General features: G+C 43.9%; 1 protein-coding gene, 2 long non-coding RNA genes and 1 other non-coding gene across 4 annotated transcripts in view; 3 read left to right on the forward strand and 1 right to left on the reverse strand.

Annotated features, from left to right (window-relative positions):
• Positions 1 to 10,712: 10,712 nt before the first annotated feature.
• PRKCH (protein kinase C eta) lies at positions 10,713 to 236,668 on the forward strand. The gene is made up of 14 exons (XM_032344412.1): positions 10,713 to 12,077; positions 79,150 to 79,213; positions 131,740 to 131,890; positions 134,574 to 134,608; positions 135,474 to 135,562; positions 136,991 to 137,120; positions 139,319 to 139,446; positions 141,934 to 142,077; positions 142,264 to 142,437; positions 164,974 to 165,128; positions 208,565 to 208,703; positions 209,285 to 209,473; positions 233,928 to 234,071; positions 235,393 to 236,668. The coding sequence occupies exons 1-14, from the start codon at positions 11,715 to 11,717 to the stop codon at positions 235,537 to 235,539; spliced, it is 2,052 nt and encodes a 683-aa protein (XP_032200303.1). The 5' UTR covers positions 10,713 to 11,714; the 3' UTR covers positions 235,540 to 236,668.
• Positions 96,482 to 96,584, forward strand: LOC116592124. Its single transcript, XR_004286316.1, has one exon. It is a non-coding gene; the product is annotated as a U6 spliceosomal RNA (small nuclear RNA).
• LOC116591484 lies at positions 169,549 to 188,088 on the forward strand. Its single transcript, XR_004286019.1, has 3 exons — positions 169,549 to 169,559; positions 183,555 to 183,560; positions 186,027 to 188,088. It is a non-coding gene; the product is annotated as an uncharacterized LOC116591484 (long non-coding RNA).
• A 47,934-nt stretch (positions 236,669 to 284,602) lies between the features above and the next one.
• The window catches only part of LOC116591483, a 23,704-nt gene continuing 19,948 nt past the window's right edge, over positions 284,603 to 288,358 (reverse strand). Inside the window, exon 3 of the long non-coding RNA XR_004286018.1 lies at positions 284,603 to 284,785. This is a non-coding gene — a long non-coding RNA (uncharacterized LOC116591483). The remainder of the gene's footprint in view (positions 284,786 to 288,358) is intronic.

Raw genomic sequence — 288,358 nt, forward strand, 5'->3', positions numbered from 1 at the left:
AGTCGAGATGATCTTATTTTCCTTTAAAATCTGTTGAGCTTTCTTTCTATGAAGCTGTTAAATTACTGACAAATCCTCCTGATCTTGTTAGGCTTTGTTTTATTATTTGTTTAGGGCAGTTCTATTTTGATTTTGCCCTTAGTCTTGGGGCATGGACCTTTCTCTGGGGGATGGTACTTATTCATAAGGTGTGGCCTCTTTGGAGTTTCAGTTCAATATAAGAGGTGCTTAGGAAGGCCTCTCCACTGAGGCTGGGCCAATAGTGGAGAGTGCAGAACTTGTGATGTCTTGGTCCGAGTTTCTTACTAGTGGCAGCTATTCTTTGCTAGGCCTCATGAAGTCTCCTCCTGCATGCCCAGTGGTTGCAGGGGAACATTATGAAGTCCATCCTCCTCCTCCTCCTCTACACAGCTCACTTCTCTGTGATATCCTGCCTTAAAAATTCCAGAAACCCCAGCCATTCTGAATTCTATGTATACCTCTTCAGCTCAGCGAGACTTCCATATTCCCTTGGATTCCACTTCCTTTGAGTTCAGTTGGTGACTCTAAGTAGAAAGCTGAAGAAGACATGGAGCTCTCTTTGTGTTTCTCTCCTCTCAAGATCACAGTACTGCAATGTTTATTGTCAAATGCCTGGAACTGGTTGCCTTAGATATTTATAGCTGTTTTCACTTGGGAGAGCAAGTCCAGTACCCGTCACTGTGTACAGCCAGAAGTAGATATTCTCCTCGGTTTGTTTTAATAAACTATTAAAACAACAAAAAAAATCACTTTTCTTTTCTTATTTAAAGATTCTTGTTTCATTTCTATGTCAGAGCACTGTTCTTGATGATTATGTGTATTCTTACTCTAACTTCAGTAAACATTAGTCTATTGAAGTTCATTTAAGTTATTATAATTAACATTTCTAAACCATAATGATTAATAATTAGCATTACTCAGAGGATACCAGAGTCATGCAGTTGGTTAAGCATCTGACTCTTGGTTTCAGCTCAGGTCTGATTTCAGGGTCATGGGATTGAGTCCCACATAGGGCTCCACGCTCAGTGTTGAGTCTGTTTGAGTTCTTCTTCCCCTCTCCCTCTATCACTCCCCCCAACCCTATGTTCTTTTTCTCTAAAGTAAATAAATGTTTAGCACCTGGGTGGTTCAGTTGGTTAACCATCCAACTCTTGATTTCGTCTCAGGTCATGATTTTAAGGTCCTGGGTTTGAGTCCCAGGTCTGGCTCTGTGCTCAGCAGGGAGTGTGCTTGAGGATTCTCTCTCACTCTCTGCCCCTCCCCCTGCTCCTGCTCACCCTCTCTCTCTCTTTCTCAAATGAATAGATATTTTTAAATAATAATTAGCGTTACTCATTACAGTGTTTATCAAAGGTTGAAAAGATACTTTTTTCAAGGGTTTGAAACAAAATTTGGGTAGAACAAAGTTTTATTTTAAATAGTGGGATACAATAAAGTTCGAGGACACTAAAATGATCCATATAAACTTTATTGTTCATTGGTAAAAAATTTTTATAATTTCCTTAAAAACAAAAATACTTTTTTACTGACTATAATTTAATCGGCATATCAAAGGAAAATGCCAGAAATGAATTTGCCTGACATTGTATTCCTAAGAACACTGATCTAAATCATTGACTGTACCAGAATTTATGTTTTACTTTATTGTTTAACAAAACATATCAAAGCAAAATAAATGATATTGCTGTATATATAAATCAATTAGAGATAAGGCATGTTGAGTCAATAATTTACTTGAGACTAGAATCTGTTCTGGGGAGCTCTGGCCCCATATTCTGAAGACCCAGGGAATACATAATAAACTATCTGGAAAATGCCCTATTTCTGGTTCTAGCTCCTCAACTGTAAAATAACATTTTGTAAATGTAAATGTAAAAATGTAAAATAAAATAAAATAAAATGTAAAATAACAATAGAGTTGTCTAACATGCCTTCCAGATCAAAGGATCCATTCTTTCTGTGTTCTTACTTTAATTTCTAACCCATCTTCTCACTATAGTGCCATATTTTTGTCTTTGATCTTAAAACATTCTTTCCATATGTTTTCATCTCAGAGTAATGACAGCCATATCTCTGGGTGGTTATAACAATCATTGGATAATTATAAATGGGAATAAAAAACAAACATGTGGCTAAGTGCCAGGTAATTTTAAAACTTAAAGAACTATAACAATTACCCAATAATATAATGCATTGAATCTCTGATTGCTATTACAAAAATGGACCCAAATTAAGAGAAACAGCTTAGCACTGACATGGAAATATAGACTTTGGAATGGTATCACTGCCTGCCATCAGTTATCTTAAACTGAGTCCAAGTTTTTAAAGTCATTTCCTAACTAATGTTAACAAGCACAGGTGTTTCCTGATTTCAGTTGTTCAGACTCTTAGAAAAAATGAGTAACTCAGGGAAATGTGTAAAATTCCTTTGTTGGCTTCCTTTCTCCTGTATCAAGCCTAAGTTTCCTCTGGGTACTCTATGGGTTTTTGTATTTTCATACCCGTTGAGCCCATAAGCTTATTTTCTCCCTTTCTGTGTGTTATACTCACCAGCTCTCTCTTTCATTTTCTTATTACTGGTGTCATTTTTTTCAAGTTTTCTGCCGTTTTTAGAATCTCAATTGGAATGATTCTATTTGAAGAGAAGGGGTCAAATATCTGTCTCTGGTTTGAAGGGTCTTTGTGGATGGCAGGGTTGAGCCCTGGCATGGCTGTGGGGCTGTGTCTGGTCTTAAGCACCAATTCCTCGCGCCGGGGGTTGGGGTGGGGGGGAGTGGGAACAGTGTGAGGCAGCCAGAATGAGATGGTTGGGGGGGGGGGTTGGGGGAGAGGGAAAGTGAGCAGTCCTGTGAAACAGAATTGATAAAATTTATATAATGTTGCAGGGCTTTGCAATGTGCATTAAAGTTGGCTTCTCATTTAGTTCTGTACAATTGCGTGACTTGTCTGACAATCTAATAATTTTGGAGGTTGCAAACCTAAGTCTTTGAATGTTACTGTCTCTTACGTGTAGAGGTCTTAAACTTGGGTGCAGGAGAACCAGCTGGGCCTGTTAAACTTTGTCAAAAAGTCAGATTCAGGATTGTCTAACTCCCCACTCCACCCCAAAGTTCATGGTCAGACTGCCTGAAATGCCTTGTTGTTGGTTGTTGGCTTCCAGAGTTAAAATTATGTTGACTGCTTGGTGGGGCTTTATTAAATTAGGATTAAAAATGGATAGTATCTTGATTTACTACAAAGTATTTACCTGTTTTGCTCATCTAGTACCTAGAATAAACATTTGCTAACTTTCTGTGTGCAAAACAAATGTATCAATTCAGAGTTCTAAAAAAGGAAAAGGGAAGTACTTTGAAGGATTTTAAGGTAGAAAGGTGCCTTGATTAGTTTCATAAAAAGTTAGATTTTTGTTCTTATATGAGAAAGATGACTGGGGCTGGTGTGAAAATTTTACACTTCATTGTCTGGATTTCAAGGACAAAGGTCTTTTTTTTTAATGCCTCCTTCCTATGAACTCTACACTCTTAGGAAGAGGGGCCAAACTGCTTCTTCATTTCTAAGAATCAGAAAACGTTTAAGTTTCACCAGAAAGATGACAGGAAGTGATTACAGTTTCAAAGGATTAAAGTCAACCTTATCTGTGATTTGGTGTGTAGTTTTTTAATATTAGCTTAAAAATTTTTTAATAAGTGGCTAAAACTTTCATTATGGAAAAATCCCAGATTACATAAATGAAAAGAAGAAAAAGCCTCCTATACTAATAAACATTTGTAAAATTGCTGACTTTGCTCTGGGTACTCTTCCAAGTGCTTTACAAATAATAACTACTACAAAACTCTCAGTATCTCTGGTCACCAAGTGAACCAGAGGATACCATCAACAACATGGAGGAAACCCTGTGAAGGGTAAGAGAAATGCTATTAGAGCAAAATGATCATTTTCCTCTTACGGGTTTCCTACAGAAGCCACAAAATCTAATAACTTAGTCACTACTTGGAGTTAATAACCACTTGGCTTGTTAATGGACTAGAGTTAACTGAGGAAGGTGAATGAAACAAACTGTCTGATAGCTAAATTAATAGTAGGTTTTAGAGAAAGTCATTATTACTATTGTAAACCATATACACTTGCTTCTATTACTAGTGCCTTTGCAAATATTAACGCAACAAGAAAAATATTAAAAATAAAAGGAATAATAAGCCCTACACTCAGAATTTAGGATTTTTAAATAATTTTAGTTTGAAAAGAAATTTTTGCCTCATTGGGTGACATGTTACTTTATGTTGTTGTTATAGAGGTGGATGTTTGAGGTGAATATAGACTATATTAGAAAATATTATATAGAATATATATAGAATATAGAATGTTCGAGGTGACTCAACGTCATTAGTCTTAACTCCTCTAAACTATCTCTTCTTTTATTATATGAGGTTTTTTTTTTTTTTTTTTTTTTAAATCACACAACTATAATTCAGGCTGAGGACATTTTTGAACCTGCTTCTTAATGGAAGGAAGGTAAGGTTGTCCAAGCAAGGTTCTATACACCTACTAAGAAATGCATTTAAGTAATGTAAAGGATTTCAAATGAAAATATTCTAATATGGGTAAATTTAAGTAGGTGAATTACGTTGAAAAAAGAAAACGGCCATGGGAGAGATTCATGTTTGTTCGCTTTACACACATACATTTTTAATTTCATTCGATTTTCCTGTTAGGAAACAACAGCAGAAATGTTTTGTGGAGTTGTTATTCTTGATCACTAGGCTCTTTCCAGGCAATTGTCAGTGCAGAGTGTTATCAACTTGACCGCGAGGGTATTACTTTCACGCTTGCTCCTCTGCTCTGACCTCAGACTCCGGAATCTGGTTTGAAGGGTCTTTGTGGATGGCAGGGTTGAGCCCCAGGCAGGGCTGTGGGGCTTAAGTGGGCTTTTGAGGCAAATGGTAATTGAAGGCTCTTCTTTTGAGGAAGCCTAAAGAAGGCTGAGAAGCTCCACCCACCCACTCGGCCTGCGCTTCTAGGACTTCTGCCTTTTTTTTTTTTTTTAATGATTTTATTTATTTATTTGAGAGAGAGAGAGCTAGCGAGCATGAAAGGAGAGAGATCAGCGGGAGAAGCAGACTCCCTGCTGAGCAGGGGGTCTGATGTGGGACTCGATCCCAGGACTCCAGGATCATGACCTGAGCCGAAGGCAGTCGCTTAATCAACTGAGCCACCCAAGCACCTAGGACTTCTGCCTTTTACACTTCGTCTCCCTCGTTCCCTCTTACACTGTACACTGTTGACCCATTGGCTCATGGACTGCTGTATCAGGAGCCATTGGCTCACTCATCCCACATCCCTCCCAGCCCCCTATTTTGCTTCTGTTTCTTCCTAAAAGTCCCTGAAGATCTTCCCTTTATCCTAGAGTTCAGAAACCTCACAATGATGGGTCAGGGAAGGGTCTTTTTAAAACTCATTCTGCCTAATACACTGTGTCCTTTGTCATAGGAGGCTGGTGTCCTCCTTCCATTCTGAGAAATGTTACTCTATTTGTGAAATATCTTACCTTTCTCCATGCTTTTTGGAACACCTACAGGTACGAAAGGGTGGCCCCACTTATTCATGTGTACCTTCGCATATTTAGAGAATGCATGGGGAACACTGCTGTCTTGCCCCACACCCCACCCTCTCCCGCCTACTGAGAATCTCGATCTTCTCCTTGTCAATGTACAGCAGTAGTTTTCAATCCTACTGTGCATTACAACCACTCTGGGATGGGGTTTAGGCACTTTATTTATTTATAGCACCGTGTGAGCAGACAAGGGTTGGTGGTAGGGGGAGGGGCAGAGGGAGAGGGAGAGAGAGAATCATAAGCAGGCTGCATGCCCAGCATGCAGCCCAACATAGGGCTTGATCTCACAACCCTGAGATCATAACCTGAGCTGAAATCAAGAGTTGTTAACTGAGCTGTCCGGGAGCCCCAGACATGCATTTGAAGAAATGGGTCAAATCCCAGCTCTACCACGTATGAACTATGTTCCAGTTCATTTAACCTTTCTGACTCTTGGTTTCCTTATCTGTAAAATAGAGATAGTAACACTTACCTCACATGGTGGTCACGAGGATCAAACGAAATAAGGTTTGTGAAGCGGCTTGTTACAATGCTGGTGGATGCTCAGTACATAATAATAGGACAGCCAAAGGGACAGTTGAAAATGTAATGAAATGTAACATGTGCAATGTATCACATTATATCACATACTTCTTGTGTATGTATCACATACTTCATGTGAATTACTTTATCTTCTGAGCCCTTTTAGATAAGTATGTTTATTATTCGCTTGTGAGTCCAACACTGTAAGAGCTGTTTTCATTTACTTGTGTTGATTTCTTTATCTTTTGGTTTACCTATTTTAGGTACTTCATAACATATTTATATTTCTTACTCTACATTTAAAAATATTATTTACTAAAATAGGTACTTCATAACATATTTATATTTCTTACTCTACATTTAAAAATATTATTTACTATTTTTTCTATGTTTATCATGTGTCATTTTAACAACTACTCCATTTAGTTGCTATTCTGTAATTTACTTAGTCATTCTGCTATTGCCAGACCTCCTTTGGCAAAGAACTGGTTTGAAAAACCAGGTTTTAAAAAAAAGATTTAATTTATTTATTTGACAAAGAGAGGGTGAGGGAAAGAGAGAGCACAAGCAGAGGGAGCGGGAGAGGGAAGAGCAGGGCTTCCTACCTAGCAGGGCACCTGATACTGGACTCCATGCTAGGACTCTGAGATCCTAACCTGAGCTAAAGGCAGATGCTTAACTGACTGAGCCACTCAGGCACCCCTGTTTGAAGCTTTTGACGAATACCATCAAACTGCCGTCCAAAGGTTGTGCCATTTCATAATAGCATGGGATAATTTTTTACCTAGCTGTTTTATTCTCTGATTCTATTTTAAAGTGGAATGGAGGTTGTGGGAAGTGTTCCTTAAGAAATTAGATGACTAGGGGTGTCTTGGGTGGCTCAGTTGGTTAAGCAACTGCCTTCAGCTCAGGTGGTGATCCCGGAGTCCCAGAATGGAGTCCGCCGCATGGGGCTCCCAGCTCCGCGGGGAATCTGCTTCTCCCTCTAAACTTCTCCCCTCTCATGCTCTCTCTCACTTTCTCTCTCTCTCTCTCAAGTAAATACATTTAAAAAATCTTAAAAAAAAAAGAAATTAGATGAATGACAGTAATTCAGTCAATCAAGCAATCAGTCAAAAAAGCATTTAGATAATGTGCTAGGAATTGTATATGAGAAGTCCATAGTTACAGTGTGACTGACAAAAGAAATAGTAATAGCAATAAAGAAGAAAAAAAATGAACAAACCTCTAGTGTATAAAAGGACCTACAACACTGAATTTAAAGCAGTTAGTACAAATATGCAAATTACTACATTACATTACATGCTGCTATTCAGCGGGGTGGGATGTATATAGAGAGGGGACTTTTTGTCCCCTGCCTTCCTTGAAAGTCAGGACCAGCTCTAGACAGAAGTTGTGACACAGGTGAAATTTGTATTGGCAGACAGTCCCTTCCCACAGGCGCTTTGTACTGTGTGCTGTGTACTCTTTGTCTGGTGTTTCCCCCCAGGAGCCACCCAAGGGCACATGACATAGGCTGGGGACATTTAGGGTCTTCCCTAGGTTGATTTAAAAAGGTGGGTCAAGAAAATCCTCTTTCCACTGGGGCCCTGAAGCTAGAAATCTGAGTAGTTGGGGTTGCTGGTCACCATGTCTCCTGACTGTAGAGAGGCATTTCTGGAAAGCAGGCTGAAAACCACCAACATAGAAGTTTGTCCTAAACTAAGTGCCATTTTCCCCCCATGTCTCAGATGGCATTCCTGTCTGCAGTCTCAGAACTGTATGATTTCTCTCCCCTCTTCTGTTGCTCCCCCTTAATAAAAAGCCCTCCACCCCGTGATCCCATCTTCCTCCTCAGCTCTCTCTTCCTCATGCCAGCCCAACCTCTTGAACACGTGTCTGTACTTACTCTCTCCACTTCCTTATTTTTCACCTCAAGCTACTCGAAATGGGCTTTAGCCCCCATCCCTCTACAAAAATGGCTCCGAGATTACTAAGGATGTCCATTGCCATCTCTTCATGACTGCCTTTAGTCCTTCTTGACTCGATCTCTTAGTGTCATTTGGCCTAACCAACCAATTCCTTCTTGTTTGAAAACCCTTTGGTGGGTTTTCATAATACCTGGATACTGTGTCCTCCTGGTTTTTCTCTTACACCCCTGCTGCTGTTCAGAACCCCCTTGCCCACCTCACTTCCATTGATCCATGCTGGGGTTTCTGGAGGACTCTATCCTAAGGCCCCTTCTTTCCTCACGCTACAGGCTGTTCCCAAATTTTCTCCACAATCTTGATGTCATCCCTTATTCTGGCTTTCGTTGCTACCTATATACCAATGGCCCCTCACTTTGTGTCTTTAGCTCAGACCACACCTCTAAGCTTCACAGGCACATAGCTGAGTGCCTGGTTCAGATTTCAGCTCAAATGTACGAAGATATTTCAAAATTCAGATGTTTCAAATTGAACTGTTCATCTCCCTCAACAAGTCTGTTCCTTCTCTAGTGGTTCCTGACCACAAATGGCTCCCCAGTCCACACAGCTGCGTTAGCTGGATGCCTGCAAATTACCCTTGATACTTTCCTCTTCCTCCTATACCAAGTCCAACACCAGGGCCTGAGTGTTCTACCTCCTAAACCCTTCTCACATCCATCTGCATCTCCGTCACCACCACCTCAGTTCCAGTCACTGTTTTCTCTTCTTGGACGTTGGCATCTGCCTCCTGATGGGTCTCCCCACACCCATGCTTTTTGTCTTTTCAATCCATTCTTCACCCGGCCCGAAAAGAGATTTTTTTTTGAAGTTTGTTGGTTTACTTACTTATTTAAGTAATCTCTACATCCAAAGTGGGGCCAGAGATCAAGATTTGCATACTCTTTCCCCTGAGCCAGCCAGGTGCACCCCCCCAGAAAGAGATTTTAAAAGACAAATCTCATCTTGTCCCTGTACCTGCTTAACTATCAGAGGCTTCCAACTGCCCACAGACCCTGTCCAAAGACTTTCCCATGACCTACCAGTCGAGTCACCTTTTCAGGTGGATTTCAGCCACTTACCCCTCACATTTTTTTGGGCTCCAGCCACATGGAGTCCCTCTTGTTTTTGAAACAGGTCAAGCTATCCCTTTCCTTGGGAACCCTGAATACACTGATCCTTTTTCTGTGTCCCTCACAGAAACCTGTGATCCTTCCCTGACCACCCCCCTCCAGGTTCCACTGTCCCATTGCACCTGAGTTTTCCTTCCCTGCCCACCCCACATACGTGAGCTATACCTGTTTTTCCTTGCTGTCTTTCTCCTGGCTCTGTCACCACTGCCCACCTGTACCTACTGCTGATAGGGCGGAGATGGATTGTCTAGTGTCCCTCACATCCCAGTCCCAGGATGTGTGGCTGCTCACCATTTGGGGTCTTTTTTTTTTTTTTTTTTTTTTTTTTTTTTTAGTTTATTTGACAGAGAGAGAGACATCACAAGTAGGCAGAGAGGCAGGCAGAGGGGAAGGGGGAGGCAGGCTCCGCGCTGAGCGGAGAACCCGATGTGGGACTCGATCCCAGGACCCTGAGACCATGACCTGAGCTGAAGGCAGAGGCTTTAACCCACTGAGCCACCCAGGTGCCCCGGGACTATCTTTTTTTAATGCCAAAGTTCAACAGCAGTCCATCTTTCAGTGGTTCTTTTTTGTGTGTGCGTGTGATGTTAGTCACCATATAGTACGTCATTAGTTTCGGATGTAGTGTTCCAAGAGTCATTGTTTACGTGTAACACCCAGAGGCCTGCTCTTTGGAGAGGGTGACAGAGTTGACCCAAATGGTCCCCTTGACCTCTTTCCCTGGAGCACCAGGGCCACATGGGCACTCCCTGGCTGTTTGAGAGCTTGCTTTATAAGCCTTGCCTAGAGCTGAAGTGTCCTTAGGACAATATGCTGCATCCCTGCCTAATTCTCTTAAAGAAGTTTTGATGTTTTTAAGACAGGCCCTCCCTGACTATCCCGTTGCTCGTTTTCATTCTCCAGTGTGCCTCCATTCACAGGAGTGAAACTGTTGAGGAGGGCCCCAAACAGGGCCCTGGGTGGAGGGCGTGAGGAAGACCTGACCTGCTCTGAGGGGAACCAGAACAGTCAGACAGAATGTACTTAAGTATCTTAAAAATGGCCTAGGCTCTACGGGAGACAAATTGGTTGTGGCTGGCCCTTAGCTTTGCGGTAAAGCACAGTACATGGAAAGGAACAAAAGGCTGCCTACTTGCAAACGCAGCAACAAGTTGGAATGTTCCTCTGTTCCTCGAAGAAGCGATTTCTTCTGTACACGTGTGTCAGGGGCAGTGTTTGTGTGTGAGCATCTTCTGCCCTTGCTATGCCCGGCTTGGCAGACCAGGAACCACCCACTCCTCAGAGAGACTTATTACATCTCAGCCATGTCTCTCTTCAGAACCGACCTTTCCTGCTCTTTGTGCAACAAGACACACCTCTCCGAGGAAGGAGGAGGACGGGATTTCCATCATTATTACCACCCTATTAAAAACAACAACAACAAAAAAGCAACCGTGTAATTACTCTCTGCAGGAAAGGCGCACAAACAGGATGAGCCCGAGCTGAAGCCGGGATGAGCCATCCCTGTAAAGACTAGGAAAAGGAACCTCCCCGGCAAGCGCCCGCTCAGGCCGCTGCCTCTCCCACACCGCCAGGCAGGCTCGCCAGCCCAACTCCTCCGGTGGTAAGGAGGGTGCCGGCGACTCAAGGAGCGCGGGTTCCCGGCTCCTGCTCCCCCTCCTCCTCCTCTCGCCCCCCAGCACTCTCTGGACCCGTCTCCCAGGCGCCAGGTGTTGTCTCCCGGTTGGCCACGAGCCCTTGCCTGTAAGGCCTGCACCTGGGGGAGCCTCTAGCCCACCAAGCACAGCCAGACCCCGCGCGACAGAGAGCGCGCGCAGAGCGGGGCCGGCGAGCCCGCGTGGGGCTCCCCGGCTGCGCGCGCCGGGCCACGGGCCCACAGTCCCCGCGGGCTGCGCGCCACGCCCCTGGGATTCGAAAGGCGCGGGACCCGGCGCGGAATCCCGCGCAGGGCTTCTGTGAACTTGGAGCCTGGCGGCGCGAGGCTCCTACCGGGGATGCGGCGGCAGCTGCTTCCTGGTTTGAAGCTCGCCGAGTGGGGGAGAGCGTGAGCCCGCGGAGGCGGGGGCAGGAGGAGAAGCAGGAGGAGGCGGGGGCAAGAGACGCTTGGGGCTGGAGCTAACCGGACGGGTCGCTCCGGCTCTCCGGGGAGAGGAGCTTCCCGGCTCTGGAGAAGGGGCGAATCCTTTGAGAGCCCCCGGGAAGCGCCGCGCGCTGGAGAGGGACGGTCGGGCTACCCCGGCTCGCGGAGGGCTCGGCTTCGGGCTCCCCTCCTTTCCACCTCGCGGGGGAGGGGGCGAGGGAAGGAGGGGAGGGGAAGGTCCCCGGGAGGAGGCAGAATGACCATTCGAGGGGGGCTTGGGCGCTGCTTTTCCCAGGAGCTGCCTCCACTCCTGCGGCTGCCGCGAGGGCTGGCTTGAGCTGGGGCTCCAGGCTCTCCCGCTGCGAGCCAGCGCGGCCCCCCGGGGCCCGGGCAGCGGCGCCGGCATGACGTCCGGCACCATGAAGTTCAATGGTTACTTGAGGGTCCGTATTGGCGAGGCTGTGGGGCTGCAGCCCACCCGCTGGTCCCTGCGCCACTCGCTCTTCAAGAAGGGCTACCAGCTGTTGGACCCCTACCTGACGGTGAGCGTGGACCAGGTGCGCGTGGGCCAGACCAGCACCAAACAGAAGACCAACAAACCCACGTACAATGAGGAGTTCTGCACCAACGTTACCGACGGTGGCCACCTCGAACTGGCCGTCTTCCACGAGACGCCCCTGGGCTATGACCACTTCGTGGCCAACTGCACCCTGCAATTCCAGGAGCTGCTGCGCACGGCCGGCGCCTCGGACACATTCGAGGGTTGGGTGAGTAGCTGTGATCCCTCCCGGTTGTGTCCGCTTGACTCTTTTCCCCCTCCACTTTTCAAATCTCGCTGGGGTCCCGCTTTCGCATCCTGTTGCCGAGCTCCGCGGCGGAGGGAATTCCCTCCAGATTTTGGTCCTCACCCAGGTGGCCGCGGCTCTAGTGACGCGACCGCGGTGGGTGTGTGAGGGCTCATGAGTGTCTCCAGGAAGCCAGCCCGGACATGGTCCCCTTTTGGGATGGCAGCTTGGGCTAACGGGAAGTCAGGGCGGAGAGAGTGACAACACCCTCCACCCCCCACTGCCCAGACTTTGGATAAGGCGCCCTAACTCTGCGCACGCGGGTAGTACAAAGAAAGGTGAGGAAGATGTGATATGAAAGTGATTTGATCTGGGTGAAGTCCTTAAAGCGCTTCTTAGGAGAAAGCCATACATTCTCGCAAGTATTATTCATAATGTTTATGGATACGTGTTGGTTCAGCTGCTCAGACGTGCGCACGTGTTTCAGCATGCAGATCCATTACATCCCATGGGTACATAACCCACACTGGCAGGGATCTGAGTTCCTGGGTCTGCACGTTGGCGAAGTTCTATTGCTTAGCAGTTTTCCAAGGAGATGAGGTTTACCTGTGTAAGCAAATTCGGTAGTTCTGTCACAGTCTGAGAGGTGCCAGTCTTGTGTGCGCCTTTCTGCTGCTATTGGTCTGGGAGCTTTGAGCACTCCTCAGTAGTTTGTGGACCACCCCCAGTTGTCCCATCTCTCCTGCTGGTGTTTCTGTGTATTGACAAGTAGTTACCCGCAACTTCCTACTTGCCTCTACTTTTCACATAGTTCCCACGAGACAACATTTCTGCTGCAAGTAAATTAAAATTTCTATTAGCACTCTGCTCAGTGCTAAAATGCCGTTGCTGCTTGTTCTTGGTACTGTACTGACTTTGTGATCCAGGTGTTCTCCTTCCCACTTTTACATGATGAAATGATAATTATAATCAAGTGGTCTGGTTTGGCAAAGTGGAGTAAGCTGTTGGAAGATTCTCAGGAGTTTAATGGTTTAAGTTCAGAGGATGTCAGTTTTGAGTCCAGAATGTGATTCAGTAGTGAAAACCTGTTAGAAATTAACAAGTGGTGGAATCAGATGGATAGTAACAAAGACTCATTTCAGTATCTTATACTTTGAGGAACTGGTAATATTATCATATATTCTGTAAAATTACAGGTGGCTTGTAGAACTGTCTTTTTGTAGAAGAAAACATAATGACTATTTAATGATATCATCAAATTATATTGAGTTAATTTCTCTTCAGTTGAACTTTATGAAATTTAGAAGTGGATTGGAGAGGAATGGCTAAAATAGAGACTTAAATTTTATCCTGTGAATTTCTAAATAGAAAAAGAGGTGAGCCTAGGAATGCAAATGGAATTACTGAATTAGTGTTTGATTAGGAGTTTGATTGGGAAATTCTGGAGGAACCAGGTTCTGAAGTACGGTGGTACAGAATGGCCAATGGTTATTAGACGCGTAACTTCCTAGAGGGAGCCTAGACTGGTCCTTCTTACCCCTGGTCTGCACCATTGAATCACATGGGGTGGGGTTTGAAAATCCCCACTTTAAAAAACTTAAAGCATCTCTTATTGTGGGACCCTAGCTAGTATCAGTACTTTCAGGGTCTCAGGTGATTCCAGTGTACAGTCAAGGGTGAGAACCTGTGGCCTAAATGAAGACCAAGAGAATGGGACTGGAAGAAGCATATGGTAGGAAGATCCTGGATGAACAAAGATTTAAATATATGTTAAATATCTATATCTACAGTTGCCTGAATTAATTATACTGAGATGTTTAACACACTGGTGGCATTTTTGAAAACATGAACATTTGGTAGGTTAGATCACCATTTAAAAGGCCTTGCAACCAGTGGTTTGCCATGCATTTATATTCGACTGGGGACAGGGGCAGAGTATTTTGTAAAAAGTTCTGGGTATTTTTTTTTTTTTAAGTTTTGGGTAATTTGAAACAGGATAGGATAGATAGTATTAGTAGAGTGTTTCATTAATTTTTAAGAAAAATCTTGTTAGGAAAATATTAGAAATATATGGAATGCTTATTTTTTAAAGGATTCTTTATAAATTTTAAGGTGGTTTTCAAGTTTAGAATTACAGGAATACTTATTTATCTTTAGTGTATTGAAATACATAGTTTATTCAAGCATTTACAAATAGAATATTTGATTTTACTCCGCAATAAATTCATATAGTGCAATAAGAATTATAGTTCTCTGAGCTTAAAAAATAAAAAGATCTAGTGACTTAATTTTTGCTAGTTCATGAGTAGAGAGACTAAAACAGAAAATACACTTTTCATTAGAATAAATCATGGTTCTGCATTCTGGCTTAATGTACCTTCTAAGTATCAGGAAGATAACAACATTTATTTTGGACCAATATTTTCAGTATTACCTTCTAATCTTGATGAGAGAAGGGATTAGATTTATTTTAATGCAGTGTATTTCTAATACCAGTCTTAATGCCTGACATGGAGTAGGCAGTTAAATATTTCTTTTCTGACTGACTATACATATTTCATTAAATCTGCATAAAAGCTCAAGGAGGTAGATGGGATACAGCTAAAGAAGTTCTTAAGCAGTATTTCACAGCTTTAGTTAAATTAGAAAAGATCTCAAAGACCTGTTTCCATCTGAAACTAAAGGGAAGAGCAAGTGGAACTAAAAGGAAGCAAAGTAAAGTAGAAAAGAGAAACAAAAGAGAAAAATCAATGAAACAAAAAGCTGGTTCTTGTGTGTGGGGGGGACAATAAAATTAATGAGCCTCAAGCCAGGATGATCAAGAAAAGAGAAAAGACAAAATTACCAATATAGGAAAGAAAGAACATCATTATAGATCCTACAGACATTTTTTTTAAAAAAGAGTATTATGAATAATTTTATGTCAAATTCCACAATTTAGATGAAATAAATTTCTTTAAAAATTTTTTTTTTTAAATTTATTTGAGAGAGAGAGTGAGAGAGCATGAGAGGAGAGGTCAGAGGGAGAAGCAGACTCCCCATGGAGCTGGGAGCCTGATGTGGGACTCGATCCCGGACTCTGGGATCATGACCTGAGCTGAAGGCAGTTGCTTAACCAGCTGAGCCACCCAGGTGCCCCTGAGATAAATTTCTTTAAAGATACAAAACTACCTATACTTACTCAAGTAACTTGAGTAGCTTTATGTTTATTAAGGTATTTAAATTTCTCATTAAAAACCTTCCACAATGCAGATTCAAGGTCTCAAGATTGATTTACTGGTGAATTCTATCATATAATTAAGAAAGAAATAGTGCCAACTCTATACAACCTATTTCAGAAAATTTGAGAAAGAAACACATCTCAACTCATTCCATGACCCTTATACCAAAACCTGATGAAAACATTTCAAGAAAATAAAACTATAGATCTGTGCCCCCCAAATTCTTAAATTTTAGCAAATCAAATCCAACAGTATAGCAAATGGGTAGTACATTATCACCAAATGGGGTTTCTAACCAGGACTGCAAGATTGATTAAACATCTAAAAATCCATCAGTGCAGTTCTTCATATTAACAGAATAAAAGAAGAGATTGGTATGACCATATTAATAAATATGGAAAAAGTATTTGACAAGATTAAATATCCAGTTGTAATAAAAACTCTCAACAAATTGGTAATAGAATGAAGCTTATTCAGTCTGATGCAGGGCATCTGTGAGAAGCATATAGGGAACATCTTAATAGCGAAAGAATGAATGATACTCCCCTAAGATCAGAAGTGGCATGGATGTCTGTTCTTGTCACTTCTGTTCAGCAGTGTGTTGGAGGTCCTTTTCAGTGCATTAGGCAATTAAAAAAAATAAAATGCATAAAGATTACAAAGGAAGAAGTAAAACTGTCTTTATTTGCAGACAGCCTTATTGGGTAAATAACTCCATTCAATGATGTCACGCTATGGTGAATGAATCTTTCAAATCATTCTTAAAAACCTCTTTTAAGAGGTGTTATTAAACAGTTCTGCACAAGCCATCACAGATTGATCGTAGAAAATTCTAAGACATCAACAAACGGGCTACTAGATCTAACAAGTGAGTTTAGTTAGGTCACAGGATCTAAACTAATACACAAAGGTCAATTGTTATCTCTATATACTATTAGTGGACTGAGCTAGAAGAAAATACCATTTATAAGACCATCAAAAATATTTGAAATTGGGTAAATTTGATAAAAGATGCAAAACTTGTTCACTGAAAAGTGACAAAATATTGCTGAAATAAAGATCTAAGGTAATGGAGGGGGGAATGTGTTTGTGAATGGGAGGGTTCAAAATTGTTAGGACCCCAGTTCTTCCCAAATTTATTCAATAGATTTGTTGCAGTCCTAGTCAAAATCTCAGCAAGATTTGTTGTAGAAATTGACCAACCAATTCTAAAACTTATATGGACATGCAAAAGACCTAGACTGATCTAAGAATAATTTTGAAAAAGAACAAGTTTGGAGGACTTGAACTCTCTATTTTAAGACTTACTGTAATGCTACGGTAATCAAGATAATGTGATATTGCAGTAATAAGAGTCCCATTGATCAATGGAATGGGACAGAATCTAGAAATTCATATATGTATGATTGGTTGATTTTTTTTTTTTGATGGATGCCAGGGCAACTTGATGGGGAAATAATCTTTTCAGTAGTACTTGAACAATTGAATAGCAAAATGCAGAAATGTGAGCATGTCCCTTACCTCATAACATACACAAAAATTAACCCCAAATGGATCATAGACCTCAACAAACGAGTTTAACTATAAACCTTCTATAGGAATACAGAAGAAAATGGTAGTGACATTGGGTTCAGCAAATATTTTTTAGATAGGACATAAAAAGCACCAACTATTAAAAAAAATCAGACTCCATAGAAATTAAGAATTATTGCTTTTCAAAGGACTTAAGAAAGTGAAAACACAAGCCACAGACAGGGAGGAAATATTTTCAGTGTTAAACCAGACAACGGACTTGTAACATGAACATACAAAAGAACTCTTAAAGCCCAATGGGAAAATACTCGACTTAAAAATGGGACAAGATTTGTACAGGCACCTTCATGGAAAAGAGCACATTAAAAGATGCTCAAAATCATGAGTCATCAAGGAAATGCATGTTAAAACAAAAATTCATGGAAAGGCTAAATTAAAAAGATCAACCATACCAAGTGTTAGGAAATGGATAAACTGGAATTCTTTTTTTTTTTTTTTAAGATTTTATTTATTTATTTATTTGTCAGAGAGGGAGAGAGAGCGAGTACAGGCAGACAGAATGGCAGGCAGAGGCAGAGGGAGAAGCAGGCTCCCTGCCGAGCAAGGAGCCCGATGCGGGACTCGATTCCAGGACGCTGGGATCATGACCTGAACCGAAGGCAGCTGTTTAACCAACTGAGCCACCCAGGCGTCCCAAGAAACTGGAATTCTTTTTTTTTTTTTTAAAGATTTTATTTATTCATTTGACACAGAGAGATCACAAGTAGTCAGAGAGGCAGGCAGAGAGAGAGAGAGGAGGAAGCAGGCTCCCCGCGGAGCAGAGAACCCGATGCGGGACTCGATCCCAGGACCCTGAGATCATGACCTGAGCCAAAGGCAGCGGCTTAACCCACTGAACCACCCAGGCGCCCAAGAAACTGGAATTCTTATACACCAGTGTGAGGAATATAAAATGGTACAGTTATATTGGAAAACAGTTTGGTGGTTTCTTAAAGTGTTAAACATACACCTACCATGTGCCCTAGCTACTCTTAAGTATTTACCAAGAGAAATGAAACCGTTTGTGCAACTTACACATGAATGTTCATAGCTGCTTTATTTGTAACAAAACTGGAAACTTCTCAAGTATAAGTCAACAGTTGAATTAAAATTTTTTTTTATTGAAATATAGTTGGCCTACAATGTTATATCAGTTTCAGGTGTACAACATAGTGGTTTGACAATCCTGTATGTTATGAAATGCTCACCACGATAACTATACTCACCATCTGTCACCATACAATGTTATTATAATATTATTATATTCCTCCTGCTGTACTTTTAATCCCCATGAATTATTTTATACCCCTAAATTCTCATCACCTATTTTGCCCATCCCCACAACCCCCTGCCTTTTGGCAGCCACTGGTGGGTTCTCTATATGTATGAATCTGGTTTTGGTTGTTGTTTTGTTTTTAGATTGCCTATGTATGTGAAATCATATGGTACTTATCTTTCTCTCTCTGACTTCTTTCACTTAACATAATATCCTCTAGGTCTATCCATGTTGTTGTGAGTAGCAAGATATTCCAGTGTGTGTGTGTGTGTGTGTGTGTATATGCATGTATACACACCACATCTTCTTTTTTTATCGATGGACCCTTAAGTTGCTTCCATGTCTTGGCTATTGTAAATAACGCTGCAGTGAACATAGGGGTGCCTGTATCTCTTTGTATTTTCATTTTTGGGGCAGACTCAGTGGTGGAATTACTGGATTGTATGGTATTCCTATTTTTAAATCTTTCAGGCACCTCCATACTGTTTTCCACAGTGGCTGCACCAATTTACATTCCCTTCACCAGAGGATGAGGATTCGCTCTTCTTCTCTCCCTCAGCAACACTTGTTCTTTCTTGTCTTTTTGATTGTAGACATTCTGAGTGGTGTGAGGTGGTACCTCATTGTGATTTTGATTTGCATTTCCCTGATGATCAGTCGTGTTGGGCATCTTTTCATGTGTCTATTGGACAGATGTACTCTACACCCATACAATAGACTACTACTTGGTAATAAAACGTGATGAAACATTCGTACGTGCAACGATATGTTGAATCGCAACATAATTTTTATTGAGTGGAAGATGCCAGACAAAAAGGAGTGCCTACCATATGATTCCATTTAGGCAGAATTCTAGCAAATGAAAAGCAGTTTGTAGTGATAGGAAGCAGATCAGTGGTTGCTTGGGAATGGGGGATGGGGGGGATGGATTTCAAAGGCAGCACAAGGAAGCTTTTGAGGGAGATGAATATATTTATTATTTTGATTGTGGTGATGGTTTCACAGTTATACACTTAAGCCCAAGCTCGTCAAATAGTTCACGTTTAAGTATGTGCATGTTATTGTATGATGGTTATATGTCAATAAAACTGTAGAGGAAAAAATAATGAGGATTTTACCAAAGAAGATGTTAAGTGAGTGACTGAATTAGGTTTGAGTAAGGTTGACTCTTGAAAACTTCATTGCCTCTTATGTGTAGAAAATATTTATCAGAGTAAGAGCATCAAAAATTCATTATAGTTTCTGATTTTGGGCACACAGTCTCATTTTCTAAGTTGTCACTGCTGATTTCTTTTTCTGTTTCTTCTAGAACTGGTCGATTTTGCACAATTTCTTAGATTTCCGAAAGCTGGAAATTTGTCTACATTAAACCTTTCCTTCTTTCATGTACTTTTTCTTTATTTGCTGACTGTCCAGATGGGACCAGCATCTAATGCTTAATGCAGAGCATGGGGAAATGGGGGGAGGCAGGAGGAGCTGGAGGCTGCGTCATGGAAAGACCTTGGCATCCCCTCAGGAAGGAAGGACCTGCTTGGCGGGATCTCAGGCTGTTTTCCTCGTTCACCCCTCCTGAAGACATTATGTTCCCTGCAGCCCTGGAAGGCAGCTTTCTCTGAACTTCTCAGTGAGGTACCTTTTTGGTAGTACTGTCAGGGGAAGTGCCAGGTTTCCACTGGACCCTTGTCGATTGCCGTTTTTTTCCTGATTCCTGGATCCAGGTGCATGAATTGATAGTGTTTAAGTTCTTCTAGATTCATTATCTAGCGGTTCATTGTCTTTTGTGCTTTGCAGTGCAATTATTTATTCTAACAATTATTTCTTTCTGAGCAAAATGGCCAACAGTGTCCAACATTGACGAGCTCACAGGGATGAGGGGAAAGACCTATTTTAGCATTGCTAGGGACGTTTATTCCAGTGTACAGGAATTGAATTGGAGTTTTTGTGTCTTCAGTTTCATTGTAAGAATTTCGTGGTGGTGGGGCTGGCTGCTTCTCATCAGGCAGATTGTGGCTCAAAAGATCCCCCCTACAGAGAGCATTTTCCTGACCATGTTATTATCTTGTCATCCTTCATTGCCCTCGTCATTCTTTGAGATCATTTTGTTAATTTACTTATTATACCTTCCTCCTTTCAAGTATAAACACCACGAGAGCAGAGATTCCTTCTCTCTTATTCATTGTTCTAAACCCAGCCCCTGGAGCAGTGTCCCATATATAGAATGCACTAAATATTTGTCCAAAGAATGAATTTCTTAAATGTGATTTTGGAGCAAGTAAAGTGTAAATATTTTGGGAATGCCTTTAAACATTTTATTCATCTTTCCAAAAGAAATAAAATCATGGGGGAGTGACCACTTATAACTATTGCAGTGTCCCTTTTTAAAAGTCAATTAATGATGTGTCAATATGTACTTGAAAGATTGGGCTGGGTTTATATGCCCTCTGCATATGATAATGGATTGAAAACTCTGTGGATGAAAAAATTCCTTGCTTTGCTTCAGATGAAAATACTGTGATTTTTAAGCCTGTTAATAGGTTGTGATTTGTAGGCCCAACATGTTAAATTTGGGGCCGAGGCAAGAAGTAAGCATTCAGCCTTGGGGATTTAATGAGGTTGGTGGGCAGATTGTGAATCATTTCATCTTATGTAACTCTTTTGGTATCTGGCAGGTGTTCAGACTGATGATTAGTTATGATAGTAAAAGTGCAATACATTTTTATGAGGCATTTACTTAGAATAAGAAAGGTGCCTTGGATTTTCGGCAGTCTCTCTTTCTCTCTTTTAGATTTATTTATTTGATAGAGAGAGAGGAGGCATGGGGAGGAGCAGAAGAAGAGAGAGAGGGAGAGAGAATCTCAAGCAGACTCCCTGCCTAGTGCCAAGCCCTACACGGGGCTCCATCACTACCCTGACATCACAATGTGAGCTGAAATCAAGAGGCACACGCTCAACCATCTGCAGTCTTTTTTCTATTTTTTGAAATAGAAGGACTAGAAATTGACTAGATCAGGTTCTCCTTTTGTGTTAACTGCTTATCTCTGTCTTATTAGAATATGATAAAAGGAGGCCTGAGTGGAAACTCAGTGCCTTAACCATTCTTTTCCATTGTTAACATTGCTGTATCCAAAATGAGTTTTCTCTGTTGCCAACCTGATAGTCATTCCTTAATACCTTCAGTGGCTCCCCTTTACTCTTGGATAAAAAGCACACATCTGGGGCACCGGGGTGGCTCAGTCGTTAAGTGTCTGTCTTCAGCTCAGGTCATGATCTCAGGGTCCTGGGATCGAGCCCCACATCGGGCTCCCTGCTCAGAGGGAAGCCTGCTTCTCCCTCTCCCACTCCTCTGCTGTGTTCCCTCTCTTGTTGTGTCTCTCTCTGTCAAATAAATAAAATCTTAAAAAAAAAAAAAAGCACACATCTTTAAGATGGTATAGAATGCTCTCCATGTTCGGCCTCTCATTTCCTCTTGAGCCTTGTTGCTCAGCTCTCCTCAACCCACACTCTGCTCCAATCACAGCTTTCATCCTCAAGGGCCACCTGTTCCCACCTGTGCCTCAGGTCTCACTGTAGACATCAGTTACCCAGAAAATTTATCCTGACATCCCAAGTCTGGGTCCTCTTCCTTAGTGTTCCCTCAGCATCCTGGGGCCGCCATTGCCCACGGTTCCCTCCATCCTGAAAGAGTGGACATATGGCATTGGGCTCTCTTGCAAGTATGTGGTATTGGCTGGAGGGAGGGAGTTCAGCGTGTGATAGTATGGATGATTAACTAGGATTTATCTTTTCTGTTCCTGGGGTGGCTCCTCTAACAGACTGTTACATGTGTCTGTATGACATGCCAAGACCTAGATGAACATTCACCCACCGCTGAGCGTGCCCTATGTCCTGGGCACGATGTGCTCTACCCTAGGGAGGCAAGGGGATAAGACAAATATGGCCTCTTCCTTCATAGGTTCTGGAGTTTCCAGGGGGAGAGAGGTTGGAGAAGAAAACCAACAATGAGGAAATTACAGAAAAGAAGTTAAGTATTAAGATGCTTTGAGTACTTGGTGTGAGGAGATCAGGAGCATTTTTCTTTTCTAAAGCCCGAGCATAGGTAGCCACAGGCCTGCTTCAGTTAAATGACTGATACATCATTCCTCAAAAGAAGAAAAGGAACTTTTGACCTCATAATGCTTTCCCAGGGAGACATCACAGGTGCGCTTTTGAAAGGTAAATGTTCCTGACCCATTAGAAATGTTTCCATCTTTGGAAAGTGACTAAGTTGTGATGCCTATGAACAGATGACCTGACCTGAAAGAACATTCGACTCCCGAAGGCAGGGTACCGTAACACCCTGTTTGAACCAGTAAATACCTTAAGCTTCATGCCGATCAGTAAAGAACCATAGATTTGAAGCAGGAGGGTTATCTAGTTCAGGACAACGACAAAAAGCCTGATGGGTCTTACTGAGGCCCAGGGACAGCCTGCAGATGAATTCATTTGGCCGAAATGTTTTTCATGTTGAATCTGAAGATACTTACTTCTGTGGTACTCCAGTTAGCCAGACCACGCCACTTCCGGTGACGAATTGGCCATCTTCACTCGTCACCTGCTCGGTTCTGGAGGTTTATGGGCTTTTGACACTTACTTTATTTAGCTCAGCCTTGTTTGCAGAATGTGGGAACGAAGGCTATAGCCAAAGTGTTACTGTTGCCTTGACTCATAGGATATGTGATGCACACACTCACACTCTTAACATAGAGATGTAGGTATTACTTAGATTTGTTTAGAAATACATAATAATTTATTCATAAATGCATTAAATTAGATGTATATTTATGTAGATGTTTATTTACACACATATATGTTTGTGTGCTAAAATTTTAGAGGAAGCTGGCTTATTAGTAAACATATGGATTCAACTTTTTTTAAAGGTTATTTATTTATTTATTTGACAGAGAGAGAGAGAGAGAGATCACAAGTAGGCAGAGAGGCAGGCAGAGAGAGAGGGGCAAGCAGTCTCCCTGCTGAGCAGAGAGCCCGATGCAGGGCTTGATCCCAGGACCCTGAGATCATGGCCTGAGACGAAGGCAGAGGCTTAACCCACTGAGCCACCCAGGCGTCCCTGGAGTCAACTTTTTGAAAATATTTATTTAAGTAATCTCTACACTCAGTGTGGGGCTTGAACTCACAATCTCGAGATCAAGAGTCGTACGCTCTTCCGACTAAGCCAGCCAGGCATCCCTATGAGGAGTTAACTTTGACGGCAAATCAGTATTATATTAACTTCCCAAAAAAAAAAAAAGCCTCTTGTATTTCATCATACAATTTCCAGCAACATGTAAGTGCTGTGTTATAATGGGAGTCAGGAGAGCTGGGTTCAAGGTGTGGCTTTGCCATCTATCAGCTGTGACCTTAGGCAAGTCTCTGTGTGTCAGGGTCCCCGTTCCCTGGTTAGATAGTGAGGGGGTTACACTAGAATATTTCCAAGGACCCTTCCCATCGGTACAGCCTCTGCCTCTGTGTGTTAGATGGTTACATAATTTCTTTTCTTTTGGAGTGATTGGTTTGGTTTTAAGCAGTCAAGATGAATTATGTCTTATCAAAGTTAACAGTTCCTAAGAATTGGTCCAAATCTAAATTGCTCAGGCTTGAAGAGGATTTAGCTCATGTCTAAATGGTTTTTAGCATTGACAGTGATGTTGGTGTTGTTTCCTTGGTTTAGAGTCAGCCTTAAGGAATTACAGTGTGTCCTCGTGTCAAGCCACACAATTATATTTCTTGATTTACAGTAATGGGCTCCTTGTCCTATGGGATGGTTGCAAGTTATGTCCCTGTTACTTGTTGGCAGAGAGAGACTGAGAATCCCACTGTTGGAGCTGTTGCTAGAAGCCATTCTCACCAACATGGTAATTAATGTTTTGTAGTCACAACATGTCTGTAGCCACTAGTCTATATATTCACCTTAGGTGATGACAAATACTATAAATCACTTGTAGAACAGACATTTTAATTAGATGGAGGAATGAGCCCAAGGGTATTGGCTATTGTAGTGTTGAAGTACTCTGTCAAAGAACTTTATGAGATGGGAAATTTTTGTTGAGAATCATGGTACTATCCAGAGAGATTTATCAAGATTATTATTTTGGTGTATTTTGGTATATACAGCAGTGATTTTCAAAACACATAGGACTTTTTAGTAGAAAGACCACTTAATAGAGGGCTCATCAGCACTGCTTTTATTAAATGCTGACTTCTGGAGAGTTCCTTCAGTTTTACATAAGCTTTACCCTTGTACTTTATAGAGAGAGGAATGCCTGAAAGGTTTCATTGGTGCTTGTGGTTAAAAAAAAAAATTAAGAAATTGGTCAGAGGATAGAACCATGGCCAACATGAGCCCCTCATAGTTATATTAATATAACAAAACAGAGGGGGCCAGTATAAGCCTGTTTTAGACCTAGCCCTTGTTCTTTAATGGCTTAAACCAAAATCCCAAAGCTGCATTTTCATTTTTCTTTTAAAGACTTTATTTATTTAATTGACAGTGAGAGACACAGTGAGAGAGGGAACAAAAGCTGGGGGAGTGGGAGAGGGAGAAGCAGGCTTCATGCTGAGTGGGGAGCCTGATGTGGGGCTTGATCCCAGGACCCTGGGATTATGACCTGAGCTGAAGGCAGGTGCTTAACGACTGTGCCACCCAGGTGCCCTGGATTTTCATTTGTAAGTCATATTTATCCCTTGTACTTGCATGACACTGTTTCTAGATCTTTCTCATAGCACTTAGATGTGATGTTGCACCTCTGTCTTCACAGGACACTCTGGTATTCTTGCCTGTGATGTCACAGGGCCCCTTCCTGCGGCCCCTTCCAGCATCAGAGTTAAATGGTTCTAGGTATAGTTCCATTGGACAATGAAAGTTTTGCTCCCTTCTGAAATTTCTTCTGGAGACTATTCTCCTGATGGTCAGATTTGTTCTAAGATCTGAAATTATATCTGGAAGAGTACATAAAGGTCACAAACATATTAGCATAATTCCCCAAACAGAAAACATTTATTAATTTGTGAGCTGCAGACCTCTTAAGTGCTTTGTTATATTTTACTATTGTTCTGTCATAGTACGGAAGAGTTGAGAATAGATTCTCAGCAGAAGCAGTGCTTCTGAAACTGTTTTTGAGCCCAGGATCCTTTTAGTGATCATGAAAAACTATGGGCCCTGTTTCTAGAAAAATGCACATCTACATGCGTATTGACAATGTGCTGGGATCAGTGTCACCAGATTACTATCCCCAAAGCGTGACTGTAGACACAGCTTCAGGTTAAGAAACCCCAGTTGAAAGATATAAGAAATAAGGCTTTCATTAATTTCTAATTCCCAGAGTGTGGTTCTAATATTTCCCCCTGTATTTGAGGGCATTTCCACTTCAGCTAATTATAGCAGATAATTAACTAGTTGAAAAGAAGAGCTATAAATTTTAGAGAATAATACATGCCTAAAAAATGTATTCTCACTTAATGTCTGGTTCTTGGTGAAATATGCTAGAAGATGACCCATTTTAAGGTTATTTGGTTATGTTATTTAGGTATTTTCAAAAGCCTCTATTTTTGAAGGGGTTTCTTTGAGGTTTGCAGTAGATGAAAATTTGGAAAAAAAACCACCTATAAAACTAGGGCAGTTTGACTTTGGTTTGTATCTTTTGTTAATATCGACTTTTGCCTGTAAAGAGAGATAGGATATAGGTGTATGCTTAAAACATTTACCCTCTTTTTGAGCTGCACTGGGTGTTATGGTGAACCTTTGTGTTAGTCTAAGACAAGCCCATGAAGTCAGTGTGCTTGTCTGCTCCTCTTGTCTTGTGACCCCTGGTCTTGTATGGTCTGGGTCCCTCTGACCCAACAGGATTTTTCGGTCTTCTCTTGAGTTTCAGTTCACCTCACGCACACCATGGGAAATGACCTGATGATGGTAGAAATTGATCTGAGTGGAGGTGGTCCAGACCACAGCTCCCTAGCTGGTTAGAAGTGAAGTTAGAGTGTAGCTCTGTGGACTTGAATCCAAGAATCTTCCCCAACGCCACCACACTATGGGGTGGAGGAGGCAGAAAAGATCTTTACTGAGCTCCTGCTGTGTGCCCAGCTCCATTCCTGGTGTTGCAGATAGGACAGAGAACACAACACCCGGAATCTTGGGTCTCAAAGAGCTTCCATCCTATTGTGGAGAGTAGGTAATAAACAGGCAAACAGGTGATTATGAAAATAACAAATGGTGGTTAGTTGCTCCCTGGAGAACAAAAACAAGGTGATGTGGTAGAGTGTGATGAGATGACTGCTTCACCTAGACGGGGCAGAGAAGGACTCCCAGAGAGGGGACATTTTGGCTGAGACTCAAGTGATAAGCACCCAGCCATACGAACATTAGAGAAAGAACATCCCAGGCAGAGGGGCTGGTAAGCCGAAGGTCCAAAGGTAGGAACGAGCTTGACATGTGGAGGAACAAGAAGGAGGTAATGGAGAAGGTTGACTCAGAGTTACCAAGTTGGGTGCATTATTTTGGCTCTGCTACAGCGAGCAAGTCCTCCATCTCTGACAGTTTTCTCCTCCAGACAGTGGTGCTAATGTTAGCTACCTTCTAGGACTGGAGTGAAGATCAGATCTAAGACATTAAAGGTGCCCAGCACAAAGTAGTCCCTCAAGAAATAGTAGCTTTGGTTACTTTTAATCTCCTGAGGATATTCTATTTTAATAAGGGCCTTCTGAAAATGATCCTGTTAACCCAGGAAAGACATCCAGATGGCTGCATTGGAGACAACGGGGGTGGAGATTTAAGTTTCTTGGGGAGAGGGGACAATATGGTCTTAGTGCCTCTCAAGTGACACAGAAGCATCTGCTTACACTCTGTAGCACAGTATTTTCTTTTCTTTCTTTTTTAAAAGATTTAATTTATTTATTTGACACAGAGAGATCGCAAGCAGGCAGAGAGAAGGGGGGGGGGTGGGAAGCAGACTCCCTGATGAGCAGAGAGCCCAATGTGGGGCTCAATCCCAGGACCCTGAGATCATGACCTCAGCCGAAGGCAGAGGCTTAACCCACTGAGCCACCCAGGCACCCCAGCACTGTATTTTCTAAAGGAGTAAGAAAACAAAGATTCTGAAGTTACTTCCACATTTTTGCTTTATTGAATGGCATATTTTCTGTAGACTCATACCTATTAATGGAAAGTTTCAATTCTTAGAAGGATAGGCTGATTATACTGTGGTGATACAATTGATAAGTCCTCGAAGTGTTTTTATTTTTACAAAACTATAAACTTGTGGATAAGAATGAATAAACATGGTGTCAGTAATCATAAAGGAAAGAAAACCTCAAAAATTATGAATGACTAGATAGAGTTTGTTCTTAACTACCAAAAGCCTGTTTACTTTATGGACTATAATTTTGTGAATTAAATCTGGATAATGTCAAAGAACATCTGTTTTGGCATCTCCTTGACCTCTGGAGTATTCCTGACCTTCTCTTCCATATCCATTTGGTCTGTGTTTATGTAGAAAGACACACTAGCATTTGCCTAAGCCACATAAATTAGGATGCAGAATCTACAATTACAGAGTAATAGTACAAAGTACAGGCTTTGAGGAATATTTATTAGACAACTACCATAATTATCAGTGCATCATAGTGTCAGAGTTGGGTGTCAGCCGGGTTGGGGTTCAGCTATTAGTCTGCCTCTCATTAGCAGGGGCCACTGAAGCTCTCTGAGCCCCAGCTTTCTCACCATAACACAGTAGCTGCCTCTCAGCCTTTTGTGAGAACATGGTGGGACTTAGGTAAACCATGGATCGCAGTGCAGGACCCATAGCTCTGTGGTAAATTATCAACTGTGTCCCCGTAACTGCCACCCCCACCACTCTCGTCTGTACTTAAATATGAAGTCAGGGGCCCAGCCTTTTCTGAAATTAACTCTGAAAACAATAAGACACTGATTTACATAGAATTTTAGAGTTAATTTTAGAGAATTCAGGGTTTAGAATTTTGAGTTTTGAGAATTTTAACAATTTATTTTATTTTATTTATTTATTTGATAGAGAGAAATCACAAGCAGCCAGAGAGGCAGGCAGAGAGAGAGGGAGGCAGAGAGAGAAGAAGGGAAGCAGGCTCCCTGCTGAGCAGAGAGCCCGATGTGGGACTCGATCCCAGGACCCTGAGATCATGACCTGAGCCGAAGGCAGCGGCTCAACCCACTGAGCCACCCAGGTGCCCGAGTTTTGAGAATTTTAGAAGGGATTTTTGAGTCTGGACTTTTTTTTTTTTTTATATTTTATTTGTTTATTTGACAGAGAGAGAGAGAGTGAGAGAGAGAGAGAGAGTATGAGCACAAGCTGGAGGAGTGGCAGAGGGAGAGGGAGAAGTGGATTCCCTGCTGAGCAGGGAGCTCAGGGTACCAGGACCCTGAGATCATGACTTGAGCCGAAGGCAGATGCTTCATCAGCTGAGTCACCCAAGTGCCACTGAATCCAGCCTTCTTACTGTTTTTGCTTTTTATTTAAGATTCTGGAGTGTAAATCAATAGGATGATTACTGGTGGGAGAGGAGATGGTTTCTTTACTCTGGAATCCTAGGGATTTCAGGGGAATTTTGTACATAAGTCCCCGTTGAAAGAGCTTGCAAGGAATATGGGGAAATGAAGTTGGAAATACTGTGGCTACAATGTTGGCCAAAGTCAGTTTGTGAAAAACCTTGAAATTGAGTCTTTTGGTTTGCTCATTCTGTGTTGGACAGATAGAAGATTCTGAGTTAGTGTGAATAACAAATCAGAAGGAAGTTGTAATATTTAGCTGCAGAGGAGTGAAGGAGCCCTTTTAGAAGCTGAAGTGAGCACTTTTATTACTGCAGTTAAGGGAAATGACGGTAAATAGCCTCTCTGAGTTGGCATTAAAAGATGTTTCCTTGATTTAAGTTTGAACATACGATGCTAGTCATTGGATGTAAATTGTTCTTTCATGCTTTGCAAAGAGGAAAACTACAATTTAAAAGTGCGTCATTTGAATTTTGGGATTTATGGATGAAATCAAGGGCACCAACAGTTTTGATTTGGTTTGCAGAAAAATACGAGGGCCCCCTCCTCCCCCGCACGGACTCCTTTTGAAGATGGTTTTGTCCAGTCTAGCTGTAGATTAGCGACTTGTTTTGGGACCTAGATCTTTCAACAGTTGATTTTAAGTTTGAGGTTTCTGAAAAGTACGTATTTAATTTTTCAGAACAGAAGTTGCATTTGCTCCCTAGTACGGCCCAACAGTGTTTGCACTGATGTTTAGCACGGTCTTGGTTTTGGGTATTCAGAAGCCTTAGCTCATGGGCTGTGCAGAGAATATACTGTTTTTGAATCTCCCTGCTGGGCCCCCTCGCTGTCTTGTCATGCACATCCTGTACTTGGGTTGTGGTTGTATTGATTTGCTGGGGCACTGCTGTTGCGAGTGTCTGGGGCTGAATGAGGATGTGATCGTGGGTGTCTGCCCTCACTTCCACCGGACCTGCAACCTGCAGCCCGCGGTGCCTCAGTCCGTGTGAGCGCCTCTCTCGGGGCCCCTCAGCACACACCGCCACCCCCGTCCCCGGCCCCAGGGCCTGGCCAAGTGCCCTGCATGCGATAGGGATTTGGAAACTCTTGTAGAATGAAGAAATTCCTCATGGTTTTCAGGTCTCGAGTCTGATTCAGGAGCCAGACATTGTCAACCACTTCTGCTAAAAGATTTGTCTTTAAAACGTTTGTATTTCAGGGGCGCCTGGGTGGCTCAGTGGGTTAAAGCCTCTGCCTTCGGTTCAGGTCATGATCTCAGGGTCCTGGGATCGAGCCCCACATTGGGCTCTCTGCTCAGTGGGGAGCCTGCTTCCTCCTCTCTCTGCCTACTTGTGATCTCTGTCTGTCAAATAAATAAGTAAATAAAATCTTAAAAAAAAACAAAACGTTCGTATTTCAGATAAAGACATTAACACTTTGTGTGTGCGAGAGAGTTTAAGAGCAGCCCCGGGAGTAGTGGAGAGAGAACGGATGTGCCAGCATGATTTTTCTTCTCTTCATTATTTAAAGAAGTGGAAGGGTGTGTGAAGGGACTAGCTGCATCCAGGTTCCTCAAATAAGATGCTAACTTTTGTTTAGGCCATTTGAGATCGTTTTCAAAACAGGAGAAACTGGCCGTCTTTGACCGTGTTCTGGTCCACACATGTCGGGGAGATATTAATGCCAGCCTGCCCGTGGTGAGGACAGGATCCTGGGTTAATGGTGACCTTGAGGTGATAGTTGCCCATTAAGCTTCTTTTTCTTAAAAAAATCCTCTTCTGGCAAAATAAACAAGGGACTCCTGAAGTGGCTTCATTGTGACTCTGATGTGCCAATTTTTCTCACGGAACTGAATTTCTCATGGCTCACTGCCGACTCCTTCTGCTGTAACTTGGTCCTATCGAACTGGTGTATGTAGCATTTTGTTTTAAAACAGGAAAAATAATGATTCCGAAATTGGCCCTGTCAAGATATAAAACGAGTCTTTCCAGTAATATTATTTCCGTTAAAATTTCCAAGTCGAATTACTTAGTGACCGTTCTGTTTCAGTGAAGCTGAACGTGAAATGTAAGTGAATGTGAAAAGTAAGAAAAGTAAGAAACTGACAGAGAGTTGGCAGAACAAATAATGAGGTGTCCCCGCTCTCCCGAAGCTCCTTCTCTTAACTTTTCACAGACCCTTGCTTCCTTATTTGTCTTCTCCTTGGGCCATTATTTGGAGGAGCTCAGTTAGAGTCAGTTCTAATCCGGGAGAGCTGTTTTCCCAGCATCCAGATCATTCTCTGTAGGCAAGTGCACCCATGTCCCGAGAAAACTGTAGCTCACGGGGGGAACTTCTACTCCCACCTGTGGCCTGTCCCCTCATGGCCCTGCTTTCCTGCCGCAGACAGGCTTGGGGTGAGGAGAGCTTGCTGGTCAGGCCTAGCCTTCCGCCTGCCTTTTTGGGATCTTCTCTGTGTCCTCCTTGGGTCAGGTGTTCCCTCTCCCACACCTTCATCCTCTGCCTTCCTCCTGACACCTTCCCTTTAGAAACAGGCCCAGATCTCTCTCTCTCTAAACACTCACCCTTCCCAGCTCTGATGCAACGAGCCACACAGCCCTCTCCTGGCCTGGCTTGCTTCCCTTTTGAGGTGGGGCTCAGTGTCTCCTCTTCTCTTCTCAGTGTGCGTGGATAGCGCTCTGGCGAATCCCAGGAATGACCATGTCATCGTGTCACTTCTTTGTCTTGTTGGCTGCTACTTTCTCCTTGGTGCCTGTTATATACTGGTATTTCCTGAGGTTTCGTCCTTTGACTGTTGTCTTCCTCCACACGGTCTCCACTTTCACAGTCTTAACCGTATTGTGCATATGCCAAGGCCTTCCAACCCTTTGTCCCTGAGCGTGATTCTGCTTCTAGGATCGGGGCAGCTCTAAGCAAAGGGCTTTATATCTTGTCTCCTTCAATCCTCGTGAAGCCCGTGAGGCATGAACAGGTACCATTTCCTCCGGAGGAAACTGTGGCTTAGGCAGGTGTCAGAGCAGGTCCAAAATCGCACATTTAAGATGCTCATTGGGAAGATCTACTTCGACATCTGATAGGCGTCTCTGGGCCAACACTGTCCACGACTATATACTCCATCTTTCCCCTTAACCTGCTTCTCTGCCCATTTTCTTAGAACTAGTCTCACCGTTGTTCAGTCACCTCAGTGTTCCTTCTTGAATTTTCTTTCATCTCTTTCCCCATTTCAGTCCATTGCCAAGTCCTGCTGAATTAGCTTGCTAAATACTTCTTGACTCAGTTTCTTCTTTTCCACCGGTACCACATCTGTTTAGGCCCTTGTCCTATGGATGGATGATTGCAGTAGCTTTGGAACTGGTCCCCATGAGTCAAATCTTATTCCCTGAAATCCATCTTCCACGGAGCTGCTTGGATGAGCTGTCTAGAGCTCAAGCCTAACCTCTCTCCTGCTAGAAATCTTTTAAAGGCTTCCCATCGCCCATAAAGTTCAGGCTTCTTGGGAAGATTCCCAGCAGTCTGGCCTTGCCTACCTCCCCCATTCCATCTCCCGCCTCTCCTTCTCTCCAGCTCATGATCTGGGTACAAATGAGCAAGTGAGGTTTTCTTGCTCCTGGTCTTGTCTAATTCACTTCATTTTCAGTACATGTCGATGGAGGAGGGCGGGTATTCCTTTGTAATTTGCACAGAAGTCTTGTTATAGAACACTGGAAAAGATAGGAGGGATGAAGGAGGTTATATAGAAAAAATATGTCACTCTCTTTGGGACTACGAACACACCCACAAACAGGCCTGAGCCCGCACATGCACAAACCTACACACTGCCGTGCGTCAGCTGACAGCATTCACTGAGCACCTGCTATGGTCAGGTGCTGGATATGCCACGTTCAAGGGGCTCACCTTGTGGTGGGGAAGATAGCACAAGCTCACGGTTTTAGGAGAGTAGCTGAGTTCAGGAATGGAGATATGTGCAGTAATAGGAATGAAGGTCGGGGGTTGCAAACCTGGGGATTTAGGAAGGACTTCCTGGAGGAGGTGATATTTGACTTCGGTCTTCAGAGTAAGTCAGTATTAACTAGGTTTGAGGTAGTATAAACCCCTTTCCCCGTTTCTCCCTGGGAGAGTTGTAATTTTCCCATGGAATTTTTATCTTTGCGGGTCATTTTAAGTGGGGCTAACAACACTTAAGTGCTTTTTTTTTTTTTTTAAGATTTTATTTATTTCTTTGCCAGAGAGAGAGAAAGAGAGTGAGAGCGCACAGGCAGGCAGAGTGGCAGCAGAGGCAGAGGGAAAAGCAGGCTCCCCACAGAGCAAGGAGCCTGATGTGGGACTCGATCCCAGGACGCTGGGATCATGACCTGAGCCGAAGGCAGCCGCTTAACCAACTGAGCCACCCAGGCGTCCACTTAAGTGCTTTTTAAAAGCAGACTGTACCTGGTCCATACCACTGGCAGGAGCATATTTCGTGAGGGCTGGAGGATTGTCTTGGTCTGTTCTCATTTACTCTCAGTGCATGGCTCCTGGTAGGTGCTGAATAAAGGGTTGACTCGGATGCCTTGAGGTGAGGGCTGAGGCGAGGTTCTCCTCTTTCCCCCGAAGCAGGTAGAAGTCAGTGTGACAGTTGAGTCTTGTGTAGGGGTGATGTTGTGAGATCCCTAGCTCGGTGACCTGCCTCTGTAGTGGATCTGGTGGGAGGGGCAGAGTGTCGTCTAGATGTCCAACTCTTCTCTGAGCACGAGCACCAAACTCATTTGCAGGTGGAGGGCGTACCCTTTTAAAGGCTAACCCAGTAATTAAATTAAAGCAGAAGGCTGGTGAAGGTGGAACTAAGTCATTTATTAGTATAGAATATGATCAACCGAACTCCTATAAATGTAGATTATTGTGGTTTGTCCTTTCCTAACTGCAGCAGCGCCTTGGAGAGATGCCCCTGATTATGAGTTAGTCAGTGAGCTACTGCTTGAAGATCTCAAAACACCAGACGCTGTCATGGCCGCCGGTTTTAGCTTTCAGTCATGAGGGAGTTTTGTCTTCATGTATTCGAAGTGAACGTCTGTTCTGGGCTTAGGCTCTGAATTAACGGCCCCAGACCCACCATTCCACAGGGCCCCGTCACTTTGTGCTGTTGGTGTGAAGCCTTTGTTTTTGCAGAGGCCCATTTTCACCAGAAGAATCGCACCGTAAGTGTTTCCACAGGAACTCTGCCCCTCGCCACTGTCATTGTTGTGGCTGAAGGGCTCCACCACAGGGTGGAGGTGGCTTAGCCCTCATTTTAAAGGCAACAGATCTTTCCATCTCTCATCGCAGATTTTCCAGTGTGTTCTGGTCCAGTGTGGAGTCTTAAAACCAGGTTCACTGATTACCACATAAGAACTGATAATTAGAGGTCTTAAATGATCTGTTGAAGACTAGCATCCAGAAAGGTCATGGAGAGTTTCTCGACCAGCTAACCTTAGACTGTGCTTTGGAGAAGCTGCTGTGAAGGTCCGGGAACCATCTAGCATCAGTGTCAGGACCAGTGGAGAAGCTTTACCTCTGGCCAAAGCCAATGGCTTCTACGTGGATCCCCAGTATCCTCCAATAGATACTGTTCCAGATGAATCCGTTGTTCCTCTTGCACAAACTATTTGCCTTTACTTTTTCCCAGGGCCTACAGCATGGCCTGGAACAGTCCACTGCTAAGTGCACGCTGTGGTTACTGCCCAGTTGGTGTTCCCAGTGGAGCAGTTGCTATAGTGACCTAGTTATGGGGATTGATAGGTCAAAGGAATGATTTGGGTGTTAGTGTACTACCTGGAGAAAGGCTTAACATTACTCCAATTAAGAAATTAATGAATCTTGGGGTGCCTGGGTGGCTCAGTCGGTTGAGCATCTGCCTTGGGCTTAGGTCATGATCCCAGCGTCCTGGGATCAGGTCCCACATCGGGCTCCCCGCTCAGTGGGGAGCCTGCTTCTCTCTCTCTCCTTCTGCCTATCCCCCACCCCCGCCGCTTGTGCGCATGCTTTCTTTCTCTATCAAATAAATAAGTAAAAAAAAAAATCTTTTTTTAAAAAAAGAAATTGGGGCACCTGGGTGGCTCAGTGTGTTTAAAGCCTCTGCCTTCGGCTCAGGTCATGATCTCAGGGTCCTGGGATCGAGCTCCGCATCGGGCTCTCTGCTTAGCGGGGAGCCTGCTTCCCCCTCTCTCTCTGCCTGCCTCTCTGGCTACTTGTGATCTCTATCAAATGAATAAATAAAATCTTAAAAAAAAAAAGAAGTAATAGTATCTAAAAGTAGTACTTGGTCTCTTTTTTTTTTTTTTAAATATTTTATTTATTTATTTGACAGAGATCACAAGTAGGCAGAGAGGCAGGCAGAGAGAGAGAGAGAGAGAGAGAGGGAAGCAGGCTTCCTGCGGAGCAGGGAGCCCGATGCGGGGCTCGATCCCAGGACCCTGAGATCATGACCCGAGCTGAAGGCAGCAGCCGAAACCACTGAGCCACCCAGGCGCCCCTGTACTTGGTCTCTTTTTGTAATCGGTATTTTGAGCGATATTCATTGCTTAATTAAGGTGTGTGACACATTGTAAAAATTCAAAAATTGATTAGAAAATATGTAGTACGTGAAGATGTTTAAAAAGAGTTTGACTACAGCTTTGTTAGGCTGAAAGGAGTGGAATTATAGTTGGCACCAGGAAGCAGAGCTGGATTATTCAGAACGGAGGTTTTCTGGTTCCCATCTTCTGTGTGGAAGAAGAGCCAAAACCCTTGGGTTTCTTCTGGGTTTAGGATCCTGACAGTTTTTTAAAATTCCTTTTTTTTTTTTAATTAAAGAAGTAAGTTGACATATGATGTTATACTGGTTTCAGGTGTATAGCATATTGATTTGACAATTCTGTGCAGTACTCAGTACTCCCCCCCAATAAGTGTAGTCACCATACAACATTATAATATTATTAATCATATTCCTTATGCTGTCCTTTCCATCTTTGGGATTTACTTGTTTCATAACTAGAAGTTTGTATCTCTTTATCCTCTTTGTTGATCTCATTTCCCCTCCTCTCTGGCAACCATCCGTTCTCTGTATTTAAGAGTGTGTGTGTGTGTCTTGTTTTTTAGATTCTACATGTAAGTGAAATCCTACAATATTGGTCTTTCTCTGACTTATTTCACTTACTTCATAGTACCCTCTCAGTCTACCCATGTCGCTGCGAAGGGCAGGATCCCATTCTTTTTTGTGGTGGAGCACTAGTCAATATGACTATTCTTGTGTGTTAGTCTTCTAACCGCAGCATGTCGTCCTCTCTATGCTGTGCAGGTATTTCGTAACGGTGGCTCTTTTGGATGATGGTGACTTTCTGCTTTGGGCAGTCTCCTCTCATCACCCTGAAGTGATGTCAGTATCCCTTTGGAACACCACGAAGCTTGCCATTTGAGGGACATGGCTTGCTTGTGGGCTTAGGACTGAACAGGGGTAGCCTTGTTTTTGGACGTGGATGTGCGATCTCTGAAAGATCCCCCGGCTCCGAGAATTCTGATGTCATTCACATCGCCTTCCAGGGTGGCTGCCTTGTGACGCCAGAGGGGTGAGAGGAAGAGGAACTAAGTATGAGAGACCTGGCTCCACGGAGCCCATGGGAAGTGGGTCAGCAGTCAAGTGAGAGGGTGCCTGGCATTTCCCAGCCACACTTGTGATGCAAACCAAAACCAGCCAAAGGGTCCGTTGTGTGCCAGGTGTTTCCAATGAAAGGAAGCTGTGTGCAGGTATAGTGCTGCAAGCAGAGATTTTCTCCCCACTTTGGTGACTTGTTGAATGAAGTGCTAATGTGTGTCACTTCCTTGTGAGAAAAGGTGCTGGTGGAGAGCACAGCTTGGTTGCTCTGTGACCCAGCCTCCTCCTTTCAGGGCTGCAGAACCAGCTGGGGGACCAGTAGCCAGCTGGGGTGCAGCCTGGGGCGGTGCTCGGGGCTGGAATCAGCAGCCTAGCCTGTGACCGAGATAGGTGGGGTGACCACTGCAGGTCTGCTCTGATGAATGCCCTGACCCGGCTCACCTCACCTGGGTGATGTGTGTGTGAGTGTGCGTGTGTGTGTGTGTGCATGTGACACTTCTAGAAGCTCCTCCCACGGCTCATCTGTGTAACCTTCTGTTTTCACCAGATCCCCATGGCTAGGCTCTTCAAGCTAGAGGAACCAAAGACCTCAGAGATCATTCAGGACAAAGCATTTTGTATTTTAAATTTTAAACCCCCATAACCGTCCCGAGCTGCGGCTGAGCAACCGAGGCTGGGCTCGAATTGCTTACCGGGTATGCTGCTTTATACGGCAGTGTTTTGGTTTCTGCTTTGGGAGAATGACCTCAGGCCTGCCAAGGGCTTATTTCTGTCCCTGCCACAACACTAGGCTGGGTACTCATTCTTTCTCAGTTCCTTTTTCTTGTATATTTCCTCACAAATCATTTTCCTCTTTCCACTATTTTTAGGGTAGTCAGTCCTAAGATACTCACACATGGGTGATCTCTTCTCTCAAACCCTTTTCAGGGAGCATGTTTATGGAGTACCATCTCTCTCTAAAGTCTTCTGTCACTTGTGGTCCCTTCGTGGCCAGCACCAGCAGGGTGTTTTCAGGTCTTTTTTCTTTCTTTTTTTTTTTTAAGATTTTATTTATTTATTTGACTAACAGAGATCACAAGTAGGCAGAGAGGCAGATGGGGGTTGCGGGGGAAGCAGGCTCCCTGCTGAGCAGAGAGCCCGATGTGGGGCTCCATCCCAGGACCCTGAGATCATGACCTGAGCTGAAGGCAGAGGCTCAACCCACTGAGCCACCCAGGCACCCCTTTCAGGTCTTTTTCTAAGAGTCTCCCTCTAATACTTAATTTACCCAGACTTTGTGGGTAGTAGACCTCAAGTAGAAAGAGAGGAGCTTCCACGAGCTGTCTCATTCACACTGGCCACTATACAGAAGTAGTATGCTGTTGGTGTCCTTTTCCCATTCTTAGAGTAAAACTTGCAGTGTTGACGGAGAGCAGATGGACAGAGCCTCCAACAATCATTTGATGGTGGTTGAAATCCAGTGTGCACTGAGGAGAACAGGCGGTCCTTCCCGTGAGTCTCAACAGGGTCCAGAGGGACAGAGAAGTATTGAACGGGATAGTGTGGGGGTGGGATAATGCCAAATAATAGTAGATATCACTCAGTAAGGGTTAACTAGATGTCAGGTTGAGTGCTCACATGGTCGTGAACTCAGTCAATCTTCACAATACTTTTGAGATAGTTTGTCGTCTTCTCTCTTTAGGAGGCAGCTGAGGTCCAGAGAGGGTGAGGATACTTTCTCCCAGGTCGTGGTGGAGCTGGAGTGTGAGCACTCCTGGGTGCCGCCCCCTCACCTTCCCCCATTCTCCCTCCCTCCCCCCTTTCCCGCACCTCCCTAGTCATACCTGCTTCAGGTGATTGAGAGGAGGCAAAGCAAAAAATGCACGAGGGACTCCCGCATGTCTTCCTTGTAAGGGTATATGTCCCTTCATTCTGATAAAGTGGCAGAGAAATGATGAAGGGTTTCATTGTTGAGCTTAGTGACGGAATGAGTGAGCTATCAAACGATCACAGAGCACACATTTGACCTCTGGGATTTACCTCCCTTCAAACACTGCGCTTGCCATACAGTACACTTCTTTTACCTTTAACCTCATGCTCTCCCAGCCGAGCAGTGAATTACTAGGTGAAGTCATGGTTGAGCGTATCAGCACAAGCACGCAGTGTCCCATTTTGGGTGGAGTCTACAAAGGGCAACGTCAGGTAGCAGCTAGTTTTAAAGGAACTATTACTTGGCCAATAGGTTTGCCACTTTGGGAGCAGTTACTCTGTATCTGAAGTTATGTTAGACACAGAATGTGCAGAAATAGAAAGATAGGTTCTGTGCCCTCGAGGAGCTTATCTTGCAGGGGAAACAGATACATGAATACTTTCAGGGGTCCCATATTTTATTGTGTGTGTCTGATCAGGATATGGTGCAGAACTCTTCACGAGCTAAGCCAAGCACAAGCCAGCACTGCATGTCTTTCTGTGTGTGTTTTGTGAACCACTCTGTGAATGTGAGCTTGATTTAAAGTCTGCCTTCCATCCTGGACTTCAACCAAACAGCCATTATAGAAATGAACTCCTAAACGAGTTAGTCTTCCTAAGCATTTTAGTTCTCCTCGTTTATCTTGCATCATTAGCTAATGACATCAATGTTCTCAGAAGTCATGTTTAAGCATAGCTTAGGGATGGCGTAGGAGTTTTACCATATATTTACTTGGGCTTGTCTGCTGCCCCTTTGTAATCTGTTGGCCAGTGATTCTGGCTTTTTTTTTTTTTTTTTTTTTTTTTTTTGCATTCCTTTGAAGCTGGATGGGAAGAGGTGGCCTGGTGGGGAGGGAAACAGGTGATAGGTGTTCCTAAAACTGAAGAGCTTTTGGTGAAAATTCAGGAAAGACCATCATGTTGGTGCCAGTCTAAGGTGCCAAGCTAAGGAGAGAATACTGACTGACTTTTTAACTGCACTGACTTTTTATTTAACTGTTTTCCCTGGAGCCATGGTGATGGGGTGTTGCTGTTTAAAGTGATAATTTTGTGCTGGTAAGATTTTTCTGATTATCTTCAGGGCTGCGTGGAAAGTGTTGCTGCGGGTCTATCCGCGCCGTCTCCCTGCTGCGGCCTTCATCTGCTCTCTGCCTGGCTGTGGTGCCCACCCTAGGCGGGTGTTGACCAGAAGTCCTTCTTGCCTGCTGGGGCAAAACAGTGGTGTTTCTGGGCTGTGGCAGTTGGAGCACCTGGAGTTTATTCTGAAATCCCAGTTTTCTGGAACTTTGTGCTGTGTTAGCTTGGATTTAATTACCTGTTAAGTGGTGGTCAAGGTTAACTAGAAGCCATTGGAGGTGATACCCCTCATGGAGACCCCTCAGAGAGAGGTCCGGGTCCTTTTTCCATCAGAAGTTGGGTAACGATGTTTCTGTTTTACGCCCCAGAAACCTAATATAACTAGCAGCGAATCTCATTAGTAATTTATATTGGCAGATCTGAAGTGTTAGATATTAAATCTGTTTTACACCATGAGTGTTAACTTCAGCCAGTGAAGCTTCCTGGGGTAGAGGGCAATGCAATCACCTTTTACCAAAATAGAAAGGAAGAGGGCCCAGATTTTGTAGGGAATGGCATTAATATACTTTAATGAGCATGACTGGGGCAATGGGGTGAGGAGAGGCGGGGAGTAGGCCCCGGGGAGGGGAGCTTCTGTCATTGGGTTCCTAAAGCTGATTCATCTTGGTGCCAGTAGAGCTGTAGAGACCCACAGGGGAATTCCCTGGCTCCTTTCCATTCCTCTTTCTGATACGATCTTTGCCCAGTTTATCTGTTAGCCAGGCTTCCATTTTTATCAGCACCGAAATGTTTCTGTAGCCCCCTTCCCGCCGGACAGCTCTGTCCATGTTCTCAGGGAGGGTGTCACAGCCAGAGAAGGGTGTCGTAGAGAGGGCTGACTGGGCCATGTACGTTCGGGGCTCATGCTACTTTAGAATGCTCTGGAAGCATGTGGCCTAACAGTGGATTCTGAATGACCAGAGGGAAAGGGCAGGGTGGATGAAAACAGAAGGCCGTTGAAAGCCTGTGTAGTGTCTGGAAAGGCGGTAAGTAGGACAAGGCTTTGCCTCTACTTCTGATGTTTGGGCTTGGGGGGAAGGAAGCCACTTTTCTATTTTGATTGTGTGAAGACAGAAGCTTCTCGGTTCTTTATGGGGTCTGATAAAAGGGAAGCATTTTTATTACCTGTGCTCTTAATTCTAGTAAGCTGTGCCGAGCAGGTTTGCACTCCAGCTCTGGTGTATAATTTCTGCGGCTGACCTTTTCCTCTTCTTTCTGTCACCGTTGCCGAACGCCACTGTCAGTGGCCCTGGGTTAATGTCACCTTTCCTGTGAGTCCTCCGGGCTCAGGGTTACCACTGCTGCCCCCATTTTACACTTGCATCACAACTGGCAGTTCAGCCTTTAGCCCTTTGCACAGAATAATTTGTAATTGATGAGTCATCCTCCTCCCCGACCCCAAGACTATAGGCTTCCTGCAGGCAAGGGCCTCCGTCTGCTGAATTGGGCCAGGCTCACAGTAGGTGTCCCGCTGGCCCTGCTTCCCCAAGGCATAGACTGACACAGGGGCAGCTTTGGGAAGTGTTGAGTGGAATCATCCTGAGAATTTGAAAGAATGACGATAGGGATCACGGCCTTCTCTTAAAATTAAGTCCTCCCTTGAGACTTGTAAGTGGCCGTTTGTTTGCTTTGCCCTTTCCAGGTTTCAGAGTATTTTCTCTGTTTCCTTTCAGAGTTGTTCCCCACGTTGACCCTCCCAGTGGTTCTCTGAGGCAGGCAGAGCGTCCCTTCCGTCCCAGCAGAGGAAACCAAGGAGTTTCCCCAGTCCGTGAGCGGAGGGGCATAGCTGGGGCTAGAGCACGTTTCTGACTTGAGGTTGCAGTGCTCCTCCAGCTGGCTCCCGCTGGCCTCCCCGTATTTATGGAGCACCTGCTCTGTGTCCATCTTTAACACTTGTTATCTTACTTGATCTCCTGTCCGTCCTGTGGAGGCAGATATCATTATCCCCATTTTACAGATGAGGACAGGGAGGCTCCGAGAGGTCAAGGAAGTTTTCCAGGAACACACAGCCAGTAGAAGGGGAAGGAAGGTCTGGGTTCCCACCCAGTCCTGCCTTGCGGGAGGTCAGAGCTGTTGCTTGCAGAGGGTGCCACCCAAAACACGTGACTGTTCTGGGAGGGAGTGGGAGCAGTGTTTGTTGCTTCAGAAATCCTGGGCAACGTCTAGGTGCACATTTATTCCTGTGGTCATGGCTGTGTCACAGATACTGTTATTTAACAAGTGTTCGTGATGTGCCAGGAGGGTGCTTGGGTACAAAGATGAATGAATAAGGTGACTACACAGAGAACTATGATGAAATAGTATGTTACACGTGTCCCCGAGAGGTCTACAGGAAGTGCGGTGGGAATGTAGAGCTGGGAGGCTGACGGAGGCTTGCATGGCCCTTTTTAGGCCGTCTCTTGAGTTCGCTCCTCTTTGTGTTCTCTCTCCCGCCCTCCCTCCCCGCTGCCGCATCCCTCTCCCATCAGGGATGAGGATGAGATGGTAGCTTGTCCAAAGGCCACCTGTCAGCCCCTGGGCCCCGGAAAACACCAATGCGTGCGTTTGCCAGGCGTGTTTTGTACACAGACAGCGTACAAGGGGAGAGAAGAGAACTGTGACAGATATTCAGATTTATGGGCTTTTATAGAAAATAATCTCTTTTACTTGGTCAGGGTGTATGCCTCACCTTCTGGTTCCGTACTTCTCCAGGGACCGGGAGTATCTCCTTGCCTCTCAGTCTCTGTTCCTGTCTGAAACAGAGACTGGAAAGAGCAGTAGGGTCCCTCTCACCGCTCGTCAGAGTCCCATGCCTCTAGAAGACACTGAAGACTGTCCTTTCTCCCCAGTGTCTTTCTCTACTGGGAAAGCGCAAAGCCCTTTACAGCTAGCTTTCCCCAGCATCCTGGGGAGGAAGGGGAGGGAGGGAATATTGTTAGTGCTCCTCTGTCGGGGAGAGATGTGGACCGTGCTGACCCTGTGAAAGCCCTTCTCTTGGCTTAGACCCTCACGTAACTTCAAAATAACCTTGGTAACTCGGATCTTACAGTACTCTGAGATCAGTCCCTTCATGTCTGGGGGGTGGCAAACATTCTATTGAGGGATTGTAGAGGTTAGTTTTTTTTTTCTACTCTCCCTGTAAGAGCCAGTCTGCTTCAGCAACCTCAGCCTCTGCGGAAATGGGTAGGCTTTTTTTTTTCTTTTTTTTTTTTTTTTAAGATTTATTTATTTTTTGAGAAAGAGAGAGAGAGCAAGCATGTGTGCATGCACTCCAACAGGGGTGGGGGCAAGGCCAGAGGGAGAGAGAATCCCAAGCAGGGTCTCTGCTGAGCTGGAGCTGGGCACTACAGGGGGGCTGATCCCTTGACCCTGAACTGAAATCAAGAGTCCTTTGGTTACTTAACTGGCTGAGCCACCCAGCTACCCCTCCAAGGGGGTAGGCTTTGACGAAGGACCACTTTGCTTTGCATATTAGCACCCCAGGCTTCAGGTGCACACTGCGTGTGTTTTTAATCTCTCAATTTACACAGTTTAAGTGGTGCTCATGTAGGACGCGGCAGCAGTTTTGTGAAATGATCCTCTATTGAAGGATCGATGGGGCTGTAGCACCAGGTGTGTTGAGAGAGAGAGAAGGCTGCATCCCTGTGCTTTATTTGTACAGTCTTTGTGGGGTGGGGGTTCTTTTGAAGGGCTGCAGGATTCTGGAAGACCGTGTTATAAACTTCTTTCTCACAGATGGCTCTTCTAGCTGAGGGCCTGCAAGCTTGCATCTGTCCCACCTGCTGCTGAAAGCATGAGGGACTGGGGAGCGGACATGGTGGTGGGGGCCCCTGGGGAGGAGGTGAGGGAAAGGCAGGCTGAGACTCTATAGCTTTACTCTTTTCTCCTCTGCTTTTCTGTATTCTGAATTTTAGGATTTGGATGTACATGCACATTTAAGACTTGCTCTATGTAAATGAAAGCATACTCGTTTGTTGGGAGGGATACATCGGAGTGAACTCTGTGGCTTTGGGGGCACAGTGACGGGTGGGGAGATTCTGGGGGAGATTCGTCTGGTATTGGTGGTTTTCCAGTTGGTGGGATGGTATCAGCGTTCTCTGATATGGGGTTAGCTCTATTGGGCCCCCAAAGACAAATCAAGATTAGTAGTGAAAATGGCACGCTCTTCGCACACTATGGCTTGTATTGAGAAAATGCAACTTAAATGTGAACATCCCCCTTGGATTCTTAAGTGGGAGATGTCTTCTCATATCTTTTTCTGTTTAGCAATAAAAGTCTAAAAATGCATGCTGCCGGTTGTGGACAGCTACTGCTCACAGTGGTAGGGGAACAGACTCTGCATTAACAGCTTATGCTGACCCTGGGAGCAGCCCCTGCTTCTGCACAGAGAAAATTGTTTCCATGTTTCTTATAGCTAATTGTGCAGTGCATTCCCCTTTCGAGAGGGCAGAGTCTCAGAGCAGCTGCACTGAGCGTGGGAACAGGCGTGGGGAATTAGGACCCTGGGCTCCAGTGCCAGGTGACCTGCTAAAAGGCAGCAGGGACGGCCAGGAAATCCTCACATCTGTCTATCTTAGATTGTCTTTTTGACAGAAGAATCAGGCTATTGTCTCTAAGGGCTTCTCTGGCCCTAAATTGTGTGATACCTACTTTGGGCTTGCAGACTATCTCCCTAATGGTTCTTATGGGTCTCCTTTTGAATAACTTATCCTTTCCTTAAAATCAGGGTTCCCCTTGTTCTTCCTGTCCTTCTGCCTCCTCCCTCATGTCTGCATGGCTGTTAAAAGGGCACGGCGATTTGATGGGGAAAGATATCCCTGATGTGTTATTGTGTAAAGAAAATCTCATTGCAGAGAAGCATGCAGGGTTTGACCCAGTTCTGAAATAATAGTGATAATGATAGCAATATTAGTACAGGTACACATCTTTTGTTTGAACTGTTGGAGTCAAATGTGTTTCTGGATTCAGGATTTTTCAATTTTTCATAGAGCCAAGTGTCCTGTATTAAATAATAGCTCCATGGGGGGTGCAGGGGTTGGGGGGTTGGGATGGCATGGATCCCTGTAGTCAAAAACAGTAGTGCTGCTGCAGTGAAACATGAATATTCACATTAAGTCAGGAAAAATAAAGATTACAAATTACCTTACTGAGTTCCAGTCAGATTTTAACAACAAACGTTGTAAAAGGTTTTTTTGGGTTTTGGAGCTTTTTGAATAATGGTGTTATAAAGGGATTGTGGACCTGCATAGCCAAAGGGAAAAATGTCTGGAAGATTTTATAGCAAATCCTTAGCAATAGTTTCCTTGGGTGGAGAAGTAAGGTGGAATTATGGAGGACTTTCATTATCCAAATTATACTTTTTTTTTTGATAAGCATGTATAATTTATAATCAGAAGAAATGATTAAAGATATGCATAAAACACAGGTAGAGATATACTTCACAAATCGATAGCAATGTTTTGGTTAGGACATTACGATTTGAATGATTTTTCTTAATTTTTCAAACTACTGAAATGTTTTATTTTACATATCCTTGATTTTTTTCCCTAAATAATAGTATTATTTAAAAAAAAAAAGAATATGTGATAATTAAAAAGTCAGTGGTGAACAGTAAGTCCCTTGGAGTCCCGTGTGGGAAACCAGGAGCCACTTCTTTGTTACTGACTTATAGAGCACATTATACTGACCTACAAAAGAATAAAGCTCAGGGGCGCCTGGGTGGCTCAGTCAGTTGAGGTTCTGCCTTTGGCTCAGGTCATGGTCTCAGGGTCCTGGGATAGAGCCCCAGGTCCAGCTCCCTGCTCAAAGGGGAGCCTGCTTTTCCCTCTGCCTCCCTTCCCTCCCCACTCCTGCTTGTGCTTTCTTTCTCAAATGAAAATAATAATGAAAATCATGTGGAAGAAGCTAGTGATAATAGCAAAAATATAAGGTATGGGAAAAGACTTTCTGGAACTATAAGGCCTTATAGAAATATAAGGCATTACTAAAGTAACACTGTAATTCTTTGGGGGTCAGAATGAGTGGAGTTGGTGGGAATGGGCTTTGTCTGAAAATTGACTGGAATAATTCCTTCAAAATAGAAGAAACTTGCAGGTTTATGTATGGAATGTAAATCAGAAGATTGGTAGTTGATTGTTTTATCAGTTGATATGTAAGGGCCTATATTCTTAATTTTCAAATGTTTTTGTATTTCTAATGAAAATATACTTATTTATTACCTTTCCCCACTTAATTGCATGGCCCCTTTTTTCTAAAGACTTTATTTATTTACTTGAGAGAGAAAGCGAGAAAGAGAGCTATCCTGAGCAGTGGGGAGAGGCAGAGGGAGAAGCAGGCTCCCTGTTTAGTAGGGAGCCCAACTGGGGACTCGATCCTAGGACCCTGGCATCATGACCTGCGCCAAAGGCAGATACTTAACCAACTGAGCCACCCAGGTGCCCTGCATAGTTAGTTTTATATGTTGCTCTGTAATAGCTGCATAATATTTCATCCACTGCTTTACATAATTTGCTTTCTTTCTACTGCTATTTCTAATTTTTTTTTTTTTGTCCCAAACAACACCTCTTTTTGTCTGCAGCTCTAAATTTAAAAAATTTTTTTTCTGTATCTAGGGGTTATTTTCTTGGTAAAGATTTCCTGAGTGCAATAAGAAATTTTTTTTTAAAAGATTTTATTTATTTATCTATTTGAGAGAAAGTGAGTGAGCGGTGGGGAGGAGCAGAGGGGGGACGGAGAGGGACAAACAGACTCCGTGATGAGCCCAGAGACTAGCTCAGGGCTCCATCCAACCACCCCCGACCAGGACCCCAGCTGAAATCAAGAGTTGGACACTCAACCAGCTAGAGTCACCCAGGAGCTCCTTAATGCAATACGATCTTAAGATGTATTCCATAAGCATTTATTGAGCCACCTACTATTTGTGAAGCTCTGGCAATATAAAAATGAATTTTTAGGACCTGTATGAAAGCTGTGTCCATTTCCTGGGACTCTCTCCCCATTGATTGGTTAATTCTCCATTTAAATACCACTTTACCAGGAGGCCTTTTATGAATTCCTCAAAGTAGCTTAGGTTTTTTAATGCTGTTCCTTCTCATTTAATCACATTTTAAAAAAAGATTTTATTTATTTATTTTACAGAGAGAGAAACCACAAGTAGGCAGAGAGGCAGGCAGATGGGGAGGGGGAAGCAGGCTCCCCGCTAGCAGAGAGCCGGATGCAGGGCTTGATCCCAGGACACTGAGATCATGACCTGAGCCAAAGGCAGAGGCTTAACCCACTCAGCCACCCAGGCACCCCTCATTTAATCACATTTTTAAAAATTAATTAATTGATTGATTATTATTTAATGCCGTCTGTGAGTACACAGTCATTCTGGGATTACTTGTTTGATTTCTGCCTTCCTCATTAGACTACAAGCTAGGAGACAGGTCTCATGTTTGATTTGTTCCCCCGGGGGCCTCTGTACCTAATAACGTACACCTGGCATAAAAGAGGTACCTGAGTATCTCTAGTGAGTGAATGCCTGAAGAGATGGATTAAATGAATAAATACTTGATTTGTTCTCTGTTTCGGAAAACATTAGAACCTGTTTTTAGAACATTAGAGTTGAACAGTGGATGGATGAATAATTTCAATGATGTGTAAATGCTTTATAGGAAATAAGCTTTTTTGGGGCGCCTAGGTGGCTCAGTTGGGCAAGTGTGTAACTCTTGATTTTGGCTCAGATCATGATCTCAGGGTTGTGAGATCAAGCCCTACTCAGTGGGAAGCTTAAGATTCTCTCTTCAGGGTGCCTGGGCGGCTCAGACCGTTAAGCATCTGCCTTTGGCTCAGGTCATGATTCCAGGGGCCTGGGATGGAGCCCTGCACTGAGCTCCCTGCTCAGTGGGGAGTCTCCTTCTCCCCCTGCCCCTCCCCCGTTCATGTTCTCTCTCTCTCTCTGTCTCTTAAATCATAAAATCATGAAAAAAAAAAAAAAGGATTCTCTCTCTCCTTTTCCCTTTCCTCCTCCCCTCCTTAAAAATAATAATAATAATAATAAAAAAACCAAAATAAACTTTTTACCTTTGTAGTGAAGTCCCTGGAAAAGGACTCACTGCCAATATCTATGTGTCTTACAACCAGTTTGCCTATACTCTGCTGTAGGAACAGGTTCATCCTGAGTTCTTTTTCGCTAAAGCTCTTGCTTTTCTGTACAAATCTTTATCTGTCATTGCATTGTACACCATTAGCATTCTTCACCTGTTGAGCTTATTTTGATATCTTTGTTTTCCTATTTTCCTCTTATTTAAAAAAATCTGTTTCAGGATTTTTAACCGATCTTACCTGATACGTATACTTCTTTTGGTCTTTCCACTCTTTGAAAAACTGTTAGTTCCTTGACGGAAGGGTTGGTTTGATCTTCAGTTATGTGTAGTACAGATCTGTGCAGAAGAGGGTTGGTAATAAAATTTTGGTAGAAGGCTTTAGAAAATCCATTTTTTTTGTGTATGCTTTAATGGATCCCTTAGGTCAAATGGAGGATTTTTTTTTTAAAAGAATGGTCATCAAATAAGTATGTAAGTAATGGACTTAAATTCATTCTTACTTGTTTACTAAAAACATAAACTACATAATTTTTAAAAAAGATTTTACCTATTTATTTGACAGAGAGAGAGAGATCACCAGTAGGCAGAGAGGCAGGCAGAGAGAGAGAGAGGGGGAAGCAGGCTCCCTATGGAGCAGAGAGCCCGACGTGGGCCTCAATCACAGGACCCTGAGATCATGACCTGAGCTGAAGGCAGAGGCTTTAACCCACTGAGCCATCCAGGTGCCCTCACACTACGTAATTTTAAGAGAGATTTTGGAGTCTCATGTTCAAGATTGAAATCTCTTGACTACTCTTGCTTTGACTTTTTTGCTTCATGGGTGGCTTCTGATTCATTTTTGAGGGGAATGTTGCTAGTCAGGACCAACAGTTACTATTGCTATTTTATGATTTTCTTTGTCACCACTTCCACATTCTAGTTCACCTGGAATCTGGAAGCTCTCCACCAAAGCACCTGTATAATCCAGTCTGAATTTAGAAGTGTCACTTGTGAGAGAGGCAACCTCAGGCCGGTGAGACTCAATGTAGTCTTCTGTAATCACAGATCTCTTCGTATATGACAGAAACTGGCAGGTGACTCACCAGGGGTGGAAGCCTGGAAAACAGCCTACCAAGGAGGGTAGTCTTTCTGGTCACACATCACCGCCCTTTTGAAGCATCCAGAGAACCTGAAGAGCAGGAACCGCCAGTCAGACTGACTAGACGCTTGGCATTCTTTCATGGAAAGATGACAGCTCATCCAGGGCGAAAGAGGAAGTAGGGGGTGTGCATGGGACAGGAGGGTGCCCTGACATTTCCATTGTTTTGCAGGCTGTCAGCTTGAGTGCAGCGGTTGTTTGGGGGAGGGGAAGAGTTGGAATCTTGTACTTTGTTGTTCTCCTAAGCGGATGTCCTCTGCCATTTTGTCAAGGAGAACTCGTACTTGTCTTATCCTTACGTTGCTGCAGAGTCCAGATTGCTCGCGATCCTTACCGTTCCTCTCACAGTGAGTCCTGGACTCTACTGATGACAATTCTAGCCTCATTTTAAGAATTGGGATTCTCTTATGTCAAATTTCTGGGAAGTCTGAGAGCCAAAAGACTTCTTATAGGCTGTTTCTGGCTTTGCCACTGACATGTTTTGAGTGTCAGTTGTGTTTAGTTGCAGTTGATAAGCTTATATAGTAAGAGTCAAATAATGTAACTGTAGCAATAGTATTATTTTGATAATTTTTAGGTGTTGTCTTGGGAGCTTTTTGGGGGAAAAGGGTTACCTTCTTAGTCTTTTGTTACTGTGGCCAGAACCCACCTCAGAGTAGAAGAAAAACCAATGGAGAAGTAGCGGTGAGGTGGTTTTCCAGAAAATGGTGGGTTATTTGAACATCAGTGAGTCCCCCAGTTGAATGGTGTTTGAAAGCTCCTGCTGTCTTCAGCCAGCAGCAGTCCTGCCCCAAAGCCAGGATCCCCCACTCTAAGCCTGTGTGAGGGCCACCAAGTGGTGCCCGGGAGATTCACAACGTAGCAGGTTGGTGCCACCCATTTCTTTCCCCTTCTAATGAGTGATTACCCCAAGCAGTTCTTGTTCCCCGAAGACCTCCCCACCCCCTCACTCAGAAAACCTTGCATCTCATTTGATTAAGAATTTGAGACTTTCTGAAATGATCACCAGTTTCCTGTGCGATGCCTGCAAACAGTGTGGTAGTCACAGTTACCCTCATCTGCTTGCTTTGGGTTTCCCACCACACCCCCTTCTGGGCCTTACACTATTATTCATTGTGCCTTCCTCATTCTCTAATTTTCCGCTTTCACGTCTTTACTATTTCTCTCCCATTGGCCGTGAAATGTTCTGTGTCTCCCATTTTTGCATTCGTCCTGCTTACTAATGTTTGACCTATTTGTCAAATCCAGTGGATGTGCTCTGGTCCTTGCCATTCTGGACCTCCTTGTCATGTGCAACACACCCTATCAACTCTCTTTTGGAGTCTTTGGCTTCTGGCGTGGTCTACGCTTCTCATTTTCCTGCTCTGTCACTGTCCTGTATCCCCTTTGTGGGCTTCTCTTCCCTGATGCACACCTTGCTGTTGGCATTCAGTTCTGGGAGGACTCTGATGCTCTAGCTTCAGGACTTCAGCTGCTCCCTGGGTTTTCGTCACCATCCCTATGCCTATGACCCCAGGTCTCTGCCTTGCACTACAGCACAGTGCACAACCGTCTGCTGGTTGTCGTGTATATCTGAAAGGCTCTTTAAATTTACGGGGGCTGCGCTCAAAACCTTTCCTCCTAAACTCCCCTTTCTCCTGTCCTTTGAGATGATTGCATGGTGGTGACGATTTGGGCTCTGGAACCAGACATACCTGGACTTGAGTTGTGACTCTGACACTTCCTTGATGTTTGATCTTGAACAGGTTATTGAATTACCCAGCCTCAATGTCTTCCTTTTAAAGATGGGGATCAAAATAGTACCTATCTCAGGAGGGTCCTTTGAGGCAGACCCTAATGCTTCTGTATAGTGCTTGGCTCAGAGTGAGAGTGTGATAAATATTAGCTGCTGCTTCTGAAGCTAATAATACATTATATGTTCACTAAATAAATTTAAATTAAAAAAATAAAAGTAAAAAAAAAATATTAGCTGCTACTGGTAGCGGTCTCTTCTAGTTATCCTCATCATGGAGTCACGCTGGTTTCTTTAGTTCCTAGGTCCAGCCAGTCACCTGGTGTGGCTGATGTCTAATCACTGTCTATTTGCTATTTCTGGAAATTTCTGAGTTTCCTCTTGTCTTGATTCTCCCTACTTCTGCCTGCATGCAGGCCCTCGTTATTGCTCTCCAATATATATATACAGCCTTAGTCTCCTGCCTTTTATTCCCTCAAACTCAGAATGCTTCCTGGTGGCCTCTCTCTAACAGGACCTCTTCCCTGGCTGGAGTCCTCTGGTGACTCCCATTATGTGCAAATCAGAGACCAAGCTCTTTTTTTTTTTTTTTTTTTTTTTAAAGATTTTATTTATTTATTTGACAGAGAGAGAGCACAAGTAGACAGAGAGACAGGCAGAGAGAGAGAGAGAGAGAGGAAAGCAGGCTCCCCACTCAGCAGAGAGCCCGATGCGGGACTCGATCCCAGGACCCTGAGATCATGACCCGAGCCGAAGGCAGCGGCTTAACCCACTGAGCCACCCAGGCGCCCCAGAGACCAAGCTCTTTAACATGGTACACCCGCCTTCCCCTGGCCCTTGCTGGCATTTGAGCCTGTTTTTTCACTACTCTCTGACTCCCACTTTATTCTCAAGCAATACGTTCTTGTGTTCCTTGAGTATGCCATTTCATTTAGGCAGTTTCTTGCTTTTATTTCATTGCATTTTTAAAAAAGATTTTACTTATTTATTTGGGAAGAGAGAGAAGAAGTCAGGGTAAGGGCAGAGGGAGAAGGACGCTCCCTGTTGAGCAGGGAGCCCAATGCAGGGCTCCATCTCAGGACCCTGGGATCATGTACCTGAGCTAAAGGCTGGTGTTAACCCCTTGAGGCACCCAGGCACCCTGTTTCTTGCTTTTATTATCCATGCTGCTTGGAATGTTTTTGTCCCTGCTTTTTGCCTTACCAGCTCCTTCTTCCGAGGACTCAGTTCAGATGTTACCTCCTCCAAGAAGCCTTCTGTTACCCTCCCAAATTGGTTAGGTAACCTTCCATAGAGTCCTATCATTCTCTGTGCTCATGAGGCACTATACCATGTTGAGTTTATGATCTGTTTCTGTGCCTTTCCTTCCAGTGTAAGTCCTGGAGGGCAGAAACTAGATTTCATTCAACTTTATATTTTTTGTGCCTGGCTTGATGCCTGACATGTCATAGTCTCGTGAAATGTTTGTTAAATGAATAACTGACTTCAAGAACGAGCGAACCTTTGCATGACCTTGGTTTCCTGTTTGTGAGGATGACAATATTCTGGGGCAGGGCTGGGTATCAGCCATTCAAACCATAGCTGGATGGCCACACCTGAGGTAGGCACCCTAATATTCCTTCCTCGGAGTCCCTAGTCCTAGGTCCTGGAATGAGGTTGTCAACTTTGGAGTGTCAGAACCAAAAAAGTTATTCTTGTGAAGAATAAAAGAAAATATATCACAATATTGGATTTATTCCATTTTTTCCCCCTCGGAGAACACTTCATTATTTTAAAACCTGTGGCAATGTTAACACTTTCTATTTGCATGAGCACTGATGGGAGATAACTGTAGGTGTGAAGTTTTCTGAGAGTGTTACACCACAGTGGACCTATTTTCCATCGTGTGGAGATAGAGAATGTGTATAGTTTGAGACAGAACTTCAGAGAGATGTTGACTGACCTATTTTAGAGACTGCATGTTTCCTAATCTTCTATTTTAAAAAGATGATGGCCAAATACTAAAAAGCTTCAAATATTTTAGAACTCTGCTGCTTGACACGGTAGCCTAAAATTCGGATCCTCAGTCACATTAGCCATAGTTCAAGTCTATGTCTATCATATTGGAGAGCTCAGCTATAGAACATTCCCATCATTGCAGAAAACTTTATTAAACACACTGTTTTTGAATGTAGGAGTCTTGATGGATAATACCAAAGCCACCTTCCCACAGAGGGAATTTTGCAGAGCTATGCAGTAGAATCCTTATAGGGAACACCGTAGAATTGCTGTATCAATATCAAATTGCTGTATAAAATGTAGTGGATGAAGCAATACATCACCTTATGACCTGAGCATGTCTCTGTTTTTAGGGACAACAACATTCATATACCAAATAATACTAAAGTGTCTATCTGGAGGTATTTTCTTATAAAACACAAAGTGGAAAAGAAAAAACACGGGTTGAGTAAATTGAATTACTTTTCTTTGCTTCACATTATCCAAAAAATTCGGAGGCTAAAATCTATCTTGGAACTCAATATTTACATTTCTTAAAGAAACCCATTGTGCGTGCATGCGCGTGTATGTGTATGTGTGTGTGTTTGGATGACAGAGAAACAAGGGATTTGTATTGTTGGATAATATAAAGACACTTTTAAAAAAAAATTTATTTATTTGAGAGAGAGCAAACGAGCATGAGTGGGGTAGGGAGAGAGGGAGAGGCAGACTCCCCAGTGAGCAAGAGGTGGACCATGGGGCTCCATCCCAGGATCCTGAGATCATGACCTGAGAGGAAGGCAGAGGCATAACCGACTGAGCCACCCAGGTACCCCCTGTAAAAACACTTTATAAATAAAAGCAAAACAAAGGATGAGATCTTCTCCTATCTTATTTTCCTCCCCAGTTGCCTGATCCATTTGGCTTCCAGTGGCCTGAGGAACTTAAAGAGTAAACTTAGGTTTAGTGCAGCAGGAGTCATGGTAGGAAGCACTAGCCATCTAGTATACTATGGAGCTTGCTAGTTTATGGAGCAGGAACGCGTACCTAGAATGCCTTAGCTATCAGTATTGTAGAGGGATTGGAGGGATAAGGAGCCATCATTCAGAAAGAACAAGAACCTCAGGCCTGTGCCGTTCGCTCACACGGTTGCCATGCCCAGAGAGAATGCTGTGAGTCTTTCTGTGATTAAAGGCCCCAGGAGACCATAGACGTCTCCCACCTGCATGGCTATTGAAACTTGGTGCAGAGATTGCAGCCCACTGATCTTTTGTGGATTATGGAATGCAATTTTGTTTCATATCCACAGCTCCTTTCCTAACCTGTTCAGAACAGTGCCTGCGGAAGTTCTTAGGTTTAACTGTTTTTTTTTTGAGAGGAAAGATGTGAGCTCGAGGGTGAAGGGGATTGAATTCCCTTACTTTTACCTTTCTGTGCCTTTTTCCTTTTGGGGTGCTTCATTATTGAGGAAAAGAATAGAGGACCTGTCAGTTGGAGGAGAGTGTGGCAACATTTCTAAGAGATGAAGAGCTAGGGGTGTTTGTCCTAGATGATAATCACAGTGGTTGTTATACAGGCACAAAGTGGGTTCCTAGCCAACGTGGATACATGTATTTTATAAGGAGACCTTTTACTTTACCAGTGAAACATTAGAATATCACAGAATCAAGATTTGTGGACTCTGTTCATGGTTTTTCTAAAACTTCCAACAATAATGAGGCTCATTTAAAACCCTGTATGTCCTCTTTTGAGAAGAGGCAGTGCAGGTGGTAGGGCTGAGTGTTCTGAACTTGGGCTTTGGAGAAGGAAGACTGGAGAGGCCAACCTATGGTTACTGCTTGGACAAGTTTTCAAAATTTCTGAACCTTAGTTTTACAACCTGTAAAAAGAGAGGGACAAGGCTTACCTTACAGGTAAGACATGGACATTTCCAGGTGTAGAATAAGAAACTAAGTCAAGTTCACTCGTTTTCAGAAAGACCTTTAAAAATGATTAAACATGCCATATTCCTTGATCATTGTTACGATTACATTGGGCCTCATATTTAGTTTTTACCATGCATATCCACTTAGTGTTATAAAAGCAGAAGGAGGGACGCCTGGGTGGTTCAGTTGGTTAAGTGTCTGCCTTCAGCTCAGGTCATGATCCCCAGGTCCTGGGATTGAGCCGCAAGTCAGGCTCCCTGATCAGCAGAGTCTGCTTCTCCCTCTGCTCCTCCCCCAACTTGTTCTCTCTCTCTCTCAAATAAATAAATAAAATCTTCAAAGTAAAAGGGTAGGTAGAAAGGGCTCTTGATGAAATCAGTAAGACAGTCTCATATTCTGTGTTCCTGTTAGGGTATTCATCTGAAAATAGAATTGAAGGTGATCAGAAGGGTATGTTGTTGTTGTTTTTAAAAGATTTTTAAAATTTATTTGACAGAGAAAGAGAAATCAGAAGTAGGCAGGGGGCGGGGGAAGCAGGCTCCCAGCTGAGTAGAAAGCCTAATGCGGGGCTCCATCCCAGGACCCCGAGACCATGACCTGAGCTGAAGGCAGAGGCTTAATCTACTGAGCCACCCAGGTGCCTCCAGAAGGGTATGTTTTAATATCAGATTGCTTCTTAAGACAAATCGCTGTATTTATTTAAAAGAAAACAAAGGGGTCAAGGGAAGTGAGTGAATTAGGACATTCAAAGGATATTCACTTAGAAAAACAACAAAACCCTTGATGATTTAAACTTTTTGCTCTTTGGAGTTTTATCTTTGCTTACGGATTTCAGTCCTGCCTAAGTGAAATAATGAATTCAACCGGTCTTCCAGAGAGCTTTTGAGGACAGACTTCTCAGTGTTGACTGATCACATACATTATTACAGGTTTGTAAAAGTCAGCTTGCATGTGACTCTGACACAGACGAGGTGGAATGATCAAGTGTTCCTCCCAAGAACAGTATGCCGTGCTCACAACAGAAGGAAATGAAGTTCCCTTTTCCTCAATGTTTGGGCTGCTTGGGCCGCTTGGGCCAGTGCTCTGGAAGATGGGTGTTCTTCTGAAGCCACAGCACTTGTCAGTGACTCTCTTGGCATCATGACACTCTCCCCACTTTAGGATGGGCTCATCCTCTAGTGGACAAGGATGGGTCAAGTATATCCCAGCCTTGCAGATGCGTGCCACGTTGAAGGGGATGTGGACGTGAGCACAGGTGATGTCAGTGATGAGTGGCATGCCAGGGAGTTGAGAAATCCTGCAGAACAGCCTCTTACTGCCTGTGAGAAGAAGGGAGGTTAAGACACATCTTTCTGGAGAAGTCACCTGCACTGAGTCTTGAATGAGGAGTAAGACTTAGATGATGAATGGGCAAGAGGGAAGGAAAGGGTGGTAGGCTAAGAGAACAGCATGAGTGTTAATGTATTAAATAGCCTGTGTATGCTTGAAAAGTCAAGCTTTATTTTTTTAAAGGTTTTATTTATTTATTTGACAGAGATCACAAGTAGGCAGCGAGGCAGGCAGATAGGTGGTGGGGGGAGCAGGCAGGCTCCTCGCCGAGCAGAGAGCCCAATGTGGGGCTCAATCCCAGGACCCTGAGATCATGACCTGAGCTGAAGGCAGAGGCTTTAACCCACTGAGCCACCCAGGCACCCCCAGAAGTCAAGCTTTCTTAATCAAGTATAAAGCATGGGGTGGCATTAAGGGAATGGTGTAGTAGGGGGACTAGCCCATGAGGAGTCAGCTATATATAATGTGAGGGCTTAGGCTATATGCTCTAGCTGCTGGGGAACCACTAAAGAACTTTCACCAGGTTGTAAATGGTCACATTTGCCTTTTGGGTGGGTTGTCATGGCAGCATGGCAGATCATAGATATGTTGTTGGGTGCCAGGAAGCTATCATGGTAGGCCAGATGAGATCATCAGACATGCAAGAAGTAGTGACAATCAGGTGGGGAGAAGATAGGTTTGAGAAGTGCCCAAGATGTGAAGTCTTATGATTTTGCTCAATTGCCTATGGGAAATGAATGAGACGGAAGAGACCAGAATGTCTCCTAAAGTTTGGTGTCACTGTGGATCTAGGGAATGGAGGAGGAATAATGGACATTGGGCTAAGGTCATATATTGATTTTTAAAGTGTCCATTAGCCAGCCGAATGTGAGTCTGGAGCTCTGGGAAGGTGGGTGGCTGGAGAAAGGAATCTGGGAGTCATCCGCATAGAGGTGGTAAGTTAAAAACTATGAGTAGTTCGATGCCCAAAGAGAGTACAGGTGATGGCAGTGGACAATGGGCAGAGTCCTAGACAGAAAGGGAGGGATGGATGAAAGAAGGCATTCCTAGAGAAGTCCCAGAAGGATGAGTCTGAAGGTAAACTCTGTGGTCATCCTTGAAGCTGGAAGGGGAGACTTAAGGGGTTGGTAATTGACATGGCTTACCCCAGGTCACTGTAAGTATTTGATGAAGTAGCAGGCAAAGTAGAATGGGGGTGGGAACTTGAAAAGAATGGAGATTATTCCAGTCACCAAAGGACACGGGAGAGGAGCTGATCAAGAAAAAGTGAAAGAAATGTGAAGCAGTAATGAGGCCCAGCCAGGATTAGAAACTGAATTTACTAGGGCCTTGTAGACCTGGCTCCCCAGCGTGGTATGCAGGAGCAGAGGAGGCAGATCAGGAGACTGGTCCAAGGGGGTGGGGGGTTGGAGGTGGCGGTGTTGCTAATCAGAGATGGTTGAAGAGCAAGGTGTGAGGATGTTGTGAGAAGGGATCGGTAAGCGTTGGGAAGGAAATGTGGCCAGAAGGGGCCTCAGTGGCTGGCAGGAAACAGTTCCTGGCCTAGGGAGGGCTCTGTATGGTCACAGCCTGGAGTGGTGGGAGAAAGGCCGGAGGCTGGAGGGTGGTGTGGATGTCAGGGCAGGACCGTTCCGGGGTAGGGGCCTCGGTGTGGGGGAGCAGAAGTGGCTGGGCCCTGAAGGCCAGATGATTGGAGGAGGGCCTGGGGGGAGAAGGTGTAGGAAAGACTTTGATTCCACTTGCACAGACTTGTAGGATTCGTACTGAATTATGAAACTTAATGTGTAGAATAAAAAAACATATTTGGATGTTTAAGAACACGATGGATGGGAATGTGTCCTAAATATTTTGAGCAGTCTACTTAAATGCAGGTTATACAAAATCCATTTTTTGTTCCTTTCTGTAGGAAGGGCGGGAGGGAACGTGTAACGCACATAGTTCCCTGAGCAAGAGAATTATTAAAAAAAGAACCAAAAGCTCTAAAGTAAATTTGAGTATTTTCTAGTGCTGAGGAAGGCAATGGATTGATGCCGAATTATATGCAGTTTTGTGCAATCCCGCTTGAAGTTTTATTAAAAACTGCCCGTATTTCTGTGGTTTTTTTTGTGTGTTTATTTTTGATAAACTGCACGCATCCGTGTCTTCTGAGATTTGAAGAAATCAGAATAAATCCCATTACCGTGTATTTCTCTGGACTCCTATGTGCGGGGTGGCATGAGGACACAAAGATGCATAAGACTTAATTCTGGCCCCCAAAGGACTTCAAATTTAGTCGAAGAAACCAAGACATAAACACAGGAAAAGTTAGATAATTATGCAGGATTTAAATAGCAGGGCATTACATGACTAATGGACAGATGCATTGTTCAGGCAGCAATTCCTACAGGAGTTCAGAAGAAAGGTCATTTCCGGCGGTGGCGGTAAGGGAAGGGTGTAATGGCTTCAGAAACGAAGCGAAAGAAGAAAGGGGTTAAGCAGAAAGACTGAAACGGGGACATTACTGAAGCCTCGTTCTGCAACTTCTACCCTACCTTTTGTCTCGGTTTCCCAAGCTGAGGAGGGAAGGCCAATGTGCTCCCTCCAGTCCCGTCAGAAGGCGAGCCCGTGATTGCAGAACTCTCCGCACATAAGTGCCAGTCTGCCATGATGTGTAGGAGGCATCTACTGCACGCCTGGGGAGGGTCTGTGGAGTTTTAGGTTACTAGGGTGTCATTTTCTGTTGTTCGCGTTTACCAAGAACGATGAAAAACCTCAGCGTATTGCCGGAAGTTTTGCCTCGTATCATTTTGTTTTGTTTTTCTAGTAAAGAAAGACTACTCCCAACTCTGAAGACATTTGAAGCAAATTACAAGGCAAATGACTACTTTGGGAAAACGGTTTCCATGTTTTTTTCTTCATTGCCTTGAGAAAAGGTAATGATGAATAAGGAAGCAAAACAGGAGAGGAGCCAGATCCCTCCAGATTCCAGGAGAAAAATGTTTGGTCATTCACCCGTTCGCCTGGCGTCCTCGAGGAAGCTCAGTGGAAAGTGCAGGTTGGCTCGTGGCCACTTTGGGGAAGCCAGCCTGACCTCTGGCATTCTGGAGACTATGGCCTCAGAGTTCATGGATATCCCGAATAGAATTCGGGTATCAGGCATTTCAACACTGTTGTTAATTAGTTTGGGAATATGAATGGTACTCATTAGGCAAGGGGGCGTGGACCCATGCTGTAACTAACGGGACCTGTTCTTACACAACCAGCGATCCTTCAGGATCTCTGTATTCCATGTTTATGTATATTTACACACTTGCCTCAGTTACCAAAGGCCTTGAGGAAGCGTTCAAGGATCCTGGGGCTCCTAGTATAATGGCGATGGAAATTGAACCTGCTTTAAACCACTAAGAGTACTTCTCTGTTGAGGGAGATGGCTCTTTCTGCTGTGGTCTTCCCTTCTCCTAAGATAATTGTGGTAAGAGGCACTAAGTGTGGCATGTCTGAAAAAAGGGTTTGCATAAATGGGAAACTCTTATTTTCCCGAATATATCCGCTTTCTCATATATTCCATTGCTCTACCCCCTTCTCTGTGTCCGGAACTTGTGACCTGGAGATCATAAACAGGACTCTTCCCTACTCTGACAGCTTGGGGATGCAGAGCTAGGAGAAGGCAGCAGGTGTGAGCAAGAGCAACAGGAGAGGAGGAAACAGACAGGAAGATGAAGAAAGCAGGCATTAAAACCACGGAGACAAGGTAGAGTCAGCTAGTAATGCTCAGTGTCGCTTGCCCTACCCCAGTCTAAATGTCCGTGTCTGATTCAACCTCCCCAGAGGATATGCAGCCAGGAGAACCAAGATGAGGTGGTGCAACTCCGATATTGCATGTGTGTGTGAGTGTGTGTGTGTGTGTGTGTGTGTGTATGTGTGTGAAGTCAGCCTCAATGAACTGCTGCCCAGGTTGCAGTGGGTGAGGTCACGTGCCAGAGGTGCAGCTCGCCCAAGCTGTCTCTTGGTGCTGCTCTCGTCCTGAGATTTCCCTATTTTCAGCACCCAGCTTGGTGCCTGGCACACAGTAGGTGCTCAATAAATGTTTCCTGGATCACTAACTGGATGAATGAGCGCTGACCTTTGTAGGAGGTTCTATGACTTGGAATCATTATCGAAGGAGTTCTGCCCATGGTGGAATTGTGCCCTCCTTGTGACTTTCCTGCACCAACGGCAAGCAATGGGTCACCCAGATAGGCGGTGCACTCTTAATCTGGGATCCTTGGAGGAGCCTCTGGGTGTCTGAGAGCCTCATGATGCTGGATGCCAAGTGAGGACTTTTTCTAGGAAAGGGGCCAGAGGAATATGAGACCTAGTCAGGCAAAGTGGTACTGTTTTGACCTGGCCTAGTCCTTGCACGGGGTTCCTAGCACCCTCCCGTCCAGCACCTGCTGCGGGTTCCTGACACGCCCACCCTTCCCTCTTCCCTGGCATTACCAGCATTCCCAGAATTGCCCCCTTGTTACAGAGGGAAAAAAAGGTGGGGGGGTAGAGAGAGAGAGAGAGAGAAAGAAACCATACTTCCAAGATGATCTTGTCTTTCTTTGATCCCGGGACATGTCCTGACCGGGCAAGAGGCTTCATGCTAATGTTCCTTCTGCCCAATGGAGGGAGGGAGGAGGAGCCCCCAAAAGATTTATAAGGGTAGCCTTTAAAGTCAGAGCCCAGCAGACACCCGTGTGTTTATGGAATAAGGAAGGAGAACTAGGGTGGAGGTCAGAGGACCTTGTGCTGATGAAGCTCTCCTGTAGGTATCCCCCCCCCCACCCCCGCAGTAAAAATGAGGACTAGTGCTAATTCCCTCCTGGCTGTAGAGCTAACATGGGTTGATATGATTGTGCCCTGGAGGTTGGAATGTTTTTGCAATTTTTTGAAAAACTGAAGGTAAAAAGATACTTGATTACAAATGGGGATTTCTTCCTCCTTAAATAAAGTCTTTAAAAATCACTTCAGCCTTTGAAAGTGACATATTTGGTGTAAGCATCCAAAGCACGGTTGATAATAATGGGTGCTTACAGTGCCGGGGGGTGGGGGGGTGGGGTGGTGTTGTTTGCATGGTATTCAACAATGCACGCGTGCATTTATTCACTGTTTATCCAGAACACGGGTATGTGTCCATCTACTCTGCGTGAGGCCCTGGGAAACCTGCTTCAGCCCATGCTTCCTCTCAGCACCCAGTCTGTGTGCTTGGCCACAGGGTTTGGAATTTTTTATATCTGCTTTACTCTGAAGAATGCTACTAGAATTTGCTCTGTGAAATACACCACTGACCTATTGTTGGGATAATTCTGAGGTTTGTAACCACTTCCTATGCACCTATGAAGGCAGGCTGAAGCGGTGGTTCTGAAGCTTAAGCCCGCCTCAGAAGCTCCTGGAAGGCTGGGTTGTGAAGCCGGATCCCTGCCCTCCACCCCCAGTTTCTGATTCACCAGATTTGGGTAGGGTTAGACTTTGCATTTCTAAGAAATTCTCTGGTGATGTGGGTAGCTAGCCTGGGGACCACATTTTGAGAAACACCATGTTAGGGATCTTTTTTTTTTTTTTTTTTTTTAGACCTAAGGTCCTTGGAAATGCTGCTCTTCCTGAGAAATTGGTGTAATTTCATTATGGTTAATGTGAATCATGTTTGTGATGCTGATTCCCTTTCTGCTTTGCCTCAGAAGTTCAGATTCAGATTTGTAGCTCAACTTGAATAAAAGTTAAATAGTTTACACTTAAGCTTAGCCCCAGCCTTGATCTTCTGTTTCATTTTCCCCATTCTGATTTTTTAACTGTTACTATTTTGCAGTTTTGTTTTAGAACTTCTTGTAAATGGACTCCGTGTTGTGGAATATAGTATATATTGATAAATATAACTGCAGTCAGTGTTCGTTTTTTGGGCATTTGGCTTTCAAATCTACTCCAAAATATTATGTTTCAAGTGTTTAATTCTTTAGCTATGGGAATACATTCTCTAGATTATTGATAGCTACTAACCAGAGGGTATTGGGGAAAAAAAAAAAGTTTGATAAGAAGATGGGAAAGTTCTCAGTAAAAACACATTTTTTTTTGAAATAAAACAACTGGTGCATAGCTAATATGATACAATGGGTATGCAAAAAATTTTATTTTTTTATTGAGGACTCTACAATAGCAAATTATACAGTTGCTTGGGTTGTTGGTGGACAGAGCAGGATGGAGTAATGAGAACCGTGAAGGAAGAAGTAATTATAGTGGCGGCCAGACGTGAGTGGGCATCAGAGTCCGTCCCTGGAAGACTTGGATGGTTGGGCTGCCGTTCTCTAGACTTGGGCTGGGGACCTGCCTTTGTGTGAGGTAAAGCAGGAGACTCTGGAGCGGGGGTGGTGGGGTGGGGGGATGGGGAGGCCTGGCCAGGGGCCGGGAGAAGGTCCTACAGTTCTTCCTCGCTTGGCATTGGGCAGAATAATGAAAAGCGGGACTGTCTTGAAAACCTGTTCTGAGTCCATCTGTTTCTTAGCTGAGGCGTTGCTATTCAGATTTTCTACAACTCTTTGTGAAATCAGATGGTGTAATGGGCATGATGTCATTCGCATTACACGGCCTTAGCTTCAGAAAAAATACTCATTATGTTAGATGGTAGTTGGAAGCAGTTTGTAGTTGATTTCTCTCTCCCTCTCTTTCTCTCTCTCTGTCTCCCCTCTTTCTTCTCATTTCCTCTCTATCCCCCTCACTTTGTGCTTTTCCTCTACTTCAACTTAAGAGAGAACACCCGACCAGCAGCTTATCTGAGAACAGGTGAGAAAGGTATACTTCTAAAATAAAGCCCTGTGGGGGTGCTTGGGTTCAGCATTCCGCTCAGGTCATGATCCCAGGGTTCAAGTCTTGCATCAGGCTCCCTGCTCAGTAGGGAATCTGCTTCTCCCTCTGCCCCTCCCCTTGCCTTCTCTCCTTCTATCCCTTTCTCATTCTCTCTCTAATAAATAAAATCTTAACTAATGAATCATTGAACACTACATCAAAAACTAATTATGCACTATACAGTGGTTAACTGAACATAATAAAAAAAAATTTTTTTTTTTTTTAAAGCCCCGGGGTTGTCACTTTGGACCTCCTCCAAGAGCATGGAGTCACACAGAACATCACAGTATGGGAACTGGCTCAGGCGGGAAGTCCTGCCCCTGTGCCAGGTGGGGGAAGTTAGGAACGGGTTGTCTTAGCATTCATATGGTAATGTTGCATACACACTCTGAAAAGGTTAGGTATTCGTTGGCACAGCCGCCTCTGGCTTTCTTTTCATTCATTTGGTGACAGAATCAGATTTATCACCCATCATATTGTTGCTAAATTCAGACTTTAATCTCTCTGAAAGTTACCTGGATTTAGGGCTCACTGGGGGCAGGTTTTATTTAAAAGGTGTTTTTCTTAAATAGACATTTAAAAAATAATTTCAGATTTACAGAAAGATCGTGACGATAATACGGAGAATGCCCATATATCCCCACACCCAGTTTCCTCTGTTATTACTCTCTTACGTCAGTGTGGTACAGTCGTCACAGCTAATGAACCAATAATGATATATTATTCCTAAACCTCATAGATTAATTTAATTTCCTTAGTTTTTACCTAATATACCCTTTTTTTTTGCAATCTTTTAAAATTTTTTTTATTTTTTAAATTTCTTTTCAGTGTTCCAGAATTCATTGTTTATGCACCACACCCAGTGCTCCATGCAATACATACCCTCCTTAATATCAACCACCAGGTTCACCCAATCTCCCAACCCCCTCCCCTCCAAAACCCTCAGTTAGTTCCTCAGAGTCCATAGTCTCTCATGGTGTGCGTCTCTCATGGTTCATCTTCCCCTCCAGTTTCCCCCAACTCCCTTCTCCTCTCCATCTCCCCATGTCCTCCATGTTATTCCTTATGCTCCACAAATAAGCGAAGCCATATGATAATTGACTCTCTCTGCTTCACTTATTTCACTCAGCATAATCTCTTCCAATCCCGTGTCCATGTTGATAGAAAAGTTGGGTATTCATCCTTTCTGATGGAGGCATAATACTGCATTGTATATGTGGACCATATCCTCTTTATCCATTCATCTGTTGAAGGGCATCTTGGTTCCCTTTCTGTGTCAGGATTCCATCCAGAATTCAGCTGTGGTGTTGAGACCACCTCTTCCCATCTGTCCTTGGAGAACTGGCCATCAGAAGCTATAGTTGGAAATCACAGGGCAGGGGGAAATGGAAAGTGGAAAAATTAAACGTGTTTTTTAGGGTTTGAAGTCACAGTTTTTCAAACTGACCTTGTTTCTGGTGAGCTTAGAAGCTTGAGGAGTACCAGTCAGGTGTTGTGTAGAATATCCTTCAATTTGGCTTTGCTTAAGGTTTCTCTTGTCATTAGACAGGGGATAATGGAATTTTGGGGAGGAAGATCCCGGAACTAAAGTGCCATATTTCATTACATCACATCAATTACATCATTACACATACATACAGGCTATCACCATGATATAATCCTCTCCGTGTGGACCTTGATCACATGGCTTGCCTAGTGTTTGTCAGGTTTCTTCTATGAAAGGACTCCTCTCCCCACCCATTTCTGTACTGTAGTCTTTGGAAGGAAGTCACTATAAGTCACTGTGTACAGCCCACACTAAAGGTGTGGCAAGTTATGCACCCCCTCCTGGAGGGGACCGGTATGTACACACATCATTTGATATTCTGGTTTGGAGATTTGTCCCCCCCATTTATTTATTTATTCAATCATTTATTTAGGTCTGTGTAGACTTGGGAATATTTACTTGATCCTTTAGGTTATATAAAATACTACATTACTTTTTGGCTCAAACTCTTCCAGTTTTGGCCTTTGGGAGCTCTTTTGGGGTCTCCCTTCCCTTTTGTGGCATACCTCTATCATTGTGTCAGGACAGTGTGATAAGCACTACACTACAGGAACCCCCCACCCCCCAATCACGGTGTTGTTGTTTTTTTTTTTAACACTTTCTGTTTCTGGTACTATAAGATGTTCCAGGCTCATTTTATATAGTCCTTGACACAGTCTTGGAATCAGCCATTTTTCCCAGGAGCCCCGGTTCCTTTTTCTCAGCGGAATTAGAAACCAAAGTTCTGGATGGTTGGGTGTGCGTGTTGCTCATTGCGTCCGGGTTCTCCCAGCTGACAGAACAAGGAATTAGGTGTATGTATCCTAACTTTTGTATACATATCTGTAAGTATTTCTGGATCTATTCCTCTGTAGCTGTATTAAGCAAACCTGAGCTCACAGGGATGTCTCCAACTCCAGGGCAGTACCACATGGGCCGTTCTAGCCCCTCTCCCTCATCTGCAGACTCCCACCACCCTCCATCCGTCTGTTACTGACAGGTATAGTGCTGTCGGAATGGTTAACTCCCACCCCACAAGTTTAGCTGGAGTTCAGTGCTTCCTGTTGCCTTGAGGCTTCCCTCACATCCAGATTCCCTTACGTCAGCGCCTTTTCCCTCACTCCCTTCAGTGAGGAGATTGCATCCACTTTAATTCAGCTGAGTCTCATGTCATGGTCTGCATTCCATCCTGGGATCTCTTGACTCCCTAAATGCTTTTTATTTTTTAATGACATGCATTCAAGTTCATGGTGCTGTGAAGTTTTAAGGGTTTTGACAAATGCTGAGTGTCCTGGATCTACCCTACTCCTACTGCCCTAGAAAACCCCCTGTGCTAATGAAAGCATTCTTAAGAATTTGAACCTGCTGCTAGGTGAAATAGGAATAAGTATTAGACAACAGTATCTTATAGGAAAAGGCAATTCTCTGGGGCCTTGTTTACTGCTCTAAGGGAAGGAAACCATGTGGGTTGGGTTTTACCTTTTGGTGAACCCCCCCCATCCAAAGAGTCCTAGTTCAAGGTGTTTGAGTGCCTCTGATTTAGATGTGGGTTAGGAAGGGGGTGGTGGGTGTTCTGTCTCAGGTCTTTCTTCTTCCTTCCCGAGCTCATCAATAGCCCCGACTCACCATTTTGTCTAACATCCTGTTGAAAGTCCTGCCAGCCCGTTGTATCTGGAAGCAGTTCTGTTCTAATTCCACCTGATGCTTAGAAGTTGCTCTCCTCTTAGGCTGTCACCGGGCTGATGACCTGGTGGGGTTGCAGCTGTGGATGGAAACTAGCTCCTAAAAGTGGACAAAGGTTGCTTTAGGAGGAAGTGAGAGAATGGAGCAGGTGAACTTCATGAAACCTTCTTTTTTTTTTAAGATTTTATTTTTTCACCTGACAGAGATCACAGGTAGGCAGAGAGGCAGGCAGAGAGAGAGAGGGGAAGCAGGCTCTCCTCCGAGCAGAGAACCTGACACGGGGCTCAATCCCAGGACTTGGAGACCATGACCTGAGCTGAAGGCAGAGGCCTAACCCACTGAGCCACCCAGGTGCCCCTTCATTAAACCTTCTTGTGTGGCAGTTATGAATCAGGTTGATGAAAAAGACAACTGCTTTAGGATTCTGTTCACAGAGTGGTGCGGATGATAGTGGGACCTTAAAGTCCAAACCTACTTTAACTTGCCACCGATTTATTTTTTCCCCTTGCGTGACTGTACATATGGTGGGGATAATGGTACTAATGTTCTCCTTATGGGAAGGCAGTTGTGAAGATTAAAGGGAAAAAAAATCATGTGAAACTGCCCAGGGTACCGAGTGTGAATACGGTGCCTTTCTGCACTCTCTTCTTTCTGTTACTGGTTCTGCTTTCTCCTAGCCTCTAAACATGGCTTTGGTCCTTGGCATCTTTGCTCTTTGAACTGTACCTCCTGTCCTTGGGATCAACTGTCTTTTGGCTCAGTCGTGCTTTTGTACAGGTGATGCCTAAAACTTTGCCTGGCCCTTTGTTTTAAGTTTCTGACTTTAAGTTTCTGTCTTTTTGCCGAACACTTCTTCCTGGATGTCTCCTTATGGAATAAATATGTTTAAAAATTAAAGTTGACCTCAACCAACTGAACTTCTAGACTCTCTTCTTCAGGCTGTGTTAGAAGCTTCCAGATACTGGAGCCCTTTTTTGGCTTTTCATCATCTCAGACCCTTAGTCCGCATGTCATCTTGAGCTCCTTTTGCAGTGTTTTCCTCCTGTCTCTTTCACTGCTCACCTGTACCATCGGAACAGACTCCTAACTGTCCCTCCTTTCCCCCGTCCAGTCTACTCCCTGCCAGCTTGTCTTCCAGCCTGTCTTACTATTACCAGTCCGCTTTTTAAAATTTAAATTTGAACTCCACTTGGCATCCAAAGCTTGTTTTTCCAGCTTTACCTTCAAACTCAAACTATGTAGTCTGATTTAACTAAACTACATTTTCCTTCGTGCCTTTGTGCTGTTCTCTCTCTTCTTATCTCGGCAGGGGAAATCGTAGGGGTAGAACTAAACTTGCAGGGGAGGCTTCAGGGCCATGGATGTGCTTTAGCTTAGAATGGGGAGGACCTTTGTAACAGAGCTGCTAAAGATGGGATGGGTATCATGGAAGAAGTCTGTCTGTCACCTCCTGTTTCCCAAGCCTGAGGACACCTTTAAGTCCTTATCGTCCTCCACCTCTCAAGCATGTGGCTTCTCTTCTCTTTTGAAGTTGCTTTCTCCCCATGTCCCATGACACTGTGCTTGGGCAAGGTCACCCACCTCTCGATTGCATCTCTGGTTCTTCTTTCTTCTGTCTCCTAAATCAGTCTCCTCTCCTGTTGCTTCCATTTCTGTGCTTTCTTGAAAAGTTTCATGGCTCTTAGTGATCACCTTTTGAGAAAGATTCCCAAATAAAACCCCAACCCTGTCTTTATAATTTGTCTGTGTTTCTAACTTCTTGCCAGATGTTTCTATTTGAGTACCTTGTATCCAAATTTGAATTCATTTCCTTCCTTCTAAAACATGTTCCTTCCCCTTGAGTTCCCTGGTTTGATTAATAGCAGCAGAGGTTGGCGGACATTTTCTGTAAAGGGCCAGACAGTAAATATTTTTGGCTTTGTGGGCTTTAAGGTCTTGGTCATAACTACTTAACTTTGCCTTTTGTAGCACAAAAGCATCCATAGATAATACATCAACAAAGATAGGTGTGCTGTGTTTCAATAAGATTTTACTTACAAAAATAGGCAGTGGGCTGAAATTGATCTGTGGGTCATAGTTTGCCAACCCCTAGGTTACCCAGGTCCAAAATTCAATGTTTCTTTGCTTTTCTACTAATTTCATTTACTCTCTTCTTAGGATATTTAATTTCTGCTGATTCTATCCTTATGAAACTTTTTGTATTTCTAGACTATAGTGCTTCCACATTCATTGGTCTAGTAGAGAAAATGTCCCTTTTACATGTTACTGTCCATCAATCTGCCTAATCAGAAATCTCCAGTGACTGCCCTTGGCCTGCATAATAAGGTCAGAGTTCTCACAGAGCAGCTGCTTCTAGGGTTTTGCCTCCAACCTTCTCTTAGTCCTCTGAATGGACGCTCTTGCAAGTACACTGGTCTAGTCTGTATTCTGCTATTTGTTCTAGCTCTGCTCATGATGCTCTCGTGACTCACAGTGGCCTCTCCCCCACTTATTGAAGCCTGAATATTCCTTCTCTTGATCTGCATGCACAGTGCTTTTGATGCTATCCTTACCTCTTCTGCTGAGACTGCGCTGGGCTCTATTTTATATCTTTATAGCCTTCCTCCTTCTCCATCTGAGGCAGCCCAGCAGATGGTCTGTTAAGATGGGTAATGATCACGCATTGAATCTGTCTCTCCTCCAGATCTGCCCATGCCTTTGGAGTTCCTGTCTCAGTTAATGGCACCAGGGATTATCATTGGCCTTGGAGACTCTGTGACTGCTTGTTAGGTTTAGCTGCTTCTCCCTGTCCTGTCTTTCCCCTGTCTGCCTCCTCTTATCCATCCCCTCTGTTGCTGGCTTAGCTCAAGTCTTCTCCATTCTTCGTTAAGACCACTTGACTAGCCTTTGAATGTGTATTGCCAACACTAGCTTCTCTCTCCTTATAACCCCAACACCCTGTCTATAGGGACCTGTCATGTAGGTGTGATTCTGTAACATTGTTGATTGAAACCCTTCAGTGGTTCTCCATTGTCCTTGGGTAAGGGCTAGCTTTCCAATGTGCCACAAGTCCATGATTGATTGAATACCCTTTCCTTTCCAGCCTTGTTTTTTGGCCCATTTCATTGACACAGTCTACATTCAACCATATATAACCCCAAAAGGCCCTCTATGGACTTGTATAGACTTCCTTCTCGGACCTATCTGGAAAACTATCTGAATTTCTTGGAAGGGTATAAATGCCCCTTCTGCAGAGCTTTCATATCTCCTTCTCTCTGGAAGACCAAAAAGAATAAAGGTGTCATCAGATAACCATTGGGAGAGACGCTTGGGCTTGATGTAGTTTCTGGTGTCCCTTCAAATTCAGAGTCTTCTAAAGTTGACCTGGAGCCTGATTAATGAACAATTAAGTAGAGAAGTTTATAAAGCATCTTGAATGCTTAAAGATGCTAAATATGCAGTTTTGACTTATTTCCTTGCTTTGGTTTTGCTAGAGCTTTTGCCTTCTTCCTCTATTATGGTGAATAGAATAAGAGTCAACAATGTAGAATAATTCTGGATTTATTTATATCCCTTCCTTTTTTCAAATAACCTGAGATCTTTAGTTTAAAATGTTAGGATGGGGGCAGAGCAGGAGGGAATAATTATTTCAGTACAGATATTTCATATCTGCCTCTTCACTCTAGGAAAGTAAACTTAACATCTGTGGCAAAACTTACTAGACTCTCCAGCTCCTGCTATTTCTCCTTTCTTGTGGGAGCTTCCCCTCAGAGAAGGAGGCTTTTTATGGGGCTAACAGCTCTTATCAGACAACCACAGAGGTTGTGGAAAAGGAAAGAGGCCTTGAGGCTGCTGAGTAGGACGACATTCATCTCCTCCAGCCATGGTCAAAAGCCACCTGTCCCTTTCATCTAGTGTCTCATCCTGGCAAGGAGACAGTATGTTCTCTTTCTAGAAGGATCTATGGAGCAGAAAAGAGAAAGATAGAGATCATGAAGAAAAGTGACCCTTTAAAGTGTTCCTTGATGTAGAGGATACCCCATATGGAGAGGGAACACAATTACTATGGTTCTCTCTCTAGATTCAGAGTCTGCTTGGCATGAGGTCCTTGTGGACACCCTCTTGGAGGAGAAGAAAGGTGCCTTTTTAGTTTTGAAGGGTGTTATTTTGAGAGGCCTCTGCTGTTTTCTAGGGAGGGTGTTTGGCTTCTTCCAAGGACTTGGCCTGTTCCTTTTAGTCTATCAGGAGCAGCGCCAGCAGTTCTAGACCGCCTGAAGGCATAGGCAGGTTCCTTCAGAGCCTCTGTCCTCATTCATAAAGAAGGCATCTGGTAAACCTTCCAGCACCAGATTAAACTGCCTAGGAGGTAAAGGGGGAGGACTTGTAGTGAAGCCTTTTGAAGAGCCCAAGGCAACTTTCATTTAATTTACGTTTTCAGTCCCTCAGATACTGGAGTCAAAGATTGAGAGAAACACACCCACAGCACTTAGAACATACAAGTACACCATTTCTCTCTCTCCTTAGCCCACTCCTTGGCAGAGGAAAAAAACAAAATTAGTCCACAGAGATATCCAATTTTGACTATTCCTGATTTTTTCATTATGGGCAGTGAAACTTTGAAAAATTAATTATAATGCACTAGACTTTTACCTTTGCCAAAAGAGACATAGTTTATGCTAGAACATAGAGGTAATTGGCTCTGAGTTGAAATAATTCTAAATTTAAATTTACAGCAGTTTTGTGGGTATGTGTAGCTTGGCTGGTGAAGAGTTAATGTATGCCTTAAATATGAATTTTAGAGACAGATTCTTTAGTAGTCTTCAAACATCTTTACTTGCCCAGTGGAATTCAGAAACCACTTCTGACTTGGAGCTCTAAGAATATTAGATAAGAAAAAGACTTAAATGCTAGTCTACCTACCAGATGTCCTATTACTAGAGCTGTGGCCACAGTCCAGGGCTCTTTTCCCAGCCTCCTCTCTCACCACAGTGAAGGGTCCAGACTTGGCGAGATGAGGATTTAATCACTAAAGTAAAGATAATATCTTTCTTCACTTTCAACCTCAGATTTGATAAGGCCCACTTTTCTGTTCAGTTTTTGCCATCTTTTTCTGATAATTTTTAATCTGTGGTATTTCTTAGTGTGCCTTTAACTCCTAAAACTTATCTGATTGTTAGATGAAAATAGAAAGTTAGCAGGGCTGTAGGATTTGCCTCATTCACCCCGCTTTGTTCTAAACTCCTTCCCACAGTGAGGGGACGCACTGTGTGTCTACAGCACATGACCCTGACTTGGGTCCTTCAGGCAGCTGACTAATGGGACCTGAGCTGCCTGCTGCTTTTCACCAGCCCCAGCACAGACTTGCCATGCTTAGCAACTTCTGCCTCGTACCCCTGTAGGGAGCCATCTAGTGACACTGTCACACTGGTCTGGGGCCACACCCACTGGCCTTGGCAGTGAAGAGGTGTGCTTGGTACACTGAAGCCTGGCATTTGGCAGGGAGCACCCTCAGGTGCTGACGGCATGAGTGTTACCTGAGTTTGCAAAGGAGACCAGTGATGTGGTGCCCTAACATGCCGGAAGCCCAAGCAAGCTGGCATCGGGGGAGCAAAAGGCAGTGGGCAAGGAAGGCTACAGTAACCTATATGCAGGTGCAGTTACACACAGCAGCCTTGGGGCAGGTGACCCAAGGGACCCAAGCCAAAGGACCAGGTGACTGCTGGTGACCTTGGTCAATTCCACAACCTCTCTGAGCCTTCATTTTTCCCCATCTGTATAGTGGCAGTGGTGGTATTTACCTTGCAGATGGTGAAGGTGAGAAACAGTGTAGGTTAGGCACTTAGCTCCTACGCACTGATGAACTCAAGACATAGTAACTATTATTTCTGTTACTGAAGAACACAGCCACACACCTCCTTGTTGGTTATTGGGACAGTCCTGCATGTTTTTCCTCTAGGAATTAGAATTCTCATTCTTAAGGCTGATAGTTTCAGCTGGAAGAAAATTGTGAAATGCCTTATCATGTTTTTAGGTTGTTACTTATCCCTAGAGCAAGACTTAGAAAAGTTATAGAAACATGTCACTGGGCCAGAATCTGAATATCACAGATGTCTGGCTCAAGGCCCAGAGAGTCTAGGTGAACGTCTACCTTTGCCCAAATAAAGGATTGTTTTTCCTTTTAATATGCTAGATCCCTCTGCTTATCCCAGGACAAGATGAATATTAAGTAGGCAGAAGGTTCCTGTCTATGATCAATTCTAATGCCTTTTGTGAAGGGAAATGGTTGTAAATTATTACCAGTTAATTAAATGAGTGTTTCCGTTGAGTCCTGTGTGCAGGCTTTTATCCAAGCCTGTTTAGAATCATGCAGCCTCGGAGCTAGAAAGGTTTTTAGACAACCCTCTCATTTCATGGCCAAGGAGATGGAGTCGGGATGTAAGTGACTTGCTTAAGTGATGCCAAGGGGAAAGCAAACCTTGGCTCGGGGGTGTAGGGAGGAAAGAGGGGTTCCTGGTTATCTGGTGGGTATATCATGTGAACAGAGCATAATTTATAGGCAGTGGGCCCGTGCAATGCATAGGCTACTGGTATCTTGGAGTGCTTTTCTATTTATGAAGTGCTGTCACATTTTTCTTATAAGATAAAATATTATTCCATTTTATAGGTGATGAAATTGAGGTGGTCAAATGAAACTTCCAGTTCAGCTCATTAGACCAGATCAACAGATATTTGGAGTGTTTACTTGGTTCAGGGAAATCTGCTAGGCCCTTTGGGGAACATAAAATTGTCAGATCCTGCTGGATGGAGCGTACAGACTTACTGCAAGTGACAGGATATAAGTAGATGAAATTTATCTAATTGTTCAAGGGCATAAATAAGTATTAAGATAGTAATCGAGATAGGAATTTTGAGACTGGAGGGATCAATGTGCATGTCAAGATCTTCCTGGCATAAGTTTCTTCCTTCAGCTCCTGTGGCTGCGTCGTTTTCTTGTCAGGTGCACTTGGTTACGCATCCCACTGTCAGCCCCAGGGAACAACTTTGGGAGATCCTGAGCGCCTGGCGGTGATCCCAGCCCTAGGACTAATTCAGTAAAGGTTTGAATGAATGGATAGGTGAAGAGAGATTTTCCAAGCAGAGGCAACAGAATGAGCAAAGGTATGGCTATGCCCTGGTGAGGAGACAGGCCTGACCAGAAGAGCAGGTTTAAAGGATGGAAGCTTGAAAAAGAGGTTTGGGTAAATTAGTGGGGAGGTAGTCAAAAGAGAACCCAGGTGGCCCAGAAAGCTAGGTGGAGCAGCTTGAATTTTATTCTGAAGGCACTGGGAAGCCTGCGGAGGCTTTGCTGGGGGAAAGTTGATGAGCGCGGCACTTGGAAAAGGGTATCTGGGCATCGAGGTGTAGAATCTTCCTTGATTTTGGTTTGTTTCTAATTTTTATTTATTTATTTTTTGTCACTTGTTCATATCCTATACTTGGATGTCATACCTAAGAAACCATCACCTAACCCAAGGTCAGGAAAATTTAATCCTGTGCTTTCTTGTAAGATTTTTATAGTTTTAGCTCTTGCATTGGGTCTGTGATCTACTTGGAGTCCATGTTCCCATATGGTAAAATGTAGGGGGCCGCCTTCATTCCTTAGAATATGGATATCCAGTTGTCCTGGCACCATTAGTTAAAAAGACTATTCTTTCTCCATTTAATTGTCTGGTCACTCTCCTTTGGGTAATCCCGCTCTACGGCTTGTCCTATTTTCCTTACTCCCACCCCCAGGCAACCTCTGATGAGTCTTCTGTCCATACTGATTAGTTTGCCTTTTCTAGACAGAATGTATTCTGTTCGGTTTCTTTTTTCTTCTTCTAATTTTTATTTATTTATTAATTTATTTTTTATTAATGTATAATGTATTATTTGCCGCAGGGGTACAGGTCGGTGATTCATCAGTCTTACACGCTTCACAGCACTTACCATATCACATACCCTCCCCCATGTGCATCACCCAACCACCCTCTCTATCTGTTTGGTGTCTCTCATTCAGTATCTCCCATGCTGTTCCGTGCATCCACAGTTCATTCTTGTTATTGTTGAATACTATTCCAGTGTGTGGCTTTACCACATTTTTTAAGAGCTCCTGGGAGCATTTGTGTACATATCTTTGTGTGGACACAAGAGGTCTTGATTCTTGGGTAATTACCCAGAGGGGAATAGCTGGGTCAGATGGGAGACGTACGTACAACTTTTTAAGAAAATGTCCAGCTGTTTGCAAAGTAGTAGTACCATTTTACAGTCCCATCAGTGTGTAAGGATTCCAGTTGTTCCGTATTTGTACAAACAATATGGTTGGACTTGTCAATTTAGCCGTCCTAGCAGGTATATGTTATTGTTGCACTGTGGTTTTAATTTCCATTTCTCCAATGAGTAATGATGTTGAGCTTGTATTTTTTGTACCTATTTGCCATCTGTATATCCTTGGGGAAACATGAAATGATGAAATCCGTTTTTGAAAAGTTGGATTGCTTGTTTTCTTATTATTGAGTTTTGCAAGTTCTTTATCCTGGATACGGGTATTTTATCAGATATATGATTTCCAACTATTTTCTCCTAATCTGTGACTCATCTTTCATACTCTTGACTGTGTCTTTCAAAGAGCAGAAACTTTAATTTTGGTGAAGTCCAATTTATTGTTTTCTTTCACGGATTGCGCTTTTGGTTTTGTATCTAGAAAAATTTGTCGGACTAAATCAGTGCCCCCAATTTTCCCTTATTATTTTTCTTGAGCTATTAAATTTTAAGTTTCTCATTTAGGTCTGTGATGCATTTTGAGTTAATTTTTGTTGTAGGTTACAATGTCAGAGTTGAAGTTGTTTTGCATGTGAACCTCTGGTGTTTACAGCACCATTTATGGTCTCTGAGTTTTTCCCATTTACCTGTTTGTGCATTAGAATGTCATTTTTAAAGTTTATTGCTTACTGACCAGGGCCCAGGAGTTGCCCTACTGACCCACCGAAGTGGTCTGTAGGAGAGAAGAGTTAGTATGAGTTAGAGTTCTTCCCTCAGTGTCTGTTACAGAAAACATGCTAAATGTGTCCATTTCTAGTTTAAATTCAGTTAATTAACATATAATGTGTCATTGGTTTCAGACATAGAGGTCAGTGATTCATCAGTCTTATATACCAGTCGATGCTCATTGCATCACGTGCCCTCCTTAATGTCCATCATCTGAGTGGCATCTTGATTGATAAATAGGAGTTTGACAATTAAAGAGAGGAAAGGGTTTTCTAGGCAGAAAGATTACCTGCCTCCAGTCCCTAGGCAATAAGTGTCAGACAGGTAATGTGTATTTTTCACAGTTTTGACTATATGCCCCAGTATGCTATCTGACTGTAAACATGTTTTGTTGATCTCTCAGATTAAATGAAAAAAAAAAAAAAAAAAAGCCTCCCTCTAGAATCTACAAGTAATTTGAAGAGGCTGGGGGATAGGTTGTATATGTGTTTGGCATGGTGGGGACACAGCCTGCAGGGCTATGTGCCAGGCTAAGGAGTTTGAAACCTGTCATTGGCAGCAGGTGGGGGAGGGTGAGTCTGAGGCAGGAAATAGCTAGAAGGCCATTGCAGGTAGTCAGGTGAGGCAGGGCAGTAGGAATAGGGAGGAAGAGGCAACTTTAGGAGAGGCACAGTAAGTGGGTTTGATGGGGTCAGGTAGATTTAGATGTATGTGGGTAGGAGCCTAGGCTGCCGGGTCCATGGTGGAGTCAGGACTGTGGGGTTTCAATTAAGGGAGTATACAATGAGAATTTGGATTCTGGGCATGTTGATATATTGAACTGGACTTGTCTCATTGGGACAAGGGGGTGGAGTCTTTCCAGAAAAGGTGCATATGGAGGTCTGTGCTGGAGACTTAGGAAATGAATACAACACTGTCCCCCATCTTTAACCTGTACCCTTTCGGGGATTCCCGTATGTTTGTTTCTTTCTCCTACTCCTACCCCAGAGAATCTCAAGTTGGTGCTAAAATCACAAGGCTGAATCTTCCAATGGAAGAAAAAGAGGACTTCCCAAGATTTAAAGGCAACCTGAGGGAGGGGGAGGGGGGAGGAGAGGGGGAGAGAGAGAGAGAGATGCTGGAAAGAAGCCTGAGAGAGAAAGAGAAGAGTGCGGGAAGACCAGGGTAGAGAGTGTCCTGGAAGCAAAGAAATTCATGAACAAGGAAGCTGTCGAGGATCAGAGCTGCAGAGAGCAGTGGAAATAAAAACAGATGTGCTTTGGATTTGACAATGGCACTTGCGAAGGGTTGCATGGGCTGCTTCAGTGCCAGAGGGAGGCAGAGGGTCAGGGTGTATGTGGTAGCATAGATGTTAGAAAGTATAGAGGGAGGTGTAACTGTTTTGACGTATTCTCTTTGGCTGCCAATTTGGATAAGTCTTTGGATGTTAATGGTAGAACACCCTACTCAAACTGGCCAAACCGAAAGGAATTTATAGGCTCAAATAACTCAAAAGCCCAGAAGAATCAAGCAAGGCTTGATCTCAGGGTTTAAGTGATATCAAGATCTGGTCTCTTTCTGTCTCTCTGCTTTCTCTTCTTACCTGGCTTCCTTCTCCAGCCTGGCAGGAAGGGAACTGGATACTCCCAAGTTTATGTCCTTCTAGATCGAAATTCAGCAGATGTGAGATCTTGTCTCTGTCTTGTAGGTCCAGGATTCCTAATTGGACCCACTTGGATTTTGTGCCCAAACCCAAGCCAGTGACTGGGGGAAGAGAGCTATGATTACTCAGCTGACCGTGTAGAGGCCATGTGTCCTCTCTAGACCAGTCATCGTGGCTGGAGGAATTCAGTGCTCTGATTGACAAGACCTGGGTCATGTGGCCCATGGAGCTGAGGGCAGAATCCCAGCTGAATCATTGGGACTACCTACAAGGGAAGGGTAGTTCTGGAATAAGAGCCGAAGTGCAATTCCTGGAGGCTAGAATGGATGTTCTAGCTGGAGAGAAAACATCTACCAGTAGGGGAGAGACTAGGATCAGTGCATGGAAATTACTGGTTGCTATACTTCCGCTTTTAGAGAGAGATCTTTCTATGCAATGGAGGAATGAATGAGGCCCACTGCAGAGGTAGCAAGTTGGCTGGCACGCAGTCATGGAGAGGGGGTCTAAGCAGTCACTACGAATAGATATCGGCAGCCCATAAGCACTGAGTAAATGGAAAAGGGGATCTGGAAGGCCGTTTTCCAAACTGTTTGTCTGCAACACAGGAATGCATTTCTACACCAGTACACCCTCAAAATGCATATGAAAACACAAGCAGAAGTTTCATGACATAACACTTTTCCTTACAATGTGACACATACGTGTTTACTCTTCCAGAATCCCGGTTGTGTGCAACCCAACTCTATTTGATTTCATGTCACACTAATGTCAAACCAGCCGTTTGTAAAACCGTCTTCGAAGGTCAGGGGTGTAGGTGGCGTAGGCTTGAAGCAGGTGTTTGAGTCTGGCTTGTCCATGATGATGGTGGCACTGGTCAAGCCTGAGAAGGCAAACCTGTTCTGCTTAAGGGAGCTCTGGATTCTGCTAGTGGGATCTCTGGTGTCAGAGCAGCTCTGGCCACGTGTGGGGCAGGGGCAGGGTGAGGGCGTGGCCTGCTTTTGGAGGGAGTTTCCAGGCTGGCCCTGGGCCAGGGCATCTCCGAGGTGGGACGGGGTTGTCTGTTTGTCTGGAGGCTGGTAGTGGCTCCTTCTGTGCCAGCAGCCGCTTGTGTTGTGAGGATGAATGCGTGTGCCTGGTGTGCTCTCCGCCAGGCCTTTATATTGAAGATGAGGGAGTGGCTTTTTAAAAATAACATATTTTTGACTTGAAACAAGTCAAGGCAGCGAGTGGAGACAATTAGAGACTGACATCCTGTTTAGTCATCTCTCCAGAGAGCTCTATTTTCAGAACTGTTCCGTAAAGGTTCACAAGGGGTATTCAGACAGTTTAGGGGATATTGTTAACTTAGTGGTCATGGTGATGTAAGTAGCTGATTTGAACACTGGGTGATCGACATTGTGGTAACGCCTTGGAAGCAGATTTTGTGCGAGGGATGGGGGGCTTATAAGAATAGGCTATTGTACAGGTAAAGCTTTCTGAGTCAGAACAAGGCAAGCATCTTTTATTTTGAAAAAGTCTGTAATCAGGGTGTGGCATTAAAAATATGTGGTGGTAAGTTAGGGGAAGGTCAATGCATTTTTCCCCCAGTCTTTGTCACCTAGGGGTACAGTCAAAACAGTAAAGAGTATTGTCAAGGCTCTTTGAGCTCATTTGATGGAAGCCAGGCCAGAAATGCTGAATGGTGACGTCACAGACTTTTGGATGAGAAGCGTGAAGCTTGGGGTGGTTAAGGACCTTTCTCAGAGTCTAAAACCAGATGCCGCAGTCAGGCTGTGTCCTCATTTAGTTTGAGCACAGTTGTGATTTGCAACTTCTTTAGTGTAATATTCTACCTAAAATGACCAGTTGTATCTGTACTCAGCTCCTCTGGACCTGTCTCTCTCTTTGAGGAAAGAAATGGAGTCATAGGCTGAATCCAACAAGATTTTGACAATTGTAAATTGATGTATTTGGGTCCAAAAGAACCTCACAATCCAAGGCTTAGAGTTGTTCTTGGATAGTTCGAGCTTAGCACCCAACATGAAGAGGGCAGAGCCTGTGTGCCTGGGCTAGTGAGATCAGAGCAGGTGCTGCCTGAATCCAGAATGGCATGTTGCACCGGGACAGGACGGAGCCCAGAGATGGCAAGCTGCTGAGTTGGCAGAGTGGATGTATCCCTATCTGAGTGCATAGATGAGAGCTTTAAGGGATGAACAGGCAAGAGTCATGGGTGCAGAGCTCCTGAATTGCCTTCCCTGTGCTTGCTGAAGATTAATTACACTCAAGTGAAAATGGTAGAGATGGAGACTGTACTCTTCTCATACTTTTCACTTCCTGAAAGGAAAGGTTGCAGTTGACGGTGCCACATTTGTTCGTTACCTCTTATGTTGCCTTGTTTCTCTATTTCATACATCTGTCACGTGGTTATTTTATTTTATTATTTTTTTTAAGATTTACTTATTTGAGAGAGAGAGAGAACAGGGGAGGGGCAGCAGGAAAGAAAGAGAGAGAGAGGGAATCTCAAGCAGATTTCCTGCCCAGTGGGCTGAATCCCACAACCCTGAGAGCATGACCTGAGCTGAAATCAAGAGTCTGATGCTTAACCGACTGAGCCACCCAGGAACCCCTTCCTGCCATGTAGTTTAATAAAAGTTGCTCTGACATAAGATAGGGTTATTTCAGAAACAATGTCCAAGCTTACAGGTACTTCTCAATAATATCACGAAGAGCCAAAATGGAAGAGATTAAAATTCAAGACACGCGGAAACATTGGAAGAATGATTTCCCTTCGATTTGCTTTTCCGCCTTTACAGTTTCGTGTGGTTTCATGCGTTTCTTACCTGTCTGCTGTTGAATGAAATTCTTAAGTCTGATCAATGCTGTGATTTTGCACATGTAGGCCTCTTTGTAAAGAATTATTTGAGGCCCCACAAAAAGGACTTCAAAGTTAGAATATAACACATGATTCTTTTCTCCTTCTAGGTGGATCTGGAGCCAGAAGGGAAGGTGTTTGTGGTAATAACCCTAACGGGGAGCTTCACTGAAGGTAAGGATGAGTTTGGGGTGGTTTCTGGTAAAAATGTAATCCTAGTCGCTGTCAGTAGGAGTTTCTGACCTGGAAGTTTATAAAAAGAGCATTTTGTAAATGATACTTTAAAAATGGTTTTATGTTGGGTTGGCTCGTATTTTGTTTGTAATGATTTGTTGGTTTGGATTGCCAGATTACGTATATTTGCCAAATCTGGCGATCTCATGATTTGTTTGACGTACTCACTGAATTTTATTTTCTTCATCAACATCTTAGCTGAATGGGTTCTTGCCTCTTCTTGTTCATGTCTGTCAAATTGTATTACAGATTTTTGGTTTGGGAGCCAACTTTTCACTTTGCCCTGAATGTGTTAAAAAATTAAGGATCATAGTCTCTTTCTTACAATCTTTATCTCCTTCTGCCCTGTAAGGGATTCTAGTCCTCTCTCCCTGGTGCCACCCCCACCTCCCACTCCCTAATTTTTTTTTTTTAATTGAGGTAAAATATATATACAGTGAAATGAGCAGATTGGAAGGGAGGAATTTGAGTTTTAGCAGATGCATGCAGCCGCATCCCCAGCACCGTGATCCAAGGTAAAGAACATTTCCACCACTCTGAGAGTTCCCTTGTGTCCTTTCCCAGTCAGTCTCTTGCTGCCAGAGGCAATAATTGGGATGTTTTATTTTTTTTTCACCATAGATTAGTTTGCTCTATGCCAGAAGCTCACGTAAATGGAACTACATAGTATGTTCTCTCTTGTGTCTGATTTCTTGCACTCAGCATAATTTCTGTGGGACCCACCCATGTCCTTGTGTGTGTTAGCGTCCCATTCCATGACCTACCCATTCTCTTCCTGATGGACATTTGGAGTCATTAGGAACAATGCTGCTATATGCATGGTCGTTCATACATTTCTGTCGTTGTGCCCTTTCTCTCTTCTTGGGTAGATATACAGAGTCCTGGAGTTGCTGGGTAATAAAGGAAATATATGTTCAACTTCATAAGAAACTCTCAAATGTTTTTCTAATGTGCTTATATTTTTATACTCCCACCAGGAGTGTATGAGCATTCCGATTATTCCATCTCCTCACCAACACTTGGTATAGTCATTCTCTTTAACATTAGACAGTCTAGTGGGTATAAAACAGTATCTTGTGGTTTTCATTTGCATTTCCCTGATGTTGAGTACTTTTGCATGTGGTTCTTTTCTTCCCAAGTACCAGCTAAGGTCTTTTTGTTTTCTGAAATTTGGTTTTTCTTTCTGTTAATGATTTATAGTTGTTTGTTTTCTAGAGAAGCATTCCTTGTCAGAAATTGGTATTGTGAATACATTCTCCTCATGTGTGGCTTGCCTTTTCACTTTCCTAGTGGTGTCTTTGAGCAGAAGTTTTAAATTTCTCTGAAGTCCTGTTTATCAATCTCCTCTTTCATAGCTTATACATTTTGTATCCTCTGTAAGAAATCTGTCATAGAGTCACAATAATATTGTCCTGTTTTCTCTTAGAAGATTACAGGATTTTATGTTTAGGTCTGTGTTCCTTCTTAAATTAATATTTGTGTGTGGAGGGGTTGGGATTTCTTTCCCCTGTACTACAATCCAATTCTCCTTCTCCCTGCCATTTCTCGAAGACTTTCTTTTTTCTTGGCAACTTTGTCACCAGTCATTGACCCTACTGTGGATCTATTTATAAACTGTTTTGTTCTATTGATCTACTGGTCTATCATTATGCCAATACCACTCCATCTTCATTGCTGTTGCTTTATATTAAGTCTTAAGGCTAAATAGTGCGAGTCCTCCAAATGCATTTTGTTTGTTTGGAGGTTATTTTAGCTATCCTCAGTATTTTAAATTCTGATGTCAATTTTAGAATCAGCTTATCAATTTCCACGGAAAAGCGTACTAAATTTTGAATTAAAGTTGTATTAAATCTATCCATCAATTTGAGGAGAGCTGACATCTTAACAATTGTGCACATCTTCAAGTCCATAAACTGGGTATATTCCTCCATTTGCTGATGGTCTCTAATGTCTCTCAGCCATATCAAAATTAGAAATTCTATAAATTTTCAATATAGAGATCTTGCACATATTTTAAAAAATACATTTCTAGGTATTTTAAGCTCTTGATGCTGTTATACATGGTATTTAAAAATTTTTATTTTGGAAATTGGTAACAGTATATAGAGATGAATTTTTTGCTTGACTTTGCAATCTATGACCTTAAAAAATTTCACTTACTAGTTCTAGTAGGTTTCTCTTTCTTTCTCTCTCTTTTTTTTTTTTTTTTTGTACCTATCTTGGGATTTTCTCTGTAAATAATCATGTTGTCTATGAATAAGACAATTTTCTTTTTCTTTTCTAATGTTTATGACTTTTATTTCCTTTTCCTGCTTTATTGTGCCCAGAGGCATTGAGGACAGACCTCCTTGTCTCATAACTAGTTTTAGGAGGAAGGAATTTAGTCTTTTCTTGTAAGTATGATGTTAGTTATGTGCACTTTGTATATATACTTTTCATCACAATCAAGGAATTTCTGTCAAGTCCTGGTTTTCTGATAGGTTTGGTTTTTCTTTTCTTTCTTTCTTTCTTTCTTTCTTTCTTTCTTTCTTTCTCTTTCTTTTTTCTTTCTTTCTTTTTAAATCAAGAGTGATTGTTAAATTTTGGCAAGGCCTTTTTCTTTATCATTGATGCGAGCATGTGGTTTTTCTCCTTTGTTCTTTTTTTTCCCAGCAGGCAGCTAAATTACTGGCTATCACCTGAAAATTGTGAAGGCTTTTGAGAGTGGGATTTTTTTTTAAACTTTTCCCCCTTAGTTCTTGGACGGATTCCATAGTCCTGAGACATACTGTTCACTCACAAGGTCTAACCAAGTTGGGGTTTCAGTGGAAAGCCTAAGGCGTTTTAAGTCCTTTTAACTTTGTGGAACTTGGCCTCCAAACTCTCTCTCCTGCAGTGGAGAGAGAACAGACATCTCACCTCCTTTCTCTCAGCCTTCTAGTTACTGCTTTTAGTGGACTTCTCTGAGTCTCTCTTGAGTATGCACAGGTTGGAGGAGTTTATAGATTTGGGGATTCTTCTCTATGTGACCATATCTTTTCCAGGATTCCTCTGCACAATTTCCAGTCATCTGTTAGTCCTGAATCTTGTCATTTCACTCTTCAAGCCAGTAAAACTGTAGTTTTCTGCTTGAATTCTTTTCATTCGACCTATGCAGCCTGGGGAATAACCTTGGGAGATGGCCTATAAATATGGATCTTGACCAGTGCATTTTCCTTCTTTCGAATGTCAGATTCCCTCCAATTTCTGTCCTCTTTTGGATGCTCTCCAGTGTTTTCAACTAAGTGTTTTAAAATATATTTCTAGAGGTTTTAATTGTTTGTGGTGGGAGGGTTAGTTATTAAAAGCCACTCTACCACTAAAATCCTGTGAAGACTTTTAAACCGTGGCTTAAGGGTTTGTCCTTTTGGTGTTGGCATTTTGCACATTGGTGACACTTTTGAAAATTGGTTTTCTCTTCTCTTTGCTGACTGTTGTTCACGTGGGAGAATTGTTTTAATGTTAATGCTTAATTTTTCCATCGTGCCCCAATTGTTGCATCATATCTTTTTGCTCTGATATTGAAATTAGTGTATCTGTGGGATACTTGAACCTGAAAAAGCTCTGTAGATGATGGTTTGGTCAGCTCAAAGACATTTTTGTTTTGCCTGGTATCTTATACATAGAAGATTGAGAAAGAGGAGTCTACTGATAGCTCAAATAAAATATAATGTTACAGAACACTGTTGCTAGAGCATTCTCATAGCATGGGCAAAACCACAGTAGAGGCAAACCCCTCCATGAGAGAAGAGACAGAGCAAGGAGTGGGTGAGATTCTCAGTGTGCTGAACTGCCTTTCTGCACTAAGTCACACAGGACTGATGGAGTGAGGCCGCTCACAGCAGACCACGTGTCATTGTTCCATAGTCATTCTGTGACTTCCTTTTTTTAAAAGTGATGTCACTTCTCAAGGACTAAACTGTATCCAGATTCTGGCTTCCTTACTTGTAACACTAGAAACACTAGAATACTGGGACTGGAATCCTTGTGGATGTTGTCATTACATTAATTGATTAGCGTTAGTGATAAGAAAGGAATGCCAAATATTACTAGGGGTGAGTTCTTACCAGGTCATTGCAATGCTGTTCTTTTTAGAGCGGGCCCTGGGTAAACTTGTATGGCTGGCTGAGTTCCTCTCTGGTACTCCTACCTCCTCCCTCCTCTTTACATTAGTCCTTCTTGCTCCCTGCCTTTACCTGTCTCTTAGTTCCAGTAAGATACCCAGTGATCTCTTCTCTCTAGAAACAGTTGCTCACAAGGAAGACAGTGAATTCACGGACTAATTCACCCCAGAGTGATAGCGACCAATAATATGTTAGTGTTCTACCCCTCAGAGGTGTTCCTGCATATTTTAAAAGCTGCTAAAACTGATGTTTTATCCATGAGAAGGAGATTTTTAGTGTTGACATTTCAGAAGCCATGGCATCTAGGGGTGGGATATATTTTAGAACCTCGGATCTGTTCTGTCTGTGGGAGCACTGTCTTGTCAGTGTGGCTCTGAGGCTGGGGCTCAGTACGAGCTTGCACGCTGCTGCTGCTTTAGACCACAGCTCCCTTGTCAAATGCAGAGGACGTGACAGCTGCCTGTGTGTGTGTGTGTGTGTGTGTGTGTGTGTGTGTGTGACACGAGGGAATGCAGCCCTACCTTGCACCTGCTACAGCTGCGGCCGCATCTGGGACCTAGCATTGTGAGAATGTCCCTGGCTTGGCTTCGCCCCTGGCAGCCACTCTGGGTGACCCCCAGCCATAAAATGACAGGTTGGCTCATGGAACGTGTGGAGCTCTCCTCCTTATCTTGGAAGCTGAAGGGCTTTACATAAGAAGGCACTATGAAGTCATACAGGCCCAGAGCTCTCGGGCTGCAAAAGGAGCACTGGCCTGGGATCCCAGACGGATGGCCAAAGTTCCAGAAATGTTGCTTGAGCCTCAGGGTCCATCGGAGGCTGTGGTTTTGAAGGCCCGATGTGAAAATGTGTGGTGGTCTGCCACCCAGATTTGTAGGGTGCTGTGTAAAAGTATGCTAGTGGGATTCCCATCTCCATGTTCCTCTTGTCATGGTAGCAAGATTCCTGTCATTCTCCCTGCCCCTGCCTGGGACCCCATGAATACTCAGTGGGTTTGTTTTATTTTGACATTGCATTTATTTTATACTAGAAGTTTCAAGAATTTGGTGAACAATGACAGATGTGCTGCTGGCTTAGCTCCATGCCTGTTTTCTTTTCATGGCTTCCTATAGGAATTCTGCTGCTAGCTCAGATTCTGTAATTCCAAAGCTCTCCTTAAAAAAGAAAGTGCTCAAATGTGGCAGTGATCTGTGATATACAGGGCGGGTATTAGGAGCTACTGACTACTTCTCATTTCTTCCTCTCCTTTTTGTATCTTTCATTAGTTATGCTAAAATAGCAGCTAAGGCAAACAGATTTTATTAAACGTAAAGCATGACTGAGAAATGACATGGGACATACCTGACAGGTACAGACCTGTGATTCGACGTAGATGCTAGGGAGATAACAATGGACAAGACTTAGATACTCTCCGGAGGGAGCTCACAGGAGTGGTGGGGGTGGGGGGCACATACAGCCCCCCATGTGTGTGGGGCAAGGGGCCCAGGTCCTACCATGGGAACGAGTCCAAGGCACGGTGTTGGCACGCGGGAGTTTGTAATCAGATCAGCCGGAAGGTTTTAGAGAAAGCTTCTCAGGGGAGAGGATGTTCAAAGCAAGTTTCAGTGATAAATGGAAATGTGCCAACCAGGGCGGATTGTTTAGGAGGGTTTGTACAGATACACAGAGGTGAGAGAGCAGTGACAGGTTCCAGCAGCTGAAAGTAGGGGGTTGGTTTTGGAGGTTGAGGAGCAAGGGGGAGGTGTGGTCAGAGCTGTGGGAGGGTCTTCTGTGAAGGTTTGCCTGGGACTGTCTCCGTTTTGACTGTTGTACCTGTGTAACTGAGAACAGTGCCACCTTTCACTCTGAAAGTGTCCTGGGTTGAAGATAAATGACATGGTCACATTACTTCTAGGTTAGGAGAGGATGAGGTTGCCCATGAAGGGTTCTAAGTCGAGAGAAATAAGATCTGATTTGGTGGCAGTGGGTTCAAGGAGCTGGGGGGTGGGGGGTGTTTGAGCATAAGAGGAGACAAGGGTGTGGAAAGCTATTAAGAGACTGTTAAAGTTGTCTAAGAGAGAGAGCAGTGGAGCCTGGGTTCAGTTGGAATCCATGGGGATGGATATAGAGAGAGGGACAGCCATAAGCCATGGATAGGAAGCATAACCAGCAGGAGCTGGCAACTTAGTGGACATTAGGGATGAATAAGGGTGAGTCTCAGATGTTGTGGAGTCATTCACCAAGGTAGAAATACAGGGATGCAAGGTGAATAATTTAGCTTTGAATAGGTGGAGTTTGAAATGCCTATTGGAAACCCAAGTGGAGATGTCTAGGAGGAACTAGAAGCAAGAGTCTAAAGTCTGGCAAGAGATCCGGTCCCAAGATGTAGCTCAAGGTGTCCATGAGAGACAGATCCATAGATAAAGGAGCCCAGTGAGAAGATTTAGAGCCCCAAGCCAAGGCTGACAAACTGCAAAACTCTGTGGAACACAGCACGTAAGGTCTCTGGCTCATAGATTATAATCTGTCAAACTCACTCAAGCTCTATTGAAGCTTAATGAGCACCCATTTTGTTTGTATAGTCATTATTCAGTAATATTTGAGTGCTTACTACATGCAAGAGACTGTTTCATCAGATGATATAATAATGTCTTTCAAATCGGCATCAAAATGTTTGATAATGAAGTTTGCATATAGAACAGAACAAAAAAGTCTTTGAAAAGTAACATGTGAATTAGTGTTAACTGTAGTAGCTTCAAAGTTTGGTACCATGGGCTGGGTGCAGGCTTATTCTTTTTTTTTTTTTTTTTTTAAAGATTTTATTTATTTATTGGATGGAGAGAGATCACAAGTAGGCAGAGAGAGAAAGGAGGAAGCAGGCTCCCTGCTGAGCAGAGAGCCCAATGTGGGGCTCAATCCCAGGACCTTGAGATCATGAGCAGGCTTATTCTTAATGCTGGGGTAAGAACAACAGATGAATCTGCTCAGAAAACCTACACTGAGGGCTCTCTTTACTGAATTAAGATGGGACGAGAAAAACTCTTAGTGCGAATCTCTTTCAGTGCCCGTGGCAGAACGTTATCAGCTAGATCAAAAACCCATCACTATTGTTCATCTTAAGAAAGGGGTTGTTGACTCTTGATCAGATGCAGAATTCTCCTCAGCATTGCTGCTGAAGTAGACACAGATGAAGGGATCTGTTGTTTTGAAAAAGCTGTCTCATGTCACTCTTTTTTTTTTTTTTTTTTTAAGATTTTATTTATTTTTTTGACAGAGAGAGAGATCACAGTAGACAGAGAGGCAGGCAGAGAGAGAGAGAGGGAAGCAGGCTCCCCGCCAAGCAGAGAGCCCGATGCGGGACTCGATCCCAGGACCCTGAGATCATGACCTGAGCCGAAGGCAGCGGCTTAACCCACTGAGCCACCCAGGCGCCCTCATGTCACTCTATACCTCATTCTGGCTAAGCCTTTCTGGATCTGCTACCTAATCAAGGTGAAATTTATCATGGTGACAAAACAGCCCTAGATTTTAAAGCAGCTACTGATGCTGGCAGAATGGCAGGTTCTGGCCGTGTTTATGATTGTCACTATACTGGACCAGTTTTTACCTGGAAGAGTGGAGTGATGAAAAGAAAAAAAAAAGTGAAATAAAGGAAATTAATGAAAATGCATGAATATGAATTTGTAACTGCTCCACTTGGAAAGAGAAGTAACAGAAAGAAAATAAGCAGTGATAGCTCATGTGAAAACAAATCAAAAAAGATGTTGATGCATTGTTAAGAAATACAGTGTCAGATCTGAAGATGGAGTTTGCTTAAGTAAAGTTTGCCTGGACTCAGGGTACTTCAAACTTCAGTGGCTGGTCCCCAGAAAGAAAAGCAGACATTTCGTGCCTCCTACTGGAAGCACACCACACCATCTGGGAGGTATGCTTAAAAAATCGAGCCTGAGGGCCACCTGGGTGGCTCAGTGGGTTAAAGCCGCTGCCTTCGGCTCAGGTCATGATCCCACGGTCCTGGGATCGAGCCCCGCATCGGGTTCTCTGCTCAGCAGGGAGCCTGCTTCCCTTCCTCTCTCTCTCTGCCTGCCTCTCTGCCTGCTTGTGATCTCTCTCCGTCAAATAAATAAATAAAGTCTTAAAAAAAAAAAAATCGAGCCTGAATCTGATCAGGCTTCTAGATCTAACCGCCAGGTTAGAGGAAATACTGGGCACAGGGGGGAACATTTTAAATGACGCCTTGGGAGAGGTACTTAGATGGCCCATTTGGTTGAGTGTCCCACTCTGGATTTATGCTCAGGTCATGATCTCAGGGTCATGAGATCCAGCCCCACACTGGGCTCTGTGCTGAGTGTGGAGCCTGTTTAAGATTCCCTCTCTCCTTCTCCCTCTGCCCCTCCTCCTGCCATTTCTCTTTCCATCTCTAAAAAAAAAATATGACATCGTGGGAGACTTGGTTTTTTTCAACCAAAAATTAGAAGAAAGAAAAGAGAGGGAGAGAAAACCAAAATAACAAGAGAGACATTAACCAGTTTCAGTATATGGACCATATTTTATCCCCGTTCCAAGACAAATTGTCCAAACAATAAATAACTCTCAAGAGACAAACAAGGAAATAGGCACAATGACTGGACACATAAGGAATTATTGACATTATTTATGTATGGTTATGATATTGTCATTGTTTAAACCAAGAGCATCTATTAGAGATACTTGAAATACTTACTGGTGAAATTATTTGATAGTTGAGGTTTACTTTAGAATAATCAAGAGGTAGGAGGAGGGAATGGGGTACAGATAAAGTCAGATTAGCCATGAGTTGATTAATGAAGCTGGGTGTTATTTACATGTGAGTTAATTATACTCTTCTATTTCTGCTTGTGTTTGAAATTGTATTTATAAGAAATTAAAAAATGAAGGGAAAACTACACATTAAAAAATTATCGATTTCCTGGACAAAAAACAGAATCTGGGTTGCCTCTATAACATCAAAATGATGCTTTAATTTTGAATACATAATTGCCTATTCTCATTTATAAATTAAAGCTGGTGTTGGCTCTTTTTTTTTTTTTTTTTTTGGTCTGTATATGTTTTATCATTAGTTCCCAATTTTTGTGTATTGTGAGGTGGCAAGTTAAAGATTTTAAATGACTAAGGTACTTCGTACTTTTTTTTTTTTTAAGTTCTAAATCAATATTAAGGCATGAGTCAAAAACGGCAGGTAGGAAGAGATGAGTAAGATAATGCCCTCCATTCCACTGCAAAGTTCTCACTTAAAATGAATGACAAGTAAATCATCTCCTACTAACCATTACATAACATTTTGTACTTGCGAAGTTTAGTTTTAAGATAGTTTCCTAAAAGAATAAAGTAAATCGAAAGAATTAATGGTAGAAGTATCTTTATGAAGATAGAAGTTGTTCTGAGTGGCCACGCTTTTCCCCTGGCATTCCCCAAGCATGCTTGAAGGTATTCTGTACCAGTTTTGTTTTGGTGGGGGATGGGTGTAACTTCTTAAAAAAGCAAACAAAAATACAACCTGACAAAACACCCGTTGTGGGTGGATTTGATGCTAGCCTAGAAAACTTTGCTAAAGGGGAGCCGAGGTGGCTCAGTCGGTTGAGCATCTGACTCTTGCTTCGATCTTAGGTGCTGAACTCAGGTTGTGAGATCGAGCACTACGAGGGGCTCCACACTCAGTGTAGAGTCTACTTGCCCCTCTCCCCTTTCCCCTTCCCCCACCACCCACCACCTCCTGCCGCTACCCCCATGATCTTTCTCTCAAATAAATATCTTTAAAAAAAAAAAGAAGAAGAAAACTTGGCTAAAGCTTTGAATTGCCCCCTTCTTTCACACTCTTACTACTTTACTTGGAACTGACTCCTGGAGAGAACATGGAAGGTGCACTTGAATTTTGGTATCTGCATATTCTTTCTGCCAAAGCAGTGCATTGCCCTGTGGAGTAAGAGTCTAATTTTTTTTTTTTTTTTTGTACCATTGCCTCAGTTTTTAGCTCAAATTTCCTGTGTCAAACCCTTGGTTTATAAATAATGAAGTTCTCTGCTAAATCATTGTGACCACATGCACCAAAACAGATGAAACGTGTTACCGTTTGAAAACTGCAACCCCCAGTTTCTCACTGGATCTCATATGCACAGTGTTATTTCATTTTTAAAGGGAAAAAGTTTGTCTCGGATGAAAGTTAATTTTCAAAAAAAAAAAAAAGTTAATTTTCAGGGGCACCTGGGAGGCTCAGTGAGTTAAGCCTCTGTCTTTGGCTCAGGTCATGATCTCAGGGTTCTGGAATCAAGTCCCGCATCATGCTCTCTGCTCAGCAGGGAGCCTGCTTCCCCCTCTCTCTCTGCCTGCCTCTATGCCTACTTGTAATCTCTCTCTCTCTCTCTGTCAAATAAATAAATTCTTTTAAAAAAAAAGTTAATTTTCAGGGTTCCTTTCTCATTTCAAGCCAGGTGACAGCTTGTCGATTTAATTTGCTTTCGATTTAGCTTTTGTAACAGTTTTCACTCCTTCGGTGTATTCAGCCTGAGAAATGAGTGACCACCTCAGTTTTGGTCTAAGTAGTTCTGTGCTACCACTAGAAATGAATGCCAGGTTGAGGACAGGGAAGGAGAGCAAGAAAGAGGTGTTGGGGGAGGGAGAGAAGAAGGAAAACTAGAAATGAAAGAACCGATCTTTCTAAGGGATCGAGACGAATTGTCCGATGTCATAATTTGCCTGCCCCCTTCTGAATCACAGCCAGCTCATTTACTGAACACCTTCTGAGGACCAGAGATGGGGCTAGGCCATAATTTGACAAATAGCAGCATTAGCCCTTATTTTATTTTCTTTCTGAAAGCAGGATGGCCTCTTACCCTCAAATTGGTGACCAGTGTTCATGCCATCCCATATCTTACGTCGTTTGCCCCCCACACCAAATTTCTGAGGCTGATGTGATGCTCACTGTGCAAATGGTGAATCCAGCGTGGAGACACTGATGGTGCTGTGATCTCCTGGAGAGGATGTGGCAGACCTACGCACAGCTCCGCCTGTGGGGTGGTGGTCCAGAATCCTTCTAGGCCACCCAGCTGTCTGGGAGGCGTCTTGTGGTTTCTCTTTATTCTACCTTAGAAGAAAACAATCCTCTAGGTGGTATAATCTCACCCTCCTCAGAGTTGTGTCGTCTTTTGGGATGGTCTGTGTTTGCAAAGCTTCCCTTAGGTTCCTTGTTTTTAAACCTAAAGATAGATATTCACCCGGGAAGGCCGCCATTTTCTCGGAGGTCAGGCGTGGATCAGAGTTCTGGAAAGGTTGAACTTGAGAGTTGCTCAAGCTTTACCATGATTATCAGAAGGTTCCTATAAGGCAGAGATTAAACTAGGACTTGGAAGGAATTAATAAGTCAGTTCAGCTTAAGGTATGATAGCTGTATTCACGTAGTTATAACCCCATCATCATTGGCTTCGTCCTGACTACTTCTCTTACTTTAATGGACTGTTGATGGTTTTGTTCAGAATGTTTCCATTGGTTCTCAAAGTGGGGTCCTGTGGGCATCTGAGGGTTCCAAAGATATTTTCAGGAGGTCAGACCTATTCTGTTTATAATCCTAAAATGTTTTTTGCCCTTTTTAGTGTGGACCTCTAAGGGTTCCAAAGATATTTTCAGGAGGTCAAAACTATTCTTTTTATAATCCTAAGATTTTTGTTCCCTTTTTAGTGTATTGATGTTGGCTCAGGGATGCAAAAGAAACGATGGGTAAAACTGCTGGCACCTTGGAATGAATCAAGGCACCAAACTGTGCAGTCAACAGTGTAGCCAGTGTCGTCTTCATTGCCAGATAATTGCAGGGGAAAAAAAATATTTTCATTTAAGAATATCTTTGTTGAGAGGCACCTGGGTGGCTCAGTGGGTTAAGCCTCTGCCTTCGGCTCAGGTCATGACCTCAGGGTCCTGGGATCGAGCCCTGTATCAGGCTCTCTGCTCAGTGAGGAGCCTGTTTCCCCCTCTCTCTGCCTGCCTCTCTGCCTACTTGTGACCTCTCTCGCTCTGTTAAATAAGTAAAATTAAAAAAAAAAAAAAAGAATATCTTTGTTGAAGCAGTAAGCATTATCAGTGTTATTAAGCTCAACGTTTGACTATATATCTTTATAATCTGTGTGGTAAAATGGGAATTATTCATAAAGCACTTCTGCTACATACTGAAATACTATCATGACTCAAAAAAACACTTTTATGATTGGGTTGTTAGCTGAGGTAGTCACTTTTTTTTTTTTTTGTGGAACACCATTTTTACTTGTAAGAATGACAAACTATGGTAATGAAGTTTAAGGAGTTTCTCAGGCATTTTCTTAAAAATGGACAAAGTGAGCCTCTTCCTTCAAGGAAACAACAGAATATTTGATACCAATGAAAAAATTGGATCCTCCAAGCCATAATTAGGATTTTGGAAAGACTTTTCTCATGAGTTTGTTGTTGATATTAATTAACAATTGTGATCTTTAAGTATTATATAGTAAAGTAGGTCAACATTTGGAAGAAGATTTGCATAGCTCAGTGAACATATATTTTCAAAATGACCAGTACAAGATGCTACAAAACCATATGTGTATGTCAAGGATCCATTGGAAAGTATATGATAGACTAATGGATTTACTGTAACAGTATGAAAAGCTTATTGATTATGGTTTTAGATTTCACACTGCAACTAAGTTTTAAGGAACTACCACTTGTCCAGTTTGATGAGGTATCAAACAATACTCACAGCTCTCTAAAAAATGCTCTTAAAACAGTCTCTTTTTCAACTACTCTCTGTGTAAGGCTGGATTTTATTCATATACTTCAACTAAAACAACACTGCAGCACACTGAACATAGAAGCAGATATAAGAATCCACTGGCCATTAAAGTCAGATGTTAGACTTACAAAATTGTAAAACAATATCACTCTTATTTATTTATTTATTTTTGTTTTGGGAAATATCAGTTCTCATAAAGATGTTACTTATGTTGTCATGTGATGGGTTAATTAAGTGACTATTTTTAAATGTCTCAATTTTAATTTCAAATAGGCAAATATCCATAAAATCCATATAAACCAAAACTCTGGATCTTTAATTAAGACTACAAAAGGGTCCTGAAACCAAATTATTTTTAGAATTCACACATAGTTTAATTTTTCCCTTTATATATATATTTTTTTTCAGAAGTCCAGCACTTTTAATTTAGGGACTACAGAAGGAAGGAACAGACACGTACTTGTGTATGTTGTATTGGGGACTGATGTTGGGTGACAGGTCCTATGGACAACAGAATAATTCAGCAATTTTTTGAAACCATAATCCCATTTTTCTAATTATTTTTACTCTGCAGTGAACTTTTTCAGCCAGTTTTTGTCACAGGCCCTTTCTCATAAAAATAGGAAGGTCAGGAAGTAACACCTGAACAACCAGAAGCCTATGGTGGTTTCTAACTTTGGAGATGGCTGTTCCGGGTAGCTTTATGCTGCACCTTTGCTTGATTGGAGCAGAACAAGGCAGTCACAGCGCTTCTGAGCAAGTGGTCAGAGGTGTGAGCACTAAAAGCTGAACCTCAAAAATAGCTCCGAGGTCTATGGACAGAAGTATCAGTAGATTCGCTTCGTGGGGCACTGGCTTATTAACTAGCATGCTCCTTTGATATCAAGGTTCTTGGAAACACAGAGTCTGACTAGTTTCTTAATTTTCTCAAACTTCTCTCTTTTTGGGGGGGGGGGTTGAAATTACATTAGTGTGGTATTCTCTCAGTGGAACTGAGATTTAGGTAAAATAAAAATGAATTAATTTTTTGATAGAAAAATTAATTGCTCCAGAGTCCATTTTCATTGCGCTTCAATCTCATTTCTCGTGGCCCCTGATCTGTGCTCTTTCTGTTTCAAATGAACAGCCAGTTATCTAGGAATCTTTTTTCTTGGGGTCTGCCCCAGTACTGCCCCCTGTCAGTGGGCAGGGAGAGAGGAGAAGACCTTTGTTTCCCCTTCTCCCCTGAAACTTGTCTTGAGCATCAAGATTTCATTCTGGTGTTTGAGATATCCCTCTAGGGTCTCAGGTCAGTACTGAAGGACTCCCTGTGGGAGGTGGAGAGGCTGAGTGTGTGTGTGAGGGCTCCGCGGCCTGAGTTTTCAGGCATGTTCTTTGCGTATGTCAGAGACTACCTTAGATTTTCATAAGTAGCGACTTATTTCTCAAATTGTTTTGAAGAAAATCAGTTTCCACCTCTATGAATTTACATTCAGTTGCAGAATGGACTGGGCTGAGCAATACTTCTAGATTACGACCACTTGGGTCCTGTGGATCAAAAGGACTCTTCATATGTACACACAGAGTATTCATGTGTGACATTATGTGAAGTATGCATACATACGCTTATTCATGACACTGGTTATTCTCACAGAATTCAAAATTTGGTGTGCAGGAGGAAACAAACTATTAGATAAATTAATATAATAGCCCAAGAGGTAAGTGCTATGAAGAAATAAGGCAGAGTCCGGACAAATAGGAAGGCTGGGTGTGTTGTTCTGTTCCTATCAGATGACCTTTGAGCCAGAAAGCTGAAGGGCTGGAGGGAGTCGACCCTGGGGCTGTCTGGAGGAGCAGGGAACGGGAAGTACAAAGACCCTAAGTGAGGGGGCAGGGAATGGTTGGTGAGTGAGAGTTGCCGTGGAGGACGGGAGCTGGGCTGTGAGGTCCTGGGGAGGTGCCCTGCATTATTGCTGGCACAAGGTCAGTTCCCTGTTAATGTCACCTCCCTATTCAGGAACATGCCTTGTTGCTCAGGTGAAGTTCACCTATATTTGATGCTGGCGAATAGAGCATAATCTTGTCTCCTTTGGGGAGGGTCTTCAAGAGCACCATATTACATCCATTTACAATGATTTAGTGTGGGACACCTGGGTGGCTCCGTTGTTAAGCATCTGCCTTTGGCTCAGGTACTTATCCCAGGGGCCTGGGATTGAGCCCCACGTCGGGTTCCCCGCTCAGCTGCGAGTCTGCTTCTTCCTCTGCCTGCCCTCTTTCTGCCACTGCCACCCCTCCCCACCAGCTCACTCTCGCCCACTCACACTCTCTTTCAAATACAATCTTAAAAGACAACAACAATGATTTAATGTAAGTTGCTAAAGCCTAAACTATTTTAAGTTCATCATGAAGACTTTCCCAAGTTCTGTGAACTCCATTGTGATTGTTCTAAGCTAAATTAGGATCCATTACACAGCTTAAGAAAGCATTAAAAGTTCAAAACGACTGTTTGGAGATATAGAACAAGTTCATGCACCTCTCAATATAATTAGCTGTAATTCAGTTCTATTTGTGGGTTGTTAAGACATTACTCTTATGCACCTCACCCACTTAAAACATGGAAAACTTGGGCTTAGCTAGAGTCTTCCGTTCTTGAATTTGGTGGGAACTATCATTTGTTGGGAAGCTTTAATAAATGTTAGTGATCCATCTGGTAAACATCTGGGGAGGTAAATAGATTGGAGCATGACCTGGGCACATTGTAGGGACTTACTATATAACTTTTAGAAGCTTAGTTCATATTGAATTTTGATGATACTTCCTGATTAGTGTAAATGAGTATACTTCCAATATCTGAGTCCTTGGGTTGGGATTTACCAATTACTGAAAATAGGGTTTTTAAAAACTAGGAGATGGCAAGAGAGGATCTATTCTAGAGAAATGAAATCACTTGAGAATTTTGAAAACTAAGGATTCTCAGGCCTCAGACTGAATTAGAATCTCTGGGGAAGAGAAACAGATTCCTAATAATGCCTTGGCTAGTTCTAAAGGTTGACCACGTTTCAACACCCCTGTTGTATCCCAAATTATATCTAATGTGATTAATGGAAAGTTTTAGCAACTGGAAGGTTTGCTAAATGAAAAAAAAATGTAAGAAAAAAACACAGAAGGGAGTATATTACTTTGGTATAGTCTTTTAAGAGTTGACAAAACACTAAAAAAAAAAAATTTTTTTTTTTAAGAGCTTTTTAAAAAGCTAGGTCAGGTTACAGTTCCTGTGTTTTAGGAGGAGAAAATGAGACTGAGAGGCTAAGGGCCTTGCTAATATCTGCAAACACTCAGTACTAATGCTGAGACTCAAGCCAGGCTTGAAAGTGGTAAAAGCAGGCTGGGAATGTTGCCTGTGCTACCTGTCAGCCATTGGACTGAAGACAAGTTATAGGCATTTCCCTCTCTTAGAGTAACTGGGATCAGGAAAAGGCAATTTAGAGTGATTCCAGTTACAATGGAAGCCAACAGTTTAAAAAAATATATTTTAAAAGTTTTGATTGGTACTCTGCCTTTAAAAATTATGACAGAAATCATGCAAGTCAGTTCCTTTCTTCTTATATTTATCAACATTTAGGTGAAGTGACACCTTTATGCTAATTCTTAGAACCAAGAACAGATCAAATAATTCAGTTGTGTACTTTTCCTGACTCATTTGAAGTCCTAATAACATAACATTTTCGACTTCATGATGACTTTCTCAGCACTGTTGTGAAGAGGGTTATTTGCAGAAATATTTGAAAGCGTCCACAGTTTTTCCAAAGGCCGGGCATGGCTCCATCCCTGTTGATCTTTTCTTCAGTGGTAATGCACCTACACCTGGATTTAGTCAGTCAAGGGTTTGCTGTGATTAGAGTAGCTTGTCAGTCAAGGTCATGACCTGCACCAGCTGCACGATCTCACTTTTATCTGGTACTGGTTTTTATTGCATGAATTGTTGCATGGGATGTCTCTAATACTCAGAAAGTGAGACCAGCAAACCATTAGCATGGAAGACTGGATGGAGCAGGGTGGTTTTAAAGCAGGAAAGAATGTCAGAGAAGGGACTAATTTAAAAATGCTCAGTCTATTCCTTGATGACTATTTTTATTCTTTGGCATTCAGTTTACCTGTAGCAGTATCACCATTATGGGGATTTGGGTCATGAAAACTCAGATAATGAGTTTGGGTATAGTAGGTTTTACGTAAGTTGTTGGGATGCCATTCTGTAGAAGGGACTCCATATCTGGGTACCACCATCTTATCTAACGCTTCCTTAAAATCCAGCTGGGTGGGTTGCTTCAGCAGCATATATGCTAAAATAGGAATGACACAGAGAAGATTAGCATGGCCCCTGCACATGGATGACACGCAAATTCATGAAGCTTTCCATAGTTTTTGTATGATTCCATTAATATGAACTATCTGTAATAGACAAAACAATGGAGACAGGAAGTAAATTAATGGTTGTCTAGAGTTGATGGAAGTGATTGCTTTTAAAGGTCATGGAACTGTTCTCAGACTTGTGGTGATATTTTCGTAACTAAAAAAATAAAAAATAAAAAATAAATTAAAAAACAAATCTGCCCTGGAGGGATTCTTTCTCACACAGGACTTTAGGAAGGCTTCACTGACAAAGACTGAAGCTTCACTCTGGGAGAGAACGAATGCTCATTGATTTTGTTAAATATATGAATACATGATGATTCAGTTGGACTCTGGTATTTCCTCAGGGAGGACCCCGTGGGGGCTGGGAAGCAGAGAGGACAGTTTCACAACCCTCCTCAAGCGGGCCTGTGACCCATCATGTCTTGTCTCATGCCTCTGCCTCAGGTGTTGCGTGTCCGGGGGAGGCCCCCAATTCCTACATTCTTGGTCCTTGCCTTTGCGAATGGTCACCCTAAGTCCAGTCTTTATGGGCCACCTCTCTAATATGCAGAGTCCTGATGCGTGCTGGCTGTGTCCTCTTTCTCCCACCAGGGATCATGTACTGCTCATGGATGCATATGGCCCAGAGCCGAGTTTTGTTGTGTACATAGCATCCTACAGTATTTCTGGAGTTTCCCATCGTGACCTCTTCACACAGGGCATAGGGCTCTCCAGAACCACCTTCCCCAGAACCGCTTGTCATCTGAATCGCCTCTGACTTAAGCTCCATGTCTTGTTGCATGGAGGCAACAGCCTGGATCTGAGCACTCACTCAGTGTGTGTGCTCAGCACGTGCAGTAGCTACAGTGGTGCTTTTCATTGTCTTCTTTTTTTTTTTTAAGCCTTCACATATATATTTTTTAAAATTTCTTTTCAGCCTAACAGTATTCATTGTTTTTGCACCACAACCAGTGCTCCATGCAATCCGTGCCCTCTCTAATACCCACCACCTGGTTCCCCCAACCTCCCACCCCCTGCCCCTTCAAAACCCTCAGATTATTTTGTCTTTTGAGGGGAAGGATGATCCCTTCTTTGCTGGAGTCAACCGAAAAACACTTGTGCTTTACTGAATGCCTTCAACGTTCTTCTGATGCCATCAGCATCCCAGCCCAGCCTGGACGCACTTCCGCTTCTGGTTTGGGGTCAGACCGTCTTGCTATTCTGGGGAGTTTTGGAGGAAGGGTAGGGAGAGCAATCTTTGTTTTGTTTTTGTTTTTTTAATCCAGGAAATAAGTCAAGCTTTTTAGATAATATGCCAGTTGTAGTGAGGCCTCCAACGTCATGAATGCCCCCAAATTTATTTCCTGGTGTTGGTGTTAATCCTGTCCTTAACGGAACCTAATGGACAGAATCCCCTGGAAATTGCTACTGGGGCTTCTTACTGTGCTAGAGATGTGGGGTGGGTGGTGGAAGGGCATCAGCTTTAGATCAGAGGGACCCAGCTCTGCTTCCTGTGCTTCCTAGCTGCGTGGCTTTGAGCAATGGTGTCCTTATATGTCAAACATGGGGCTCGTGGCATCTACCCCCAGGATTACTGTGAAGGTTACATGAGATCATACAAACATGCGAATACCCGCAAAGGGCTGTATTAGGACCTGATGCCGATTATGTGCCTGCCCATTTGGAAGGGAATCCATACCCAAGTTACCCCACGTATTTTGTGGTGAATCATCTTAGAGGTACTGGGAAAACTATGATGACTTAAACCCCTTTTCTCAGCCATTGTTTCAAATCCTAGACAGCAGTTGAACTTCATATGTATGTCGTATTCTGCGAGGGTGCAAAGTACATCCTGGTTTGTGTGTTGTCGTCCTTTTGGTAGGGATTACCGTCTATGAAGCTGTGGGTCGGAGAGAATGTGTGGAAGGATGACCACTGTGTCCGTTTCCTGCATGCTGGGCTCTGAGGAGTATAGGTTGCCCCTATTCCTGAATCTTCCCGTTAGAGCCAATGCTACACTTTCCCCTAAGGGAACATCCTCAAGGATCTAGATATTGCCTAGACTGATGTTGGCTGCCATCTCCTTGTGAGGACTGACTGTATCATGGACTGTGGTGTGTGTGTGTGTGTGTGTGTGTGTGTTTGTGTAGACCAGCCCTAGTCATGGGTGCTTCCTAGGAACGTTGAGAGGACAACAGATAAGGATTAGTGGTTTATTTCCCTGTCTAGCATGTCATACAGAGCAGTGGGTGCAGGGAATTACTCTTTGGGATCATATGGGAACCAAGCGCCCACGGTTGGCTAGTTCTTACAGCCCAGATAAACAATGGCAATGAGTGCGTTCTTCCAACATCTCTGTTAAGGTGAATGAGTTAATATTTACAAGAAATTTCCAGGTCCTGGAAAGAAAGGTGTGTTTTAAGAGCAGATTATATGAACTATTTACTGTTAATTTCTTTTTTTTAAAAATATTATTTTATTTATTTATTTGACAAAGATCACAAGTAGGCAGAGAGGCAGGCAGAGAGAGGTCGGAGGGAAGCAGGCTCCCTGCTGAGCAGAGAGCCCGATGTGGGGCTCGATCCCAGGACCCTAGGATCATGAACTGAGCTGAAGGCAGAGGCTTTAACCCACTGAGCCACCCAGGCGCCCCTGCTGTTAAATTCTTATCCCTAGAGGATCGACTGTTAAATGCCAGGGTGGGCATTGTAAATTGTCAGGCAGCACTGGCCCTCAGTCTCCCTCCTTTGTCCCAGCGTGAGGATATCGTTAGGTCTGGCGGTCACCCTGACCTAAGTGCTGCCCATCGACTTGGAGCCACCCTGGTTTTTTACTTTGTTGTTTATTCACAAATTGCAGTTGGTGCCCTCCATGTGGATATTTTTATAGCAGTGGTCTCTCCCCAAATATTTGCCTTAGTTTATTAAATTACAAGTTAAAGTGTGTGTGCTGGTTTTGGCAGTTTTAATCTCACAGGCTTGGTTGTCTTTGTGTTAGCAGATGGTGTCCCTTGTTTGAGTCCGTAAGCAGGCTTTGTTTGCCTGTGGCTTGTTCTGTTTGGGGCTTACGCACCACCCAATTCTGTCTTCAGTTAAAGGTGGTGTTCTGTTCAAGTGAGAATCCATTTTAAATCTAGTATTTAATTATTAATTAAAATGTGTCCTGCATATGTTGGAGGCAAAATCAGAGTTTTGTTGCTCGTGAAGGAAGAATGTACATTGAATAACAATTTTTGCTTGGATTGGGTTAGCCTCTCAACTCCGTGGGGCTGGGAGGTGGAACACTATCAATCGGAAGGGCTGAAGGCAGGCTTATCTGTTTCTGGGAAACCTGACAGGTATCACCAAGGTATCTTAAAGGCTCTTTTCCTTTCAGGGCCTGGGGGAGGGGTTGCTGCCTATGAAGGCAAACAGAGTCCAGGTCTGCTTCTAGCACCATTTTGGCCATGGAGTATAATGGTGGGGACTGTTGTGGCCAACATGCTCCTTTGGCAGCTCCCTCATTTTCTCGGATGCTCTCTCTTCCCCTCTCTCAGGTGGAGCCCAGTGGGCTTCCTAAGTTGGGGAGATGGATCTGAGTCCAGGAAGAGTAAGGCAGCTGGAGGACACAGGGTAGAATACCAGGAAGGAGACAATTGCCCAGATAAAAAACTCGGAGATACACAAGGTTCCCCTTGAGTATTCAGCTGAGTGCTGATCAGTTTAAGGAAGCTACCTGAGGCCTGGGAAAGAGCCATCTAAAAGGATCAGAGAGAATTATTTCTGATGCTCACACAGGGCCAGGAATGATGCCTGTTCCTACTAGCTAGACTGGAAAACTCCAGATTCACAGAGCATTGTGTTGAATATACAGAAGGGCCGTGGCTGCCTAGTGGGAAATAACCAGCCAGACTGAGCACAGTTCTGGCCCACCAAGCAAATCTTAGAAGCAAGATCTGAAAGGATCGACCTATTTCCAGGTAACTTAACTGTGTCCCTAAACAATACTCATATTTCTATGAATTCAAATATTTCTATGAATTCAAAGCTATCCAGCACTTAACAGGTAGAATCCACAATGTTTGGCATCCAGTCAAAAATTACCAGTCGTGTGAAGAAGCAAGAAAATCCAACTTGTAATGGAGATAAATCAATCTGTTGAAAGCAATCCAGAACTAACACAGATCTTAGAATTAGCAGACAGGACATTAAGACAGTTACAATAACTATTCCTTACGTTCAAAAGTTAAAGACAGAGATGAAAGATTAAAAAAAAAAAAAAAGGAAACCAATTAGATCTCAAACAGGGCATGTTTGTCAATCAGTCCTCATGCTGCTTCCCTAGGTTGCTAATTCTTACGTTACATTTGCCAAATCCACATGACGGAAACCTGGCCTTACGATGGATCTGATTCCTAAGCTCTTCCCGGTCTGCTTGGTAGTCTCTTGAGCCCAGACTTCAAGGTCAGTACTGCAGTGCTAACTCAGTGATGCCTAGAAGTTAGTTGACCCTTTACCTTCCTTCATAACTGCCATGCCCATGCCAGACCTGAGCAGTATCCCACAGAGCTGCCCCTCGGACAAAGAATGCTGCTGGATCCATTGGTGTATGTCTTCTCTGCATACCCAGGGACCCAGCAAAAGTCTTACTTTCCTTCTTGTGGGTTTTTCAGGCACTTCAAAACCTCCATACCTATAAGCCCATCCTTTTTTCTCATCCACATTCTGGTTCTATAGTCTGTTGAGAAAAATCCTGCAATGACGCCCATCTGTATGTATCCCCTGTTCCTTGTATGACCGTCTCCTGTCTGCCTTTCTGCTGGTTGCCGGGGAACCCTCTCTCTCACAGAGACTCTAACCTGTTCCAGGGAAGATCCATTTCTCTGCCCTCTTAACATATTCTTGCTTTCTCACTTGTCTGACTTACACCTTGTGTAGTCCCTGAGTCTCCCTTGGTTGCTTCTCCTTTGGTGATGTTGATGGAAAAAAAAAAAAATCCTTCACTTGATCCTTGGCCATTTCTTTGATCCATCCCATTTCTTTCCTTCTTTTTTATCTAAGCATCTTAACAAATACTCTGTATTTACTCCTCACCACTCCCTTTCTTCTCAGTCTCTGATTCTCTCTTGTTCAGATACCTCCTAAGTACAAAATGCACCAGGCCTATCTCAGCAAGTGTCCACTGTGATCTTGCTGCTTTATTTGGTTCTGCTTAATCTCCTTCTGAGACCCTAAATCACCTCTGAATTCTGAGTGGTGGTCCTCAACACCTACAGCTCGTTCTCTCATTTAATTCAATGATGATTAAACTTCACTATTATTTTTAAGTCCCCATTTTGCCCTGTGTCTTCATTCTAAGCAGGTGGCCTTGCTTCCTATGTAATCAAGAAAATCGTATCAGGTGTGGCCTCCCTGGCATGAGAGAGATAGAGAGAGAGAATAGGGGATCTGGGCTATAGACATAGATGTAGGAGTACAGAGCCACAGGCAGAGTGAAATCCCCAGGTGAAAACAGATCCCTATATTTAGAAAAAAAAAAAATTAAGTAAGCTTTATGTCTGACATGGGACTTGAACTCATGATCCTGAGATCAAGAGCCACATGCTCTACCAACTAAACCAGCTAGGCTCCCAAAAACAGATCCCCACAGATGTGAGGGAGAACTACATCCTTCTCCTAACCTTATCTACCCATTCTCATCCCTCAGCCTCTGTCCCAGAGGATAGTTGTCCTTTTGCCAAAGACCTGTGCTTCTTCAAGGACCTTGTTTCCCTACCTCTAACTTCTCCATTTCCCTTACTCTTGGTTGCTTTTCCCAACCTGTAAACATGCCAAGTCTCCACGCCCTAAAAGTCCTCCAGCACCTGCAAGGGTAATTCCAATCCATTTCCTCTTTTTCATCCAGATATCTTGAGAGCATAGTCTGTGTATTCTGTCCACTTCTTTGCCTTCTGTTTCCTCCTCCAGGTCCTACCACAGCTTTCTGACTTCCTTCACCATTATTCTACTCAAGTAGCTCTTGATGAAGTCACCAAGGATATCTGTAGTGCCACGTCCGGTCAGCAGCTTTCAGTCCTCATCTTACTGGACATCTCCGGTGCATACAATAAGGCTTATCACTCCCTGCACCTCACGGCCCTACCCTTTTGACTTCTGAAGTCTACTGATCATCTTTGGATCTCCCTGACTCTTTCTTCTTTGTATCTTTGGGCTTCTCTCCCTCTCCTTTCAGTTTGTATTCTCAGCGTCAGTGTTCAGCGTAGTGCTGTCCTCACTCACATCCCTGAGGATCTGTTTTCGTCTGGGGATTTTGCTCTGCCTGTTGCTCTCTACCCCTACATCCACATCTGCAGCCTAGATCTCTCTTGTGAGTATCAGCTTCCTGCATCCAGTCATGTGCTGGACACTCCCACCTTGGTGTCCATTCATTCTTCGAATGAGCAAACACATGCATCTTCTCTTCCCATGTTTTGTTGAATATGATGACGAAAAGCATCCCCCTGCTGTGAGGTGCTGCACGATTCTGATCCTTCTCCCATCTCTTTGTCCTTCCTCTATGTCCTAATTGGGCCTCTGTTGCTCATTTTAGGTCTTAAAAGTGGACACCCATCCTCAGAAGGTCTTTAATCTTCAGAGAGACGGTCAGTTATTACCTTTGCACTCATTTCTTCCCATAAACCCTGGTTCTGTGGTATCTTTCAAACACCTACGGCTCCAACCCCAGTCATCATTTTCATCTCTGACCAGTGCCTTCTGCATACTCCGTTTCTCTCATTGCTGCCTCTCTTCTCCTGGACACCCAAATTTGAACCCCACACATTTCCTCCACCTGTGTGTTTTGTGTCTCCAGCCAAAGCAAGAGCAATCTGAAGTTAGCGTTCTGTTGTGTAGCTCTGTACTGTACACCACCGCTCAACATGCTGGTATGTGAGCATACAAAGTGAGGGCAAGAGAAGGTAGGAGAAGTGGTTCCAACCATTTCCCACTTTAACAAGCATCTGCAGAACCTCCAGCCCTCTGACTTTGACATTTTGTCAGAAATGGTATTTTTGGAAGAGTTTTTATCCAGACTTATTTCCAGCCAGAGGGAGAGCTAGGGGACAGGATTAGCCAATAAAAGATGAGGATATGGAGTCCATTTAATGAGGATTCTTGCTGGGGATGTTTATAGGAATTCTTTTAACAGCACTTACTTTATATTATATTATGTGAAATCTTCTTTCCCTTTGGGTAGTGGATTCCTTTACGCTATATTGGGCCAAATCTATAACTATCCTGTTACCTTCAGTTTTTTTTTTTTTTCCTGCTTCATTGAGGTACAGTTGGCCAAATTTGCAAGATGTTTAAAGTCTGCAGTGATCTGGTATACATCTACATTGTCAGGGGTTCCTACCACCTAGTTAATTAACACATCCGTCACTGCCTTCTCATGGTAATGATGGTAAAATTCACATAACATTAAAATTTACCATCTTAACCATTTTAAGTGTACATTTCAGTGGTATTTATTTTATTTTCCCTGTTGTACAATTGCCACCACCATCCATCTCCAGAACTCTTTTTGAAGCTGAATAGAATTCTTATAAAACCAAAACTCTATGCCTTAAATAATAAATTCCCATCTCCTCTCTCCCTACTCCTTGGCAGCCACCATTCTTTCTGTCTGTAAATGACTGCCCTGGGAATCTGAGTGGAATCATACAGTATTTTCTTTGTGTAACTGTGTTGTTTCACTCAGCATGATGGCCTCAAGGTTTACCTGTGTCAGAAATTCCTTTTTAAGGTGGAATAATATTCCACTGTGTGTAAATACCACATTTTGTTTTTTCATCAGTTGATGGGCAATATCATGTAGTGATTTAGACTGAATCATGTTCATTTTGAAAACTTAAGTCACATTCCGTTGAGACCTCCTTGGCTCACCTGCCCCAGCTGTGGCCCAGCTGCTTGGAGTGAAGAAGAGGGGAACGTCTCTTCTTTTTTAAGGAAATAATTGACATATAACATGATATTAGTTTGATTTTTTTAAGGTATAATTGACATATAACGTGATATGGGTTTCAGGTGTACAATGTAATGATATGATATTGTGAAATACTCACGGTAAGTCTAGTTAACATCTGTTGCCATATTTTTTCTTGTAATGAAAACTTTTAAGATCTACTCTCTCAGCCACTTCCAGATACGCAGAACAGTATTAAGTATTAATTATAGTCACTATGCTGTATATTACATTTCCATAACTTATTGATTTTATAACTGGATCTTTGTACCTTTGACCCCTTTCCGGGAGGGTGAAGTCTTGTCCTGAGATCTAGCTTACCCTCCCCTCCTTCCCACCTTCCCTTCCTTTCCTTTCCTCCTCCCTGCCTGTCCCCCAAGAGTGATTTTCTCGGAGCTTCTCTCCCCAGCTTCAGGTTGGGGAGGGAATAGTCTTGTACCCCCTCTCATGCTGACACCCTCTTTTCAGACTTGTTCTGACTTTGGGGGAGTGGTACAGAACTGGTGTCTTGTGAGTTAGAGGTATTATCTCCAGGAAGCCTGGATGAGTGGGGGCTTTCAGAACTTAGATTACAGCTTCTTAGTGCCTTTTGTCCTCAGCTATCATTCCGGGATGAGAGGAAAGTTCCTACCCCACAGCTTGTTACACTTAGAAAATCAAAGGGACCTAGTTCTATATGACTTTTATGAGGGCTCTGAAATTCTTTCTCCTGTTTTCTCCCTTTCAGTAGTCCTAGTACCTGGAAGGGCTGGGGTTCAGGATAGCGTGTGGATTCAACCCCTTCATTAGTCAGTGATTGCAACTTCAGTCTCTCAAGGTGAAACTGGTCCTCAGAGTGGACTTTTTTGAAAGAGCTTGCCCTCTGTTGTCTGCATCCCAGACCGTTTTACCCAGTAGAATCCCCATTAGTGTCCTCTTTTTGGCAATCTTTCCTGATCTCAGTTGAAACAAAAGAGCCTTATTTCTAGGGCTATTGGTACAGCACAGTGGAGGGAATGCTTTCAATGGGCTAGCTTAGTGGTTTCTAACCCTAGGTTGATTATCAAGGCCTTTACCGCATTTCCCAGTCTTGTGGAAGTGTAGCCATTTTGACACTGTGTCTCTTGGGATGACTAATATACTTACTGGCAAAATTTGATGAATTCAGTGAAGTCTGTAATTGGATTTTTAAAAATTCACAGAAGTATCTAAACACTAATTGTGTATATGTTAGACATATTTTGTACTCTTAGATGGTACCTGTGGAGTCATCTTCCCTTATAAGGTGTTCAGCCCAGCAATTCTGGACCCACAACTGGGGAGTGGTCCCAGGAGCCAGCCAGTTTTCTTAAAAAGAAAAGAAAAGAAAAAAAGCCTATAGCGTGATTGAATCATTCTTTTCTTTCTTTTTTTTTTTTTTTTAAAGATTTATGTATTTTAGAAAGAGCTAGAGAGAGAGCGCGCGAGCAGAGGGAGAGAGAGAGAATCTCAAGCAGACTCTCCGCTGAGTATACAGCCCAACAGTGGACTCGATCCCATGCCCCTGAGATCATGACCTGAGCTGAAATGAAGAGTTGGATGCTCAACCGACTGGGCCACCCAGGCGCCCCCGAATCTTTATCTTCTAAGACTTGATAGCTAAATGAAAGCATCTAGGTTGAAAGTGTGTTTGTGTTTGCAGTTTATTGTGTGTGAGGGCTTTTTTTTTTTTTAAGTGGATGCTTCTAAGGACTGATGAGGAAGCCACACCAGGGTTGTTTCTCTGCTGAAAAGGGTTGAGGCAAGGTCATCTGACCCGCTGATTACACTTGAAAAGGGAGAGTGTGTCTTTTGCCACCTCAAAGGGCAGCTGTTTATTGAATTTCTCCACCCTCCAATTGTTTTACATATGCAGTGGTTCCCGGAGAAAGATCTAACATCTGCACAGGTCTATCCTGTTCCTAATTTTTGTTTACTGAAGCGAGTTCTGCGCTTACGTTCACACACTGCCAGCTGCACGTACAGCATATGGGAGGGTTTGGCCGGCCCAACAGAATTTGGGGGGGCCCATACTTTGGGGAACCTGATGCATGTCTGACAGGTCAAGCTCATTCATGCATCCATTAAATATTAAGACCCTGGTGTGCCAGGCAGTAGGACACAGGCTACTTTGAAAAAGCTCACAGCTGGGGTGCCTGGGTGACTCAGTGAGTTAAAGCCTCTGCCTTCAGCTCGGGTCATGATCCCGGGGTCCTGGGATTGAGCCCTACGTCAGGCTGTCTGCTCGGCGGGGAGCCTGCTTCCCTTCCTCTCTCTCTGCTTGCCTCTCTGCCTGCTTGTGATCTCTGTCTGTCAAATAAATAAATAAAATCTTAAAAAAAGAAAAAAGAAAAAGCTCTCAGCCTGGAGAGGAGGGTGGTTACGTAAACACAGTTCGCCTTGGCTTGTAGTGATGAGTGCTCAAGAAGCCTGGGGGGCCCCTTGTAAGAAGGCCACCTCCTGCTGGCCTTAGGGCAGAGAGTGGGATAGACCATGAAGCAAGGCCTAGAGAGAGGGCCATGCCTGACGTGTCACGTGGATTCTGTCTTTATATCTGGGAGGATTAGCCTAACCATGGGCCGTCACTTTCATTTGTTGAGAGATGCCCCTGGAGGCCCTGAGAGTATCAGGAAGACTTCATGATAGGATAGACAGCTGTATTCATTCCCTTGACCCAAGAATTGGTATTATTCCTCTGCTTGGTATCAGAAGGTGCCACTTAGTCCCTTTGTTTTGCACAGGATCATGAGTAATTAGACAGTTAACCAGCAACGACTGAGCACCTCTTGAAGTCTGTCCTACAGGAGCATCGACTGCAGCCCAGGAGCCCAAACCATTTTCCATCCTGGGAATTGTGCTCTGCCCCTTCCTAAATTCCCATTGTGGTTTCAAACGAAGAGGCCATTGTTCACTTTCCTTCCTAAAAGGAGCAATATATTTAACCTCTGGCTCTCTGCCGGACCGATGAGAGCTGATCGCAGCGCAGCCAACACCCGTGGCTTCCCATCAGGACAAACCCTCGGGCTCCATCTGAACTTCCCCGCTCTGGTTGAGGTTTAGATTCTACAGCGGCGCAGTAGGAGGCTCGCGTTGGGTCCTGCTAGGTGGCTGGAGCTCCTCCATTCCCACCCGGGGTTTAGTAGAAAAAAAAGATGGGGCCTTAGCTCTTTATAGCAGTGAGACCTATTATGGGAATTTAAAAGCAAATGTCTGATGTGAAAATCTGTACTATCTTAGGACTTTGAAGCTCAATACAAAAGAGTCTTTATCGTGTTGTTGAATAGTTTGGGTCCAGGCAGGTGTCCTAGAGAAGAAGTTTTCAAGCTTATTTTTGAGCAACAAAATACCTTATTTCCCCCGAAATGAAATCTGTAGGATCCAAATACCGCAGGGTTTCTTAAGCAGCAGGGTTGACCTTCTGGGTTGGATGACTGTTGTCATGGGGACCATGCTGTGCCTTGTCGGGTGCTTAGCAGCCTCCCTGGTTTCTAAGCTCCAGGTGCCGCTGGCCAACCACCTCACCCCACCCCAGTTGTGACAAAAAATGTCTCCAGACATTGCCAAATGTCCAAGGGGCAAAATCAGACCCTGCGAAGGACCGAGGCAGTACAATACATAACACTGATTTTTTCCAGAGAAGGAAGTGATGTTATAGAAGTGAGATTAAACTCCCTTAGAACCCTATGCAGGGCCCCTGGCCTTTACCATTTGAGAAACTGATGTGGAGTTCTGACCTACCCAGGTGTGCCAACCCAGAGAGCTAGGCTGTCCTTTTTAAAGCCTGGAACACAGGGAACTGGTTATAAATAAAGCAAAAAAAAAAAAAAAAAAGCCCTAAAATTAGACAAATCCACAGGTATTTTGAACCCACATATACACTGAAGAGTTTGTACGTGTATGTAGGTCTACTTTGTTGGTCTGCTTGGATGGTAGATTAAGGGGAGAGAAGCGTCTGGGTGAGGTATACCTCACTTCTGGGATTTGGCTGCTGCGGTATGTCCTGTTTTGACAGAAGCACGAGCTGAAGGCCTGTGCTCAGCCCAGGGAGGGAGGTCACCTTTGCTGGGTGAACTGCAGCTGCGGTGAGACTCATGGCAACTGGCTCTGATCAGGGAGGGTTGGAAACATGACCTAGTGCCTGCAGCCTCTTCCAGCCAGACTCCAGCTGAATCCCAGTTTGGACCATCATTGCTTCAAAGTCAGGGCATGGATTTGTACATGCCTGCCTTTCGTACTTAGGGAGTAGTGTGTGCTTCTTGTGTATACGTGAGTGGGTGACCTTGCCTTTCCTTTGGGAAGCGCCATGTGGCTTCCTCTCCCCTGCCATGCTCAGCATTGGCTGGTGAGTGGGGGTTGGGAGGGTTTCTGGGAACTTGCCACGTGCTGCTCTTCCGTTTTCCTCAGGAACCAGGGCTGGTGAGGCCTGTCCCGCAGGCAGACTCTGTACCCCAGGTATGTGGGCGACAGTATAAAGAACAATACCGCTTAGTGAGTCACTCTCACCTGTGGGAAGATGCAGGGCTTAGGGAGGAAGGGAGGGAACAGGCTGCCTAGAGGGCTCAGCTTTCGTCCCTCTGTACGGCAAACTCCTTCTGACCCCATGTCAGAGCTGGAGTCTGGCGTTAAATTGGCAGAGATCTTGTGCCCTACTTGAGGACCCACCCCTTGTCCTAGTGATCTGTTTGGCTGCTTGGGATGGTCTCTTGGCACTTAGAAAAATGTTTCATTTCCCCCAAAGATCACATGATTGCTTCAGTTAGCCTTGGGAACAAAGGAGTGAACAGAACTCATTTTATCTCTATGTCCATCTGCGGATCTCCAGCCCTTCTGAGAAACCCGATACCAGAAATGCCTCAGGAGTCCCTCAGAGGTGTGCTCAGAATTGCTGGAAGAAGCTGATAAAAGCCCCCTGCAACACCGCTGTGTCCCCCTCCTCTCCCTTTCACTGCCTCCATGGGCTAGAGGGCAGGAGCTCAGGGGGACAACTTGGGTTTGAACTTCGGTTTGAACTGGGGTAAGCGACCAGAGACTTCTCATGCACCACCCTTTGGCCTGTGATGGGGAAGCTTGCTGTAAGAATATTTGGAAAAAAGTTTTCTGTTCTTTGCATAAAGTGTGAAATCAGTTTGGTTGACTTCAATCTCTGGTGTGGATTATTGCCATCAGATAAGTACACGAAGCATTGAGCTACAAATGGGCTCAACAAAGTTTAGCACCGATAGACCAGTTTCTAGTAGACAGTACCTAGTAGGTGGTTTTTATGAGTGTCCCAGGGACATAACTGGTGTGTTCTGGAAAGGGAATGGCTTCCCAGGATGCTCTGTTCCCTCATCATCCCTAATAAGTAGTTGCACTTTCTGATGTCTACCCTTCTGTCACCCTTTATCACCAAAATGTGCAACCAGTTTTAGGGATCCCAAAGTTAAACACTTTAAGATTGATAGGTTTCCTTTCACAAGATAGTCTCACTTTTACACAGAACTTTATAATGTACTACATCATTCCTACATGTATTCTTTTTTTTTTTAAGATTTTATTTATTTATTTGACAGATAGCAAGAGTGGGAACACAAAGCAGGGGGAATGGGAGAGGGAGAAGCAGGCCTCCCAGCCGAGCAGGGAGTCTGATGTGGGGCGCGAGCCTAGGACCCTGGGATGATGACCTGAGCCGAAGGCAGACACTTAACAACTGAGCCACCCAGGCACCCCTTTTCCTATGTGTATTCTCCACTTAATCATGGCAAAGCAGCCCTAGAAGGCTTAGGTTTCTCTTGGCCTTATCTTGAGAGAACTTGGGGAATCTCATAACACAAATCCTCCCTGTGAAACCTTTCAGTGCCTTCTTAGGATCTGTGAAGGTCATGGTCCTTCTTCTGTACAAGTTTGGCACGAACCTTCCTTTGAAATCTCATCTCTTCTTAGTCATTCATACTCACTGTGGCTTAGCAGTAGTAAACAATCTGGAGGTACCTGAATCTGGCACATTCTTTCATACTTCCGTTAACTTTTTCATGTGAGCAGGATTCAATCCATTCACTAATTTAGTGCTTCTTATATACTGGGCACTGGGGATACACCTTCAGCACCCCCCCTCCCCCACCATGCACACACCCCTAGTTCACAGTCTAAACCGGTAGATGTGAGTCTCTGTGATAAAACCTTTGGTGTTGGTGCTGGGGATACTATTAGGAGGACAGTCCAACCCTGACTTGAATAAGAGTCAGTAAAGCAAGTCCTGACATCATTTGGGTTGAGGAGTAGGCCACGAGAGTAAGGAGAGGAGAGGAAGGCAGACATGAGGGCAGGCATGGACCCCGGGGCCCAGTGGGGATGGATGAGTCCTATGGTGATGGTGGGGGCTGGGCCAGCTGTGAACGCGCATGCGCCCTAACACCTGAAGGCAGCCACTGAATGGTTTTTAACTAGGAGCTTGCTGGAGTGTCAATGGCTCAAAAAAGACTTTCCCTGGGTGTTTGTTCGGCTTCTCAGGTGCCCTGGCACACTGCTGCTCAGGCTGTAGGTTCGGTCCAGGCATCATCGCCTCCGCGAGTGCTCTGGATTCTCCCGCACCATCCGGGCTCCCTGCTCCGGTCTCACAGCACCCTAGACAAGCAGATTAGAGATAAGCTGACTATTGCTTTTGTATTTTAACTGTTTATGTGCCCTTCCTGCTGGATCACTGGTTCTTAGAATTAAAAATGCAGATTCTTGGTCCCCACCCCCAGATACTCTGATTTCATTTGGAAAAGTTTAATAAGTGAATGAACTTTTGTCCAAATCTATGTATATAAATTGTGTTGGAGCCTAAAAGAACGCTCACAAACGAGTCCATGGCCAGGCCCTTTTAAAGATGACTACCAAAAGAAAAAAAAAAGTAGAGAAAAAGGTCACAACAATGCAGCGGCTACGATGACATGGCCTCTGAGAAGCAGGCAGCCCCTTTGAACCATAGCATTCTAGATCCCCAGAAAAGGGAACAAGGCATCCTTAAATTGAATTTATAATTTTCAGTGGTATACTCATGTAACCTGCAAGGATATCACTCGTGGGTGTTAGATGCTCATTATGACAGATCCTGGGAGGATATAAAACCATAAAATCTTGCACTAAGAAATTTATTCTACTCCAGATAGAAGGCAACAATACCCAGGCAACAGAAGAACTTTGCAAGCTTATGAAGTCTCCTTGAAGGGCTGCGTCTGGACCAGTGTTAGAACAGTGCGCAGTAGTGGAGAAGGAAAAGAGAGAGAGCTGGGTGCGGGAGGAGTGGGCAGGCAGCTTCCCATGGGCAAGATGAGAAGCCATTCCTGGTGAGGGGAGTGACCTGGGCCGAGTCCTACAGGAGGAAGGGCCCAGAGTGGGTAGGACTGTGTTGAGGTGGGGGACAAGAGTGGGAAACAGGGAAGGGGATGTCAGTCTGGGCGCCAGAGGACCTTCTGCAAAAGGCTGGGGTTGTAATAAGGCTGAAATATGTGGCTGTGAGACACTTGGTCTTGGGCAACTTCAGCTGTTTAAGAGTCTGTTGTCCTTGACCCCCAGCTCCATCTGCCTTCTTCGCCCAAGTCCTGCATTTCTGAATCTTAGGTTGAGGACTGTGCTCTGCTCCGTGTGGAGCGCGCTGATCACACACTTGAGTTCCAGGTCCGTGGAAAGCAGACCAAGATGCATCCTGGGACAGTTTCGTTTGGCGTCTTCACAGGGAGGAATGTTTTCATGTCTCTGCCTGTTTCGAATGCGCGTGCCCCACACACACCGCCAAGCTGTCACACTCCCTCTTGTGCAATGCGTCTGCCGGTGCCTTCAATGAAAACATGAAAAAAAAAATCAGAACTGTGATTTCCTTGTTTATTAATAAAGAAAAAAAACAGGGCTCAAGCCACGAGACACGTGATTGAGAATAAAGGGTTCAGTTCATCCTGCCCCTGTCATGGCTGAGGCCAGGTTCGTAGCTTTCACAAGCCCGGGCAAACAGCCTTGCTGAGAATATTTTCGTCAAAGGTGTCTCTTCTTAATAACCCTTTGATCCCGGGTCATTTCTTTATCGTCTTAGATGGTAATTTTGCCCCAAAGAAGTCCAAGAGGCCTCCTGTAAAGACTTGAGGTTTTTTTGCTTTTTTTTTTTAAATTTTTTATTTTTTATAAACATATAATATATTTTAACCCCCGAGGTACAGGTCTGTGAATCTCCAGGTTTACACACTTCACTCACCATAGCACATACCCTCCCCAATGTCCATAACCACACCCCCCCTTCTCCTAACCCCCCTCCCCCCAACAACCCTCTGTTTTGTGAGATTAAGAGTCACTTATGGTTTGATGGCTTGTTTTTGTTTAGAGTTTGCCACAAATACTGGAAGAGAAAAGTCTCCTTTTATTACTATTCATATAGTTTTAAGTAAGAAGCTGGAGCTTATAAAAATAGTTTCTCTGTTCAGTCTTTCACCTACACTTCTAGTAGGAAGCCGAAGTATCCGTTCTTGTGTTCGCAGAGGAATTTTCTCATACAACTACCAGAAAACGTGGAAAGTTTTGTTTGAGGAAACTCAACTCTTTCATCTCTTATGAGTTACTGCTTTAGGAATGCAGTGGATTCCTAAAGTGGAATTAGGGACAGTCTGTAATGCGGAAACGTGGGCACTCGGAGAAGCAGAGACAAAGCTCTCTCCTCTCCGAATCTCCGCCTCGTTACCAGTCTCCGCCAGATGCTGAGAGTTACTGAGCCTGTTTCTTCTCTGATTTGAGGTCACAACTATTTGTCGTAGGCCCTTACCAAAACAGGTCATTTGAGAGTTGATCTACTTTATTTCTAGGAATTGATCATTAAACATGCTCGTCACTACCCAAAACGCTTCATGTGTGTTAGCGGGAGCTCTTATTTAGGGAAAGCAAAAATTTCTGTGTCTATTGACAACAGAAAACATTCCCCACTGGTTTGATTGAATCTGAAATTCAACTATTGCCTAAAAAGTGAAAAAAAAAATTGTTTCTCTCGCTAGTCTATTCCCCCAAATATCTCTTTAAAATCCCCCCTTTTTTGAGAAGAGGTGGATAAAAATTTCAGTAACAGTTTTTTCCCCTTTTTTGCACAGTTTAAAGAATTCTGAATGCCATTGTTTACATCCTCCCCTTGTTTCCTGTTGCATGTTCAAGGTCAAAGGTTAAAAATAGTCTTAAAGGAAGCAAAATTAAAGCAAGAGGGAATTGTCTCTTAATTGTTACAGAGAAGTCCTAAGTTTTACAGAGTTTCCAGTCAGTGTAGAGAAGAGAGGGAAACATGAAAAGCTTCATTCCTTACAGATCAAGTGAAACCGGCTCCTGTCTTCTCAACCGATACAAATAGGAAACTGAGAAAAACTAAACTTGGGCACCAGAAAGAGCATAGAGGCTCTTTCATCAGTTACTATGTCACATTAAGGAACTAAGTTGTAAGCTTTGGGCAACAGCTCAAATAGAAACCTGTAGAACTGAGTCCAAACTATGTTTCTCAAGGGCAAATGCTGAAGGTTGATAAATGCTTTGTAGGTAGAGGGCACACTCTCATCCATTGTTTTTAATCTTGTGATCGAAGATGGATTTCAGGATTTATTTATTTATTTTTTAATCCATACAGTAGCTAAGGATACTACTACCAAATGAAGAAGGCGAGCAGTCACACCCATAGTTGATGCTCTCAGAGCTTCGGGGAATCCCAGAATACGTGTTCCCTGGATTTTACCATAATTGACTGATTGTTGTGGCAGTTGCTAAAACCAAATGGATTTCAGTTAATAAAGAAATTGACAGTGATGTTAACCAGACCCATTCTAGAGAGGCCAGAAAAAAATTATTTCTGTGGTGTATGATAGAAATTGTAAATGGAGATGAAGTAGAATCATTGTAATTTGGGATTATTTTATTAAAATAAAATAATTTTATTTAAAAATTATTTAATAAAATAATTTTATTAAATTTTAAAATATTGAAATTTAACTGGATTATCTTACTCAGCTAAAAATGGTATAAAAAGACTTGGCAAAAATGTCATTTTCTGTGCTTGCTGGCCAGAATAATACTATATGCATGGAATTTTAAAATGTAAGTCTACGTATTTCTTGACATCTGCTCTCCCCCAACACCCTTCTCCACCTATATGTAGGTATAAAAGGTAAAATGAACCATAGCCTTTCTGAAACCTTCCTTGTCTTCCTCAGTTTGGACACAGTCTTGATGAGGGTTCCCAGGTGAATCCCATGGAATGAATAGTAGAGTATGTTTCTTTTCTTAAAAGGAAAAAACAGTTGCTAACTTCCTTCCAAAAATGAACAGCTATATCAGAGAGTTAGAGTACAAATGGAAGACCGCTTTTAAAAATGGGCAAAGGATTTGAACAGATTTTTTTTTTCAAAAGAAAAAATATTAATGGCCAATAAGTATGAAAACATGCTCAACATTTTTTAGGTGGTAGAAAAATGCAAATTTAAACCACAATAAGATACTGCTAGAATGTCTAAAATCGAAGAGACTGACGACACTAAATGTTCATGAGAATGTGGGACACTGGAACTTTCATATTCTTGGCGGGAATGCAAAAATGGTCTAAGATCCTAATGAGCACATAAGGATCTTAGAATGCTTTCTTTCTACTCACCTTTCTCCTGGCTTATGTACAATTGGTTGATATTTTAGATGTCTTTTTATTTTTCTTTTGAAGCTCCATTAACTAGACATTATTACTTACTCCATAGTTGTTTGTTTATATTTACCTAAATGTTTATATATATATTTTTTACTCACATTTTCTTCTGTTGCTCAGACCTTCCCCAGAGGATCATTTTCCTCTCCTTCAAAGTACATGCTTTAAGGGGTGTCTGGGTGGCTCAGTCGATTACTTCCTTCTGCTTAGGTCTTGATCTCAGGGTCCTGGGATCAAGCCCCACTTGGAGCTACTGCCTTCTGCTCAGGTCATGATCTCAGGGTCCTGGGATCAAGCCCCATGTGGAGCTCCCTGCTCAGGGGCGGGGAGTTTGCTTCTCTCTGTCCCTCTGCCCCTCCCCGCTGTTCATGCTCTCTCTCTCAAATAAATAAAATCTTAAAAAAATAATAAATACTTTAAAAGTCATTTAATGGAGGTATTTGGTGGTGAGCAATTTCAGTTTTCTGAAATATCTTTCTTTTGCCCTCATTCTTGAAAACTATTTTCAGTGGTAACATAGACACTTAAAAATGAGAAACACCTTCACTGTGCATTTAGCTCAGTTTTCTTCCATTTCTTGCCACTGAACACAGAAGGAGTACATGCCTATACCAGGGTCCGTCCTTCTGGCAAGAGAAAATGCAATTTCTTAGAGCAATACTGGATATGCCCACTGGCCTGCGTACATTTGTGTCCACTCTGGTCCCCGTCACCTGTCCTGCTACTCAGTAGGAATCATTTGTGTTAGAGAAGGTGGTTTTCTCATTGCTTCCTAGCAACCATATACCTGGGCTTAGGTCATTCTTTTCAGGCTTATCTACTTGACTTCGTCTGAGATCTACTCCCCTGTCAAGGCCTAAATCAAATGCCATCTCTGCCATGGAGCCTTCTCCGACCACCCCAGCCCTCAGGTATCTTTTCCTGCCCTTTGCTCCTCTAACACTTATCGATAGCCCTTAGCCTTGGTGCCTTTCATCTCCATGTAGCTTGTTTCTCCAACTAGAATGTAAATCCATCTAGGTCATGGCCTCCGAACTTTTTTTGATCTTGCAGAGGTCAGTGAACAAGAGCTGAGCTTGCACCCCAAATATATGTATGTTTTCTTATAAATGTTACATCTATGCAGTACTCTTATATTATCAATGAATTCATAATATAAATATTGTGTAATATATTGTATATAATAGTGTGTAAAATAATATTTATATTATATATGAAATAGTGTATATTATCAGCACTGTAAAGTGTCACAGAATTGAAATGAAGAGTATGAGAAACAAACAAATGGGAATTTCTTCCAGTAGTTTCTTCCTGGACCCCAGCATAGCGATAAGCGATTCAAGAACCTTCTTGAGTACTCTTACCCCTCCTCTGTGGTGTTCTTGCCTCTGGTAAGTAGTAGACATCGGTCAAGTATTTGATGATGCTGAGGCAGCTACTAGGTGTTTGGGTGACCAGGTCGGGAGGCGAATATTAGGAGTTCCTTGAGTCTTGTATTCTTTTAACTCTGGACACTGGGACGTATGGCTTCCTCTTCTTGTGACATTCTTCCCCATTTTTCCTGATTCACCTCTTCTTCACTTGTTCTGAAGGTTAGAGCTTTACTGTACTTCTTCAGAGGGGCCATCCATCTCTGACTCCCCCACATCTAGGTAAGGCACCTGCCCATCCACATTCCACAGAAGTTTCTTTTTTTTTTTTTTTAGCATTTTTTAAATTAAATTTTTTTATTTTTTTATTTTTTATAAACATGTATTTTTATCCCCAGGGGTACAGGTCTGTGAATCACCAGGTTTACACACTTCACAGCACTCACCAAAGCACATACCCTCCCCAATGTCCATAACCCCACCCCCTTCTCCCAACCCCCCTCCCCCCAGCAACCCTCAGTTTGTTTTGTGAGATTAAGAGTCACTTATGGTTTGTCTCCCTCCCAATCCCATCTTGTTTCATTGATTCTTCTCCTACCCACTTAAGCCCCCATGTTGCATCACCACTTCCTCATATCAGGGAGATCATATGATAGTTGTCTTTCTCTGCTTGACTTATTTCGCTAAGCATGATACGCTCTAGTTCCATCCATGTTGTCGCAAATGGCAAGATTTCATTTCTTTTGATGGCTGCATAGTATTCCATTGTGTATCTATACCACATCTTCTTGATCCATTCATCTGTTGATGGACATCTAGGTTCTTTCCATAGTTTGGCTATTGTGGACATTGCTGCTATAAACATTCGGGTGCACGTGCCCCTTTGAATCACTACGTTTGTATCTTTAGGGTAAATACCCAATAGTGCAATTGCTGGGTCGTAGGGCAGTTCTATCTTCAACATTTTGAGGAACCTCCATGCTGTTTTCCAGAGTGGCTGCACCAGCTTGCATTCCCACCAACAGTGTAGGAGGGTTCTCCTTTCTCCGCATCCTCGCCAGCATCTGTCATTTCCTGACTTGTTGATTTTAGCCATTCTGGCTGGTGTGAGGTGGTATCTCACTGTGGTTTTGATTTCCACAGAAGTTTCTACTCCACATAATAACAGCTGTTCACAGCCTTCCTCCAGCATTAGACAGTTGACGGTGTTACCATACCTCGTTCACCACTGTACCCCTAATTCCCATTGCAGTGTCCAGCACTTGATAAACGTTCGAGACCTGTTGATTGAATAAGCATATGCTGGAAAAGGAAGAAAGGTTTGGGTGTGCTTAGAGCCCATATGGGGATGGAGGACTGATGTCATCGCAAAAGATGGCCTGCTGTTGAATCCCCAGAGTCGAGCAGAATGCCTCCTTGTCCCAAAAGTGATTTGTGGATTAGTGACAGCTGAGGGTTGAGAGCCCTGTTCCGTTTTTTGTGGCAGCCCTAGTAGTTTGTTGAGCTGTTGTGTGTTTACACTGTACCTTTATTAGATTATGATATAAGCCTCTGAATTCCAACTACAATATGCAGACTTTTGTTGGTGTGGGGTGGTAAGCTGGTGTTCAGTACTTCTGGGGTTGGAGGCATTTGTCACATCTTTTGAAGAATTCTCACATCCATCTCTGCCTTTCCTGGTAAAGTATGAACTCATAGTCACCATATAGGCTGGGTTATTCATGGTAGTCAAGAAAGAACCATTTGAATGGATTTAAGAAAAGAGAACTCATTGGTCCTTGACTAGTGGAATGTTCTCTTTCTGAAAGCACAGGGATGCCAACACTGCATCATAAAAGATGGGATTCATTGCTAATCCCAAACTGTACTTTCATCAGAGGTTTCCATCCCTGTCAGTACCAAGTCTTCATTTATAGTTTTAAAAAAATGTTTCATTTCTTTATCTCTTTTTAATTTTATTTTGTTCCCACCCAACTTAAGGCATAATGTAATTGTCAAAAGCAAACAAACAGAAAAGCCAACCTAGTAGCCAAGATACACAGTTCTAAATTGCTGGCTTCTGACAGGAAGTGACCATACGATATAAGTGACATTTGATTAAAGCAGCTGGCTCCTTCCTTTTTTTTTTTTTTTTAAACTATCATAAAGTGCTGGCTGAGGTTCAAAGCCCTGGTGTTAGTGTTGTAGGAGATTTGGCTATGTGATAAAGGTATTTTACCTTCAGCGCTAGGTTTGGAATTAGTCGGTTTATAATGAGCAATGGTGCCGTGGTTTTAACAATCATGTTGAGTCAGCAGCATGAGGAAGGCAGCAGTGCTTTCATTCTAGCCATGTAGCTGGAGAAGGAAATGATTAGGCAGCATATTCCTCATGGCTAATATCCTGTAAGGTTTTTCTAAAAATCATAAAATCAGAAGTTGAGACTTAGAAGAGACCTCAGAAATCTGCTTGTGGAAAAGAGGGCAAAAACTTTGAAAGGGAAATGGAATAAGCCAAGCTATGGGGCAGGGTTCTTGTTAGTTCTCGGCAGGAAACACATGTTTATCTGGAAAAGATTTTGGATGGACAGGTTGTTTGTATAAGAGGCTTTTTTTTGTGTGAGGAAGGAAGACCAACCTGAGCTTGGAGGCAGGGATGGGGATTGGGGACCGGGGGGTGGGGGGTTGGGGAGAGCCGTCCCTAAGATTCAAGTGAATGAGAAAATCACAGAGGTGATTTTCCAGGGAAATCTTGCTTTCACAGGGATGATATGCTAATGCTACTAGCTTACTTTTAAGTTAGTTAGGATGCATATTCATTTTTATAAGCTACGATGACTAAATGGTAACTTTAGTATTAATTGCTATAAAAATGAATAGTAACTTTTTAAAATTATGGATGGCTTATATTCATGCTACAACCTGCACATGGATGTTTGTAGCAGCTTTTTTTCTTTTAAAGATTTTATTTATGTGTGTGAGAGAGAGAGAGAGAGAAAGGACAAGCAGAGAGAGGGGCAGATGAAGAAGCACACTCGCTGCTGAGCAGGGAGCCTGAATGTGGGACTCAGTCCCAGGATGCTGAGATCATGACCAGAGCTGACTGCAGACATTTAACCAACTGAGCCGCCCAGGTGCCCTGGATGTTTGTAGCAGCTTTATTCATAATTGCCCAAACTTGGAAGCAACCAGGATGTCCTTCAGTAGATGGAGGGATAAATAAACTGTGGTCCATGCAGACAGTGGGCTATAATTCAGTGCTAAAAAAAAATGAGTTATCACACCATTGAAAGATAGGGCAGAACCTTAAATGAATGCCATTAAGTGAAAGAAGCAAATCTGAGAAGGCTATATACACTGTCTGATTCCAACTGTGTGACATTCTGGAAAAGGAAAACCATAAACAAATTAAAAGACAATAAAAAGATCAATGCTGCCAGAGGTGGTGTCAGAAGGGGATGGAGAGACGAAGTAGGAGAGCACAGAAGATTCTTAGGACAGTGAAAATACTCTGTATGATAGTATACTGGTGGATACATGTCATTTATATCTTTTTACACTCACAGAATGTACAACATCAAGTGTGAACCCTCAGGTAGACTGTGGACTCTGGGTGATTATGTGATATCTCACTGAAGGTTTCTCCTTATTAAGAAAGGTACTGTCCCGGTGAGGGATGCTGATAATGGGGAAGGTGATGCTTGTGTTATCATCCAGGAGCACTTGGGAAACCTCTGGCCCTCCCCTTCAACTTTACCATATACCTAAATCTACTCTAACCAACTGAAGTCTTCTGAAAAATAAGATATGGGAAGACGCTTTGTGTGAAACGTAGTTGGCACTTACTGTATGTAGGTCTATATGGTGGATATATCTGGCATGTTCATCAAAATATTTACAGTGATTTTTTTTTACAGTGAGATTTAAGATGACTTTTAAAAGAAGATTTTTTCTTTATGGTTTTTGGTATCATTTGCATTTTCTAAAGTGATCGTTTATTATCTTTATAGACAACTACAGCAAAAGAGCAAAAAGACATTTCACATGTTGCTCTTAGCATTAAGATCTTCTTACATTAAGCTCAAAAGGTTCTTGGGAACAAGGGATACCATGGATAAGACATTTCCTCCCAGTTAAATTTAATAATGAAGGATAAAAGAAAAAATTACCAGATAATTGGGAAATGCTTACATTTTAAAGCACATAAACCAAGATTCTTACTCTAACTTAAGCTTAGAGTTGAAGGTAATGCCATTTTGAGGTATTTTCCAGATAGTTGGAGGACAGCATGAGGCCTAATGGGGACCTACCTCTATATAATCCAATCCAAATTTGATGAACCAGAAATACGTTTCCTCTTCATCCTGAAACCTGGTGGTGATGAACCACTCAGCAGTGTTTAACTTTGATTTAAAAAAACTAAAGAATGGAGTGGCAGCTGGAAGTCTATTTATGGATGAAATCAGTGCGGATGGGGGGAATGAAGTATTTGTAGAATCACAGCAATAGGGTAGAAATCCATACCATTTTTTATTGAAAGGAATTAATAGGACTCTTGCATTTGATAATAGAGAACAAGAGGGAATTTCTGTCATTAAATTATGTGTACAGAAAGGAGAAGTCACAATAATAGCTGAAAAATATTATTATAGGAATTTTCTATTTATATTAAATTCCACAAAGAGTTTGAAGCACTTGTTAGGAGGTGTTTATGGTAGCAAACTATAAAAAAGAAAGCAGGACCAGAGCAGGCATAAATTCATTCTATAGCAGACGTTGTGGATGTCCTCTCCATATTTCCTCTCAGGGCACAAAGAAAGGCTGGACATTTTAGAGAATTGATGCTCCCTACCACTGAAGCAGCTATCAACCAATGACAAGTGGCAGCTGGAGGATAACTACCCCAGTTTTTCAGCCCCTTGAGGATGTTGTATCAATTCCTTGAGATTGCTAAAAGAGCCCAGCGATGTTGGGTGTTGGATGTTGGGTCAGGGATGTTGGCCTTGGTGTCTACTGAACAGGCTTAGCAGAGAAGCGTAGGATCTGCTGGCTTCTTGATGAAAGGAATCCTTGTCCTCCAAGGTTGGAAACAGGGAGACCTGCCACCTGGGAGATGTGGCTAGACTTTGTATCCCTAGGTCTTATGTCCTGGGATTCAGCTCTCCCTGGTGATTCTCACTTTTCGCAAGGACCTCTGTCTACTATGGCAGCCTCTGAGGGTGGCTTCTCCACACTGATGCACTCTCTAAGGCAGAGCTAAGGCCTGCCTGGACAATGTAAGCCAGGCTTAATGGTGGAAACTGAACAGTACACAGAATCATATGCTCTAGATGCTTTTTCTTGCAAGGGATGTTGAACACATCTTCTCTGTGCCTTCACAACTAGGCTTACTCTAAGCCTTCCTCAGTCTGCCTCTGCAGAACTCTGTGGACACCCTGTTCCTAGGCCCTCAAGTCCAGACCCTGGAGAGTGAGGACCAAGGGGAACGACTCTGTCTCCCACCTAACTAAGGCCCCCCGAAGGTCATTTTGCTGCTGAAAGTCAGATTTGACTTTCGCTTGGATGTCGGATGGTGGGAACACTACCTTTTGGGGAAGAGTCACCTCCTTTACCTTACTATGGTCCAGCTGGGAGAACTACTCTATCTTCTGTTCAAGAAATTTACATGGACTATAGCAGGGGAGCTGTCTCCCGACAGGATGTGACATGATCTCACCTGTATTTCATATGAATAACTGGATGGATTGCAAAGGGGAGCAACCTTATGCAGAGAGTCTAGCTGGGAAACTAGTACCTAGTCTAGATGAGAGGAAGAAGGCGGCAAGAACTATCCCCGGTGAGCATGGGAGGGGCAGGTCTAGTCAGATCATAATAGGTTTAGTAGAACTTGACAGTTGATGGGTTGTGGGTGGAGAAGAAGGATCTGAAGACATCTTTAGTTTTTTTCTGGATGACTCCAAGGATAGTAATACTATTATCTAAGAGAAAGGGTGGGTTGAAGAGGCTGGGAAGAGGACTCAGCCTACAAATGTCAATTTTAGGTAATCCGGGGATTACTTGGAGAGATGCTAAGAAGCTACCTAGAAATGTTTCGTATCTTTTTATATGTAGTTAGAAACCAGGACTAGAGCTGTTATTTTGGGAGTCCTCAGTTTATGGGCAATTGTTAGAAATCAAGAGAACATAGGAGGTCTCTGAGGAGATGCGGGGAGCATCCAGAAAGACCAGAATGGCGTGCAAAGAGCGTTGGGACACACATGAGTGTAAAGGTTGGGTGGAAGAGGAGAGCTGGTGAGGAGGACAAGAAAGAGAAGCTGGAGAGTAAGAGGAGCCAGACACTGGAGCTGAAGTACTTTTCTCCAAGTGCTGGGACGGGAAGACTTCGCACAGTACTCGTGCATAACAGAGGGGAAGATGGGGAGGGAATGATGGGAGGCAGTGCTCTCCCCTCCCAACAGTGGAGTGAAAGGCCTTCCCCGTGGCTCTTGATGGAGCTTTGGTCACGTCCAGGAGCTCTGTCCTGATCACCTTTCTGCTCACGGAGGAGGCTGGAGTGATGGGTAAGGATGGGGTCAGCGTTCACAGCGCTATGAGGGCCATGCATGGGAGTCAGTCTAGTAAGTGACTTTTCTCTTCCTGCTTTGCCAACGATAGCTGTCCACGTGATGCATGATGGAAGGTGTTTATGCACAGAGCTTGCTTGGCGGGAACAAACCCCTGAGAAACACCTGTCAGGTCTCCTAATGCGTTGAGTCTAATCACTCTATCTGAATTTGAAAATAACTATGAGTCATGTGGTATGCACTTTTCAAAAACAGAAGATTCTGTACTGCTTAGTGTTACTTGGGGGGCTTTAGCGTGCCATTTTAAAATATAAACACCCTTTTTTTTGTAGCCTTTGTCACTGGTGCTGGCCTAAAGTCCCGGAACCTTCTCTCCATTCTGCGTATCAAATTCTTGTTCGTTTTTTCCAAACAACTGCTAAGCTCAGTGCACTTATAAAGTCATTCTTAGTTAATCAGAGGACTAGATACACAACTCCGGTGATTCTTTCTTCACTCAGCACCCACTAAATGCTCTCACCCACTGGGGGTGTATGCTTATTGTAGAGATGCATTTAAGATAGGTATTTGCCTAGCCCGTGTCCTAATCTGTTTATACCATTATTGTCTCAGACAGGAATCATCTGATGTTCAATTCTTATGCATCATTCTTTGTACACACAGTTTTGTGACCAGATGGTTGCTTATTCAGTGTGTTTGATGATATTAAGTAAGATTCTCCCACCACCTTATCCTGTTACCTTTCAGGGATATATTTTGGAGAGCTAAACAACATAATACTTTCTGGTTTTTTCTTGACTAGTGACTTCTCTACCTCTAAGGTCTTCCTGTTTGTTTTTCTTCAAGTTATCCCCTCCCACACATACAAACGATAAAACAAATATCTCAGGAAGAAGGAAAAAAGGATGTTGGATAGCATTGCTCCATAGTTCAACAATACTAAACAGAGTCTGGCGACCCCACTTCTATCAGTAGCTGCTTGACCTCACTTAACCTTCCTGTTAGCTTCTGTTTCCTCACCAGAAAATGTATTACTTTCCAGGGATTCCAGGAGACCTGATGTTAATAAAGGACACAGCCCAGTGTCGTGTTACCCATAAAGCCGAGGGATAAAACAAAGAGCAGAGGATTTCTAGTGGTAGTTCTGGCTCTAGCTAGCTAGATCAACCTTGGGTGCCATGTTTAAGGTAATGGTTTCCTAAGTGTTGACTTCTAGGCAATTCGGTGACTGAATTAAATCCTTTCTGTTCTTTGGTCTCTATGGTAGTGTGAAGTAAGAGTTTTAACAATTATGCAACACTTACTGGCTCAGGGAGTCATCAAAGTGGTCCTTTGAAGAAGGTTCTCTTGTGCTTCCTGTTCTGCAAATGAGGAAACTGAGGCAGAGGAGATTCAGCAGTGTGCCCCAGGTCAGCTTGGAAGGGAGGAATCACGATTCCTGCCCAGGCTCCAGGTCCAGCACCAACCACCACACACTCCCAGCCTGTTGTGTGGAAAGGCCGCACAACTTCCTCAGCTTGGCCCCTTAACGACAAGCCACGGACTTTTGTAAATCGCAGTGCCCTTGCTTGTTAAGTGAATTCAACTTTACAAAGTTGAATTGTATTTTTACACTGAATCAAGTTATTTCTTTTATGCATGTTTTATTCTGGAAACACTTACTTAATTCTGACAGTTTAAAGGTGGCATGCCATAGACTTTCAGTCTCTGATTGAATTTGCTTACAGTCATTTGAAAATTAGGAGACGTGATCTCTGCTTCCAGAAGTACTTTCAAATAACAGAATTCTGCCCCTGGAATAGAAAGTTTTAGCTTCAGGTAGATAGAGCAAAAGGCTAAAAAGGATGAAACCTTTACTCTTTTTGAGATAAGGCAGCTTTACCCAGACTTCAGAGAGATGCCCCTCCCCCATGAGGCCTCAGGTTAGCAACACGTTTCCGTCCAGCAAGACTTTTTGCCATGAAAACTAACCCTGGAGTTGTTTGGTGGCTTCTAGTCATTTGTGCCTTCTGAAGTTCTAAAGAGTGCGTGGGATGACAGTCAGATTTTATGACATGAAATTTTATTTCAGAATAGTTATCTTTGTTGTATTTGACCTAATTATTCCCCACCCCATGGATGGGACGGCTTGTCAAAACTGACTCCGGGTGAAACAGATCAGGGCTCCAGGCCTGCCCACTTCTGAGCCTGGAATGTGAATTTCCCTGGTGGGCACGGAGCCAGCTTCCTATTTACTTAGAGGCATGAGCACCTTAGGAGCAAAACAGAAGTTGTGATGCAAGTTTTGGCTGCAGAGCACGTTCAGGTTGCCTAACGTGTTCAGAAGAACCCCGTGTGATCTGGAAAATTTCTCCAAGCCTGGGTTGGTTTAAGGCACAAAAGGATTAAATAGCTTATTTTATTTTTGTTCTTCTGACTCAGTCCTAAGGCAACAGGGGGCGGTACAAACAGCTAGGAAGCCCTCCTGTGCCCTCTGATGGTAAAGTGGGGGTCCAGTCTGTGCCTGGGCAGAGTGCCTTCTGAGAACTCCTTCTTCCCGTCCAGGGCATCTATCAAGAGAAGGTGACAGTGAAAGTCCTTTGAAGCCATGGGCAGCCCCCATCCATCCCTGTTTTCTTTTTCAGATTTTATTTATTTGACAGAGAGATACACAGTGAAAGAAGGAACACAAGGGGGGAGTGGGAGAGGGAGAAGCAGGCTTCCAGCCGAGCAGGGAACCCTATCTGGGGCTCGATCCCAGAACCCTGGGGTCATGACGGGAGCCCAGGGCAGAAGCTTAAGGACTGAGCCACCCAGGCACCCCCACCCCCACCCCCATTTTCTTAACCAAACATCTTTCGAATTCCCAGGGGTGCATGAGTGTGTTTTGTGCTTTGAAACAAAGAGGCACCCAGGCAAAAGAAGACAGAAGAGGGAGGAGTGAAGCTTTATTAAAATGAGCACATGGGAGGTGCTTCTGAGACATCTGGGACACCTGCTGTGGGATAAAGGAAAAGATTGAGGCTGGGAAGAAGGGGAAGGGCCTTTCACCCTGATTCAGGATTTGGGGACACCGTTGAGGCTCTGAGGCCGATGGGATAAATCTAAGGTAACTAGTTGTGTGGGGGGCGGGGAAGGAGGACAGGGCATTCCAGGAGGGGTGGAAGGCAGGAGCAAAGGCTTTAAGGGATGACCAACATGGTGGCTGGCTATAAGCGTTTCTTCCTAGTCCTTCAGGCTAGAAGGAATCACCTGAAAATTCAGAGGCCCTGTTATTACTATGGCAATAGCTGTCAGGGAAGCTGAGAGAAAGGGATTCAATTCAAGAAATACTAAAAATACAAGTGAACTGACCTTTTAACCACTCTTCATGGTATTAAGGGATTAAAGAAGAAAATTCTTGATAATTAGACCCCTGGGAAGAATTTAATTTGCATCTAGGTGTGATAAGTGTTTAGAAATTCAATGCATGTTTTGCCTTGGCGAGCATTGAGCTGGTTCTCAGGCTGGTGAGAGCATATGTTAGATACAGTGTGGTCACTAGACCAAATTTTATCATCTGCCCAGCAAAGGAGAATCAAAATCTGGTTTTGTTGTTATTCCTAAAAGGCTTCTGGAAATACTGCAGGAGAGAGCTATATAATGGAGGGACTTCTGTTCATGTGTGATCCTTATCCAGAATTTTAAGAAACTTGGCCATATTGATTATGACATGATCCCCATAGGGCTGAGGACAGGAATATAGTTATTTTCTTGAGACAGATGGGAAACCTGAGAATGAAAATAATTAGGCTAATTGCCAAAAGTTTTACACACACACACACACACACACACACACACACACACACACAGTGAAGCAGGTACTATTTTAACTATGCTAGAGCCTCTGAAAGCATCAGTGTCTTAACCAAATTCATTTTCTCTATTTCTGCATTTCATTCTTTGAAATTTCTTATGTAAACCCTAGTTTTTACTGTTAAATAGAAAATAGTAATTGATAATCTCTATGGCATACATTCTTTCTCATCTTTTTATAGAAAAAACATAGACATTGAATTGCTGAATGAAAGGAAATGTACATTTACAGCTTTGACAGGTGTTTGACAGATACCTGTCTCCATAAACAATATTCCTACATGTGTTGCATGCTACCCTGGGCCTAACTCCATGCTGAACACTTTGATTGCATTACCTCCTTGGAAGGTCCCTGGAAAAGCGGTATGAGGACAGCATTACCCGGTTTATGGATGGGAACACTGAGGCTTGTGTGGTGAACACAGCCAGAAGAGCCAGGACTGGAGCCCAGTTACACTTCTACCAGCAGAGAGTAGAGGTGCCCCATTCCCTTGTAAGCAGAGGCACATTAGCAATCCTTATAAATATTTGCCAGTTTAAGTAAAATGTCTTTGACCTCCTGCTTCTTATGTGCCCGTCTAGGATAGATCAGACATCTGGTGTGTTTATTGTCTGTCTGCATTTATAGTTTTATAAATTGCCTCTTTGCCTCTTCTGTCCCATTTTTACTAGACTGTTCATACCTTTTTATTATTAATTTCTACATATTATAAATAGTAACCCTTTGTCATGTGTTGCAAGTCCTTTTTCTCCCAGTTTGTTTTGTTTAGCTTTCCATTTTGTGTCTTTTACCAAATAGAACTTTAAAGTTCTTAAATTACAAATCTGAGTCTCTCATGGCTTTAGAATGTTGTTACTCTTATTCCATTCTAGGATAATTTTTCCCTATTTTTCCATAACTTCCTCCTTAACATTTACCTGAGATTATTTTGGTGTCAGGAATGAGGTGAAAGTATTTTCTAAAACACTAGCTAGTTGTCTAAACACTATTTATTAATAATCTATCATGTACCACTGATTTGAGGTATGTTCTAAGCAAAATTGATTTTTAGTTTTGGATTCTTGAGTTGGTAGCATGCTGTTTTAGTCATTGTAACTTAATGTTTTATCGTGTAGAACAAGTCTTCTTTCCTTCAGTAGAATTTTTGGACAGTTTTTAAGTATTTATTTTTAATTATATGCAAAATTAACTTTTTTTTTTAAAGATTTTATTTATTTATTTGGCAGAGAGGTCACAAGTAGGGAGACAGACACAGAAAGGGGAAGCAGGCTCCCTGCTGAGCAGAGAAGCCCTATGTGGGCCTCGATCCCAGGACCCTGAGATCATGACCTGAGCCAAAGGCAGAGGCTTAAACCATTGAGACACCCAGGTGCCCAATATGCCAAGTTAACTTTTAAAAAATTGTCAAATTTGAAGACTTCCTTTGGGGATGTTTATTGGGTTTTTGTTGAATTTAGTTTAGAAAGAATTGACAGCTTAATAGTATTAAGTCTTTCTATTTAGGAAGTTCGCTTTTACATATCTTTTCATCTTCTTCAGTTGGGGTTTATAGTTTTCTTCATAGAAGTCTTAAACTTCCTCTGATAAATTATTCCTCATTTGGGTTTTGTAGCTTTATGAATGGGGTTATGTTTTTGTTATATATTCTAAATGGTTCTTTGATATATTAAAGATCTGTTAACTTTTAATGATTTATCATTGTCCATCTTACTGAACTCTGTTTTTAGTAGATTGGGCTAACTTCTCCTGAGTTTTCTAGTCATGTATTAAACATCTCCAAACCATGGCATCATTGCCTCCTTCTCCCTCCACTCCATAGCTTTATCTTTTATTTTCTTTTCATCTCTAACAGCTTTGGCAAGTACCTTCAGAATAATAGTAAGCAATTGATAATTGGTCTTATTTGTTTTTAACTCTTATGGGATTTTTTAAAATTTATTTACCATTTATTTTTTGACCTGTGAGCATAATGTTTTAGTCATGTTAAGGAGACAATCTTCTATTCTTTCCAAAAAGTTTTTTTATTAGATTACAAGTTAAACTTTATCTAATGCCTTTTAAACATATATTGAAGTGATCATGTTTACTTTCTTTTACCTGTTAGTAGAATAAAACATAATAGGTTTTCTAATAATATACTAGTTGTTGTGCTCCTGGGAAGATTGCCTCTTGCTCAGAGTGGGTTTTTCTTTTAGGATAATGTTGAATAGTATCAGGTTACCTGGGCGGCTCAGTCGGGTAAGCATCTCACTGGATTTTGGCTTAGGTCCTGATCTCAGGGTTATGAGATTGAGCCCTGCATCTGGTTCCATTCTGGGTGTGGAGCCTGCTTAGGATTTTCTCTCCCTCTCATTCTGCCCCTCCCTGCCCCAGCTTTAAAAAAAAACCAAAAAAACAAAAAAAAGGTAATGCTGAGCAGTATAGAATTTCCTGGTTATCTGAGTGTCATTACTACTGAGAAAAGTTCACATAAAATAAACTATTCAAAATGAAGACTAAATTTTGTTACTATTCAAAAGTGGGAGAAGGAGTTTGACAAAGCTAAAATTATTAAAAACTTTACTGAATGCATTTGATTTATCATAGGCACTAATTTTTAGAACACAGTAACTTTTCAGATATAATTCTATGGCAGAATACTATACATTTTATTTTTTACTAATATAGTGCAGTTTTAAATAGGCTATATTTGGCAAGAGTTTGAGACTTCCTCAGTTTCTCAAGGGCCTCTCCCAGTATGTTACTATTCAAGTGATTCTCTTTTAAAATGACTATCATGTTGTTTTCTATATCAAACTTCTTCTGTTCACCTATGAACAGATCTAACTCTACCAGAGTCTTATCTACCATTGCCTTCAGGTTTGACTCTTGCCATTCACAAACATCACTTTCCATAGACTGCATGAAATTCTTCAACTTTTACAAGATTTTCAGTTTTGCTTTGCAGTTAGTTTTTATTACGTATTAAGGTGTTCCCCACCCATAACGCCACATTCAAGAAGCCGAGAAGCCAATGTAGTGGGCAAGAGTAGACACTTATTAAGTGGGAAGGATTATTTGTGTTGGGGATGAATTGTAAAAGAACGGGAGAGCAAAGACCCCATTAACCTGAAAACCACTGATGTTTTCTAATATTGCTTTCCTATTCGCTTTGTAAGTATACGAACTTCAATAAGGAAAATCCCTGCATCAGTATTCATGAGTGAGCTGGATATGGAAGCAGAGGGGTACTTGTCCTGAAGTCCATAATTAGAAGTTAGGTGGTCCAGAAATTTGATGAAAGAAAATATTTTCACTAAGCTGTAACACAGACGTAGCATTTTCTTACATTGTTAACTAACCCACGGCAGTATTAGCAGTAATTATGTTTGTTGTCACCATAGAAATCCTGGGTGTTTTCATACTGTATTATAGATTTTACAGATTTTTAAAAACTTTTTAATGGATATTTTAAAATGCAACTCCTACTTCACTACTATTAAATGTAACTGCTGCTAATCATGTCTTCAAAATTATTAGAGTGATCAGGTACAACACTAAGTAATTTCTTAAAAATAGATATGTATTTCTCACTTCAAATTTAATATTTTGATACTTGATTTCCTTTGTAATCATATATATATATACACACACACATACATATATACCCACACACATATATATATAAGATTAAAAGATTTACTCTAAGAAAGGATCCATAAATTTCACTAGACTAAGGAGTCCATGACATGAAAAATGATCACAAACCTCTGGTTTCTTTTTTCTGATATATCTTTGGATAAATCTGTTGTGTCTTTTAGTCCTAGGATTGTATCACATAGTTCCCTTTTAAAAAATGGGGCACTTTCTTTTCTCTTCTGTTCTGCAGCAGGTTTAAACATTAATATCATCTTGTTTTTAGAGGCTAAAAATAATTCACCCATGAAACCATCTGGGCATGAATGATTTTTGAGGCAGTCCTAAGAAAATCTTACTAATTTATTTCTAAAAAAATTGTCTCTTTGCTGTATGTAGCTCTTTAATTTTGGTCATTTGCATTTTCATGGATATCTTCAATTTCTTCCAGGTTTTTAAAATTTCTTAGCAGATTAGTCTTGCATTATTTCTTAAATTTTCTTTGCATTGAAGTGATTAATTGCAAATCATTGTTGAAGGAGTAATCTTTATTGCATTAATCATAAGTCACTGTATACCTTGGGAAAGTTCTAGTGTAATTTATCTGGAAGACATAATTTGCTGTCTTCAGATAGTGCCCAGTTTTGATTCTTCAGACTAAGAGTCACGATTTTTAAAAATTGTGAATGTGGAAAAGGAACTTTGCATTATGTCCCAGTTAATTTCTACGCATTCCAGAGACGGTGTTTGGACTGATGCTTTTGGGCAGTGTGGTTACTGTGCTGCGGCCTTTCCCTCCTTCTGTTTGTGAGGGTGGCAGAACGAAAGGCAAATAATGAGAAATCTGCTTCACTTCTAGTAGTTCTAGCCAGCGTCCCACACTGTGGGACAGGAGCTAGAAAGCCAGGCTGATGTCCCATACTGGAACATTAGAACCCTGGAGGATCCATGGTCTGTGCTGGAGAGCCAGCTATGATCGGGCAGTGGGGATCTCAGAGTTCACTTAGGTCTAGCCCTTAGACACGAAGAGCCCAAGCATGGTGATGTTCTGGGGTGTTTTGCATCTGGAAGAAAGAAGAAACAATTTAGAGAGTATTTGAGCTGTTAGACTTTCTCTTACATTAGATACAGCTAGTTTCATTGCACGTTCTTTTTTTCCTTTCTTTTGTTGTATAGCCACTCTGCAGAGAGACCGAATCTTCAAACATTTCACCAGGAAGCGCCAAAGGGCTATGCGAAGGCGAGTCCACCAGATCAATGGACACAAGTTCATGGCCACATACCTGAGACAGCCCACCTACTGCTCTCACTGCAGGGAGTTTATCTGGTAAGAGGTTCCGTGGCTTCTCTCTTCCTCCGAGCTTCTCTCTATGTTGTGTGTGGTTTCAGAAGGAAGTGTGATTCTCGAGAGTTGTTTCAGAATCTGATTTTTGCCTTTTATTCCAATATGTTGGCCCAGTAATTTGAATTCCCAGTGAAAAAAAATCTAAACATTTTACGGATCCAAGATTTAGATGCTATTTCTTTTTCCAGTTAATTGGGGAGAATGCTAATGAGTCATGAACTGGCTAAAGAGCATGAACTAGGAAGGCTAACCTGTCAATATATGGATAATCAATAAATTGGATAATCGGCCACTGAGTAAGAGAAACGACAACCATATTGCTTTAAAAAAGTAGGGCTCACATGGTAAGTCATAGAACTTAGTTGGTTGTAAGTAAAGTAAGCACACAGTAATCTTCAGCCTAATGGTATGTGGCCAAAGGTAATGACTTCCAGTGATTGCGTACTATAATCCTTGGCATTTAGGAACTGAGATAATTTACAGCCCGGAAATTCTAGGTGAATTGGGGCAATAGCTTCCTATATGCGTCACCAAAGCTGAAATTTCAGTGGCAAATCTATAATGTAAAATAAATTGAATAGTTACCTTTGTTTAGAGCCAGCATTAAACACATGTATTTGGAAAGAGAAGAAGGAAATGCCCCCTCGCCCACCTCCAAACATGTACACGTACATACCCATCTCTGTAGAAAAAAAAGACAGTTTAGTATCCATAGCATAAAGGGAAATCCTGGTTGTGTTGCAAACCGTAGTCATTTTGTTTAAGTCAAAAGCACTTGGCTCAGAGTAATTTTTTCAAGTACTGATCAGTGAGTTTGCATTTTTCTTTTTTGTTTTTGTGTGTGTATATGTTTGATTACTTTGGTTTAAAAGTGCCTGCTATCTTTTAGCAGTCAGGATCCAGGGTTAGTGTTTTTGGTGTTTTAAATTAAGAATAGAGCCTTGTCACAAGATGGGATCAGGAGGGAGACAAACCATAAGACACTCTTAATCACAAACAGACAGAGTTCCTGGGGGGAGCGGGGGTAGGGATAGCGTGGCTGGGTGAAGGACTTTGGGAAAGGTATGGCTATGGTGAGTGCTGTGAAATGTGTAAGCCTGATGAGTCACAGATCTGCACGCCTGGGGCAAATAATACATTATATGTTAATAAAAATAATTAAAAAAAAAAGAATAGAGCCTTGTCTAAACCAAGGACCCACAACTGACTGTTGGTATGTTGCCAACAGATGTGTCATCACAACTGTAGTCTTCAGAAACAAGTTCCTGGTGCATTGTCTATTGAACAAAATGAAAACTCTGGCATCTTTGAGCTCATTTTCCACTCCTGTGGTCTTCCGCACTGGCTAGTTAGTTGCTATCCACCACTCTCCTCGTGGTTTTCCTGACCTGAAAGGTCTGCTAGTCTTCATTTCATGTCAAGACTGTTCTGCTTCCCTCCTTTATGTGACCTGCCTGCCCCTGTGGGCATTTGTGGTGACAAACTGTGACCTCAGCTAACGTTCTCAATGGAAACTTGTTTGATTACCACTAAATTTTTTCCACCAAGGAAACTAACTCCCTCTCAACCAGCCTTTGCTTGCATGCTCTCTCTCTCTCTCTCACACACATACAGAGTGTTACTGTATGTGCTACATATATACGGTTAAGAGTATGGACTCTGGCATTCAATCTCATCACCAACTAGCTGTGTAAACCTAAATAAATTATATAATCCATCAGTGTCTCCTTATTTGTAAAATAAAGATAATTTTATTTTGCTTATCTCATAAACTTTTATGTAGAACAGGAAGTTCTAGGCACTATTCTAAGCGTTTTACATTATCACCTCTCTCTACCTTCATGACGACCCTGTGAAGTAGGAACTGCGGTCATTGTTGCCCTCTGGAGATGAAGAAACCGTGGCTCGAGGGAGTTAGCGATGTGCCCCCCGTCATGCCCAGGCCATCTGGTTTCAGAGTCTGGGCTCTGAGCCTTCCCATGATGCGTGCTACCTCGCAGGACTTTTGTGGGGATTAAGTGAGATGCTGCCCATCAGTGGCTTGGCTCAGTGCCTGGCATATCCTCCAGGTTTAATAAAATGTGGTCTGTGTTAAATGAGAATGAGGGATGATATCATCATCGCCCAGAGAATATACTGGGGAGAGGCCAGCATGATAGTCGTGGGCCTGACGGGCATCCTGTGGCAGCATTTCTGTCCCCACCCCCGGACTCCAGGGGTTATGGGGGCACAGGGAAGAGGGAGAGTACCTCAGGCCAGGCAGCTGCAGTGGGCTCACCTGTTTACTTCACGGCCTGCCCATCTTTATGTCTATGTGAGTGAGAATGCCAGAGAAGGCGCTGGAGCTGAGCAGCCTTGCAGCTGAGGCTCAGTCACATGACCAGCTGAGGACCTGGGCTTTGCCACAGGAGGAGGTGGGCAGAATGAGGACCACCAACACCCACCTGTGTGTGTCACTAGAGGATTCGGATCATCACAGGACATTCTCTAGGTCTTGTGGTAACAAGGGCTCAGAAATCACCTCATCTTTGCTGGTTCTCTGAAATTAGGTTTCTCAGGAAGGAGCAGAGGATGGCATACATTTGTTTTTCCTGAAGTACTATGATCATAGGGGCGTGGTTGCTGAAGTAGACTGATGATCGCTTTTCTCTATTGTCTTGAACAGGGGAGTATTTGGGAAACAAGGTTATCAATGTCAAGGTAAGAAAACGTTTCAAAAACTGTGTTTAATGTTGTTCCTATGTTAAAAACTGGTTATATTTAGAGGAGACAGGATACATTTCATTAATATTGTAGTAGATTACTCTGCTGATCAGGGGACACTCCCAATGCAAGTATTTGGTTGTGTTTTAAATTTTGGCTACATTTTAGCGCAGAGGGGACGTTTTTATTTCTAAAGCCGAGATACCTAATAATGTTGAATTGTTTAAAGTTTTGTCTCTGAGATGATATGAGAATACTGAAAGGTAGTGCCATTTTGTGAGCAGTCCCCTTAAATCTTGAAGCTAAATTTTTGTCTTTTCCAACCCTGTTGTTGCTAGGGGTGAGAAATGACACAATGTTGTCTCTTAACCTGCTTAGAGAATGCAGGGAGGGCAGAGGAGGGTAAAGTCTTGCTCTCTAGGAAGAGCAACCAGTCTAGTTTTTATTAGAACAAAGAAAGGTAACAGGTAAGCTTAGGGGTAGCTTCTGGAGGGCCTGAAACCTAGCTGGGAAATCTGAACTCTACTTATTGGCAATGAGATGCCGTTGAAGGTTTAGATGGTGAGGCACGGGGACCAGAATTATACTATGAGAGGATTCCTATGGCGGTGGGTGTGGGCAGGAGGAAAGCCAGGGAAGATGAAGTAGGCTCAACACTTGAGTGCAAATAGTTTGGGTGTGAGCAAAGGCGTGAGTTAGGGGGACGGTAATGACCGCGGGAAGGACGGGTACGCTGGATGCCATTGGGTGGGCCTGACAGTAAATCGAGTCACCTTGACATGGTGTGGCCCTTGTTGACTCTACTAGAACTGGCAGATCGTGAGCTTCCGAGGAGTGTATAATCATGCATTTCATTCCCTAGTGTGCACCTGTGTCGTCCATAAACGCTGCCACCATCTAATTGTTACAGCCTGCACTTGCCAGAACAATATGAACAAAATGGATTCAAAGGTAAGAAGATAGAACTTTGCTGACAAGGGGCGGCACGAGCCCGCTCTCTCCTCGCTCCGTGCCCTTTCCGCGTGCCTTCTGCACTCCTTGAAGTGAACGGTGGCATCCGAATCGAATTTTCTCTCCTTTTTATATTATGCTTTTTTTAACTTCTGTGCTTGTGTAGCATGACCTGTCCGTGGGTGGATCCCATGAGTGATCAGCTGGTTACAAGCTTGCACAATTCGTGTTTCTGATTCGGAGAGGGGTTGAGAGGACTGAAAAGATTCCTGAGTTCGGCCTCAGACCACCGGGACTCGGATGCAAATCCAGCCTCCGCTGGCTAGCTTCTCTGTCAGCCTCAGTCTTAAGAATGGGATCCGTATGTCCTTCGTGCGCTTTTTTGGTGAGGCTTCCACACGATAGAATAGATGTGACAATTGTTTGTTAACTGGAAATTGTGCTTCCTCGGTAAGGCGACTCTTCGCCTCCTCCGGTGTCTTCCAAAATCTCCAGGAGGATGCACTTCCGTGTATAAATGCTTGAATCTCATTCTCGTCGCTCGCCTTGCATTCAGCTGGGGAGGGCACGTTCTAAACTGTGGAGACAGAAAGCAGCTGGAGCATTGTTGACAGGGAGCAGTGGGTTTACGGACGCATCGGAATCTGACTTGGAGCTCAGGGATTGCTTACGGGAAACCTACAGGGTTGCTAAAGGTCCCTTGGAGAGGTATGAGGCACAGCTTTGATGAGAAAGAGACCAGCCAAGTTCCAAGAGGAGTCCTAATTGCCCTACTCCTTGTCCCGTTGTCGTTTCAAATGGTGACGTAACTGTAGCGTGTATGCCTTGTCTCATTATTTGCTGGAAAGAGTTTGTGAAATGCAAGCAGGACCTGTGCCCTCAGATTGTAAAAGGCAATTGGCAGGCCCAGCCGGGGAGGGCCAAGTAAGCTGCTAGGATGTCGCTTTGGGGCGAATTCCTTCTGTGATTCCGTACTCGCTGGGTGCCGCCGCCTCCCCTAGGCCTCCACCCACCTCACTATCTGGGAAAGCCTGTGGTCACAGCGAGTGTAAGGTCAGTAAGAGACCTGTTTGCTCCCGCAGTTAGAAGGGTTTAGAAACTAGACATGGGCACGAGGGAGTTGGCAGGGAGAGAAATCCAGCCTGAATACAAAAGGTGATATTAAAAAAAAAAAAAAAAAGGTTTTCCTTCCTCCTTATCTCCCCACATGGTGAACGATCTAATGCCCACCACTACGCCCTTTCTTTTGAATCTTGTTGATGAGAAAATGTGCTCAGCCCGGTGAGGAAAGCCAGGGCACAATGCAGTCATCTGCCCCAGCTCAGGTGTCATGGTAACACATTGCGTTTGGGGGGCTCCTGTTACGGTTTCTGTCAAGGATGTGGGCACGGCCTCCTAGCTCTCGTCCTTCTGCTTCTTTTTTTGTAGATTGCTGAACAGAGGTTCGGAATCAACATCCCGCACAAGTTCAGCATCCACAACTACAAAGTGCCCACCTTCTGCGATCACTGCGGCTCGCTGCTCTGGGGGATCATGCGACAAGGACTGCAGTGTAAAAGTGAGATGTTGGGGTGCTGGGTGCCCGCTTCATGGGAACACCACGCCGCGAGCTCTCGGAATTCTGCCGGCCCGGCTTCTGAGCCGGCACCGATGGTTTTAGATGCTTCGTGAATTAGGTCTTCGTAGTTCTAGGCTGATATGTTCCCCGTCAGCCATGTACGGGGAGTCACCTCTGGTCCAAAGATTTCCCAACTGTAGCTCCAGTCAGTTGTTAAATTCAGTGTTCTGTCTAGCCGCTCTCAGCTGCTTCGTGCTGAGGGCCTGCTAGTTGCTGTGTATCGGCATGGGTATTTGAAAGAGGGAAAAACGGGATCTTGGTCCAAGACGGAAGGTGGTAGAAGGTGAGGTGACCAAAATAGAGACTTCAGTTATGAGTGAGAACTGGCAGGAGAGTAGGTCTAGTGACCTCCCCAGAAAGGAGCAGGACTTGAGTCAAAGCCCAGTGAGAGCTGCCCTGGGTCTCCTCGAAGAGACTGATAGAGATCGGAGAGGTAGGTGGGGTGAAGGATGTTTCGGCTTGGGCCGCAGACTTGCACGCCACTAACTCTGCCCAGCGGAGCTTTGGTCTTCGCCAAGATTCTGAGAGCGAGGGGTGATTCCCATCCTGCTAGGAGTTGGGGAGCTGCTGAGTCATTTTCTCTTGGGCGTTGCTGTAACAGTCCAGCTGTCATGGGGTGCAGCCCCCTGCAGGAATACAGGCGGATTTCGGCCTGAAGCTTTAGATAAATCCTCAGTCACTGGGGGAGGCCGAGTTGATGTCAGTGCAGCTGGACAGTGTCCGTCGGCTGTCTGCACTTACCGAGCCTGCTTCTGCCGACAGAAGGGCACTGGCCCCTTGCAAAAGCCTTTCATCTCTTGAGAACATCATTTCATAATTCATTTTTTTTCCTAGATACATGAAGTAATTCTTTTTCAACCCGACCAGCGACTAGCTCATGCATGGCTTTGGTTCAGGCCCTGCCTGATCTTAAGCTGGATGGTCTCCTCTGGGCGTGGGTTTCATGGCAAAAGTCACTTCCTGCTCTTGTCTGGTCGTTGCCAACATGCAGAGCCATGCGTGGGGCTCCTCCACCTTGTTCTTGGGCCTCGTGGCCTGGGGGTGGGGGTGGATGGGTAGCGCACAGACAGTGAGCCATCTCCTGTACTCTTCTCTTTTACTGTCACTGGTACCTTAGAAAGGGCACCGCAGCCGCCTTCCTGAGAGCGGGGGATTTCCCGAGAAGAGCTACTGAGGCTTCAGCCTCAGGGGCTCTCCCTTGCAAGGGTCCCTTCCACAGCTCTCCACTGGACTGCATATTCTTTCTCTTAAAGAAGGCACCCTAAATCACATCTAGACCCCCCCCAAACCCGCATCCGGGCTTGCTTCCAGAGCTGGGTGGACACCCCAGTGTCAACAGGGAATTTGTTGCCTGCTCTTTCGCTTTTGCCTCCCATTCGCTGGGGCCATGTGAGGAAACTGCGTCCGAGCTTCCTGCTGATGAAACCTCAGATCCCTTCATCAGCCCAAGTCTGTTTCCTATGCACCAGGAATGTACCTGTGCCTCTCTCCTTTTCCAACTGCTGTTTATTTTGACCTTTAAAAAAAACTCGCTTTGCTCCCCCATGAGATAGACCCACGGGCTGCAAGCCCTGAGAACGAGAGGCTCACAGGATGTTGTGCCCTAGGCCGCCAGGGCTCCCCGACCACAAGAGCACTCAGAAAGTGAGCTTCGCTTGGAGGCTTTTCTCTCAAAACACCATTCCCCTCCTGTTTGAACAGCCATCTCTATGTGGCGTGGCGTGGAGATTGCCACCTTTTATTGAGTGATCCAAGGCAAAGCCTAAAGTCAGTTGGCACGATTCCTTGTTAGTTAATTGACTGAAATGTCATGGTGATGAATGTTTTGATTTCTGTATTGAGTCTTGCTGTTAAATCGGCAATGACTCTTACACAGGATCGAGGCAAATGTCAAAAAAGTGCATCTGAAGTGTGTTATCGTCCGCATGCCAGGCTTGCTGCCGCTGCGTAGACCAGCAGGGGAGCAGCGTCAGGGTTTGTTTTGAGCGCAAGTTCAGTTTAATGAGAGGATGGCGTTGTTCTGCCTGGATCATTCCCCCGGCCTAATCTTTCGGGTTATTAAAGTTCTTTTTTGCAGCATATGTTGACTTGGCTCCTTGCTGAACCTGGATTCCCTTCTCTTTCCCGCCCCCCTCCAGTCTGTAAGATGAATGTCCACATCCGATGTCAGGCGAACGTGGCCCCGAACTGCGGGGTCAACGCGGTGGAGCTCGCCAAGACCCTGGCCGGGATGGGCCTCCAGCCCGGAAATATTTCTCCAACCTCGGTGAGACTTGGCTTTCTTCGACGTATTGTAATTTAGAAGTTGTTCAGATGTGGTGAGTCCGAATGAACGCATGCGGCATGATCCAAGTTCCTGATCTCAGCAAACACAATAAACAGATTTATTGTATTTTTAAAGAGCATTTTGTCCCACAAAAAAAGGTTCTTTATACAATGATGTGACAAGAAATCACAAGCATGCAGATATAGCAGGAAGTAGAAGGAGGATTTTTTTTTTTAATTTTTTTTAAAATTAGCTTCCTGTCAGTGTGGTGTGGTGAAGCTCTGAGTCCAGGGCCTTGGGTTACCCTCTTTGCTGGGGCCCGGGCAAGAGAGTTGACTGGCAGCTACAGGCCTCAGCTTCCTTCTCTCCAAAGGGGTTGAGCTCCATCTCTGAGATTCTCTCCAGCTCTGGAGTCTCACCCGTTCTGCAGCTTTTGTTTGTGGATTGTGCATTTATCTCTCAAGTTCAGCAACAAACAGGAGTTCCTTCCTCTCGGCTCCAGGGAGTGGGTGGAGTTGTCCGTTGCTTTGGGCATGTTTTGTCTCACAGCCTCCCCGAGTGACCTCCACTCGCTGTTGACCCTTAGAGCTTCGACCACTTCCCAGGCCTGTGTCCTCTTGCTGCCTTCCTGGCTGAGGACTATGGAGTGCTGGGAAAGAGCCGTGGCCCCTGTGGTGGTGTGTGAATGCTGTAGCTTCATATTCGGTTTAGGAAAATTCTAGACTTCCCTGTTAAATATCTTTGAGTTCTTAGGAGGGGAAGCACAATCACTGTCAAGTTCTTGGTTATTCAGAAAATGTCTGTACTCACCACCCCATTTTCCTTATTACTGGTTGATTAGGGACTTGAACGGAAATTGTATTCCTTTATTTCAGGGAAGCATCAGCAAAATGTAATGTCTACACCACGGACAGACAGGCAGGTTGCCAACACCAGGAGGGGGATTTCTAATGTGTGGGATGGTTGTTCCCAAATGGCACAGAGTAAGGATTTCAGCCTGCACCAGTGCTCCTAAAATGTCATGGGAATAAGATAGGCCGTGTGGCACAAGTTGTAGAATGGGGAATGCCACTTGTCATTTGTCACTTGAACCAAGGATCCTTAATGTTATATTTAAAAGTGGAAAAGCCAAAATTACCTGTCATTGGACAGCACAACATGAGACAGAATTCTTAAGTCTATCCAAAGAGAAGAATGGGTTAAAAATTTTTTTTGAGAAATACTGGCTTAGAGTGTTCTAGCCCAAGCAGAGGAAGTATTTAAGTGGAGGAAGTGAGACTCAGGCTAGTAAAGTTTTTTTATCTTTGAAATATTTATGATCGGAGATCTGGGGGGAGAAACTACTAAAACAATGGGATTTTTAAAGATGATCCATTTTATATCCGTAATCACGGTTTTATTGGGTTGAGTAAGTCAAAGCCTTATAGCTTCGAGCAATTGCACAGTTGTTGTTTGTTGAAAACTTTATTTAGAAGTTGTTCCAGATAAGCTGGGATTTCTCAGCCAACTAGGGCAAAGCTTCAGAGTGTTAGACTTTAGATCTGTTGTCTAGATCCAAAGACAAGGTAGCTTGTCTTGTATGTCCCAAGGTGGACCTCTGCAAGTCATCTTGCCCTTAGGGAGCTCCTTCGCTGTGGCTGGACTTGGACCAGTGAGACGGGGTTATCCATGGGGGAGGCCACCTCTATTTCCAGTTCAGTCTGGTGGGACTGGAAGGAGCTCTGGTTGTGCTGATCATCAGCCTTTCCAGAGGGCCAGTTGACTGTGTATCAGGAGTCTTGAAGATTGACATTTTTGGTTCCAAAGATTGCATTTCCAGAAAGTTATTATAAGAAAATAGAAGATGCAATTTTATTATTATTTTTTTTTGGTAATTTTATTATATTTAAAAAAATTAATCAAGTGTAGAGATAGTTACGTGTGTATGTGTAATTGCTTTTATTTTTTACTTTTGGGGGGGACTGATTAGAGGTCTTTTATTTCATCCTTCATACATTTGTTCACTATTCTAGTTTTTATATTAATTTTTATTTCTCTTATATAATTTTAAATACTGTGTAATGAACATTGCTTCATTCATTCACATCCTAGTATAGATCCTTTGAGCAAACATGAAAACCGCTCTTTGAATGACATGGACACCAGGTGGCGCTCTTGAATCTGACCATCCTGGGGAAAACCACCAAGCCACTGGAGGGACCAGACTAAGGCGTTTGTTTTATACACTGCTATCTGAGTTCAAACTGAAACTCTCGATGGCTCAGATATATTTTAAAACGATTCTTTCCCAAATACAGTAAGCACAGACCAGGAGCTGGAACTAAGGTAGTGTTGAATGGCAGAACTTGATCCCATGTCAAGCTGAATGGACATTTCCCCATCTGTTGTGTTGAGAGTTAAGGCAGCAGATAAGGTCTTCTCCACCCATAAATGCTTCGAGCCCATGCTGCGACCTCTCACTCCCTGTTTTCCTACTCTCCTTTGCAGAAGCTCGTTTCCAGGTCAACTCTAAGACGACAGGGCAGGGAAAACACCAAAGAAGGAAATGGAATCGGGGTTAATTCTTCCAGCCGACTTGGTATCGACAACTTTGAGTTCATCCGCGTGTTGGGGAAGGGGAGTTTCGGGAAGGTGAGTCTTGGCTTCTGAGACATCTGGGTTAAAGTTAGCATGCTACACGTATGTTGTTTGAGTGTGCGTGTATGTATTCGTGCTCAGACTTGCCAGCTGCCGGGCCCATTCTGCCCCATGTGTTCCCACATCCTAAGGATCTCAGGACTTCTCACACCTGTGCTCCCTTTTCCTGCTTTGCCATAGGTGATGCTTGCAAGAATAAAAGAAACAGGAGACCTCTATGCCGTGAAGGTGCTGAAGAAGGATGTGATCTTGCAGGATGACGACGTGGAATGCACAATGACGGAAAAAAGGATCCTGTCCTTGGCTCGCAATCACCCCTTCCTCACACAGCTGTTCTGCTGCTTTCAAACCGCTGTAAGTAGGACTCACGTTCACCATCTCAGTAGCCTCCTTTCTTAAAGCGATGAGACAATAAGATGTTAAAGATTTCATAAAGAAGTGCATCAGACTTTTGAGGGATGAACTCTCATTGTAGGGCTGAATGGAGGTACCAGTAACTTCTGAAGGCCCCTGGGAGAAAGTTGAAATCCATGAACTAACTGCTTACTGTCATGGTATCCTAGAGAAGGATCATCTTGAAGGTTGAAAAGGTCTTCGAACCTAAGTCTTGTGTAGCAGAGTGAAGGTTATGGAAAGCTAAGAACAGAGTAAATGTCATGTGCTGCTTATCCTGGTGACATTGACCTTGGCTCTACCCCTAAATGCTGAGCTAGTTATGACCTTGGCACAAAAGTTCAGATTAGGGTAGGTTCAGAGAGAGAAACTTAATTTGTCATGGCTCAACACATTGCCCCTTGCCTCCATCGTGGACCCTTCGTTTGATTTCTGGGAACTGATCCTGGGATCAAGTCTGTCTACTTGATCACGGTGTGCAATGAGGAATCCTTTTGGCCACAGTTTACAGAATACCCCACTGAGCCCTTTATGTGATAAAAGGAAAGGATGAGTTTAGCTCATTAGTACAACCCTTTTTCCTTGAAGTCTGGCAGTGACAATGTTAGGGTTAGGTTAGTAGTTCGGTGACATGGGGCATCTCTTCCCCATGGGGTCTCTAGTAATTTGCCACAGTCCTCAACATCACACCTTGTGTGATGGCATCCTAAGGAGGAAGCACAAGGACAGAAGCCCAAGGGCCTTGTGGGCCTCTCTCCTTTGATCAAAGAGAGAAGAAATCTTTCTAGACTTGAGTCACCCACTTACCCTTAGCTGCAAAGGATGTGGGAAGCGCAAGTATCCAGGCAAGATAAGTAGGTTTATCCTGACTGGCTCCCACCACCCTTGACTCATCTCCTGGGGCAGGGCATTCTGTTCTTTCTTTAGCATCGGGCTTAGAAGTTGGCTTCTGCCCTCAACAAAGAGGAAAGATGGCTCCCGAGAAGGTCCCCAGAGGTCTGCCGCAGATATTTCAGAACCTTCTTCCAGTCAAAAGGCATTTTGGGAAAGAGAACCTGGGACGTACTCCTTGTCTCTGCTACCGTCTGGGCCATGGAAAGTGTGGTGGGGGCAGAATAGGGACATCCCTGCTGTACCAGGGATCCTCCAGTGGCTTTCTAGGGAAGGCGACAGCTGAGCTCGGACCAGAAGGGCAAATTAGAATGATGAGACAGAGAGAATGGAGGTGAACACGCCGTCTAGGGAGCGGTACCTGCACAGGTGTACTGGTTAGTGAGAGCGAGAGGTGTGAACACTGCTTAGTGCACTTCAAGTGTGGGGCCTTTGGCGGGAACATGGAGAGAACGGCTGGAGAGGTGACCTGGGCCCGGCTGGGAAGGGCCTCGTAAGCTCTGTTAAGAACCTTAGAGTTTAAACCTAAGAGCAAAAGGAAGAGATTTAAGCAGAAAAATGACATATCAGATTGTATTTTTTAACTATTAAAAAAGCTAACTTTCTTTGTAAAATGCAATTAAAACTAGAAATAGCCAAAAAAAAGAAAAGAAAAGAAAAGAAAAAGCTGACTTTCTGCAGTGGGTAATAGGAGCACGCTCCAAATACCCATATCCTTTCTCTGAAAGAAACAATTTTTACTAATTGCCCGTGTTGCCTTTCAAAGAGCTTTTTGCACATGAAAGCATACACCCACAACACATTTATGCATTTTTTTAAAATTTAAACACAAATGGTAGCATACTTTGTCTTTTAATGTAATATATCTTAGTCTTTTAATGTAACAATAGATCTTGGAGATTGTGTCATATTTGTACATATCTAGCTGCCACATTTTTAAATTTTTAAATTTAAATTTTTAAATGTTTAAAAAGACCCTGACACAATTTATTTAACTTGTTTCCTATAGGTTGTACCTAGTCTTTTCTTCCAATCAATGTTGCATTGAGTACCCTTGTATTTTTGTCTTTACATACTGTTCTATTAGACAGTAGACAAGACACAGAACTGGAAGTGGTATCACTTGGCCAGTGGTGTGTACATTGAAAATTGGGACTGAGTCCCATCAGCCTCCTTCTCCATAGCAGTGAAAGATGGCTCACATTTTGTCACCTATATACCAGGCACTGTTCTAAGTGTCTGTGAGCATTGTCTCATTAAATCCTTTGAGTGGCCCTGTGAAGTAAGGTTAGCACCGCTCTCATTTTCCGGAAAAGGAGACTGAGGCCTAAAGATGTTTAACTTCTAAGAGACAGAGGTTTGGGCCCCAGGTGGTCTGCCTGCAAAGCCCAGACTCTTCTCTCCCAGCTGTGGGAGGCCTCTTGAAGAAACAAACGGTTTCTTCACCGTTCTCCTTGGCATTCCTCTGAGCGAGGCTGAGCGTTCACAGATATTTGAGCGTCACCTGTGTTCAACTCTGTGCTGTTAAGGACCACGTGTGGCCTGGAGAAGGGGTGGGCTGGGGAAGGCTGGGCGCTGGGAGAGGTGAGGGTGTACTGGAGGCACCCACTCCCGTGCCGTCAGAGCATATTAGAAGGAGCTGGGGCATCAGCCAACAGCTACACAGGTGCCAGCTGCCCCTGGACTGCTTCCTTCTTCCCCTGTACTCTGGACTCCAGGGAGCCATACCCTCCTCACCTCCTGGTTTGTGGTTCATTCCAAAGGCCCTGGAGCCCACACAGCCGGCCCCTGCTGCCTTGTCTGATTCTGGGCTGCCCACCTCTGAGGTCCAGGGCTTCTCTGGAGCTTTCCTTGTGCTCCTCCTCCTACTTCCTAGAGAATCCTCGAAATTTGATTTCCTGTGCTCTGTGCTTTGCCTACAAAAAGCCCTTCCCTGTCCTCATCTCTCTCATATCCAGCTGTTACCTCAGAAGAGAATAGAGTGAGAGCTCAGGATTGAAAACACTCTTGTCAGGAAGGATGGTACCATTCGTTGATTACCAGTTGTCTGCCGACATTTTCCAGCTTGAACCTCCAGCTCATACCATGAATCAGACACGGTTACCCTCAAATCATCTGTCCAGGGTCTGAGCCAAAGAGTAGATAGTTTTCTATGACATTAAGTTAGGTGATTTTTACTGGCCTTTGAATCAGACAGTTGATAGGCCATTAGTGAATTTAGTCTGGTCGTGCAGTGGCTGTTGTTTCAAGATATCTAACAAATAAATAAGGAAGTGTCTCATGCAACTCCATATTGCGAAAGGAAATCCCCGTGCTTCCATGAAACGGACTGAGGTCTCAACACAGATTGTGTTATGGCAGAGTAGAACAAGAATAAACCTGGAACATATTGAGAGCCCAATGAAAATTGCATAAACAGTGCAGAATTTTCTAGAAAAGTATAAATTATACAATATAACAAATTATTGGTGGCCCACGGAATTTCCTCAGTGTTCAGCGGGCCTTAAGCACTGGAGGGGTCTTTTCCCTAGCGGTAGTTTCATGTGTGACCACAAGGTGGCGGTCGTTACTGCAAGGTGATTTTATTTCTCCACCAGCGCTAGGAACTGACGTTGGGAGTTACAGCTTCTGTTTTGCAGTAGATGTCTCCAAAGCAAAGTCTTTAGTCTAGATGATAAAGTAGAGGGGAATCAACCTAAAGAATCAAGTGACTTTTTCTCCTGCTGGGCTAGAGAGACACAATTTTCATTTTGCTGTAGTTCATAACTTCCCTCCCCCTTGCAAGGTATCAGGCTCCATAATATACAGGCATTCATTTGCTGTGCATCTGTCCATCTGTCAGAAATCCCCAGGGACAATCCCCATTTGCTGTTGCAAAGCTAACTAGACGGAACAGAAAATGCCAACTACTGCAAGGAAGCCCAGGCAGATCCATTACTTTATAACCACTCAGTTTGGCAGGCTGTGGCCTCTAAAATGAGACGCTAATCCGTGAGTTATGCTGAACTGTTAAGCTCAGCATTTAGAAGCCAGCGGAGGTGAGGTATTAGGGTCACACCCAGCTATCTGCAAAGTATCATCTCATTATAAAAACCCTTGGAGAACTGTTATTCCTCTAACGTCCTGCCCCTGGAATGAGTGTCTCTGGGGCCCAGAGACCGGGAATGGGTAACTTGCAGAGGGTCACTTGGACTGTGAGTAGGGGGGACAAGGTTCATCTCCAGGGCAGGCTGACCCTGGAGCCGGCTCTGTGCCCTGACCCATCAGTGCATATTGTTCCTGATTCGTCCTCTGTGTCAGCACCTCCTCTCTGCCTCGTCTCCCCTCCATCCTGCTGCTGTGGAAGCAACATTGCCCTTGGACATGGAAGACCCGAGTTCTTCCAGCTTTATTTTTCTTGGAGTAGCCCGAGCCTACCTTAAAATTCTTTTGAGCTTTAAAGTTCTCAGAGTTTAAATGAAAGCAGGATCGTAGTGAGGACCAAAGAAGAGAATGCAGAAATGCTCTGTACAGGGGCAGCACTATTCAGAAGTAAGACTCACTGCTGTGATGACTGCCTCCTTCTTTACACCAAAGAAAAACGTCCTGGGGCTTCCCAGGGCCAGCACAAACCCCATGGGGGGGGGGTATAGTAAATATCCCCAAAGTTGAAATCTTAGAGGCACTCCTGTGCTTGGCAAAAACAAAAAAATAAATTTCAAATTAGTACATAATTTATCAAGCTTGCTTCTTAGGATTATGAGCTCATAAATTACTGCCTCCAATTCTTTCATGATAGTGCATGTTACTTGCAAATATGTAATTAAATTACCAACCTCATACATTTGTGATAGCATTATAAATCTTTACAGTTTGTGAATAGTTGGATAATCTGGATCAAGACATAAAAATGTTCATACTCTGAGATCTGTTGATTTTATTTCTGAAACTAGCCAAAAGAATAAAATGTTACATGTTATATGTATGTGTATGTATATACATAAAGATGTTTAATTTTCGGTGCACTGTTTATAATGGGAAAATGTTGGGAACAACCTCAGCAGTAGGAACTGACTTAAATAATATATTATTGGGTGGAGATTTTCAGCCAGTAAAGCAATAATGAATGCTACGCGCCGAAATGATATAGTGTTGGACACTGTCATAAGCAACCAACATGTATTATTTGCTGGTTCCACTTCTTACAACAGCCTTATAGGACAGGTGCAATTATGATCTTCATTTTGCCAATGATAAAGTACAGAGGAGTTAAGTCACTTGCTTAAAATCTGATACAGTAAATGGTGGAACCAGGAAGTTTAGAGCCCAGGAAATAAGACAGAATTATGAGGGTTAGTGGCATGTATCCTTGTCAGGTTCTGTCCAAGATGGTGCACTGACAAACCTAGCTCCTCCAAGAAAAGCCTGGAAGGAAATTATGCCAACTAAACTGCCAGGGATGGCTCAAAGGCAGTGACACGAAGGATGTTTTCTCTTTGTTCTATTTGCTGATTTTGGTCTTGAGACTCTATTTCTTTACCAGAGGGGCTGGGGAGGAGTGAGCCATTGCTAAGCCAGGGTGGAGGAAGGGAGGGTCCCTGTTCGGGTGCAGGCCTAGTGAACCCTGCCTTCCCTGCTCTTCTAGGTGAAATTCACTTCACAGCCTTTTCATCTTCATCAGTGACTCGGGAGTCAGCCTCTGAGCCTGCTGGCATTTGCAGCCTGGAATCCAGGCCTCCCTCACCCCCACCCCCAGCTCCCAGCTTCCAGCCCCCCCGGGGGCTGTCCTCTGGCTCTCCTCGTGGAGCCTCAGCTGAGTTTGGAGGGACGGAAGAACAAAGACGGGGCAGTAGCAGGAGGGGGAGTGGCAAAGTAAATACTGGCCAGACGCCTCCGTCTTTGTTCAGAGACCCAGTTTATTGAAGCAAAAATTTCCATTTTAAGACACTCCGTGCCTGGTGCCCAAGGGCTGCCGGTCATCTGCAGGACCCAGGCCCAGGTCAGAGAGACAAGCCGTGCAGAGCCTCCCTTGTTGGGAATGCTCCCTCGGGGTTGTATTTGAAATCTCCTGCATTCAGGTGGACCACAAACACACACTCCCTTCCTTGACAGGGACAGAAGCCCAGTGCTCTATCCTCTACCTGTCCGGCTTTCCTCAGGATGTCTGTGTGGCTGCTGGGGGTGGTCACTGGTCCTCAGAGCATCAGCCTACAAGGCTTGTCCACGAAGCAGTGCACCCCGAGTTCTGGCAGGGACACAGCCTTCCAGAGGAAGCCACTCCTCCAATGTTGGTCAACAAAGCAGAAGACCTACTTCCCAGGGTGAAGGTGTCCAGTAATCGGTGTGCTAAACGCCGTCCACTTACACGACCGCTACACGGCGATTTCAGTATATTGAAGTCGTACAGTACGTGCTGGAAATCACCTGGCAACGTGAGAATGTGGGGATATTACTCTCTCCGTGTTTCCTCCCTTGTTGTTAAAAGAAATATTTGCAAAGGAGTGTGTGCGCGCCTGCGAGTGTGTCTGAGACAGACAGATGAGATAGCGAGTCCTGTGGCTCTGGAATGAATCTTTCAGAATTTTATCAGGCAGGCGACTCCACTGCCGCCTCCAGTGTCAGAACTCTGAGTTCTACTTCTGGCTTAATTCATAGCCCCCTTGTTTTTAGGAAGGTCTTGCATTTGATTTTTTTTTTTTTTTTTTTTAACCCATATAAGCTTCTCCGCCTGAATCTTTGTTTTCCTCTCACAGCCCTAGGGGTTCAGAGAGTGACCCTGCAGTTAGCTTCACACAGGTGGTGGGTAGCCTCCCCCGCTGCCCCCTAGCCCCCTGCTGCCCACTAGTCCCCCAGCCCCCTGCCAGCCTTGCATAGCTCCCCTTAGCCCTGTGCCCCAGCCCCCTGCAGCGCCCTGCAATCTCCAGCTCTCTGCAGCCCTGCACAGCTCCCCCATAGCTCTGTGCAACCCCCCCACAGCCCCCCGCCAGTCCTGCCTAGCCCTGACCTGTTCCATGTCCCTCCAGCTCTCTTTGCCTTTCCTGAGTGTTGAGTGGGTACTTGGCCGCCGTCGCCAGCCTGTTTGTCTACCGAGCTGCTGCCAGAGACCAGCTTAGAGGATGAGAAGGCACACTGGGCCCTGGAGGGGCGTGACCCGTGGTGCTCTGAGTTACCGTGACATTCCTGACTAGGGGAGAGACCCCGTGACGGTGGTTAAGTGAGGAGAGGGCAAAGTGTATCCAAAAAAGCTAGAAAGGACAAGGGTCTGAAGAGGCTCTGTTCTTGCCTTTGGAAGCTGGTAGATTCTTAGAGCCTGAGGGGTATCTGCTTGGAAGAAGCGATGGGTGAAGAGGAACGGCACCCACTCTTCGTTGAGACCTTAGTATGTGTTGTAGGTGCTTCTCCGCGTTATCGGTGCCTATGCAGCTGTGCATGCTGGCATTTCGGGAACATCTGTGCAATGACCAATCAGGGTGGTACAGAATACTGTTGTCTTCATTTAGAGATCTGGACACTGAGAGGTCACGAGAGGTTAGATATCTTGTCCCAGATCACACAGCAAGCAAGAGTCAGACCACGGATTCTTAAGCAGGTCATCAGCTTCATAATCTTTGCCATTACTAAAATACCTCCCGTAGAAATGTCTTCTCCCTGAACATGTGCTGAGAGTAGTGTCATTAAGCAGGAATAAAGGCGGCTTTTCACCACGTCCAGTTTTGCAGCCTTTTGTGAAACACCTAAGGATATTTCCCTCTTACTGTTTAGAACTAGGTTTCCTCCTTTCCCTGAGCGATGCCTGCCACAAATACTATTCGGTCTGCTTATGGGTCATTGGTTATGGTTTGCCTATGGCTCGATCGAAATAGAAAATGAGCCAGAACATGGTGTTTCCCATTTGGGCATGTTCCCAACTTATTAGCAGTGTTCCGTCTGGGGACAGAATGCACACAGACCATCTCCAGGCTCTGGATTTCCAGGGGAGGAGAGCAGTCATGGGGGACCTTTGCTTCTGTCCCCTTGGGGGACAGAACTTTCTGTGGCTACCCAGGGTCACGTAAATGAACAGGAATAGGAGAAGGCAGAGTTCGTGCTGTCCGTTTGGCTTTCCCTGTTTGGGCAGGACGGCCTGGAGGTGTGGTGTGACTGAGGGGTTTGAAAGAGTTGCCATGCTTTTCAATTTGGGCTTGTTCAGTTGTCAGTGGCCTTGTCACTGGCCATTGTCCACATTGATGATCTGGGGATCGTGGAGACCTGCCGCCGCCGTGTTTGGTAAGGTGGTGCCTGGATCGTGTGTCATTTCTCTGGATGTATCCAAGACTTGCCCCAGTCAGAACTGGCCCAGTGCTTCCCGAGGACTGTCGAAGCTTTGTGGTGGTAAGTGCTTTTTTCCGGTTTTCCCTGACTGACGAGACCGGGAGCCTGCCTGACTATATGACACCTCGGCCTCAACAGGGCCCTGTGTGGAGCACGAGGCTTGCAGGGCTGGAGTTGGCTCCAGGGAGGAGAAGGCGATGGGCCTTTCACCAAATAGTTCAGTGAACAGTCTGTCCGTTCACGATCTCTCTGAGTGCTAGCAAGAGAAGCAGGCCCTTTAATCCTGTCTGGCTGGGAAGAGAGGATTAACACACATGGAATAGAAGGATACAGTAGAGTGTGTGGAGTCAAGACCATCATTAGACGACAGAAGGAAAGGCAGTTGAAAATGGGCACTGAGCTCAGGGGGAAATCTGACCTGTGTGCCAGTCTCTCCTCACGCACGTAACCAGAATGCCTGCAAGGCTAACCAGCCAGCATCTGAGCTTTAACCAACACCACGCGGCAGCCGGCAGGTGTTTCCCTGGGCAGGTGGGTTGCCTCCTGCCAGGACTGACAGGGACATTCAGGGCCTCCAGCTACACCTGTGAGTGGCTGGAGGGGGTTCACCCCACCCTGAGGACAGAATTGTGCAGTGTTAAAACCTGACTGTTCTGGGTGGGAACCACAGATGGTAATATATTCTAGGTTTGAAACCCTTGCGTGCTCTGTCAGTACTTCCTTGGTGAGAGCCCAGCTGTGGCCATCTTTTCTCAGCCCAGGAACTATGTCCCCAGGGCCTCTTGCGACCCATCAACCTTACCTGTCGCTGTGATCTCAGTCCACCTGGCCATCTATGGAGTTGCCACTGGCAGGCGAGGTAAGGTGGTATTTATTCATTTAGCACATGGCACCAAGTGCTTTCTAGGTTTGAGGCTCTTCTAGAAGCCCCAGGGGGAGCAACAGGGAACCAGACCAGGCAGAGACACCCTTGTGGAGCTGCTGTTCTCCCATAGAGTCTGTGGGCCTGAACCAGCCCTGTACAAGGCTCCATCAGCTGGCATCTCCCCTTGGTGGGTTGGTTCCAGACAGTTCTGGGATTTGCATGGGATGGCTCCGAGCAGCCACGTGCTTCGAAGAGAGTCTAGGAGCCTTGTCTTTTGTGAGTCTAGCTGGCCTGCCACTCACTTCATTAGTCTCAGGCATACGACAGAGGGATTCAGCAAGTCCATACAGTACGCTCTGCCCACTGCAAAGGTAGGGGCCGCATGTGTGACGCAGCAGGATTACAGGAGAGGAAGTGTGGGGAGTGGAGACACAAAGGTGGGAACGAAAATCGGCACAGCCACCGTGAAAACAGTATGGAAGATTCCCAAAACATTCCAAGCAGAAATCCCGTGTGATCCACCAGGTGCACTGTTGGGCATTTACCCAAAGAAATGAAAACACAGATTCAGAAAAATACCCAAGCCCCCATGTTGATTACAGCATGACTTACGACAGCCCAATCGATGGATCTCAATCGGGGCTCTTGTCTGCAAGCTACATTTGCATTTGAAGCACACTCCTGTTTTTACATGGGCATCCTGAATTGAGGACCTGGTGACCTGGTGATGATGAGGGGTGTCAGCACTGCCGCTGGTTGGCCTTGGGTCCTGTGCTCTCACAGGCTTGGGGGCCCAAGGATGGAGGCACCCTGGGGGGGGGGGGGCACCACCCAGCCTGCTTCCTTGCTCTCCACTGCCATGGTCCTATCATTCTCATCCCTCTGAGGGGGAAGAGGGACTGGACTGGGACTCAAGGAGGGACTGGTCTCTTCACAGATAGTCTCAGTGTGAGGCTGCTGAGACACCAGCTCCCCCACTTAACCCCGTGCCATCAAGACTGACTCTGCTCTGGGGCAGGGTTCCTCTTCCTGCCTTTTGCTGTCAGCTGATACCTTGGCCGGGTCTCACCAGCAGACCCTCCCCTCCCTGCTGGAGGGCTTTGGCATCCCCTTGTCTTCCCTTCGGGCCACCCAGGGAGTTCCTGTTTCCTTTCTGTGCAAGGCATCCAGCTTGTACTTCATTTGTACTGTGAAAGAGCCTGCTCTGTCTCCAGCTCACTCCTGCCCACGCCTTTAGGATGGCCGGTAATGATTTATTGCTTAGCTGTTATGAAGGGAGCCTTGGAACTTTTCCCGGAATCTCTTAATTCCACTCTCATGGTGTATGAGATTTTAAACCTTAAAGTGATGTAATATATAATTCCCAACCAAAACAAAGGAGGAAAGTTGTTCCGGCAAAATTCCTCCCCTCTTCCAGATAAGTATTGTTCCCTTCCTGGGCCATGGACTATGGGAACCTCCCTCATCTGCTTCCTTATGCTTTCTGTCACCTCCTCACTCTCAGGGAACCCAGAACTGTGATCAGCTTGTGAGGTGGGGACTAGCCCGTGTCCACAGCAAGCCCAGACCGTCTAAATCAGGGTCTGTCGACCAGTGAGTGGGTGAAAAGCAGATCATGGTATGTTAGATATAACCAGCAAGGTCAGGGCAGATTGGACAGCGTTGACCTAGAGATGAGTCAAAGTTTCTCTTCTGGAAGCCTGTGGAGCTCAGGGACTGCTCCTTAACTCGATCTGTCCCTTTGTACTTGGGCTTCAGAACAGATCTGAAAGCAGAAGTTCCTTTCACCTGTTTCAGAACTTTATCCCCACTACTTTGGTTTTTAACAACAGGTCAGATAGTTTGAACAAGAGAATGCCTGGTGAATTTTCAACCTCTCCAGTAAAAAAAAAAGTCACTTATTTGCATCATGTAATATCATATACCCACTCTTACCACTTGGGGCAGGATAATCCTTTTTAAGTGGGGCGGGGGGGCTGTTCTATGCACTGTCAGCTCAGGGGCACCCCTGGCCTCCACACACGGCCTGTGGGGTAGCGCCTCTTTCCTCATAACAACCAGAAATGTCTCCAGACATTACCAAATGTCCCCCAGGCAGAGGAGGATCTGTTTGGTTGAAAACCACTGCGTGGTATGAATGGCAGGTGGTCTGTCCTAGATCTAAGATGTTAAGTGGACTAGACGATCACTTGACTTTTTACAGGTGGCCAAAGCCAAGTGTGTCCAGTCTTGCTTAGAAAATTATAAGCATTACTCTGTGTGTGTGTGTGTGTGTGTGTGTGTATAAAGATGTATATGAGTTTGTAGACTAGCAAAGTTCCTGTTCGGGAGCTTGTACCTGTTCTCAGTGGCTGCCTGGGTGACATTGCTCAGGGTTGGCCCCAGGCTGGGAGGAGGCCAGGGAAGCACAGGGCGTCTGTTGGGCGTGAGCCAGGGCTGGCACTGGGCCAGCAGCTCTGAACAGCAAATCCTCCTGAGATAAGACAGAGGTATCAGAGCCTGGGGGGCTGGGGAGCCAAAGATTAGCTCAGCTTGCCTGTGTCTATAAGGGGTCATGTTTAAGAGCCTGGGATTGAAAGAGCGCAGCTTCTCTTGTTTCCACATTCAATGACTGTGCCTCTGTTCTGCCATCAAGGTGTGGAATCAGTCACTTTTTATGAAAATCGCCTCCACCCAGAACCGAGAGGGGTGCCAGCCTCTGTGAGTCAGATTCCCATCCCCTGTGTGATGCACGTGACTGGATTCTACAAACAGAGCTAATCAAAACTGTAAGAAACATTTCTCAACCAGCCTAGAAAAATGTGCTGGTAGCAATACAAGTATGCTTTGGGGGAAGCACACTTGCCGTTCTCTTTAGTTTGTTTTCCATACATGGGTACGCTATTTCCACTTCAAGTCACAAGAGACCTTAGGTGCTGTCATCTGGGCTGAGTACTCTCTAAATATGGCAGGTAGACCCCGGCCACTAGACACATTGGCTGTTCCTCTGTCGAATGCTAAAATTAAATCTAGCGTGCATGTTTCATTCAGTTCAATAAAAGCTTCCTTAACGCACACCTTGTTCCGGGGACCTAAGACCCATGGAAAAACAAAGTGTGGACCTACCCTCTGGTTGCTTGCAATCAGGGATCATCTTCAATACACATACCATACCCATAACCACGTGATAGAAGAAGCTCATCTGTTGGCCCTTGCAGAGGCTGAAAGGGCTCTGAGACAGGAGGGGCTGCCTGAGCGGTGTTTGGAGGATGAGTATGAGCTCTACTCTCCTGGGGGCGGGGGCGGCAAGAGGAGGAAAGGCAATGGGCCTCCCAGACAGAGGTACAAGCAGTGCAAAGGCACAGAGGCTTCGAATGTGTGACGCAGCAGGATTACAGGAGAGGAAGTGTGGGGAGTGGAGACACAAAGTCCTAATGGGTCGGACATCCTTTGCTTCGGAGCTTCGCCTCAGTCATGGAGGTGAAGGCAGCTGGCGAGGGTTTTAAGCCAGAGAGCAAATAAGCTGTACATTTTAGGAGGCCCTCTCTGGTGGCCATCACAGAAGGAGGAAAGCAGGGGATCACCAACCTGGTTGGGACTTTGAAACTCTGGCCTGTCAGACATGCCTGCTCGGAGGCAGTGGTCACGGGAGTGCAGTCAAGGAAACACTAAGGAGGGGGAATGCATTAAGACTCGTTAGGGTAGGAGAGTGGTAGGAAGGGACCCTGGGGGAACCGAAGATGATGAATTCACTTAGCAGGAAACCCGGTGGGAAGATGTTTGTTGCTCATAATCATGGTTCAGACGGGAGATAGTTGAAAGTGTAATTTAAAATATTTCATTAGGTGTTTGTAGATGGAGAGGAGAGGACAGCTGAGAAAGGAAATCTAGTGGGAAAGGAGGACAGAAAGTCAGAAGAATCAGAAGGAAGTGGTTTTATGGGCAGAGGAACCAAGTGCCCTGTTCACCCGTTGGGTCTGGGACGAGCTTGTTGGTGCCGCTGTCTCTGTCTCTGTCTCTGCTCTGGTCCTCGGGGTTTAAAGGGCCCATTGGAACTCCATCTCGCCAGTGCCAGCGGAAGCTTCTCTACAGGGTTAACACAATATCCTCTTCCCTGGCTAAGCCTTTTAATCTATTTGTAATTGCTTTGCCCTCATCTTATCAGACTGTGTCTCTTTTACTTTGGTCAGCCTGCCTGTGGGTGAGTTTTGCATCCTTCTTCCTCCGGGGATGGTGGAGATCAGTATTTGGCCCACAGTGCCGAAAGGTTGGAAACGGACCGGGGTCCATTTCCGAGGGAGGGTGTCATTGGCTTGAACACATCTCATTCTCAAGCTAAAGGGCCGGAGGAGAACATATTGTCGCTGTGCTGGCAGATCCAAACTCAAAATAGCCTGGGGAATGAAGTCCCCAAATGGAAATTCAGCAGGTGCTTCAACACCACAGAGCAGAGGAAGGAACAGACTCTTGGCCAATAGATTCCCAGGAATCCTCACAAGGCAGACAGACCATATTCTTGGCCAGATCTGCTACTTCTTTAGCGGGGCAAAATGTTTATTTAGACAACTATAACCCAGAATCTCCTCTTGCGAGGCAGACATGTCTCAGTTGTCTGCAGATCACAGGGAGAGATGAAATCTTGCCTTCTTGAAGAGGTTGCAAAGTTTAGGAACTTCTTTCACGAAAAATAATCTAAATAAATAAATGGCATTTTTACTTTTTCTCCTATAGCCATGTACAAAGTAAATCCATCAATTTCTTTAATAGACATTCTTCTATTTGGTGCTTAAATTGAAATCTTGACACAGAGAATTGTACCATGTGAAATAATGATTTAGAGGAATCCTATTGCTCATATTTTTAAGTGATCAGACCTTTTTGAGAAAGTGAATAATAACCTAAGATATCTTCCTTGCAGATTTGCAAATTTCAGAATTTAGATTTGCATGTTTAATTCAGAATTAAAACACCATGCTCATTTGGCAAGAGTCCATTGCCAATAAAAATTATCTTTATCATGGTATAGTAAGTAGACTATTCATACCACATTCTCTTAGCTCCATTAACTTAATCGACAATCCAGCTGATTGTAGGACTCCATAGAAATGGCACCAGGAATAGTATGCAGCTGTTAAAAAAATCATAGTTTAGTGACAGAGAACATCAGGCAATATTATGTGATGTAACTGAAGAAAGAAGGATGGGTTTTTCATTTTCCTTTTTTCTCTTTAAAGAGTGCTAAGTATAAGTAGGACATAAGGGTAAGTAAATTCTAGTTAAAAACTTCCATGTAAATCTCTCTCTTTTTTTTAAAGATTTTATTTATTTATTTGACAGAGATCACAAGTAGGCAGAGAGGCAGGCAGAGGGGGAGAGGGAAACAGGCTTCCTGCTGAAGCAGAGAGCCCGATGCGGGACTCGATCCCAGGACCCTGGGATCACGACCTGAGCCGAAGGCAGCAGCCTAACCCACTGAGCCACCCAGGCACCCCAGAATTTCTTATTTGCCCTGAAATCTCCAGTTCCTTGGACCTACGGGCCACATACAGTTTTGTTTCTCCTTCTTTCTCTGGGTGTCAGGATTATAGGCGATTTATTTTCATTTTACTTATTTTTCCCTCAGTTTTCCTTATATTTACTTTGTCACTGCATCTGAACTCTGCACACACAATTCCTTGTAAAAACAGAAAAGCCAAAGTTTTGTAAATCAAGGGAAATGAAGTGACGTGTCGAGCAGACCTTGTTGTCTTGAACTATCCCACAAACTATTTCAGCTATGGGTAAGGTACTTGACTTTTTTGCCCTTGACTCACACAAAATGGATGGATAGAACTAATCTTGGCAGTTTGTGCCAGCTTTTCTAATCTTCTAGCTCACAGTGTATTAGCAAACAGAAACGGCTTCCTGTCCTGTTAGTTCCCCAGGTCCAGGCACTAAGCTTGGTGGTATTAGAGATAAATCATTTAGGTCTGGGCTCTGCCTCCAAAGACTTCAGATCCTTTCTAGAAAACAAGACGAAGTGCACAAAGGCAGCTCAGCCCAGTGAGACTAGATGAGATGTGTGTGGACCAGAGGTGACTCTGCCAGGAACGGGGGGGACTTAAGCCCCACCATTGCTCTATCTTCAGTCATATGTTAACTGCTTACTTATTTATGCTTTAAGGATCATCTGGCTCGGATGCCTCATCATGTGTTGAACGGAGAGTTAGATCGCCTCCCGTAGCCTAGTCTGGTATGGACGTCGGTGAGCCTTGTCACGTTTCATTACAAGAGATGGCCAGTGCATCTCGTTTACTGGGAAAGCACTTGGTCTTTGGAAAGAGCTGTGTGTCCCTCCAGCTCTGAAAGGCAGGTTCCTAAGGGCTTGTTCAATCGGAGACATATTTTACCTTCCCAAAGAGTAGTCTCTGAGCTCAGAGAGGATGTATCCTGCCTGGGGACAAGAGAGGGGTGGCTGAGTGATTGGATTAGTGGCTGTTGTCTTCGGGGCTACACAGATGGTTAAGTCAAAGAAAGAAAAAAAAAATGAAGCTATTAGATTCCCTCTCCTTGTTTCTTCCTTGTAGCCTTTGTAATCATTATTAATGTGGTTAAATTTAAGTTGTTTCCAGCTCAGGCATGGTGCAATCAGATTTCCTCATGAGGGTGCTTTTCCACTGTGACCTCTTTGACGTCAGTAACGGTTTCCTGTTGATCTGAACTCCCTATTCACCCCGTGGATTACTTTGTTGGAGAAAAATCATAAAGCAAGGAGCACTTATGAGAAATTCAACATAATGCTGTCTGTTACTGGAGATTTCCTTCTCCTTGCCCACAGCCAGTCAGGGGCTCTCTGTAGCTTTCGATAGAGGATTGATGTTACTCATTCAGAAATAATTCGAAACCAATTCTTAGGACTTAGGTAGGTAAGTCTAGGTGAGGCTCCTAGCTTAAACATCCCCTTAAAGGAATCATTAATTTAGTCATTAAGCTTAAATGTTGTTTCTGTTCTTTAAATTATTTCCAAAAGGTTATCTACGTTGTCACTGTAATACGGCTTCAACTGAGATTATTATCTGTGGATTACATGTAGGGACTGGGGAGTCTTGCTTTAAAGAGAAAAATCTTAATTAATCTGTTGATTAGAGTGAATCAATTTTATGGAAAGGACTAAGAACTACTACGAGGTGTCTCACTATAATATGTTAGTCCGTTTGCTTTGCCATAATAACAGTTATGAATATAAAGCTCTTAAAATAGAGAATATTATCATCTGGTATTAGAAAATGAGAATGCTCTGGAACCGAAACCCTTGCTTAATGTTTTGGCTATCAAATCCAGTGTGGTAACACCTTGCTTAGTAGTCACTTCCCAGAAAGAAAAGTCCTCCTTCAAAGCTCAAGGCCATGACCGTGCCAGGAAATGCCCTGCACCCCTACATGGGCATAGGCATCCCCCCGACTCCTCCAGCTCTCCAGATGCCTGCCTCGTACCCACAGGTGCAGTTTCAACTGCCGTTTCATTCCTGCCTCCTTGTGGTCCGAGAGCCCCTGAGCAAGTCCCCATTGCTGTGTCCCTGGCCAATGGCTCACTGCCCAGGATGCTGCAGCTCCCCAGGTGGCGGGGGCGGGGGGAGGGGTGCTGAGCCCCAGGAGGAGCCAGCCATGGTGGCCGAAGCCAGAGTGGAGGTGGCAGCCATGGGTGGGGGATGCTGTTGGCTTACGCTTCCTGAATCCTCACTGTGTGCCTGACACTGTTAGAAACTCTCAACTTAAATCATGTCATTCTCCCAGACCTGGGAGTTCAGTCATCTTATGATCCCCGATTTACAGATGGGCATTTTGAGAAAGAGAGAAAGAATAAATACAATACAGCGAGAACCGCTTTTGCAGCTCTAGTGTCCTGGCTTCCGAGGTCACGTACCCCACGTACCCCACCGCACCGGGCTTCATCCCAGTGACACCAGCGACTTGGGGCACTGGGCACAGCCCCTCCTAGAATAAACTTTAGCCCCTTTGCATAATGGAGTAATAACAAAACTCGTTTGTGGAGACTCTTCTGGTCCTGGCTCTTACAAGACACTTTGCTTCTAGTTTAATCCTCACACCATCACTGTAGATACAGGTGCGGTTATCCCAGACTTATAACTAAGGAGACTTGCCCCTTAAAAATTGGTGTGTATTTCCGTTAAAATTCTCCCGGTAGCAAGTAACGGAAAACAACTTAGCCGAGGTCATGCCGAAAAGGGAGAAGTGAAAATAGAGATGCAGAGATACAGGGCGTGGTGTCTCGTGGAAGCCAGGGGCCAAATTCATCCAGCTCTCTTCAGAGATCTGAAACTGGAAAGGCAGGAGGAACTCGGGGAGCTTCTTGGCTCCCTCGTGCTCCCTCAGCTCTTGTCTTCACCTCACCATAGTTTCTGCTTCATTTTTTCATCCGTCCATCCATCCATCCATCCATTCCTCCCACCATGCTTTCGGGACTCTGTTTTACCAAGACCTTTCACATGGTCTCACCACAAAGATAACCTCAGCTTCCTAATTCATGTTTCCTCACTTCCTGCACTCCACACAGCCTAAATTAAAACCTCTCTGTCTCAATTCCAATTTTCTGGGAAAGAGACCGGGAAGGGAGTGGCCAGCATGGTCCCCACCAGCTGTTTGCAGGATGTCCTGAGTCTCCCCATGTGACCATGCCAGGCCCTTCTCTGAGAGACCGATTAGTGAGCTGAACAGACACCTCCAAAGGTGCCCACCACAGCGACCCTGTTCCTTTGCAGTCACCCTCCCTAGGTGACGTCACCTGTCACAGGTACCATCTTGGTATGTCACTTTCAACGACCCATGCCTTTTGTCTCAAACTTCCCTCTGTGCAGTTGCTCATCAGCTTTAATTCTTAAAGAACAGTCTCACCGAGGGGCTTTCGGGCATGCACGCTGCTTGTGCCGAGAGCCACTGTCAGTTCAGGGGATATTTTTATCCCCTTGGACCTGGAGTAGCAGGTCTGAGCTGAGAGCCGGGACAGACTCGGTCCAGGCTGCGGCGGGTTAATGCAGTGGGGCAGGAATGGCAGGAATTCTATTATTAACCAGGCATCAGCTCCTCGGCCTCCTGTAATCCACACCGAGGCTGGGACAAAGGGATTTCTGAGTTGCTCTTAGTCCCCCAGGAGCCCCAGGTGTCCCTCACTCGTGTTAATGACTTGCAGTTGATGTTGGTTGACTGGCGAGCAGAGGAAGAGCGCAGGACAGACAAAGAGCTGGGCCTCTTGGCTTTAGAACTGAGGTTAAACTGGTCTCGGGGACCTTGGGTTTCTTACGCTGCAGGTCAGGGCAGAATGTGCCCTAGAGGAGCCAGAGGCCTCAGGGGGAGCTGTGCAGGTCTCCAGACTCAGTTTCTAGGAAACTGGACTTCAGAAAAGCTGGAATGCCCAGCTACACAGGCTTAAACATAGAAACCGCTGTCTTTGTAACCTCTGCCTCGGCTGGGATCTGGAACCTCTTTCCTAACCCCAGAAGTGACTCACGGGCAGCCTTCGTCCATTACGCAGTGCCTCCCTCAACTCGGGTCCCGGCACATGCTTCCTCTCCTTGCTTCTCAGTTGAGTTTGTGAAGCGTCACTTAGCGTTCGTCAGGGAATCAGGGAGACTCGCTGGTCAACAGCGCAGACCGAGAGTGCAGTTGTAGGGGGAGGTCGTCTTGTGCCTCCTGTCAGAATGTCACATGCACGTCTCTGCTTTGGGAGGGGTGCTCACGAAATAGGAAGGATTTTTCTCAGGTTGCTGGAATTCATTCTGTAGCAGGAGCATTGGGCGGACTGACTGGTTTTTGTAGCGGATGCTGTTTCAGCGAATGTGGAGCGTCCGACGCTCACTGGAGTCTTTTTTGAGCCAAGCGCCAAGCTGCCACCTGTTTGAGCCCAGACACTGGGGCTCTAATTACGGTAGAGACCAACCGGTGAGGGACCGTCCATCTCAGTAAGACTCTTGGCCTTTGGACTGGGTGAAACGAAGCACCCTAACCAGCCTTTTGCTTTTTCTACCAGCACTCGGTTATGAAAGTAGCCGTGTCCTAGGGAGGCCCCCCTACAGCCGCTCCAGCACGGAGGGACTGGCTCCCGCGGTAGCCGTCATGCCCTGCCTCACGACTCCCAGTTCAGTCGTTCAGAGACCTTGACTCCTCCCGGCTCCAGCCTGACTCCTGCTCCGGAGTTTAGCTCCTGTTAGAAGCTTTCTCCACTTCCCTCCCTGGGCTCCAGGCTGCTCAGGGGCCCCTGCTCTGTTCCCAAGACGACCTCTTTGTGCCTTCACTGCACTTAGCACACCGGGGGGATGTGCTCCTCGTTTCTCTGAACTTCCTGAGAGCAGGTGTGCGATCACATTCATTTTCCAATCCTGGCTCTCTAGCCGGGACCTGGTATCGCGTATGCTCAGTAAACATTCCTTCCCGTAGAGAACCTTCAGGGAAGCATAAAAGATCTCGGAAAGCCTCAGGAGGTTCTCTCTGCATCTGAGAACGCAGACCCTCTCCTCTTGTGGAACCCTGCCACCCAAACCAGCGGCAATGGCATCTCATTTTGGACGTTGTCCCAACAAGCCTGAGGGCCTGGTTCCTTCAGGCCTCAGAAAGGCCACGAATCATAGGGGGGAGAGAGGGGCGTGTCAAGAGAGGGTCTCCTCTCAGCAAAAACATCTGACGAGTGGATGAACACATTTTTATTTTTCTCCCGTGGGACATTAATTTACGTCTTTGAGAGGACGGCACATTACTTTCCGTTGAGTCGTCATTCCACGGGGCGGGCTTGTTTCCCCTTCCCACTTGCTTCCAGGGTCGTACGTAGCCTGGGGGTTGAGAGCTGCTCGAGGTGGTGCCAGACAGGAGGTTCAAAATGAAATTCTGAATGAAAAGAAGCCCCTGTTCTCTCAGTTCTCAGGCTTCTGGCTTTGCTGCACATCACAGGTAGCTGTGCCCCTCTGACCCTGCCTGCATTTTCTGAGAATCTGCCTCCCGCGCTGGGCCAAGAAACAGATGAAAGAGTGAGACAAGAAGGCAGTACAGTGTTTCCTCCCCCAGATCTGGACCTCAGCCCCTGCTCTGGCTTTTTCAGACTTCAGACCCGATTATGCCTGGGGTGGCGGGGGGGAGCGGGGGTTAGACAGGGATGAAATTGCCCTTCCAATACCCTCCTCTTTTGATGCCTACTGCCTTAGAAACCCTTGCCAAGTACACTGACTTCCGCAGCCTAAGGAATGAGTCACTTACCTAATGACCTAGTTCTGGTCATCAGGTATTTCGAGCTCTTGGAACTCGTGTGACGGCCAGTCCCAGCCATGAAGAAGGCGAACAGACTGGTTGACAAAACTGTGTAAGGCTGACCAGCTTGTGAGGGGTGGTCTGGTGGCTTTAGCACCCGCGTCTTCATCGGGTCCCCCTTGGCCTTGGCCTCCCTGTCCAAATGAACACAGCATCGGCGTCACACCTGCCCGAGCGGACGCGTTCTTTGATGAGTCTTGCCACATACTTACCCTCCATCCTGTGCCACTGCTGACTTCCGCCCAAGTCCTTCCCGTAGAGAAAAGAAAGAACGCCAGGGCTCTTCCGGACTCGTCCCTTCCAAGTCTGCCGCGCAGCTCGTCAGTCACAACCGCGTGAAAGCCCCTGGCTCGGTCCGATTGCCTACGGTGTTGAGTTTTCAGTTGGTGAACTGGAATGGTGGTTTTGTTGGTGTTTGGGTGTTGTTTTCACGTGTGTGAATTGTGCCATTCTATCTTTACTCTCACGGTTGTGCTTCTCGTGAACAGAGAGAAGTTTTCCTAGAGCCAGGGGATTCTTTTCCTTTGAATTAAGGTCTTCCTTAAAATCAGAAAGAGAGAGGTTACGAGTTCTGTTTTCTGATGAAACCAGGGGTGAACTCGGAGCAGGAAGGGCACCAGGCACACAGCCTCTGTCCACTGTGTGGCCGTGGACCTGGGGTAACACTAAGCAAAAGCAGAGTGCTTCAAACCCCAGGGAGAGAGGAGTTCTGAGAACACATCCTCCGTGAACTGGCAAATACCAATTTCCTTACCCAGTGACCCCCCACCCTGGCCCCTACCCCAAAAAGGATGATGGCTGGCCCTGCAGGGTGCTCCCATAGGCCTTAGCCCGTATGTCCCTGGCTTGGAGAGACCTCCACGGACCCCCAGGCAGATGACCAGATGTCCCTGCTTTCTCCACCTTCCTTCGCAGGATTTCCCAGAATTTGTATGTTTACCTGTGTATGTAACTCCTTGTTTTTTTCAGTAACGTGTGTCTCCCACACCAGACTATGTGGGTAGAGGTCGAATCTGTTTTATGCCCTTTCTGTTGGATGCCTGGCACCCCATTCGACACTGGGCTAGCCGTGGACTTCATAAATGTCAGTGGAGGGAGTCAGGAAATCCTTTGATCTTAGGGGTTCCTGAAACATAGCCCTTTATACTACCCAGCTGGGAGACACGCTTTCTCACGGAGCCTCCACATTTCTTTTATTGAAGTCTTAATAAAAGCACTTTGTTCACACCGCTTGCGTAGTACTAAGCGTACTGCATGGGGAATCTTAAGAGCCCATTTCCCTCTCCCTCTCCTTTTTTAAAAGATTTTTATTTATTTATTTGAGAGAAGGCAAGAACACATGAGAGAGAGATGAGAGCTCGTAAGCAGCAAGGAGGGGCAGAGGGAGAAGCAGACTCCCTGCTCGGGATCAGATCCAGGACCCCAGGATCGTGACCTGAGCTGAAGGCAGATGCTTAACCAAATGAGCTCCCCAGGTGCCCTGAAGAGCCCATTTCATCAGCAGGTATGAGAGCTCCTTCCAAGTGGACAGCATCGTGCTATTCTGCACGTTTCCACTCCTGACTCAGGAATTTTCTGTTGGGCTGAATGGAATTTTGAACGTTGAAGCCACTTGGAGGTTGTCGTTAGACTCCTGTTGGCCAGACTTGTCTAAAACGGTTTCCTTTTTCCATGTGTGTTCCCTGGTCAAGTGTGAGGACCTGTTAGATATCCCTTGAGTTCTGTGCTTAACCCTGCATGTTCCAGAGGAAAGGCACGTACCTTTCCATTTGTGTTGCACTTCTCCGCTTTCCAGAACCCCATGATTCAGCTAGGGATAGCGTCATTGTTCTCACTTTACTAATGGCGAATGTCCAAAAACAAATTAAGCTCGGGGTTGCTCAGTGTTTAAGGTGCAGAGCAGCAATGAGAACCGGGGGCTCCTGAGGCTTTCCTACTTTTTATTTAATGCGGAGATCAAAGCTGTGTGGAATTCCTTAAAGGAGGTCCAGGTGTTACTTCCCAGCCCCATCCCTATCCCAGGGGTCCAGTCCCACAGCCCTCATGCCTCGCACTGACCCCGACAGAGCGTTTCCCTCTGAGATCCGCGGGACGACGACCTGCCGCAGCCTCGAGTAGCCTGTTGACCAAGCTCTAGGCTAACGGCTACACCACGCTGGGTTCTCTCTTGTGTTTCTCCAGGATCGTCTGTTTTTCGTGATGGAATTTGTGAATGGGGGTGACTTGATGTTTCACATTCAGAAGTCTCGTCGTTTTGATGAAGCACGAGCTCGTTTCTATGCAGCAGAAATCATTTCGGCGCTCATGTTTCTACACGAGAAAGGAATCATCTATCGGTGAGTTTTGGTCTCTGGTAACCCCTCTTCTGATTGATCCCCTGTTTGCCCTCCTGGCTTCATCCACCCTTCCATTTTCCCTGGTAATCACCTGAAACTTTGTTAGAATTAAACTCGCAAAGGTGTGAGTGTCCGGTAGAATAAATGAATAACCTAGTGTTCTTGAAACCGGAATTGCCCCCCATGTGGTCACATGAGACTGGCTTCAGTGGCTCCACGGAGACTCCATGAATTCAAACGCTGGACTCTACAAGGTGCTGAACCCATGGTTGCTTTTTCCTGTTTTCCCTGGAAGCGATCCATTCCATCTTCAGAATCCATACCTACACCAAAGAGCATGGCTGTCGGTTGCCCTAATTACTGTGATGAGGATCTCATTCATTTGGGGCTGCAGCTTACCAGTCTAGGAGCTAAGAGGTGAACTACGGATGAGCAGTCCTGCTTGATAAAAGTTATCATTTATACCCCCTCCTGAATATTATTCGATTCCATTTCATGGCACACAGTCTTTTGCATTTACTATATATTTTGGACTTAAAATCTGGTTGCCATTGTTAGATCTCAAAATGCAAGGGGTACAGGTGGATGAAACTTTATTCAGGCACAAGATGAGGTAAGGTGGGAAATGCAATAGTTGAGTGTTAGACGTGTTTATTCTTAACTTCCTCATTTGTTCCCTGAGGTCGGTATTGCTTTTAAATGACACTGTAACTTAGTCACCACATAAACTCCTTCTTTCTCTTGAGATGCAATTGCTGCTTTCCTTTGAGGAAAAAAATACCATTTTATCTCAGGAGCGTGAATATCAAAGTAAAGAATTCCCTTATTGAAACTGGCTCTTTATTAGCCTTGCTAATGCCTTTCGTTTTGTGGGCTCAGAACCGTATTGACATCATGATAAAAGTGTAAGAGAGCTTTGAAAGAGGAATATTCTTAAATATCCTAGGAGTCAGAACAGGTAGAGGGGAGCAAGGCTAGGAAAGAATGCATCAGGGCTGGTCATCGATGCTAGAAGGAAGAGAGAAGGCAAAACAGGTACAACACGTAGGATACAGAAATGTAAATTCTCAGCACAGGGCCCTAAAACCTCAACTAGATGTAGCCTTTTGTCTCAGCCCCAGCTGTGGGGCCGGAGGGTTGCGGGCCGGGGAGGGGTGGGGGCAGGGGTACTGGTGCAGTGTTCCAAACCAGGCTGGATACCAGCCGCAGGAGTCCTCTGCTTCGAAGTAGCCAGGACTCTTCATTCATTGTTTGGCCACAATGCTGCATGGGTGGCTTTCAATGGCCTGTGCTCTAAGCCCTCTTGACCAGGCTGTCTGTTCCGGCAGGTCCAGCATGGGATTGCTCCTGCCACAGCATCCTGCCCAGTATAGGATGTGGGGGAGGTTGCTGACCCAATGTCTGATGCTGGAGGGAGTTCAGAGGTCTTCCTGGTGGTAGCATGGGACTCTGGGCCATGAGCTCTGCTTTTGTTCTTCTCTCTGTGGCTTACGCATCCATCCGTCCATCTATCATCTCCGTTCTGCTTACTCCAGAGAGAGCCTTCCTCACATTTAATTTTTAAGAATTATGACTTCCCCACTTGACAGGGACTTCTCTTGTAAATCCAAAAAAATAATACTAACAACAGGAGCAAAAGCTACATGGAGTATTGCGACACTGACTCTTCTCCTGCATATCTCCCTGATCCTCCTAGCACTGTTATGTTATGAGAGTAGCCTTATTGGTGTTATTTAGGTGAATAATTGAGTCTTAGAAAGGCTTAATAACCACACTGTTAACTAGTCGTAAAGCCATAACTCAAATTGTGTCTTTAACCACTGGGCTACCCCATCACCTCAGGAGAGCCTTGCAGACTCGGAGTACCAGAGTGGGCTTCTTAGTCCCCTGATGGTGATAGGGCAACTTTTATTCATGAAAATAACACAGAGTGTGTGTCTATGTCCTTTTGGGCTGCCTAACAAATCACCACAGACTTGGGGGTGGGGAGCATCTAAACATCAGAAATTGGTCTCTGACTGTTCTGGAGGCACAGTATCAGAGTGCCAGCAGGTCTGGTGTCTACTCAAGGCTGTCTTCTCTCTATGTCCTTATTTGACAGAACGGTCAGGGAACTCTCTGGAGCCTCTTTTATGAGGGCACTAACCTCATTCAGGGGTTCTCCCCTTAAGACCGAAGCACCTTTTAAAGGCACCTTATAGTATGGATTTCACCTTGTGAATTTGGGTCGGCCCCAGGTAGGAGGGCAGGGACATAAACCTCAAACCAGAGCAGTGGAGAAAAGCACTAAGGTCAAAAGTCATCTTTTTGGGGCGCCTGGGTGGCTCAGTGGGTTAAGCCTTTTCCTTTGGCTCAGGTCATGATCCCAGGGTCCTGGGATTGAGCCCTGCATCGGGCTCTCTGCTCAGCAGGGAGCCTGCTTCCCTCCTCTTTCTGCCTGCCTCTCTGCCTACTTGTGATTTCTCTCTGTCAAATAAATAAAATCATTAAAACAACAACAACAACAACAACTCATCTTCTTGAATCCTTAGGGGCTTTACTCAAGCACCATGTTACGCAGCTGCGAGGCAGTGGACTTCCTTTCGTGTGTAGGATGTGATCGCTTCTCATTCTGCTAGCTTCATCGGTCTGGGAAGGAGGGTGGACACTGTAACCTGATGTCGTTTCTGTGGAGCTGTATCAGGCCACATCTTGAGAAATTTTATTTAAATTCTTGGCATTTGCGGTTTAATTTTGAGAATTTAATTTACTCTTCAGCTTGAATCCCAGATGCAGGCTCTAACTGATATGGTTGACTTTGAAGGGGACACATTTAATTAGGATAGATTCGAAAGCTATTTTTATCCTGTGGATTTATTTCACAGGATAATTTAATTCCATTCAGGTTACCGGCCTGAGAGCAGAGTCTTAAGGATAAGCCTGTGAAAACCAAGTCCTTGGGACTCACACACAGTAAAGGGCAGAGTTGGGTCACCCAAGGTGTGAATTTGATCCAGAGAGCACAAAGAGAACCTGGGGAGCATCAGATAGACTCGTTTATCAGACATGTCCTTGGATGGCCCTTATCAGAGCCAAAATGATCTTGAGGATGATGCCTCTGACCTATCCAAATACAGGGACACTCATTTTACAGTGTTTTGCTTTACTGAACTTCATAGATACTGTGTTTTATGTACATGTATACATATATATATATATATATATATATATATATATATATCTATATATCTTTGTGTGTGTATGTATAAATTGAAGGTTTGCAGCAATCCTGTGTTGAGCAAATCTACCAGTGCCATTTTTCCAAAAGCATTTGCTCAACTTGTGTCTGTCACATTTTAGTAATCTAGGAATGTTTCAAACTTTTCCACTATCATTGCATTTGTTATGATGATCTGTGATCAGTGACCTTTGATGTTACCATTGTAATTGTTTTGGGGTGTCATGAATTGCACCCCCACGACACAGCAAATTTCATTCAGGGATACATGTGTTCTGACTTCTCCATTGACCAGCCATTCCAGCATCTCTCTTGAGACTTCCCTGGGCCTCCCTAATCCCTGAGACGCAATGATATTGACATTGTTCTAGTTAATAACCCTACTGTGGCCTCTGTAAGTGTTCAAGTGAAAAAGAAGAGTCACGTGTCTCTTACTTTAAATCAAAAGTTAGAAATGATTAAGCTCAGTGAGGAAGGCATATTGAAAGCCACGATAGGGTGGAAACTAGGCCTTTTGCACCAGTCAGCCAAGTGGTAAATGCAAAGGGAAAGTTCTTGAAGGAAATCAAAAGTGCTAGTCCAGTGAACAGATGAATGATAAGAAAGCAAAACAGCCTTAATGTGGATATGGAGAAAGTTTGAGTGGTCTAGGTAGAATATCAGACAAGCCACAACATTCCCTTAAGCCAAAGCCTAATCCAGAGCAAGGCCCTCACTCTCTTCAAGTCTGTGAAGGCTGAGATGGGTGAGGAAGCTGCAGAAGAAAAATTTGAAGCTAGCAGAAGTTGTTTTTTTTTTTTTTAATTTTTTAATTTTTAAATAAACATATAATGTATTATTAGCCCCAGGGGTCGGTCTGTGAATCGCCACGTTTACACACTTCACAGCACTCACCATAGCACATACCCTCCCCAATGTCCATAACCCCACCACCCTTTCCCTGCCCCACTCCCCCTAGCAACCCTCAGTTTGTTTTGTGAGATTAAGAGTCTCTTATGGTTTGTCTCCCTCCCAATCCCATGTTGTTTCATTTGTTCTTTTCCTACCCCCCACAAAGCATCCCCACTTCCTCATATCAGGGAGATCATATGATAGTTGTCTTTCTCCAATTGACTTATTTCGCTCAACATAATACCCTCTAGTTCCATCCACGTCGTCGCAAATGGCAAGATTTCATTTCTTTTGATAGCTGCATAGTATTCCATTGTGTATGTGTACCACATCTTCTTATCCATTCATCTGTTGATGGCATCTAGGTTCTTTCCATAGTTTGGCTGTTGTGGACATTGCTGCTATAAACATTCGGGTGCAGGTGCCCCTTCGGATCACTACGTTTGTATCTTTAGGGTAAATACCCAGTAGTGCAATTGCTGGGTCATAAGGTAGCTCTATTTTCAACTTTTTGAGGAACCTCCATGCTGTTTTCTAGAGTGGTTGCACCAGCTCGCATTCCCACCAGCAGTGTAGGAGGGTTCCCCTTTCTCCACATCCTTGCCAGCATCTGTCATTTCCTGACTTGTTAATTTTAGCCATTCTGAGTGGTGTGAGGTGGTATCTCATTGTGGTTTTGATTTGTATTTCCCTGATGCCGAGTGATGTGGAGCACAGAGGTTGGTTCTTGAGGCTTAAGGAGCAAAGCCGTCTCCATAAACATCAGAGTACAGGTGAAGCCCCAAATGCTGATACAGAAGCTTCAGTGAGTTGTCCAGAAGGCCTAGCTAAGATCATTAGTGAAGGAGAATGCACTAAATAACAGATTTGCAATGTAGGCAAATCAACCTTATTTTGGGAAAAGATATCATCTAGGACTTTCTGAGGTGGAAAAGAGAAGTTCATGCTGGTTTCAAAGCTTCAAAGGACAGGCTCACTCTCTTGTTAGGGGCCAGTGCAGCTGGTGACTTTAAGTTGAAGCCAATGCTCATGGGCCATTCCAAAAATTCTCAGACCCTTAAGAATTATGTTAAATCTACTCTGACTGTAGACTCTATAAATGGAATGAGAAAGCCTCTGTAGCAGCACATCTGTTTACAACATGGTTTACTGAATATTTTAGACCTACTTTTGAGACTTGCTGCTCAGAGAAAAAGAATCCCTTCAAAATATGACTGCTCTGACAGTGTACGTGGTCACCCAGGAGCTTTCATGGAGATGTACAATGAGATGAATGTTATTTTCGTTGACTGCAAACACAGCATCCATTCTGCAGCCCATGGATCAAGGAGTCATTTTGACTTTCAATTGTTAATAGTTAAGAAATACATTCCATAAAGACTATAGCTGCCATGGATAGTGATTCCTGTAATGGATCTGGGCAAAGTCAGTTGAAAACCTTCTGGAAAGGATTCACCATTCTAGATGCAATTAAGAACATTCATGGGATGAGGTCAAAATATTAGCCTGAGCAGGAGTTGGAAGAAGTGGCTTCTAACCCTCATGGATGATGACCTTGAGGCTTTGAGGCTTCAGTGGAGGAAATCATTGTAGATGTGGAAATAGCAAGAGAATTGGAATTAGAAGTGGAGCCTGAAGACGGGACTAATTGCTGCGATCTCATAATCGAACTTGAATGGATGAGTAGTTGTTTCTTCTGCATGAGCAAAGAAAGTGGTTTTTTCAGATGGAATCTACTCCATGAGGGGTAGATGCCATGAGGATTGTTGGAATAAGCACAAAGGATTTAGAATAGGACATAAGCTTAGTTGATAAAGGAGGGGTAGGGTTTGAGAGGACTGAGTCAATTTTGAAAGACGCTCTAGTGTGGATAAAAATGCTATCGAATCACATCACAAGCTCCAGAGAAATGGTTCACGAAAGAAAGAGTCAATCAATGTAGCAAACTCCATTGTTGCCTTATTTAAAGAAATTTTTACGGCCAATCCAGCCTTTAGCAACCACCACCCTGATCAGTCAGGAATCATCATCCCAGAGGCAAGAACTTCCAGCAGCAAAAAGATTACAGCTTGCTGAAATCTCAGATGCTGGTTAGCATTTTTTAGCAATAAAGTATTTTAAAATTAAGATACGTATATTGTTTTTTTTTAGACATAATGCTGCTGCCAATTAATAGACAACAGTGTAGCGTAAACATAGCTTTTCTGTGCACTGGGAAAGCAAAAAATGGATTTACTTTTTTTCATACATCTCTGTCTGGAACAGAACCTGCAGTATCTCTGAGGTATGCCTATAGGGGCGTGGTTATTTGTTTGTTTGTTTGTTTGTTTGTTTGTTGTCAGCGCAGGTTTTTATTTTTCAGCAAGGTACAAAGATGGTACCATGGGTAAGTCATTGTCCATTAGGACTTTAGAAGTTCCTTAGGCTCCTTGACCTTCTTCTCTTTCTTAGCCAGCCAAGCCTTATGTGAGAGGAGAAAGGCCAGCTACATTTCTGTGCTTTTCCGCTTGACCCTGATTCTCAGATGTGTTCACTTGCATTTCATGGAGGAATAGAAGCCCAGTTCCTTGGAGATAGAGCAAGAGCAGGGTTTGGGCCTTTGCATTTGGTTGGAAGGTCTGGGGCTGCCATGGCCCAGAGACCAAGAAAAAAGGGCTGGGAAGTAAGCAGTCAATGAGCCACTTTGCTAAGGGGAAAAAAAGACTATTCATTCCTTTGTCCTGGGCTTGTTGGCTGATTGGAAGCCCAGATAGAGCTCATGAATAATTTACAACGGCTGTTGACTTTTTTCAGAGTCAAGTCCTACAGAAAAGTTAGAAGACAAAGGGGCATGCATCCCATTTACCTGCCCTGCAGCATTACAGGACCCCATTTTCTATCATGTTTCATAATCTGTATTAAAGGGGAATTCAGCCATCACTGACATTTCAACCCCAAACCCCTAAAGCCAGCCAGCACATAGTGGATTTGCCGTTTTTGACAAGGCATAGAATGTATCTAAAACATATTTCGTGAAAAAGCCTTTATAGAAGAGCACGGTTCAAGTATTGATTCCTCCTTACCATTGACACTTGAACATAGTACATTTTAATACACACTTGGAACCCATGAGTCTGGTCACTTTGTGCCCTTTGTACTTCTTGGCATGCTATGTGCATGGTAATCAGTGTTTCCTCCTAAAGCCCCACGTGCTTGCTGTGGTGGTTTTGTTGTCCCATTGTCCAGATGTGGAACTAAACCACAAAGGCTCCAGACCTGAAATATATTGTCTTTTACATGTATGCTTAATGTAGCACATGAACTTTTAAAGAAAATCACCTTTGAGTTCTCCTCAGTTTCAGAGAACAGTCTCTCTCTCATTTGACTATTTTTTTTTAAAAACTCAGAATTTGGGAAGATTGAAGAGCTCCCTCCAAGATAAGGTCTGTTAAGCTAATCTCTGAAAACAGCTGCTGGAGCTGTGGGGATTTACCAGTCTTTAATATCATCTGACTCTTGTTTATCAAGGATATCATTCAGGACCATCAGATGCCTTGCTGACTTCAGACACCTGTGTGATTTGAAATTAGCATAGTTTTGTTTGGAGAGCCACCTCTGTAAGCATTCCTCCTATGTCTATGAATTCAGTTAATCTATTTTCCAACCAATTTGTGCATGGGTCAGTCAATGATGACTATCACATGCTTGAGTCACTGTTTTCGGATATCTACCTCTCCCCCTCTTGGAAACCATAACATCTGTTACAACATCTGTTAGATTCCCATCTCCCGGGAACTTCTCACTCCTAAGTATTTCTTACCAGCAGAATGTCAGGGTCCTCAAATGTCTTTCATTTGAGCCTGGAATTTTGGACTCTTACTGTTACCTCACCTATATCGGAATTCACTTCAATATTTTTATTTGTTGTACTCACTCTAGTGAGAAAAATCTTCCTTTCAGATAAAGATGAAAGCCAGATTAGGAGCTCTGTTCTCTCTTTGCCGTTTAATAAAATCATTTCTTCTCCAAGAAGTAAGTCTACTCTTCCTTGATCTGCTTGCTGTGAAAACAACGACAAATCATCATTTGTTTTTTCCAATATGGCCCTTGTTTCTTTAGGATGCACTAGCCATGGGATTCTCCATACGCTGGTAACTTTTCGCTTTCGATTTTGTCTGTGAGCCCTTACCTAGGATTGTTACTAAAACTCCAAATGTTTTTAGTCACATTCCTGCTGCTTCTCTTAGCTTGTCACGATTGCTCATTCAGTGCCTGTCCTTCCACTGTCACCAGAAAGTGGCTTCAAGATCATTTTTCAAAAATGTGAAGGAGAACTCAGAGGATTTCCAGCTTATTAGAATGGCTGGATGTTTCTCCCAGTGAAACTTGGCCACTTTCCTCCTCCCTTCAGCAAGTGTTTATTGAGCATCAACTCTCTGCCAAGGATATGAGTACAATGATGAGTAAAACCAAAATACTCCCTTGAGGAGGGTGTGGTCTAGTGAGGGAAAAAGATATCAATCAAATGATCATACTAATAGAAAATCACAGTGGTGGCCAGTGCCGTGAAGAAGAGGAGAGCATTGCAATGAGGGAGAACTTCTAATACAGTAATTCAGTGTGGTCAGAGAAAGACAGAAGAGTGTTCTAAGGAAGTGACTCTTGAGCTGAGGTGGCCAGTGAAGAGAGATGGAAAGAACAGTTAAGACAGAAGAAATAGCAAATGCCGGTTCCCAGTATCAGGAGGAAGCATGGCAAGTTCTGGGGCTCTAAAGGAGGCCAATGAGTTTGGAGTCTAGGAGGCATAGCCTCCCATAATAGGCATTTCATTATCCTAGAGTGTTCATTGTCATCTGATGACTTCAAGATTTCGTTAGACACTCCTTGTAAGTAATTTATTTAAAAGTTTGGTAAGGCTGGTCATTTTGCTGCCAGTTGCTGGAGGAACAAATCATCCATTCACAGTGAGTTCCTTGTGTCCGATTTTATACGTTTATATTCAACAATGGAATTATAAAAATACTAGAGCCAGACGAGGCCTCTGAGTATGCCAAGTTCTCTTTTATAGATGAGGAAATTTCAAGTCTGAAATATCCAAACAGTAAATTGCTTCTCAGAGTGGATGTTTTCACCTATAATTTGTTTTCCATCCCAGGGGAAAAAAAGGAAAAATAAAACTGTTAGAATATTTTGTTTCAACCTTTAACTTACTGCTGACATGAGGAGCTAATTAGGACATTTGGAGGCATTTGATACTGTTCACTCTTATTTCAGTAAGGAAAATGCAGTTGAGCTCAGAACATATTTACTGAGCTCCCACTTTTATTAGGAGATATAAATACCAAAGGAATAGATGTGGTATCTGCCCTTTGAGGCTCTTTCTGTGGATTGGGAGAGATGGCCCACAAAGGCACGTGGGTTCTAGAATTGGAGTATGCCCGGCATATTATGGGAGCACAGAGAAGGGCCACTTACCCTAACGTGGTGGTTTAGGCAAACTTTCTGTAGAAGGTGATGGAAGTTAAACCTGAACAGAAATAAGGTATTTAGGTAGGGGGCAAGCTTGAGCAGAAGTTGAGAAGCATGAAAATTCATGGTGAGTACGTGGGTGGAGTGGAAAACTACAAGAATTTTGGAACTTAAATTTGGAGCTCTGGTGGAAGATAAAGCTCCAGGGGTTGGCAGAAACAAAGCTATGAAAAAGCTTAACATTCTTGAGATATTTGAGTTCTGTATCACTTACAATTGGGTGCTGTTGCCTGTAATAGGAAATGGGATATGATGGTGCCTCAACCAAGTTAGAAATGTATTTGTCTCTCCCATAAAAAGTCTGGAAGTAGGCAGTCCAGCTGTGCCACGAAAGCTCCATGGAGTCATTTGGGGCCCGAGATTTCTATCTCTTCTGCTTAGCCATCTTTAAGGCCACCTGGTGGCCCAGGGTGTTTGCTAAAGCTTCCAGAGTCATCTCTGTATTCATTCCAGGCAGTAAGAAGCACAAAGAACACATCTCCCAGCTGAGTTAGCTCTCTTTAAAGAGCCTGAAATTCCACACATTACCAAGGAATTGGCCAGAACTTGGTCCCATGACTACACCAAGCTGCAGTGAAGGCTAGGAAATCATTATGTGGCCATGTTCCAGCCACAGATCAGGATTTTCTTTTTCTCTTTTTTTTAAAGATTTTATTTATTTATTTGACAGAGATCACAAGTAGGCAGAGAGGCAGGCAAAGAGAGGAGGAAGCAGGCTTCCTGCTGAGCAGAGAGCCCGATGTGGGGCTTGATCCCAGGACCCTGGGATCATGACCTGAGCCGAAGGCAGAAGCTTTAACCTACTGAGCCACCCAGGCACCCCCAGGGTTTTCTTATTAAGGAAAAAGGGGGCAGGATAGTTATTTGATAGGAAACTCACAGTGTCAGACAGAAATTCCATGCCAGGGAATTTGGGTTTGGGTAGCAGGTGAAGAAGAATCTTTGAGGCGTTTCCAGCAGCTTTCCTGACTTGAGTGGACTTACGCTTCATATTTATTTGGGGGAGGGAGCATACAGACATGGACATGTGGGTAGCAGCAGGGGTTGAATTTGAGACTATTGCAGTGTTCTAAGTTAGATAATAATGAGGACCTGAACCAAGATGGTGGTGGGAGGGCTGAGGAGAAGGGCGTAAGATGAAGAGATATGAGCAAGTACAGCAGTCAAACCTTAGTGACTGGGTGGATCCAGGAGGTGGAGGAGAAACCTGGGGTCATTTCTAGGTGTTCAGTCAGAAGGTTGAACGCGTGATGCTGCCATTATCTGGAGAGATCATGAGCGCAGGAAGACATCTTGGCAGAAGCAGAAGATGATGAGACATAGAAAAATAATATGTCAGGTACCTGAGACACGTTCCCATGGAGATGTGAAATGGGCAGGTGGATATGAGTCTGAAGCTCAGAGGAAAAAGATGGGCTGGAATACATAGAAGTCATCAGGACATAGCTCTTAGTTCAGATTATGGGGACCAGATGATATCACCCAACAAGAGTGTCTTAAATGGAATGGTGAGCCAAGGACAGAACCCTAGGAAACTAGACCCCATTATAAATCTGCCTAAATTTGGCTCTGGGGCTTGCAAAATTTTTTGATACACTGCATCATTTAGAGTCAGTGTAGCTAAAGTGCAATTCCATTTAAATTACAGTGCTATAAGGGAATAGAAAAGGATCACTTATTTGTGCTTTCAACTGAAAGAATGCTGGGCTTGGTTTTCAGAAGATGTGGGCGCCAGACCCAGCCCTGATTCCTGCTGGTCCGGGAGATGTGGGCAGGTTGCAGAGTGCTCTGAGCCCTTTTGCCTGTCTGTGCACTACATGGCTTCCCTGCAGGGTATAGATGAAGCTCAGATCACATGAAAGTGAAAGTGTGAAAGCTCTTTGAAACATGCCGTGTCAATATAAGAAGTTATTCCTTGTATATATGCTATCAACTGATTTGTGTTTTCTTTCCTTTTTTTTTTTTTTTTTTTTTAAGATTTTCTTTATTTGACAGAGATCGCAAGTAGGCAAAAGGCAGGCAGAGCGGGGTGGGGGTGGGGGGGTGAACAGGCTCCTCACTGAGCAGAGAGCCTGACACGGGGCTCAATCCCAGGACCCTGAGATCATGACCTGAGTCAAAGGCAGAGGCTTAACCCACTGAGCCACCCAGGTGCCCCAATTTGGGTTTTCTTTGTAGCAGAGGCTTGGGCTGAATTTATTCTCAAGACAGTTCCTCAAGAATTCTTGACTGAAATTGGAGTTGTAGCTTATAAATATCAACCCTCTGAAGACTGGTCTTTTTTTTTTTTTTTTTTTAACATTTTATTTATTCATTTGAGAGAGTGAGAGAGAGCATGAGAGGGGAGAAGCAGACTCCTCATGGAGCTGGGAGGCCGATGTGGGACTCAATCCCGGGACTCCGGGATCATGACCTGAGCTGAAGGCAGTCGCCTAACCAACTGAGCTACCCAGGCACCTTTTTTTTTTTTTTTTTTTTTTTTTTTTTTAATATTTTATGTATTCATTTGAGAGAGAGAGCATGAAGGGAGAAAGTCAGAGGGAGAAGCAGACTCAAGACTGGTCTTTTTATAGGAAACTAAATTTGTGATTTCCTTTCAGACCAAATCATTTTATTTGCATTTTAGCAATATTTTGAAATTGTGTATAGTTAGCGTACTAACCACATACTTACCCTAAATCCTTAAGGTAGTTTCCTAAAGAGGCCCCGGAGCATACGGGACAGATTGTAAGACGTGGAGACTATGTTTTTGCATTTTGTTTAAATTTCAGCTCTCTAATGTATGGGGGGAGCAGCTGGGAACTCATTAGGGATTTACCTTTTCTGGTACTGAAGCAAATTTTTGGTTTTTCATTTTGAGGGGAGATTCAAGAACTTTTTTTGGACCATTACTGGAGCCCATCTCCTGGCAGCTTAGTCCCGGCAATGCAGTTTCTCAAAGGACCCAGATTAATGGCAGAAAGAAATTCTGAAACATTTTGTTTCTGTACTTCACTTTCTGTACTTATTAAATCAGAATATTGATCCCGGCATACCTCATCCGCACTTGACCTTTTGCATCAACAGGGACTGTGGTTCTTTGGAACTAATGGATAAATCTGTTAATTGATTCTACTCACTGATGAAATCAGACCACCAGCATTGTTCTTCTCCACAGCAAATTGATTGATCAGCCTATTGCTTCATTATAATTAAATACAATCCTGGATTTATCTGCTAAGCGATAAAAATACAGTCACTCAGTCCTTAGGTATCAGATGAACATTTGTAAAAAGTGGTTCAGTTGTTCAGTTCGAGAAGTGTTTATGAAATGCCTACTCAGTGCAAAGCTTTATGTCGGGTCCCCAGAGAGTAAAAGAGGGCCAAAGAAAGGCCTTCCCTCAAGCTGGGGTGTTTATTCAATCCTTTAACACATATGTGTTAAGCCTCTACCATGTGTGAGGCACTGTGCTAAGCTCTGGAAACAAATCAGACAAAACCCCATGTTCTCAAGGAGCTCAAATTCTAGCCCAGGTAGTCAGATAAACAAAAAGTGAATGTATTGAATGTCAGGGCAATAAATTCTATGGAGCGAAAGTGGTGTAAGGGGTAGATAAGGTTCAGGGAGAACAGGACATTTGCGGAGTTGAGCAGAGACCTAAGGACATGAGGAAGCAAGCTCTGCGTTAATATCTGCGGGAAAAACATTCTGGGTGGAAGGAATGGCAAGAACACAGAGCCATCGGGAGGGGAGTGTGCTCTGCAGAGTCAAGGAGTGGCAGAGAGAAGAGTGGGCTGGAGCAGGGTGCACCGGGGCAGAGTGGAGGGAAGGGACCCCAGCTGGTTCTGCGATACAGAATAGCACCCACGTGAACTTAGCGTTTCTCTCTAAGGATAAATGTCTCTGTAAGGAGCTTCTACTTAATGAATTTGTAACCTCTTAGGACATCTCTCCAAGCAAATGGAATTATTCCAGTTTTACGCATCCAAGGAAACATGAGGTTCTGGGAAGTAAAATAACGTGTTCAAGGTCACACAGTATGTGATGGAATTCTTGCAGCCCCACGACAGTTCTGAATCCATGAAGATGCCAAGTTCCCTCAACCGACAGGTCTTGGCAGGTGCACCGAATGCTCTCTGCCTTCTCTGCCAGGCTAAGTCCTGTCAACCTGTGCGGTCTCAGCTCAGTCACCTCCGCTAGGAAACTTCCCAGACTCTTCACCCCTGAACACGAGCTAGCTTAGGTTCCTATCCCGTCTGCTCCCTTGGTTTCCTGTAATACCCTCCCCCTCACACTTTTCCTGGCCTGTGTGTCTCTGCATACAGGCCGCTTCATGAGGGCAGGGAACTCGCCTGTCCGGCCCATTCATCGTCTGTCTCCAGCATTACACTAATCCAAACCCATGATTTGCTCAGAATTGAAGGTAGTGTCTTTTCGCAAATGAAAGCCTTCTGAGAATTTGCTTTACTGAAAAGAGCACTGGAGAATCCATCCTTGTGGTTTTCAACTGTTTGTTCTAATTCTTTAAGAAATTTAAAACTTGAATTTTCATTTTGATAATATAAAAAATTCTTTCACCTATTATAAGGATACAGTTCTTCCTTGCGATTATAATTCTCAAAGGAAAGTTATTTCATAGGAAAAGACTTGGTCAGTGCTTCTTCAAAGGTTCTTTAGAAAGGGTCCATGCAGTACTTAAGTTTGAGAAACCGCAATGATCCCTGCCATGATTTCTTCTATCACATCTCTATATTTTATGACTTAGAAGTTGTATGCTTTTTGCTTAAGGTGATGCTAATCCCTTTCAGAATTACGTTCGCTCTGTCTGCTCTATTCAGAGGACTTCACTGTGTATCAATTTCAAGTTTTATGCCTTTCAGCTAAAAGTAAAGGTAATAACTTTTTCACACTCATTTTATAAACTGGACATTGTAGAGTGAGGTAGGAAACCCGGTGATGTCACTTTTCTGTAGTATGTGTAAGATACTGAATATTACACCCTAAAGTTTAAGGGGCTGTATCTTCAAACTAGGCTGTACAAAACTATTCTACTCATAAAAACATGCATGTCGTTTTCATGGTGTATATATTCATTAATGAAAGCAATGATTTTCCCCTGTATTTTAAATTTTTTAAATAAAATTTATTCTCACCTTTCTAATTATAAAAGTAACATACAGTAACTGTTGAAAATTTAAAATACAAAAAATAAAGATGAAATAACCTCTACACCTACCACTGAAGGATAACCAGTTTTCTTTTGATCTATTTTCTTAAAATTTTTAAATGTGTTTACTTTTTTAAAAAGGAAAAAAGTTGAAGTCATACTATATAAACATTCTTAACCTGATATTTTAATTACTTAATATGTTATAACCATTTTCCCTTACCCTTAAAGTTGCCTACATTCTTTTTTTAAATTTTTAAATTTAAATTCAATTTAGTTAACTTATACTGTATTATGAGTTTCAGGGATAGAATTTAGTGATTCATCAGTTGAATGTAACACTCAGCACTCATTCCATCAAGGCCCCTCCTTAATGTCCATCACCCGGTTACCCCATCCTCCCACCCTTCCCCCCCTCCAGCAACCCTCAGTTTGTTCTCTACAGTGAAGAGTTTCTTATGGTCTATCTCCCTCTCTGTTTTCATCTTATTTTATTTTTCCTTCCCTTCCCCTATGTTCATCTGTTTTGTTTCTTCAGTTCCACATATGAGTGAAATCATATGGTATTTGTCTTTCTCTGACTTATTTCGCTTAGCATAATATTCTTTAGCTCCAACCACATCATTGACGATGGCAAGATTTCATTCTTTTTGATGGCTGAGTAATATTCCATTGTATTTATACAGCACATCTTCTTTATCCATTCATCTTTAACTAATACTAAGTGATGCAGAATGGTCTGTCAGGTGGGCCTACTTAATTCATAGTACATTTAAGTTGATTTACTATTATTAATAATGATGTATAGTCTTATAATCTATTTTATCTGTTGGATCCATCTATTGGATCAGTCTTGGATTCTTTCCCTAGAACTGGATTCCTGGAGGTTCTGCTCAGTGAAAAGGCCTGCACGTTGTCACAACAGCTTCTTGCTGCTCCATCTCAAGGCAGGAGAAAGAGAAGAGGCAGGCTTTCTAGAATCTCTTCTTGCAAGGGCACTAATCCCATCATGAGGGCCCCCTCCTCCTGACCTCATGTAACTCTAACTACTTCCCAAAGGCCTTATCTCCAAATATCACATTATGAGCTTAGGGTTTCAACACTAATTGGAGGGGCACGTAAACAGTCTATACAGTCCCTTCATTTACACATGTATTCAGTGTTTTAATGACTTCTATTACATTAAGCAAGGCGCTCTGCAACTACTTGGCTTGACAGTGCAAAATCTACATGGAAATGATTTCAACCCAGATGAGAGTAGCACCTGCTGGAGTTGAAAATGCAATGGACTGATGTGAGGGAACAGCTGAGGATTAGGTGACGGCTGTGTCACCTAATCAGTGAATCTTTCAGTTCACTGAGCCATGTGTATTAGTCTTGGAGCTATGTTTTCAGATGTGTTAAGACCAAATCCTTCTCCTAGATCCCAGTACTTAAGCCTGGCAGGATAAATAGCCAGCGGAGAGTTTGCCTCTTGATAGATAAGAGGTCTTGTCTTGATAGACACATGGTCTGCAATGTGTGCTTGAAGGCGGATGTTTTTCCATTGCCTTGCAAATGTCGAATTTTATGTATTAGGAGACTTCCTAACTTGGTGCAGGTGGCCTGTTAGTGTTTGACAAAAACGCTCAGACACTGATGAGTTTCGGGGTTCAGTTGCAAAGAGAAGTGAGTGAAAACGGACAGGCAAGCTGCTGCACACTCTGGAGAATGACATCACTGAGTGATGTGGGTCTGGAGGTGTGTGCGTGGTGCACACGGTGGGGAGGTGGCAGTGTGTGTGGCCTTTCGGTTCTCCTTCCTCCCTTGGCACAGCTCCTCTAGCCTCCAGAGTACCCATTCAGACCTTCTCTTTCACATACAAAATCGCCATGCTACACCATTTTTGATACTCATCAAAACTTACCTCTCCCATATCCCACTGATAAAATTCTAGAGTCTCAGTTGGAAGAGAGTTCAATGTTATATGCTCTTCTCTTTCAAAGCATGAATGTTTAACAACCTCCCAAGTGGTCCTTTTTTTCTATGCTTAAGCACCTCCAAACAGAGAGTAGCTTGTTACCTCCACTTCTAGGCACCTATGACTGTTAGAAATTTCACTTTTATACTTGCTTGAACAGGGTCTCCCTGTATCATCTGTTCATTGGTTCTGGACCTTGATGGAGTAAAGGGGAAAAATGCAGATCTCTACAAGAAAGCCCTTCAGATATTTGAAAGCAATCTGGATCTTCCAGTGTAGTTTACCTGTCAAAGAAGGAAAATCCTAGTGATGTGGTGTCATTTATTCTGGCTCTCTTGTTGCAGTCACTGATTTCTGAGCAATCATTAGCCATCCGTGTAATTTTTTTATTCTAGATTCTTGAGCAATATCCAGTTGACTTGTTATATTCTTCTCTTGTCAAACCAGAAGTATCTGAAGTAGTAATTGATAGTATATGAACATTCGTGTTGCCTCTCCCAGGTCAGATTTGGGCTTTAATTGAATTTTGTTCATGCTGACTATTGGAGTAGCAGTCATGCTGGGAAGTTAGTTGTAGGATGTCAAGATAGAGCATTCAAGGTTTCCTTCCATGTAGATCTTAAAAGAATGTAATGCCTGCCTACCTTTATAGTATAGCCGTCAGCCTCTTTGTGCACATAAAACAGAGGAGATAGTCGTGAACCCAGGAATGAGGGGCCCCTGGCTGTTGTCCGCTCTGAAAAGGTGGGCACTTTTCACTCAGGTCGATCAGTGCCTTGCTCCAGGGTGAATTGCCAGAGATGAGACATGGAATGAGCCCAGGTGTGGGCCTGGGGAGACGAAGATGTGACCACCTCAATTTAGAGAGACCTGTGGAACTCCTAATCAAATGATCCATCTCAGAGTCGTAAATGCCAGGCTAACCTTTGAGACGGTGACCAGACTCTAGTCTGGTTGCATGGCAGCAGTATGAGAATGAGGCAGTATTGGCTTTAGGGAAGTGCAAGGCTTTGGAATCAAACTCAGATTGGAAGCTTACTTCCACCCTGTACCAGCTCTGTGATTCCAGATAAACTCTTAATTTCTCTAAGTCTTCATTTCCTAATATACAGCATGGGCATAACAGTGCCACCTGTCCCGGGGATTACTGTGAGCTTTCAGTTCGCAGGGCTTGCTTATGGTCTGGTCTCAGTTAATGCTGCATGCACGTTATCAGTTCTAAGGAGGAAAAGTGATTAGGAAAAAAACTTGGAACAGTGAATCCATTGAAGAGATGGGCAGATTCAGTAAGGAAATGACTGAGCCCAATCATGACATACCCATTCTGTGGAATTCTGTGCAACTGTGAAAAGAAAGAATGAGTTAGATCTTCATTTATGGATGGCGAGAGGTGGGGGTAGCAGGAAATTGTCCCTGACAGATAAATAAGTGAAAAAGAAAGAAGTTAAAGAGTAGTATGTATGCTCATTTCAGTCCCATTTTTTCTGTACTAAAGAAGTAGCAAAAGCCATCTGAACATAGATACATGTGTGGGGAAAGTTGCAGAAGAACGGAAACAAAGCTCTTTGGGATGGGGTGGACAGTTTTTGTGGTTTGGTTTTTTTTTTAAGATTTTATTTATTTGACAGAGAGACATAGCAAGAGAGGGAATGCAAGCAGGGTGAGTGGGAGAGAGAGAAGCAGACTTCCTATAGAGCAGTGAGTCCCATGTGGGGGTTGATCCCAGGACCCTGGGATCATGACCTGAGCAGAATGCAGATGCTTAACGACTGAGCCATCCTAGTGCCCCGGTTATTAATTTTTTATGTGTCTTCATATCGTATCACTGCTGGTGGTGCGATTGTGTTACTCTTGTGATTTTTGAGAACAATTTTTTTTTAAAGAAATAAGAGAAAACAAAAGGAGATACACCAAAGATGAGGAGAAATCTCTTGATGGGGCCTGAGAGGGAATTGTCAGAGGGAAGGGGTGTTGTCCAGGATGTCCAGGAGAGCACAGAGTAAAAAGCCAAAGGACGCATACTTTTTCTCTCAGTTGTCATGGCTCTGTCAGGGCTCGCATCCGGAACTTTGCTTTGATTTTTCTTTTTCATTTGGTATCCCTCAGTTTCTGGTGCAGGACATAGCATTATTTCTTATTTCTTCATTTCGCTTTTATTTCTAGCAAGTGAGCCAACACATGTCTGGGGGAATGCACCGGGAGAGAAAAGTGATATGACAATGGGTGTAAACAAGGCATTGTTTAATCTGAGAAAATGGAGAGGAATGTCAGTGTCATTTAATTAGATGACATAATGCATACATGTGATAAAAAAAAAAAGGAGAGGGGCGCCTGGGTGGCTCAGTGGGTTGAAGACTCTGCCTTCAGCTCGGGTCCTGGTCCCGGGGTCCTGGGATCGAGCCCCGCATCGGGCTCTCTGCTCAGCAGGGAGCCTGCTTCCTCCTCTCTCTCTCTGCCTGCCTCTCTGCCTACCTGTGATCTCTGTCTGTCAGATAAATAAATAAAATCTTTAAAAAAAAAAAAAAAAGGAGAAATGTATAGCTCTTCTAAAAAGATTACAGGGATGCTAAATCCTGCCTCCCAGTTTGTTTTTCTCAAGGCAAGCAGTTACCCATTTCCTATATGTCCTTTCACAAATTGCCTTGTGCGTATACCAGCTCCGTGTTTGACTGTTCCCTGTGGAAAGACAAATGGTGCTATTGGATACACTGGAAGAACAGAGGTTTTTCCTAAGTCTTTAGAAAGACCAGCTCTAAAGTATAAAAAAGGTAGCAGCTGAGCCTCCTTTTCTTTTCAGGGAAGGGTGTGTGGGTGAGGGTTCAAACCTGCAAAGAATTCTGCTCTTGTTAGAGAAACTGTGCTGGTTTGTTCAGATCATGTAACAGGCTTATAAAAGTTTATTGCAGTTACATAGCCACAAAGAGAAATTTATTTCCAGCCCTACACGTAGAGCAGTTGCATCAGCTGTTATTTATAACTGGATTAAGGAGCAGCAGCACATAACTTCCACCCTGGCTGGCTGGTGCCTGCCTTCCCGCACAAGGGGCTTGCTGGTCTACCAGGAGCTTCTCAGCCTTTCTCTGCAAGGCTGTGGAGCGAGCGCTGCCCCAGGGGAGGAGGAGAAACCCTGCGTATGCTGCGGTCTCTGGAACACAGGGAACATGTAGAGGCATCCAAATCGTGCAAATTAAGCAAGAAGCGAGTATTAAATCTTCCTTTAATCCAAGCAGTAAGAAGCCTTGCCCCTCCCAAGTTCACCTCGTGAGGATTTTAACACTCCTTTGACAAAGGTATAGGAGTATGAGCAATAGAGGACAGCAGGTGATAGTGAGTCAGGACATTCGCCCTTTGGAAGAACAGGTCTTGTCATTGCCAGCCCTTCCCGGGGTACCTGTGGCTCTTGCATTAATTCGTGGAGGGCGGGAAGGAAGCCTATTTTGCTTTTGTGTTAGTTTGTTTTAACTCCCACACTAGAGGGTGGAATTGGGAAAAATGAGCCGTAGCCGTGGCCGTGAAATTAACTTACAGCTGGGGAAACCAATTTTGACACAGTGAAATCTGCAGGCTGCTGGCCGGCCACTTGACTGCCCCACAGAGGAAAGGGATACGATTTGGGCCCAAAGAACAGTAGAGTTTTGTTTCCTCATCCGTGAACAGACAGGTTCAAACCCGTCAAAGGCGGTAACTGAGTTTCCTTATGACTGACTTCTATGTGGGGTAGTGATTCCCCCACTCCCCCCCCCGCCGAAGAATCTGGTTGAGTAATTCAGAAAGTTAAAAAATAACAACAACAAAAAAGAAATAAATGAGAAAAGTTAGCCAAGGCCTGCCGCGGATGCCAGGAAGGTATACACAGACTGGAAGAGTCTGTGAGGTCTTTGTTTGTTTCTCCCCATGCAAATACTCGGCCCCACTGGACGGAGCTTGAGTGCAGTATCTGTTCCGCTACCATTGAAGAAACAGGACTCTGTTCTCCACAGCTTATTCCTTGGGGTTTCAGAATGTAAAATATGAAGTGTGTATAATCACAGTTCCCAGCATTTCTTGGCATTTCAGCTTTGGCAGCAAGAATGGGAAAAACTGAAGCTTTTATGGCCAGGAAGGCTGAGGGTAATCTTTGTGCTGTGGCACCACCAGAGGAAGTAAATATGTTAAGAAGCACTTTCCCTCAGAAGTCCGTGTTCATCCAAAAAGAGGGAGAGGCGAGGGCTTATTACCAGGCGTGAGATAGTTCCATGGTATCTCCCTTGACCTATAACCTAGAAAGGGTGGCCTGTGACACACTGTATTTAAAGAGTTCAGCTCTAGAACTGACAATTTACCAGAGAAACTCAAGATACCGTACTTTCTGAGAATTAATTCTCAAGATTAAAAACTCAGCAAGGAGTTCACCGTGAGAAGAATTCAATGAAGAACAAGTACTTTCAACAAAAGCCGAATTTCAACTTTGATTCACTGACCTGGGGAAAGACATCATCAGCCCCCATGTCTTAGTTTGCCCAGAGAAGTCCCAGTTGGGTCTTGTGACCTCCTCACCCAGACCCCCTTTCATCCGCAGAGTCCCATTTTGGACAGTATACTGCACAGTCACCCTGCAAAGAGGTGTCCACATGCTATGGCTTCCCCCACCCCCACCCCCGTGACATGGTAGAACCAAAGGAAAAAGGATATTTTTACAAACTGAGAGGGGGCCCCCTTCTGTAGGAGGGGAATTCTCCCAGCATTTTCCATTCAGAGACTATCTGCTCCTACTCTATGAGTTGGAAATGTAGGAACTGACTATTTTACAATGCCTTTTTTAGTGTACATCACTGTCTTGGTATCAAAGACACACTGGGGCACACTTCCTTTCCTGGAGTCTCATGGTTTACTTCCTTTACATGACGCTTTAATGTATTTCCATGCGATATAAATTTATGATCATAACCTTATGGGCCTCCACTCATTTGTTTATCCATGCGTCCAGTCAGCCATTCATCTGTTCAGGCAACACATATTCACTGAGACCTACTCTGTGTCTTAGGATGTCACAGTGAGGAGGATAGGGCCAGGACTCAGCCCACCAGAAGCAGGTGTCCAGTGCAAACATATAAAGATGTACAAGTAACCACCATTTGTGAAAATTACGTGGAAGGAGATAAGTAAGTTTTTCATTTTCAGTTTTACTCCACAGAGCTAACGAAAAGGGAAATGAAAGAGACAGATACCTCTCCCCACGTGTTTCATTATTGAACAGCTCATGTATTTTATACTGAAAGAGCTTCAGAATAGGGTCTGATGAGGACATTCCAGTCACAGAGTTTTAGCCAAATAGAATGCAGACATCTACACAACTAAAGTTCAGTTTAAAAAACAAAAACAAGGAGCCCAAGGCCAGACCATCAGGAACTGTCCACACTCCATTTGGCCCTGGCCGCTAATTAACTTCCTCCAAAGGCCCCAGGTGTTCTTTTGCTCCAAATCAATACCCATGAGGCCTGGTTCAGTCTTCCATTTCAGTAGCTCCCCTTGTGGGTCCCTCAGAGAAAATGAGGGCAGTGTTAGAATTTTACAACCACAAATGAGCTTTTCCACCTCACTTTGGAAACATTGAGCCATCCCTCCAAAGTTTGGAAGACGGAAAGACTGCTCAAGAAAATCTGCTGGAAAATTTGAGAGCTAAGAGAAATGTCAGGAATATCATCTTTCATCATGGAATTTCTCCGCACTGCTGTGGTCTCCCGTGAGTCAGCAGGAGGAACTTGGCCACACTGCAGCGTCAGGCCTCAAATCAGCAGGGCTGTGTCAGGGTCCTGGCCCCGGGGCGGGGGTGGGGGGAATATGTGGAGGGTAAGTTGCCAGCCCAGCGATGCAGGCTGCTTTGAGTGTGTGACACTAACCCTCCTAAGCCAAGTTCAACCCCCCTGGGTTCTTGGCTGGGCTGTCTCTGAGAAGCTCATCTGCCTTTGTTCTTTTTCCAACATTTGCCTCCTGCCACTCTCCCCAAAACTTTCTCTTCAGTGCCAAGAGTGGGTCTCCTAGAGAACCAGATGCCATCCTTCCCCGAGACTTCCACGAAGGATGGGATAGGCCTTCAGTCACCCCACCACCTCCTCTTCCTCTCTACCACACAGTGACTTCCTGAGCAGACATTGAAAGTAATAGTTTGGTCCTAATAGAGTAAGGGATCCTGTAGTCAGTGGCCTTCCATGAAGCCTCCTTTTTTTTTTTTTTTCTAAATATTTTATTTATGTATTTGGCAGAGAGACACATCAAGAGAGGGAACACAAGCAGGGGAATTGGGAGAGGGAGACGCAGGCTTCCCGCTGAGCAGGGAGCCTGATTTGGAGCTCTATCCCAGGACCCTGGGATCATGACCTGAGCCAAAGGCAGATGCTTAATGACTGAGCCACCCAAGTGCCCCTCCATGAAGCCTCTTATAAGGCATTGGTGCCTTCAAATAGAATTATGTAGACTCTATTTTCTTTGAAGGTGAATCTGTATGCATAAACTTTCTTGTTCCTGCTGGTCCCCAACCTTTAACACAGCAACTGACACGAGGAATGTGTACTAACCACTAAGTTCCTGGATTCCAAGAAACTACAAATCACAAAATACTGATAATTTTTGATTCGATGAAAATGAGAGTACTGGCAGTTGGTAAGTTTTTTGTTTTTGTTTTGTTTAGTTTTGTTTTGGTCATTAGTTTTAAGGAACTTACCTGTTTCGGAGGCATTAGAGGGAAGGGAGCAAGACTGGATCTTAAACCCAAGGCAATACAGAGGTTGCAGTTTTCTTCTCTACATAGCAAAAGAGGACTGTTGTCCTGTAGGCAGAATGATAGAGATTAGCTTGTTTAAAGATACTATTAAGGCCATCCTAGTGACAGGGAAAAGGAGACAGAAGCCCAGATGGTTAGAAAAAATGTATGATCAGCTGGATTTTCAAGTTCTTCCTTTTTTATGTGCTTGTCAGGCTTCTTCAGGAGAGTATAGAAAGAACAGTGGTATGGGAGACACCCACATTTTCCTCTGTGTCAGAAAGGCAAAGTTTGCCTACCCCTCTGCAAACTCTTGGTAAATGCGTGCTCTTGGTAATCTCCTTGCCAGAACCTGGGGAATCTGGTCTCAGATTAAGAGTGGGTGTGCATATCTCTCAGTATTATATAGGAAAAAGATAAAAAATGCAGCTAAGGTGGTAGAGTTTATCTTGGAAGTGAGGCCCTGTATTAGCAATGGTCTTTCTCTGCTGATTTCTTCTCAAATAAATGTTCCTTGAGACGGGAGCCTGAGGGCGTTATTGCTCTCTGTCCAAACTTACACTCACATTTTTTGTTTTTTCTCTCAAGACACAGAGTTGAAGGAATCTTGTCACTTCATTCCCGTCCAGGTTCTCACCTGCTCAAGGTGAGCACTGGTCTGAGGAATGTTCAGATTCCGGTAAGGCATTCTGAGCCTGGGTGGTGGGGCTGGGCCAGTCCAGGGTCTAGAGAACCGGGCAGAGGCAGAAGGGGACTCTCGAACAGACCCTACATCCTGCCAACCCTACGCCTGAGGCCGAGCCTCAGTCCTCTGCCAGAGCTCATGCTTTCTAGGAATTGCATTTGAAGCAGGTTGTGAGTTATAGCATATAAGATTGTGAATTACAGCATAAATATGTGTTTTACAGAGAATTTTTAAAAAATTTTTATTTATTTATTTAAGAGAGAAAGAGAGCATGAGTGGGGTGAGGGACAGAGGGAAAGGGAGAAGCAGACTCTCCATTGAGCAAGGAGCCCAATGTGGGGCTCGATCCCACAACCCTGAGATCATGACCTGAGCTGAAGGCAGATGCTTAACTGACTGAACCACCCAGGCATCCTGTGTGTTTGTTTTAAATGGACTTTTCGGTTTGAAAGTGCCCTTCACCTCCACCTGATGTGCTGTTGTGCCCTCATTTGTCCTTGTTTGGCTCGTGCTTTCAAACAAACATACAGGTTCAGAGTAGACCATCATTAAGTGGTCCCTGGACTTTGTTTGACCATGAGGACTTCGCCATTGAGTTGCTCATTGAATGTGCCCTACACAAATGCTTTGTACTGGGTTTGGCTCTGATGACCAAAAGATAAGTAAAACAGTATCCTTGCCTTCAAGAATTTAGTCTGCCGGGGGCTCCAAATGCTATATAAATCGACAGTTTATGACATAGTACCATAAATGCTCAAAGGAAAATGTAATGCAATGAGAGTGCAGGAAAGGAAGTTATTAACTCTAATGGAGAGAGTCAGCAGAGGCTTTAGAGAAGACATGGGATTTGAACCCTAGGTTTTCATTAACAGCCGACTGTGGAAATACAGGTCAGAGAGATGGAGCCATAGGAATGAAGGTCTGGAGATAGACAAGCATCCTGTGCTAAGGACTCACGAGGATTCAGTGTGACCAGAAGAGCAGAGCAGGGGGAGGTAGCAGTAGGTTGGGGCGAGAACACGGAAGGCTTGGAAGGCCAGGCTACGAAGTGTGGGCTCTCTTTGCTTGTGTGTAGAAGCCATCAGAAGTTTTTGAGAAAGAGACTCACAGGAAATAAATGCCATGTATTAAACAGGGAACAGAGGGCAAGCCTGGAAGCCAGGAGTTCAGGTAGGAGGCTTTGGAGTAAGTCAGCCAAGAAAGAGGCATGGTGGAGCCCCTGGCTGGCTCAGTTGCAAGAATGGGAGACTCTTGATCTCAGGATCATGAGTTTGGGGCCCATGGTGGGCGAAGAGATGACTAAAAATAAATAAACTTTAAAAAAAAAAAAAAAGGCATGACTTGAAGCAAGCCAAGACAGTGGGAGGAGGAGGGAAAGGAGGGAGGGAGTGATACATAGAGAAAGAGTGAGAAGATGCCAAGGAGTCGGGTTTGGGGTCCAAGGAGTAGACATTAAGGATGATTTCCAGATTCCCAGCTGAGATCTCTAAAACTTTTAACTGAGTGAAAGGAGCAGTTGGGTAAAATCCAGGCTTCATCCTTTGTTGTTTGAAGGCTTGACATCCCTAGGAGCTATGCCCCCAAATCAGCTCTTTCTAATTTATCATGCAAGTGCAGATCTCTGGAGAGGGGTGTCATGGTAGAGATGGAAATTGGGGAGCCATCTGTCTCGGGTAATATTTGAATCCATGGGATTCAGTTGCACACAGCAACTGCACAGCTGGGCACATTGTGCACTAAACAGCCCTTAGAGAGCGACCCTCTCAGGGTCCTTGAAGATTTGTATCGTAACACTGAATTTTCTAGGAGCTGGTGGTAACATGTCTTGAGAAAGGGGAGCCTTTTTCTAATTTGAGCAAAGGCACCATTTGGTCTGGCAGTCATTCTGGAAAGAAAACTAAGCAAGAGCCAAGCACAGAACCTTAGGGAACAGCCTACCTTTTAAGGGAGAGCAGAGGAAGAGCCCACAAAGGAGACACTTAAGAGGGGTTAGAGACTTAAGCCGGACCGTATTTTGTTGCCTTGGGATTTACCTGAAAACACAGCCACCGCTGTGCAGTAAACTCTCATCTGACTTTGGTTTTGAGACTCAGTAGAGCGCCTGCTAACACTGTCAGTTTTCCCTTTTCATACAGCCACTGGGTTTTCTTCCTTGACTCAGCAGGTGGGATAGTTAACAGACTCCATTTGTTAGGACAGAGAATGATCGCGCCTGGGGCTCTGTTCCTGAGAGCCAGAGCAGCGCAGGTGAGCAACACCCAGGACAAACAGCAGCCTCCAGAATGCCCTCTCCATAGCCCTCTCTGGGTGCTCCTGGGAGAGTAGGCCATGTTTACTGTCCTTAGGAAAGGGTTCTACTTCAGGTCACTCACCCCTGTTAACATCTGGCTCCAGCCAGCCAGGAGCTGCTGGGGCAACTCCCAGCCCAGAACGGGCGGAACCTCCCAGATGGCCCTGAGTCCCACCCTCTGAGGGCCTGGCAGGGTAGAGGAAGCTTTTTGCCACCTGAGCCACACAAGAAAGAAAAAGCAATTCCAAACAATGGCTTAGAGGCTGTCTCAACTTCCTTGTGGCACAAACCATGAAGCTGACAGCCTTCCCCATGTGTGCCAACAGGATGGTATAAATACTTCTTACAGAAGAGAAAGCGTGCCTTGGCCCATGATTCTCCACCTACGCAGCCCTGTCCTTGCTGCCTCCTGGCACTTCTGACCTCATTTCTTTCAGTGGAAAGTTAGAGGAGAGATGGCACTACCTTTCTGGGCAGGAATGTGTTAGTAACCCAGATCAAAAACTCCAAGTTCACATCTCTGTCAATGGGATTCAGGCTCTATAGGCAGAGAAAACACTGGAATGGTCATAAAACTCGGAAGGAAACTGGGACCTATCTGAGTGGGTGGAACTCAGTTGCTTGTGTATCACCTAGATCAGTGCGTGAAAAAGTTCTGTTTCCAAGATAATTCACTTTTTTCAGATCTTAAATTTTGATAATTTTCTTTCTTTTTTTTTTTAAAGATTTTATTTTTTTATTTGAGAGAGAGACAGAGAGAGCATGAGCAAGGAGAAGGTCAGAGGGAGAAGCAGACTCCCCATGGAGCTGGGAGCCCGAGGCAGGACTCGATCCCAGGACTCCGGGATCATGACCTGAGCCGAAGGCAGTCGTCCAACCAACTGAGCCGCCCAGGCATCCCAATAATTTTCTTTATCAGCTGATTCTCTGCTTCTTAGTTGGAATGAGGATTAGAGTCCCTTTTCCAGTGGGAAAAAGATTACTTGTCCTGTCTCTCTGGCTTGCTTGGTTTTTATTGTTGTTGTTCTGTTTTTTTTTTACTAACCATAAGTGAGCCTAGGTTCCCTGGCTCTATGCATCTAAGGCCTTCAGGAAGCTCTCAGGAGGATTTCACACACTACATCCTATAAATGGGCAGGTGATCATTTTACACCCTTTTTAAAAAGGGTTCTGCAACAGAGAGGAGAGAAAAGACGTTTTCTGTGGCATCATCGGGGAAATCCAGGAGTGGAACCCAAGAAGCTGAGGTTCAGGAAATGTGTTCCCAGGCTGCCTTCTCTGAAAAACACAGGCAACCAGTTGGTTTCCAGTGAAATTTTTGGTTTATCAACTTTCAAAAAGAAATGAGTTCCATACGATGGAAATCGTGTTCTTTGGTTTAGGCTTAAATGGAGCTTTTAAGTAGTTTCTATGTAACAGTCCATCCTTTCTGGTTTTGGAGTTTTCCATTGAGCTGAAAAAAAAAAAATCAAATGAGCTTTTCAGCTTGATGAAGGACTTCGGGAATCTCATTATTCCTTCTCTTCCTGGACTGACCTTTTAATTTTATGCAAGATGTACCAGGGTGATTTGTCTTGTCTGGTTATAATACCACTGTGTTGTAAGGATGCTTAATCACCAGGCACACACATTAGTCACCAGTTGCTGTACCCACAAGCCCAGCTTCCTTCTGTTAACTGGAGTACCAGCCTGAGCACTGGAGAAGAAACAATGCTCCTGGATGGGTGGCATCAAACATTCACAGCAGATACAGAAAGCAGCTTCTGTCACTTCTTCCACATTTCCTCTGCTCCCTTTCTGTACAGGACACAGAGGCTTGGGAGGGAGATACACAGGCCGGAAGGATTTTATGCACAAGGAGTATTTGGGTAAAGGGAATGCAACCCCAGTTTAGGATAAGAAACTTTGGGCTTGTTCAGTTCAATCCACACTTAATTGCCCACTCAGCCCTGGGCCAGGCACCTTGTTCCGAGGTTAGCAGAAATAAGCATGGGGAGGTCCAACAGGGAAGCCAACAGTTACAGTCAGTGCTGTCGATGCTGTAATTAGAAGCAGCACCACATACCACTGGAGCATGGAGGGGATACACCAAGCTTGTCCTCGGAAGGGATGTGGAACCCTCCCAAGACGGCAAGGCTTCAGTGAGAATGAAGTCATCTGCCCGGGAGAGAGGAAGGAAGAAAGGTGCAAGGCCAGAGGTGATGGTAAACCAGTGGGTTCTTTTCCCTTTTTGCTCCCTTTAGGACTGGTATTTTTATAAAATGTAGTAAAAGTAAATCACTAGAAAAATAAAATTTTTAAAAGACGTAAAGTAGATTCAACAGACATAAAAGTACTGTCCAATAGTTATAAAAGTTTCTAAGCACTTAGTCTTAATTTTTCTTCTTACTTCATTGCTACTTACTTCATTTATTCATCATTCATTCATTCATTCATTTATTCATTCTTTTTCTACTTCATTGCAGGCCGGTAGTGGTTTTTTTTTTTTTTTTAAGATATTTATTTATTTATTTATTTATTTATTTGATAGAGATCACAAGTAGGCAGAGAGGCAAGCAGAGAGAGAGAGGAGGAAGCAGGCTCCCTGCTGAGCAGAGAACCCGATGTGGGACTCGATCCCAGGACCCTGAGATCATGACCTGAGCCGAAGGCAGCGGCTCAACCCACTGAGCCACCCAGGCGCCCCTGGTAGTGGTTTATAGGTGAGTGCTAATCCAAGTGCACAGCAGGGTGTACCTGAGGGGAGAGAGGTCTGCGAGAGAGCAGGGGGATCTGAGCAGAGGGAGAGTCCTGGGGGAGGAAATAGGGCTGCAGGGGCAGGCAGAGGCCCCACCGTGGAGAGCTGTGGGTGCTAAAGTTAGTCAGGGCCTCTTAAAGGTATAAGCATTCAAGAACTGAATTTCAGAAAAACAGCTGGCCCAGCACAAAGAAGCGGGGAGAGTAGAGGTGGTGAAACCAGTTAGGAGAGACCATGATCCAGGTGGGACCCGATGGAGCTATATGGAGGCCGGGGCAGTGCGGTGGGGAGAGGGTGCCTGGTTCTGAAGACAGTCAGGAGGAGTGGTTGTCAGTGCTCGGTGACAGGTGGAGGAGTGGGGGAGAGATGTCATCCAGTACCATCCCGTCATTTACAGATGAATAAACTGAGGCCCAGCCGGGTGACAGAGCTGAGTCTAGAAGTTCTGCTTTTGACTCAGGACAAGTTTTCTTGCCCCTTGACTAACTGACCAGACAGGGTACCAGGTAATACCAGCATCCCAGTGTGTCTACCCTGAGTCCCCATGCTACCTCTGAAGGGAGGGAAGGGTACGTGTCCTTCAGAAGGTTCCAGGTAGGGGCACCTGGGTGGCTCAGTCAGTTAAGCGGCTGCCTTCGGCTTGGGTCGTGATCCCAGGGTCCTGGGATCGAGCCCCACATTGACTTCCTGCTCAGGGGGAGTCTTCTTCTCCCTCTCCCTCTGCCTGCTGCTCTGCCTACTTGTACTCCCTATCTCTCTGTCAAATAAATAAATAAAATCTTAAAAAAAAAAAAAAAAGTTCCAGGTACACTGAGACAGTGACTTGCTCACGGACACGTCACACCCCTCCACCCCACTGCCCAGCTGCCCTCAGCCGGTCTACATGACCTCCTGTGCTCTCTGCTCACGGTCCCTGCCTTCATGACTGAAGCTGCCCCAAGGTTCACTGTGTCCTGTAGTGGCTAGTTAAAGCCGTGTAAATCCTGTTTAGGCAGTTGGCAGAATTTTTAATATCCTTCTTTAATAGGAACAAAGGTTACTCTCACCTATATGCCAGACGTGAACAGGGAGTCACCAAGCAGGGCCAGCTTTCCTTTCTGGTATCTCCTGGTATCTCGCTTACTAGTCTGGAAGGATTAATGTCTGGAGTAGGATGGATTTGAGAGTATGTTCAGAGCCACAGAGTTTCCTGGGGTGCTGACCTGGTCATCCTAGGTCGTCCCCAAGTCAGGACTCCAGCTTCATTTTGGCTCCTGAAGTCCCAGATGGGTGCCAGGGGCCCAGCACAAACCAGAGTCCACCCAGTTTCTCGGTAGCCCTCCACATCCTCTTTAATCCAGCCTCACTGGGGTCTCAGAACCGAACCAATACCAGCGGGCAGAGAGGCGGCTTTCCATTCAGTGGAACAGTCATTCATGAGGGACCTACTATGTGCAAGGCACTGTTTTAAGCACCAAAAGGAATTCAAAATATAAGGATAGAAAAATGAAAACAATGAGGCACCTGTCCTCATGGAGGTCACATTTTAGTTGGGAAAAGAAGAATCATAGAATTACAGTAACCTGAGGCAGGATTTTGGAATTCGAGCGCTCTGCCTACCGGCTCCTTTGAATCCCCATAACCTTTGTTGGCTTCCTGTGGCAAAGGAAGCCAAACACCAGTGCATTGGCCTTAACAGAGATTCTTTTTTTTTTTTTTTAAAGATTTTATTTATTTATTTGACAGAGATCACAAGTAGGCAGAAAGGCAGGCAGAGAGAGGGGGAAGCAGGCTCCCCACTGAGCAGAGAACCCAATGCAGGGCTTGATCCCAGAACTCTGGGATTATGACCCGAACTGAAGGCAGAGGCTTTAACCCACTGAGCCACCCAGGTGCCACTTAACAGAGATTCTTAATCGTGAACATGATACTTGGAGCTGATTGCTCCTTTGTGAAAACACATGCTAAAAAAATATTACTAGGTTTGGACCTGTCGACACCAAATGTTTGTAACAGTGAAAAACGAAATAACTTCTCCCAAAAGTGGCCTTGCAGGATCTGGGTCTTATCACATCACTGAATGTACGAGGCCGGTGTCCGCTATTGGGTTTATGTCCTAAATCATTAGACAGGGAATGGGCAGAAAGCAAGGACTGGCTGCCCCGGTTGAGTTTTATTTGACTGAGTTATGAGGAACCGATACCATGTCACTTGTTGGGAATTCTGTGTTTTATTTCTGGGGAATTACAGTTCCTCTGTCAGTTTATTCTGCTTAGAAGAATGGGTCATTTGTGCGTTTGACAGACTGGATGAACCTTAACTTGGACCAACCTTTTCTCATGGCACTGAGCAGGGCTGCTGACAGTGAACAAAGATCTTCATTCCTGTATCTTTTTTATTTTTGATTTGAGTATAATCAACCTACAGTGTTTTATTAATTTCAGTGTGCGATTCGGTAATTCAGCAGTTTTTTCCATTTCTCAGTGTTTATCAAGGTAAGCATACTCCTAATCCCCTCTATCAACTTCGCCCCTCCCTCCAACCCACCACCTCTCAGGCAGCCACTAGTTCACTCTCTGTAATTAAGAGTCTGGTTTTTGTTTGTTTGTCTCTTTTTCCCTTCGTTTGTTTTCTTACAATTCCTCAAAAATTGCCATATCATCCAGTCATTTCACTACTGGGTATTTACCCAAAGGAAAGGAAAACACGAAAACACTCATTCAAAAAGAAATGTGCACCCTATGTCTGATGCAGCATTATTTACAATTTCTAAGATGTGGCAGCGACCCAAGTGACCATCAGTAGGTGAATGCTTCATTCCTCTATCTTGATTCTTCAGTATTTGGTCTCAGCAAAGATGGGTGAAGTAGACAAAGATATGGTGGCTGGTGGAGTTTAACCAGTTCTTGAGACATTTTGCTCACTGCCAGTGCCAGGCCCCAGCAATGGATGAACATCCTACTTTGGCTCCTTGCTCTGTTACCCTCAGAGCAGTTTAGAAGCCAGATTTGTCACTTTATCATATAGTAGACCTACCTGCTCCAAACTCAAAGACTGCCAGTGTTATTCAGTATTTTCAGAGTTTGTGTATACTCTCCATGTTTCGATTCTTATAAAAATCTTAAGGAATATCGGCCATGAATGTGTTATCTTTTTTGCTGATGAGGAAATAATAGTTAAGGTTTCTCTAGTACTTAATGTATTCAGGCACTGATCTAAATAATTCACATTAAATAATTCCATTCTCATGGTACAGGAACTATTACCTGCCTTTCTTGAGGAGGAAACAAGTATGGAATGGTTAATTAACTTGCCCAAGATCACACAGGGCCAGGATTCCAACCCAAGCAGTCCAGCTCCAGAATCTATACCCTTAACCCCACATGATACTGCCTTTTGGAATCAGAGGTTGGTTGAACAACCTCTCCAAGGTCAGTGGGGATTAGGGAAGGAAACAGAATGAGGGAGGCAGATGGGAGCTATATTGTTTCATAAGAGCCCCGTTGAGAATTTGCCCTTGGTCTCTGTCTAGCCACGTGTGTGATGACTCCATCCTTAGCTACTAGTCTGAATTTGCTGTGTCCCCAGAATTGGTCACTCTGGATTTGTTATCAGATAAGATCATCAGCATGGAGTCCAGGAAGTATAAAATATACCCCACTATTATTGGTATATGAAACCTTCTGCTTGCAAAAGATCTTTAAATGCTTCTGTAACATACATATGGACATAAAATGTTGCCACACAGGTCACTTACGGAGTGAAATCCAGGGTTAGTGACTAAAATCTAGCACCTTGTGACCTTAATGTTTGTTGTTTCTTTAAAGATATTTATTTATTTATTTGACAGACAGATCTCAAGTAGGTGGAGAGGCAGGCAGAGAGAGAGAGAGAGAGAGAGAGGAGGAAGCAGGCTCCCCACTGAGCAGAGAGCCCAATGCGGGGCTCGATCCCAGGACCCTGAGATCATGACCTGAGCCGAAGGCAGAGGCTAAACCCACTGAGCCACCCAGGTGCCCTGTGACCTTAATGTTTTAACAAAGCATCTGAGGTGCTGAAAAATTGACCAAACTGAAGTAACCATTATTTATTGGGTCAAGGTTAGTCCAGCATTTAGGCAACAAGAATGTTAGTCTCTCAAAAGATCTCTTCATCAGTAACTTTTGCTTAGAGGTTTGGTGATAACTTTCGAAGCTAATTAAGACACAGGCTAAAAAACAATTTTCTCCCTAATTCGTGAATTGTTTACTTTTAAGATCTTAGGAAGTTATAATGGCTTTTACTTATGCATCTCAGAGATGCATTATTAAGAGACTTTTATTAAGAATACTATTACAGGGCGCCTGGGTGGCTCAGCGGGTTAAGCCGCTGCCTTCGGCTCAGGTCATGATCTCAGGGTCCTGGGATCGAGTCCCATATCAGGCTCTCTGCTCAGCAGGGAGCCTGCTTCCCTCTCTCTCTCTCTCTCTGCCTGCCTCTCTCTCTGTCTACTTGTGATCTCTCTCTGTCAAATAAATAAATAAATAAAATCTTTAAAAAAAAAAAAAAAAAAAGAATACTATTACATAAAATAGTCTTTGGAAATAGTCTTTGGATGATGTCTCCACATTTACTCAAATGGATTGCTCAACAAAATGAATGTTTTGGGAAACCTGGTTGTAAGACTAAGTGCTAGGGATAGAAGGGGTAGGTGCTCAGGAAGCAGCAGTGAGTTCTTCCACGGAGAGTTTCTTAGAGGTGAATTCGGTTTCTTCTGCACACTTTGCTGTGTTATGCCAGGCATTAGGACGAGATCAATAAATCCCTGTAAAGGGACTCAGATGTGTGTTGCTATCATATGTCCAGCCTGTGATCAGTACTCTTGAAGTGACCCCAGAAATATTCCAGGCCTACCCTTGGAGACTGTGATCACATTGGAGAAAACAAGGCTTAATGCAAAACACAATTAGAGAACACAACAATACCAACTATAACCCAGAACTAAAAATGTGAGGTTCTGAAAAGAAAAAGGTAATTAATAATAATAACAACAACAACAACTACAACAAAAATAGCAAATAAAATATGAGGTTCTTATTGGATTCCAAGGACCTAGGAGTGGTCCTGAAACCATAGGTATCCACTTGGGTTTTACAAACTACCATTTAAATAGCTCATGTTTACTCTCTGACAGAGAGGGCAGATAATCAAATGAGACTGGCTGATGTGGGTTAAGTTTTGGTTCAAGTCAGAAGTCAGTCTCCCCTCTCCTTTGATACTGTACAAGGCATTACTAAGGTTGGCAAATGTTAGTGTTTGGCCGGTTGCCAAAAACAGCCTATCTCTTCCTGAACTTGGTGCTATAAACTGCTCTCCTTCCTGTTGTAAAGGGCTCCTTATCACCCCACCTCCCCACCGCTGCCCCCCCCCCCCCCAGCAGTGTCCTCGTCCCCTCTCAAGACACTACTATTTCTTCTCGACAGAATCCCTTCAGGGGACCAACCTCGCTGCTGACAGTCTAGTACCCCCGAGTCAGAAGAGCCCCGGATTACCTTGGAGGGCACCAGCCACAGCTCAACAGGCTAAGAAGTCTCACTGGCCCTTCACTTGTTAGTCTGTGTATTTGCATTGATGCCCCAGTTGTCTGGCTAATCTTTCTGAGGAGGACAGCCACGACATTTTATCCCCTTAATAACAGCAATAATGGGGACAACAATGACTAACATTTATTTACCTAGCGCTGTGTGCCCTCTAAGGTTTAACAGAGTTTCATTTTGTGGGCCCAACTGTTGGGGTTGGTGCTGTATGTGCTCCATAAACCTAGAAGGTTCCATCCGCCCCTGCCCATCCCCACGCCACAGCTGTCCCAGTCATCATTAAGATGACAGGTTAAGAAGGACCCATGTTCTGATTCCTCCCCACTGGAAATCATTCCTTCCTTTATCTTCCTGAACACGCCCTGCAAGCAGCCAGCAGGGAACTCTGCCACACCTATCCTGTCCCTAGCTTGCAGCCTCTCAGAATCCTGTGACTCTCTGATCCATTTCTCTGCTGGATTTGTATGGCTGGGAAGCAAAGATGCCCTGGCAAGTGGTTTTCCATGGGTCAGCTGCACCCAGCTCTCTGCACCAGGGAAGCCTGAAAAGTTCAGCGGAATTCAGCGTGTTGACCACCTTATCCTTACTTACAAGGATAGAAAAGAAAGAACTCTTGGCGAAGTGTATCCTTTGCTCTGACATCCTTTCTGTGTTGTCAGAGAGAGACCCAATGGTCAAGAGACCCCTCACCACCAAGGATCGGTCATCTCCTTGTGTCTTTGTCCGAAGCCCTCCATCCTACCTGCCTGCTTTCCCTCGCTGAAGGCATCTGCATGCGGAGCGCAGCTGTGGATCACATAGGAAGCCTTTTGGCAGGGAGAGTTGGTCAGGGAGGTTTTCTTGGCAAGTATAAAAGAAAAGTACTGTAGGGAGCTACTAAATAAATTTGTGCCACTTCAACTAGGGAATTTCATCCCTCCTGGGAGTAGAGGTGTGGAGCTCGGAGTGAAAAACTTTAGAGAGAAGGCTCAACTGTCAGCTTGACGGCTCATTTATTTGGTGGTCCCTAAGGAGACATATGACTGGCACACTGTGGACATTCACCACACTCATGGCCTCCTACATTTGTCCAGAGAGGCAATGAGTGTTTTCCTTGTACATTTTTTTCCTCCAACCATAGGACAAGGCAAGGGGAAATCTCTTGGTCCCTTTGCTCAAGTTAAATTGGTCCTGTGTGTACACAGCGGTGACGGTTACGTATTGAGGGCATCCACCACCAGACCTGGAATGAAACTGACACCTGGCCTGCGGGGGATTGGTTTGTGAGTCCCTGGCCCTGTTTTAAAGGGAGTGTAATAGTTGAACTTGTACAGGGTCATTTTTATGATCATTTCCCAACTGGAGGAGAACCATGAAAGGATAGGGAGCCTCAGAGGAGAGGTGGTGATACTTTAAGAGTTGGGAAATGTCTTGTGAACTTAATTCATTAGAAAATGAGTCATTTTGGGGCACCTGGGTGGCTCAGTGGGTTAAAGCCTCTGCCTTTGGCTCAAGTCATGATCCCAGGGTTCTGGGATCAAGCCCCGCATCGGGCTTTCTCAGCAAGAAGCCTGCTTCCTCTCACTCTCTGCGTGCTTCTCTGCCTACTTGTGATCTCTGTCTGTCAAATAAATAAATAAAATCTTAAAAAAAAAAAAGAAAAGAAAATGAATCATTTTACATGTTTCACATATTTGTTCCTAATTTGTTCCATTGGATCAGTCCCATAGAACCAGATAAAATGGCACTTCGTGAAGATAAATGGCAAGGGGACTTAATTTAATAATTAGGAATGTTGCCTTTTTTTTTTTTTTTTAAGCGGGGGCCTCATTTTCATGCTTAAGTTGGTTAAGAATACAGGGACACATCATGGGGCAGTCGAAACATCGATGTCATCCACAATTATGTATTTGATAGGCACTTGAGCTATTCACTTCTGGAGTGAATAATGAGCTTGTGGCAACAGGTTTGGAATTCTGAGCCCACAAATGTTCAGGTTCTGTAACCAACTAAGTTGATTTTTTTTTCAACATCCCCTTGTAGCCTGCATTGCAAAAAGAAATCCTTTCCATCTCTACCAGTGGATTATAGCCCCTATACATCTTCCTTGGGAATTATGGCCATAAATGGTACAGAGACCAAAGAAGAGAATTAAAACCAAGACACATTAACATATATTTTAATGACTTCTTCCAGCTTATCAAAATAATATGTAATTCCCTTAAGAGATTTAGAAAACACAGAGCAAAGAAAAGCTATTTATAAACCTATCACCCAGAAATAGACTTTTAACCTTCCTTCTTACTATTCCATCTTTCTTCTTCTTTCTTCTTTCTTCTCTCCTGTTTTGCTTTCTTCCCTCTACCTTTCTAACAACCATAATTAAGAGAATATTGAAAAATTATTTGTATCGTGCTTTTCCACTTGGAATTGTATCAGCCTGTAAATAAGTCATGAAGTCCAGCAGCCATAAAGGAAAAATGAAAAGATTTGACTGTATAAAAATATGAAAGTTGCCATAAATAAAACTTAAAAACAAATTGCGCAATAATATTTGCAATCTATATAACAAATCACTACTATCCATGATATGTAATGAGCTTCTAAAAAATAATTAGAAAGATAACTCAAATTTTAAAATGGGTAAAACATGTGAATAGGCAACAGACAGAAGAAATACAAATGGTCATTAAACATTTTTTAAAAGCTATATCTCATTAATAATCAAGAAATGAAGGTAAAACAATGAGATCATTTTCCCCAGCAAATTGGCAAGTACTTAAGGATGACGTTTGATTTGAGTCACGAAGCCAAATGGATGTTCTTGTACACTATTGGTGGGAGTATAAATTGATGCAAACTTTCTCAGCAATTGCTCAACATATGTTTAAATTGTAAACACTTATATCCTTTGACACAGCATTTCTACTTCTAAAAACCTATCCATAGTAAACCTTCCTACAAATATGCAAATAATGTTCATTACTTTCTGGTTTGATGTTTTAAAAAATTAAAAGCCATCTAAATGTTCATGGAGAGGGGACTAGTTAAATTATGATACACTTTTCAAATGGCATCTTAGATAACCATTACAGAAAATATGACAGATCTACAGGATATAGAAATATGTCCAAAATATTTATTAGGTAAGAAAAGCAAGTTACTCATAATACATTTTAGTAGAGTATTAAGAAGAAAAGATTTGAAGACTGTGAGACTGTCATCATTTTCCCTGTTTTTTTCAGGAATGACTGAATTTTATGTAATGAAAATATTACTCCTATAATCACAAAAGAAATAATTTTCAAAAGATAAAATTTCTGTCATTAAAAATGTCTTTACATTTTTAGTCTTTTATAAAGGACTTTTTTTTTAGCAGCTTCCATAAAATTTTGTCATGATATACCATATTTGTTTAGCCATTCCCCTAGTAATACATAATTTGGCTTATTTCCAAGTTTTTGCTATTACAAAAGATGTGGCAATGAACCCTTTTGTAAACTAGAATACTGAGTTTACGCTTGCAAAGGCATCACATCATGTAGCAGGGGTTGAAGGTCAAACCTAGGAAGAATCCATTAGATGATTTTGAATGTAAAGGGTTAATGTTTTCTAACCCTTCAAGCCTTGGCAAGACAAGGGATGGCCCACTTGGAGGCAGAAGAGTTGGGTCCTTGGGAAGCTTACTTTCCCAGGCACTCAACAGTATACCTACCCTGGCTCTGATTTATCACCGGTATTTGTGGACCCAGTGTAAAAAAGACCAGGGATCTTATCCTTAGGATACCCTCTCATTCCATTCCCTCTCCCCAGGTGAACTTACCCACACTCTGCTAATGACTCTCAAATTTATATCTCCAGCCCAGCTTTTCCTCTGACTTCTAGCCATGTATATTCAGCTGCCTTTAAATGTCTCCACTTGGATGTCTAAAAAATAGCTCAATATGTCCAAAACAAATTCTGTGAGCCAGAACATGCCCAGAACATGCTCACGCCTTCTTCCCTTTTACTGTCTCTATCCTTCCATCATTACCTCCCTTTACTTTTACCCCCTAATCATTCTGGGACCATCTAGTTCTCTCTGCCTTACTGCCCTACCCTGCTCCAGAACACCATCATTCTTTTTCTGAACACTTCAGTGGCTTTCAGCTAGTTTCCTCAAGTTCTCTCAACACCCCCTAACCTGTCATCCACATCGTAGCTGGAGGTTCATTGTAAAATCACAAGTTAATGCTGTCCATCTCCTGTGTAAAACTTTGATGGTTTCTCTTTCTTCTTAGGCCAAAAACTGGAATTTTGACTGGCCCCTGCCTTAAAAGGTTCCTGCTATCTCCTGTCTCATTCCGGACTCTTAGCCCCTAGCATATTATTTGGCTCAGAGATGGTCCTCTAAGATTTATGGGGTGGGTGAATGGCTGAATATATCTTGGGTTAAAAAATACATGAATGGCATTCTATCTAATTGATGATAAAATCAGATATTAGACTTTTGATATTTCAGTGATGTTTCACCATTTTTTTAAAGAGTGCATGCAGGAGCTCAAGGGAGGGAGAGAATCTTAAGCAGGCTCCACACCCAGAGCAGAGCCAGCCAGAGCTGCTTGAAGCCCTTGGGGGGCCATCTCACAATGCTGAGAGCATGACCTGACCTGAAGTTGGATGCTTACCTGACTGAGCCACCCAGGCACCCCTCAGCATTCTTTTACCAATTTAACACAATCAGTCTTGCCTTGAAATTGCAAGTTTATATAAACCCAGACATTCAAAATACATGCTAGCCCTAAATGGTTTTGTTGTGAAATTGTGATTATAATATTAAATTCATTCTTTTCATCTACTTCTTCACCCTTACCCACCCACCAGCCTCTCCTCCTCAGAAGAGAGCAGTGAATTATCTTCTGAATATCTGACCACTAGAGACACATTTGGTGTGCACATTACTACTCCCATACATTCAAAGTTTGGGTAAAATCCATTGAATTCCCTCTCCATGCACAAACTAAAAACCAAAGCAAAAAATTTTTCAGTAAAATTTTGATCATTATAAGATGATGTGCACAAAAATGTCCCTTTATCATAATTCAGTCTTGGGATACTTACTGATTCTCGGGTAGTTCTTATTCCAATTAGCCAGCAATGCAATACCAGTATATAAGAGAGTGTATTTGCCTGCTCTAGGGGGTGATGACACCATGCTTTGGAGAGAGGTGAGCAGAACTGAGTTTGAATCCTGGATTTACCCTTGGGTAACTAAATGATGTTGCTGTAGATCCTAGCTCAGAGGGTTGCTATGAGGATAAAATAATATGGTTAAAGCACTTACCACCTGATGAGCATTCAGTGTATGGTAGCTACTATTATACTATTGTTCTTACCCACAGAATCTTTCTTCAGGTTCCTTGGACACATGCACACACCTACCCAAACAAGCACACAAAAAGCAATATACTTGTAATAGTATATTGACTGTATGTTTTAGAATAAGCAATATCAAAGTTATATTTTATTGAAGAATTATTGGCTCTTAGATTCGATTCAGGTGTTAAAATAGTTACAGATGGGATGATTTTATGTCTTCAGTTTGCTTCAAAACTTGAAGAAAGATGGATGAGATCAGGAGTTAAGGTATACACAAACAAAATTGGCCATGCAACTCACCACGGGAGTTCTGTTTTCTGCACGTTTGTGTAGATTTGAAATTTTCCATGATAAATTTTCAAATGCATTAAAAATAGTTACTTAATAGTCTCTTAGAGTTATTCTCATTCAAGGAGCCAGCTCTCAACTCACCTTCCTTTATTTCTTTTGGAAGAGTCACTGATTCCAGTGATCTAGGCAGAAAGACTCATGTCGTTCTGTTTTATGACTCTTGGAATAGTTCATGGTGGAAACACAATAAATAGAATTTCTGAATTTCCTTTGTCCTCAACTACTTGGGATGCTTTTGTGAAACCACTGTGGGCATTTTAACCCTGATTACCTGGCAACAACAATGTGTAAAATAACTCTTTCTACCCTTCTCTGCTTGTATGACAGAAGTTAGAGCTATGAAATACTGGTGTTCAATCTGCTAATGAAAGATGAGCCCATAATTGTGTATTTGGCATTTTGGGATCTGAGCCTCTGCCCTGTATGAACTTGTGATCTTCATTGTGTAGCCTTGTTAAGTTTGGCTGTTGAGTTACATGTTGGCATTGGAGGTGGAAGAAATACTCCAAAGGCAAAAACTGACCTCTGCCTATTTCAAAGTCATAGTCATGGGTGATTTTTGCTTTTTTTTTTTTTTAAGTAAAAATGATTACCCTTAGAAAGGAAGCTGACTGTGGCCAGGAATGGATCTTTAACCTTTGGATCTATTTAACTAACCCGGTAACCATTTTACTCTTTTATCTGGCTGCAAGCAAAGTATTATGATTGGGTCCATAATTGCCTTTCCGAAAGTAGTTTCCCTTCTCCAGCTTCACCAAAGTGAAGAATTTGAGCTTATATTTCAGGATTCTTCTTTTCCCTCTGGAATCCATCTCTAAGGGGTAAATTACATCCCTTTGTCTAAGTTTAATTTCTTTGGAACAAGGATCCCAGTGGGGTTTATGAAGCTTCCTTTCTTCCCCTAAAAATACGACAGACTCTGAGTTGGCTAGGACAGCTCGCTGTCATCTGTATGAAATGCTTCTGTTTATCTCTTTGGTCAGCACCTTCTTCCAGGCCCAAGCTAGAGCAAGGGGGGAGGAAGGCTTTATCTCCAGCAAGGGGGGAGACAGGTACACAGACAGAGCTTTCTGGAATATGGCACCAGCCGGGTGCACCATCATGGAGGCATGAACTGAGTACTCCAGGGACAACGTTGACTATCCCGGGGTATCAGGACAGAATTTAAAGAGAAAGTGTGAGATATTTGGACAAAGGATACCAGAACAGGTAGCCTGGATTATAATATGCTCTTAATTGAGGCCCCTTGGGAGCCTGGTGTGGACGTTTTGTCTGTTACATAGCACCTAGTATGAAACCAGCAACGGCATTTCCCTTGGGCCTCACACAGTTCTGAAGAATGCCAAAAATGAGTCTGAAATGGCAGGACTGAAGTGTAGAACCTCCCTCCATGGCCTCGGGCTTCCTGTAATGGGGAGGATGCGTTGCGCCCCCTGCATGCTCGGGTCTGTCTTCAGGCCGTGAGGCCGGGTTCCCGGACTTCTCTGTGCAGAGGGCACGGTGCTGGTTGGCTTACAGCGCTGATCGCAAGCACTCGTCTCTCCCAGAACAATTCCTGCTACCCATGACAGCAACTGAGTAATATCCAATTAAACCTCTAACTTGGGATGTTAGTCACAAACTCCCTTGAGCAATCACAGGTCAGTTCTTGAGACCGTTGTAGGTTTCTGTTAGCACTTGTTTTCTGTTACCAAAGAAAATCCTTTATGAGCCCTCAGCAGGCTAACAGCTTCAGGAGAATTCAGAGACCCAATAACCTTGTTGGGCAACATGGGAGAGCGGGCTCTGGGCGCAGGTCCACACGGGCCTGGCTGGCTGGGCTAGAACATGGTGCTGACAGAGGCTCACTCTGATCCCCCACAGTCTTGCTCCCTCCTGGGAAGGCAGACTTTAATCTCTAACCTTGACCACCTCTGATGTGCGCTGTCTGTCCCCGAGGATCCAGACAAGGAGATGCTAATAGGGCCTAGGGTCTGTGACCACTCCTGAAAGAACAGTTGAGAAAGACCACACTCCTGGCAGTGGCTACCCTCCCGTGTACAGGCTCCCAGTCATCCCACCCGCTGCCCTGCATCTCGCAAGTCCTCCCTCCCATGGGTTACATACGTCTAGCTTCTGCTCTGTGGGGGCTGTAGTGGAAGGAAACTTTCCACGGATCACAGCCCACTGAAAACACTTGCTTGTTAGAAAGTGGGATTTTGTATGGAGGTGGGGAATGAGGCCGGGTTTGGTTTAGGGTGGAAAAAGCTTGCTTTTCTGCAGTGGGTGTGCAGAGACCCAGCACACCTCTGCTTACACTGCTTACTCCTGGGGAGACTGCTGCCAGGAGTGCTGAAGCAGAGAGTAGGACTGCTCTGCGTCCCCACTGATGTGTGCCTGGAAAACTCCTCTTCCTTTATCTTACTTATCGGGGATTCCTAGAAAACAGGACTCCATTTTCATTCCTGGGTGTCTCCGGTGACCGCTCTCTGAAAGACCTGTGTGGTCAGGCTGTATCAACTCGTCAGCTCCCAGGGCACAGCTTGGAAACTGGTCCCGCCAGCTTGGTCATCCCCTCCCTTCTCGGAGCTGAAATGTGATCCCGGGCTGGACAGACACCAATCTTTCCCTCAGGCCAAGCAGGCCAGCAGAACTTGATTCCCAGAGCAGGGGTAGGAACACAGAGCCATGGGTGTCCCACCACAGCCCACGGGGGGGGGGGCAGGGGGAGGAGGGGTGAGGCTCCAGAAGGAAGGTTCTGTAGCAACCATGAAGACCCCCCTCCCACCATGAGGGGGAACCATCACCTCTCGGTTGTTAGACGCGGTGACCTATTCACATGGGACCATTGTCTAGGAACCATGAGGCAAACTTTGAGAGTTGACCCAAAGCTTTTTCCAAGATAACCCAGAGAAGTTTGTTTCCTTTGAGGTGGATGCCGGAAGCTTGCTTGGTGTGGTCTTATCACTCATCCCACAAGCCAGCCCATTGGGGTATGGGGCCTGGCCGTCCTACATATGCTGCTCGCTCTTTCTTTCAGAGACCTCAAACTGGACAACGTGCTGTTGGACCATGAGGGCCACTGTAAGCTGGCGGACTTCGGCATGTGCAAAGAGGGCATCTGTAATGGAGTCACCACAGCGACCTTCTGTGGCACGCCCGACTATATTGCTCCAGAGGTGAGCGCAGCTTGGGGAATCCCGAGCATCAATGCCACGGGCTGCCTCTGTGCACTAAGCTCTGTGGGCGCGCTGAAAGCGGACATCTGATGCCTCACGGGGTGAAGGGTGCCTGAAAATGTCCTTGGTTCCTACAAATAATGATTTGAGTTCAAGATTTTGTGTAAACCTTGCAGGGGCTTTAGGCCTTCGCCCTGAAAGAGGACAGAGTGTGCTCTACTCACAGCGCTTTATTTTCCTCGTTGCACCTGCTCGGTACTTTGATCCCAGCCCCACTTAGCGAAGTAAAGACAAGTCCCTCTGTCTTCCCCATGCGAGTGAGTGAGCCCAATGTCCTCGTCCCTCTATAGGGACACCATGCCCAAACCCTCTCTGCTTTGGATCTGTACCTGCCTTTACCTTGGCTGAAACAGGCCACAGATGTTTGACGACCGGGGTGGAAAGTCCTCTGAGTTGAACCACAGAGAAAAGAGACCACTCTCTAGAGATGAAATGGAGCCTATTGCCCAAAGCATTGTTTTCCCCAGTCATTTAGGACCCATGTGTTCATCAGATGTTCTCCCATTGCCCCCTCTGCCCAGATCCTCCAGGAAATGCTCTACGGACCCGCGGTAGATTGGTGGGCAATGGGCGTGTTGCTCTACGAAATGCTCTGTGGTCACGCACCCTTTGAGGCAGAGAATGAAGATGACCTCTTTGAGGCCATCCTGAATGATGAAGTGGTCTACCCTACTTGGCTCCATGAAGATGCCACAGGGATCCTGAAATCTGTAAGTGTGCCTTACCCAGCCAGTTCCAGCCTATGGTAAACCAGCTGGCTGTGCGTGCTTCTTTGGGTCCTTCCAGCACCTCACACTGGTGAGCAACCAGTGCTAACTGCAGGATATGTTTTAATCTGCAGAAGAAAAGAACCAGAGTGTCTTCTGTGGTGCAGTAGTTCTTTCTGGGCCAGCTGCGAGCCACTGATAACGTTGTTTGCCGAATATCTAGTGTTTTTAGCTTGTGGCTGAAGCGTAGGTGAAGTGGTGCACCCCCTTTACACAGTCAGTACATGCCAGGGGGTTGGGTCAGGTGAATGCCATTCCTGCTTTGTTTGGGTTTTGACTGTGTTTCCGGGCTGAAGGGGTCTTTCCCTTAGTGCTGGGCGAGGCCAGGAGAGGTTTTCCTGACTTCGGCAGATCTCTTGTGGGTCCATATTATTCTAATGAATAATAAATGAGGTGCCAGGCCCAGGAGTCAGGGGCAGGGAGGTTAATGTATCACAAGTCTTTTTTGCATGCATGTACTGTTCTGGAAGCCTTATTTTGAAGAGAGGAGGAAACATGGATTTGATGCTTTTATGTTGAAAATGAAAGAGCACATGTGATCTCTGTCATTCCTAGAACCATGTTAGTTGGATTCACAAATCATGTATTATCATGTACTAGATACATAGAGGAATAAAGATGGATAAAAGGACAATTGATCAAGTAGGGAAAGACCAGAATAGTCCATTCTCTGTCAGATAGTTTCTAGGGGTTAAGAATTACCCCTAGAAGTTACATCCTTTTCAGTGATTTGAGACCAAAAACTAAATTTGGGAAATATTGGCTATCTTGTTGGAGACTTATCTCTCTTTAGAAATCTTCAGTCATAATCAGTGCCATTTCAAGAACATTTTGTATACAGGTCACCATGTACTGGGGCTGAAGGCATGATTGTTCCTGAGAGTTCTCCCTATCACTACAAGTGAGATAATCATAGAAATCCTTCTTGGGCAGATATTGCCAAAATGAATTGTAATTGGTAACTTGATTCTCAAGGCTACGTGCCAGAACTCTCCTGATATTGAGGAAACATGAATCTCTTATAGAAACAAAAGTGAAGTCACTTTGGATTCTACCAAATGTCTCCTACCTAGCCTGTTTTCGCAAGAACAAGTGATTTGTATCATTGGTAGAAGTTTTCAACTCAGGAAACAAAGACAGTGTGGCTTTTATAATTTCATCAATAAAAGACAAAGGAGGGCTTGTCTCTGTGGATTCGTGCTGTGAAACATCTAAACTTCTGGAAGGGAACTGTACTCACCTAGGTTGGCCCCAGCCAACTCCAATGACCTAAGCTACTTTAACACAACCTAATCATGCTACAGGATCAGGCTTATGCTGCATTATTACTTCTCCAGTACCATGGTCCATAATCTGGCTCTTCAGGTGTGCTAACCCCCTGTGGCTGACAACCACTACCGTCATTACTGTTTTGTTTTTTTTTTTCCATTGTTTTTCATGGCATACGTATTCAATTCAATTACTGTAGCTCATGTAGCATTTTTAAGTTTTACAAGAAAGACCTCAGAGTTTATAATTCAAATGAAAATACTGGTTCAAACTATAAAGAAATGTCCATCGTTGGCTTGGTATATAAATGTCATTATGCTAAGTATCATGAAGAGTAGGAAATAAGTCAGTCTATGCCTCAAGAAACGTTAATGATCTCTATGTAGGGTTAACAATGCAGGTCATTTCTCTGATAAATATCTCCTATCTTTTGTCAGAATCCGGTGGAAATCTTGAAGTCACCTTATCATTTGAATTGGCCGTCACTCACATGTCCTTCTCTTAATATTTTTATTCAAAATTTTAGAAGTCCTGAACTTTATTCTAGTATTTCAGAATCCTCTTGAGAGAGTTTTTCCCAACTAAGTCTGGGACCTAGATCTTACTCTCCCTCACCCAATCCTTATAAAACCTAGAATTAGTACTCAGCAAGATTAAGAACCATATGGAACTAGTAAGATGGTTTCTTCTTAACCAGATAAGTCCAATTACTTTATATATTATATATGTATATATAATTTTTGTTTTGTAACTAGAATATTTGTTATCCAGTAATATCCTCCCTCCACAATCTTTGCTCTAAGAGAAAACAGAGCCTCTGGTGCCCAAAGAGAGTCTAATCTTCATTGGAGACAGAGTTCCCTCTCCTTGCAGATTTGCTCCGGGCAACCTGTGAACCTCTTCACTTCCCTTTATTTTTCTTGCAGACACCAGTTGCTCAACTGGGTAGAGACAGCACCTGAGATTGTGATATGTCATTGACCTTGCAGTGATTTTCCTAAGTGGCCTTCTGTGTTCTTGGTGGGGTGTCTCCCTGTAGGAAGAAGCGTGGGCTTCACTTGGTGACAGGCTTACCTCGCAGCTCTATTCTATTTTGGCTCAGTGACCTGGGTGAGCTACCACACCTCTCTGAATCTCAGTGTCTTTGCTTGCAAAATCAAGGTAATAAAATCCACGTCATAAGACTATTATCCAGAATACTATAAGGATCCTGTTTCTTCTTCCTTCAAGGAGTGTCCCTTAAAAGTGATTTTCTGAAAAACACTTGAAAAGGTATCAGATAAAATTACTAAAAAGCATTCACCCAGAGGATTTCTGGGACAGTTTTGTACATTTCAGCCTCTATGCCTAAAAATAAGAAGCCTAAATGCCACAGCAGAGGAAATTCAGCTATTCTTTGCAGAGGGCTGAGACATTTAAATGGAAGTGTGATCAAGGAAAAAGAAAGAAAACAGTTAAGAACACTCAGGACTTGAGGAGAAACACTGAGGAGGTTTGGTGGTGAAGAACCTGTCCCCATGTGAAAATTTTGGCTCTTTGCTCTCTGGCTGTGTTCCCTTGGGCATATAGTGTAATTCTGCAATGCCTCAGTTTCCTTATCTGTGCAAGTGGGGCATGAGCTAGTGTGTGGGATATTTGGAACAGTGTTCAGCAGAGGAAATGCTTGCGAGGTGACCACTACCATCATCAATGGCAGCTGTCTATGAAAAGGTTTTTAGATTTTTTGCCCTTTTCTTTGAAAAATGTTTACTTTGTTTATTGTATTAGGAAGAAGGTTTAAGGTATCAAGTCATGCTTATAAACCATTCGGACTCCTTTCTGGCTTTAATTGCTACTTGATTTAATTAGAACAATATAGTTTTTTATTGCTAGAAGAAACTTTAGAGATTGTCCATTCTAATCCCCTCATTTTATAGATATGGAAACTGAGGCCCAGAGAAATTATGACTCACCAAAGGCCATTCAGCACCTTAAACAAGTAAATTAAAACCCTTGTGCAGTTTTCATGGGAAGGTAAGATGGCGCAGCCACTGTGGAAAACAAGATGGCAGGCAGTTTGTCAAAGCATTAAAAAAATTACCACACGGCCTACAAATTCTACTTCTGGATGTATTGCCAGAAGAACTGAAAGCAGGGACTTGAACAGATATTTGTACACCAATCTTCATGGCAGCATTATTCACAATATCTGAAGGGTGGTAACAATCCAAGTGTTCATCAAGAGATGAATGGATAAACAAAATGTGGAATATGCATACAATGGGCGATCATTCGCCCTTAAAAAGGAAGGAAATTTTGAGGCATGTTACAACATGATGGATCTGGATTTGGATCCAACTGTGCCTTTTTATTGCTGGTAAGAGTCTCAAGGTCCTGGACTGGGTGTCCATTTTTATGCTAAAAGTTAAAATTATCTGTGGTTTTAGCATATTCATTCTTTAATAGCCATAAACAGTCGCCCTGCCTTCCCAAGAAGTATTTCCTCAACCCCAAGTTGAATAACTATGTGTCCCCCAAAGAAGGATTTTTAAATAAAGAGCAGTGAAGAAGACAGCCGTCTCTGGTGAGCTCTGCCCTGAGCTGCTCCCCTGCTGCCCTATGGGATCCTTTCCTGCAGGCTGGATCCGCCCTTTCCCACCAAGGCAGGAAGGGCCTAGATCTCCAAGCCAACCTTTCACATCCTCTCCCTGAACCACTCAGTGTGGTGAGCCATCCCCCACTTGGCTTCTGAGATTTCCTGATGGCTCTTTTCTTTGGAACATAAGGTTAGCCCTGTTCCTGGAATTGGTGTCTGATAAATATTTTGGTTGCCTTTTTTTCCCCCTTCAAAACAAAATGTTTTCTGAATTCCTTCTTACCTTTTAAACTGGAAGGTATTATTATTTGTAGAAACTGTTTGGATACCCATTTTTGTAGCATACCATAGAATCATGGATGTCAAGGACCCTGTGGCTTGGTATGGTATAATAATGTGAGTCCCCTGACGTGGGGATAAGGGGGTGTTCTTGTCCCCTGTTCCATAGAAAGTGAGTGGTTGAACAGGATGGGCACCGGTGTCGTACCCAACAGAACTCCCAAATCGATGTTACTTTTCGACCATAGTCCTTCCCTTGATCACCTTTACCACCCGCCCCTCAAGGTTGTGAACTTCTGAGTTCTTAGTGTGTGCATGTCCAGGCATTTCATATAGACAGGGCGAGAGGCAGAGGACTTGCCTATGAGGACACTCCCCTGGGGCATAGAACCATCAGGAAGAGGGGAGCTGGAAAAACAGTGTTTAGCCCAGGACTTCTACTTGGGAAAAATTCCCAAATCGTTAACCAGTAATCCTTACAACTAAAAATAACCATCACATACACAAGAAAACTGCAACGGGAAGACTTTTTCTTGCTTGTCCTTCTGTCTCTCATTTCTCATCTTCCCTTTAAATGTGTATGTGAAATGTTCACATGTCCATGCTCTAAAAGCAAAACAGTCCCACCCATTCACGCTTATAGATTATAAAAACTGGCACTACCCACAGACATTAACACAGAAAAGATATATGAAGACACACTTGTGTAAAGGCACTCCGGTTTATGTCTTTAAAGCGGATTTTTAAAGAAGTTTTTCTTTCCCTTAGTTTTAGAATAATACATGCTTTCTGTTGGCTGAGTTTCCTTAACTGGCACTAAATTATCCCCAAATGCTAATAATTGTAACACAGAAGAAAATACGGAGTTTGTTTAGAAGTTTTGTGGTTGCACTGAGTTTTCCCTCATGTAGCTCCAGAGAGAGAGAGAGAGACTGAGACTTGGGGAAGCCCTCATGAGTCCATGGAGCTTACGAAGGGCCTTTCTGTGAAGTGAATCTTCCTTTGTGATACATCATCTCCTGCTGGGGATCACGAGTCTCGGTGCTGACTCAGGTGAAGTCAATGCCCTTGTTTCTGAGATTACACAGGTGGCCAGGTTAAATAAGTGCTGAAAAAAGTTTGTTGTATTCTCCTGAGTCACCTTTGTCCGTTCAGGAGGCATTGTAAACTCAGCATTAGAGGGAGATTACAGAGTGCTTTTGTTCCTAAGCTTTATAGGAACTAAAGTGTGTGTGTGCTTGTGTGGGTTTGATCTGTCCTCACAACTCTCAGATTTCATCATCTGTGCCTTGTCTGCAGGAATTCTGTTTGCCTCTGTGCACGAAGGGAGAATCACAATTAATGCTGGGATCAAGTGTGTCCCGTGTCTGCTGCCAGGCAGTTGATGATAGCAGCATTGAATTTGACCCCCTCCATTTCCCACTCTCCTCCTGGCAGAATTCGAGATGCTGAAGGGAGGCAGTCAGCCTGAAGGAGGCTGAGGAAGTGGAGGAAAAACTAGGACCAGGTAGAGAATCCAACTCTGGATCATTAGAATTGATTTTCCAATACTGTGACGGGGAAAATCCAAAAGAAATTTACTGAAAGATCCTTTAGCAAGAGAGAAGGTTAACATGCAACCAGACAGCGCTTTACTGGGACTAGAGTTCCCATGTGAGGAAATTGAGCTGCTCCACAGCCCTCTTACTGAAACTGCTAGTGCAGTTAACATCTTTCAGAAATGAACCATTTCCTTACGGATAGATCAATGCTAGTGTTGGCAGAAGACAGAAAAACACCAGCACACTGATCCTCCCACAGATTTATTTGGTATTTTTTTATCATAGTTCATGAAAGATACTGTTCTCAGCTTCCCTCCTCCTCCTTTTAGCTCATAAGTTTACTTAGGAATAGAGGTCCTAATGTTTTATTTGTGGCTGTCAGTGTGAAAGAGTTTTTGTTTTGTTTTGGGTTTTTTTTTTCCTTCTTCTTCTTTTTTAAATGGAGTACTAATACCATTTGCCTCTTTAATTTCCATATCTCATCCATGAGGGTAAAGATATCAGAGGTTTTGTAAAAGGAGCATTTCTATGCTCCCTTTTCTATGGGGTGATTTGCTAACAGAGATCTGTGGGTCAGAAGAGCTATCTGTTTTAAGCTGGAAAAATTCTTGTGAATAGAACTAGTATACTTTGTTTTCTTTCATGTGTCCTTTCCAGTTATCAAAGATCAATAATTTTTAGCAGTTGATTGTCAGGTTTGGTTTGGACACCACAGATAATGTGTATCCTATAAAAAGAGGGGTGTTGGCCTAGGTTCATCAGGAGGAAATAAAAGGCACTGTGTCGTGTTCTCTGGAGGACCCTTGTTTAGTACTTGCTTCCTTTAAATAGCTGTATTTTGGGGGAATCACATCTGAAATGAAGAAGTGCTTTGGGCCTGTGGAGTGGCCACAGTGAGTAGAGCTTTCTTTTCCTTTAACACTCAGGAAAGTGGTAAAACCTGCCCCATCAGTCAGGGATGCTTGAGACAGTCATTTGCCAGGCATAAAACCATATTGGCCAACACAAGTGTTGTCACAAGTGCCTGACCTTGGACTTCGATCTCTGGGACTCACCTCTGACCTTTGCCTTTTTTTAAACCAACGTTGTCCTATGACTTGAGACTCAGGGGAAGCTATAATGATTATAAAACACAGGAAAATCAGAGTGTTTGAAGCACTGAAGAGGAGTTATGTAGAAGCCCACAGAAAGGCTGTTGGATTCTAATCACGGACAGCATGAAAAATAGGGCCAACAAACCCACTGTAGATTTTAGCATTGGTTCTGCCCCCTTACGGGAACTGCAACAGGACAGGGCATTTACTCTACTGGCTTTCATGAGGAGAAAATAAAGTACACCGTGTACTGTGTCTCTGGAGAAACTTAAGGAATATTCTGATGTAGGTTAGTTATAAGTAACTTCTCAGTATAGACGTTGATCCGTTGGTATTTTCCAAATGTACTGATGTGCCCCCTTCTTCATGACCAGCCCCAGGAGATTAGCTTGAGCAAGTTTTGTTTCATTTTACTTTTCACAAAGACAAGTCCACACGAGTTGTGGCTTCTCTAGCTGAGGGAGGAGGTACAGTCACCTTCATGTCAGAATGTTAGCTCTTCTCTCCCAGAAATTTTAATGATAAATCTGAAAAGAGACAAAAGGGAAGATAAGACTGTAGAATCCTGTTAACAGCCCATAGTCCACGGAGGCCGTTCGTTGGTCTCCCTTCCCACCTGATGCCATGTAGGGCATCTGGCATCCTTGACAAATCCCAGAAGTTCTTCTTCAGATGTTTCTAGTAAGACCGTCATGCTCTTCCTGGGAAACCCCTTTCTGTCACTTCATGGCATTGAGTATTAAACTTACTTTAATTGCCCTTATAAGCTTATATATGTCCCTTTAATTCCCCCTCCCTGAACATATTTCTTTTATTTAGAAGTGCCTCTTGGCTGCCAACAACTCTTCTGGTATTTGAAAATTTCAACAGTGCCCCTTTATCTTCTTTTCTCCAGTATAAAGACCGCCCAGTTGTTTCAAGTAAAGCAAGGTAGTCAGACTAAAGGATTCTTTAGGTTCAGGACTGGTTTCTCTCCCCCTTCTCTTAGTAACCCCTGGTTCCACGGGCCAGCAAAGGAGGTGTAACGGAAAGCACACAAAGTGCTGTGTATTCTTATTCAAATGAGGTCCTGGATGTTATCCTGTGATTCCTCCTGACCTGTCAGTCCACACTGGTTTCTTTAATCCAGAATCCAAATGAGAAGACTGGTTGCCTTAAGAGGAGGGTTAGCGCAGTGACTGAAAGCAAAGACTTCTAGTGCTAGATATACCTGGGTTTGAATCCCAGCTCTACCACTCCCGAACTGGGTGGCATTGAACAGCTTACAGACTGGACTATTCCTCAGTTTTCCAATCTGTAAAATGGGAATGATAATCAGGGTCCCTATAAATATTACACAGAATGAATTCGAAGCACTTAGGTCAACACCTGCTATAATACAAGAACATATAACATAGATATGTATATAAGGTAGTAATAATGGCTACCACTTATTAAGCTATGGCATTGACAAAAATTGTACCTTTTTAAAATTGATGTATAGGTAACATGCCATATCATGTTAGCTTCAGTTTTATAACAAAGTGACTCAATAATTACATGCATTATGAAATGGTCACTACAATAAACGTAGCTACCATCTGTCACCATACAAAATGATTACAATATTATTGACTATATTCCTTTTCATGCCATGATTTATTTATTTTATAACTGGAAGTTTATACCTGTCAATTTCCTTCACCTATTTTGCCTATCCTCCCCCACTCCACCCACTCACTGGCAACCATCAGTTTATTTTCTGTATTTAGGAGTCTTTTTCTGGTTTTGTTTTGTTTTGTTTTGTTTGGATTCCACATATAAGTGTGTCATACAGCATCTGTCTGACTTGTTATAGTTAGCATAATACATTACTAGGTCCATCCACGTTGTTACTAATGGCAACATCTCATTACTTTTTATGGTTGAGTGATACTTCATTGTATATATACCCCACATCTCTATCCATTCATCTATGGATGGACACTTGGGTTGTTTTCGTATCTTGGCTATTGTCAAAAAATGTGACAATAAACATAGAGATGCATATATCTTTTCAAGTTAGTGTTTTTGTTTTCTTTGGGTAAATATCCAGAGGTGGGATTACTGGATCGTATGGTATTTCCATTTTTAATGTTTCAAGGAACTGCCATACCTTTTTTCATAGTGACTGCACCAATTTGCATTCCCACCAATAGTGCACGAGGGTTCCTTTTTCTCCTCATCCTTGCCAACACTTGTTGCTTCTTGTCTTTTTGACATTAGCCGTTCTGACAGGTGTGAGGTGATAGCTCATTGTGATTTTGATTTTTATTCCCCTGCTGATGAGTGATGTTGTGCATCTTCTCATAGTCTTTTGGCCATCTGTGTGTCTTCCTTGGGAAAATGTCTATCCAGGTCCTCTTCCCATGTTTTTTGTTTGTTTGTTTGTTTTTATTTCTTTTCAGCGTAACAGTATTCATTGTTTTTTGCACCACACCCAGTGCTCCATGCAATCCGTGCCCTCCTTAATACTCACCACCTGGCTCCCCCAACCTCCCACCCCCCCACCCCTTCAAAACCCTCAGGTTGTTTTTCAGAGTCCATAGTCTCTCATGGTTCACCTCCCCTTCCAATTTCCTTCAATCCCTTCTCCTCTCCATCTCCCCATGTCCTCCATGTTATTTGTTATGCTCCACAAATAAGTGAAACCATATGATAATTGACTCTCTCTGCTTGACTTATTTCACTCAGCATAATCTCTTCCAGTCCTGTCCATGTTGCTGCAAAAGTTGGGTACTCATCCTTTCTGATGGAGGCACAATACTCCATAGTGTATATGGACCACATCTTCCTTATCCATTCGTTCATTGAAGGGTATCTTGGTTCTTTCCACAGTTTGGCAACCGTGGCCATTGCTGCTATAAACATTGGGGTACAGATGGCCCTTCTTTTCACTACATCTGTTATCTTTAGGGTAAATACCCAGTAGTGCAATTGCAGGGTCATAGGGAAGCTCTATTTTTAATTTCTTGAGAAATCTCCACCCTGTTCTCCAAAATCTCTGCCCATTTTTTAATCCAATCGTTGGGTTTTTGGTGTTGTCTAAGTTTTGTCTGTATTTTGGATATTAACCCTTTATTGAATATATCATTTGCAAATGGCATCTCCCATTTCGTAAGTTGCCTTTTTGTTTTGTTAATGGTTTCCCTCACTGTGCAAAAGCTTTTTAATTTTGGTGCATTTCTCATAGTTTATTTTTGCTTTTGTTTCCCTTGCCTGAGGAGACATATCCATAAATATGTTGCTAAGGCCGATGTCCAAGAGACGCTGCCTATGTTTTCTTTGAGGAGTTTTATGGTTTCAGATCTCACATTTAGATATTTAAAACATTTTATTTTTATGTGTTAGAAGAAAGTAGTCTAGTTTCATTCTTTTGCATGCAGCTGTCTGGTTTTCCCAACATCATTTATTGAAGAGACTTTGCACATTCATAGTCCTTTGTCATAGATTGACCGTGTAAGTGTGGGATTATTCTTGGGTTCTGTTCTGTTCCATTGATCTCTGTGTCTGTTTTTGTGCCAGTACCATCCTGTTTTTGATTATTGTAGATTTGTAGCATTATTTGAAATCTGGGATTGGGCTGCCTCCATCTCTGTCCTTCTCTCTCAAGATTGCTTTGGCTGTTGAGGGTCTTTTGTGTCCATACAAATTTAAGGATTATTTGACGGTGTAACATGGAATAAATGGAAAGATAATAACAAATAACTGGAAAGATATAACATGCTCATATGTTAGAATTAATGTTGCTGAAATGTCTATATTGCCCAAAGCAATCTACAGATAGAATGTAATCTCTATCAAAACACCAATACTATTGTTCACAAAACGAGAGCAGATAATCCTAGAATATGTACCATTCTTTTTTCCACTCCTACAGCTGCTCCCCGCCCAAATCCGTCTGGATCTGGATCTCTCTGTGCTTTGAGAATGGCCAGGTGGTCTACTGCCATAGGCGTGCAGATCACTAGTTCCAGGCCTGCCTAGTAAACTCCACTCAGACCCAATCTGAACAAGCTAGAACAGCTTTCCTTCTCTTGGCTTTTCCAATATTCCATGGCAACACCAGTCTATATAATAACCTGTACTTGAGAAGATTAGTTTGTTTCCCCAAAGCTATTCAAAAAATACATTGTGTATCCTTCCCACCAGCCTCTAAGCCCCATCCTAGCCTCATCTCAGGTTTAAATATCTGTCGCTGCCTTCTCCTGTGGAAAAGGGACTTAGCAATGCCAAGTCAAAGTTCTGGTGTCTCTCTCCTCCCCTGCTGCCCCAGCAGCTAGTTCACAAGTCCCCTTGTCCCTCTTAACCATGCTCTGGGCTGGCTGGTGCTATCAGGATAGGTCATTCCCAGGTCTGTGCCTCGCCAGTGCAGCTGGCACGAAGGGCTGGAAGGAGGTGGTTGAGGACTGGTCTTCATAAGCAGGCTAGTCTCTGCCTGTTACACTGGTGACAGACCTGGCACACACAGGCATGCATTTTGTTACCCTCCCATCAACTGGACGCCCCTGGTGAGGTTGGCCATCATAGCTGTGAACCCTTCTCCATTCTAGGTCCTGTGTTCTCTCTTGCCCTCCTCTCCCCAGCATTCTCTGTAGAGCCTTAGAATGCCTTCTTCCCATTTCAGAGCATCTCCCTGGAATATTGATGGGATGGCCTGTGGGATGGTTCCTTTCCCTTCTGATTTGCCAGCATTAACGCTTTCTGCTCTTTGGTCTGAAATTGAATGACAGGAGAAGGTCATTTTGTTTGTCCAACAGTCAAATCCAACTATTAGGAGAAAATACAGTGTTTTCTCCCTCCTGGAAGAAAATCTTATTAAACTAATTGGTCTATTTATATACCAGTCGTCTTCCTCTGCAATCAGACAGATTTTGAAAGAGGAAAAAATAGCCATTGCCTACATTTTAATGAGTTTCAAAGTACATTTGGATCCCGTTTTCTCAAGAGACGTTATTATACAGGGTTAGTTTAAAGTCTGTCCTCTGGAACACTCGACTGCTGACAACCAAAGCCTCCTGGGGCACAACAGAGCTTACCAGACATGCGAGTGCTGCCCCCGGCACTGGGTTCACAAAGAAGTTGCCCCAGTGCACCCTTCGTCCTGCACTCAGTATCTCCCTTCTGTTGTTCAAGCAGACACAACGGCAAAACCTGACTGTTACTTGTATTTCTTATTTTAAGATGGTCTCTAGAAATCTTTGCTCTCAGAAAAACTATTTTCCAGAGACCATCCTAACAACCCCACTGTTGGAAACTGTGAAAGCAGAAACAGACCTTGTTGTGTCTTTCTTGGCCACAAAGTCGAGTGGCAGGGAAAGCCAGATGAGCCTCAGGGTCAAGGCTGACGTCAGACTTCACTCTCAGAGGTGTGCCGTCCATGCCTCTGGCTTTAGGTGGAACAGGATGGACCTACAATGGTTTAACAAGATGCTTACTAATGCATTTATTGAGGGCTTGTTTTGTGCCAGGCATTTTCTTGTCATAACAACCTTATGAAGTACAGGAAGATCTCCATTTTATAATTGAGGAATCTGAGGCCCAGAGAAGGTAAGAAATTTGTGCAAGGTCACACAGCTCACTGGTACACGAATACACAGAGTCAAACTGCAGAGCCTAACCAGTTAACCTCTGTGCCCCTCTATCAAAGGAGCTCTTCTGTCCTTTCCTTGGTGTACAGGAGGCTTCCCAGGACATTCTGGTACAAACCTGGCCTATGTTTCACTGGAGAGCTACCTTCAAGAGGACACAAATCTGTTTTCCCCTGTAGACCTACCTTTTCCTCAGCCGTGAAAGAACTGTTAAGCCTCTATGTATCTCTGATTGCTTCGGTAGTGAAATTCCACTTTAATGAGGACCCCCAAAGAAAGACTACGAATTGAATGCATGCATTCTTGACCCCTCTCCTGTCCCCGCTCTCCAGTTACCTTGACACTTACATTCGGGGTGGAAGCAGATTTTCCACCCCGGCCTTCTCACTTACTCTTTGCAGCTTATAAAGCACTTTTATTGACCCTAGAAAACATTCTGCTTCCTTTAGTAAATGTGTCCAGAATCTTTCCTGAAGTCACTTTCTTTTCTTCGTTGGCTGACTTCCTCATTTGGACCACGGTCGGGGAAAAGGTCGGTTGAGGTGAGGCAGGTTTACATATGACCTTAGACATGGACGGATGATTGCTTCAAACATTGTTGGTAACTTGTTCAGCATTTGGGTCCCGTTAGGGACATAAGCAAACAGAGGACGTTTTCTGCAAGAAGGATCATGCTTCACTTCATGGCAGCGGGAATGCAGCATGTAGGGAGAGTCTTGTGCCTGGCCTAGGGCAGCAAGTCCCCCTCCTCCTAACCCGGCACATCTCCAACAGGATACACCGTCAGAGCTTTCAGGACTGGGCTAGTGATAAATGTTCCCTTAACTCCCCATCTTTGTATCTTTGGAGCAGTAGTCATGAAGAGAGGCTAAAGGTTCCTCCTCGCAGTGGTACCCGTCCTGGCTTCTGTTTCATGGTATTCGTCCTTCCTGCCTTTTAAAAAATTTATTTAATTATTTAATAATTATTTAAGTATAGTTGACACACAGTGTTATGGTAGTTTAAGGTGTACAACATAAATGATTTGACAAGTCTCTGTGTTCTGCTCTGCTTGCCACAAGGCGAGCTCTCCTCTGTCACCATACGACACTATTACAATACCACTGATTTGGGTCGCTCTGCTATCTTTTATCACTCTGACTTCTTCGTTCGATATCTCTTGCTACCCTTCACCCATTTTGCCCATCCCCCACAGGACCTCCCCCAATCCCTCACCCCCCAACCCCCTGGGAAACATCAGTTTGTTCTGTTTTTATGGGTCTGTTTCTGCTTTTTGTTTTAATTTTTAGATTCTACATATAATTGAAATCATATGGTATTTGTCTTTCTCTGAGTTCTTTCACTTAGCATAATACCATCTAGGTCCATCCGTGTTGTCGCAATGCTGTCACAAATGGCAAAGGTCTCATTCTTTTTTATGGCTGAGGCATATCTCAATGTACATATATACCACTCCTTACCCATTCACCTCAGTGGCCACTTGGTTGCTTCCATATCTTTGCTGTTGTAAATATTGCTACTATAAACATAGAGGTGGCATCTAGCTTTATGAATTTGTGTTTTTTTGTTTTCTTTGGGTAAATACCCAGAAGTAGAATTATGAGGTGTTATAGTATTTCTATGTTTTTTAAGATTTTATTTACTTATTTATTTGACACAGAGAGAGAGAGAGAGAGACAGAGGGAACACAAGCAGGGGGAGTGACGAGGGAGAAGCAGGCTTCCCGTGGAGAAGGGAGCCCGATGCAAGCCAAGGCTCGATCCAAGAACCCTGAGATCATGACCTCAGCCAAAGGCAGATGCTTAACAACTGAGCCCCCCAGGCATCCCTGGTGTTTCTGTTTTTAACATTTTGAGGAAACTCCATACTGTTTTCCACAGCAGCTGTACCAGTTTACATTCCCGCCAAGAGTATGTGAGCGTTCCTTTCCCCCCACATCCTTATTAACACTTGTTATTTCTTGTGTTTTTTATTCTCATTGTGGTCTTGATTTTCATTTCCCTGATGATTAATGATGTTGAGCATTTATTCATGTGTCTATTGGCCATCTGTAAGTCTTTGGAGAAATGTCTATAAAAGTTCTCAGCTCATTTTTAATTGGATTTTTGGTTTTCTGGTGTTGGGTTGTGTGCATTCTTCTGTAGTTGAGATACTAACCCCTCATTGGATATATCATTTGCAAATATCATCTCCCATTCAGTAGGTTGCCTTTTCATTTTGTTGATGGTTTTTGCCACTGTGCAAAAGCTTTTTATTTTAATACAGTCTCAATGATTTATTTTTGCTTTTGTTTCCCTTGCCTGATGAGACATACCTAGAAAAATATTGTGAAGGCCAGTATCAAAGAGATTACTGCCTATGTTCTCTTCTAGGGGTTTTATGGTTTCAGGTCTGACATTTAGGTCTTTAACCCATTTGTTAGTTCATTTTTGTATATGGTGTAAGAAAGTGGTCTGGTCTCATTCTTCTGCTTGTAGCTATCTAGTATTCCCAGAGCCATTAAAGAGACTGTCTTTTCCCCATTGCATTACCTCTTTGTCATAGATTAATTGACCGTATAAGCATGAGTTTATTTCTGAGCTCTCTATTCTGGCCTTTTGAAGTATGTGTCTGGTTTTGTGTTAGTACCATACCATTTGATAGATTTGCAGCATATCTTGAAATATGTGAATGTGACACTTCAGCTTTGTTGTTCTTTTTTTTTTTTTTTTTAAGATTTATTTATTTATTTATTTGACAGAGAGAGATCACAAGTAGGCAGAGAGGCAGGGAGAGAGAGAGAGAGGAGGAAGCAGGCTCTCTGCCGAGCAGAGAGCCCGATGCGGGACTCTATCCCAGGACCCTGAGATCATGACCTGAGCCGAAGGCAGCGGCTTAACCCACTGAGCCACCCAGGCGCCCCAGCTTTGTTGTTCTTTCTCAAGATGACTTTGGCTATCCAGGGTCTTTTGTGGTTCTGTACAAATTGTAGGATTGTTTGTTTTAGTTCTGTGGGAAAAAATTCTGTTAATATTTTGGTAGGGATTTCACTAAATCTGTAGGTCACTTTGGGTAGTGTTGACAGTTTAACAATATTAGTTCTTCTGATCCATGAGCATGGAATATCTTTCCAGTTGTTTGTGAGGTCTTCAATTTCTTTCATCAATATTTTGTTCATTTCAGAGTACAGGTCCTTGACCTCCTTGGTTAAATTTATTCCTAGTGATTTTATTCTTTTTGATGCAGTACTAAATGGAATTGTTTCCTTAATTTCTCTTTCTGCTACTTTGTTATCAGTATATAGAAATGCCAGCAGGGGTACCTGGGTGGCTCAGTGGGTTAAAGCCTCTGCCTTCAGCTCAGGTCATGATCCCAGGGTCCTGGGATCGAGCCCCACATTGGGTTCTCTGCTCAGCAGGGGGCCTGCTCCTCTTCTCTCTCTGCCTACTTGTGATCTCTGTCAAATCAATAAATAAAATCATTGAAAAAAAAAAAGAAATGCCAACGGATTTCTGTGTGTTAATTTTGCATCCTACGATTTTACTGAATTTATTATTTTTCATAGGCTTTTTTTGGTGGAGTCTTCAAGATTTCCTATAGGTAGTAACATGTCATCTGCAAATATTAACAGTTTAACCTCTTCCTTGACAATTTAAATGCCTTTTATTTCTTTTTCTTGATAATTGCTGCCACTGGAATTTTCAGTACTATGCTGAATGAAAGTGGTGAGAGTGGACATCCTTGTCTTGTTCCTGATCTTAGAGGAAAAGCTCTCATTTTTTCCCTACTGACTTACATTAGCTGAGGGTTTCTTATATGTGGCCTTTATTTTGTTAAGGCATGTTCCCTCTAGCCCCACTTTGTTGAGAGTTTTTATCATGATCATATGTTGAATTTTGTCAGATGCTTTCTCTGCATCTACTGAGATAAGATTTTTTTCATTTTGTTAATTGATTTGCAAATATTAACCCATCAGTACATCTCCAGAATAATTCCACTCAATCGTGGTGAATGATCTTTTTAGTGGATTGTTGAATGCAGTTTGCTAATATTTTGTTGAGGACTTTTGCTTCTGTGTTCATCAGGGATATTGGCCTATAGTTCTCTTTTTCTGTACTCTCTAGTCTGGTTACGGTATCTGCATAATGCTGGCCTCATAGGATGTATTTGGAAGCTTTCCTTCATTTTATGGAATAGTTTGAGAAGAATAGATATAAAATTTTCTTTAAATGTATGGTAGAATTCATGTGCGAAACCACCTGGTCCTGGACTTTTGTTCATTGGGAGTTTTTTGACTACTAGTTCAATTTCATTAGTAGTAATTGGTCTGTTCAGATTTTCTATTCCTGATTCAGTTTTGGAAGATTATATGTTTCTAGGAATTTACCCATTTCTTCTAAGTTGTCCAGTCTGTTGGCAAATAATTTTTTTGTAGTAGTCTCTTACAATTCTTTGTATTTCTATGGTGTCAGTTGTGACTTCTCTCTTGTTTCTGATTTTTGGGGGTCCTCTTTTTTTCTTAAGGAGTCTAGCTAAAGGTTTATTGATTTTGTTTATCTTTTGAAAGAGCCAGCTCTTGGTTTCTTTGATCTTTCCTATTGTTTTTATAGTCTATGTTTTATTTATTTCTGCTCTAATTATTTCTTTCCTTCTACTAACTTCAGGCCTTGTTCTTCCTTTTCTAGTTCCTTTAGGTATAAGTTTAAATAGTTTGAGATTTTTCTTGTTTCTTTTTTTTTTTTTTTCTTGTTTCTTAAAGTAGGCCTGTATTTTTAGAAATTTTCCTCTTGAAACTGCTTATGCTGTGGCTCAAAGATTTTGTTCTACTGTATTTTTATTTATCTTCAGGTTTTTTTTTTTTATTCTTATATGCTTAGTAGCATGTTACTTAGCTTGACATGTTTGTGTTTTTTCCATTTTTTTTTCTTATGATTGATTTCTAGTTTCATACTGTTGTGGTCAGAAAAGATGTAGGAAGGATTTCAATCTTCTTAAATTTATTGAGATTTGTTTTGTGGCCTAGTGATCTATCTTAGGGAATAGTCTCTGTGCACCTGAAAAGAATGTATTCTGTTGTCTGAAAAGAGTGTATTCTGTTGTTTTGAGATGGAATGTTTTATTTTATCTGTTAAGTCCATCTGGTCTAATGTGTCATTCCTTGTTTTATTATTTATTTTCTGAATGGATGATCTACCCATTGACATAAGTGGGGTGTTACAGTTCCCTACTCTTATGGTATAACTGTTAATTTATCCCTATGTATAGGTTTTGGTGTGAGGCTCATATAACATCCTAAATATACAGCAGTCCATATTCAGTTGATGGTCACTTAAGTTCAAAAATAACTCTTTTTTTTTTCTTAATTCTTGGATATCAGGCCTTTATCTATAATGTCATTTGCAAGTATCTTCTCCCATTCTGTGAGTTTTCTCTTAGTTTTCTTGACTGTTTCCTTCGCTGTACAGAAGCTTTTTATCTTGATGAAGATCCAGAAGTTCATTTTTGCTTTTGTTTCCCTTGCCTTTGGAGACATCACATCATTAGCCATTGGGGAAATACAGATCAAAGCCACTATGAGAAACCACCTTCACCAGTTAGAATGGCAAAAATTAATAAAATAGGAAACAACAAAAGTTGGCAAGGATGTGGGGAAAGGGGAACTCTCCTACACTGTTGGTGGGAATGCAAGCTGGTACAGCCACTCTGGAAAACAGTATGGAGGTTCCTCAAGGTGTTAAAAATAAAGCTACCCTATGCCCCAACAATTGCACTACTAGGTATTTACCCCAAAGATACAGATGTAGTGAAAAGAAGGGCCATATGCACCCCAGTGTTCAAAGCAGCAATGTCCACAATAGCCAAGGAATTGAGATGCCCTTCAACAGGTGAATGGATAAAGAAGATGTGATACATATATACAGTGGATATATACAGTGGAATATTATTCAGCCATCAGAAAAGATGAACACCCACTATTTGCATCAACATGGATGGAACTGGAGCAGGCTATGCTAGGTGAAGTAAGACAAGCAGAGAAAGACGATTATCATATGGTTTCACTCATGTAGAACATAAGCAATAGCACGGAGGACCATGGGAGAAGAGAGGGAAATCTGAAGGGGGAGAAATCAGAGAGGGAGATGACCATGAGAGGCTATGGACCCCAGGAAACAAACTGAGGGTATCAGAGGGCAGGAAGCTGGGGCGATGGGGTAACAGGGTGATGGATATTAAGAAAGGCACATGTTGTGATGAGCATGGGGTGTTATATGCAACTAATGAGTCACTAAACACTGCATCAGAAACTAATGATGTACTATACAGTGGCTAACTGAACATGATAAAAAATAGGACTATTTATTTGAAAGAGAGAAAGCAAGAGACAGAGCACAAGTGGAGAGCGGGAGAGAGGGGGAGAGGGAGAGGCACACTCCCCATTAAGCAGGGAGCCCACTGTGGGGCTCAATCCCAAGACCCTGTTATCATGACTTGAGCCAAAGGCAGACACTTAACTGACTGGGCTACCCAGGCACCCCAGTTCAAACATATTCTAAAAAAATTTTTTTACTCCCCATTCCATGTTTTATGTATATCACATGTTTTATGTAGTCACATTTTATATTTTTTATTTATAATTTTCTTCTAATTATGGCCTTTTCTTTTGCACTTAAAAAAGTCCCTTTAAGGGGCACCTGGGTGGTTTAGTGGTTAAAGCCTCTGCCATCGGCTCAGGTCATCATGATCCCAGAGTCTGGGGATCGAGCCCCGCATCGGGCTCTCTGCTTAGCAGGGAGCCTGCTTCCTCCTCTCTCTCTGCCTGTCTCTCTGCCTACTTGTGATCTCTGTCTGTCAAATAAATAAATAAAAAATCTTAAAAAAAAAAAAAGTCCCTTGAACATTTCTTGTAAGGCCAGTTCAATGTTGATGAACTTCTTGAACCTCTGTTTGGGAAATTCTTTGTCTCCAATTCTGAATGGTAATCTTGCTGTTTAAAGTATTCTTGGTTTTAGGTTTTTACCTCAGCACTTTGCAGGCCAGAAGAGAGTAGCATGATATATGTAAAGTTTCTGCTAAAAAACCAACTGATACCCTCATGGGGTTTCCCTTATAAGTAACTAGCTGCTTCTCTCTTGCTGCTTTTAAAATTCTCTATCTTTAATCCTTGACATTTTAATTACGTGTCATAATGTGAGCCTCCTTAGGTTCATCTTATTTGCAGTACTCATTGATTCCTGGAACTGGATGTCTGGGTTTTTCCCCAGGTTAGGGAAGTTTTCAGCTATCACTTCTTCAAATAAGTTTCTGTCTCTCTCTCTCGCTCTCTCTCTCTCGCTTCTCTTCTTCTGGGACCTCATAGTGCGAATGTTTGTTTGCTTGACGCTGTCTAAGAGATCCCTTACTTTGTCATTTTTAAAGATTCTTTTTTATTATTTGCTGTTCAGTTTGCTATCTATCATTTGCTAGATCACTGATCCATTCTTCTGCATCTGCTAATGGACTATTGATCCCTCTCATGTACTTTCCCTTTATTATATTTTTCAGCTGATTCTTTTTTATATTTTCTGTTTCTTTGTTGAAATCCTCATTTCATCCATTCTTTTCTTCAGTCCAGTGAAAATCTCTATATTACTTTAAACTCTTTATCAGCATATTGCTTATCTCCATTTCATTTAGTTCTTTTTTTGAGGTTTTTGTCCCACTCTTTCATTTGGAACATATTCCTCTGTTTCATTTTGCTTGACTTTCCGTTAATTTTTATGAATTAAGCAGAATAGCTACTTCTCCTAGAGCTGAAGGGATGGTCTGTTGTAGGGTTGTCCCCCTATAGACTATGTGTACCTGGTGACTTTGGTTCACTGGAGAGGCTAGGGTGGGCTGGGAGTCCTGGGGCACCCTGCTGGGATGGCAGGAGTTGAAGTGGGTTTGGACTGACAGTCCTGTGGCTCTTTATGCAGAGGGTGCCCTGGCAGGACAGCTGGCATGGGCTGGGGCCCTCCCAGAGAGCAGAAGGCACTCTAGCAGGATAGCTGAAGCTGGTGCAAGCCAGGGAGTCCCCAAGTATTTGGCACAATAGGCACTTGTAGCCAAGGCTGTTGCTGCCCAAGGTGCTCTAACAGGGGGGCCCTGGTTGGGCTGCTGGAACAGAGTTAGAAGGTCCCAGAGCACTTTGTACTAGGGGGGCCCTAGCAAGTCATCTGGAGGCAAAGTGGTGTGGCCTGGAGTGTCTCAGGTATGGTGTGCTGTGTCACCTTGGTAGGAAATCTGGAACTGTCGTGAGTGCTGACCACAAGTGCCCTGGGGGCTGCCTTGCTGGGGCCACCCCGGACCAAGGGCTGGGGGTTCACTGAGGTGTCAGGCTCACTAGGGCACTGGACCTTGCTCCTCTCCATGCTACCAAGGTGGAAGGGGACTGCACTCATAATACTCGCCAGCCCCTCCAGCCTGGAGAAATTCCTAGCACGTCTCCTGCCATTTGTCAAGCTTCTAGGGCTGAATGCTTTATATTCTAGTTGTACTCTTAAGTGATTTTTTTCTGTGCTCCAGGGCAATTGAATCTACTCAAAGTCTCTCAATACTATTCCTCCCCACTTCGGTTTGCAATATTGAGTGTTTCCTTTATGAGCATGTTATCATGTCTCCATCTAGCTTATGTTGTGCAGAAGCTGTTCGGTCAGCCCCCAGTTCCTCTCCAGGGAGAACTGCTTTATAAAATAGGTGTAGATTTGATATGTCCAGGGATGAGGTGAGTGTGGGGTCTTCCTAGGTTGCCATCTTGAACCAGAAGCCCTACGCTGGCTTTTCTGTCCCTGTGCCAGGGCTCAGAACCATGCAGTCAGTGAGTGAAGCCTACTAGCCGTGAGGCAGTGTGGAGTGGTGGGGCATGTGGCTGACCAGGGATCATATGCTCCATCTGAAAAAGCAGCCACTGCTGGACTCTAGGCCCTGTATATCAACCAGTGCAAGTTTAGTGTTCTAGAATATTCTATTTTCCAAGAGAAAGTGGAAAACTTGACTCTTAAATGACATTTCCTAGTTTTTAAATATTTGACAAGTAATTAAAGTTATTTTAAAACATGCTGTGTGAGCCAAATAAGATGTCTGAGGCCTGGGGCTGGTCTTACTTCTATACTCTCTCTCCTTTTCCCTAGTCTTGCCTGCCTTACCAGCTTCATCTCTTACCCTCTCTCCAAATGTTGCTATCTCAGACAGATCTCTAATCCTTGCCTGCACCCTGGATTTACTTGACTAGTCATTTCCATGGGGATGTCTGCACACTTCAAATGCAAAGCTGAGCTCAGCCTCCCAGCTCTGCGCCCTGTCAGGTCTTGAGAAATGCTGGATGTTTTTGTTCCATTCCCCCAAACGACTGCTATTACTAATGTTACTGCTTCTGTGGTTAATGCTACCAGTAATCTATTGCCCTTTTTTTTGTTACTGATGTCTGTTATCCAGTACCAACCCTCCAGCAGTCAGCCAGAGCAGACCGTGTGACCCTGCCCTCCAGCTCACCCTCACTGCAAGGCCAGCCAGTGGGGATTGTGTTCCTTCTTCTTCCACAAGCCCTCTAGGACTTGCTCCTGTTTTTTCCCCTCCACTAACGAGAAACCTTGCTCGTTTCTGATCTTGTCCAGTCCTCTCAGCTATTTTCTCCACCTCTAAACTGTCCACCCACCACCGATAATCTTATCTCCTCCTTCGGGACATACCCAGTACACTGTGGCTGGAGCCTCACTCACCTCTCTCTAGGACTCCAGTGGCTCCCATGGGCTAGCCCTTCCGGCACTCCACCCCTCCCCTGGCTCCCCAACCATCCCCACGTGCCAGTCACAGCACACTGTATGTTCCTCTGCACCTGTGCTGGCTTTTGGGCACGACTGTCTTCATCCTTCAGGCCTGTGTTCATTCCCTTCATCCCCCTCCTCTCGTCAAGTGCCACCAAGGAGTCGTGACCAGCCCCTCCTCAAAGCCGCCATGCCTTCTCTTTTCATTTCACCCAGCTGTGATTGCCACAAAGCTTCCTGGCCTCTTCCCCCTTCACTCGATCAGCTCCTTCGGGGATGGGCACTGTCTTTGCCATCTCTGTCCCCACAATGGCTGGTACACAGCCTTGCATGCACTAGACACCACGTAAACCTTTGTAAATAGATCCCCCTTTTATACTGGAGAAGGGCTGTGTCTAACGGGCTCAGAACAAGATATTAAAAGTCAAAACTAAACTGTCTGGTTATTCAGAAGGACCTATCAGAACCCAAGAGAAGGTATCAGGCTAGTGAAAGGGTTATTCTGATGGTCTCCATTTCCAGGAATGCAGCGTTTAGAGGAAGAACAGCCGTGATTTGGTCTCCTTTCCCTCACGTCCAGTGCCTCTCCACAGTGCCCCTTGGAAGTCTGGCTTCAGTGCCAGAGGCAAAGAAAAATGGACAAAGTCTGCTGGACACTGGGTTTCTGCCACTCCGGTGGCAAGAGCCAGGCACTGTTCCTTTTGCCCAGAAGAACAAGTTGTACCCGCACACTCACAAGATGTCCTCTGCTCTCCTCATTGGCAGGCCTGGGAATTTCCCACAAGCCACTGGGGTCTGTTCTACCATCCTTGTACTCTGAGGTTTTCTGCAGCATTGTTTGTTAATTAGCTCTTAGAATAGATGTCTGTTCCATTAAGGATTGCATCCCCGTGCTTGTTTCTCTTGTGTACATATTTCCCCCTTCCTTTCTGAGTGCACAGACTGATCCAAGAGAACCTAGGCAGCCTGAACGCCTTGCTCTCACAGAACTGAGCTAAATGCTTGGACCTGTGCCGCTCTGAAAGCCCCTCAGACTTTCGGGCTGCATCTCTACTCCAGCCCCACCTATGGCCCTGAATTCTTTGTCCGTAGGAGGGAGGAAAAGCTGTTAAATCCCACTGCATTTTTTCTTGGCTCCCTTGGAGGGCTGTTCAGCATGTTCTGAGGTCTCTCCTGTCAGTTACGCGTAGAGAGTTCTGCAGCCTTCTCCACACCCCAGGGTCACCAGTGGAGGCTTTGCAGCTCTGGACCCCTGGCCAGGCCGGGATGCCGCCTCCCAACACTGCCTTCAACCACAGGGGCTTTTTATTTACTCTGAATATTCCACAGCAGAGCGAGATCTTTTCTCTTGTTCTCACAGATCAAACTTGGTTAAAAATAACTTGATTTAAACTTTACCACAAAACTTCTTAATCCAAGGCCATTTTTACTTTGAATTATTATTTTAAATCAGCTTGAGTGTCTTTAAAATTGAAAAATCACATTGTGGCCCTGAAAAGCAAGTTATCCTTGCGAATCCTTGGTTTGGACAGGATCAAAACACCTTATGGGCCTTTTTGTCAAAGACTATTTTGTTCCAAATATCCTGATAGGAGCTCAGCCTAAGGAAAGTTACCTGATTGGTATATATACAGAGGATTTATCTACACACATTGCTTAAGTGATCTATGTAGGAAGCTTCTCAGTCATTCACCGTTTCAAAATAGAAGGGTAGGAGAAGAGAGCACCTTTGTTGCATAAAGAAAAGTGGCCAACTTTGGGTTTTTTTACTCTTGCAGCTTCTTCCCACAGATCTTCAAAATAATGACCCTCACTCTTCTCTCTGTGGTCTTGTCAGAGAGTAGGAACCCTGGCCGGCTGGTCAGGTCCTCAGAAAATGGCACAGCTGTTCTTAAAAGTAGCCCTATTCATAAGCTGTGGGCTGTCGGCAACTGCAGTGTTGGAGAAAGGCACACTATTTTATAAAGAGTTTTTCTTTAAAAGGGAAAGAAAAATACATGGTATTTACAGTGAAGAAAACTGGACCCTTCAGCTTTATTTTAGTGGCCACGTCTGAAATGGAAGTGGCAAAGGCCATAAATACACACAAGCAATTGCACCTTTCAGGGATGACTCATGCTGGCGGTGCCCATAATGGAAAATTCAGCCAGTTAAGCAAGATCAGCCAGAAAGCCTCACACAGGCTCCTCTGCCAGGGCTGATGTCTACCATCTTGTGACCTAATTGTTGCATGTTATTGAATGATCGACTCTCTTTCTTCCCCTCTCAGTTCATGACCAAGAACCCCACCATGCGCCTGGGCAGCCTTACGCAGGGTGGAGAGCATGCCATCTTGAGACATCCTTTCTTTAAGGAAATCGACTGGGCCCAGCTGAACCATCGCCAAGTAGAACCACCTTTCAGACCCAGAATCGTAAGTATTTAAGACCATCAGAGTAGACTTTCCTCTTTCTTAAAATGTCTCCATGTTCTACAAAATCTGTTGTCCCCTATGGAAGAACCGAACCAGAAGTTCAGCCTCACCCCTGCAAGGTGGGCTCACCCAAGAGGAGGCTGGCCCTTGAGGCAGCCTCTCTCTCCTTCCAGGTTACTTCTCTCAAATTTTTCACCTCTTGCTTGCTCTGGAATCCATTCTCCCTTAACCTAAACTTTCTGGAGCATAAAAGACCTAAAACTTTCTAGGTTTCCCCAAAAGAGTGGGGCTGAGAAATTCATCGTTCTTAAAGTTTCCTCACACTCCCCCAGTACCTTTCCCAAGCCCTCAAGGCAGTAGAAAAGGCATGAAATGCTACCCATCTCACTGAACCTGGCTCCTTGGCTTGGACAGCCTGGGTCTGGATCAGCTACTGCTGCCCAGAGCTCAGGCCAAATCCCTTTTGACTCGAGAAATACCGGGCATGCCAGGGGTACCTTCCCAAGCAAGGTAGCTGAGGGGGCACTCCTGAGGGTGGTCTAGCTCTGGCTTTGGGTCGAGAGATCCACAGTGGAGAAAGCAGAAACATACCTTCAACTTAGACCTCTCATTTTTCTTACCTAACAATGGCAGAAGTGAGCTTTCCAGCATTAGTTTATAAAGATGTAAAATATCAACATTTCCAAACATACAGCCAGCTTAATCTGTAACAGCCCCCAAGGTTGGGCACCAGGCACCCAGCCGTCAAGCCACTTCCTTTACCAGGCCTCCCCTGCCAATGCCTCAGGTAGGAGGGAAGGCTTTGCCAGCAAGACAACGGGAAGCCAACTGGTGAGTAAAGCAAGAGGCAGTTGCTTCCTAAACTCTGTGCTTCCACGTCTTTCAAGAAAATCTCTTCACACCTAGAGTCCTGTGTATAAGCAATTGGTGAGGCAAGTGTGAACTTACACTCTGTTGACAACCAAGTGTGTGTGTCCCTCAGTAGAGCCCGTTGAGAAGAGGCACTTTGGTGAAATGCCAACTAAAGGGTGATTGAGAGGGCTGGATCAGGTGACCAAAGTAATTGCTTTGCCTCCTGGCCTGAGGCAGCCTTCTCAGCAAGATTTCTGTGGGGTTAGTGAAGTGGGGGTTCCCAAATGCCCATAACAATACATGGCACAGCAGAGTTACTACAATGCCCTTAGTCCTAATGGTCCTAACTGTAAATACTGCGGCTCCCAGGGCCGCAGAGCCCTTCTGACCTCCCTGGAGAGGGTGGAGGCCCAGGGAAGAGGAGAAAGCCTCCTGTGCCTAAAATCTGACCCTTGTTTCCTTTTGACAGAAATCCCGAGAAGATGTCAGTAATTTCGACCCTGACTTCATTAAGGAAGAGCCAGTTTTAACCCCAATTGATGAGGGACATCTTCCTATGATTAACCAGGATGAATTTAGAAACTTTTCCTTTGTGTCTCCAGAATTGCAACCTTAGCCTTATGGGGAATGAAAGGCATGATATGAGAATCACAAGCAGATCCAGACTTTCCAGGAATTTCCTTTGTGGGGCATTCCCCAGTATCAGCCTTAGAACAAGAACCTTACCTTCAGAGTGCAGGTGGAAAACTCTGAAGGACAGAACTTCAGGAGGTCAGCTCTTTCAAGTCCTCATGAAGACAGGGTGCTAGAAAGAGTGGATACCGAAATGAGATTTCATGAAGAAGTATACTGCTCAACCTAGGAGTTTCCATGTTTCCTCTGGGCTTGGGATATTAGAAGGAACCAACACAAGAGAAGGTGTGAAGAATCAACTCGATCCTAGAGATTCTGAGCCAACCGGCTTTTCACTTCAACAGGCAAATCAAGACTTGGTCTGGGCCACTCTGTGCTCTTCTTAAGCCAGTGAGCACTGGATACCAGCAGACTGCAAGAAGTCTGTAAATGCTAGTGAAGAATTTGAAGGTAAGGAAATGAATGGCTTTCCAAGCAGAATGATTTACTCTGAAGAAACAAAACTCACAGCATAAAGCCCTGTCTTGAAAACAGATGCTGGGCAACCAGACAACTGTTCCAGCTTATTCTCTTATCCTCACTTGAACGGATATTTATTGAGTGCCCAGTGAGACGGTGCCATGTGCCCGGCTAGTGTAAACAGATTCGTGTGCACTGAACGTTCATGCTCCGGACCACTTATGTACCTGAATGGTGTTTGCATTCTGTGAAATGCCTCTCCATGTTGCATATATCATGCTTCTTTGTCTCCACATAACTTTGTCCACAGAAGAGGGCTCGCTGCCACAAGGGCAGCTGTCTACGCAAACAGCAGGTGAGCCAGGGGCTTGCTGCCCAAGGACTTGTGAAAGCTCAGCGTGGGATGACGTGTTGATCCCGCACCATACTCAGTGAAGAATCGCACGCCACTCATGTCAGTGGCCAGACTTATGGCTTACACATTAGCAGGTTATTTAAGTTATATTTTAAGAGACAAAAATGTTTGGTATGCATTTTAATAATTAGAAATGACTCTTACAAACAGGACATTTACCGAAGGACCTTAGAATATGTACTCATATGCAGCTGGAGAATTTTGTCTGTATGGAAATAAATGCATTTTGTAGCAAAAGCAAACTTTCTGTTTAGGATGATTTGTCCCATCCCCACTAGGACATGAGATATCTAAAAGGTTTTGAGCAGAATGGCTAGAACTCCTAAAGCAAATTCCTGGAAAGCTGATAGAACCTGTGTCTCCCTAAGCGGACTTGACCTCTTACTGCCTGGAACTTCTGTTCTGACTCAGGGTACTGACTGCTAAGCTGTGCCGCGACAGAGCAGTCCTCTGTCTCAGTGCCTCAGCACAACGTTGATTTCTCAGTCGCATAAAACATAGTGCAAGTTCAGTGGCCCTCTTGGATCTCATAAATATGCTGTCTGGAAAATACAGCCTCTAAGATTGCCACAGCAAGGAAGAAAGAGGGAGGAGGTGCTTAACTACATCTCCAAGAAGGATACGCTGCATCACTTCTGCACACAAAGATTGGCCAGAACATGGCCTCTGTTTACAAACCCAGTGCAGAATTACAGAGCAACCAAAGGGTATCTAGCCACTATTGAAAATCTCTGTCCTGAGTTCTTTTTTGTATTGCCAGCTGAAAAAGGACTTTTGAATGAACAGAGTCACTAGGGACCTCCATTTACTTTTGTTTAGCGCCTAGTGGTGCAGAGACACACCCAAGCTACACAGTTTCACTACATCTTCTCGTCCTTCTACCACCGTTTCCAGTGTGACTATCAGAGTATATTGTATAAATAAGAAGAGAAAGGCTCAGAGAAGTTTAATTGGTTGCCCAAAGGTTTCAGACTTGGGAAGGAGTGGATCTAGTCTAGAGCCTAAATCATTGAAGTTCTAATCCACCAGACTTCTGGGAAGGGAGGGATTTTTATATTTTGGTGGGCAGTGAGGCGACCAGGAATCTTCATAGCTAGGTGCCAGCTCAGTCTTCTATCTATGGCTGTGTGGGGCTGAGGAGCTGCTTGATGTGGTTTATTTACTCCCCCCAGGTCAAGAAGGATGAACAAATAAAGCATACCTCCTATGTTTATTTACAAAAACCATCATAGCCCCACAAAGGCCCGAAATGGTCTCTTTAATCACTCAGCAGCTTCCCTTTTCACAATCTATTCAGACCCACTACCTGGGCTGCCCAGTTTGGTTTAAGTCCATTCTTTGAATCCCAGGCCTACCCAACAGGATATCAGCGATCATACCAGGAGAGGATTTCCAGTGCTGCTGCTTCCTCCCTCCTCTATGTGAGGAGAGAGAGGCTAGGTACAGGATGTTTACCTAAAGCTCCAGGAGTCTCCAAGTCCAAGGTTAGGGCTCTTCACATCTTTAATCCATTCTTCTAAATCTCGGGTCCTTTCTGAGGATCAGCAAGTTCACCCGCCCAGACTTCCTGCAATAGACTGGACATGAGCCATTTGGTCAGCAGGTGCTGAGTCTGCTGGGGCTGCTAGGGCAGCCGGGTTTCCCTCCCGCTCAGCTGAGGGCATGGAAGTCAAGATAAGGTCACTCTTACCCTTTCCCGCAGTACCATCTTGCCTCTCGGATAAGGAATCTTGAAAAACAATCAGGCCTTATCACCCTCCTGTCCTCCCCACTTTGTCCTCACCCCCATACCCATCCCTCCCTGCTTTCCCAAACTATCCCCCTATTAAGTCCATGAAGGGTGGAGAATTTGAAAGGAGAATGGGTATGTTGAGACTTTGATCAGCTTTGACCCCAGAAGATGTTTTTACTTACTAATGACTGACATTTAATTCTGGTGTGAGGCCCTCTTCCAAATGTTTAAGTGTATTTACTCATTCAAAATCCCAAGAAGTGGCCACTCTCTATTGTATAGATAGGGAAACTGAGATACAGAGAGATGACCTGACTTGTCCCAAGGCCTACACTAAAGCATTACGGTCAGGACTTGAACCAAGCAGTTTAACTCCAGAATCCCCACTTTTAGGTTCGTGAGTGCCTTCTATCAAGGCCAATTTTAATTTTTCCCGGTTTTGTAGGGTTTTGAAAACAAGAAGGGTGTAGACTGGGCTTCTCAGGGAACGCTAGATAAACTGCCAGCTGGACAGGACAGTGTGAGTCATCCTGTCTGCAGAACCATTTATCAGCAGCAAGATTATATGATTTGTGTGTCAAGGGCCTGGAACCACTAACCCTGTCCAAGGAACGGGGGCAGGCCAGACTGATGCAATCTGGATCCGGGCCTCCGAGGAAGAGGAAATGGTCTGGGTCATACTGAGACATCTGAACCCCATCTGAACCCCTGAGGAGCACTCTGACCCGAGGTGGGGTTTCCAGGCCTTTCCTTGTGCCCTACCCCCCACCCCAGGGTACTCCTGTTTTCAGTAACTTACCACCCAGCTTACCACCCAGTGATGCCTCACTGGGAAGAAGGTGCGTAGTGTGGGGCCGACTGTGGCAGCTGGGACAGCTACAGAGCTGCTAGAACCTGGTAGCAAAGAAAAGAAGAAAAAAAAAACACTTATTTCTTACTTACTGATCTCAATTTGGTATATGTGGCCTCACAAATATCCCAGCCACCGCCGCTTCGGCCTTGACCATTATCGTGGGCCAACACCATAATATTTTGTCCAATCTTTAATCCCAAATTTGGTCACCCTGATTGCTTCATCTGGCTGCACTGATGCAAAATGAAAATGCACTTGGCACACAGTCATGGTGGGTCCTATAGCTTATTTTACCATGATCCAAGGATAAGACTCAGAGACAGCCTGAAACATTTGCAGTGGAAATCAACCTGGGGTCAGATGTTTCTCCAGAGTTGCAGGCTGAACACCGTGGATGGGAGTGTGGTTATAAATGGGCCTTTGTAGTCTCCCTTCCTTCCTGTGCTGAATTAGAACCACAGTGAAGAATGCCACGGTCAGCTTCATCCAGTCCTGGCTGCCCCCACCCTCACCTCCTCTCTCTGGGCAGGCGCTCGTCCCCTCTTGCCACCTCCCTCACTCACCCCCATGAGCCGATCCCTTCTGTGTGCTCTCCCTCTAGCATTTTGATTTTTCAGAGCGCAACAAGTTGGAGGCAGTTTTCCAACCCCCAGGACTCCGTAAAATCCTGATCTGCACATTTATCTCATAGGCTCTTTGAGAACCCAGAAAGGGCCGCTACCATCGTCTTTCTCTCAGGTGTTCCTGTGTCTTCCGCATCCCTCTGTGTCAGCCCCTCCCCGGTACAGACCACCCGTGAGCGTGCTCCTGCCTCCTCGCAGGGGTTCAGGAGTCCTGACTGGAGCACTGTGCAGACCTAGGAACCGGATTTGCCCTTTATTCTTCGGGAAAGGCATTATTGCCCCTAAAGGACAATGTTCTCATTTGTGAGATGGGAGAATAGCCCTTGCCAGCCTTGTTATTACTGCAGAAATTCACCAGATTATTCTAGGTCAAGCACTTCAGCCAGGGCTGGGACAGAGAAAATGGTCAGTGGGTATTGGCAATGATTGTCCGCGATTGCAGAGCAGTGAGGGAAGGCTGCGGGGCCACGGGGGCTGTCCACCAGAACAGGGGCAGAAGGGGACGCCTGTGTTCCTCATGTAGCCCATCTCACCTGACGGGGAGGCTGTGCCAGCTCCGAGCTGGGGGGCTTTTGCTTTTCTGGCTGGTTGGCTGCAGAGATTTCTCAAGAGGCTCTTTTAAAAATTTCTTGCAGGCTGTTTTGAGTTCATGCTGCTGCCCTGATTGACATGCACGACTCGTACTGTGCTTGAAACTGTGCTGCTGGGTATAAAAAAGAGGCTAAGAAATACCTGGTTTATCCTAAAGTAGCTCTTTCCTCAAGCCTTTCAGGAAAGCTTTTGTTCTTTCATATTTAACCCAAAGGCACATTTAAGTCCCTTCTGACCAGGTAACAGAGACCATACCCCAACCCCAGTACCTGCTGGTCACCCTCTGGACACTCAGCATGTCTGTGGACCAGTTCAGAAGAAAGAGGATGCATGTTCAAGGTGTTTGTTCCCTAGGTCCTGGCATGCCACTAGTAGAACCAAGGTGTTTGACTTCCTAGATGAAGATCTCTGTGTTGAGCGTCCCTAATAAAATGAGACCCTGAAGACCTATGTATTCTTACCAGAAACTGGGCATTACACCCCTGTTCCCATGTACCATCCTTCCACACCTCCCAGGACTGCCTTTCTCAGGCCACCAAGGCAGTTCTAACCCACAGAGGTTCCATTCTTCTAAGGGCTTGGACCGCAGCTAGAAGAATTCCAGCTAAACAGAGCAACAATTGTGTAGGCACTGAGGGTGGTCAAACATGCAAGTGGCTTGTAGAGGTTGAGATGAGAATTTTCTTTGCAGAGATTTCAAATTAGAAACCAGAGATAATCTAGTAGTTGTTTGACCTGACAGTGTCAGTCATAACCTAGATGATCCCTCAAGTTCTTCCAGGCTTGTGCTCTCATGACTAAAGGTAAGCAGAGGGATATGGTTGGTCAACGCCATATTGCTCATGCCTCACACAAGACTATCACTCCGATTCCCTCCCTGTCCATTTCCATGCAATTTTCACAACCACACCCCCTCTCTGCATACCCTCTCAATCCCGAATTCCCACAAGGCTCATACAGATCACTTGCTCCTAAAATCGTACATCAATCTCTCATACCTGATTGCCTTATTTCTCATGTTCATACATGGAAAGGAAAAATGGCTTTCTAAAGATCAGCACAAGGTCAAGAGAAGGTAAGCCCCCTTCTAGAAACTGATACTAGAACACAAAGAAAGAAGAAGATTTCTCAGCTCTACTTCACGTGTTTTTCCTTGAGGAAAAGAATTTAAGATATAAACAATTACAAGAGTCATTGGCAAAATGGAGTGTAGCCCAAGGTAAATAAAGTGATTATATAGATCATCTAAGCAAGTACAAGCAAAATTGCAGAACAGAATTACTCTAGTAGTAGTTCAGGAGCACCAGAAAGGGTACTGATCATCAGGACTGCTCATAGAGATAAATCTGGAAATCCTAATCTCATTTTCTTTTTGGATGGTTTCCAGACTAGTTGGTTCAGAGGTGTAGAATAGGTTTCACATATCTGAGCTTCATTCACATATGTGACGAAGTCTCACCAACTTGTGGCCTAGCTGGATTCAATGAACAATGGGAGACTAAGTATGGCAACTAACAGATGGATACTAATCTGGAATAGTGTTCTACAACCTTAGATAACCTGTACTCCCTTAGGATTAACAGACAAATTTCACAACTTTCTTTAATCTCATCATATCAAGCAAACAACACGAGGAAATACAAAAACTAGACAATGGAACAAAGAGCTGCTAAGTTTTCAAACTACATATGCCCTCCCAGCAGACTCCGATATGAAAGAGCTAAACCAAAGCTTAGGAGTCCATCCACATAGTCATTAAACTAATATTTACTGAGCACTGACAATCTGCTGGGCATGATCTCATTTCTGGGAAAACTAGAATGAAAACACACCCAAAGAGCCTTGCATTCATGGAATGTACAGTCTGAAGTCATTATATGGTCTGCCTGAATTAACCTACTCAGTGGAATGGTGGCCTCTGGTCTTCCTCATGATTGTATCCATGGCATGTGGCAGCTTATAGGAGCTTAAGCATGGTACTGAAGGAATAATCAGAGCTGGGTGTCAAACATACAGTTTTTGACTCCTGCAATAGTCTTTCATACCTATATGCTGGAACAAATTTAAGAAATGAATATAACCTGTACTTGAGTCTGAAAAGCTAATTATGTCAGGGCAAGATGGAGTCAGGACTTCATAGTACAAGTGAAAAAGGAGGCAGAGGAAAAGAGTAAGTGTATGTAGTCAACACGTTAGGATTTATCAGACCTTTTTCCAAGTGAAGGGGACACTACAACAAGTCAAACAGTCAGGCCCTACCATTTTGGAGCTTACAGTCTGGTGAATAGTGACTATACAATTGCAGGGTTCTGTGGCTATGGCCATAAAACTAAAGACGCAAGCTGAGGTTCCAGAGTTCCAAACGTGGGGCCCCAGAGGGTAAGTGGATAAGCTCCACTGAGCTCCGCCAAGATTAGATTGGACCTAGAAAACTGGATTCCACACTAGACACCCGGCGTGAAGAGACACAAAGCTCTACCACGTTCTGAGGAAAGCCAACTGATAAGGAGAGCAAAAAGTATAGAAGACAGTCATGAGGAGGTAAACTGGGGGGACCCTGGGGAAGAAGGCGGGAGAATGGCCTAACTGCCTTCAAATATATGAAAAATGATTGTGATAATCATGAAGGCTGCTCTCTGAGTATTTCCAGCTCTCTGTCCCCTGGACATGTGGTGGGAGCTTCATTATGGACAGGTAAGGCCACAAGAAGAGTTATAATGGACAAGAGCAGAATAATGTACAATATTTGTGAGATAGAACAGTTCAGTGCTGGGGAGAGACTGTCCCTTTTCTTCTAGCGGACCAGACTCCTTCCTCCAAGTGAATGGCTAGGTTGAGAGAAGACACCTGGATTCTGACAGCCTACATCCCCAGTGATTTACCTGAGCCAAGCCCTCAGCCAGACTTTGTCGGACAGTTTGTATGACAAGAAATAGTTCTTTTTATTACTGTTTGATGCCAGTGAGATTGTGGCATTTCATCACTGTAGCATAACCTGGTCTCCTCTGATGGATTTGCTATGCGCAGAGAGACTAGCCTGGAAGTGTACAGCCCCAGCCTCAAAACTAGGATGCCAGGCTCTAACAGGGGTTACAGAATTTGTTTATGACTTAAGAAAGAAAAAATATATATATATTTTTTTCGACAGAAGTACTCCAATGTACTGTCACTTCCTTGGCAGGGAGGGAATTTGCCATCACTGGACATCTTCACACAGACTCTAGCCCCTGGTGGGAGGATGAGCAGGAGGTCAGCCTGAATGATCAGAGGTCCCTGCAAGCCTTTAGAGACCACCATGCCACAGTCTGAAATGGGCTTAGCAAGCACACTCTCACTGTGCTGTTTCCCCTGGCCCACTGGAACAGGCCCAGAGTTGTCCTACTGTAATGCCTCCACTGGCCATATGCCCTGGGCCCCACTGTTTTACTCTACCACACAGCCATGAATCTGGCACAGCATTGTTTGGGGGGCTCAGCAAGTGTGTACAAAAGGCACAGCAACTCAGATGGCAAAAAGACAAAGCAAATGGTAAAGCCTCTCTTGGCTCACTATACCAAAGAATGAGAAATGGCCCCTGGGACTCTGGTCTGCATCCTGGAGGCATTACAACACCTCTGAAGTTTACCTCTAATGGTTTGCTCCTCACTGTGCTTATCTACCTTCAAGGAACAAGAGCTAAGCACCCATCTTAACAAGGCAGAACTCCAGCCTTAAGACCTACTCTAGGAGACGCCTGGGTGGCTCAGTTGATTAAGTGTCCGCCTTCAGCTCCAGTCAGGGAGCCTGCTTCTCCCTCTGCCTGTTGTTCCCCCTGCTTGTGTGTTCGTTCTCTCTCTCTTTCTCTCTCTCTGACAAATAAATAAAATCTTAAAAAAAAAAAAAATCTGCTCTGGGGAGGTATGTGTTAAGAGAAAGCTCTGTTCAGGAAGTTGGTGAGAAATGTAGTTCTTAGCACCAAAGGCTGGGTTTAAGCACTTGCCTCGCTTTCTAGCGGTTTGCTGAAGCTGGCTCATACAGGCTCACAAGAATCAACTGCACAAAACTCTTCTTAAGTTAATATTTGCTGAATTCACAGCATAACTTAAAACTGGGCTTAGTGAGAATATTTATACCACAAACATTTGTAGCATTTATCAGAAGTTTTTGTTTTTTATATAGTTGGCAGCTTATCAGCACATCCTGCTAATAGGTTGAAAATTATGGTCTCCAGAACCAGGCCGAGCTGGGTTTATTCTGGCTCTGCTCCTATGGGCAGTTGTCACTGGGGAGAAATGCCATGGGGGAGCACACACTGAAACTTCCGTGAACCTTAGTCTTCTTGACTGTAAAATGGGAATCGTCACCAACAGTAAGCTATTAACTACCTCAGAGGATAGGAGGATCAAATGAAGTAATATCCACAGATCACTTCCTAAATTAAACAAAGCTCCTTCACCTTAGAGCACATACAGACAACACAGAAGAAGGACAGAAGAGACAGAAGGACACTCCCAAATCATGACTTCAATTTTATAAAGGCTTTTTTTTTTTTTAAGTAGAAAGTCTTCCTGGAAGCTTCCCAGCTTCCTATTCCCTTTCCCATTGACCAGTTTACCATCACATGATCATACCTAAAACCAGTCACTCGCGAAGGGAAAAGGAAGCCAAGCCACTGACCCCAAGGGCACCCTATAGTGCCAGGTGGGATTGGTGGCATTTTTTAAAACTTCCCACATGATTTCACCATGCAATTAAAATATAGAACCAGTGCTTAGAGTCTAAGTCTTAGACAAATTATGACTTAGCCAACTGGGGCTACAGAAGAATTCAATCTCTACTGAAAGATAAGGACAACCAAATCAGGTTCTAGGAGTGTGGAAAGGATAAAAGAAAGAACAGTTTCATCAAGTAACCAACTGTGTTGGCCCCAGTCTCCGTTTCCAGCTACCTTTCTGGGGCAAATAGCTCAGCAGAGAAAACTAGAGGCATTAAGAAATGGTTGTTCTTAGAAATGAAATACTCAACTGTTTGAAAACAGAAGTGAAAACTTGAATTAAGATTTGAGGGAAAAAAAGAGTAGTAGGAGAAAGTAAAGCTTTTTCTTTTTTTCTGTAAAGATTTTATTTATTTGAGAAAGAGAAAGCATGAGCGAGGGAAGGGAGAGGAGGGAGGAGGAAGGGAGCCAGAGGGAGAAGCAGACTCCCTGAGCAGGGAACCTGATGTGGGGCTCATTTGCAGGACCCTGAGATCATGACCGGAGCCGAAGGCAGACACTTAACTGATTGAGGCGCCTAGGAACCCCAAAGGTTAAGCTTTTACAGTTCTGGTTCAAGATGGCGATATAGGAGGCTTCCAAACTCTTCTCTTCCTAGCGACATACTAAATCTATAGCTGCATACAGAACAATTTCCTCTGAAAGAAATCCGGAAACTAGCCAAGGGACTCCACATAGGGGGAAAATGAGGGGGAAAAAAAAAACCCACATAAAAATGGATAGAAGAGGTAGAAATCGTCTTATCAGAAACTTCACCCCCTAGTGCTGTGACACGCAACCAGGAAGGAACTCAAAACTCCAATCTTCTCCCTGAGGAGTAAAGGGTTTGGACCTCACATCTGGTGACCCAAATTTTATTTATTTTTTAAAAATATTTTATTTATTTGACTGAGAGAGAGTGATCACAAATAGGCATAGAGGCAGGTAGAGAGAGGGGGAAGCAGGCTCCCTGCTGAGCAGAGAACCCAACATGGGGCTCGATCCCAGGACCCTGAGATCATGACCTGAGCTGAAGACAGACACTTAATCTACTGAGCCACCCAGGCACCCCTGACCCAATGTTTACAAACTTCCACCTGAAAGATGGAACTTCAAAACAACTAGTTCTGAAAACCAATGGAGTTCGTGTCCATGAGACCCACAAGGCTATATCAAACTACGAAACAGTTTTTGACAGCATGGACTCAACATGGCTATTCCCCAGCAGGGCCCAGCACAGAAAAGCATCATTAAATGCCCAGTCTTTCCATAAGAGGCCTATTTGTTTATCTTAAAACCTATGACCCGAGGCACAGGCTTCCAATCTAACACATACCTAGGGGCCAACCACAATACTCTCCAAAGACTGGGGAGGCCACCAGGTGCCATCTTTGTACTCTGCTTCACTCCAGTCACTAGTATCTCCCCAAAAGGAATTTGTGCACCCATCTGGCACCCCAGGTTTTATAACTGCCACTCAGGAGAGGCACCACTTGATTGCCTAACTGGTGACCAGTGGGCCTTACATTTGTGGGTTTCACAAGACTGTAACAGAAGCTGTTCTTAACCATCTCAAGGCACAGTGCACAGGCAGCAGACTGAAATGTCCAGTCTTACCATAAGAAAGGCCAATTTGAAGATCTTAAAAGCTGAAGCCCAAGGGCCTGTAGTTGCTGACTACAATCTTTTCTAGGGACCAGGGAGGTCAGTGAGTGTCATCGTGGTACTCTATCTCTGCTCCAGCCCAGGTCACTGGTATCTCTAAAAAGGGAGCTTCTACATACATCTGGTACCCCAGCTTTTGTAGCTGTTGCTTAAGGACACATCCCTGAGAGTCTGGTAGCCTAGGCCTATGTTCACAGTTTCAATGGGACAGTAGGAAACAATGAAACCATTCTTAATGGTCCCTCCCTCCACATCTCGGTGCAGAGAGGACAGAAACACTCCAGGCTTCCCCTGAAAGAACTATATTGGCATATTTTAAAAGCTACTGTCTGAGGGTCCAGCTTCCAATCAGCCTGCTGGTAGGTGTTGACAGAGATTTTCCCCTTGGGGACACTGACCTGTCTTGACACACCCTCAATTACTGGGAGCCACTAAGAACAAAGATGTCCCACACACCTTTGTGATTGTCCAAGCAGCCAACAAAGATCTAGGGAAGGGTTAAATAATAAGGTTCAACCTCCCTCATGAGGCCATTCCATCAAGACTAGGAGAGGTGGTTCTTTTATGTAATGCACAGAAACCAACGCTGAGAGTTAAGGAAAATTAAAAATACAGAGGACTATATTCCAAATGAAAGAGTAAGATAAAACCCCAGAAAAAGACTTTAATGAAATGGGAATAAATGATTTACCTGATCAAGAGTTCAAAATGGCGATCATAAAGATGGCTTCCAAAGTCAGGAGAACAATGTATAAACAAAGTGAGAACTTCAACAAAGAGATGGAAAATGTAAGAAAGTACCAAATGACTCAGAGAGCTGAATATAATAACTGAACTGGAAAATTCAATAAAGGGGTTCAACAGCACACTACATGAAGGAGTAAAAAAAGATAAGTCTGAAGACAGAACAATAGAATTTACCCAATTGACAGAACAAAAAGGGAAAATGAGTTAAGATAACTTCTAAGGGTCTTATGATGGGACAACATGAAGCAGGCCAATAGTTACACTGTTGATATCCCAGATGGAAAACAAAGAAGGGACAGAAAGCTTATTTGAGAAAATAATGGCTATAGTGTTCCCTAACCTAGGAAAGAAAACAGACCTCTATATGCAGAAAAATCTGAGTTCCAAGTAAGATGAACCCAAAGAGATCTACACTGAGACACATTAAGTGGTCAGAAATTAAAGACAATGAGAGAATCTTAAAAGCAGCAAGGGGAAAATTTTTTTTAAAAGCCTGTTATACAAAAGAACCTCAATAAAACTATTAGAAATTTTTTTTGGCAGAAACTGAATATATTTTGTCATTCCCTTCTTGCCTGCAAAGCATTGAAAGAAAAAAAGACGGCCAACCAAGAATATTCAATGAAGTTGTCCTTCAGAATTGGAGACAAAATTTTCCAGATAAGCAAAAGCTCAAAGATTTCATTACCACTAGACCTGTCTTACAAGGAATGTTAAAGGGACTTTTTTAGGTTGAAAGGAAAGGAGCAACAGGAAAGCAAATGAAAGTATAAAAATCACTGGTCGAGGCAAATATATACCTTCAGAATAATCTGTTATAGTTGTAGTAGGTTAATTATAAATCTAGCATGGAACTTAAAAGACAAAAGTAGTAAGAACACCTTACTAAGCCACTACAATAACTTAACATCTTATTTTGCATATCCCTTAATTGTGACATCAAAAACATGGGGTGAGAGACTAAAAGTGTAGAGATTTAGAAGGTGTTCAAACTTTGTTATCAATTTAAAATAGACTGTTATAAATAGGTTTTAAGTAAGCCTAATGGTAACCATAAACAAAAGCCCAAAGTAGATACACAAAAGAAAAAGGAATCTAAGAATACCACTAGAGAAAATCATAAAATCACAAATGAGAGCAAGAGGAGGGAAAGTGAATTAGAAAATACCCAGAAGACAATTAACAAAATGGTAATAAGCCCACACCCATCGGTAATTACTTTGAACATTAAGGGACTAAATTCTCTCAAAAGACATAAAGAGGCTGAAGGGATTAGAAAAAACAAGACCCAACTACATGCTGCCTACAAGACTCACTTCAGCTTTGAGGACCCACACAGACTGAAAGTGAAGGGATGGAGAAAGATATTCCACGCAAAAGGAAATGAAAAGAAAGCTAGGGTTGCTGCACTTGTATAGAAAAAGTAGAATTTAGGACAGGGACTATAATAAGAGAGAAAATGTTGTGAAACTAGAAATCAACTATTAGAAGAAAAATGGAAAATTCACCAATAGATGGAGATTTAACAACATCCTCTTGAACCACCAATGGGCTAAAGAAGAAATCAAAAGAAATTTTAAAAATACCCTGAGACAAAGGATTAATGGAAATACAACCTACCAAAACTTATGGAATGCAGCAAAAGTAGTACTGAGTGAGTTTATAAGTCATAAACCCTCACATTAAAGGAACAAGAAAGATCTCCTACAACCTAACTTTACCTACTTTCCCGTGGAAACTAGGACAAGAACAAATGAAGTCCAAAGTAGAAGGAAGTAAATAAAGAGGTGGGTAGAAATAAATTAAATAGAGACTAAAAGAAATAGAGAAAATACCAATGAGAGTGAGAGGGGTTTTTTGTTTTGTTTTGGTTTGGTTTCTTAGAAGATAAATGGGAAACACTTCAGCTAAACTAAAAAAAAAAAAAAAAAAAAAAAAAGAGTCTCAAATAAAATGAGAAAATGAAAGGAGACATTACAACTGATACCAGAGAAATACAAAGGATCCTAACAGATTATTATGAACAATTCTGGGCATGGCCCGTTTCGTTACACTTCATTTTATTGAGATTCACAGATGTTAATTTTTACAAATTGAAGATTTGTAGTAACCCTACATTGGGCCTGTCTATTGGCACCATTTTTCCCCAACAACATTTATTCACTTTGTTCACAACAACATTTGTTCACTATCTCTGTCACATTTTGGTAATTCTTTTAATATTAATGAGGAAGTTTGAAATGCCTCTTTTATTCTGAGGATCTGTGAACTTTGATGTTACAAATGGTTTCAGGACACTGCAAACCATGCCCATATAAGATGGCAAACTTAATGTGTGTGTTCTCATGGCTCACACAACCAGCTGTTTCCCCAAACCCTGTCCCTCTCCTTGGGTCTCCCTATTCCTGAGACATGGCAATATTGAAAGCAGTCAAATTAATAATGCACAGCAGCCTCCAAGTATTCAGGTGAAAGTTGGAATCTCACATCTGTCACTTTAAAAGCTAAAAATTATTAAGCTTAGTGAATAAGGCATATTGTAAACCAAGATAAGGGGAAAGCTAGGCTTCTTGTGCCAAAGAGCAAAGCTGTGAATGCAAAGGTAAAGTTCCTGAAGGAAATCAAAATTGCTAGTCCAGGGGGGCCTGGATGGCTAGTCGATTAAGTGTCTGCCTTTGGCTCAGGTCATGATCCCAGGATCCTGGGATCCAGTCCCACATCAGGTTACTTGCACAGTGGGGAGCCTGCTTCTCCATTCCCTGATCACCCAGGTTGTCAAATGAATAAATAAATCTTAAAATAAAGTGCAAGCCCAGTAAACCCATGAATGATAAGAAAGCAAAACAGCCCTATTGCTGTTACAGAGAAAGTTTTGAGTGGTCTGAATAGAAGATCAGACCAGCCACGATATTTCCTTAAGCTCAAGCCTAATCCAGAGCAAGGCTGTCACTCTCTCCAATTCTGTGAAGGCTGAGACAGGGGAGGAAGCTGCAGAAGTCTGAAGCCACAAGAGCTTCATGAAGTTTAAGGAAGGACGCCATCTGTGTAATCCCCAAGTGCAAGGTGAAGCAGCAGGTGCTGGTGTCAAGTCTGCGGCAAGTCGCCAAGATGCTCTCATTTAGGTGACAGTGGCTGCACCAAACCACAGATTTTGAATGTAGAGGAAACAGCCTTCTTTTGGAAGAAGAGTTTCTCTAGAACTTTCACGGTTAAAGAGGAGAAGTCAGAAGACTTCTGACCCAAAATGGTGACAGAGGAAAACCCTGGCTCACCTCCTCCATAAACACAACCAAATCTATGCCTGTTTATAGCACAATTCTTCCTGATAGAGAACGGAGGGCAAATGGAAAAGCTTCTTCACAACAAGGGACAGAGCACAGAGAGGATGACGAGAGACAGAGACACAGTGATAAAAGGATTCCCCACGCCTGACGCCGTGAATTGCAGTGGGGAGGGATAATACCAACAGAGCAGGAGCAGATCCATCTGCCAGGGCACAGGAAAAACCTACTGTTTAAAAGGGCAACTCGAATCAACAAAACAAAAAGGCAACCTACTGCATGGGAGAAGATGGTTGCCAAAATGCGTTCAACTCAATACCGAAAACCCCCCCATCAGATTTAAAAATGGACAGAGGGCCTGAATAGACATTTTACCAAAGACACCCTACAAATGGCCAACGGACACATGAAAAGATCTCTGTTCAATACCACTCCTCATTGGGGAAATGCAAATCAAAACCACAATGAGATATCACCTCACATCTGTCAGAATGGCTAAAATCAAGGTAAGAAAGAAGTGCTGATGAGGCTCTGGAGAAAAAGGAACCCTCTGTTGGCCGGGATGCAAACTGGTGCAGACCCTGCCGAAAACACAGGGAGGTGCCTCAGAACATTAAAAATAGGATTACCCTATGATCCAGTAATATCACTACTGGATACTTACCCGAAGAAAATAAAAGTGTTAATTTGAGAAGGTATATGCATGTCTATGCTTATAGCAGCATTATTTATAATAGCTGAGATATGGAAGCAACCCAAGTGTCCACTGACAGATGAACGGATAAGGAAGAGTATATACACAGAGACATATATAATTACATATGTATTCACACACACACACACACACACACACACACACACACACACACAACAGGGTATTGGCCATAAAAAGGAGATCTTGCCACTTGTGACAACATAGAGACCTAGAAGGTATTCTAAGTGACGTAAATCAGACTGAGAAAAATGAATATATTTCTCTTATATGTGGATACCAAAAAAAAAGAAAAAGAAAAAAAAAACAAATATAAATAAAAATACAGAATCAGACCTATAATTACAGAGAAAAAAATGGATGGTTGCCAGACAGGAAGGGGGTGTTGGGATGGGCAAAGTGGGTGAAGGGGAGTAGGAGACACAGACTTCTAGTTATGGAATGAACATCATGGAGATAAAAGACGCATCAGAGGGAATACAGTCAAAGGTGTTATAATAGTGCTGTGTAGTGACAGACGACAGCTATAGGTGCGGTGAGCATAGCATAATGTACACACTTGTCACATCACTATATTGTATACCTGAAACTAATGTAACAGCGTCAACTTTATTCAAAAATTAATTTTAAATGTTTTTTCCCTAAAGATTTTGTCAGAGAGCAAGTGTACAATCATGGGGAACAACAGGCAGAGGGAGAAGCAGGCTCCCCACTGAGCAAGAAGCCTGATGTGGGACTTGATCCCAGGACCCTGGGATCATGACCTGAGCTGAAGGCAGACACTTAACCTACTGAGCCACCCAGGCACCCTATTTAAAATGTTTTTAAATTTAAAAAATAAAAGGAATATAAAGAATCTAGTTCCAGAACCCTGCTGAACTGTGGGGAAGTGGAATTCACAGGTTTCCAGTTATAGAATAAGTCGTGAGGGTAAAAGGTACCTCATAGGGAATATGGTCAATGGTATTATATTAGTGCTATCTAGTGACAGATGACACCTACACAAATCATTATGTTTACACCTGAAACTAATGTAACTTTGTATGCCAAGTATACTTCAATAAATAAAATTCAGAAAAGTCAGTACCTGACTTCAAAGTTTCAAAGGACAGGCTACTCTCTTGTTAGGGGCCAATGCAGCTGGTAACTTTAAGTGGAAGCCCATGCTCATTGTCTGCTCTGAAAATCCTAGGGATTCATAACAATTATGTTCAATCTACTGTGCCTGTGCTCTATGAATAGAAGAGCAAAGTCTATATTACAACACATCTGTTTACAACATGGCTTACTGAATATTTTGAACCCAATTTTGAGACCTGCTGCTAAGAAGAGATTCCTTTCAAAATATTACCATTTACTGACAATGCATCTGGTCACCCGAGAGCTCTGATGGAGGGGAGTACAGTTGGTTTTCATGCCTGCTAACATAAAATACATTCTGTAGCCCATGGTTCAAGAAATAACTTTGAGGGGCACCTGGGTGGCTCAGTGGGTTAAAGCCTCTGCCTTCGGCTCAGGTTATGATCCCAGGGTCCTGGGATCGAGCCCTGCATCGGGCTCTTTGCTCAGCAGGGAGCCTGCTTCCTCCTCTCTCTCTCTCTCTGCCTGCCTCTCTGCCTACTTGTAATCTCTGTCTGTCAAATAAAATAAATAAAATCTTAAAAAAAAAAGAAGTAACTTTGACCTTGAACTGTTATTTAAGAAATATATTTCATAAGGCTATAGCTGCCACAGATAAAGATTCCTCCAATGGATCTGGATAAAGTAAATTAGAAGCCCTTTGGAAAGAATTCACCATTCTAGATGCCATGAAGACATGACATGACCAAAATAACATTAACAGGAGTTTGGGAGATGTTGATTCCAACCTTCAAGGATGACTTTGAGGGGTTCAAGACTTCAGTGGAGTCTGCAGATGTGAGGGGAAATAGCAAGAGAACGAGCATTAGAAGTTGAAACTTGGGGCTCCTGGGTGGCTCAGATGGTTAAGTTTCAACTCTTGATTTCAGTTCAGGTCGTGATCTCAGGGTTGTGAGATCGAGCCCCATGTTGGGCTCTGGATGGGCATGGAGCCTGCTTAAAATTTTTCTCTCTCTTTCTGTGCTCCTCTCCCCCTCTCCCACCTTAAAAAAAGGAGGGGAGAGAAGTGAAGCCTACAGATATGATTGAATAGCTCTAAACTCATCAAACTTGAAAGGATGAGGAATGGCTTTTTATGGAAGAATAAAGATAGTAGTTTCTGGAAGTGGAATCCACTCCTGGTGAAGAGGCTGTGGAGTTTGTTGAGATAATGACAAAGGATTTAGAATATTATACAAATTTTATTGACAAAGCGTTGATGGGGTTTGAAAGGACTAACTCCAATTTTGAAAGAAGTTCTACTGTGGGTGAAATGCTTTCAATTAGTATCGCATACTATAGAAAAATCATTTATGAAAAGGAAGAGAGTCAATGCAGCAAACTTTATTGTGGACTTATTTTAAGATATTGCCACAGCCTCCCCAACCTTCAGCAGCCGCCACCCTGATCAGTCAACAACCATTAACATCAAAGCAATACCTTCCATCAGCAAAAAGATTACAATTTGCTGAAAACTCAGATGATGGTTAGCATTTTTTAAGCAATAAAGTGTATTTTAATTAAGGTATGTGCATTTTTAGACCTATAATTGCACACTTAATAGACTACAGTATAAACTTTTATATGTACTGAGAAACCAAAAAAATTAATTTGACCTCATTGTACTACTCACTTTATTGCAGTGGTCTGGACCACAATCTCTGAGGTATGCCTGTATCTACCAACAAATTGCACAATGTAGCAGAAATAAAATCCTAGAAACATACAACCTACCAAGATTGAAACATAAAGAAATAAAAAATCTTAACAGATTGCTAGCAAGGAGGTTGAATCAATAATTTAAAATTTTTCAAACAATACCAAGACTAGATGGCTTCACTGGTGATTTCCATCAAACATTTCAAGAAGAATTAATGCAAATCTTTCTCAAACTCCTCCAAAAATAGAATAGGAAGGAACACTTCCAAACTCATCTTATGAGGCTAGAATTACCCTGATACCAAAACCAGAGAAAGTCACCACAAGAAAACAAAATTGCAGGCCAATATCCCTGATGAACAGAGGGGCAAAAATCTTCAATAAAATATAAAATAAAAATATAAGCAGACTGAAGTCAACAATACATTAAAAGGACCATATACTATGATCATGTGTGATTTATTCCATAAATGTAAAAATGGTTCAATACCTATAATATCAATGTGATACACCTCATTAAAAAAGTGAATATAAATCATGAGCTCAGTAGAAGCAGAAAAAGTAATGAAATTCAACATCTTTTCATTATAAAAACCCTCAACAAATTGGGTATAGAGAAAATGTACCTCAATATAATAAAGACCAAATATATGCCAAGTCCACAACTAACATCATACTCAACAGCGAAAACCTGAAAGCTTTTTCTCTAAGATCAGGGAAAAAAAAATAAGGATATCAACCCTTGCCCTATTATCCAACTGAAGGTCCTAATCAGAGCAATTAGGTAAGACAAACAAAAGACATAAATCAGAAAGGAAAATACTTATTTCTATTGCAGAGGACATATTATATATAGAAAAACTCTAAATATTCCACCAAAATAACTGTTAGAATAATCAGAGTTGGTAAACTTGCAGGATACAAAATCAACATACAAAAATTAGTTGTGCTTTTCTATACATGAACAGTAAACTTTCTGAAAAACAAAGAAAACTACCCCATTTTTCAAATGCACCAAAAAGGCACCTAGGAATAAATTTAACCAAGAAGGTCATAGACCTGTGCACTTAGAACTATGGACATCGATGAAAGAAACTGAAGAAGACACAAGTTAATGGAAAGATATTCCATGTTCACGAATTGGAAGAATATGGTTAAAATTTTCATGCTACCCAATGCAATCCACACATTCAATGCAAGGCCTATCAAAATTGCAATGGCATTTTCACAGAAATAGAATAATCCTAAAATTAGTATGGAACTACATAAGATCTCAAATAGCCAAACCAATCTTGATAAAGAACAAAGCTGAAGGCATCACACTTCCTGATTGCAAACTATATTACAAAGCTAAAGTAATCAAAATGGTAAGGTAGTGGCATTAAAAATAGGTTCATAGATCAACGGAATAGAATGGGGAGCCCATATATGGGAGCGACCATATATGTTCCATATATGGCACAGGGGCCAAGAAAATACAGTGGGGAAAGGACAAGCTCTTTAATAAATGGTGTTGGGAAAACTGTACAGTCGCAGGCAAAAAAATGAAACTGGGTCAGTGTCCTATACCACACACACACACACACACACACACACACCAATGCAAAATGGATTAGAAACATGAATGTGAGACCAGAAATCATAAAACTCCCTTAAAAAACAAAAACCAACAAACAAAAAATACTTAGGGTTAGGGACCTTGCCATCAGTATTTGCAGTGACTGTTTTGGATTTGACACCCAAAAGCAAACGCAACAAAAGTAAAAAATAAACAAGCGGGACAATATCAGACTGAAAGAGTCTCCACAGTAAGGGAAACCATCAAAACATGAAAAGGCAACCTCCAAAACAGAAGGAAGAGGATAGAATTCAAGAACAGAGAGATGGAAGGGCAAGGAACGGTGAGAGGTAGGGAGCTTCCATGCTTCTCAGAGCCCACTACTTTGGCCAAGTCTCTGTGTGTTCACCTCCGAATCTCACTGGGTTTTTAATGGAAGCTTCATTACCTGGGCATGATTGATTACCTCATTAGACACTGGTGACTAAACTCAATCACCAGCCCCGCTCACTGGAGGGAGGGGCAGGGAGAGGCGGGGTGGGGGCGGGGCAGACTGGATGTTCCAACCCTCTAATCAGGTGGTTGGTTCCACTGGCAAGCAGTCCTGTCCTTAGGTGTTTTTAAACACACACACACACACACACACACACACACACACACACACACACCCTCATTAACATAACAAAAGACATCTTTCTTTGCTCTCAACACAGAAAATTCCAGAGGTTTTAGGAGCTCCATGTCAGGAATGGGTCAGAAACAAAATCTATAATACATTACAATATCACAACCACCACATGCTTGTTGCGGACCAACATTTCCACAAGGTCGTGGGCAGTGCAGACTTCTCCATTTAATCTGTATCTTCTCAGAACATTAGGGTTCTGATAAACCCAATGCGTGTATCAGGGACCCACAAAACAGAGGCTGCCCCAGGGGTCTGGCCCTATCCCAAATTTAAGTCAGCCTGCGCTTAACAGAAAACACCTGCCCAAGAAACGTAATACCAATCACAGTCCTCCAGCTCCAAGGGAGCAGGCTCTCCTTACCCTAGAAAACACAATTTCCTAGCCAGTCAAGCCTTATTTCTGAAGATTATGGACTTTGAGTCAGGAGACTATGGATTTGAAACTTGATTCTGCATTCACCTTGGGCCAGTTATTAAACCCTCCTCAACTTTGCTCTTTACTGATTCAACAGCAATCATAATAATAATACCAACTTCAGAAGACCGTGACAAGGGAAAAAAAAAAGGGATACCTTGTAAACTCTTAACTCTCAGGACAAATTATAGTTATATTCCATTTACCGTAACTGCGGAATTAGGTTTAAAAGCAAGGACCTTCAGCTCGGTCAGCATTTCCCATCCAAAGGCTTCAGAAGCCACCAGCCAAGGGGGAGGGAGGGTGACATCGGATTCCAGGTCAACCCGGAGAAGGCTCTTAGCAAGGCCCTCGTCCTCAGCTCTTGCTGTCTCGGTCCCCAGACACCTCGGCACTCAGTAGCTTTCCACTTACTGGGAAAGGGATGAGGAAGGGAGAACCAAGCAGGTTTATGTTTTTTGTTTCCCACCGCAATCTGTCTCAGAGGCAGAAAATGAAAAGTCCAGAATTTCTCCTCGCCCCTCTCTGCACATCCCCAAATGAAAGCCTCTATCTACACTCAAGAACAGCAGAGACTCAATTCTCCTTCACTCCTTCTTCATGTGAGAGAGAGGAGGAGACCAAGGGTTAATCAGGGGCACTCGCAAACCGGTGCCTTATTTCTGAGAAAAAGCCAAGACCGATTCTGTGTGGGACCCGATAGCTCTCTATTCAGACCAGCTGGAGAGCTGCGCAGGAGGAGAGAAAGGGTCTTTGTGAACCGCAGGACAAAGCAGGCTCAAGGCTCCACTTTTTTCTCAGCTGACAGTCCTCTGAGGGGCATCAGGCCAGTCCTGCACTTCCTGGATGACTTGGAGCCGCACATAGGCCTCCACATGACTCCAGAGCCGGCCAGACAAAAGCATGGCCCCGCTAGGAAAGTCCAGAGGTCCTGCGGGTGACTGGACTTCAGCTCTCGAGAGGGCTGTGGAGGCACATTGGAAACACTGTGTCTGGAACCTCATGAGCTTGACTGCTCAGGAATGCATGGTTCGGGTAACTTTCTGGTTTGACTTACAGGAAGGTCTGCTGGGGATAGGGCAGGAATGTCGTAACACTTCTGGATCACCTTGGAAAAATACCATTCATTTGCCAGCCCGGCACTGCAATTCCAGGAAGCAGCTGCCGGTGAATCAGCACCTCCTCTTTCCCCGTGGCTTTAAGGAAGCACGTCGAGGGCCTCACCCACCTCCTCTGGGGTGGCGAGAGACACCCACCAGCCACACACAGGCGCTTCCCACAGGGACTGAAGGGGGGCTGCCTGGTAGCTCCCCACCCGTGGGGCTGGAGAAATAGGGAGGAGAGGAAAGATCTCAAAGCCCCAGATTCTTCTTAGGTCTTCTGGAAATATTTTCAGTCTTTTGAAACAGAAAATCCATTCACAGTTTTAGTGTTTTGGTTTTTTTTTTTTTTTTTTTTCCTGGAGTTCACAGCAACAATGAAAGGAGCCATCCATAAGTCTCTATGTTCTGAGCCTCAGTGTGAGGGCAGCCACAAACTCACAGCAGGGGCCTTTGGGGTGGTTCTCTATGGCTCACCTAGGCAGCTGGGGGCAGTGGGGGGGAGGGGGAGGAGCTGCAGCTCCAGCTGCCCTTCCCCCCACCCCGAGCCCTCCCAGCGCCTCTGCTCCAGGTGCAGGGCAGCTTCTCTCAGGCGTGGACTGACCTCTGGCCTGCTGTCACTAGAACAGCCTTGGGCCCCTGGACAGAACACCTGTGGCTTGGTTTTCCAACGGCCAACGGGAGCCAATCGAACAGCTAACAGATTTGGAAAGGAGGGTCGCCTCTGGGGCATCACACCCACTTGAAAACTCTTTTTTTCCTGCGTTCCTGGCTCTCTTCTGTGCTGTTACATTCAAACACGTTTATGACCCACATTCAGACCTGATGACTATGAAAGCCAGTCCGCATTCACTGATGATTCAGGAGAACTTGAAAGATGAGCTGAGTCAATGTGAGCTGTGGTTTTCAGCTCCTCCACCCATCCTATTGTAATGAGCACCCCCCCGCCCCTCCCCCCAACTCACCTTTCTCTGAGCACCGCGCTCTTCCAGGGCTCCTCTGTGGCACGGAGGCAGCCCGGGAGAAGTGGGTGAGTTGGCCATACCCACCCCCCATGACTCTGTATCCTCAGGGCTTCTGGGACAGGAGCCCTCGGGCTTCATGGGCTTCACAGGGGGCAGGCAGCTGTGCAGCCTCTGAGCAGGGAGGTGGAGATGAGGGGTGTTGGAAGAGGAGCCCGCTTTGGTCTTTTTCACGTACCAGCTCTAATCTAAGGACGTTAAGTGGAGATTTTGGCCTCACCTGTGGACCAGAAAGGGAAGGTGGGGGAGGGCTTTAAAGAACACCATGAAGACTTCTACACAAGCCTGAGGTCAGGGTGGGCGAGGAAGAAGAAAACCTCCCAGGGACCAGCACTTCGGGTTTATTTCTTGCCCTCATAAACCATGTCACCTCCTACCCCTTTCTCCTTCCTTCTTTCCTTTCCTTAGTTTCCAGTCTTTCTTTTTCCGTTGCTTTTTGGTTGTTTATCATCTAGCCCAGTGGTTCTCATCAGCCACACCTGGACACTTGTTAGAAATGCCAATTCTCAGATCCTACCCTGGACCTACTGAATCAGACGCCCTGGGAGTGGGGCTGGCAATTGCGTTTTAACTAGCCCTCCAGTTGATTGATTCTGGGCATATTCGAATTTGAGAACCCTGCTCTTGCCTTAGCAGGAAGTGGAAAGATCCAGGAGGCAGTCCCGAAATAATCAGGACCTGGGTTCTCGTTGGGTGGTCCTAGCCAAGTCGCACACCTCGCCGACTCTTTGATTCTTGCACGGTAGTGCAGATGGGAAGAAGCTGGTCTCTGAGTCTGGATCTGGCAGGGGTCTGCTTCATTATTTCTTCCTTTCCTACTGACTCTCTGCCCAGCCCCCATGGCAACCCTGGGTTTCTTTTTGTCCTTGGGTACTGCTGTGTCTGGAGAAAAAGAGAAACCGAGCGGAGAACTGCAGTTGGAACTCTTGTTGGAGAAGGCATAGGCTCCAACAGAAATGGGGCCATGCTTGCAGTGTGTGCTCCCACTGGGTAGGGAGCTTGAGGAGTCCCTCCCGTCAGGAGCTCAGCTGGGGGTGGGGGAGAGCAGGCTTTGCTGTCAGGAGTCTGAGTAGCCAATTAAGCAAGAATCTTTTAATCACTCGCTGCGATGGTACAAGCACGAGTCTAAACTCAGAGAAGGTGCCCATCCCCTGTTCCATTTTCCCCCATGGAACTGAGAACCAGCCAGGGTCTGATGGATCGGTGTAGAGGTGAGGGATGTGTCTTGAGGAAGCCCCTGAAGAAAAGGCAGTTTTAGGGACCTGGAGGTTGGAGGAGAGAAATGGGGGAAGGGCTCAAGATGGAAAAGTCCTGTGTACTGAGACAGTGGGGAGCGTGTCTTCATGGTTTCCTCCCCGTACTCACGCTCCCCTCGAAGGAGGACTCAGCTAAGATGGGCACCTGCAGAGGACCACTGCCCAAGCCTGAAACAGAGACAGAAATGCAGGTGCCTCCCAGCGAGGAACGCAGACATACGAAGCACATGACCAGTGAGGGGGGCCCCCAGGTGCGTGACTGCACCTCCCTCCACATTCACAGGTGGGCTGTGCCCCAAGGCTGCTGTGCAGTGGCAACCTTCCCCCCTGCCCCACCCCTCACCCCAGACCTGCCAGGCAAAGCCTCTGTAATTTCCTATGGTCAGGCCTAAAAAAAAATCAATCACACATAGGTTTTTTTTGTTGTTGTTTTTTCTTTTCTTTTCTTTTTAGATTTAACTTATTTATTTGACACAGAGAGAGAGAGACAGTGAAAGAGAGATCGTAGGCTTCCTCCAGAGTAGGGAGCCTGACTCGGGGCTTGATCCCAGAACCCTGGGATCACCATCTGAGCTGAAAGCAGCTAACATCTAATGACTGAGCCACCCAGGTGCCCCTCACACCTAGGTTTTTAAGCAGGAGCCAGACGGCTCACCTCCTCTCAGGGAGACATGAGCTGACCTCTTCCCACCTGCCTCTTTGAGACCACCTCCCGCTTTCAGGGCACTGGCTTCCACACAGGGACGCAGCAACTTTGTCCCAATGGAAATCGCTTTTCACCTGCTTGCCTAGGCTTGATGCTCTTGATGCCTGTCATTTTAGATCACAAGCATTTCTGGGAAGTAACTGAAAGAAGTGCAACACCCCCCACCCCCACCCCCCGCCGCCCTGAGACCAGTTCACATGCCTGGCATTTGTGAGACGCTGCTGCTGTTAAGTGGAACTCTCCTTCCCCCTTTTCTGGAGATGATCAGGCGTTAAGTTTTCTTCTTTCTCACCCTCCCACCCAGGTGACTCAGCTCCTCGTTGAAGAGATGGGTGTGTAACTGACATGGAGGGGAGGCACAGGAGTGGAGGGAGAAGGGAGAGCCAGCAGGGGGCCAGACCGCAGGGTCTGATCATGGTGGGAGAGGCTTTTATGTCCTGCCTAATTCCAATAAGATGAATTCCAAAGTGATCAGAACTATCTTCCTGAAAGATATCCATGGTGTGGGGTGGGGTGGGGGGGGGGCGGGAAAAGCTGGATATTTCAGGACAAGCCCTATTAATGCCAAAGCAAATACTGAATCACTTGCTTGTCCCAGCCTACGCTATTTTTTCTATATTTCATACTGATATATTCCGTCCTCCCCACTGGACTGTAAGCTTCTTGAGGGCAAAGACCATGCCTCACACGTCTGCAAATGACCCAGAATACATTGTACTCAAATCCAGGCTTGGGGGCTAAGTGGTCAGGATACAAAGCCCCAGTCTACCACAAGCCAATTCTTCCAGGCTGGTCTAGAAATATCTATCTTATATTTATTTACTTTTACATGTAGTTGTGTCTTATCTTCCCAGGTAGATTACACGTATATTCACTGAGGCTTCACGGGACTTGGCCCAACGTTAGCTTTCAACAAATAAATACTGAACAATTAGATTTCTCAGACCAAGAGGCAGCAAGTGGAACTGGAAATTTAATCCTCTCAAACCCCTTGAAGACCCATCTCCGGGGCTGTGAGATTCCAGACATGATTGGACAGGAGAGCCGCTGCCCGAAATCCCCCAGAGGGTGGCTATTCCTGCGAGCAGTGGGTGAAGAGACCCCCTTTGCTTCAGTTTGCCCTAGTGCTCAGGCGTAGTTGGTGGAGATATGTGGGCTTGTGAATAATGGGCTTGCCGATTCCTTTTTGTCATTCATCACAGTCACCATTTGAAACTGGTCAGTGCGAACATCCCTAGGTCTTGACAATGACAATCAAGGTGGTCCTGAAAAGGAGTCTTTGTGTCAACAAGCTGGTCTCCTGCTTCCTAACTGGACAATGTATGTAATTTAGGTTGAGAAAGAGGCACTGTCCGTTCTGGGCAGGCCCAGCCCTCCCCAACATCCCAATGCATTCTACTCTGCCCTTCTTTTTACTCCCCAGTGCTACCCCTCCTCCTCCTTTGAAGGCACGTGAGCATGTCCCAGGTTTACAGCTCATTGGACTGAGCTTGACCCTGTCTTCCTTTCTAGTGATTTCTGACTTTCTTAAGACCAGGAGCCAGACTCCAGATCTGTTCTCCCCATCCACCGTGTAGAGGAGCAGTTTTTAGAGAAATTCCTCCAAAGAGTAGTGGTTCTAACAGCTCAACAGAATTACTTGGAAGAGAGTTTAAATAATATGGCTCCATGGAAACTACTCCCCAAAGATTCCAATTTAGTCAGTCTAGTGATGTTCAATCAGTTATAAAATTTTTTTAAGATGTATTTTAGAGAGAGTGTGTGTTTGCAGGGGATGGGGGTGGGGCTGTGGGGAGGGGCAGAGGGAGAGAGAGAAAGAGAGAATCTGAGCAGACTCCCTGCTGAGTGCAGAGCGCAACACAGGGCCTCGATCTCATGACGCTGAGATCATGACCTGAGCCAGTATCAAAAGTCCGATGCTCAAGCGACGGAGCCACCCAGGGGCCCCCCAGTCTGCTGTGTTTTTGAAAACTTTACAGATGACACTGAGGCACCACTGGATAAATTCTAAGCTCTTCTAGATCAGGAAACATGTGAATCTTTCTTTCTGCATCCCCCAGTGATTAGCCCAATGCCTGGCGTATAGCAACGTCTTATAACAGAGACCAGTAAATAAATGATTGAAAACAGGGTGAAGGATTGGGAGCGCTGTCAACCTGGTGACTTACCTAAAGGTCAAGAAGGGCCAGTGGGACACAGAAAGCCAAACCGGTCACGGCGGGGATAAAGGGTAGAAAAAAACAGGGAGGGGGTGAAGAACATTTGAACCCCACATGGGAGGACATGGCGCCTGCCGTTGAAAATGCTGCTAGGCCCCAGTACTGGGATTTACAGGAGTTCTGCCTCCAGGGCCACCTAGGAAATCAAATCTGATGGGTCATTTGTTAAAAACCCTCCAAGGCAAAACAAACAACCCAACCCAACCCAACCCACAAAACCGCCTCCAAAGCCCTACATTGTCAGGATCCTCTTTCTTTGGCTCAGGAGTCCCTTTCTGGCTCTTCCCGAACTTGTCGTTCGCTGCTCACTCCCATCTCTTTACACCCACAGCCACCTGCCTTCTTTCAAGCCTTACCCCTTGCGGGGTTCTCCCTACCAGCAATGCTGGTTGCTCCCAGCCTTCCGTTTCCTCTAGCAACCCCCAACACATCCATCCAATCACAGCTTTAAAACATCACCTTCTCTTCCCCCAGAAGACTGTCCGCTCCCCAGAGGGTCGAGGCCAGCCTGCTGCATCCAAAACCTAGCCAGCAGATGCTCCAGTATTTGTTCAAGGAGGGAAAGCTGGGAGGAGAAACCACTAGCACACACTCAGGATTGCTCGCATTGCTGCGAAACTGGATTCTGCAGACACCCAACAAGCTCCTTGATTTGGACCTAGGGAGGACCTGGGCTTAGGGCTGGGCGGTGTGTTGAGAAGAAAAGCAAATGAGGTGGGAGATTCCAAAACAGACCAGAGAGAAGCCAGAGGGTGCTGCCCAAGCCCTGGCTGGGGTCAAAGGCCGTGGGAGACCGTCTCCTGTGGTCACACTCAGCCAAAACAGGTGGCCAAGCTGGCTCCGCGCTAAGAAACCGCGGTGGCCACACAGGCGTGACGCGGGGGCTGCAGGTGGAAGCAGGCTCCCTGGGCGCGGGGGCGGGGCGCGCCTGCCTGCGCTCCGACAAGGTCAGGTGCACTGCACAGGCTGCCAGGCTCCGCCAGGCCGGTGCTGGAGGCAGCTGATTCGCCTGCTTGACGCGTGGATGCCTTGATTTGGTCTGACAAGTGGAGGCTACTGTGAGAAGCGGCCTGGATTTTTGACATTCAGCAAGCTAGAAATAACCAGCTGGGCTCCTGGCGCTGTGGCCGCAAATTTCTTGTCCTTCCCAGGCGACGACGGCCTGATTGAAGGGGGCTTTTTGCTAAATGCAGACCAGTGTTGTGTGTGCCAAGTCTGAGTTCTAGTCTAGGCTTATCTTCTAACCCCGTGATTTAGCAGAGTCTCTTGAACTGACTGTAGTTCCGCTTTCCTTCTGTAAAATGAGGCTGCCGGTAGCTGACCCCCTTTCGTCTCTGCTAGAAAATGATTCTAAGTGGCTGTCCTGTCCCTCCAAATCCCATAATCTGAGCTGATGTCTGCAGTTTCTAGAAGACTTGGACTCTAAATATTCACTCTGGGAGGGGCTAGATGATCCTGCTTGAAGAGGTGACAATTAACCTTTTGTAAATCATGGCCCTATGAGAATCCCTTGAAATCTATGGCTTTTCATAGAAAAGAAAAACTTACACAGCAACCACACGTTGCTTACAACTGCGGGGAGTTGCTAATTTAAACCACACACCCCAGGCTTGACAACTCCAAACGATTCCAACTCCTCCTCATGCCTTCAAGGAACCTGGCCTAAAACAAGCCCTCAGGGGGCTTTCCCCCACTTTCTACTCTCCATTCACCTGAGTAGCACTTTTTCCTTACTTTCTCTATTCAACCATCCTCCCCACCCTCACTCACACTTGGGCACTCTCAAGAAGGAAATTGTCCAAGATGCCCTTCAATGGACGAATGGATAAGGAAGATGTCGTCCATATACACTATGGAGTATTATGCCTCCATCAGAAAGGATGAATACCCAACTTTTGTAGCAACATGGACCGGACTGGAAGAGATTATGCTGAGTGAAATAAGTCAAGCAGAGAGAGTCAATTATCATATGGTTTCACTTATTTGTGGAGCATAACAAATAGCATGGAGGACAAGGGGAGATGGAGAGGAGAAGGGAGTTGGGGGAAATTGGAAGGGGAGGTGAACCATGAGAGACTATGGACTCTGAAAAACAACCTGAGGGTTTTGAAGGGGTGGGGGGTGGGAGGTTGGGGGAACCAGGTGGTGGGTATTAGAGAGGGTACGGAATGCATGGAGCACTGGGTGTGGTGCAAAAATAATGAATACTGTTATGCTGAAAATAAAAAAAAAAAGAAGGAAATTGTCCTATAAATATTTATAAAAGGCGTGGGATACCCAGTAGCAGAGAAAGTGAAAAATAATATCCCCCAGTCTGCAAAGCACGGCCCATGCTTCTCTCCCAGCTTCCTCCTCATCTTTCCCATAAGCCCGAGGGTTGGGGGGGGGTGCCGCTGAGTGGGAGCTGAGGCTGCCACAGCAAAGTACTCGTCTCCGCCTTCAGAACCAGCACCACCATCAACACTATCATATAATACTTCCTATTCCAACATCAACTGGCAGCCACCTGTCCGGCGGCAGAAAGAGCCAAAAATGTTTTGCATAGTGGCTTGCTTGCCTCAAGTGTCTTGTTACAGATTGGTTTCTTGTACAATGGGGCACTACCAGGAGGGGCTTTTTTTTTTTTTTTTTAAGATTTTATTTATTTATTTGACAGACAGAGATCACAAGTGGACAGAGAGGCAGACAGAGAGATGGGGGGAAGCAGGCTCCCCGCCAAGCAGAGAGCCCGATGTGAGGCTTGATCTCAGGATCCCAAGATCATGACCTGAGCCGAAGGCAGAGGCTTTAACCCACTGAGCCACCCAGATGCCCCCAGGAGGGGCTTTTTAAATTTAACTGCGAGAAATAGCTCTAACAATGGATGATTCAGGAGGCTAGTAATTGGGTCTCACTCCTACCATACTGTCTTGATAAAACGACATAGCCCAGGTGAGGGTAGGAAGGCAGTAAATAAATGTGCCTGGGATCAAAATGTGCCTGGGATCTGTTGCATCCACATCAACAAGCTGTTTGGTAGAAATGCAGGCTCTGTCCCAGACCATAGTGAAAGGAAATCTGCATCTTATTCTATTCTATTCTATTCCATTCTATTCTATTTTAAAGATTTTATTTATTTATTTGACAGAGAGAGACACCATGAGAGAGGAAACAGAAGCAGGGGGAGTGGGAGAGGGAGAAGCAGGCTTTCTACCTAGCAGGGAGCCCATGGCGGGGCTCCATCCCAGGACCCTGGGATCATGACCCAAGCTGAAGGCAGACACTTAAGGACTGAATCATCCAGGTGCCCCAGGAGATCTGCATTTTAAAGTCAGGAGGATCTGCACACATGTTAAAGTTTGAGAGACCTAACCCAAAGTCTGCTGATTGTGGTCATTAGTGGAGTCCCAGTCATCTCTTTCTCCTACCCAGGAAACTCACAACGGACGATAAAAGTTCCCCATGCTCTGTCTGCAGGACATGCTGGCCACGCCCCCACAGAAGACCCACCTTCTTCCCACCACTAGAGAGACCTCATTCGCTTGCTTGCACAGTTGCCCACCTTGGGCTACTTCTTTTTCATTATTTTATTTTCTGGGAAAACAGAGGTCTTCTATCTGGAAATGAAAATGATAAGGGACCACTTCCTAAACAAAACCGAATTTGGCTTTAGCTTTAACAGGAGTTCTGACCTCAGTGCTGCTGGAACCAGTTCTGAGGTCTAACTACGAAATACAATAGGGAGAATGGAGAAGGATCACCCCAGAGGGTGCGTATGCACAGTCCAGCACTATTCCGTTGGCCTTCGATAATGAAGGTGCAGAAACCATGGAAGGAAAGAGCAGAGAGCTGGACAGACTTCCAGAATGGGGCAGACGGGGGAAAGATGGAAGTGCAGAAAACTCTGGGGCAGACAGTCTTGAGGGATGCCAGCTGAGACAAGGGCCTGATCTTCCAGATTGCCCCTCCCTGCCTATTCTCTAGAGATACTGGGGGCTTGTGGCTTTAAAAAGGAGAGTTGCTTGGCCAGCTTATAGCAAATGTAATGTGGACACTTCACTGCTGTCCTGGCTTTTAAAGGGGTCAGAAGCAGACCAGCTTCAATGTGTCAGCTCCGCTGTATGCAGCCTTAGAAAGACATCCTTGATCTTTTATTGTCCTGCGTTTGCTCCAACCTGCAAACTCTCCCTGGGGAAATGACTCACCTTAAAAGAGATGCCATTACAGCCAAAGATGTTTTAGCTTCGCTTCCAATCTCTGACTCTGCATGGAAAGTAATTGCTGTTGTGGTATGCCTTGTGCTTTTCTTGTCACCTCTGCCTAGGTGAACAGAAGCTAAGTGGACACAGCTGCTTAAAATTTGCTGGAACTTCAATGTTTCCTTGGAGAATGATTCAGACAAACAGAAAAAATAATGAACAGTAAACAAAAGTGCAAGTTATAAAATTTTTTTTGTTCTTTTGGCGGTTGGGGGGGGCTGATTCAGCTGGTGGAACAAAGTGATTATTACTTGGGACCCTGGATTAGTGAGGGAATCAGAGAGGCACTGGCACTACATCGCATCCTAACATTTAGTAGAGAGGCAGAACGAAGTTTCACCCTCATCATCTCACTGCCGGGCAGTCTATTATAGATGCCATGAAGGGAGTTATTTTTCCCCAAATGGTTGAATAGAGGCATCCCACCTGATGGCAGCATGAGCACAGACTCTTGGTGGTCCCAGGAGCCTGGTTACTGTGGATCTAGTTACCCGCAGTTTGGCTTACTTGGCCAATTCATTTTTTTCTCTCAAAGCTCAAACTCACGTCCTCCAGGAAGACATCCTGAATGCCCGCAGCTCATAGGGATCTCATCCTTAATGCAAAGGAAAGTCACTGCACAGGAGCAGGGTCAACCATCACACTCCTGTTTCTGTGTCACCTTGGATTTATTCTTGAATAATTCTGTTCCTGTCTGTCTACTTAGATACATCAGTAGCCGTCTGTGTTCCTCATCTCCTGCTATCTCCCGAGCTCCTACTGTATACAGTCTGTGCTTGATCAATGTCAGTTGGGTTTAGTGGACAGTAATCTCTAGGTGGCAGGTCCATCTGAGACCCAGGGCCTCACAAGCAGACTGAGAAAGGGCTAGGACTATTGACTCAGGGACATTCTTGGCTCTGTATGAATGCTTTGTTTTAAACTATCTTTCTCTGGGTTTTTGCCCTCAGTGCATTGAAGACACATAACTCCACATCAGCATATTTTAATGTATCTGCTGTATTGGATCCCACAGTCAGGCCAGAGTGTCCCCACACAGCCTCCCTCACTTCACCCTGTGCACTCCCCAGAGACAGGGCAGGTGGTGGAAGGTGTTCAGGCTGGGTCTCTGCTTAAGGCAAGTAAACAAGGAAGTTTGGGATTTCATCTCTTCTCAAATTCCCCAAGTGTTCTCAACAACCAAAACAAAAGAATGGATTTGTTTTATTCACAGGTATTAGTGTCCCTCCAAAAGCAGGTGTTGGGCTAGCTGGAGTATCAGAGGCCGTTGCCCAATAAGGCCCACAGGTGTGGATCATGGCAGTGTTCTCAATTTCTAGAATAAGTTTGCTGTCTTCCACTTAACATCACCTTCATCCTAGTGAGATCGCTGGATCTTGTATCTGGTATGTGCCAGGCACTTGGTAGTTGGTAGACATCAGAGATACCATGGCAAATAGATACTGCTTAAAATCTGGTGGGTGAGTCTGGAAGGAATCTGATAAGTAAACAGGTAAGTATGCAATTACCAACCGTGATAAAGGCCCTAAAGGAAAAGAATAGGAGGGTCTACAAGAACTCTAGGTTTTATCTGATGGAATAGGGGAAGATTGGGGGAGGGCTCCTTAGAGGAAGTGATATTTGAGCTGAGCACTGAAAGAGAAACATATTTAAAAAGGCAAGAGGGGCAATGGAGTGCTCAAGCTAGGGCTTGGTCACCGGAGGAAATGCAGTAGCGTCCTTGAGGCTGGATGAAAGGGAAGAAGGCAAGCAGGGATCCCAAGAGGTAGGGAGGGGCTGGATCACTCGGGGATGTGTAAACTATTGTGGAGTTCGGCTTTTATTTCAGAACAGTAGAAAGCCATTTTAAGTAAGGGATGAGAGCATTAAAGTTTCCAGAAGATTGCTCTGGTGAGACAATGGTGAGCAAAAAGTTCATTTCTCCAAAGTCTTCCAAGTGTCCCATGTGTAGTCTGATGAACCGTACACCTCTGCTTCTAGATGTCTGGGCTAACATGGGTTATGCCTTCCCAGGCCCACGAGAAAGCCCTCAGGGCTTGTGGAAGGGTATGGGAGCCCCTGTTGGAAGGTGTGGGAGCCCTTGTCGGAAGGTGTGGGAGTCTTGGTAAAACTCACAGCTAAGGCATTCAAATCTGGGCTGCTTTATTTCCATCGGCTTTTTGCCTCCACTCCCAAGAAATAAATCCTTAAAATTACAACCCTTGGGTCCCCATGCCCAGGCAGGCTTACTTCTGTCAGATCACAGTAATCATGACTTTGACTATGAATTACCAATCCCAAATTAAATGATTAGCCCAAGGTCAATGGATTAGTCAGCTGCCACACCAAGGACAGCTTTCCAGTTCCCCGTAAACAAGGGAGGATGAGCTCCCCAGAGTTGTCAGGGGGCTGTGGACGTTGGGCCCTGAGAAAGAGACGGAAGGAAATTGTCTTCCCCTAAACACTTGAGTTTGTTCTTTGGTATTCATATTTACTTTAAGGTTCTGAAGTTCCCAGGATCCCTTCTGGGATGACCAGAAACTCTTCTTAGAGTAGGAAGCGATTCCTTATACGAAAAGCCTTTGTAACCAAGTTTGGTTCCGCCTGAGCCATGACCATCCTTTGGGGTTGATGCTAGCTTTCCTGCAGTCTGTCCCACCTTGCCGTTTCCTGAAGCCGCAGGTACAACTGAAGCAGGAATGCCTGCGTGGCGGGTAAGACATCTTAATTCTCAACAGGTTGGGATCTGAGAAGGAATAGCTTGCTCACTAGATTTGCTTTACAAAATTTGCACTGCTGGCGTCTTGCGTCTGGGCCTTTCCCCAGCCCTTGTTGCACAAATGAACCCAGGGTTACTCATCCTTCTGCATTTTAAAGGAATTCCAGGAGTGCTCAGACAAGCGGCAGAGAAACCTGTGTTATTTCAGGACTTCTGAGCGTGGATGTCTCAGGCCCTAGTAATGTCAGTGAAATTAGAAATGACTCTGTGCGGGAGGTTGCATTCTGCTTCCATCAGACGAGGTGGAAAGGCATGTGGGGGTTTATGGGTGGCTCCCCCTGGAAGAGAAGAAGCTTGGAAAATTGGACTCACATGCCCCGCTTTGTCCTTGTAGACAGAGCGTCCTCCCTTCCACCGGCTTCTCCCTCCATGCACTGATCTGTCCTGACAGCTGCCAAATTAGCCCTCTCACTTCGGGGTTTGCTTTGGCACGACCATGGATCTTTCCTTTCAGAGCATCCACTCTTCGTTTAAAAAGTTTGTTCAACCTTATTTCAGGGGTGAATTAAACTCATTTAAAACCCTTCAGATGGAAAGGGAGTTTCAGCCAGTAGAGAGTATGCAAATCTATGGTACTACAACTTATTTATTCACCAAATGTAAGTCTATATTTGGATATAGATGGCCTGTAAACACAAGGACAGAGGGAATTCTGTGATGTCTGTTATCCTTTTTCTACAGTGGTGGTTTTTTCCTTCTGATCCATGCGTCATGGAAATGTCTTCTCGGTTCTGTTTCTTCAGACTGGAACAGTCCCTCGGTTTGGGTCTACAACCTGTTCCCTAAAGGACAGAACCCGAATCCAGTCTAGAATCTGCTGGAAGAGAAAATGGAGTATTCCTCCTTCAGTCAGGGACTGATCATCCCATCTGTCACCAAATGACAGAGTGGCCTTGGGCAAATCATGTGACCTCTCTCTCCTTCCTCTCCTTGTTTGCAGAATAAGGGAACTATTGCTCTTATGCTCTCACAGAATTATTATAAAGCTTACTTAATGGGTAGTCAGTATGTGGGTGAACTGGACAAAGCTTTAAAATAACCACGCTATTATGTGGAGTTGTTTTCTATCCTTTCTCCCTATTCTCCTTGGGAAAAAAACAAAACAAAACAAAACAAAGGAACTAAATCCTTGCCCAGCAATGTGATGGCATGCCTGATTTAAGTCCTGCCCAGAGTGGAGAAGTCTGACACTACTGTGGAATCGGCTCAAGAGTTCCTAAGAATACACACACCGTACATGTCTGGCTTGTTCGCTTTCTCACACCGTCTCGATAGCCCGGACCTCATGTTGGGCTGGAGGAGAAGTTCTACCAATTCCTGGAGACACAGTCCACTACATGTTAATAGGAATGCTGCAAAGAGTTTTAGCCTGGCTGCATGTGCTTGGAGGGCTTGAAAACACCTTTGTGTGTGTGTTGAGTCAGACAGGGTCTCTCTTACACTGAAAATTACTGGAGTCTCTGCCATCCATTTTTGGTGATGTGGTGTCTTCCAGGTAATGAGCACATGCTTCCACGGGCAAAAGGGCCGTGGTCCCAGTCCTGTCACCCATGAGCTAGCATGCTGGGGTATGGCACGCAATTTCTCTGGGCCTCATTTTCTTAAGGTGGAGGTTTTCAAATGGTGTTCAGTGAAACCTTTTGCAGGGGTGAGGGGTGGAGATGGACTCAGTGATGATGATGATGGCAGTGATGATTTGGCCTTTGAGACATCTTTATAAAAGGTGGAGTCATAGGAAAAGTTTGAACACTGCTGTCTTCTAGCACTACTTTCTATGTCCCGCCCCCCAAATTGCACCAGAACCTTCACTGAGTGCTCCTTTGAAATATTTCAGATAGTCAGATTTTTCTTCTTTTATCCTAATAACTTATGGGAAGAAAGTAAGGTTAGAAAGAGATATTTGCACTTACTTCTGGTAGATTAGGAATTCTCAGCTTGACCCATCTGGGCTACAAAGGTTTCTGATGGGAAATAGCTGTGACAGAGGTCTGGTCCGGTGAACTAGGCCCAGGGCTGGAACCCCCATAAGCAATAGCCATCTCCCAAAAAATGATGGTACGTGGGCACAGCATACACATTGCAGGTAGATCCTGACCCACTATACTTGCCAGTGGTAAAATGTGCATTTCCAGGATCCGTCCCTTGTTCTATCTTCTGAAGTCATTTTAATTAAAATAGAGTTGGACATAAAATAGAGTGTTCAAGAATTGATCAAAAACCTAAACTGTGCTGTCTTACAGAAGTGGCGTCATTTGCTGGCCACCAATGTGCTGTGAGTGCCGCTGGCCCAAGAGTCCCTCTGACTTGGTCAAGTATCGCAGGACCAAGACTGGGGGTCTGATGGGTCAGGGAGAGGGCTGTCCGAGAGGAGGCCTGCAAAGTGAGCCTGCTGCAAAACGAGTAAGGTCCCCGAACAATCCGCGTGGCCTGCCCCATCCAGCCCACCATCGTCTAGCGACTGAGAAACCAGTGACGTCACACATCGGAACTCTGGATTGTCCTCTTCCGTCTCTAGTAATGCTTCTCCTCGCTGCAGCCTTCCCCAGGCCCTTGGTCTAGAGCTTTCTCCTTATTCACCAAAAAGGCTTACCTGGCAGCGGAGAGATCTTGTGAACATGTGCGGGCTGGCAGATTTTCCCCCAAACCGAGTCTTAGGGTTCTTCTCGAAACCGCACGTCGGTCTTCCGTCTCCTCTCCCTTCTCACTTCTCTCTCCTCCTTCCTCCTGGCTCACGTTTACTCCTCGGTGATCCCCTGATCTCACGGTGTTCACCACATTCCTGTGTTTGTCCCTTCCCCTGTCGGGTCTTTCTCTATAGTGTTGAGCGTCTGGAAACAGTCTCTCCATTGTGTGTTGACACTTCAGCACTCTTCTGAAGTAAAGGGCCAGATTTCACAGGAAACACTGAAAACGAGATTGGGCTGCGCTGTTTTGAATTACAGCCCATGGAGAGAGGAGTCAAAACAAAGTATTAGGAAAGGCTTAGGGAAATCCTAGGGTCAAAACTTCTTAAATGAAGTTTTATGACCTAGTTGGAATGTGGCACAAATTGCCTTTTTGGTTCATTTGTTTAAAACAATTGTGTGACATCATTGTTTAGTCACTAGTCTGTGTTTATCCCCAAGGCAATTCCTAACGAATGGTGCCGGCAGCCCCGAGATGCTGTTTCAGACACAGCAGGCATTGTGGTCTCCTCTGCTCATTTGCAGAACCTGCCGTTTTCTCACGTAACAGTTGTTTTTGTTTTATTCAATCAGTGAACCCAAGAATCTTCGGAAGGGAAACTAAGTCTGGCAAAGCACTACCCCTCTTGAAAGACAGAGCTATTTGAATTTTTAAATAAAGTCCCCTTTAAGTCTAACTGCATTATATAGGTTTTTTTCTTTTTTAAAATTTTTACTTTGATATTCAAACTTCCAACTGACTAGAAGCGATAAAAATGGTATAAAAAACACCTGTTTACCCTTCACTCCTGCATAACATTTTTGTTATTTCTCTATAGATATCATCGTCACTATCATCGTTGTCATTATCTGATCCATCTGAGAATAAGTTTCTGTGCTTTTATCCCTAAATATTTCAGTGACTATTTCTTAAGCACAAAGATGCTCACAACACAGTATAGCTATTGAAGTCAGAAAATTTAAAACTATTATCTAGTATATAGATAGACCTTATTCAAATTTTGCCAGTTATTCCTAAAATATCCCTAACAGTTATTCCTAAAATATCCCTAAATAGGGGATATATTTAAATATCCCTATTTTAGGATATATCCTAAATAGAGGATATATCTAAATATCCCTATTTTAGGATATTTCCTAAAATATCCCTAACACAACACAGTATAGCTATCGAAGTCAGAAAATTTAAAACTATTATCTAATATATAGATAGACCTTATTCAAACTTTGCCAGTTATTCCTAAAATATCTCCCCCCCTTTTTTTGGACAAGCTCCCACAGGTTGGGATATGAGGTACTTTCATTGTCATTTACCTCTAAATATTTTATCATTTCCATTGTAAATTCCTTTTTAACCCATGAGTTATTTAGTAGATTACTGGTTTCCAAACATATGTTGTAGTGACTGTTTTTTACTACTTTTCATTGTTGACTTCAAATTTCATTGCACTATAATCAGAGAATATGGTCTCTATAATCTTTTCATATTTGTGGGGGTATCCTTTGTGATTTCAAAAGAGTTAAGATTAAATAAATATGAATTTAGGTCTAACGTTGAGCATAAGGACTTTTTCCTACATATCTAGTAAACCTGTTTTTCAAATGTTTTACATTCCTGATGTTTTCATTTTCTTTGATCTCAGGAATCTACACGATGATGATAGATTGGTTGGTTTCTCCTTACATTTCTCTCAGCCGTGCTTTTGTTGTTTTCAGAGTTATGCTGTTAGATGCGTACGGGGTCATGAATGCTACATGTTGGTGGATTATTTCCTCTAATATTAGGTAGTACTTTTTGCCTGAAATTCTATTTAGTGTGATATAACTATTGCTGTATCTGTTTCTTTTTGTTGTTATTTCATGGTACAGCTTTTTTATTCCATTATATTCAAAGTTTCTCTTTTGGTTTGGTTTTAATTATGTCTCCTAAAAGAGCCATATAACTGGATATTGATTGATTGATTGATTGATTGATTGATTCACTGTGTTATGTTAGTCACCATAGAGCACATCATTAGTTTCTGATGTAGGGTTCCATGATTCATTGTCTGTGTATAACACCCAGTCCTCCCTGCAATCTGTACCCTCTTTAATACCCATCACCAGGCTCACCCATCTCTCCACCTCCCTCCCCTCTAAACCCTCCATTTGTTTCCTGGCATCCATAGACTTTCATCGTTCTTCTGCCACTCCGATTTCCCCCCCTTCATTTTTCCCTTCCCTCTCCCAATGTCTCCATGCTTTTCCTTATGTTCCACAAATAAGTGAAACCATATGATAACTGACTTTCTCTGCTTGACTTACATTACTCAGCATAATCTCCAGTCCCATCCATGTTGATGCAAAAGTTGGGTATTCATCCTTTCGGATGGCTGAGTAATATTCCATTGTATTTATGGATCATATCTTCTATACCCATTCATTTGTTGAAGGGCACCTCAGCTCTTTCTAGTTTGGCTATTGTGGACATTGCTGCTATGAACATTGGGGTACACATGTCCCTTCTTTTCACTACATCTGTATCTTTGGGGTAAATAGCCACTAATGCAATTTCTGGGCCAAAGGGTAGCTCTATTTTTAACTTTTTGAAGTATCTCCACACTGTTTTCCAAAGTGGCCGCACCAATTTGCATTTCCACCAACAGTGTAAGCGAGTTCCACTTTCTCCACAACTTCTCCAATATTTGCTGTATCTGGCTTTGTTGTTTTTTGCCACTCTAACTTGTATAAAGTGGTATCTCAATGTGGTTTTGATCTGAATTCCCCTGATGGCTAATGATGATGAACACTTTTTCATGTGTCTGTTTATAGCTAGATTTTTTTAAACAAAATCTACTCTGATAACTATTTTGTAGATAAATTTAATCCCTTTATTTCTAGTGTGGTGTATTTGCGTTTCTGCCTTCTTATTTTGGGTTTTCTCCTTACTATAATTTTTTTTTGCTTTGTAAATTTCTCCTTTTCTGCCTTCTGTATTAATAAAATTTCCATATACTTAGAATGCTTGAATAGGTATAAATGTATTTATTGATTATAGTGGTTCCTTTTAATTTTTTAGGCACACATATTTAGTCATAAACTTTTTTAACAAAAGCCAAAGTTATTCAGAATTTCTATCCTTCTCTTTACTATTGCATAGGCCTAATAGAGATTAAACATGGTATTCCTTTCCCCCTATCTTATTATTGCTGTGTCGAGCTTGAATTGTACCCTTTTATCTTTAAATCCAAAAATATGTTAATATGTATGCCCTCATGGTCAATAATTAGCTGGACTTACTGATAAATGTAATCCATTGCTGTTTTATCATTATTTCTTGCATTTTATGCCTTGCACTCCATCTTCTTCTGAGTAACATCCTTTAATAGTTCTTTTAGTAGAGTTTTTTACTCTGTTATTGTTGATAAGAACTCTGTTATGCAGTTGTCACTCCTTTGTAGATAATATAATATTTTCCCTCTGGAAATTTCTGAGCTCTTCTCTTTAATGTTAGCACCCCGCAGTTTTGTTTCAGCATGTCTGACAAGCGTGAATTTCCTTTAGTCATCTTAGGACACAGAGTTTGAGGACTCTTCTCTTCTTTCAGTCTTGGAAAGGTCTCTCCTGTTTACCTCTTCGAAGATTGCTTTCCTCGTTTCCTTCTTCAGGACTCTTATTTGCCATGCGTGGTAGCTATTTAAACTATAGTCCTTGTCTTTTTTCATAGCTTTGCTCTCTCTGAATCTTTGGCTGTGTAGGGGTAAATTCCTCAGTGCTATTTTGCAATTCTTTAATTCTCTATGTCTTTATGTTCAGTCTAGAGCTTATCTTATTGATTGAATTTTAAATTCAAATTACTATCATTTTTAAATCAAAGATTTCTAATAACTTATTTTTCATATTTACATAACTTATTTTGTTTATGCTTATTTGTGTTTCATATCATGCTCTTTTTAAAAAACTTTTTATTTTATTTTTTCAGGCTTCCAAGATTCATTGTTTATACCTCACACCCAATGCTCCATGCAATACATGCTCTCCTTAATATCCACCACCAGGCTCACCCACCCCCCGCACCCCTCCCCTCCAAAACCCTCAGTTTGTTTCATGCTTTAAAAAAAAAAACCAAAACAAAACAGAAGCTAGTCCTTTATTTCTTTGGAGACACTAAAACACACTCATTTAAAAAATATTTTTCAGGCTATTCTATAGAATAATTTTATTCAGGACAAATAATATGTTGACTTACTTTATTAACATGACTTTTTTGGGTAGGATTTAGAATTTTGATCTGCAGGGTCTCCAAATCTTATTTGGGAAGGTTTTTATTTTTTCTCTTCCCATTTGCCCCAAATATTAGTTTCATAGTTGTCTCACCTGGACTCAGAAGCTGGGGTGGGTGGGTGGGGCTTCTGTCTTTTGGTGAGATTGGGGATACTATAGATCTAGGCACTGAGCCAGCAGGTAGCTTTACTCATTTTCCATTCATGAGACTGTGTCCTCTCACTTTCCCAGGCTTACTGTTTGCTAAAAGCCATGATCCTGAATAAGAAATGATCAGATTCTAGACAAAAGTTGAATATAGAATTAACATTAATTCCTGATACAGTTGTTGAAAGATAATGAAAGAATGGTTATATCAAGGTGTGGGGTCTCAGAAATGGAAGGACAGAGTGGCCATTACCTGAGATGGGGTGGACTGAGGGTAGAGCAGGTAGGGCAGGGGAAAATTAGGAGTTCATTTGAATTTGAGATTTCTGCTAGACATCCTAATGGAGATATTAAGTAGGCTGCTGGATGTATGGCCTGGAGTTTAAAGAGAGATCTGAGCTGGAAATTTAAATTGGAAGTGGCCAGGATCTAGATGATATTTAAAAGCCAGGAACATGTGCCAGGTCACCAAAGGAGTGAAGATGGATAGAGAACAAGACCAATGACGGATTCTAAGCATTCTCCAACATCAAGAGTTTAAGAAGATGAGGGGGAACCATTGAAAGTGAAACTGAGAAAAAAAGAAAAAACACAACTGAGAAGAGCCGCCAATAAGGTAGAAGGGAAACCAGGGAAGTGTTGTATCCTCCCACAGCAAAGAAGAAAGTTTGAGAGGATCAACTCTGCTTGGTAAAATGAAGAGTGAAAACTGACCACTGGTTTTAGCAAAGTAGGTGGGGGAGGTGAGGGGAGAATGCCTGATTGGATGGTAATACTTGGCAATTATTTTTAAGCCTCCCTTCATGAGCTGTTGACATTGGGGGCACTAACTACCTCCCACCAACACTTGGCTTCAACAGTAAACGTGCTTTCATTCTCTGCCTCAAGTGGAATTCTCTTTACTTTGCAGAGAACAAATTTGCAGTGACCTTTCCTTGCTTTCATTCCTGGAGCACTATAAGTTTCTAGTTTGTTGAGATGTTTGCCCATGAGCCAGCTATCCAGTTTTTATTTCTATTTTATCTCTTATTACTATGAATTTAGAGCACCAAAATTGTATAAAAGCATAAACTTGTGGAGCCATATTGATTGGCTGGAAGTTCATTACACTCTTCAAATGTTCAGAAGAACATTTTGGATGGTGTGTAGTTAAATATTGCTGTGGAACAAACAACCCCAAAGCTTAGTGGCTCAAAACAGCAACGATTTATAACTCGTGATTCTGGAAATCAGCAGCTTGGGGGGGATCCACTGTATACTCTTCTGATCTTTGCTGGGATCTTTCATGCATCCATGGTCAGCTACAGGTCAGCTAAGGAGCTCTGCTTCTGCAAGTTAACTTGCTGTCAGCTAAAGCCAATAGATGCAACAAAGTTGACTTGGTTGTGTGGTCATTCACATAGCTTAAGCTTGTTCACATGGTAGCTGGACAGAATTCTAAGAGAGAGAACAGAAACTCACCAAGTCTCTTGAAGGCTAAGCACAGCATCACTTCTGCTCTGGTTTACTGGTCAAAGCAGGTCAGAGGGTGGAAAAATAGATACTATCCCTTGATGGGAGGAAATGGAAAGTTACATTGCAAAAGGGGCATGAATACACGGAAGGGGATGATTTCGACCATTTTTGCAAACAAGGTACTACAAATGGAGCATGAAATGAACTGAAATTGTTGTGGGATGAATTTAAATTAAGGAGAAAAGAGATCAACCGTGGCGCATACTAGGAATTATTGAGTGTTGAAAGGAGAGGAGGTAGTAGTAGAAGCTTTACATCAGATTCAGGACAACAGGCTGAGTATTTGCCATCATCAAGGTGCATGCTGGAAGCCAAGGGAGAGTCAGGGAGGAACTCCTTCCTGCCTTTCAAGTAGCTATTACTTGAATAAGGAGCGCAGGGCAAGACTCCAGTTCTACGACAAGGCAGAATATTAATGCTACAAGATAACTGATCAAGGGAAAATCTTTGGAATGAGGTAAACTTAAAGTGCAGGCTGAAAGGAAGAAGCCATGGAAAGATTAAAGACTCAGAAGAGACGAGGATTACAGGCAGTGGCTGCACATTGGTTGGCATTTTTATTTAATAGGTAGAAAGGCCCAAAGACTGAGAAATGCATCAGTCCTCAGGAGACAAAGGGAAAAGAATCCAAGTTCCCTCAACTGATTTTTTTTAAAAGTTAAACCAAAAGGAATTTATTGCTTTTAATTTAAAGAACACTTGTATCAACAAGAATTCTGTACACCTCAGCAAAGATGGGTCCTAGCCTGTGGTAGGTCTGGCAGAATTTCAGGGTGTTACCAAGACACCCCTTCATACTACAGACATCCAGTTGTTGATGTTCTTGGTACCCAGGCCAAATAAGGCCAGGAGAGCTTAGAAGCTGGTACTCAGAGGTTGTCTTGACCTGTGGATCTGGAGTTCCTAACTCCAACAATCTCAAGAGTTTCTTTTTTGTGGAGTTCTATAGATCTTTCAGAACTGAAGGTCACCCCCAAAATATCTTTTGGCTACTTGTTCATCTGTATAAACCACTCAGTAATTGTTTTCATATGATCAAAATTTGAGCAGGTCTTCAATTCTCTGAAATTATCATCTACTCTGGCTAACTCTTAGGTTGAAGACAGAGACTAGGGCTGGTCTTCAGTGTGTCTTAAGAGGCCTGAGGACCTCAGCCTCCAGGGGAGCCTAATCTATCCTAGACATTTTTCCTCACAAAGCCTTTGTTCTCCTTGGAAACCACGAGAACTCCATTCAGTGGAGCCAGAATGAATCTGGCACAGGTAAGCCAGGCATTCCCATAATGCTCAATATTTTTTTTTCTAAGGGTGGGGAGAGATGATGCAGAGATTAGTCAATCACCCCAACACAAAAACTAGTGGTCATTTTTTGAAATAAGGAGGAAATATTTAATAACTGTGTTGTTCATGCTTCTATCTTGGACATGAATTCAGTCCAACACCAACACTGCATGAGTGTAGATTTTTGTTACATGAAAGATTCTATTCCAGACTCAGGGAAAAGTAGAAATGGAAACAAAGATACTTGAGTGCTATTCTCTGCTAGACACTATGCTTTACTTTTGCTCATTCACCACATCTAATCAACTCATCTGTCCCTTCAGTCCTGCCTCTAATATTTCTAGGATCCAATCCCTTATCTGCATTCCCACACCACCAACTTAATTAATACTGACTGCATTGTCATCCAGAAGGATTACTGTAATATCTTCTGTTACGGGCTGAATTGTATCCCCCTACCCAAATTCCTATGTTGAAGGCTTAGTCCAAAGTACTGCAGAAATGTGTATTTGGAGATAGAAACTTCGAAGAAGTCACTGAGGTAAAATGAGGTCCTATGAGTGTTAGCTCATCCAACATAACTGGTGTCCTTTCAAGAAGAGAAGACTGGGACACAAAAATGCACAGAGGGAAGACCACATGAAGGCAGAGGGAGAATGTGGCCATCTACAAGCCAAAAAGAGATTCTTCAGAAGAAACCAACCCTGCTGACATCTTGACCTTAGACTTCTAGCCTCCAGAAATGTGAGAAGATAAATTTCTCTCATTGAAACCAGTCTGTGGTATTTTGTTATGTCAGCGCTAACAAACTAATAATGCCTTCTGTCTCAGTCCTTTGCTTTCTGTCTTGTTCCTTTCAAAAATCAATAGTTCTCCAAGTGGAATTATCTGTCTCAATCACTGGTCTCTGTCACTTGCCTGCTTAAAACCCTTCAGCAGCACTCCACCTCTCACTGTAGTATTTTCCACATTTAAGTTTTTTTGAATATCTGTTATTTAAGATGTCCCCCAGGTATGTAAGAACTCCCTAGTTTTCCAACTAGAAGGGGCACAGTGTACATTTACACATTAAAGGCTCCAAGAAGTTTTGTGGCCAAAAAAACCCTGGCTAACTTGGTTTAACCCACTGTTTGACAAATTTAGTTGACTACAGAATTTTTTTCTTAGCATGATACTCGTTATACCCACTGCAACTTTGTTCTGTAATATAAACTAGGAAATGTTGCCCGCAATCAAGTCCACATACTTTCATGTGTCATTCAAAATGAGGATCCCCAGATCTAGCAAACAGACACATCAGATGCCTCGTTGGGTTGGAATCATGTGTTGTTTATCTGAAATTCAAATTCAGCTGGATGTCCTGTACTTTATCTGATGACTGGATAGAGGACCCTTTGTGACCTATAATATAGTGAACAGACTGAACCAAAATGAATTAGCAAGAATCTTTCCCCACTTTACATGCTGGGAAGAGAGGAAGTCAGGGTTGATTCATGGCTTTTAGTTGGATTCAATTCACCACCAACCCTTGTTCACTTAAAGCAGTGTCTCTCCATCCTGGTTATACATTTGAATCTTCTGAGGAGCTCTTAGATATCTCACACCCTATGCCAGACCAAGGGGACTTAGAATGGGGGCTGCCTGGTGGGGACTTTGAAAGACAGGGTGGGGAGGAGAGTATGCAAAGCAAGGCTCTAGGGAGCCAGATTGAAGGAGGCCCTCCCTGTTGGGACCAACCGTGTATTTGCAGAGCCCTGAGAGTGAGGGCCTCCTTAAATCTGTGTCTTATACTCCTGTACCTCACTCTGATACACCCTGTTAAAAGAAGTGAGTTGGGGGAGGGACCTGGGTGGCTCAGTTGTTTGAGTCTCTACCTTCAGCTCAGGTCCTGATCTCAGGGTCCTGGAAAAGAGCCCCATAGCACTGGGCTCCCTACTCATGGGAAAGTCTGCTTCTCCCTCTGCCTCTGTCTGCTGCTCCCCCCGCTTATGTGTGCTCTTACTCTCTGTCAAATAAATAAATAAAATCTTTTAAAAATAAATAAATAAAAATAAAAGAAGCCAGTGCAGGATTTCAGAGAAGAGCTTGTAGGGGATTTCTAAGAAGCCCTGAGTCCCATCTCTGCATTTTGTTGCTTTACAAGGAAATGTGAACCTTTTCCAGCAATAGACATGAGCTCTAGCCCCTAAGTATGAGTCAGAAGAGGCTTCACCAGGCCGGGTTTTTCCTGAAATGTAAACTTGCAGCTGGCTCCAGTTTCCTCTAGAACGCCAATCACAAAAATTATCCAATGTTTAGTTGCCTCATTATTTTTCGGCTGAGGCTGGTGGTGTTTGAGTAGCTTCTAGCTCTGGCAACCCATAATTTCTGTTTCATATTCAAGTAGGGTTTAAACCTTCTGAAAATGTAATGGAAACATACACTTCATTTCTCTCTCCAAGGTTTTATGGATTCTCATCCCCAGTCCTCTTCCTAGTCTCCACTGCTTTCTGCCCTTTCTGGCCAAAATCTCACTCTCCATGACAGGCAGTCTGGTCAGAAAGACACACTGGAGGCAGCGAGTGGCACAGCATGCCCAGGAACCAAGGCCAGCTTCAGGAGGCCAGCTCCTGGAACCATCTCTTCCTTCGCTAGCCTCCAAGTTCCGTGATGTCACGAGCGATCTGCCCCCACCCTTCTGCTACTGGCTGGGGGCCAGATCCTTTAGGTTGATTCCCAAAAGGCTCTGGCAAGTTTTAAAACAGTAGGGAAAGAAACTTTGTAATTTTCCAGTGCTGAAAAAGGATAGTAGTGGATGAGGGGAGCTCCCTGCACAGCCAAAAGTAACTTCTCTCCACTGTGATAATTGAAAGATTTTCAGTGATGTTCTTCTTATAATTGAGTTCAAAAGTACCTGCTCAGAGGAAAATTTGGAAGAGAAGAATACAAGGGAAAGGGTAACATAGGGCAGTGTTTGCAGCAATTTCCTGGCATTATCAAGATTACAGAATTATATGGGTGTATCTCACTCGGCTTAATAGCTGTGTCCTTGTGAACTTTCCCATAAATGGAATTTTTTTTTAAAAAATGAAATCACTATAAGTACACAGGGAAAGATTGCCAAATAAAGGAAGGCTTAGGTGCCATACTTTATAAAGTAAATTATCCTTAGATAATGTACATCATCCCTCCCACGCACACACATTGATCTTTTTTTATAAGTCTGAATTTTTCACAGGCTGGATTTTCATGAGGTAGGGGTGACTCTTACAATGACAACAGCTCTGAGGTCACAGCTGTTCTCAGTCTCTTAAACTGAACTTTTCATGATGTTCTCTGAGGAGTAGGAAGAGCTGCTGGGTTCTGAGGGGACTTCTAAGCTGAGAAAATCATCCCTGGGAGGAAACTGACCCAGGATCTTTCTTGTCTACCCCCAGAGTGGTGTGGGCTCTGGAGCACCCAGAGAAATGGTCAATGGCTAGATCCTGGACAAGTTGTTGGGGATAAGCTACTGCTAAATGTTGCCAAATCTACCACAAAAGGCAGTGGGGTGCTGTGCAGAGAAGCATGAGTGCTGGGGCCAGACTGCTCCAACTCCCTGAACCTCAGTATCCCTATCTGTAGAATGGGGTGATACGATAGTGCCTACCTCAAGGTAACACCTGGCATACAGTAAACACTCAAAAAGTGTTGGCTATTTTTAACTTGCCTGGGCTAGCTCTATTTGAACACAGGGGAAAATAACAAAAGAAGACCAAAGATCCTTGTGTCTACTGATGAGTGCTGGTCCATGCCAGATCCATGCTGAACCCCATCATTTAATCTATGTACGCCATACAATGCATCATCAATATTACCCCACTTTCCAGTGAAAACTAGAGCTCAGAGAGGTCAAGCAATTTTCCTGAAGTCACACAGCAGATAAGGGACAAAGCAGCTATTAGAGGCCAGTGGCATTGTTCTTCCCACTCTGTCTCAGGCCTAAGATCAAAACCTTAAAGTGACTTTTCAAAGATGATGGTTTAGGGCCCAGAGGGTATTTGGGTTTAGAAATAAACTTGGTTCCAGAAGTTCCATCAAAATGAAATAGAGGGTAATTCTTTGATTTAGTCCATAAAGATTGAGAATCTACAGTGTTCTGGCAGTTTAGGTACAAAGGTGAATAAGGAAGGCCTCACCCTTGGCCTCAAAGTCCAGCATGTGAAATTATAATAGACCCCAGCCAGTGTTAGGATTTGGGTGTGAAGAATGTGCTTTTGGATCCACAAGTAAATAAGTGACCAACTTTACTGAGGAAAACTTCAAAGGAGAAGTGACATTTGAAGGCTTCGTAAGTATCATCTTACCAAATCCTCTAGTATTGGGGAAATAGGCGATGATAGGACCCTGGGGCAGAGACAGCTAGGTACCCAGGTAGGATGTGAAGTCCCTTTCTTACTTGTGAAGAGAAGCCGGAGTCCACTTAAGCAGGCAATGGGGACAGCTCAAAAATCGACATTTTTCTACGTTTTCCAGACTCCCTTGTAGGCAGCTATCCCTGCAATACACAAGTAGTGGTCACTGGGTTACATTTCCAAAAAAGCATCTTAAAAACGGTGTGGGCTTACATGGGCTTTTTTTCTTACCCTCTTCCCCTGCTTTCGGCTGCCTGCCTGGAGGACGGATTTGATGGCCAAGGCTCCAACACCAACCTGTGACCTTGAGAAAGGAGGCCACAAGCTGAAGATGGCAGGGCAGAAGGACAGAAGGAGCCTGAGTCCTTGGTGATGGTGACTTGCTGTCCCAGCCTCACACTGCCTCCCTCCAGACATATCTGTTTAAATGAAAGAAAAATAAACTTCTATCTTGTTTAAGCCTGTGTTATTTCTGGTGGTTGTTATTAGCATCTGACCCAGACCCTAACTGGCAAATGCCCCTGAGGATATTAGATGGTAGAGTTGGGGTGGAAATTCAGACAGCCTGACTCTCCACCCCTCATGCTTGCCCATAGTACTGTGCTGTTGGGGATGAGCCTGCCGTCTGAGCAGAATCCAAGAGTCTAGAGTGTCTCCTTGAAAGTCTAATCTCTTTTTGTCAACTGTTTGGCCCTGGCAGCAAGCACACAGCCTGACACTCAGCAGGATTCCTTAAGGTCTGTTGAGTAAATAAATGAATAACTGCCCCTAATCCACTTCCCCAAGAAATGATTTTTCTGAGGGGCTCTGGAATGACCTCTGCTTCTTGCATTTCCCTAGGCTGGTATCAGTGTGAAGCTTGTGAGAATATTGTGCTTTGAGATTTTTTTTCTTGAAGGAAAGAATAAATTAAAAATCACATAATAAAAATTTAAACAAAGATATACAGAAAAATTCCTCGAATTAAGTAAAATTCTTTTAATGATAAAGCGAAAAAAATGGCTGAGAGGAAGAGTTGCTATCTCAAGTCTCCTTTTCAAAAACCTAGTTACGGATTACAAAAATAATGGACATGACTTTATAAAAAATGGAAGGTTCTCTCATAATTCTCCTTCTATAACAGATTGTTAAATATCCTTTCAACTCTTTTTCTACACATAAAAGCATTAAAAGTATAGGGTTGTAAAAATGAGCTCATGGTATATATACTATTTTGCAACCTTTGCTTTTTTCCAGGTAGCATCGTATTTTGGACATTTCTCCCTTTCTTGTATTTGCATTAATCCAGTTCTATTTAAGGCAGGAAAGTATCCTTTATCTTAATGCTCCCCTTTAAAAAAAAAAAAAGTGTCTGGATATATCTTTGACCTTGCTGTGTAAAGTGTCATCAGGTGTTTACAAGAGATGGTTGATGAGAAGGACATCAGAGATTAACTCTTACCCATAACAGAAGTAAGCTGGTCCCTGGGGTTGTTGGGCTGGCAAATGTCCAGTTTTAGAAAAACAATACTCTAGGGTCAATGTTTTGTGACCAGAAGGCCATGAAGCTCAGAGCTAGGAACAAACAACCAGGCCAGGTCAGGAGAGCCTAGAAGCTTCCCGGATCCCTGAGACCAGGTCCCTCTGCCCCCTTCCTATCAGCACAGATGCTGGCCTAGGGGTGGGATGGAGGATCTCCTGAGAAATTGGAATCATTCCTCAGCTTCACAGGAAATCAGTCCTTGCCTGACCTTCTGCTAGAGCCCTGAAAGCTTGCCGGGTGCCGGCAGTCACCATTCTGGACTCAGGCAGTGGGGAGAGAGTGGCCAAAAAAGGAAGGTCACAGGTGTGGCTTCGGCGCTGGGGCCTTGGGATCTCCAGGGGGCAATGATCAACCAGAAACTCACTCCCACTGCCCCATCAAAATCAAACAAACATACTGTCCACAAGATTATCCCAAGCCCATAAGTCAATCTGTCATCAAGCTGATGACAGCTACTGTAACGTGAGCTTGCTCGGTAGCCGTGGAGAGCAGGTGCGTATCAGCGTGAGTAGCTCGAAGGGCTCAAGCCGCAAGACTGTGGGGAGGATGGGAGAGAATCATCCAGCAGGGCTTTCAAAGAGGGAAGGAGGCCCAGAGGTTAGAGCCCAGCGGCACAGACGCACATACCTGTGGCAAAGGCTGTGTTGGTGGCCACCATGGTGGCTCCGACTCAGCTGTGGTGGGGACGGGGGATGGATAATATATTAAGAAGATCCACAAGGGAATTGGTTCGGGAAGGAGAATGGGGCAGAGGAAAGAGTGGAGGTGTGACTGGCTTTTGAGCCTGTGTTGGGGAGACTGACTTGACAAGATGGGCAATAGGGAGCATGGGGCAGATCCCACCCACCCACAACGCCGGCCCCCCCGTGCCTGCAGAAAGCCAGGCAGGCCGCAGCTGCACCTACTGGGCCCCCACGTGCCATGTGTGGGTTAGGAAGCTGCCGTGCCTGGAACCTCACCTCCCCGCTCTTGAGCAAGCCAGGCGATACACACCCAATGGGCAGCCAGTCTTACTGATTCACTGTCGAAGTAGTTCAGGCTTTTCTAGCTGACTAGCTGGCCCAACTAGCATTTCTTCCTCCAAGATGGCAAGGCAGCTGGGCCTGACTTCCAGTCCAGAGTGTCCATGCCCTCCCGCCAGAGATCACCAGGTTCACCTGAAGTTGAACAGTGCTGGGGTCCTGGAGTGGTTGCAGTGAAGGCTCACACAACACCGTGGGGAAGCCGGGGAACATCTCAGTCCCAGAACTTACAGGAGTTGAGGCTTGACTCAGGAGCTTCTCAAGGGCTCAACGAGGTGGGACTTTGCTCTGGATTAGATATTATCAGAAGCAGGGGTGATTCTATGCTTGGATATCTTATTTTCATTGAAAAGGCTAAGAGGAGTGAGACAAGGCTAAAGCTGTACTTAGTAAAGAAGTATCAGTCCCTCATATAAGCCAGGAAAAGGGCATCTTTGGTCATTTCTGTGGTTTGGACAGTGTTCTTATTTTTGTCTGTGTCCAGGCATGATTATGGAGTAATCTTGTTTTTGCTTTGTTCCATCAAGGTCACAGAACAACCTTGTCTGATGTTGGTGTTCTATGGAAATATTTCTGTTAAACAGGAGAATGCCGAGGGCCAGCTATGAGTGCCAGGCGAGGTCCTAGATCTCAGGGGCTGCTTTTCTCTTTCTCTATTAGAACTGAGGTGTGTGACTCAAAGCAGCCAGGAACCCTGGAGAGAATAGAACTTGAGGGTTTGTAATGTTCATGTTCTAAGCAGAAACTCCTCGAGGGCTGGAAGAGAAGCTGAGGGAAGCCTGGTGCTCCTGATCTAAGGCTGCCTCTGGTCTCTTCATTCAGGCAACAGACATTTATTGAGCAGCTAATATATCGAGGCACTTGGGATAGAGCTGTGAGCCAGATAGTTTTCATGGAGTGGACATTTCAGTGAGGGACCCCAGAAAATAGGAGGGGACAATGAAGAAGATAGTCTTAGGTAGTGATAAAGAAAGTTATAGACAAAATTAATTGAGGGAGTTGAGAATGATTTGGGGTACAATTTGGAGAGATGGTCAAGTATACCCTGTCTAAAGAAGAGATGAGAAGGTGCAATGTGGAGCTTTGCCATGAAAGTATTTCAGGCAGAAGAGATAGGATCTGCCGAGGCTTCTAGGAACAGGAAGAGTATCTCCGGAGCACAGTGAGTGAGGGAGAGATAGGCTAAGACAGGTCAGAAATGTGGGCTGGGTCAGGCAGTGGGAGGCCAATGGAAGACTTTTGAGACAAGAACTGCAGGACTTCACATCCTCTCCTGAGACAGCAGCAGTTTGTGACATACTGACTTTCCTCTGCATCCTAAGGCCTATTTCTCCCCTCTGAGCCTGGGGTCTGGAATATACCAGAAATCGTCTGAAATTCTCCTTAACCTACTAAAGTCAGTCATTGTTTACAGCAGTGCATTCATTTTCTATTGCTACTGTAACAAG

This window comes from Mustela erminea, chromosome 5 (genome assembly GCF_009829155.1).
Source record: "Mustela erminea isolate mMusErm1 chromosome 5, mMusErm1.Pri, whole genome shotgun sequence".
NCBI classification, from domain to species: domain Eukaryota; kingdom Metazoa; phylum Chordata; class Mammalia; order Carnivora; family Mustelidae; genus Mustela; species Mustela erminea.

What these genes read in the sequence shown, in the direction of transcription:
- PRKCH (XM_032344412.1), top strand. Translation starts at nt 11,715, where the DNA reads ATGACGTCCGGCACCATGAAGTTCAATGGTTACTTGAGGGTCCGTATT. An exon ending in AACGGGGAGCTTCACTGAAG is followed by an intron (nt 79,214 to 131,739) that starts GTAAGGATGAGT and finishes TTTGTTGTATAG; the next exon opens with CCACTCTGCAGAGAGACCGA. An exon ending in GAAATATTTCTCCAACCTCG is followed by an intron (nt 139,447 to 141,933) that starts GTGAGACTTGGC and finishes TCTCCTTTGCAG; the next exon opens with AAGCTCGTTTCCAGGTCAAC.